The 259224-nt window shown below is 47.8% G+C and overlaps 1 protein-coding gene across 3 annotated transcripts; it reads left to right on the forward strand.

Annotated features, from left to right (window-relative positions):
* The first annotated feature begins 50436 nt into the window (after positions 1-50436).
* Positions 50437-234623, forward strand: C6H1orf35 (chromosome 6 C1orf35 homolog). Of its 3 annotated transcripts, none has more exons than XM_069729103.1 (9): positions 50437-50455; positions 215724-215831; positions 215930-216080; positions 216621-216666; positions 218414-218496; positions 218582-218654; positions 218833-218912; positions 219020-219139; positions 234186-234623. In XM_069729103.1, exons 2-9 carry the CDS (start codon positions 215738-215740, stop codon positions 234418-234420), a joined length of 882 nt encoding a protein of 293 aa, XP_069585204.1. In that variant the 5' UTR covers positions 50437-50455; positions 215724-215737; the 3' UTR covers positions 234421-234623. The 3 variants fall into 3 exon arrangements, with proteins under 3 accessions (XP_069585204.1, XP_069585202.1, XP_069585203.1); XM_069729101.1 differs by lacking the exon at positions 50437-50455 and adding an exon at positions 200659-200795; XM_069729102.1 differs by lacking the exon at positions 50437-50455 and adding an exon at positions 200828-200956.
* Positions 234624-259224: the final 24601 nt, after the last annotated feature.

Genomic DNA, 259224 nt, shown 5'->3' on the forward strand with positions numbered 1-259224 from the left:
AATTCCTGGCTTTCCTTCTCAGAGAGTGTGGGGGTTAGAAGTTTTATGGCCGAACGGAATTTACGACTGGCATTTCCTGTGTAAGCTCTTGTCCAGCTAGAACAGGAAAAATGGCTCCAAAAATCCATGAAAGATTCTTTGTTTAGTTTTTGTTAGATATTAGGCAAACGATTTAAGCTAGAAATACGAAAATATATATTCGTAGTCCCACTCGGTGTAGCTACACATCTCATGACACTCGGGTTTCTAACTCCATCTGGTAAAGAAGTAGGGTTTTCTCTGTAAATATGTATCCCAGATAGGACATATTTGATCTCATTAGAATGCTCACGTTAATCTGAGATGAATGATGAGCTTTTTAGGACGCTGACATGTTTTGTAGTGAAGTTATAGAAATCAGAGAGAATAGTTTAAAGTTTAGGCAGAATGTAGAGAGAGGAGGGTCTGGATAAGCCAGCCTTTCTGTGATGTCACAGCCTTAATGTTTTAAGTGTCTGGCAGGCTCTGAGGAGTCACTTTTTGCTGATTTCTCCCTCTGGACTGCTTTGTCCTATTGTCCTGGAAGAGCTGGTACATCCCATGGACTGGGATGTATGGAAACTGCACTAGCCTGGATGCCTGCAATGCTTTTAATATGTGAGTGTTATCTTTTCTCATTTATTCCCTTTATGTTATAATTACCCTTGTACATATTTGCAATTGTCTCATTTATAACCTCTTTATAAACTATTTTTGATAAAGCATTGCCTAATTATTTTTAATGGGATATACTATTATATATTAGTTCGTTCTCCTGTTCTAAACCGTACCCTAAGTCTCTGAAGGGAAATACGCTACTGTTACTGTTGTGTTGGGTTAGCTTCGGACCCGTTTAATCGAAGCTGGTGGCAGTGATACCGATAGTGTGCAGACTTTTGGGTTATGTGGTAGCGGCTGCGGCTTTAATAATTATTGTTCCTGCCTGAGTGGGAGTAGTTATCGCGTCGCTGCAGCGTGCCCAATAGCCAGTACATAGCAGGCAGCCTTTCTGGCGACTAATTACCCAGGGTGCAGTACCTAATCTGACCTGAGAGTAAGGGGGCGCCAGAGAGCTGCAAGTGTTAAGTGGAACTGTAAGCGGGATATACATAAATCCCTGCAGTTCGTGGTATATAGAAAAGCAGTGGGATACCTAGAATAAGCCCCTGCTGTAAACTAAGAGGTCAATAGCCTTGTGTGTGGTTTTTCATCACATTGTTAGCAGTGGAGGGATAACTAAGATAAGCCCCCCTGCACATGTGATAGCCGTCTGTTGGCCTAAAGTCACCCTGATCCGTGACGTAGGGGTGACGGTCACGGTGTGAATCCTGACCCAGTGGTGACAGCGGTCAGGGGAATCGTGACAATTGGTGGCAGCAGTGGGATATCTTAGAGCATTAGTGATTTGGTTTGAGTAATCATTCCTCTCACTAAAAACTTGCAGAAAGTTCTTGCGAGGACTCTGCGCAAATAAGTTTGGAGAACGAACTCAGTGCTTTTTAGTTGTGAGACAATTGCGTACTGGTAATTATCCCCTCCCTTTCTCTTCGTTTTTCTATCCTATCTTTTATTTGGCAACCATGGTTGTGCTGGGAGAAACCTTTTATGAGCAGTACAGAGACACCCTTGTTGCCTTATGCAAGACACAGCACATTGACTTTGCAAGCAAAAACAAAGCCCAACTGGTCGCAGATCTGGTGCAATGGGAAGCCGCTCGAGACCAATCTCAGAGCTCAGAGGCCGCAGAAGCCAGCACCAGCGAACATGGTGCTGCAGCAGAGGTCCAACCACTGAATGCTGGCCCTGTTAGTAATCCGGGCGAATTGGACCCCCACCTGCAGGCGGCCTTGAAAGAATTCCCCATTGACGACCATGAGGGACGTCGGCAGCTGATTCAGCAATACCGGCAGGAGGCCCAGGCAGCCGAGAGAGAGGCCCGAGCTGAGAGAGAGGCCCGAGCTGAGAGAGAGGCCCAGCGAGCCGAGCGGCAAGCGGAGCGGGAGTACCAGCTGCAGTTAGCCCAACTGCAAATGCAGGGGTCGTCCCAGTCCAGCCGTGAGCACAGCAGCGCTCAGACACCGAAGCCCCGGCCTGATCACTTTCCTGTTATGGAGAAGGACGGAGATTTGGACACTTTTCTGCGGGCCTTTGAGAAAGCCTGCAGGCAGTACCAGCTGCCTACAGATGAATGGGCACGATACCTGACACCAGGGCTGAAAGGTAAAGCTCTGGATGCGTTTGCTGCCCTCCCTCAAGAACAAGATGGAGACTATGAGGCCATCAAGCAGGCTCTGATAGCCAAGTACCAGCTTACACCCGAGGTGTACCGTAGAAAGTTCCGAACCCTCCAACGTGGCCCACACGACAGTTACAGTGATGTGGTGCATGGACTGGGGACCCACTTTGACCAGTGGACCCAAGGACTGTCAGTGACCACCTTTGCACAGCTGCGAGACCTGATGATCAAAGACCAGTTTTTTCATCTTTGCCCAGCTGAGGTGCGACAGTTCGTGATGGACAGAGAACCCAAAGACGTGACGAAAGCAGCGCAGATTGCCAATGCCTATGAGGCCAACCGTAGATCGGAAGCGCGGAAGCCAGTCACCACCAGCTGGAGAGGGGGTAAGCCTGCAACCAACGCCAGTACCCCTGCCAGCCAACACACCAGAGGTCCTGTCCCTGTGGCCAACAGCACCAGACCTACCACCGAACCTCGCGCGTGTTACACCTGCAAGCGGCCTGGGCATATCAGTACCTTCTGTCCAGACAGGCCGAAGAACCCCCCAGCCAAGGCCCCAGGGCCTAATGCAGCAGTTCTTTTGGTGGGTGGTGTGGTTGGGAGGGTGTGTGACAACGTACAGCCCGTCACTGTGGGAGGCCATGTTGCTACAGGCCTCAAGGACACCGGGGCTGAACGAACCCTCATCCGACCCGAACTGGCGGCCCCTGAAGAAATCATTCCGGGGAAAACCCTAACTGTCACTGGGATTGGGGGCATCAGCTGTCCCTTACCAATGGCCCAGGTTTATATTGATTGGGGTGCTGGGAGCGGGGTGAAGGAAGTGGGGCTGTCTGATAATTTGCCCACTGATGTTTTGTTGGGGACTGATTTGGGGAGGATGTATGCATACTACGTTCCTGACACCCCTCCCCAATCTACTAATGAGGGTAAAGTTAACCCTGATGATGATGATGATGATGGGAAATCGCATGTGTTACCTGACCATGCTTTATCTTGTGTTGATGCATCTACTAATGATTTTTTTCCCTAGGATTGATGGTGAAAATGTTGTACCTGTGCCAGCTGAACCTGATAATGATTTTTCTGTGAAGGTTAATGTGTCCATAGGTACAGGTGTGCCCAGCCACGTCGCTCTGCGGAGTGAGACGGCTGAGGAACCCCTAACAGGGGCAAGTGTCGGTGCTACAGGAAATGGGGAGATGCATGGGAACCGTGAGGAAGGTGACGCCATGAAAGTGACCAGTGCCACCGAGGAAGGTAACTGGCCCATAAGTAGCACTGCCCCTGGGGTGTTGGGGGTGGATGGGGAGGTAGAGCGCATAGCAGCGCCGGCTGATGGGACTGTAGAAATCCCCGGGGAGACAGCCTACGTAGCTGCTGTCACCCGCAGTCAGAGTGCCTGGAATGCAGATAACTGTCTGCCTTCCGGACCCTCCTCAGTCATCACTGTGACTGAACCAGAGGTGGACCCAGAGCAGGTCCAAGAGGGTTCCCGTGGGGAAGGGACCCTGACGTCGCTTTTGGCTTCCCCTAGCCAGGAGTTTCAGGCCGCTCTGCACACAGATGCGAGCCTAGAGAGTTTGAGACAACTCGCCGAGACGCCCACCTCCGTGACTGATAAGGAGAGGGTGTTCTGGGAACAAGGAAGGTTATACCGGGAGACAGTACCCGGAGAATCACAAAAGGAGTGGTTGAGGGAAAGACAGCTGGTCGTCCCGCAGCAATTCCGGGGTGAGTTGTTGCGGATTGCCCATGAGATCCCGCTAGCTGGACACTTGGGGATCAGCAAAACTAAGGCCCGGCTGTCTCAACACTTCTATTGGCCTAAGATGGGGACAGATGTGTCAAACTACTGCCGCTCCTGTATCACTTGTCAAAGAGTGGGGAAGGCGGGGCCTGCTCTTAAGGCTCCCCTGATCCCTTTGCCAGTGATAGAAGAGCCTTTCCAGAGGATCGCGGTGGACATTGTGGGCCCGCTGGCCGTCCCCAGCAGCTCTGGAAAGCAATACATCCTTACTGTGGTAGACTATGCTACCCGGTACCCAGAGGCAGTAGCTCTGTCGTCAACTAGGGCAGATAAGGTGGCGGATGCCCTGTTGGCCATCTTTTCACGTGTAGGATTTCCCAGGGAAATGCTTACTGATCAAGGGACCCAATTTATGTCTCGCCTAATGGAGGCTCTCTGTAAGAAAATGCAGGTGAAGCACCTGGTATCCAGTGCGTACCACCCACAGACCAATGGCTTGTGTGAACGCTTCAATGGTACCCTCAAACAGATGCTACGCATGCTGGTTGAGACTCAAGGGCGCGACTGGGAGCGGTACCTCCCACACCTGCTGTTCGCTTACAGAGAGGTTCCGCAGGCCTCGACGGGGTTCTCCCCCTTCGAGCTCCTGTACGGCAGGCGAGTTCGGGGACCCCTTGGGTTGGTAAGAGAATCCTGGGAAGAGGAGCCGAACCCTTCTGAAGTGTCCATAGTGGAGTATGTCATGCGCTTCCGTGACAAGATGCAGACCTTGACGCAGTTGGTGCATGACAACATGACGCAGGCTCAGGCTGATCAGAAGCACTGGTACGACCAGAACGCCCGGGAGCGGACCTACCACGTGGGTCAAAAGGTGTGGGTGCTGGTCCCCGTACCAACGGATAAGCTTCAGGCAGCCTGGGAGGGCCCGTACGTCGTCCACCAACAGCTCAACCCGGTCACGTACGTGGTCACGCTTGACCACGCTCGGGGTAGGCGAAAGGCCTTTCACGTCAACATGATGAAGGCTCATCACGAACGTGAACCTTTCGTCCTACCGGTCTGCAGCTTGCCCGAAGACGGTGAGGAAGACACCCTCCTGGACTTGCTGGCCCAAGCCAAGGCCAATGGGTCCATCGAGGATGTGGAGGTAAGCGCCTCGTTAACTGAACCCCAGCGGGTGCAGTTGCAAACCACACTGGAACCCTTCCGGGTCGTATTCTCCAACCGACCTGGGAGGACTGAGTTAGCCGTCCACGAGGTGGACACCGGGAATCACGCCCCACTACGGCGGACACCCTATCGAATCTCTGACCAGGTGCAGCAGACTATGCGCCAAGAGATCGATGAGATGTTACAGCTGGGGGTGATTCGACGGTCAAAGAGCGCGTGGGCATCGCCTGTAGTTCTCGTGCCAAAGAAGGACCGGACCACACGGTTCTGCGTGGACTACAGGGGGCTCAACGCCATCACAGCCTCGGATGCGCACCCAATGCCGCGCATCGAGGAGCTGCTTGAGAAGTTAGCTGGCGCAAAATACCTGACAATAATGGATTTGAGTAGAGGATACTGGCAGATTCCCCTGAGCCCCGAGGCGCAGGAGAAGTCCGCCTTTATCACACCCTTTGGACTGTACGAGTCCACGGTCATGCCCTTCGGCATGAAGAATGCCCCTGCCACTTTCCAGCGGATGGTCCACCGCCTGCTTCAGGGACTGGAGACGTACGCCGTGGCGTACTTGGATGACATTGCCATCTTCAGTTCCTCCTGGAAGGAACACCTGCAGCATCTCGAGGAGGTGCTCAGGCGAATTCACCAAGCAGGACTGACTATCAAGCCGGGAAAGTGTCAGATGGGCATGAGGGAGGTTCACTACCTGGGAAACCGGGTAGGCGAAGGCACCATGGAGCCAGATCATGGCAATGGTGATGGGTTGGCCCACCAGGGTGAACCTGCTGAGGTGCGCATGGAGGAGAACCATCAGGTCCTGCCTCCCTAGCGCACACCAAAAGGGGGAGGTGTCACGATATGGTATGAAATATCATAAGTAGTTCTCTAGCCTGTGTGGGCTAAGCCCCCCTTCTTGGAGTAACAGTTGTAGCTGCAAATTCCTGGCTTTCCTTCTCAGAGAGTGTGGGGGTTAGAAGTTTTATGGCCGAACGGAATTTACGACTGGCATTTCCTGTGTAAGCTCTTGTCCAGCTAGAACAGGAAAAATGGCTCCAAAAATCCATGAAAGATTCTTTGTTTAGTTTTTGGTAGATATTAGGCAAACGATTTAAGCTAGAAATACGAAAATATATATTCGTAGTCCCACTCGGTGTAGCTACACATCTCATGACACTCGGGTTTCTAACTCCATCTGGTAAAGAAGTAGGGATTTCTCTGTAAATATGTATCCCAGATAGGACATATTTGATCTCATTAGAATGCTCACGTTAATCTGAGATGAATGATGAGCTTTTTAGGACGCTGACATGTTTTGTAGTGAAGTTATAGAAATCAGAGAGAATAGTTTAAAGTTTAGGCAGAATGTAGAGAGAGGAGGGTCTGGATAAGCCAGCCTTTCTGTGATGTCACAGCCTTAATGTTTTAAGTGTCTGGCAGGCTCTGAGGAGTCACTTTTTGCTGATTTCTCCCTCTGGACTGCTTTGTCCTATTGTCCTGGAAGAGCTGGTACATCCCATGGACTGGGATGTATGGAAACCAGGCGCGGGCTGGGCCGGGTGGAAAAGGGGCATGTGCCCCCCGGGCCGGTCACCAAGCAGCTGATTCGGGCTGCTGATGGCCGGCGCTGTGTTCTCTATGTCCTGGCAGCTGCCTCACAGTGGAGCTGCAGACACGCCCCCTGCTCCCTGTGTGCGGCCGGCTGCAGAGGTAGAGGAACACTGCTGCATGTAACTGCTGGAGATCTGCAGTGGATGGCCCAGACATCAGTGAGTACCTTCAGCTCTGTGTGTGGTGAGGAGGTGAACGCTGCTGCTCACCTCCCGATAAGTCCAGGGCCGGTCTCTATAGTATCAGTGGCCGCTCTGCTGATGCTCACAGATTTATTGCAGGAGTCTGAACTGTCACCCTGTCAGTGCCAGGTCATCGGCTCCAGGGTCACCAGACTGCAGGAAAGTTCAGCCTCCTGCAATAAATCTCCCTATACCGAGAGTGAGCACAGACTGTCTACAGAATCCAGCACTGGGGTGATCAAGCCTGAACCTGGTGACTGGACATCACATGCTATATACATGGCCCTGTATATATACAGTGCATGTATGTCCTGGGCCAGGTGCAGGATTGATCCATCCAGTGTATATAATATTGCATATCTGTGCCTATGGTATACCACTATCAGGGGCGTAACTACAGAGGTTGCAGCAGGGCCCGGAGTGTTAAGGGACCCCTAAGCACGCCGAGCTACAAAATGGGCCACCGGCCCTCTAAATCCTCTGCACAGGCCCTGGTGCGTGCTCTTTTGGTGAATGCGCTGACCAAGGCCGTGGCGGCCCACATGAGCACAGCCCTCGTTCGTGCTTGCGTACACGGCTGCAGCTTTTGTCAGTGAAGGCAAACAGGAGAGCGCACGCACCAGGGCCTGTGCAAAGGTTTGAAAAGGCCATCACCGCACGCAGAGATACCTGAGCCTCACCGTGTCTGACGCTGGCCAGAACCAGCATCAGAGAACAGTGCTCTCCTCACCAATCCCTGTCCGGCATCCGCCCCACATCCTCAGCACCTCCGATGCTGGCTGGACAGTGGACCCTCCTCATCCTCCACTATCTCAGGTGAGAACCAAGATGAAACCTTTTGTAAGTATATGCAGCATTTGCAGTTTGACCTGTCTTAATGTATATTGTATACTGTTGTATATACATTATATAGGTGAAACTGCGGTACGTACATTATATAGGTGATACCACTGTGTGTAATATACTGCGACCACTGTGTATAGGCCATATAGGTCAGCCGCAGTGTTTATGTGTGTGTGTGTGTATGTATAATGTATATATATATATATATATATATATATATATATATATATACACATACACAGACACACACACATTTGTACACACATAGCGTCTGGCCTTTATGGGCTATACATAGCGGTCGCAGTATATAACACACAGTGGTATCACCTATATAATGTACATACCGCAGTCGCGGTTTCACCTATATAATGTGTGTGTGTCTATGTGTGTGTGTGTGTGTGTGCGCACATGTATGTATGTATGTATATATATATATGTGTGTGTGGGTCTATGTATGTGTGTGTGTGCGTGCGTGCATGTATGTATGTGTGTCTATGTATGTGTATATGTGTGTGTCTGTGTGTGCATGTATGTATGTGTGTGTGTGTGTGTGTCTATGTGTGTGTGTGCGTGCATGTATGTATGTGTGTGTGTATGTATGTGTATATATATATATATATATATATATATACATACACGTAATTGTTGGATTATAACACGCTCTGGATTATAAGACGCACCCCAAATTTTGAGGAGAAAAATAAGAAAAAAATATTTTTTAATAAAATGGTGGTGCTTCTTATAATCCATGCGTCTTATTGCTTACTGGGTGCAATGAAGGGGGGTCTCAGGGTCGTTGCTGGAGGAGGCAGGAGTGGGGTGATGCTGCAGGCCAGGATGAGGGGGGCACTGATGTGCGGCGTGATGGTGTGGAGGTCTTGTGCTGGTGCATTTCTGGTGCTGCTGCTGGGTGTCTCTGGGTGCCTGGCGGTTGCTGGCCGGTTCTGCGGGTGTCTCCGGTGCCCAGCAGTGCTGCGTGGGTGTCCGGCGCTGCCATTTTGTGACAGGCCAGAGCCCCAGTAATTCCACGGTTCCCTGTGTGTGTGCGGTGGACTCCGAGAATATGGCCGAGAATATGGGCTAATAAAGAGTCCACTGCTTAAAGGGATTGTCTCCCACTAGGACAACCTTGTCTTAAACTAAATGTTCGGCCCCGATAAATTAATAAAACCTATACTCACCTGCCGTGCCAGCGCTGTTCCCACAGAGGCTGTGATGTGGTGTTATGACACGTGATGCCCGGAACCAATCAGTGCTGGTGTCACTGTCTTCGCCTTCAGACAAACTGAACATGAAGAGGACGTGCAGGATGAGCTGCTTGATCCCGGACGTCCTCTTCATGTTCAGATTGTGTGAAGATTGAGACAGTGACACCAGCACTGATTGGTTCCGGGCAACACGTGTCACAACACCACATCACAGCCTCTGTGGGAACGGCGCTGGCACAGGAGGTGAGTATAGGCTTTATTAATTTATCGGGGCCGAACATTTAGGGGTTGTCCTAGTAGTGGACAAGCCCTTAAATATTTGGTGCTGCTCAGTTATGATATATATTGCCTGCATGGTGTAAATCTAAGTCTGTATATATACACTGCACATACCACTCCTCCTATCCTGTATATATACACTGCACATACCACTCCTCCTGTCCTGTATATATATATATATACACTGCACAGTACCACTCCTCCTGTCCTGTATATATACACTGCACAGTACCACTCCTCCTGTCCTGTATATATACACTGCACAGTACCACTCCTGTCCTGTATATATACACTGCACATACCACTCCTCCTGTATATATACACTGCACAGTACCACTCCTCCTGTCCTGTATATATATATATATATACACTGCACAGTACCACTCCTCCTGTCCTGTATATATACACTGCACAGTACCACTCCTCCTGTCCTGTATATATACACTGCACAGTACCACTCCTCCTATCCTGTATATATACACTGCACATACCACTCCTCCTGTCCTGTATATATATATATATACACTGCACAGTACCACTCCTCCTGTCCTGTATATATACACTGCACAGTACCACTCCTCCTGTCCTGTATATATACACTGCACAGTACCACTCCTGTCCTGTATATATACACTGCACATACCACTCCTCCTGTATATATACACTGCACAGTACCACTCCTCCTGTCCTGTATATATATATATATACACTGCACAGTACCACTCCTCCTGTCCTGTATATATACACTGCACAGTACCACTCCTCCTGTCCTGTATATATACACTGCACAGTACCACTTCTCCTGTATATATATATATATATATATATATATATATATATATATATATACTCTGCATCGTACCACTCCTCCTGTCCTGTATATATACACTGCACAGTACCGCTCCTCCTGTCCTGTATATATACACTGACTGCACAGTACCGCTCCTCCTGTCCTGTATATATACACTGCACAGTACCACTCCTCCTGTCCTTTATATATACACTGCACAGTACCACTCCTCCTGTCCTGTATATATACACTGCACAGTACCTCTCCTCCTGTCCTGTATATATACACTGCACAGTACCACTCCTCCTGTCCTGTACATATACACTGCACAGTACCACTCCTCCTGTCCTGTATATATATACTGCACAGTACCACTCCTCCTGTCCTGTATATATACACTGCACAGTACCTCTCCTCCTGTCCTGTATATATACACTGCACAGTACCACTCCTCCTGTCCTGTACATATACACTGCACAGTACCACTCCTCCTGTCCTGTATATATACACTGCACAGTACCACTCCTCCTGTCCTGTATATATATACTGCACAGTACCATTTATCCTGTCCTGTATATATACACTGCACAGTACCACTCCTTCTGTCCTGTATATATACACTGCACAGTACCACTCCTCCTGTCCTGTATATATACACTGCACAGTACCACTCCTCCTGTCCTGTATATATATACTGCACAGTACCATTTATCCTGTCCTGTATATATACTCTGCATCGTACCACTCCTCCTGTCCTGTATATATACAATGCACAGTACCACTCCTCCTGTCCTGTATATATATACTGCACAGTACCATTTATCCTGTCCTGTATATATACTCTGCATCGTACCACTCCTCCTGTCCTGTATATATACACTGCACAGTACCACTCCTCCTGTCCTGTATATATACACTGCACAGTACCACTCCTTCTGTCCTGTATATATACACTGCACAGTACCACTCCTCCTGTCCTGTATATATACACTGCACAGTACCACTCCTCCTGTCCTGTATATATATACTGTACAGTACCATTTATCCTGTCCTGTATATATACTCTGCATCCTACCACTCCTCCTGTCCTGTATATATACAATGCACAGTACCACTCCTCCTGTCCTGTATATATATACTGCACAGTACCATTTATCCTGTCCTGTATATATACTCTGCATCGTACCACTCCTCCTGTCCTGTATATATACAATGCACAGTACCACTCCTCCTGTCCTGTATATATATATATATACATATATATATATATATATATATATATATATATATATATATATACTCTGCATCGTACCACTCCTCCTGTCCTGTGTATATATATATGTATATATATATATATACACTGCACAGTACCACTCCTGCTGTCCTGTATATATACAATGCACAGTACCACTCCTCCTGTCCTGTATATATACACTGCACAGTACCACTTCTACTGTCCTGTATATATACACTGCACAGTACCACTTCTACTGTCCTGTATATATATATATATATATATATATACTGTATATATACTCTGCATCGTACCACTCCTGCTGTCCTGTATATATACAATGCACAGTACCACTTCTCCTGTCCTGTTCTCGGATAGGCGACATTGGTCTTTGGGAGGGTTAATATTGGTTTATTATTTTCAGGAATACTATGGGAAAATAAAAAATAGAAATATATTGGAAAACACATTTAAATGGATTATACCAAGTAATCCCCTTTCCCGAGAACTTTGTAGTTGCTGGGGTCCGAACGCTGGGACCCCCATGATTTCGAGAACCGGCGCTCTAAAGAAGCGATCAATCGTGCGCACTGCGACGGCATTCAAACATAGCTCTTCCAATAACGCCTTTAAGAGGAGCGTTGAAGAACACAACACAGTATAGGAAAATCCACTGATCGGGTGTCGGGGGAGTGTTATAGTCTGTGGGCTGGTGGGGTTTGTGTGGCATTGCTCCTTTTTTGTTCCAGTACGGCCCTGGACAGCTCTGCAGGGAGGCTGCCATACTTTGTACTGGTTTTATTCCCTGCACATAGTAGGGCAGCTGAAGGGTTCAGGTAGCAGTGTCATCGCCCTGTGTTGTTCTGTAGCCCACATTCCCACCCTGACTATATACAGTGGCAACTAAGGGGTAGACAGCAGTTCCTTATGAATAGTAGGGTCAGTGGGTAAATGTGTCTACCTGTTTTACAATGGTATGGCCCAAATGTGAGCTGAGGTAAAACATTGCCAGAAGCTAAGAGGCACTAACATGTCCATACACGGGCATTAATGCCCTCACACTTCTGCCAGTATGTACTGCTGTGTGTGTGGCAGTAGTTTTTCTAATAGTCTTATCACACCTGTCTGCCATACTTCCTTGAGGCGGGATGGGAACTAAAGTTGACGTGTTCTAATATTGAGCTCCCATTTCCCAGCTCTGGAAATTCACCACTTACGGTTGGAGGATTGGCAGTGATTACATGGTTTAGAGGAGCACACTTCCATTTATAAGGGGTTGACCCCGTCAGGCTGGGTTTACAGGAGGGATACCCTCCACTAGGCTGGAGGTTGTGGTGTGTATACAGAATGTAAACTTCACTCTTGTGAACCCAGCCTACAACTAATTATGTAATGGTGCATGTATTACTAATGCAGATGACAATTGCGTGTGTCGCCATTTCTAATTCATCTATATATTTTGGCATGGGGGGACCCCGTTTGACAGTTCGCAGCGGGGCCCATAACTTTAGTAGTTACGCCACTGATCTGTAGTAAGCTCTGTTCTGTTCCCATATGTCTGTAGTAAGCTCCGTTCTGCTCCCATATCTCTGTAGTAAGCTCTGTTCTGCTCCCTTATCTCTGCAGTAAGATCAGTTCTGCTCCCATATCTCATAGTAATCTCTGTTCTGCTCCCATATCTCTGTAGTAAGCTCTGTTCTGCTCCCATATGTCTGTAGTAAGCTCCGTTCTGCTCCCATATCTCTGTAGTAAGCTCTGTTCTGCTCACTTATCTCTGGAGTAAGATCAGTTCTGCTCCCATATCTCATAGTAAGCTCCGTTCTGCTCCCATATCTCTGTAGTAAGCTCCGTTCTGCTCCCATATCTCTGTAGTAAGCTCTGTTCTGCTCCCATATGTCTAGTAAGCTCCGTTCTGCTCCCATATGTCTGTAGTAAGCTCCGTTCTGCTCCCATATCTCTGTAGTAAGCTCTGTTCTGCTCCCATATCTCTGTAGTAAGCTCTGTTCTGCTCCCATATGTCTGTAGTAAGCTCTGTTCTGCTCCCATATCTCTGTAGTAAGCTCCGTTCTGCTCCCATATGTCTGTAGTAAACTCCGTTCTGCTCCCATATCTCTGTAGGAAGCTCTGTTCTGCTCCCTTATCTCTGGAGTAAGATCAGTTCTGCTCCCATATCTCATAGTAAGCTCTGTTCTGCTCCCTTATCTCTGGAGAAAGCTCAGTTCAGCTCCCATATCTCTGTAGTAAGCTCGGTTCTGCTCCCATATCTATGCAGCAAGCTCAGTTCTGTTTCCATATCTCTGTACCAGCATGTTTTTAAAGCCTGTTATGTCTGCTGCTTTAATGCAATGGCCAGAGGTAAGCAGGGAAAAGGAGGGCCACCGCAACTGAAGGGCCACTGCCTTGTGATTGCCCCCCAGGCTGAAAAGTGCCAGCCAGCCCCTGATGGAAACTGCACTAGCCTGGATGCCTGCAATGCTTTTAATATGTGAGTGTTATCTTTTCTCATTTATTCCCTTTATGTTATAATTACCCTTGTACATATTTGCAATTGTCTCATTTATAACCTCTTTATAAACTATTTTTGATAAAGCATTGCCTAATTATTTTTAATGGGATATACTATTATATATTAGTTCGTTCTCCTGTTCTAAACCGTACCCTAAGTCTCTGAAGGGAAATACGCTACTGTTACTGTTGTGTTGGGTTAGCTTCGGACCCGTTTAATCGAAGCTGGTGGCAGTGATACCGATAGTGTGCAGACTTTTGGGTTATGTGGTAGCGGCTGCGGCTTTAATAATTATTGTTCCTGCCTGAGTGGGAGTAGTTATCGCGTCGCTGCAGCGTGCCCAATAGCCAGTACATAGCAGGCAGCCTTTCTGGCGACTAATTACCCAGGGTGCAGTACCTAATCTGACCTGAGAGTAAGGGGGCGCCAGAGAGCTGCAAGTGTTAAGTGGAACTGTAAGCGGGATATACATAAATCCCTGCAGTTCGTGGTATATAGAAAAGCAGTGGGATACCTAGAATAAGCCCCTGCTGTAAACTAAGAGGTCAATAGCCTTGTGTGTGGTTTTTCATCACATTGTTAGCAGTGGAGGGATAACTAAGATAAGCCCCCCTGCACATGTGATAGCCGTCTGTTGGCCTAAAGTCACCCTGATCCGTGACGTAGGGGTGACGGTCACGGTGTGAATCCTGACCCAGTGGTGACAGCGGTCAGGGGAATCGTGACAGGGGTTAAAGGCTCTTAGGCCTCTGCTCTCACAAGCATATTTCATGTAGGACACCGACATCACATGTAGTATAATGTCACCTCACATGTAGGACACCGACATCACATGTAGTATAATGTCACCTCACATGTAGGACACCGACATCACATGTAGTATAATGTCACCTCACATGTAGGACACCGACATCACATATCGTATAAGGTCACCTCACATGTAGGACACTGACATCACATGTAGTATAATGTCACCTCACATGTAGGACACTGACATCACATGTAGTATAATGTCACCTCACATGTAGGACACTGACATCACATGTAGTATAATGTCACCTCACATGTAGGACACCGACATCACATGTAGTATAATGTCACCTCACATGTAGGACACTGACATCACATGTAGCATAATGTCACCTCACATGTAGGACACCGACATCACATGTAGTATAATGTCACCTCACATGTAAGACACCGACATCACATGTAGTATAGTGTCACCTCACATGTAGGACACTGACATCACATGTAGTATAATGTCACCTCACATGTAGGACACCGACATCACATGTAGTATAGTGTCACCTCACATGTAGGACACCGACATCACATGTAGTATAATGTCACCTCACATGTAGGACGCTGACATCACATGTAGTATAATGTCACCTCACATGTAGGACACTGACATCACATGTAGTATAGTGTCACCTCACATGTAGGACACTGACATCACATGTAGTATAATGTCACCTCACATGTAGGACACCGACATCACATGTAGTATAATGTCACCTCACTTGTAGGACACGGACATCACATGTAGTATAATGTCACCTCACATGTAGGACACCGACATCACATGTAGTATAATGTCACCTCACATGTAGGACGCTGACATCACATGTAGTATAATGTCACCTCACATGTAGGACACTGACATCACATGTAGTATAGTGTCACCTCACATGTAGGACACTGACATCACATGTAGTATAATGTCACCTCACATGTAGGACACTGACATCACATGTAGTATAATATCACCTCACATGTAGGACACCGACATCACATGTAGTATAATGTCACCTCACATGTAGGACACTGACATCACATGTAGGACACTGACATCACATGTAGTATAATGTCACCTCACATGTAGGACACCGACATCACATGTAGTATAATGTCACCTCACATGTAGGACACTGACATCACATGTAGGACACTGACATCACATGTAGGACACTGACATCACATGTAGTATAATGTCACCTCACATGTAGGACACTGACATCACATGTAGTATAATGTCACCTCACATGTATGACACTGACATCACATGTAGTATAATGTCACCTCACATGTAGGACACTGACATCACATGTAGTATAGTGTCACCTCACATGTAGGACACTGACATCACATGTAGTATAATGTCACCTCACATGTAGGACACGGACATCACATGTAGTATAATGTCACCTCACATGTAGGACACCGACATCACATGTAGTATAATGTCACCTCACATGTAGGACACTGACATCACATGTAGTATAATGTCACCTCACATGTAGGACACCGACATCACATGTAGTATAATGTCACCTCACATGTAGGACACCGATATCACATATCGTATAAGGTCACCTCATATGTAGGACACTGACATCACATGTAGTATAATGTCACCTCACATGTAGGACACTGACATCACATGTAGTATAATGTCACCTCTCACATGTAGTATAATGTCACCTCACATGTAGGACACTGACATCACATGTAGTATAGTGTCACCTCACATGTAGGACACTGACATCACATGTAGTATAATGTCACTTCACATGTAGGACACTGACATCACATGTAGTATAATGTCACCTCACATGTAGGACACCGACATCACATATCGTATAAGGTCACCTCACATGTAGGACACTGACATCACATGTAGTATAATGTCACCTCACATGTAGGACACCGACATCACATGTAGTATAATGTCACCTCACATGTAGGACACTGACATCACATGTAGTATAATGTCACCTCACATGTAGGACACCGACATCACATGTAGTATAATGTCACCTCACATGTAGGACACCGACATCACATATCGTATAAGGTCACCTCACATGTAGGACACTGACATCACATGTAGTATAATGTCACCTCACATGTAGGACACTGACATCACATGTAGTATAATATCACCTCACATGTAGGACACCGACATCACATGTAGTATAGTGTCACCTCACATGTAGTATAGTGTCACCTCACATGTAGGACACTGACATCACATGTAGTAGTGTCACCTCACATGTGGGACACGGACATCACATGTAGTATAGTGTCACCTCACATGTAGGACACTGACATCACATGTAGTATAATGTCACCTCACATGTAGGACACTGACATCACATGTAGTATAGTGTCACCTCACATGTAGGACATCGATAACACATGTAGTATAATGTCACCTCACATGTAGGACACCGACATCACGTGTAGTATAGTGTCACCTCACATGTACCACATATCACATGTCAGGAACATGAGGTATTTGATTGTGTATTATCACGCACCCTGAGCTCTGCTAAGTCCCTTAAAGCTGACAAAACACACGCTGGGGGCCATTCCGACCCCCCCTCTTCTCTCGCTGCCTACTGCTTGTAAGTGTGTAACTCAAATCCCCCACTAGAATCACTTGACCAATCCCCTAAAGCCCCTCGTTCCCCTTCCCCTTACTGACCCAGGAATGTCTTTGTCTGGAGGCTCAGAAATGTAAAATAGAAGAGGAGTGCATGTCATAACTCAGCCCGCACAGTGATGTCAAGATAAGAGGGCATATATCTTATGCCTGCTGAGCTGTGAGTGAGTCTTGGCCCAGGAAGCAAGCTGTTTTAATGCTCCTGGATGTATCTCCTGAGCACACAGCCGCCATGCTGATATGAAATGATATAAGGAACTGTAAGTGTTTTCTTCTGTTAATCCTTTTCTTATTTGTAATTGCAATGTACATAAGAATTGTCTCCTATATAATATCTTTTTATACCCTGTAAACACTGCCTACATTTTTATGGAGTAAAATATATAATCTACTAGCTTAACTCTTCATGCTCTATAAACGAACTGTCGCTTCCTCTGAATTGAATTACGCTACTGATTTGGGTTGGCTCCGGACCCGTTTAATCCTTGTGAAAATCGGAGCTGGTGGCAGCATACTTTGTTCTGTGCGTTTAGGATTCTTTGTAGCGATGGCGACGTTGTTAATTATTGTTCTCACCTGAGTGGGAGTAGTTATATCGCCCTCGCTGTAGCGTGCCCAATAGCCAGTACATAGCAGGCAGCCTTTCTGGTGACTAATTACCCTAGGTGCAGTACCTAGTCTGACCTGAGGGTAAAGGGGGCGCCAGAGAGCTGCAAGTTCCAAACCAGAACTGGGACGTGGGATACAGATAAATCCCCTTCAGAAGGAACCAGGGGCAACCAAACAACCCCGGGTCGTGACAAATTGGTGTGAGTAGCGGGGGCGATAAAGATATCCTCCCTGGGATCCCTGACATATGGTTGGGATCCGTGACATAGTGTTGGCAGCACGGTGTGAACCGTGACATATTGGTGGCAGAGCGGTGGGATAATAGAGCATTAGTGATCTGGTTTGAGCAATCATTCCACTTGCTAAAAACTTGCACAGTTCTTGAGAGGACTCTGCGCAAATAAGTTTGGAGAGCAAGCTCAGTGTTTACTAGTCCTGAGACGATACCATGTGTACTTGCGAATACCCCCTCCCTTTCTCTTTGTTTTTGTATCTTATCTTTAAATTGGCAACCATGGTTGTGAATCGCCCCCATGGGGCCGTGGGGTACTCGGTACCGGGTCCTGCAGTTCACAGGGGGATGTCACGGTGGCTGACCCGGTCTGTGGCCCTGGGACGTCCATGTAAAAGGGAAAGGTCTTTAAAGGGATATAGTTTGTGTTCGTGATGCCACCTGTGGTATTCGGTCAGGATGATCGACGCTGCTTTAAGGGGTCGGCTGGGGTGATGTTATGGCAGCTAGATGGTATACCTTCCCACAGGTGAAGTAGGTCCCCAGGGCTTCCCGGTGTGTAGATGGTGGTATGGTGAGAGGCGCAGAGAAGAACGAGGACACAAGGTTGCAGTCTCTTTACCTTTACTGAAGCCTTTAGCATCCACAGTCCAGGGCACCAGATCACAGGGCAGGCAGAGTCCGGCCGGTTTGGAGGCAAGTCCAGAGTCCCCTTGTCCAGGTGGAAATCAGTAGCCTTCCCTTGCGCTGCAGTGGTGTAGTCCCTTACTGCCTATGGCTTCACATAAGGGTCTCACAGATGTGGTGTCTCTCTCTCTCTGTCCCCCGTAGTCTGATAGGACAAAACCCGTATGACTGGTGGCTTGAGGCTGTTTATAGAGACTCTAGCACGCCCCGGCCTCTGAGGGGTGCCACCGTGCCTCCTGGGTGTAGGTGCGGACAGGTAACCTGCAACTAGCTGTCCTGCCGGTCTCTGAAGTAAATTTAAAAAAAACTGACCGTCACATACAGTGCTAAACGCTCTCATTTTTTCTATTTCTAGTGCAGTAATGCAGTTCAATTTTCATGTTTGCATGTTTTAGCGCCGCAGTGTGCTGCCTTATTTATTTGGTCTCTGAAGTAAAGCATAGAGGTCCTTACTTCCTAGGTGTTCCGGCTACCGGGATTCTGCGCCTCAGAGGCAGGCAGTCTATTCGGGGCTGGTACCCCTCTGGTATCCTCTCCTTTGCTCTGACTTCCTTCACGCCTGCTGCAATACAATTCTGCCTTCTGAATGTCTCTTTCTGGGAGCTGCAGCTCTGGGGGCATGAAAGAACCCTCATCCGACCCGAACTGACGGCCCCTGAAGAGATTATTCGGGGGAAAACCCTTACTGTCACCGGGATTTGGGGCATCAGCTGTCCGCTGCCAATGGCCTGGGTGTATATAGATTGGGGTGTTGGGAGCGGGGTGAAGGAAGTGGGGCTGTCCGATAACTTGCCCACTGATGTTTTATTGGGGACTGATTTGGGGAGGATGGTTGCATACTATGTGCCTGACTCCCCACCCCGATTGAATGCTGAAGATAGCAATGGGAAATTGCATGTGTTACCTGACAATGCTTTACTGATTAATGATGTACTTGATAATGATTTTTCTGAAAATACTGAAGGTAATACTGATAATGCTGATGATGTAAATATGCATGTTTTACCTGATAACCATTTGTTTCCTAGAAATTATGTGTTTACAGGTGCAGGAGTGCTCAACCACATCATTCTGCGGGGTGGGATGGCTGAGGAACCCCTAACAGGAGCAGGCGATGGTGCTCAGGGAAAAGGGGAGATGCATGGGAACCATGAGGAAGGTGATGCCGTGCAACTGATCAGTGCCACAGAGGAAGGTAAGTACCCCATAAGTAGCACTGCCCCTGGAATGTTGGGGGTGGATGGGGAGGTAGTACCCATAGCAGCGCCAGCTGTTCAGTCTGTGGAAATGCCCAGGGAGACAGCCTACGTAGCTGCTGTCACCCGCAGTCAGAGTGCCCGGAACGCAGATAACAGTCTGCCTTCTGGACCTTCCTCAGTCACAGGCGTGACTGAACCAGAGATGGACCCAGAGCAGGTCCCAGGGGGTTCCCGTGGGGAAGCAAACCTGACGTCACTTCTGGCTGCCCATAGCCAGGAATTTCCGGCCGCTCTGCACTCAGATGCGAGCCTAGAGAATTTGAGACACCTCGCCGAGATGCCCACCACCAGGACTGATAAGGAGAGGGTGTTCTGGGAACGAGGGAAGGTGTACCGTGAGACAATACCCAGAAAATCCAAAAATTAGTGGTTGAGGGAAAGACAGCTGGTTGTCCTGCACTAATTCAGGAGTGAGTGGTTTCGGATAGCCCATGAGATCCTGCTCGCTGGACACTTGGGGATCAGTAAAAATAAGGCCCGGCTGTCTCAACACTTCTATTGGCCCAAGATGGGGACAGATGTGACAAACTATTGCCGCTCCTGTATCACCTGTCAAAGAGTGGGGAAGGCGAGGCCTGCTCTTATGGCACCCCTGAGCCCAGTCCCAGTGATAGAGGAGCCTTTCCAGAGGATTGTGGTGGACATTGTGGGCCTGCTGGCCGTCCCCAGCAGCTCTGGAAAGCAATACATCCTTACTGTGGTAGACTATGCTACCCGGTACCCAGAGGCAGTGCCTCTGTCCTCAACTAGGGGAGATAAGGTGACGGATGCACTGTTGGCCATCTTTTCACGGGTAGGATTTCCCAGGGAGAAGCTTCCCGATCAAGTGACCCAATTCATGTCTCGCCTGATGGAGGCTCTCTGTAAGAAAATGCAGGTGAAGCGTCTCGTATCGAGTGCGTATCACCCTCAGACCAATGGCTTGTGTGAGTGCTTCAATGGTACCCTCAAACAAATGCTACGCATGCTGGTTGAGACCCAAGGACACGACTGGGAGCGGTACCTCCCACACCTGCTATTCGCTTACCGAGAGGTTCCACAGGCCTCGATGGGGTTCTCCCCCTTTGAGCTCCTGTATGGCAGGCGAGTCCGGGGACCCCATGGGTTGGTAAGGGAATCCTAGGAAGAGGAGCTGAACCCTTCTGAAGTGTCCATAGTGGAGTATGTCATGCGCTTCCGTGACAAAATGCAGACCTTGATGCAGTTGGCGCATGACAACATGACGCAGGCTGATCAGAAGCACTGGTACGACCAGAAAGCCAAGGAGCAGACCTACCACGTGGGTCAAAAGGTGTGGGTGCTGGTCCCTGTACCAAAGGATAAGCTTCAGGCAGCCTGGGAAGGCCCGTACATCATCCACCAACAGCTCAACCCAGTCACCTACGTGGTCACGCTTGACCACGCTCGGGATAGGTGAAAGGCCTTTCACGTCAACATGATGAAGGCTCATCATGAATGTGAACCTTACGTTCTACCGGTCTGCAGCTTGCCCGAAGACGGGGAGGGAGATCCCCTCCTGGTAATGCTGGCCCAAGCCAAGGCCGGTGGCTCCATTGAGGACGTGGAGGCAAGCGCCTTGTTAACCAAACCCCAGCGGTCGCAGATGCCAACTATGCTGGAATGCTTCCGGGTTGTATTCTCCAACCGACCTGGAAGGACGATGTTAGTGGTCCACGAGGTGGACACCGGGAATCAAGCCCCACTATGGCGAACACCCTATTAGATCTCTGACGAGGTGCAGCAGGTTATGCGCCAGGAGATCGATGAGATGTTACAGCTGGGGGTAATTCAATGGTCAAAGAGCATGTGGGCCTCACCTGTAGTTCTCGTGCAAAGAAGGATTGAACCACCCAATTCTGCGTGGACTACAAGGGGCTTAACACCATCAAAGCCTCTGACATGCAACCAATGCCACGCATCGAAGAGCTGCTTGAACGGTGAGCTGGCTCAGAATATCTGACCATTATGGAACTGAGTAGAGGATACTGGCAGATTCCCCTGAGCCCCGAGGTGCAGGAGAAGTCCATCTTTATCACACCCTTCAGACTGTACGAGTCCACGATCATGCCCTTCGGCATGAAGAATGCCCCTGCCACTTTCCAACGGATGGTCAATCACCTGCTTCAGGGACTGGAGAAGTACGCGGTGGCATACTTGGATGACATTGCCATATTCAGTTCCCCCTGGGGTGAACACCTGCAGCATCTTGAGGAGGTGCTCAGGCGAATTCACCAAGCCGGTCTGACCATCAAGCCGGTAAAGTGCCAGATAGGCATGAGTGAGGTCCACTACCTGGGGCACGGGGTATGCGGGGGCTACATAAAGCCAGAGCCTGGGAAAGTGGACGCGATCGTGTCCTGGCCCACCCCCAGGACCAAGAAACAGGTGATATCCTTCCTGGGCACTGCAGGGTACTATAGGCACTTCGTACACCACTATAGTAGCCTGGCAAAACCCTTGACGGACCTCACCAGGAAGAAGCTACCTCACATAGTCGACTGGACCGACAGCTGTGAGGGGGCTTTTCCAACCGTTGAAAACAGCCCTGTGCAATGCTCCTATGTTGAAACCAGTCGACAGCAGTCGACCGTTTCTGGTGCAGACCGACGCCAGCGAGTTAGGCCTCGGTGCTGTGCTCAGCCAGGTTGACTCAGGGGACCAAGAGCACCCCGTGTTGTACCTGAGCCGGAAGCTTCTGCCGAGGTAAGTGGCCTATTCCACCATCGAGAAGGAGTGCCTGGCCATAGTCTGGGCCCTGCAATGTTTGCAGCCCTACTTGTACGGTCACACCTTCACTGTGGTGACCGACCACAACCCTCTGCGCTGGCTGCAAGCCATGTGTGGAACCAACGGAAGGCTGCTATGCTGGAGCCTTGCCCTCCAGCAGTACGATTTTACAATCAAACACAAAACGGGCAGGGAGCATGGCAATGCAGAAGGGTTGTCCCGCTGGGGCAAACGTGCTGAGGTTCGCATGGAGGAGTACCGCAAGTTCCTGCCTCCGTAGTACAGTCCAAAAGGGGGAGGTGTCAGGAACATGAGGTATTTGATTTTGTATTATCATGCACCCTGAGCTCTGCTAAGTCCCTTAACGCTGACAAAACAGGGGGGCTATTCCAACCCCCCCTCTTCTCTTGCTGCCTGCTTGTAAATAGGAACTCAAAACACCCACTAGAATCACTGGACCAATCCTCTGAAGCCCCTCGATCCCCCTCCCCTTACTGACCCAGGAATGTCTTTGTCTGGAGGCTCAGAAACATAAAATAGTAGAAGAGGAGTGCATGTCATTACTCAGCCCCCTCAGTGATGTCACGACAAGAAGGCATATATCTTACGCCTGCTGAGCTGTTAGTGAGTCTTGGCCCAGGAAGCAAGCTGTTCTAATGCACCTGGATGTATCTCCTGAGGTCACGGCCGCCATGCTTACATGAAATGATATAAGAAACTGTAAGTGTTTTCTTCTGTTAATCCTTTTTATTTGTAATTGCAATGTACATAAGAATTGTCTCCTTTATAGTATCTTTTTATACCTTGTAAACACTGCCTACCTTTTTATGGAGTAAAATATATAATCTACTAGCTTGTCTCTTCATGCTCTATAAACGAACTGTCGCTTCCTCTGAATTGAATTACGCTACTGATTTGGGTTGGCTCCGGACCCGTTTAATCCTTGTGAAAATCGGAGCTGGTGGCAGCATACTTTGTGCTGTGCATTTGGGAAGCTTTGTAGCAATGGCAGCATTGTTAATTACTGTTCCCGCCTGAGTGGGAGTAGTTATATCGCCTTCACTGTAGCGTGCCCAATAGCCAGTACATAGCAGGCAGCATTTCTGGCAACTAATTACCCTGGGTGCAGTACCTAATCTGACCTGAGAGTAACGGGGGCGCCAGAGAGCTGCAAGTTCCAAACCAGAACTGGGAAGTGGGATATAGATAAATTCCCTTTAGAAGGAACCAGGGGCAACCAAACAACCCCGGGTCGTGACAAATTGGTGTAAGTAGTGGGGACGATAAAGATATCCTCTCCGGGATCCCTGACATATTGTTGGGATCCATGACATAGTGTTGGCAGCACGGCGTGAACCGTGACACCTCACATGTAGGACACTGACATCACATGTAGTATAGTATCACCTCACATGAAGGACACTGACATCACATGTAGTATAATGTCACCTCACATGTAGGACACTGACATCACATGTAGTATAATGTCACCTCACATGTAGGACACTGACATCACATGTAGTATAATGTCACCTCACATGTAGGACACCGACATCACATGTAGTATAGTGTCACCTCACATGTAAGACACTGACATCACATGTAGTATAATGTCACCTCACATGTAGGACACTGACATCACATGTAGTATAGTGTCACCTCACATGTAGGACACTGACATCACATGTAGTATAGTGTCACCTCACATGTAGGACACCGACATCACATGTAGTATAGTGTCACCTCACATGTAAGACACTGACATCACATGTAGTATAATGTCACCTCACATGTAGGACACCGACATCACATGTAGTATAATGTCACCTCACATGTAAGACACTGACATCACATGTAATATAATGTCACCTCACATGTAAGACACTGACATCACATGTAGTATAGTGTCACCTCACATGTAAGACACTGACATCACATGTAGTATAATGTCACCTCACATGTAGGACACTGACATCACATGTAGTATAATGTCACCTCACATGTAGGACACCAATATCACATGTAGTATAGTGTCACCTCACATGTAGGACACCGACATCACATGTAGTATAATGTCACCTCACATGTAGTATAATGTCACCTCACATGTAGGACACCGACATCACATGTAGTATAATATCACCTCACATGTAGGACACGGACATCACATGTAGTATAATGTCACCTCACATGTAGGACACCGACATCACATGTAGTATAATGTCATTTCACATGTAGGATACTGACATCACATGTAGTATAGTGTCACCTCACATGTAGGACGCTGACATCACATGTAGTATAATGTCACCTCACATGTAGGACACTGACATCACATGTAGTATAGTGTCACCTCACATGTAGGACACCGACATCACATGTAGTATAATGTCACCTCACATGTAGGACGCTGACATCACATGTAGTATAATGTCACCTCACATGTAGGACACTGACATCACATGTAGTATAGTGTCACCTCACATGTAGGACACTGACATCACATGTAGTATAATGTCACCTCACATGTAGGACACCGACATCACATGTAGTATAATGTCACCTCACATGTAGGACACTGACATCACATGTAGTATAGTGTCACCTCACATGTAGGACACTGACATCACATGTAGTATAATGTCACCTCACATGTAGGACACTGACATCACATGTAGTATAGTGTCACCTCACATGTAGGACACCGACATCACATGTAGTATAATGTCACCTCACATGTAGGATACTGACATCACATGTAGTATAGTGTCACCTCACATGTAGGACGCTGACATCACATGTAGTATAATGTCACCTCACATGTAGGACACCGACATCACATGTAGTATAATGTCACCTCACATGTAGGATACTGACATCACATGTAGTATAGTGTCACCTCACATGTAGGACACTGACATCACATGTAGTATAATGTCACCTCACATGTAGGACACTGACATCACATGTAGTATAATGTCACCTCACATGTAGGACACCGACATCACATGTAGTATAATGTCACCTCACATGTAGGATACTGACATCACATGTAGTATAGTGTCACCTCACATGTAGGACGCTGACATCACATGTAGTATAATGTCACCTCACATGTAGGACACTGACATCACATGTAGTATAGTGTCACCTCACATGTAGGACACCGACATCACATGTAGTATAATGTCACCTCACATGTAGGACGCTGACATCACATGTAGTATAATGTCACCTCACATGTAGGACACTGACATCACATGTAGTATAGTGTCACCTCACATGTAGGACACTGACATCACATGTAGTATAATGTCACCTCACATGTAGGACACTGACATCACATGTAGTATAGTGTCACCTCACATGTAGGACACTGACATCACATATAGTATAATGTCACCTCACATGTAGTATAATGTCACCTCACATGTAGGACACCGACATCACATATAGTATAATGTCACCTCACTCATGAAAAAGATCGCTATGGTTGTAATAACTCTACAGAATATATGAGTTTCACTTTTTGTATTGAAGAACTGAAATAAATTCACTTTTTGATGATATTCTAATTTTGCCAGATGCTATATCCTAAGGAGACCATCGGATCACACCGAGGAGACGCTCGGATCAGAGTCTGACCTGAGTGACATCTGCACAATTAGTCCGATTCTCTGGCAGGACAGAATTTATGGCCGTGTGAGCGAAACCTCAGTCAAATCAAATGATTAATATCCAATCCCAGCTCAGTACTTGGACTTTGCATCACCATAATGGGAGGTTTGCTGACATTACATGTGCTATTTCTGGAAACTCAGGGAGGATGGTAGCGCCATGTATAGAAACAGGTGCTATAGACTTATATATCTATACAGTGCCTTGCGAAAGTATTCAGCCCCCTGTAACTTTCCAACCTTTTCCCACATAAAGATACCAAATGTAAATTTTTGGTGAAGAATCAACAACAAGTGGAACACAATGGTGAAGTTGAACGAAATGTATTGGTTATTTTAAATTTTTGTGAAAATTCAAAAACTGAAAAGTGGGGCGTACAATATTATTCGACCCCTTTACTTTCAGTGCAGCAAACTCCCTCCAGAAGTTCATTGTGGATCTGTGAATGATCCAATGTCGTCCTAAATGCCTAATGATGATAAATATAATCCACCTGTGTGTAATCAAGTCTCGGTATAAATGCACCTGCTCTGTGATAGTCTCAGGGGTCTGTGTGAAGCACAGAGAGCATCATGAAGACCAAGGAACACAACAGGCAGGTCCGTGATACTGTTGTGGAGAAGTTTAAAGCCGGATTTGGATACAAAATGATTTCCAAAACTTTAAACATCCCAAGGATCACTGTGCAAGCGATCATATTGAAATGGAAGGAGTATCATACCACTGCAAATCTACCAAGATCCAGCCGTCCCTCTAAACTTTCATCTCAAACAAGGAGAAGACTGATCAGAGATGCAGCCAAGAGGCCCATGATCACTCTGGATGAACTACAAAAGACAAGAAAGAGCACAGGCCAAAAAATGGGGGATCACCAAGATATAATGCAAATACACAGCTTTATTAAAGGTACAACATGGAAAAAAGGACCATTAAAAACATTTAAAAACACACATATAAACTAATGCCTGAAATAGGGCATATGCCTGTACTGAGGTATGAAGGGGAAGAGTAAATACACAGCAAAAAATGAATAACAACAATAGCAGCAACAGACCCTCCTACACGTACTATATGGACAGCATATTGGTCAAGCTACAAAGCGTGGAGAAATGTGTAAACGCATATACAGCAGATGAAACACATCAGGTACCCCTGATGAAGCCACTGTAGTGGCGATACGCGTCGGGTATTTGCTCTTTGTATGCCTGTTCGCTTATCTGGGTTATTGTACCCTTTGGTGTTGTTTGGGGGAATGATTTATGTGCAGGGTCTTACCCTGTATATAGGGAGTGCGTACACTTGGGGTGCCTTTATTTGGTTACATACCGTCACACTCTAGGTTCTGGGTATGTAGGCATTCTATGCTTGTTCTACCTACGTATTTCATTATTGGAAGCATGGGAGCGTGACATTCTTATTCTTTTTCTTTCCCTGTTTTATTTGCTTCCATACACCTGAGTGATTATACTCTGTTATGTGTGCACTACCCTATGCATTTGAGCGTTATTGTCAGCGTTTTCAGAGCCTCCATAGTGTACTATATGTCTCTTTAAATACAGTGCATGCATATATGTGTTTCATCTGCTGTATATGCGTTTACACATTTCTCCACGCTTTGTAGCTTGACCAATATGCTGTCCATATAGTACGTGTAGGAGGGTCTGTTGCTGCTATTGTTGTTATTCATTTTTTGCTGTGTATTTACTCTTCCCCTTCATACATCAGTACAGGCATATGCCCTATTTCAGGCATTAGTTTATATGTGTGTTTTTAAATGTTTTTAATGGTCCTTTTTTCCATGTTGTACCTTTAATAAAGCTGTGTATTTGCATTATATCTTGGTGATCCCCCATTTTTTGGCCTGTGCTCTTTCTTGTCTTTTGTATATCTATATTCTCAGGCCGGGCTGGATCCCTTTTTAGATATACTGTGGTGCCCCCATATCTATGTATTACACTCTGGATGAACTGCAGAGATCTACAGCTGAGGCGGAACAGTCTGTCCATAGGACAACAATCAGTCGTACACTGCACAAATCTGGCCTTTATGGAAGAGTGGCAAGAAGAAAGCCATTTCTCAAAGATATCCATAAAAAGTATTGTTTACAACAAGCCACCTGGGAGACACCAAACATGCGGAAGAAGGTGCTCTGGTCAGATGAAACCAAAATCAAACTTTTTGGCAACAATGATAGAGACATAACCCCAAGGGACTCGTAATCGCAGCAAAAGGTGGCGCAACAAAGTATTAAGTTAGTAAGTTAATTTTCACAACAATTTGAAATAAGCAATAAATTTCGTTCAACTTCACAATTGTGTTCCACTTGTTGTTGATTCTTCACCAAAAATTTCCATTTGGTATCTTTATGTTTGAAGCGTGATATGTGGGAAAAGGTTGAAAAGTTCCAGGGAGTAGAATACTCCCAGGGGGGTCTAGATTCAGGAGATGACCTGTGCTCCTGCCTTGTTGAGCCGTGGACACTGACATGCATGGAGAAAGCAGCTGACATGAAGGTTCCATGAAGGGAAACGGTGGTAAAACCTCAAATAACCCAATGACCTGACCAGGGACTAAGGAATGATCATTGTACATCTACTTCACATGTTCTGGATTTTGCAGTGATTCCTTTTGGTGGACAATTCAATAATCTGTTACATGTAAGAAGTCCTGAATAAATAAGTCATGTACTGTGTAATATATATATATGTGGGGGCTCCGGCAGTGACAGGTGCAGCTATTTATATGGAGCTTCATATATGTTGCCCCCATACACCAGGGAGGGGACATCTGTTGGGGTCTCGGGGACAATTCCTGGCGTGATTTTCCTCTTTATAATCCGGCTTCTTCGTCTGACGTCTCCAGACACAACTCTCCACCTCCTGCTCTCCCCGGAGATAAGCGGCACTAGAGAAGTCTTCCCACCACTTTTCTCCCCATATAGAACATGTGCCCATGTGTTTGGGGGTCCAGAGGGGTCAGGGTTCAGTCCTTGGCCCCTTCTCTTCTCTCTCTACACGGCCCCAAATGGACAGACCATCAGCAGATTTGGCTTTCAGTACCATCTTTATGCCGATGACACACAACTATACATGTCATCCCCTGACCTTACCTCCGCTGTACTACAGAACGCCACTGACTGTCTGTCCGCAGTCTCCGACATCATGTCCGCTCTCTATCTGAAACTCAACCTCTTCAAAACTGAACTTCTTCTACTCCTGCCATCTACTAACCTCCCTAAATCTGACATTTCCCTCTCCACATCTTACGGCGCTCCCTAAAATCACACCTGTTTAGAGCGGCCTATCACAGTCCCTAAGATAGAGTCATATATATATATATATATATATATATATATATATATATATATATAGTCCATTCACTATCTCACTGATCATAATTCTCCATCAAACTCCACCGCTCCCAACATCACCACAAGTACTGGCTGGAGAGCAGCTCATGCGGCCTTTATCCATCCCCTCTCCCTCAAGATGGCCGGGCCCTCATAGTATATACGCCCCTGTACTGTGTGTCCCCCACCTCAGTGTAGAGTGTAAGCTCTTATGGCGGGGGCGTCATTATCGGCTTTAATTAATGAATTATCCCATAGATTGTAAGTCCGCAAGGACGGGGTCCTCTCCCCTCTGTACCAGTCTGTCATCGAAAATCTGTGTACTGTAAATATCTATAACTCTGTATGTAACCCCTCCTCATGTACAGCGCCATGGAATTAACGGTGCTATATAAATAATAATAATAATAATAATGTTGTAAATTGTGACTATTGTATATGAAGTGCTGCATTGTAAAACGCTGCGGAATGTGTTGGCGCTATATAAATAAAGATTATTATTATTATTATACAGAAGGGCACAGCCACATTATAAAGAGGGGCTCCACGACTACAAAATGAATAATTCCCCACCACATATTCCCAGGAGCCGACAACTCTGGAGGTGGAGGAAGGAGAGTTACCTGGACAGCAGACAGCGGGGTCCTGGAGAGGCTGCTTAGTGCTGGAGGACGGCAGACAGTGGGGTCCTGGAGAGGCTGCTTAGTGCTGGAGGACGGCAGACAGCGGGGTCCTGGAGAGGCTGCTTAGTGCTGGAGGACGGCAGACACCGGGGTCCTGGAGAGGCTGCTTAGTGCTGGAGGATGGCAGACAGCGGGGTCCTGGAGAGGCTGCTTAGTGCTGGAGGACGGCAGACAGCGGGGTCCTGGAGAGGCTGCTTAGTGCTGGAGGACGGCAGACAGCGGGGTCCTGGAGAGGCTGCTTAGTGCTGGAGGATGGCAGACAGCGGGGTCCTGGAGAGGCTGCTTAGTGCTGGAGGACTGCAGACACCGGGGTCCTGGAGAGGCTGCTTAGTGCTGGAGGACGGCAGACAGCGGGGTCCTGGAGAGGCTGCTTAGTGCTGGAGGACGGCAGACAGCGGGGTCCTGGAGAGGCTGCTTAGTGCTGGAGGACGGCAGACAGCGGGGTCCTGGAGAGGCTGCTTAGTGCTGGAGGATGGCAGACAGCGGGGTCCTGGAGAGGCTGCTTAGTGCTGGAGGACGGCAGACAGCGGGGTCCTGGAGAGGCTGCTTAGTGCTGGAGGACGGCAGACAGCAGGGTCCTGGAGAGGCTGCTTAGTGCTGGAGGATGGCAGACAGCGGGGTCCTGGAGAGGCTGCTTAGTGCTGGAGGACGGCAGACACCGGGGTCCTGGAGAGGCTGCTTAGTGCTGGAGGACGGCAGACAGCGGGGTCCTGGAGAGGAGCTTAGTGCTGGAGGACGGCAGACAGCGGGGTCCTGGAGAGGCTGCTTAGTGCTGGAGGACGGCAGACAGCGGTGTCCTGGAGAGGCTGCTTAGTGCTGGAGGACGGCAGACAGCGGGGTCCTGGAGAGGCTGCTTAGTGCTGGAGGACGGCAGACAGCGGGGTCCTGGAGAGGCTGCTTAGTGCTGGAGGACGGCAGACAGCGGGGTCCTGGAGAGGCTGCTTAGTGCTGGAGGACGGCAGACAGAGGGGTCCTGGAGAGGCTGCTTAGTGCTGGAGGACGGCAGACAGCGGGGTCCTGGAGAGGCTGCTTAGTGCTGGAGGACGGCAGACAGCGGGGTCCTGTAGAGGAGCTTAGTGCTGGAGGACGGCAGACAGCGGGGTCCTGGAGAGGAGCTTAGTGCTGGAGGATGGCAGACAGCGGGGTCCTGGAGAGGCTGCTTAGTGCTGGAGGACGGCAGACAGCGGGGTCCTGGAGAGGCTGCTTAGTGCTGGAGGACGGCAGACAGCGGGGTCCTGGAGAGGCTGCTTAGTGCTGGAGGACGGCAGACAGCGAGGTCCTGGAGAGGCTGCTTAGTGCTGGAGGACGGCAGACAGCGGGGTCCTGGAGAGGCTGCTTAGTGCTGGAGGACTGCAGACAGCGGGGTCCTGGAGAGGCTGCTTAGTGCTGGAGGTCGGCAGACAGCGGGGTCCTGGAGAGGCTGCTTAGTGCTGGAGGACGGCAGACAGCGGGGTCCTGGAGAGGCTGCTTAGTGCTGGAGGACGGCAGACAGCGGGGTCCTGGAGAGGCTGCTTAGTGCTGGAGGTCGGCAGACAGCGGGGTCCTGGAGAGGCTGCTTAGTGCTGGAGGACGGCAGACAGCGGGGTCCTGGAGAGGCTGCTTAGTGCTGGAGGACGGCAGACAGAGGGGTCCTGGAGAGGCTGCTTAGTGCTGGAGGACGGCAGACAGCGGGGTCCTGGAGAGGCTGCTTAGTGCTGGAGGACGGCAGACAGAGGGGTCCTGGAGAGGCTGCTTAGTGCTGGAGGACGGCAGACAGAGGGGTCCTGGAGAGGCTGCTTAGTGCTGGAGGACGGCAGACAGCGGGGTCCTGGAGAGGCTGCTTAGTGCTGGAGGATGGCAGACAGCGGGGTCCTGGAGAGGCTGCTTAGTGCTGGAGGACGGCAGACAGCGGGGTCCTGGAGAGGAGCTTAGTGCTGGAGGATGGCAGACAGCGGGGTCCTGGAGAGGCTGCTTAGTGCTGGAGGACGGCAGACAGCGGGGTCCTGGAGAGGCTGCTTAGTGCTGGAGGACGGCAGACAGCGGGGTCCTGGAGAGGCTGCTTAGTGCTGGAGGACGGCAGACAGCGAGGTCCTGGAGAGGCTGCTTAGTGCTGGAGGACGGCAGACAGCGGGGTCCAGGAGAGGCTGCTTAGTGCTGGAGGACTGCAGACAGCGGGGTCCTGGAGAGGCTGCTTAGTGCTGGAGGTCGGCAGACAGCGGGGTCCTGGAGAGGCTGCTTAGTGCTGGAGGACGGCAGACAGCGGGGTCCTGGAGAGGCTGCTTAGTGCTGGAGGACGGCAGACAGCGGGGTCCTGGAGAGGCTGCTTAGTGCTGGAGGTCGGCAGACAGCGGGGTCCTGGAGAGGCTGCTTAGTGCTGGAGGACAGCAGACAGCGGGGTCCTGGAGAGGCTGCTTAGTGCTGGAGGACAGCAGACAGCGGGGTCCTGGAGAGGCTGCTTAGTGTTGGAGGACGGCAGACAGCAGGGTCCCGGAGAGGCTGCTTAGTGCTAGAGGACGGCAGACAGCGGAGTCCTGGAGAGGCTGATTAGTGCTGGAGGACGGCAGACAGCGGGGTCCTGGAGAGGCTGCTTAGTGCTGGAGGACGGCAGACAGCGGGGTCCTGGAGAGGCTGATTAGTGCTGGAGGACGGCAGACAGCGAGGTCCTGGAGAGGCTGCTTAGTGCTGGAGGATGGCAGACAGCGGGGTCCTGGAGAGGCTGCTTAGTGCTGGAGGATGGCAGACAGCGGGGTCCTGGAGAGGCTGCTTAGTGCTGGAGGACGGCAGACAGCGGGGTCCTGGAGAGGCTGCTTAGTGCTGGAGGACGGCAGACAGCGGGGTCCTGGAGAGGCTGCTTAGTGCTGGAGGACGGCAGACAGCGACACTGACTGTTCCAGAGTCCGGAGAAGATTGGGGGGACGCTCCTCTTCTTGATTGACTCCTGACAGCTGCACAGGACTGGAGACATATGGAATTTCCTGCCGGCCATTGAGGATGATGAGGGCGAGAGTGCAGCTGTCTGGAGTCCTCAGGTGGGACCCGAGGGGAGGGGTGGGTAGGGTTATTGTTAGCTCTGTGCAGGAGGGGAGAAATTAGGAGAGAAGGATCCCCTGTGACATGGAGACCATCCCCGACCAGAGGTTACCGGCCCCCATTACTACAGAGAGAGGTCACCATCCCCCCCAATTACTACAGAGAGAGGACACCAGCCTCCCAGTACTATAGAGAGAGGACACCAGCCCCCCAGTACTACAGAGAGGTAACATAGTAACATAGTAACATAGTTAGTAAGGCCGAAAAAAGACATTTGTCCATCCAGTTCAGCCTATATTCCATCATAATAAATCCCCAGATCTACGTCCTTCTACAGAACCTAATAATTGTATGATACAATATTGTTCTGCTCCAGGAAGACATCCAGGCCTCTCTTGAACCCCTCGACTGAGTTCGCCATCACCACCTCCTCAGGCAAGCAATTCCAGATTCTCACTGCCCTAACAGTAAAGAATCCTCTTCTATGTTGGTGGAAAAACCTTCTCTCCTCCAGACGCAAAGAATGCCCCCTTGTGCCCGTCACCTTCCTTGGTATAAATAGATCCTCAGCGAGATATTTGTATTGTCCCCTTATATACTTATACATGGTTATTAGATCGCCCCTCAGTCGTCTTTTTTCTAGACTAAATAATCCTAATTTCGCTAATCTATCTGGGTATTGTAGTTCTCCCATCCCCTTTATTAATTTTGTTGCCCTCCTTTGTACTCTCTCTAGTTCCATTATATCCTTCCTGAGCACCGGTGCCCAAAACTGGACACAGTACTCCATGTGCGGTCTAACTAGGGATTTGTACAGAGGCAGTATAATGCTCTCATCATGTGTATCCAGACCTCTTTTAATGCACCCCATGATCCTGTTTGCCTTGGCAGCTGCTGCCTGGCACTGGCTGCTCCAGGTAAGTTTATCATTAACTAGGATCCCCAAGTCCTTCTCCCTGTCAGATTTACCCAGTGGTTTCCCATTCAGTGTGTAATGGTGATATTGATTCCTTCTTCCCATGTGTATAACCTTACATTTATCATTGTTAAACCTCATCTGCCACCTTTCAGCCCAAGTTTCCAACTTATCCAGATCCATCTGTAGCAGAATACTATCTTCTCTTGTATTAACTGCTTTACATAGTTTTGTATCATCTGCAAATATCGATATTTTACTGTGTAAACCTTCTACCAGATCATTAATGAATATGTTGAAGAGAACAGGTCCCAATACTGACCCCTGCGGTACCCCACTGGTCACAGCGACCCAGTTAGAGACTATACCATTTATAACCACCCTCTGCTTTCTATCACTAAGCCAGTTACTAACCCATTTACACACATTTTCCCCCAGACCAAGCATTCTCATTTTGTGTACCAACCTCTTGTGCGGCACGGTATCAAACGCTTTGGAAAAATCGAGATATACCACGTCCAATGACTCACCGTGGTCCAGCCTATAGCTCACCTCTTCATAAAAACTGATTAGATTGGCTTGACAGGAGCGATTTCTCATAAACCCATGCTGATATGGAGTTAAACAGTTATTCTCATTGAGATAATCCAGAATAACATCCCTCAGAAACCCTTCAAATATTTTACCAACAATAGAGGTTAGACTTACTGGCCTATAATTTCCAGGTTCACTTTTAGAGCCCTTTTTGAATATTGGCACCACATTTGCTATGCGCCAGTCCTGCGGAACAGACCCTGTCGCTATAGAGTCCCTAAAAATAAGAAATAATGGTTTATCTATTACATTACTTAGTTCTCTTAGTACTCGTGGGTGTATGCCATCCGGACCCGGAGATTTATCTATTTTAATCTTATTTAGCCGGTTTCGCACCTCTTCTTGGGTTAGATTGGTGACCCTTAATATAGGGTTTTCATTGTTTCTTGGGATTTCACCTAGCATTTCATTTTCCACCGTGAATACCGTGGAGAAGAAGGTGTTTAATATGTTAGCTTTTTCCTCGTCATCTACAACCATTCTTTCCTCACTATTTTTTAAGGGGCCTACATTTTCAGTTTTTATTCTTTTACTATTGATATAGTTGAAGAACAGTTTGGGATTAGTTTTACTCTCCTTAGCAATGTGCTTCTCTGTTTCCTTTTTGGCAGCTTTAATTAGTTTTTTAGATAAAGTATTTTTCTCCCTATAGTTTTTTAGAGCTTCAATGGTGCCATCCTGCTTTAGTAGTGCAAATGCTTTCTTTTTACTGTTAATTGCTTGTCTTACTTCTTTGTTTAGCCACATTGGGTTTTTCTTATTTCTAGTCCTTTTATTCCCACAAGGTATAAACCGCTTACACTGCCTATTTAGGATGTTCTTAAACATTTCCCATTTATTATCTGTATTCTTATTTCTGAGGATATTGTCCCAGTCTACCAGATTAAGGGCATCTCTAAGCTGGTCAAACTTTGCCTTCCTAAAGTTCAGTGTTTTTGTGACTCCCTGACAAGTCCCCCTAGTGAAAGACAGGTGAAACTGCACAATATTGTGGTCGCTATTTCCTAGATGCCCGACCACCTGCAGATTTGTTATTCTGTCAGGTCTATTAGATAGTATTAGGTCTAAAAGTGCTGCTCCTCTGGTTGGATTCTGCACCAATTGTGAAAGATAATTTTTCTTGGTTATTAGCAGAAACCTGTTGCCTTTATGGGTTTCACAGGTTTCTGTTTCCCAGTTAATATCCGGGTAGTTAAAGTCCCCCATAACCAGGACCTCATTATGGGTTGCAGCTTCATCTATCTGCTTTAGAAGTAGACTTTCCATGGTTTCTGTTATATTTGGGGGTTTGTAACAGACCCCAATGAGAATTTTGTTACCATTTTTCCCTCCATGAATTTCGACCCATATGGACTCGACATCCTCATTTCCTTCGCTAATATCCTCCCTTAAAGTGGACTTTAGACAAGACTTTACATAGAGACAAACCCCTCCTCCTCTCCGATTTTTACGATCCTTTCTAAACAGACTGTAACCCTGTAAGTTAACTGCCCAGTCATAGCTTTCATCTAACCATGTCTCGGTTATTCCCACTATGTCAAAGTTACCTGTAGATATTTCTGCTTCTAGTTCTTCCATCTTGTTTGTCAGGCTTCTGGCGTTTGGTCACCATCCCACCAGTAATATAGAGAGAGGTCACCATCCCACCAGTACTACAGAGAGAGGACACCAGCCCCCCAGTACTACAGAGAGAGGACACCAGCCTCCCAGTACTATAGAGAGAGGTCACCATCCCACCAGTAATAGAGAGAGGTCACCATCCCACCAGTACTACAGAGAGGTCACCAGCCCCCCAGTACTACAGAGAGGTCACCATCCCACCAGTAATATAGAGAGAGGTCACCATCCCACCAGTACTACAGAGAGAGGACACCAGCCCCCCAGTACTACAGAGAGAGGACACCAGCCTCCCAGTACTATAGAGAGAGGTCACCATCCCACCAGTAATAGAGAGGGGTCACCATCCCACCAGTACTACAGAGAGAGGACACCAGCCCCCCAGTACTACAGAGAGAGGACACCAGCCTCCCAGTACTATAGAGAGAGGTCACCATCCCACCAGTAATAGAGAGGGGTCACCATCCCACCAGTACTACAGAGAGAGGACACCAGCCCCACAGTACTACAGAGAGGTCACCATCCCACCACTACTACAGAGAGGTCACCAGCCCTCCAGTACTACAGAGAGGTCACCAGCCTCCCAGTACTATAGAGAGGTCACCAGCCCCCCAGTACTATAGAGAGAGGACACCAGCCTCCCAGTACTACAGAGAGAAGTCACCAGCCCCCCCAGTACTACAGAGGGATCACTAGCCCACCAGTACTATAGAGAGAGGTCACCAGCCCCCCAGTACTATAGAGAGATGTCACCATCCCCCCAGTACTATAGAGAGATGTCACCATCACCCCAGTACTACAGAGGTCACCAGCCCCCCAGTACTACAGAGAGAGGACACCAGCCCCCCAGTTCTATAGAGAGGTCACCATCCCACCAGTAGTATAGAGAGATGTCACCATCCCCCCAGTACTATAGAGAGGTCACCATCCCACCAGTACTATACAGAGAGGTCACCATCCCACCAGTAGTATAGAGAGAGGTCACCAGCCCCCCAGTACTATAGAGAGATGTCACCATCCCCCCAGTACTATAGAGAGAGGTCACCAGCCTTCCAGTACTATAGAGAGATGTCACCAGCCCCCCAGTACTATAGAGAGATGTCACCATCCCCCCAGTACTATAGAGAGGTCACCATCCCCCTACTACTACAGAGAGGTCACCATCCCCCCAGTTCTACAGAGAGGTCACCATCCCACCAGTAGTATAGAGAGGTCACCATCCCACCAGTATTACAGAGAGGTCACCAGCCCCCCAGTACTACAGAGGGGTCACCAGCCCACCAATACTATAGAGAGAGGTCACCAGCCCCCCAGTACTACAGAGGGGTCACCAGCCCACCAGTACTATAGAGAGAGGTCACCAGCCCCCCAGTACTACAGAGAAAGGACACTAGCCTCCCAGTACTATAGAGAGAGGTCACCAGCCCCCCAGTACTATAGAGGGGTCACCATCCCACCAGTAGTATAGAGAGAGGTCACCAGCCCCCCAGTACTATAGAGGGGTCACCATCCCACCAGTAGTATAGAGAGATGTCACTATCACCCCAGTACTACAGAGAGGTCACCAGCCCCCCAGTACTACAGAGAGAGGTCACCAGCCCCCCAGTTCTATAGAGAGGTCACCATCCCACCAGTAGTATAGAGAGAGGTCACCATCCCACCAGTACTATAGAGAGGTCACCATCTCATCAGTAGTATAGAGAGAGGTCACCAGCCCCCCAGTACTATTGAGAGGTCACCAGCCCCCCAGTACTATTGAGAGGTCACCATCCCCATACTACTACAGAGAGAGGACACCAGCCCCCCAGTACTATAGAGAGATGTCACCATCCCCCCAGGACTATAGAGAGGTCACCATCCCCCCAGTACTATACAGAGAGGTCACCATCCCACCACTACTACAGAGAGGTCACCAGCCCTCCAGTACTACAGAGAGGTCACCAGCCTCCCAGTACTATAGAGAGGTCACCAGCCCCCCAGTACTATAGAGAGAGGACACCAGCCTCCCAGTACTACAGAGAGAAGTCACCAGCCCCCCCAGTACTACAGAGGGATCACTAGCCCACCAGTACTATAGAGAGAGGTCACCAGCCCCCCAGTACTATAGAGAGATGTCACCATCCCCCCAGTACTATAGAGAGATGTCACCATCACCCCAGTACTACAGAGGTCACCAGCCCCCCAGTACTACAGAGAGAGGACACCAGCCCCCCAGTTCTATAGAGAGGTCACCATCCCACCAGTAGTATAGAGAGATGTCACCATCCCCCCAGTACTATAGAGAGGTCACCATCCCACCAGTAGTATAGAGAGAGGTCACCAGCCCCCCAGTACTATAGAGAAATGTCACCATCCCCCCAGTACTATAGAGAGAGGTCACCAGCCTTCCAGTACTATAGAGAGATGTCACCAGCCCCCCAGTACTATAGAGAGATGTCACCATCCCCCCAGTACTATAGAGAGGTCACCATCCCCCTACTACTACAGAGAGGTCACCATCCCCCCAGTACTACAGAGAGGTCACCATCCCACCAGTAGTATAGAGAGGTCACCATCCCACCAGTACTACAGAGAGGTCACCAGCCCCCCAGTACTACAGAGGGGTCACCAGCCCACCAATACTATAGAGAGAGGTCACCAGCCCCCCAGTACTACAGAGGGGTCACCAGCCCACCAGTACTATAGAGAGAGGTCACCAGCCCCCCAGTACTACAGAGAAAGGACACCAGCCTCCCAGTACTATAGAGAGAGGTCACCAGCCCCCCAGTACTATAGAGGGGTCACCATCCCACCAGTAGTATAGAGAGAGGTCACCAGCCCCCCAGTACTATAGAGGGGTCACCATCCCACCAGTAGTATAGAGAGATGTCACCATCACCCCAGTACTACAGAGAGGTCACCAGCCCCCCAGTACTACAGAGAGAGGTCACCAGCCCCCCAGTTCTATAGAGAGGTCACCATCCCACCAGTAGTATAGAGAGAGGTCACCATCCCACCAGTACTATAGAGAGGTCACCATCTCATCAGTAGTATAGAGAGAGGTCACCAGCCCCCCAGTACTATTGAGAGGTCACCAGCCCCCCAGTACTATTGAGAGGTCACCATCCCCATACTACTACAGAGAGAGGACACCAGCCCCCCAGTACTATAGAGAGATGTCACCATCCCCCCAGGACTATAGAGAGGTCACCATCCCCCCAGTACTATACAGAGAGGTCACCATCCCACCAGTACTATAGAGAGAGGTCACCAGCCCCCCAGTACTACAGAGAGGTCACCAGCCCCCCAGTACTACAGAGGGGTCACCAGCCCACCAATACTATAGAGAGAGGTCACCAGCCCCCCAGTACTACAGAGGGGTCACCAGCCCACCAGTACTATAGAGAGAGGTCACCAGCCCCCCAGTACTACAGAGAAAGGACACCAGCCTCCCAGTACTACAGAGAGGTCACCAGCCTCCCAGTACTATAGAGAGAGGTCACCAGCCCCACAGTACTATAGAGGGGTCACCATCCCACCAGTAGTATAGAGAGAGGTCACCAGCCCCCCAGTACTATAGAGGGGTCACCATCCCACCAGTAGTATAGAGAGATGTCACCATCACCCCAGTACTACAGAGAGGTCACCAGCCCCCCAGTACTACAGAGAGAGGTCACCAGCCCCCCAGTTCTATAGAGAGGTCACCATCCCACCAGTACTATAGAGAGGTCACCATCTCATCAGTAGTATAGAGAGAGGTCACCAGCCCCCCAGTACTATTGAGAGGTCACCAGCCCCCCAGTACTATTGAGAGGTCACCATCCCCATACTACAGAGAGAGGACACCAGCCCCCCAGTACTATAGAGAGATGTCACCATCCCCCCAGTACTATAGAGAGGTCACCATCCCCCCAGTACTATAGAGAGGTCACCATACCCACCAGTAGTATACAGAGAGGTCACCTGCCCCCCAGTACTACAGAGAGAGGTCACCAGCCCCCCAGTACTACAGAGAGGTCACCAGCCTTCCAGTACTATAGAGAGATGTCACCAGCCCCCCAGTACTATAGAGATGTCACCATCCCACCAGTAGTATAGAGAGAGGTCACCAGCCTCCCAGTACTACAGAGAGAGGTCACCAGCCCCCCAGTACTATAGAGAGAGGTCACCAGCCCCCCAGTACTATAGAGGGGTCACCATCCCACCAGTAGTATAGAGAGATGTCACCATCAAACCAGTACTACAGAAAGAGGACACCAGCCTCCCAGTACTATAGAGAGGTCACCATACCCACCAGTAGTATAGAGAGAGGTCACCAGCCCCCCAGTACTATAGAGAGATGTCACCATCCCCCCAGTACTATAGAGAGATGTCACCATCCCCCCAGTACTACAGAGAGAGGTCACCAGCCCCCCAGTACTACAGAGAGAGGACACCAGCCTCCCAGTACTATAGAGAGGTCACCATACCCACCAGTAGTATAGAGAGAGGTCACCAGCCCCCCAGTACTATAGAGAGATGTCACCATCCCCCCAGTACTATAGAGAGATGTCACCATCCCCCCAGTACTACAGAGAGAGGTCACCAGCCCCCCAGTACTACAGAGAGAGGACACCAGCCCCCCAGTAGTATAGAGTGAGGTCACCATCCCACCAGTACTATAGAGAGGTCACCATCCCCCTACTACTACAGAGATGTCACCATCCCCCCAGTACTTTAGAGAGGTCACCATCCCCCTACTACTACAGAGAGGTCACCATCCCCCCAGTAGTATAGAGAGAGGTCAACAGCCCCCCAGTACTACAGATAGAGGTCACCAGCCCCCCAGTACTACAGAGAGGTCACCAGCCTTCCAGTACTATAGAGATATGTCACCATCCCCCCAGTACTATAGAGAGGTCACCATCCCCATACTACTACAGAGAGGTCACCAGCCCCCCAGTACTATAGAGAGATGTCACCATCCCCCCAGTACTTTAGAGAGGTCACCATCCCCCTACTACTACAGAGAGGTCACCATCCCCCCAGTAGTATAGAGAGAGGTCAACAGCCCCCCAGTACTACAGATAGAGGTCACCAGCCCCCCAGTACTACAGAGAGGTCACCAGCCTTCCAGTACTATAGAGATATGTCACCATCCCCCCAGTACTATAGAGAGGTCACCATCCCCATACTACTACAGAGAGGTCACCAGCCCCCCAGTACTATAGAGAGATGTCACCATCCCCCCAGTACTATAGAGAGGTCACCATCCCCCTACTACTACAGAGAGGTCACCAGCCCCCCAGTACTATAGAGATGTCACCATCCCCCCAGTACTATAGAGAGGTCACCATCCCCCTACTACTACAGAGAGGTCACCAGCCCCCCAGTACTATACAGAGAGGTCACCAGCCCCCCAGTACTATACAGAGAGGTCACCATCCCACCAGTAGTATAGAGAGGTCACCAGCCGCCCAGTACTATACAGAGAGGTCACCATGCCACCAGTAGTATAGAGAGGTCACCAGCCCCCCAGTACTATAGAGAGGTCACCATCCCCCCACTACTACAGAGAGGTCACCAGCCCCCCAGTACTATAGAGAGATGTCATCATCCCCCCAGTACTACAGAGAGGTCACCATCCCACCAGTAGCATAGAGAGAGGTCACCATCCCCCAGTACTATAGAGAGGTCACCATCCCCCCAGTATGTAATAATTATAGGGGATAACTCAGGAGACTCTTTGCGTGGAACAAGATGACTACAGGACACAGTTTTATAAGTGGTAAAGTCTATATTATCACACGGTGATTCAAACAGGTGCAGAGAGAAACTCAAGTCCACAACACTTGGTGCAAATATTAAACGCAGCTTAGCAGTCTATAGGAAACTTCAGAGGAAGATGTAATCACGCAGAAAGTCTATGAAGCACAGTTATTCTTGAGGATACTTGACATGAATAAGTCCTTGCTTAGTCCAAACACAGATAGCTATGCTTATAAGGCAGTTAAAATAATATCTTAGCCCAGAGGCCTTTGTAATAGTCTCAGGTTCTTGCAGAGCAGCAACAGCTGACATGTCCAGCAAATGCAGATAGAAGTAAACACAAGCAGCAGATGAAGGAGGATTACTGGAACTGGAGTATGCAGCAGGAGCTCAGAGCAGAGTGGCAGGATCACCCCACAGGTTCACAGGAGCAGGTATATAGCCAGGGAGTCACCAGAGGTCAGGAGCTGGATGCAAGGCAGAATACTCTAGCACAGACTGAAGGCTGGGGTGGAGTTTTATAACAGGAAGACACAGTGCACATGAGACCAAAGATGCCATCTTGGAAAAGGGCAGTGATGCCCAAAAGGTGATAAACAATGTTCAGAGTCCTGACATTATTCCCTCCTTAGAAGCGGCCTCAGGACGATCCTGGACCTGGTTTCTCACGGAATCTCTGATGAAAACGAAAAATCTTCTGGTGGGCATTGATGTTTTCCACAGGTTCCCAAGAGTCTTCCTCAGGGGATAATATCCCTGCCATCTTATCAGATATTTGAGCCAATTCCTGCGAATCCTGGAATCAATTTCCTCCACCACAAATTGTTCTTGCCCATCAATCACCACAGGCTGCGGAGGTGGCAGAACACGTCCCTGGACGGTATTAGGAGATACAGGCTTTAGTAAAGATACATGAAAAACTGGGTGTACCTTCATAGTCCTAGGCAGCTTCAGCCGGCAGGCCACAGAGCTCACAATACCATTGATCTTGAAAGGGCCAATGAATTTCTGTCCAAGTTTTTGTGAAGGAACGTTTAACTTCAGATTCTTAGTTGCTAACCACACGGAATCTCCTACCTTGAACATGGGTGCAGGTTTACGGAATCTATCAGCCGATCTCTTATAACGTTCTTGAGCTGTGGTCAGGGATTCTTTCAGAACCTCCAGATTTTGCCTCATCGCAGTCAGCCTTTCCTCCACTGCCGGAACCAGAGAATTAATTGGAGACCTAGGTAAGATACATGGATGATAACCCAGATTGGCAAAGAAAGGTGTAAATTTAGTGGAGGCGCTCTGAGAATTGTTATATGAAAATTCGGCTAATGGCAGCAACTCCAACCAATCATCCTGGAGATGCGGAATGCGGTGAGCAGGGCGGCGCCAGGTCTCTTATACTCGGGATGATGCTGTGTGGCCAAGCCAATCACTGTACAACCACAACAAAGATGGCTGCGGCGTTTCATGGCCTGGCAGGCAATCCCTGCAGCGTGATTGGGTCTCTAAAGTCCGACCAAAAATGCTGGGTGGAGACCGCAGTTACCACAGAATAATCCCGAAAATGCTCACTGCTCGGCCAGTACACCGAGTACCCTGATACTCGGGCGAGCAACGAGTAGTGGCGAGCACGTTCGCTCATCACTAATTATGAAAGGTTTTGTTTGGAGATCTCCTTGAATTTCATGGTGGTGTTTGGAGATCTTCTTATTCTTCATGGTGTTGTTTGGAGATCTACTTGGTTTTCATGGTGCAGTTTGGAGATCTCCTTCGTCTTCACTTTGTTGTCTGGAGAGCTCCTTAGTCTTCCTGGTGTTGTTTGGAGATCTTTTTGGTCTTTGTGTTGTTGTTTTGGAGATCTCCTTGGTCTTCGTGTTGTTGTTTGGAGATTTTCTTTATCTTCCTGGTGTTGTTTGGAGATCTCCTTCGTCCTCACTGTGTTGTCTGGAGAGCTCCTTAGTCTTCATGGTGATGTTTGGAGATCTCCTTGGTCTTCCTGGTGTTGTTTGGAGATCTCCTTGGTCTTCGTGTTGTTGTTAGGAGATTTTCTTTATCTTCCTGGTGTTGTTTGGAGATCTCCTTGGTCTTCATGGTGTTGTTTGGAGATTTCCTTTGTCTTACTGGTGTTGTTTGGAGATCTCCTTGGTCTTCATGGTGATGTTTGGTTAGTGGTGCCTCTTGTTAATCATGTTGCAGCCTCTGTAGCCTTTCAGAAAAGATAGTGTATATACTGTTGTGAATTCTGTGGCTGAATTCACTCCTGTGGTCACAAGTGGTACTGCAGCTTCTGAGCTTCCTCCCTCAGGTGTTCTGGTGAGCTCGTTGGCTGCTTTGTTATTTAACTCCACCTGATTCTGTCTTCCTTGCTCCTTGTCAATGTTCCAGTGTTGGATCTGAGCTTCTGGATCTTTCCTGTGGCCTGCTGCTCTGCTTAGATAAGTGCTTCTTTGCTTTTGTTGCTATTTTTTCTGTCCAGCTTGTCTATTCGTTTTGCTGGAAGCTCTGAGGCGCAAAGGGTGTACCGCCGTGCCGTTAGTTCGGCACGGTGGGTCTTTTTGCCCCTTTGCGTGGTTTTTTGCTTTAGGGTTTTTTGTAGACTGCAAAGTTCTCTTTGCTATCCTCGCTCTATCTAGAATATCGGGCCTCACTTTGCTGAATCTATTTCATCCCTACGTTTTGTCTTTTCATCTTGCTAACAGTCATTATATGTGGGGGGCTGCCTTTTCCTTTGGGGTATTTCTCTGAGGCAAGTCAGGCTTGTATTTCTTTCTTCAGGCTAGTCAGTTTCTCAGGCTGTGCCGAGTTGCATAGGTAGTTTTAGGCGCAATCCACAGCTGCCTTTAGTTGTGTTTAGGATAGGTTCAGGTATTGCGGTCTACAGAGATTCCACGTCTCAGAGCTCGTTCTATTGTTTTTGGGTATTGTCAGATCACTGTATGTGCTCTGATTGCTGGCACACTGTGTCACTGGATTGCCTCCATAACAGTACAAGGAGCCAACTAATGATTCTCAATAGAGGGAAAAAAGAAGTTCTGACATCATTTTTTTTTCTCAGCTCTGTGTTCAGTCTTTTTTTTTCCCCTAGACATTTGGGTGTTTCAGGACACAGGTGTGGACATGGATATTCAGGGTCTGTGCTCTTCAATGGATAATCTCGTTACAAATGTACAAAGGATTCAAGATACTATTGATCAGAAATCTATGCTAGAACCAAGAATTCCTATTCCTGATTTGTTTTTTGGTGATAGAACTAAGTTTCTTAGTTTCAAAAATAATTGTAAGCTATTTCTGGCCTTGAAACCTCATTCTTCTGGTAATCCTGTTCAACAGGTTTTGATTATTATTTCTTTTTTGCGCGGCGACCCTCAGGACTGGGCATTTTCTCTTGAGCCAGGAGACCCTGCATTGAGTAATGTCAATGCGTTTTTCCTGGCGCTTGGATTACTGTACGATGAGCCTAATTCAGTGGATCAATAGTGAAGTATATCGTGGCACAGCTGTGTCGGTGCTCAAGAAAGGTTTCCCACACCAGCAATCATATAGTTAGTAAATAACTTGGCACTCAACTTAGTGGATCGTGATAATAAAGAAAAATAATTTTATTACTTGAATAGCAGCTCAGCATAAACGTTTCGGTCAAACATTTAGACCTTTTTCAGTAAACTGCATCATAAATTTATAACAAAACATAATAATGTCAAAAAACAAAACAAAACAATGAAAACAATAAGGTAAATCTCATAATTTGATATGTGATGGATAGGAGGGTAGGGGAGAGAGGTAGGGATGAGGTAATATTTTTACATACCCGACTGCTGGTATAATGGAGAGTATAGGGCACTGATATATGTAGATAGGGTCCTGGCGACGCCAGATCAATTTGGAATTACATTGTGCTACTCTCACTGAATATCTGCGTGTGAAGAGAATCCGAAGGGGACTATGTGTCCCCCTCCGTCCCACTTTGTTCAGTGACTGTCAAGAATTTTGCCAAAAATATGAACAGATACTAAACAAGTGCTCATTTGACTTAATGACTCTGACAGTGGAACACCTGCAAAGGGCCATAGCTTCCAGCAAGGACACCATTAAAAACATCGAGACACAATTATCTTCCTCCAGCACTGCCAAAGAGCTCGATGCTCTGAAAATTCGGATAAAATCAGTCACTGACCAACATAGACGAGACACGGAGAGTAGGAAAAGGACCAAATTCCAAAGAGACTCGGATGACTATGAAAATAACCGAGTCTACCGTTGGCAAGATAAATCCACATTTCATCCTAACACCACTAGGTCTGATTTTCACTCCTCTAATGACCTTTCCACCTCAGGTTCAGAAACTGATAGACGCGACAACTTCGGTGGATCCAGCAGTTTTTTAGGCCAGCGAAGACGACGACAACAACCAAGAAAAAGAGGAGGACCCGTAGGAGCCAGCGAAAGAAGAGACACAGACTTTTACAGAGTTACCCGATCTCAGGTAAAACACCATTGGTTGTAAACATCTCATCCAGGACTCTTAGTATTGCCGAACACAACGTACTGCAGAAAGGTCTCTCCTTCTGCCCCTCGTATAAATTCGGCACATTCGATATGGACATGGATTTGCATCGCTTTTACCGCCGTTTGAGATTACTTGTACATTTTGATTCTCCTGAGACATTACCTGTTATCTCTTCTAATGCCACAAAATCTTTGATCTCTTCACATAGCTTGGGATTACGTAACAAAAGTACATATAGACCCCCTAAGGCCTCCCATGCTGTGGAGACCTTTATCGGCTTCATTGAGCAGTCCTTCGTCAAGACATTGAGGCACGTAAATTACATACTTCCCCTAATCTCAGTGCCCTCGACTTCCAAGCCCTACAGTCGTTACGTAACGATAAAAATATCATTATTAAGCCAGCCGATAAAGGCGGGGCTATAGTGGTCATGAACAGACTAGACTATACTAATGAAATCTACCGACAACTTAATGACAACACCGTCTATCGATTATTACCAGCTGATCCCACCAGCATGATCAGAGACCACATCAAAGATACCCTTGTCCCTTATGTAGAGAAGGGTGTTATTGATGAAAAAACACGGGAGTATTTGACCAAGGACTTTCCTATCATTCCGGTGTTTTACACACTGCCCAAGATACACAAGAACCTTGAGCACCCTCCGGGCCGCCCGATTGTGGCTTCTACGGAGTCCATACTCTCCCCACTTGCCATCTTTCTAGAAAAAAACCTTACCCCGCTCATACGCACATTACCTTCATTTCTCCTTGATACAGGTGACTTTCTGCGTCAATTACAGGGCTTGAACTCACTTCCAGCGGATTTTTTGTTAGTCTCCCTAGACGTTAAAGACCTATACACCTCCATCCCACATGAACAAGGGATTCTTAGCGTGAGACACCTACTTACGAATTCACAACTCAACCCTGATGTCATAAATCTCTGCATTGACCTATTAACTATAGTTCTGACAAAGAATTTTTTTATGTTCGAGGACCAGTTCTTTCTGCAAACTAAAGGTACCGCAATGGGGTCAAATGTGGCTCCGCCCTATGCAAACAGCTACATGGCCCTATTCGAAGAAGAAATAGTGTACCCTGATCCATTGTTCCAGGCTTATTGCCTCTTTTGGAGACGCTACATAGACGACGTTTTTTGTCTATGGACGGGTACATCACAGACCCTGGACTTGTTCTTCAATACCCTCAATGCTGCTTGGCCAGGGCTTACCTTCACCATAACCAGTAGTACAGAAAAAGTTAGCTTTTTGGACACTTTGGTCTCTAAGGATGTACTAGGTACCCTTACGACTGACCTCTATACAAAACCGACTGACAGAAATAGCTTATTGCATTTTCAAAGTCTCCATCCCACTGCCACAAAAAGATCTATCCCTCGGTCCCAGTTCAAACGAGTACAGAGGATAGTCACGGAACCCAATCTCCTCAAAATAAGGACGGATGAAATGTATTCCAAATTTAGAGAACGAGGTTATCCCCCTGACCTACTAACTGAGGCCATCAATCCTCCCACTACAGTGCGTCCCCCGACCAACAAAAGAGTCCCCTTTGTGCATGTATACCATCCATATGTACACATTTTACATCACTCCATCAGACGACACTGGAATATATTACGTACGGCCCATCCTCACATTCCGGAATTTCAGGAACACTTCCTGCCATGCTATAAACGCCCTTCGAACATCCGTGACTCGTTAGTTAAAGCGGACCTGGGGACCAATAAGGATAAGACACAACGTTTTCTTGGTCAACCTAAGCATGGTACCTTTCCATGCCTGCACTGTAATCAGTGCAGCAGTGTAATTCGGGGGGAGGTCTTCCATCATCCCCACTCAGGCAAAAGGTACAAGATTAAAGGTTATTTTACCTGTGAGTCATCGTTTGTAATTTATGCTATTAAATGTCCATGCGGTCTTCTGTATATTGGTGAGACAACTCAGCCAATAAGGACTCGCATCTCTAAGCACAAGTCGACCATTCGCTGTCAGAATTTGCTATTACCACTTCCATCTCATTTTATCTCTAAGGGCCATAACATATCCCAATTGAGGTTCCAGGTGTTAGAACATATCCCAGTACCCAGACGGGGGGGTAACAGAATCCACCTCCTGAAAAAGAGGGAGGCATATTGGATTCACGAGCTGCAAACCCTAGCCCCAAAAGGTCTGAATAGAGATTATGATCTCCTGGCCTTCATCTAAGTATTATCTAGACACCATGGTTATAATTCTTTACCATTATGTATTTACAATATGGGATGTACGCTAAATACTAATATGCCTGTCTTTTTCTGCAGAGTCGCCTTTACTGACACTCATCATGCAAGTCACTGCCTGCTCCCTCCCCCTCCTTGGACTTTCCCATCCTCCGTTCCGTACCCGACTGCACTGCTATAAATATGTGGATATGTGAAAACCTCTCACTGTAAAGGCCCCGTCACACATAGCGAGATCGCTGCTGAGTGACAAGTTTTGTGACGCAACAGCGATCTCATTAGCGATCTCGCTATGTGTGACACGTACCAGCGATCAGGCCCCTGCTGTGAGATCGCTGGTCGTGTCGGAATGGCCTGGGCCATTTTTTGATCGTTGAGGTCCCGCTGACATCGCTGGATCGGCGTGTGTGACGCCGATTCAGCGATGTCTTCGCTGGTGACCAGGGTAAACATCGGGTAACTAAGCGCAGGGCTGCGCTTAGTAACCCGATGTTTACCCTGGTTACCATCCTAAAAGTAAAAAAACAAACGCTACATACTTACCTATCGCTGTCTGTCCTCGGCGCTCAGCTTCTCTGGTCTGGCTGTGAGCGCCGGGCAGCCGGAAAGCAGAGCGGTGACGTCACCGCTCTGCTTTCCGGCCGCTGTGCTCACAGCCAGACCAGAGAAGCAGAGCACCGAGGACAGACAGCGATAGGTAAGTATGTAGTGCTTGTTTTTTTTTACTTTAACGATGGTAACCAGGGTAAACATCGGGTTACTAAGCGCGGCCCTGCGCTTAGTTACCCGATGTTTACCCTGGTTACCGGGGACCTCGGGATCGTTGGTCGCTGGAGAGCGGTCTGTGTGACAGCTCTCCAGCGACCAAACAGCGACGCTGCAGCGATCCGGATCGTTGTCGGTATCGCTGCAGCGTCGCTATGTGTGACGGGGCCTTAATACCCATTTGTTTATTTGCTCTTTTGTGAATACACTTCTATTTACACCTTCTTATTTACATGTATGCCCCTCTGTACTATACCTAATGCACCCATTGTTTACATTAGATTAGCGATCAGGTGACCACTCCCGCATCTATGGCAACCACATTAGCATGTGTAACAGGAAGTCTATGTCACTTCCTGTGACACACTTCCGGTCCCGGGCGATCCCCGGACTACATTTCCCAGAATTCTGGGCTCCCACACACAGGCTGGATGCGTCCTCCTTTCACTCATGACGCACTTCCGGTTTCGGCCACACAGGTAACCCCGCCCCACCGCTACTTATACTTGCCACTTATGTAGATGGGGCATTCAACTAGCAGTGGACACCGCGTTGATGTTCACCTCCTACCTATCTTATACCGGTGAGTCACTTAGAAGCCTATGCTTATTTACATCTGTCGCCTCACATTATATCTAACATCCTGCTATTGTGCAGGAACAGATCCTCAGCGCACCTTCCCTATGAGACTTGCCTTTTGAAGCCTTCTTACAAAGCCCTGTGCATTAGGTGAGCCTCCTTTCCCCTTATGATAATAATAATAATAATTGTATTTATATAGCGCCAACATATTCCGCAGCGCTTTACAAATTATAGAGGGGACTTGTACAGACAATAGACATTACAGCATAACAGAAATCACAGTTCAAAACAGATACCAGGAGGAGTGAGGGCCCTGCTGCTCGCAAGCTACAAACTATGAGGAAAAGGGGAGACACGAGAGGTGGATGGTAACAATTGCTATAGTTATTCGGACCGGCCATAGTGTAAGGCTCAGGTGTTCATGTAAAGCTGCATGAACCAGTTATCAGCCTAAGTATGTAGCAGTACAGACACAGAGGGCTAATAACTGCATGAAGTGTATGAGAACATGATGCGAGGAACCTTTTTTTTTTTTTTTTTTTTTTTAATTATAAATAGGCCACACAGGGATCGTTAGGTTAATGCATTGAGGCGGTAGGCCAGTCTGAACAAATGAGTTTTTAGGGCACGCTTAAAACTGTGGGGATTGGGGATTAATCGTATTAACCTAGGTAGTGCATTCCAAAGAATCGGCGCAGCACGTGTAAAGTCTTGGAGACGGGAGTGGGAGGTTCTGATTATTGAGGATGCTAACCTGAGGTCATTAGCGGAGCGGAGGGCACGGGTAGGGTGGTAGACTGATACCAGGGAGGAGATGTAGGGTGGTGCTGAGCCATGGAGTGCTTTGTGGATGAGGGTAGTAGTTTTGTACTGGATTCTGGAGTGGATGGGTAGCCAGTGTAATGACTGGCACAGGGTAGAGGCATCGGTGTAACGGTTGGTGAGGAATATGATCCTGGCTGCAGCATTCAGGACAGATTGGAGCGGGGAGAGTTTGGTAAGAGGGAGGCCGATTAGTAGAGAGTTACAATAGTCCAGACGAGAATGAATAAGTGAAACAGTCAGAGTTTTTGCAGAGTCGAAAGTAAGAAAAGGGCGAATTCTAGAAATGTTTTTGAGATGCAGGTAAGAAGAGCGAGCCAGTGATCGGATGTAGGGGGTGAATGAAAGGTCAGAATCAAGGATGACCCCAAGGCAGCGGGCATGTTGCTTTGGAGTAATGGTGGAACCGCACACGGAGATGGCAATGTCAGGCAAAGGTAGGTTAGTAGAGGGAGAGAACACGAGGAGTTCAGTTTTTGACAGGTTTAGTTTTAGATAGAGGGAGGACATGATGTTAGAGACAGCGGTAAGACAATCACTGGTGTTTTCTAAAAAGGTCGGTGTGATATCGGGAGCAGAAGTGTATAATTGGGTGTCGTCAGCATAGAGATGGTACTGGAAACCAAATCTACTGATTGTTTGTCCAATAGGGGCAGTATACAACGAGAAGAGTAGGGGGCCTAGGACTGATCCTTGAGGAACCCCAACAGTAAGGGGAAGGTGAGAGGAGGAGGAACCAGCAAAACATACAGTGAAGGATCGGTCAGAGAGATAGGAGGAGAACCAGGAGAGAACGGTGTCCTTGAGGCCGATGGAGCGGAGCATAGTGAGGAGGAGCTGATGATCCACAGTGTCGAATGCTGCAGAGAGATCCAAGAGAATTAGCATGGAGTAGTGACCATTAGATTTAGCTGTTAGTAGGTCATTAGAGACTTTAGTGAGGGCAGTTTCAGTAGAGTGTAAAGAGCGGAAGCCAGATTGAAGAGGGTCGAGAAGAGAGTTATCTGAGAGATAGCGGGTAAGACGGGAGTGGACCAGGCGTTCGAGGAGTTTAGAGATGAAGGGAAGATTAGAGACAGGTCTATAATTAGCGGCACAGTTTTGATCGAGGGATGGTTTTTTAAGTAATGGATGTATGATGGCATGCTTAAATGAGGAAGGAAAAATACCGGAAGTGAGGGAAAGGTTGAATATTTTTGTTAGGTGAGAGGTGACAGCCGGGGAAAGGGACTGGAGGAGATGTGACGGAATGGGGTCACTGGTGCAAGTGGTCGGGCGAGAAGATGCAAGGAGCCTGCTTACTTCTTCTTCTGTAACTGCTTCAAAGTCAGAGAGTGAACTAGATGCAGTGGGGGAGGGAGGACAGTGCATGGTATGAAGAGATTGGGAGATGATTTCCTGTCGAATGTGGTCAATTTTTTCTTTGAAGTAATTGGCCAGATCGTCAGCACGGAGATCCGTGGTTGGGGCCTGCTCTCTTGGGTTGAGTAGGGACTGGAACGTGTCAAAGAGACGTTTAGGGTTATTGGACAGGGAGGTGATGAGGGTGTTGAAGTAGGTTTGTTTGGAGAGGTGAAGGGCAGAATTGTATGTCTTTAGCATGAACTTATAATGGATGAAATCTTCGGGTAGATTAGATTTTCTCCACAGACGTTCTGCGCACCTGGAGCACCGCTGCAGGAAACGTGTTTGCAGCGTGTGCCACGGTTGTTGCCGTCTGTGCCGAGTTGTTTTATGTATAGGAGGAGCAGCTTCATCCAGAGCACTTTGCAGGGTTTCATTGTAATGCTTCAATGCAGAATCAGGACATGAGATGGAGGAGATAGGGGCCAATGAGGACTGCAAGTTCTTCATAAGTTTCTGGGTGTTAATGGCCTGTATGTTTCTATAAGTGTGGAAAGTGGGGGTGACCTGAGCGGGATGGCAGTTCTTGATAGAGAATGAAAGAAGGTTGTGGTCAGAGAGCGGGAGAGGGGAGTTTGTGAAATCATCCACTGAGCAAAGTCGGGAGAAGACCAAGTCAAGGGAGTTTCCATCTTCATGTGTTGGAGAGTTAGTATGCTGCGAGAGGCCAAAAGAGGAGGATAGAGATAAAAGGTGAGAAGCAGATGGGGAGAGGGGAGAGGCAATGGGGATGTTGAAGTCACCCATGATAAGGGTGGGGGTGTCACAGGAGAGAAAGTGTGGAAGCCAGGTGGCAAAGTGATCCAGGAACTGATGAGAGGGGCCGGGAGGACGATACACCACCGCCACTCGCATGGAGAAGGGGACGTAGAGTCTGACCACATGGACCTCAAAGGAAGGGAAGACAAGTGAGGGTACTTGGGGAATAACTTGGAAGGTACATTTGGGTGAAAGGAGCAGACCAACGCCTCCACCTGCTCTGTTGTCTGATCTTGGGGTATGAGAAAAGTGTAGTCCACCATATGAAAGAGCAGCAGCAGCAGTGGTGTCTGACTGCTGGATCCAGGTTTCAGTAAGAGCCAGGAGATTAAGAGAATTAGAAAGGAAGAAGTCATGGATGAAGGAGAGTTTATTACACACAGAGCGAGAATTCCAAAGGGCACAATTGAAAGAGACAGCAGGCATGCAGGGAATATTAATAAGGTTAGAGGGGTTTCTGGGTGTAGCAATTGGGAGGTTTGACTGGCTATAACATGGGGGGCCGGGGTTTGGAGATATGTCTCCAGCGACTAGGAGAAGGAGGATCGAAAGAGTGAGCAGATGGTTAAGTGATTTGTGAGAGCGTCTCTTGTGTTGGATGTTGGGACTGAATGGATCTGTGCAGTTAAGCAATGTGAATAGAGCATGAGTGCTATACATAGGAGAGGCAAGGACAGAGGGGCCGATATGGATGGAGTGTAGAGAGTTAATGCGAGGGCGGTGAATGTGAGTGAATGCCGCAGCCAGAATATAGATGATACAAATAAATATGGTGAGTATTTGTGCTGTTTCAAGTGAATATGGATTAGATTTAGATTGTCTTACCTGTCTCCTGCCCTGTCTAACTGCCATGTTATAACTGCCGAGTACTTAGAAAAAAAAGTACTTTGAATAAAAAATACACGAATAACAGTGCACGAATGCATCCCCAAGCTACATCTACATTTATAGAAGGCTAGCCCTTAGATCTCTCTTTTTTTTTTTTTTTTTTTTTGTGTTAAAGCTCGTTAGCAATCAATCTAACTCAGTTGAGACAACAGGACACAATAAATGTAGTGATCAGATAAACAAATGTCCAGGTCTACATGGATCATAAAGCACTTTGAAACAGTTATGTGATCTCTCTGAGTAAGGACATGCAAAAGTCAGTTGAATATCTATAAACACAAACAAAGGCATAATAGGATGACTAACATATATAGATACATGCAGGATTCAATGCCGAAGATAGAATGACTCAGATTCCATCCAAGCTGCTTGCTGTCAGGGACTGGAGCAATAGACATGCAGGATATTTCAGCTCAGAGAATGAATGATATGTTTACCTGTATGAAGAGAGAAGAGATGCTTGATTATATTCTGCCATGTTGTAACTGCCGAGTACTTAGAAAAAAAAAGTACTTTGAATAAAAAATACACGAATAACAGTGCACGAATGCACCCCTGATGGCTGTTTGTTCTTATTACAGCTTCCACCTAATATATATTATAATTGTCTCCATATTTCTTAGATTTTCACTGCGTCTCCGGTATTCTGTGCCTATATGTACCACCCTTTTGGCCAGGATTATATAACTCCAGGGTGAGAATCATTATTGTTATAAGGCTCACTATTTCTATAGCCGTGGTATAGCTTTATTTTCCTTCCTTTTTGTAGCCATTCAGTTGGACATTTCTCCATGTCCCGTGCTTCTTGGCAGTATTCCAGTACCTCTTAAGTTATTTATACTAGGTGAGAATACTCATTTTTTCACGTTTAGGTCTATCTTTCTACACATGATATTTCAATATACTTATCTACTACATTTCAGCTTATTATCTTTCAAGCCAATTTGGAATGGAAATACGCACACGTTCTACTTACTTGGTTAGTATACTGATGTCCGTCCTATATCTAGCTTCGACACGACACACCCCCTCACATAGCTCTTTTCGCCATCCTAGGATAATTGCTTCAATCTTAGAGGTCCTGCAAAAACTCCACCATAGGACCCTATCTACATATATCAGTACCCTATACTCTCCATTATACCAGCAGTCGGGTATGTAAAAATATTACCTCATCCCTACCTCTCTCCCCTACCCTCCTATCCATCACATATCAAATTATGAGATTTACCTTATTGTTTTCATTGTTTTGTTTTGTTTTTTGACATTATTATGTTTTGTTATAAATTTATGATGCAGTTTACTGAAGAAGGTCTAAATGTTTGACCGAAACGTTTATGCTGAGCTGCTATTCAAGTAATAAAATTATTTTTCTTTATTATCACGATCCACTAAGTTGAGTGCCAAGTTATTTACTAACTATAATTCAGTGGATCAGGCTGAGAAAAATTTGCTGGCTTTGTGCCAGGGTCAGGATGATATAGAAGTATATTGTCAGAAATTTAGGAAATGGTCAGTACTCACTCAGTGGAATGAATCTGCGCTGGCAGCTTTGTTCAGAAAGGGTCTCTCTGAGGCTCTTAAGGATGTCATGGTGGGATTTCCTATGCCTGCTGGTTTGAATGAGTCTTTGTCTTTAGCCATTCAGATCGGTAGACGCTTGCGCGAGCGTAAATCTGTGCACCATTTGGCGGTATTGTCAGAGATTAAACCTGAGCCTATGCAGTGCGATAGGACTATGACTAGAGTTGAACGGCAGGAATACAGACGTCTGAATGGTCTGTGTTTCTATTGTGGTGATTCTACTCATGCTATTTCTAATTGTCCTAAACGCACTAGGCGGTTCGATAGCTCTGCCGTCATTGGTACTGTACAGTCAAAATTCCTTCTGTCCATTACCTTGATATGCTCTTTGTCATCGTATTCTGTCATGGCGTTTGTGGATTCAGGCGCTGCCCTGAATCTGATGGATTTGGATTATGCTAAACGTTGTGGGTTTTTCTTGGAGCCTTTGCGGTGTCCTATTCCGTTGAGAGGAATTGATGCTACACCTTTGGCCAAGAATAAACCTCAATACTGGGCCCAGCTGACCATGTGCATGGCTCCTGCACATCAGGAAGTTATTTGCTTTCTGGTACTGCATAATTTGCATGATGTGGTCGTGTTGGGGTTGCCATGGCTGCAAACCCATAATCCAGTTTTGGATTGGAACTCTATGTTGGTATCCAGCTGGGGTTGTCAGGGGGTACATGGTGATGTTCCATTTTTGTCAATTTCATCATCCACTCCTTCTGAGGTCCCAGAGTTCTTGTCTGATTATCAGGATGTATTTGAAGAGCCCAAGTCCGATGCTCTACCTCCGCATAGGGATTGTGATTGTGCTATCAATTTGATTCCTGGTAGTAAATTCCCTAAAGGTCGATTATTTAATTTATCCGTGCCTGAACACGCCGCTATGCGCAGTTATGTGAAGGAATCCCTGGAGAAGGGACATATTCGCCCATCGTCATCACCACTGGGAGCAGGGTTCTTTTTTGTAGCCAAGAAGGATGGTTCGCTGAGACCGTGTATTGATTACCGCCTTCTTAATAAGATCACTGTTAAATTTCAGTATCCCTTGCCATTGTTATCTGACTTGTTTGCTCGAATTAAGGGGGCTAGTTGGTTCACTAAGATAGATCTTCGTGGTGCGTATAATCTGGTGAGAATCAGGCAAGGAGATGAATGGAAAACTGCATTTAATACGCCCGAGGGTCATTTTGAGTATCTAGTGATGCCGTTCGGACTTGCCAATGCTCCATCTGTGTTTCAGTCTTTTATGCATGACATCTTTCGTGAGTATCTGGATAAATTCCTGATTGTTTACTTGGATGACATTTTGATCTTCTCAGATGATTGGGAGTCTCATGTGAAGCAGGTCAGAATGGTTTTCCAGGTCCTGCGTGCTAATTCTTTGTTTGTGAAGGGATCAAAGTGTCTCTTCGGTGTGCAGAAAGTTTCATTTTTGGGGTTCATCTTTTCCCCTTCTACTATCGAGATGGATCCGGTTAAGGTCCAAGCCATCCAGGATTGGACTCAGCCGACATCTCTGAAAAGTCTGCAAAAGTTCCTGGGCTTTGCTAATTTTTATCGTCGCTTCATCTGTAATTTTTCTAGCATTGCCAAACCATTGACCGATTTGACCAAGAAGGGTGCTGATTTGGTTAATTGGTCTTCTGCTGCTGTGGAAGCTTTTCAGGAGTTGAAGCGTCGTTTTTGTTCTGCCCCTGTGTTGTGTCAACCAGATGTTTCTCTTCCGTTCCAGGTCGAGGTTGATGCTTCTGAGATTGGAGCAGGGGCGGTTTTGTCACAGAGAGGTTCTGGTTGCTCCGTGTTGAAGCCATGTGCTTTCTTTTCCAGGAAGTTTTGGGCTGCTGAGCGTAATTATGATGTGGGCAACCGAGAGTTGCTGGCCATGAAGTGGGCATTCGAGGAGTGGCGTCATTGGCTTGAAGGAGCTAAGCATCGCGTGGTGGTATTGACTGATCATAAGAACCTTACTTATCTCGAGTCTGCCAAGCGCTTGAATCCTAGACAGGCCCGTTGGTCGTTATTTTTTGCCCGCTTCGATTTTGTGATTTCGTACCTTCCGGGCTCTAAAAATGTGAAGGCGGATGCTCTGTCTAGGAGTTTTGTGCCCGACTCTCCGGGTTTATCTGAGCCGGCGAGTATCCTCAAGGAAGGAGTCATTGTGTCTGCCATCTCCCCTGATTTGCGGCGAGTGTTGCAAAAATTTCAGGCGAATAAACCTGATCGTTGTCCGGCGGAGAAACTGTTCGTCCCTGATAAGTGGACTAGTAAAGTTATCTCTGAACTTCATTGTTCGGTCTTGGCTGGTCATCCTGGAATCTTTGGTACCAGAGAGTTAGTGGCTAGATCCTTCTGGTGGCCATCTCTGTCGCGGGATGTGCGTTCTTTTGTGCAGTCCTGTGGGATTTGTGCTCGGGCTAAGCCCTGCTGTTCACGTGCCAGTGGGTTGCTTTTGCCCTTGCCGGTCCCAAAGAGGCCTTGGACACATATTTCGATGGATTTCATTTCTGACCTTCCCGTTTCTCAAAAGATGTCAGTCATTTGGGTGGTCTGTGATCGCTTTTCTAAAATGGTCCATCTGGTGCCCTTGGTTAAATTGCCTTCCTCCTCTGATTTGGTGCCTTTGTTCTTCCAGCATGTGGTTCGTTTGCATGGCATTCCTGAGAATATTGTTTCTGACAGAGTTTCCCAGTTTGTTTCAAGGTTTTGGCGAGCCTTTTGTGGTAGGATGGGCATTGACCTATCTTTTTCCTCGGCTTTCCATCCTCAGACTAATGGCCAGACCGAACGAACCAATCAGACCTTGGAAACATATCTGAGATGTTTTGTTTCTGCAGACCAGGATGATTGGGTGTCCTTTTTGCCGTTGGCTGAGTTCGCCCTTAATAATCGGGCCAGCTCGGCTACCTTGGTCTCTCCATTTTTCTGCAATTCTGGGTTCCATCCTCGTTTCTCTTCAGGACAGGTTGAGTCTTCGGATTGTCCTGGTGTGGATTCTGTGGTGGATAGGTTGCAGCAGATCTGGACTCAGGTAGTGGACAATTTGACCTTGTCCCAGGAGAAGGCTCAACTTTTCGCTAATCGCAGACGCCATGTGGGTCCCCGACTTCGTGTTGGGGATCTGGTTTGGTTATCTTCTCGTCATGTTCCTATGAAGGTTTCCTCTCCTAAATTTAAACCTCGTTTTATTGGTCCGTATAGGATTTCTGAGATTCTCAATCCTGTGTCTTTTCGTCTGACCCTCCCAGACTCCTTTTCCATACATAATGTATTCCATAGGTCGTTGTTGCGGAGATACGTGGCACCTATGGTTCCATCTGTTGAGCCTCCTGCCCCGGTTTTGGTGGAGGGGGAATTGGAGTGTATTGTGGAGAAAATTTTGGATTCTTGTGTTTCTAGACGGAAACTCCAGTATCTGGTTAAATGGAAGGGTTATGCTCAGGAAGATAATTCCTGGGTTTTTGCCTCTGATGTCCATGCTCCAGATCTTGTTCGTGCCTTTCATGTGGCTCATCCTGGTCGGCCTGGGGGCTCTGGTGAGGGTTCGGTGACCCCTCCTCAAGGGGGGGGTACTGTTGTGAATTCTGTGGCTGAATTCACTCCTGTGGTCACAAGTGGTACTGCAGCTTCTGAGCTTCCTCCCTCAGGTGTTCTGGTGAGCTCGTTGGCTGCTTTGTTATTTAACTCCACCTGATTCTGTCTTCCTTGCTCCTTGTCAATGTTCCAGTGTTGGATCTGAGCTTCTGGATCTTTCCTGTGGCCTGCTGCTCTGCTTAGATAAGTGCTTCTTTGCTTTTGTTGCTATTTTTTCTGTCCAGCTTGTCTATTCGTTTTGCTGGAAGCTCTGAGACGCAAAGGGTGTACCGCCGTGCCGTTAGTTCGGCACGGTGGGTCTTTTTGCCCCCTTTGCGTGGTTTTTTGCTTTAGGGTTTTTTGTAGACTGCAAAGTTCTCTTTGCTATCCTCGCTCTATCTAGAATATCGGGCCTCACTTTGCTGAATCTATTTCATCCCTACGTTTTGTCTTTTCATCTTGCTAACAGTCATTATATGTGGGGGGCTGCCTTTTCCTTTGGGGTATTTCTCTGAGGCAAGTCAGGCTTGTATTTCTTTCTTCAGGCTAGTCAGTTTCTCAGGCTGTGCCGAGTTGCATAGGTAGTTTTAGGCGCAATCCACAGCTGCCTTTAGTTGTGTTTAGGATAGGTTCAGGTATTGCGGTCTACAGAGATTCCACGTCTCAGAGCTCGTTCTATTGTTTTTGGGTATTGTCAGATCACTGTATGTGCTCTGATTGCTGACACACTGTGTCACTGGATTGCCTCCATAACAATATACTAATAGACACATGACACTTAGATTGCACAAAGGGGACGTCCTGTCATTTAAGCACATGACTTATGGAGAGGATTGCTTGCACCAGAAATTTTTAGGGGCTTCATTGCAAAAGGGGTGAATACATATGCACATGACAATTTTTAGTTATTTGAGCCCATAAATTTAATTTATGCCTATATTTTTCTCTCTTCACATCACCAACTTAGACTATTTAGTGCTGATGCATCACACACAAATCAGATTACTAAAATATTTACACACAGGTTTTAATGTAATACTTTCGCAAGCCACTGTAGATACAATGTGAATGGAATTATAATGCAGACTGGAAGCATACCTGCGGACAGACAGATCAAAGGTGGTGGTGATATTGGGAAACATCTAGAATTACATTTCTGGTATTTTTTTGATGTGCACTTGAGAATGCTGCAAGGAGAGCAGCACTCCAGAAAATCCATACAGGAATTAAATTGTGAAGAATAGGGCACCCCTGGGACCTCATTGTTGGAGTTGTCCTCACAAAGCCTGTCCGTGGAATCACGGGTCACCAGCCCCCCGTACTATAGAGAGAGGTCACCATCCCCCCAGTACTACAGAGAGAGGTCACCAGCCCCCCAGTACTATAGAGAGAAGTCACCAGCCCCCCGTACTATAGAGAGAGGTCACCATCCCCCCAGTACTACAGAGAGAGGTCACCAGCCCCCCAGTACTACAGAGAGAGGTCACCAGCCCCCCAGTAAAACAGAGAGAGGACACCAGCCCCCCAGTACTATAGAGAGGTCACCATCCCACCAGTACTATAGAGAGAGGTCACCAGCCCCCCAGTACTATAGAGAGAGGTCACCATCCCCCCGTACTATAGAGAGAGGTCACCATCCCCCCAGTACTACAGAGAGAGGTCACCAGCCCCCCAGTACTATAGAGAGAAGTCACCAGCCCCCCCCCCCCAGTACTACAGAGGGGTCACCAGCCCCCCAGTACTATAGAGAGGTCACCAGCCCCCCAGTACTACAGAGAGAGGACACCAGCCCCCCAGTACTATAGAGAGGTCATCATCCCACCAGTACTATAGAGAGAGGTCACCAGCCCCCCAGTACTATAGAGAGAGGTCACCAGCCCCCCAGTACTATAGAGAGAGGTCACCAGCCCCCCAGTACTACAGAGAGAGGACACCAGCCCCCCAGTACTATAGAGAGGTCACCATCCCACCAGTAGTATAGAGAGAGGTCACCAGCCCCCCAGTACTACAGAAAGAGGACACCAGCCTCCCAGTACTATAGAGAGGTCACCATCCCCCCACTACTACAGAGAGAGGTCACCAGCCCCCCAGTACAATAGAGAGATGTCCCCATCCCCCCAGTACTATAGAGAGGTCACGATCCCACCAGTAGTATAGAGAGAGGTCACCATCCCACCAGTACTACAGAGAGAGGTCACCAGCCCCCCAGTACTATAGAGAGGTCACCATCTCACCAGTAGTATAGAGAGAGGTCACCATCCCACCAGTACTACAGAGAGGACACCAGTCTTCCAGTACTACAGAGAGAGGTCACCATTCCCCCACTACTACAGAGAGAGGACACCAGCCCCCCAGTACTATAGAGAGATGTCCCCATCCCCCCAGTACTATAGAGAGGTCACCATCTCACCAGTAGTATAGAGAGAGGTCACCAGCCCTCCAGTACTACAGAGAGGTCACCAGCCCCCCAGTACTACAGAGAGGTCACCAGCCCCCCAGAATGTAATAATTATAGGGGATAACTCAGGAGACTCTTTGCGTGGAACAAGACAACTACAGGACACAGTTTTATAAGTGGTAAAGACTATATTATCACACAGTAGTATAATATCACCTCACATGTAGGACACTGACATCACATGTAGTATAATGTCACCTCACATGTAGGACACTGACATCACATGTAGTATAATGTCACCTCACATGTAGGACACTGACATCACATGTAGTATAATGTCACCTCACATGTAGGACGCTGACATCACATGTAGTATAATGTCACCTCACATGTAGGACACGGACATCACATGTAGTATAATGTCACCTCACATGTAGGACACTGACATCACATGTAGTATAATGTCACCTCACATGTAGGACACGGACATCACATGTAGTATAGTGTCACCTCACATGTAGGACACGGACATCACATGTAGTATAGTGTCACCTCACATGTAGGACACTGACATCACATGTAGTATAATGTCACCTCACATGTAGGACACCGACATCACATGTACTATAATGTCACCTCACATGTAGAACACTGACATCACATGTAGTATAATGTCACCTCACATGTAGTATAGTGTCACCTCACATGTAGGACACTGACATCACATGTAGTATAATGTCACCTCGCATGTAGGACACTGACATCACATGTAGTATAATGTCACCTCACATGTAGGACACTGACATCACATGTAGTATAATGTCACCTCACATGTAGGACACCGACATCACATGTAGTATAATGTCACCTCACATGTAGTATAATGTCACCTCACATGTAGGACACTGACATCACATGTAGTATAATGTCACCTCACATGTAGGACACTGACATCACATGTAGTATAGTGTCACCTCACATGTAGGACACCGACATCACATGTAGTATAATGTCACCTCACATGTAGTATAATGTCACCTCACATGTAGGACACTGACATCACATGTAGTATAGTGTCACCTCACATGTAGGACACTGACATCACATGTAGTATAGTGTCACCTCACATGTAGGACACTGACATCACATGTAGTATAATGTCACCTCACATGTAGGACACGGACATCACATGTAGTATAATGTCACCTCACATGTAGGACACCGACATCACATGTAGTATAATGTCACCTCACATGTAGGACACTGACATCACATGTAGTATAATGTCACCTCACATGTAGGACACTGACATCACATGTAGTATAATGTCACCTCACATGTAGTATAATGTCACCTCACATGTAGGACACTGACATCACATGTAGTATAATGTCACCTCACATGTAGGACACTGACATCACATGTAGTATAGTGTCACCTCACATGTAGGACACTGACATCACATGTAGTATAATGTCACCTCACATGTAGGACACTGACATCACATGTAGTATAATGTCACCTCACATGTAGGACACTGACATCACATGTATTATAATGTCACCTCACATGTAGGACGCTGACATCACATGTAGTATAGTGTCACCTCACATGTAGTATAATGTCACCTCAGATGTAGTATAGTGTCACCTCACATGTAGGACACTGACATCACATGTAGTATAATGTCACCTCGCATGTAGGACACTGACATCACATGTAGTATAATGTCACCTCACATGTAGGACACTGACATCACATGTAGTATAATGTCACCTCACATGTATGACACCGACATCACATGTAGTATAATGTCACCTCGCATGTAGGACACTGACATCACATGTAGTATAATGTCACCTCACATGTAGGACACTGACATCACATGTAGTATAGTGTCACCTCACATGTAGGACACTGACATCACATGTAGTATAATGTCACCTCACATGTAGGACACTGTAACATAGTAACATAGTTAGTAAGGCCGAAAAAAGACATTTGTCCATCCAATTCAGCCTATATTCCATCATAATAAATACCCAGATCTACGTCCTTCTACAGAACCTAATAATTGTATGATACAATATTGTTCTGCTCCAGGAAGACATCCAGGCCTCTCTTGAACCCCTCGACTGAGTTCGCCATCACCACCTCCTCAGGCAAGCAATTCCAGATTCTCACTGCCCTAACAGTAAAGAATCCTCTTCTATGTTGGTGGAAAAACCTTCTCTCCTCCAGACGCAAAGAATGCCCCCTTGTGCCCGTCACCTTCCTTGGTATAAACAGATCCTCAGCGAGATATTTGTATTGTCCCCTTATATACTTATACATGGTTATTAGATCGCCCCTCAGTCGTCTTTTTTCTAGACTAAATAATCCTAATTTCGCTAATCTATCTGGGTATTGTAGTTCTCCCATCCCCTTTATTAATTTTGTTGCCCTCCTTTGTACTCTCTCTAGTTCCATTATATCCTTCCTGAGCACCGGTGCCCAAAACTGGACACAGTACTCCATGTGCGGTCTAACTAGGGATTTGTACAGAGGCAGTATAATGCTCTCATCATGTGTATCCAGACCTCTTTTAATGCACCCCATGATCCTGTTTGCCTTGGCAGCTGCTGCCTGGCACTGGCTGCTCCAGGTAAGTTTATCATTAACTAGGATCCCCAAGTCCTTCTCCCTGTCAGATTTACCCAGTGGTTTCCCGTTCAGTGTGTAATGGTGATATTGATTCCCTCTTCCCATGTGTATAACCTTACATTTATTATTGTTAAACCTCATCTGCCACCTTTCAGCCCAAGTTTCCAACTTATCCAGATCCATCTGTAGCAGAATACTATCTTCTCTTGTATTAACTGCTTTACATAGTTTTGTATCATCTGCAAATATCGATATTTTACTGTGTAAACCTTCTACCAGATCATTAATGAATATGTTGAAGAGAACAGGTCCCAATACTGACCCCTGCGGTACCCCACTGGTCACAGCGACCCAGTTAGAGACTATACCATTTATAACCACCCTCTGCTTTCTATCACTAAGCCAGTTACTAACCCATTTACACACATTTTCCCCCAGACCAAGCATTCTCATTTTGTGTACCAACCTCTTGTGCGGCACGGTATCAAACGCTTTGGAAAAATCGAGATATACCACGTCCAATGACTCACCGTGGTCCAGCCTATAGCTTACCTCTTCATAAAAACTGATTAGATTGGTTTGACAGGAGCGATTTCTCATAAACCCATGCTGATATGGAGTTAAACAGTTATTCTCATTGAGATAATCCAGAATAACATCCCTCAGAAACCCTTCAAATATTTTACCAACAATAGAGGTTAGACTTACTGGCCTATAATTTCCAGGTTCACTTTTAGAGCCCTTTTTGAATATTGGCACCACATTTGCTATGCGCCAGTCCTGCGGAACAGACCCTGTCGCTATAGAGTCACTAAAAATAAGAAATAATGGTTTATCTATTACATTACTTAGTTCTCTTAGTACTCGTGGGTGTATGCCATCCGGACCCGGAGATTTATCTATTTTAATCTTATTTAGCCGGTTTCGCACCTCTTCTTGGGTTAGATTGGTGACCCTTAATATAGGGTTGTCACGATATGGTATGAAATATCATAAGTAGTTCTTTTGCTAGCCTGAGTGGGCTAAGCCCCCCCTTCTTGGAGTAACAGTTGTAGCTGCAAATTCCTGGCTTTCCTTCTCAGAGAGTGTGGGGGTTAGAAGTTTTATGGCCGAACGGAATTTACGACTGGCATTTCCTGTGTAAGCTCTTGTCCAGCTAGAACAGGAAAAATGGCTCCAAAAATCCATGAAAGATTCTTTGTTTAGTTTTTGTTAGATATTAGGCAAACGATTTAAGCTAGAAATACGAAAATATATATTCGTAGTCCCACTCGGTGTAGCTACACATCTCATGACACTCGGGTTTCTAACTCCATCTGGTAAAGAAGTAGGGTTTTCTCTGTAAATATGTATCCCAGATAGGACATATTTGATCTCATTAGAATGCTCACGTTAATCTGAGATGAATGATGAGCTTTTTAGGACGCTGACATGTTTTGTAGTGAAGTTATAGAAATCAGAGAGAATAGTTTAAAGTTTAGGCAGAATGTAGAGAGAGGAGGGTCTGGATAAGCCAGCCTTTCTGTGATGTCACAGCCTTAATGTTTTAAGTGTCTGGCAGGCTCTGAGGAGTCACTTTTTGCTGATTTCTCCCTCTGGACTGCTTTGTCCTATTGTCCTGGAAGAGCTGAGTACATCCCATGGACTGGGATGTATGGAAACTGCACTAGCCTGGATGCCTGCAATGCTTTTAATATGTGAGTGTTATCTTTTCTCATTTATTCCCTTTATGTTATAATTACCCTTGTACATATTTGCAATTGTCTCATGTATAACATCTTTATAAACTATTTTTAATAACGCACTGCCTAGTTATTTTGAATGGGATATACTATTATATATTAGTTCGTTCTCCCGCTCTAAACCGTACCCTAAGTCTCTTGAAGGGAAAATACGCTACTGTTACTGTTGTGTTGGGTTAGCTTCGGACCCGTTTAATCGAAGCTGGTGGCAGCGAAAGTGTGCTGACGGTTGGATTATGCTGAAGCAACTGCGGGTTTGATAATTATTGTTCCTGCCTGTGTGGGAGTAGTTATCGCGTCGCTGCAGCGTGCCCAATAGCCAGTACATAGCAGGCAGCCTTTCTGGCGACTAATTACCCAGGGTGCAGTACCTAATCTGACCTGAGAGTAAGGGGGCGCCAGAGAGCTGCAAGTGTTAAGTGGAACTGTAAGCGGGATATACATAAATCCCTGCAGTTCGTGGTATATAGAAAAGCAGTGGGATACCTAGAATAAGCCCCTGCTGTAAACTAAGAGGTCAATAGCCTTGTGTGTGGTTTTTTCATCACATTGTTAGCAGTGGAGGGATAACTAAGATAAGTCCCCCTGCACATGTGATAGCCGTCTGTTGGCCTAAAGTCACCCTGATCCGTGACGTAGGGGTGACGGTCACGGTGTGAATCCTGACCCAGTGGTGACAGCGGTCGGGGGGAATCGTGACAATTGGTGGCAAGGCGGTGGGATATCTTAGAGCATTAGTGATTTGGTTTGAGTAATCATTCCTCTCACTAAAAACTTGCAGAAAGTTCTTGCGAGGACTCTGCGCAAATAAGTTTGGAGAACGAACTCAGTGCTTTTTAGTTGTGAGACAATTGTGTACGGGTAATTATCCCCTCCCTTTCTCTTCGTTTTTCTATCCTATCTTTTATTTGGCAACCATGGTTGTGCTGGGAGAAACCTTTTATGAGCAGCAGACCAGAGACACCCTTGTTGCCTTATGCAAGACACAGCACATTGACTTTGCAAGCAAAAACAAAGCCCAACTGGTCGCAGATCTGGTGCAATGGGAAGCCGCTCGAGACCAATCTCAGAGCTCAGAGGCCACAGAAGCCAGCACCAGCGAACATGGTGCTGCAGCAGAGGTCCAACCACTGAATGCTGGCCCTGTTAGTAATCCGGGCGAATTGGACCCCCACCTGCAGGCGGCCTTGAAAGAATTCCCCATTGACGACCATGAGGGACGTCGGCAGCTGATTCAGCAATACCGGCAGGAGGCCCGAGCTGAGAGAGAGGCCCAAGCTGAGCGGGAGTACCAGCTGCAGTTAGCCCGACTGCAAATGCAGGGGTTGTCCCAGACCAACCGTGAGCCTAGCAGCGCTCAGACACCGAAGCCCCGGCCTGATCACTTTCCTGTTATGGAGAAGGACGGAGATTTGGACACTTTTCTGCGGGCCTTTGAGAAAGCCTGCAGACAGTACCGGCTGCCTACAGATGAATGGGCCCGATACCTGACACCAGGGCTGAAAGGTAAAGCTCTGGATGCGTTTGCTGCCCTCCCTCAAGAACAAGATGGAGACTATGAGGCCATCAAGCAGGCTCTGATAGCCAAGTACCAGCTTACACCCGAGGTGTACCGTAGAAAGTTCCGGACCCTCCAACGTGGCCCACACGACAGTTACAGTGATGTGGTGCATGGACTGGGGACCCACTTTGACCAGTGGACCCAAGGACTGTCAGTGACCACCTTTGCACAGCTGCGAGACCTGATGATCAAAGACCAGTTTTTTCATCTTTGCCCAGCTGAGGTGCGACAGTTCGTGATGGACAGAGAACCCAAAGACGTGACGAAAGCAGCGCAGATTGCCGATGCCTATGAGGCCAACCGTAGATCGGAAGCGCGGAAGCCAGTCACCACCAGCTGGAGAGGGGGTAAGCCTGCAACCAACGCCAGTACCCCTGCCAGCCAACACACCAGAGGTCCTGTCCCTGTGGCCAACAGCACCAGACCTACCACCGAACCTCGCGCGTGTTACACCTGCAAGCGGCCTGGGCATATCAGTACCTTCTGTCCAGACAGGCCGAAGAACACCCCAGCCAAGGCCCCAGGGCCTAATGCAGCAGTTCTTTTTGTGGGTGGTGTGGTTGGGAGGGTGTGTGACAACGTACAGCCCGTCACTGTGGGAGGCCATGTTGCTACAGGCCTCAAGGACACCGGGGCTGAACGAACCCTCATCCGACCCGAACTGGCGGCCCCTGAAGAAATCATTCCGGGGAAAACCCTAACTGTCACTGGGATTGGGGGCATCAGCTGTCCCTTACCAATGGCCCGGGTTTTTATTGATTGGGGTGCTGGGAGCGGGGTGAAGGAAGTGGGGCTGTCTGATAATTTGCCCACTGATGTTTTGTTGGGGACTGATTTGGGGAGGATGTATGCATACTACGTCCCTGACACCCCTCCCCAATCTACTAATGAGGGTAAAGTTAACCCTGATGATGATGATGATGGGAAATCGCATGTGTTACCTGACCATGCTTTATCTTGTGTTGATGCATCTACTAATGATTTTTTCCCTAGGATTGATGGTGAAAATGTTGTACCTGTGCCAGCTGAACCTGATAATGATTTTTCTGTGAAGGTTAATGTGTCCATAGGTACAGGTGTGCCCAGCCACGTCGCTCTGCGGAGTGAGACGGCTGAGGAACCCCTAACAGGGGCAAGTGTCGGTGCTACAGGAAATGGGGAGATGCATGGGAACCGTGAGGAAGGTGACGCCATGAAAGTGACCAGTGCCACCGAGGAAGGTAACTGGCCCATAAGTAGCACAGCCCCTGGAGTGTTGGGGGTGGATGGGGAGGTAGAGCCCATAGCAGCGCCGGCTGATGGGCCTGTAGAAACCCCCGGGGAGACAGCCTATGTAGCTGCTGTCACCCGCAGTCAGAGTGCCCGGAACGCAGATAACTGTCTGCCTTCCGGACCCTCCTCAGTCATCACTGTGACTGAACCAGAGGTGGACCCAGAGCAGGTCCAAGAGGGTTCCCGTGGGGAAGGGACCCTGACGTCGCTTTTGGCTTCCCCTAGCCAGGAGTTTCAGGCCGCTCTGCACCCAGATGCGAGCCTAGAGAGTTTGAGACAACTTGCCGGGACGCCCTTCTCCGAGACTGATAAGGAGAAGGTGTTCTGGGAACAAGGAAGGTTGTACCGGGAGACAGTACCCGGAGAATCACAAAAGGAGTGGTTGAGGGAAAGACAGCTGGTCGTCCCACAGCAATTCCGGGGTGAGTTGTTGCGGATTGCCCATGAGATCCCGCTAGCTGGACACTTGGGGATCAGCAAAACTAAGGCCCGGCTGTCTCAACACTTCTATTGGCCTAAGATGGGGACAGATGTGTCAAACTACTGCCGCTCCTGTGTCACCTGTCAAAGAGTGGGGAAGGCGGGGCCTGCTCTTAAGGCTCCCCTGATCCCTTTGCCAGTGATAGAGGAGCCTTTCCAGAGGATCGCGGTGGACATTGTGGGCCCGCTGGCCGTCCCCAGCAGCTCTGGAAAGCAATACATCCTTACTGTGGTAGACTATGCTACCCGGTACCCAGAGGCAGTAGCTCTGTCGTCAACTAGGGCAGATAAGGTGGCGGATGCCCTGTTGGCCATCTTTTCACATGTAGGATTTCCCAGGGAAATGCTTACTGATCAAGGGACCCAATTTATGTCTCGCCTAATGGAGGCTCTCTGTAAGAAAATGCAGGTGAAGCACCTGGTATCGAGTGCGTACCACCCACAGACCAATGGCTTGTGTGAACGCTTCAATGGTACCCTCAAACAGATGCTACGCATGCTGGTTGAGACTCAAGGGCGCGACTGGGAGCGGTACCTCCCACACCTGCTGTTCGCTTACCGAGAGGTTCCGCAGGCCTCGACGGGGTTCTCCCCCTTCGAGCTCCTGTACGGCAGGCGAGTCCGGGGACCCCTTGGGTTGGTAAGAGAATCCTGGGAAGAGGAGCCGAACCCTTCTGAAGTGTCCATAGTGGAGTATGTCATGCGCTTCCGTGACAAGATGCAGACCTTGACGCAGTTGGTGCATGACAACATGACGCAGGCTCAGGCTGATCAGAAGCACTGGTACGACCAGAACGCCCGGGAGCGGACCTACCACGTGGGTCAAAAGGTGTGGGTGCTGGTCCCCGTACCAACGGATAAGCTTCAGGCAGCCTGGGAGGGCCCGTACGTCGTCCACCAACAGCTCAACCCGGTCACGTACGTGGTCACGCTTGACCACGCTCGGGGTAGGCGAAAGGCCTTTCACATCAACATGATGAAGGCTCATCACGAACGTGAACCTTTCGTCCTACCGGTCTGCAGCTTGCCCGAAGACGGTGAGGAAGACACCCTCCTGGACTTGCTGGCCCAAGCCAAGGCCAATGGGTCCATCGAGGATGTGGAGGTAAGCGCCTCGTTAACTGAACCCCAGCGGGTGCAGTTGCAAACCACCCTGGAACCTTTCCGGGTCGTGTTCTCCAACCGACCTGGGAGGACTGAGTTAGCAGTCCACGAGGTGGACACCGGGAATCACGCCCCACTACGGCGAACACCCTATCGAATCTCTGACCAGGTGCAGCAGACTATGCGCCAAGAGATCGATGAGATGTTACAGCTGGGGGTGATTCGGCGGTCAAAGAGCGCGTGGGCATCACCTGTAGTTCTCGTGCCAAAGAAGGACCGGACCACCCGGTTCTGCGTGGACTACAGGGGGCTCAACGCCATCACCGCCTCGGATGCGCACCCAATGCCGCGCATCGAGGAGCTGCTTGAGAAGTTAGCTGGCGCAAAATACCTGACAATAATGGATTTGAGTAGAGGATACTGGCAGATTCCCCTGAGCCCCGAGGCGCAGGAGAAGTCCGCCTTTATCACACCCTTTGGACTGTACGAGTCCACGGTCATGCCCTTCGGCATGAAGAATGCCCCTGCCACTTTCCAGCGGATGGTCAACCGCCTGCTTCAGGGACTGGAGACGTACGCCGTGGCGTACTTGGATGACATTGCCATCTTCAGTCCCTCCTGGAAGGAACACCTGCAGCATCTCGAGGAGGTGCTCAGGCGGATTCACCAAGCAGGACTGACTATCAAGCCGGGGAAGTGTCAGATGGGCAAGAGGGAGGTTCACTACCTAGGACACCGGGTAGGCGGAGGCACCCTGAAGCCAGAGCCGGAGAAAGTGGGCGCGATCGTGAACTGGCCCACTCCCGTGACCAAGAAACAGGTGATGTCCTTCTTGGGCACTGCAGGGTACTATAGGCGCTTCGTACAGCACTATAGTAGCCTGGCAAAACCTTTGACGGACCTCACCAGGAAGAAGCTACCCCACATCGTCAACTGGACAGATGGCTGTGAGGGGGCTTTCAAGGCGTTGAAAACCGCACTGTGCAACGCCCCTGTGTTGAAAGCAGTCGACAGCAGTCGACCGTTCTTGGTGCAGACCGACGCCAGCGAGTTTGGCCTTGGTGCTGTACTCAGCCAGGTTGACTCGGAGGACCAAGAGCACCCCGTGTTGTACCTGAGTCGGAAACTTTTGCCGAGGGAAGTGGCCTACTCCACCATCGAGAAGGAGTGCCTGGCCATAGTCTGGGCCCTGCAGCGCTTGCAGCCCTACTTGTACGGTCACACCTTCACTGTGGTGACCGACCACAACCCTCTGCGCTGGCTAAACGCCATGTGTGGAACCAACGGCAGGTTGCTACGCTGGAGCCTTGCCCTTCAGCAGTTTGAATTCACCATTGAACATAAAACGGGCAAAGAGCATGGGAATGCAGATGGACTCTCCCGCCAGGGTGAACCTACTGAGGTGCCCATGGAGGCATACCGTGGGGTACTGCCTCCCTAGCGCACACCAAAAGGGGGAGGTGTCACGATATGGTATGAAATATCATAAGTAGTTCTTTTGCTAGCCTGAGTGGGCTAAGCCCCCCCTTCTTGGAGTAACAGTTGTAGCTGCAAATTCCTGGCTTTCCTTCTCAGAGAGTGTGGGGGTTAGAAGTTTTATGGCCGAACGGAATTTACGACTGGCATTTCCTGTGTAAGCTCTTGTCCAGCTAGAACAGGAAAAATGGCTCCAAAAATCCATGAAAGATTCTTTGTTTAGTTTTTGTTAGATATTAGGCAAACGATTTAAGCTAGAAATACGAAAATATATATTCGTAGTCCCACTCGGTGTAGCTACACATCTCATGACACTCGGGTTTCTAACTCCATCTGGTAAAGAAGTAGGGTTTTCTCTGTAAATATGTATCCCAGATAGGACATATTTGATCTCATTAGAATGCTCACGTTAATCTGAGATGAATGATGAGCTTTTTAGGACGCTGACATGTTTTGTAGTGAAGTTATAGAAATCAGAGAGAATAGTTTAAAGTTTAGGCAGAATGTAGAGAGAGGAGGGTCTGGATAAGCCAGCCTTTCTGTGATGTCACAGCCTTAATGTTTTAAGTGTCTGGCAGGCTCTGAGGAGTCACTTTTTGCTGATTTCTCCCTCTGGACTGCTTTGTCCTATTGTCCTGGAAGAGCTGAGTACATCCCATGGACTGGGATGTATGGAAACTGCACTAGCCTGGATGCCTGCAATGCTTTTAATATGTGAGTGTTATCTTTTCTCATTTATTCCCTTTATGTTATAATTACCCTTGTACATATTTGCAATTGTCTCATGTATAACATCTTTATAAACTATTTTTAATAACGCACTGCCTAGTTATTTTGAATGGGATATACTATTATATATTAGTTCGTTCTCCCGCTCTAAACCGTACCCTAAGTCTCTTGAAGGGAAAATACGCTACTGTTACTGTTGTGTTGGGTTAGCTTCGGACCCGTTTAATCGAAGCTGGTGGCAGCGAAAGTGTGCTGATGGTTGGATTATGCTGAAGCAACTGCGGGTTTGATAATTATTGTTCCTGCCTGTGTGGGAGTAGTTATCGCGTCGCTGCAGCGTGCCCAATAGCCAGTACATAGCAGGCAGCCTTTCTGGCGACTAATTACCCAGGGTGCAGTACCTAATCTGACCTGAGAGTAAGGGGGCGCCAGAGAGCTGCAAGTGTTAAGTGGAACTGTAAGCGGGATATACATAAATCCCTGCAGTTCGTGGTATATAGAAAAGCAGTGGGATACCTAGAATAAGCCCCTGCTGTAAACTAAGAGGTCAATAGCCTTGTGTGTGTTTTTTTCATCACATTGTTAGCAGTAGAGGGATAACTAAGATAAGTCCCCCTGCACATGTGATAGCCGTCTGTTGGCCTAAAGTCACCCTGATCCGTGACGTAGGGGTGACGGTCACGGTGTGAATCCTGACCCAGTGGTGACAGCGGTCGGGGGGAATCGTGACAAGGGTTTTCATTGTTTCTTGGGATTTCACCTAGCATTTCATTTTCCACCGTGAATACCGTGGAGAAGAAGGTGTTTAATATGTTAGCTTTTTCCTCGTCATCTACAACCATTCTTTCCTCACTATTTTTTAAGGGGCCTACATTTTCAGTTTTTATTCTTTTACTATTGATATAGTTGAAGAACAGTTTGGGATTAGTTTTACTCTCCTTAGCAATGTGCTTCTCTGTTTCCTTTTTGGCAGCTTTAATTAGTTTTTTAGATAAAGTATTTTTCTCCCTATAGTTTTTTAGAGCTTCAATGGTGCCATCCTGCTTTAGTAGTGCAAATGCTTTCTTTTTACTGTTAATTGCCTGTCTTACTTCTTTGTTTAGCCACATTGGGTTTTTCCTATTTCTAGTCCTTTTATTCCCACAAGGTATAAACCGCTTACACTGCCTATTTAGGATGTTCTTAAACATTTCCCATTTATTATCTGTATTCTCATTTCTGAGGATATTGTCCCAGTCTACCAGATTAAGGGCATCTCTAAGCTGTTCAAACTTTGCCTTCCTAAAGTTCAGTGTTTTTGTGACTCCCTGACAAGTCCCCCTAGTGAAAGACAGGTGAAACTGCACAATATTGTGGTCGCTATTTCCTAAATGCCCAACCACCTGCAGATTTGTTATTCTGTCAGGTCTATTAGATAGTATTAGGTCTAAAAGTGCTGCTCCTCTGGTTGGATTCTGCACCAATTGTGAAAGATAATTTTTCTTGGTTATTAGCAGAAACCTGTTGCCTTTATGGGTTTCACAGGTTTCTGTTTCCCAGTTAATATCCGGGTAGTTAAAGTCCCCCATAACCAGGACCTCATTATGGGTTGCAGCTTCATCTATCTGCTTTAGAAGTAGACTTTCCATGCTTTCTGTTATATTTGGGGGTTTGTAACAGACCCCAATGAGAATTTTGTTACCATTTTTCCCTCCATGAATTTCAACACATATGGACTCGACATCCTCATTCCCTTCGCTAATATCCTCCCTTAAAGTGGACTGACATCACATGTAGTATAATGTCACCTCACATGTAGGACACCGACATCACATGTAGTATAGTGTCACCTCACATGTAGGACACTGACATCACATGTAGTATAATGTCACCTCACATGTAGGACACCGACATCACATGTAGTATAATGTCACCTGACATCTAGGACACTGACATCACATGTAGTATAATGTCACCTCACATGTAGGACACTGACATCACATGTAGTATAATGTCACCTCACATGTAGGACACCGACATCACATGTAGTATAATGTCACCTGACATCTAGGACACCGACATCACATGTAGTATAATGTCACCTCACATGTAGGACACCGACATCACATGTATTATAATGTCAATTCACATGTAGGACGCTGACATCACATGTAGTATAGTGTCACCTCACATGTAGTATAATGTCACCTCACATGTAGTATAGTGTCACCTCACATGTAGGACACTGACATCACATGTAGTATAATGTCACCTCGCATGTAGGACACTGACATCACATGTAGTATAATGTCACCTCACATGTAGGACACTGACATCACATGTAGTATAATGTCACCTCGCATGTAGGACACTGACATCACATGTAGTATAATGTCACCTCACATGTAGGACACTGACATCACATGTAGTATAATGTCACCTCACATGTAGGACACGGACATCACATGTAGTATAATGTCACCTCGCATGTAGGACACTGACATCACATGTAGTATAATGTCACCTCACATGTAGGACACTGACATCACATGTAGTATAGTGTCACCTCACATGTATGACACCGACATCACATGTAGTATAATGTCACCTCGCATGTAGGACACTGACATCACATGTAGTATAATGTCACCTCGCATGTAGGACACTGACATCACATGTAGTATAATGTCACCTCACATGTAGGACACTGACATCACATGTAATAAAGTGTCACCTCACATGTAGGACACTGACATCACATGTAGTATAGTGTCACCTCACATGTAGGACACCGACATCACATGTAGTATAATGTCACCTCACATGTAGGACACGGACATCACATGTAGTATAATGTCACCTCGCATGTAGGACACTGACATCACATGTAGTATAATGTCACCTCACATGTAGGACACTGACATCACATGTAGTATAATGTCACCTCACATGTATGACACCGACATCACATGTAGTATAATGTCACCTCGCATGTAGGACACTGACATCACATGTAGTATAATGTCACCTCACATGTAGGACACTGACATCACATGTAGTATAGTGTCACCTCACATGTAGGACACTGACATCACATGTAGTATAATGTCAACTCACATGTAGGACACTGACATCACATGTAGTATAATGTCACCTCACATGTAGTATAATGTCACCTCACATGTAGGACACCGACATCACATGTAGTATAGTGTCACCTCACATGTAGGACACTGACATCACATGTAGTATAATGTCACCTCACATGTAGGACACCGACATCACATGTAGTATAATGTCACCTCACATGTAGGACACTGACATCACATGTAGTATAATGTCACCTGACATCTAGGACACTGACATCACATGTAGTATAATGTCACCTCACATCTAGGACACTGACATCACATGTAGTATAATGTCACCTCACATGTAGGACACTGACATCACATGTAGTATAATGTCACCTGACATCTAGGACACCAACATCACATGTAGTATAGTGTCACCTCACATCTAGGACACTGACATCACATGTAGTATAATGTCACCTCACATGTAGGACACTGACATCACATGTATTATAATGTCACCTCACATGTAGGACACTGACATCACATGTAGTATAATGTCACCTCGCATGTATGACACCGACATCACATGTAGTATAATGTCACCTCGCATGTAGGACACTGACATCACATGTAGTATAATGTCACCTCACATGTAGGAAACTGACATCACATGTAGTATAATGTCACCTCACATGTAGGACACGGACATCACATGTAGTATAATGTCACCTCGCATGTAGGACACTGACATCACATGTAGTATAATGTCACCTCACATGTAGGACACTGACATCACATGTAGTATAGTGTCACCTCACATGTATGACACCGACATCACATGTAGTATAATGTCACCTCGCATGTAGGACACTGACATCACATGTAGTATAATGTCACCTCACATGTAGGACACTGACATCACATGTAGTATAGTGTCACCTCACATGTAGGACACTGACATCACATGTAGTATAATGTCACCTCACATGTAGGACACTGACATCACATGTAGTATAATGTCACCTCACATGTAGTATAATGTCACCTCACATGTAGGACACCGACATCACATGTAGTATAGTGTCACCTCACATGTAGGACACTGACATCACATGTAGTATAATGTCACCTCACATGTAGGACACTGACATCACATGTATTATAATGTCACCTCACATGTAGTATAATGTCACCTCACATGTAGTATAGTGTCACCTCACATGTAGGACACTGACATCACATGTAGTATAATGTCACCTCGCATGTAGGACACTGACATCACATGTAGTATAATGTCACCTCACATGTATGACACTGACATCACATGTATTATAATGTCACCTCACATGTAGGACGCTGACATCACATGTATTATAATGTCACCTCACATGTAGTATAATGTCACCTCACATGTAGTATAGTGTCACCTCACATGTAGGACACTGACATCACATGTAGTATAATGTCACCTCGCATGTAGGACACTGACATCACATGTAGTATAATGTCACCTCACATGTATGACACTGACATCACATGTATTATAATGTCACCTCACATGTAGGACGCTGACATCACATGTAGTATAGTGTCACCTCACATGTAGTATAATGTCACCTCACATGTAGTATAGTGTCACCTCACATGTAGGACACTGACATCACATGTAGTATAATGTCACCTCGCATGTAGGACACTGACATCACATGTAGTATAATGTCACCTCACATGTATGACACCGACATCACATGTAGTATAATGTCACCTCGCATGTAGGACACTGACATCACATGTAGTATAATGTCACCTCACATGTAGGACACTGACATCACATGTAGTATAATGTCACCTCACATGTAGTATAATGTCACCTCACATGTAGTATAGTGTCACCTCACATGTAGTATAATGTCACCTCACATCTAGGACACTGACATCACATGTAGTATAGTGTCACCTCACATGTAGGACACTGACATCACATGTAGTATAGTGTCACCTCACATGTAGGACACCGACATCACATGTAGTATAATGTCACCTCACATGTAGGACACTGACATCACATGTAGTATAATGTCACCTCACATGTAGGACACTGACATCACATGTAGTATAATGTCACCTCACATCTAGGACACTGACATCACATGTAGTATAGTGTCACCTCACATGTAGGACACTGACATCACATGTAGTATAATGTCACCTCACATGTAGGACACTGACATCACATGTAGTATAATGCCACCTCACATGTAGGACATTGACATCACATGTAGTATAATGTCACCTCACATGTAGGACACTGACATCACATGTAGTATAATGTCACCTCACATGTAGGACACTGACATCACATGTAGTATAATGTCACCTCACATGTAGGACACTGACATCACATGTAGTATAATGTCACCTCACATGTAGGACACTGACATCACATGTAGTATAGTGTCACCTCACATGTAGGACACTGACATCACATGTAGTATAATGTCACCTCACATGTAGGACACTGACATCACATGTAGTATAATGTCACCTCACATGTAGGACACTGACATCACATGTAGTATAGTGTCACCTCACATGTAGGACACTGACATCACATGTAGTATAATGTCACCTCACATCTAGGACACTGACATCACATGTAGTATAATGTCACCTCACATCTAGGACACTGACATCGCATGTAGTATAGTGTCACCTCACATGTAGGACACTGACATCACATGTAGTATAGTGTCACCTGGCACATGTAGGACACTGACATCACATGCAGTATAATGTCACCTCACATCTAGGACACTGACATCACATGTAGTATAATGTCACCTCACATGTAGGACACCGACATCACATGTAGTATAATGTCACCTCACATGTAGGACACTGACATCGCATGTAGTATAATGTCACCTCACATGTAGGACACTGACATCACATGTAGTATAATGTCACCTCACATGTAGTATAATGTCACCTCACATGTAGGACACTGACATCACATGTAGTATAAATGTCACCTCACATGTAGGACACTGACATCGCATGTAGTATAATGTCACCTCACATGTAGGACACTGACATCACATGTAGTATAATGTCACCTCACATGTAGGACACTGACATCACATGTAGTATAGTGTCACCTGGCACATGTAGGACACTGACATCACATGTAGTATAATGTCACCTCGCATGTAGGACACTGACATCACATGTAGTATAATGTCACCTCACATGTATGACACCGACATCACATGTAGTATAATGTCACCTCGCATGTAGGACACTGACATCACATGTAGTATAATGTCACCTCACATGTAGGACACTGACATCACATGTAGTATAATCTCACCTCACATGTAGTATAATGTCACCTCACATGTAGTATAGTGTCACCTCACATGTAGTATAATGTCACCTCACATCTAGGACACTGACATCACATATAGTATAGTGTCACCTCACATGTAGGACACTGACATCACATGTAGTATAGTGTCACCTCACATGTAGGACACCGACATCACATGTAGTATAATGTCACCTCACATGTAGGACACTGACATCACATGTAGTATAATGTCACCTCACATGTAGGACACTGACATCACATGTAGTATAATGTCACCTCACATCTAGGACACTGACATCACATGTAGTATAGTGTCACCTCACATGTAGGACACCGACATCACATGTAGTATAATGTCACCTCACATGTAGGACACTGACATCGCATGTAGTATAATGTCACCTCACATGTAGGACACTGACATCACATGTAGTATAATGTCACCTCACATGTAGTATAATGTCACCTCACATGTAGGACACTGACATCACATGTAGTATAAATGTCACCTCACATGTAGGACACTGACATCGCATGTAGTATAATGTCACCTCACATGTAGGACACTGACATCACATGTAGTGTAATGTCACCTCACATGTAGGACACTGACATCACATGTAGTATAATGTCACCTCACATGTAGGACACTGACATCACATGTAGTATAGTGTCACCTGGCACATGTAGGACACTGACATCACATGTAGTATAATGTCACCTCGCATGTAGGACACTGACATCACATGTAGTATAATGTCACCTCACATGTATGACACCGACATCACATGTAGTATAATGTCACCTCGCATGTAGGACACTGACATCACATGTAGTATAATGTCACCTCACATGTAGGACACTGACATCACATGTAGTATAATGTCACCTCACATGTAGTATAATGTCACCTCACATGTAGTATAGTGTCACCTCACTTGTAGTATAATGTCACCTCACATCTAGGACACTGACATCACATGTAGTATAGTGTCACCTCACATGTAGGACACTGACATCACATGTAGTATAGTGTCACCTCACATGTAGGACACCGACATCACATGTAGTATAATGTCACCTCACATGTAGGACACTGACATCACATGTAGTATAATGTCACCTCACATGTAGGACACTGACATCACATGTAGTATAATGTCACCTCACATGTAGGACACTGACATCACATGTAGTATAATGTCACCTCACATGTAGGACACTGACATCACATGTAGTATAATGTCACCTCACATCTAGGACACTGACATCACATGTAGTATAGTGTCACCTCACATGTAGGACACTGACATCACATGTAGTATAATGTCACCTCACATGTAGGACACTGACATCACATGTAGTATAATGTCACCTCACATGTAGGACACTGACATCACATGTAGTATAATGTCACCTCACATGTAGGACACTGACATCACATGTAGTATAATGTCACCTCACATGTAGGACACTGACATCACATGTAGTATAATGTCACCTCACATCTAGGACACCGACATCACATGTAGTATAATGTCACCTCACATGCAGGACACTGACATCACATGTAGTATAGTGTCACCTCACATGTAGGACACTGACATCACATGCAGTATAATGTCACCTCACATCTAGGACACCGACATCACATGTAGTATAATGTCACCTCACATGTAGGACACTGACATCACATGTTTTATAATGTCACCTCACATGTAGGACACTGACATCACATGTAGTATAGTGTCACCTGGCACATGTAGGACACTGACATCACATGTAGTATAATGTCACCTCACATGTAGGACACTGACATCACATGTAGTATAATGTCACCTCACATGTAGGACACTGACATCACATGTAGTATAGTGTCACCTGGCACATGTAGGACACTGACATTACATGTAGTATAATGTCACCTCGCATGTAGGACATTGACATCACATGTAGTATAATGTCACCTCACATGTAGGACACTGACATCACATGTAGTATAATGTCACCTCACATGTAGGACACTGACATCACATGCAGTATAATGTCACCTCACATATAGGACACTGACATCACATGTAGTATAATGTCACCTCACATGTAGGACACTGACATCACATATAGTATAATGTCACCTCACATGTAGGACACTGACATCACATGTACTATAGTGTCACCTGGCACATGTAGGACGCTGACATCATATGTAGTATAATGTCACCTCACATCTAGGACACTGACATCACATGTAGTATAATGTCACCTCACATCTAGGACACTGACATCGCATGTAGTATACATGTCACCTCACATGTAGGACACTGACATCACATGTAGTATAATGTCACCTCACATGTAGGACACTGACATCGCATGTAGTATAATGTCACCTCACATGTAGGACACTGACATCACATGTAGTATAATGTCACCTCACATGTAGTATAATGTCACCTCACATGTAGGACACTGACATCGCATGTAGTATAAATGTCACCTCACATGTAGGACACTGACATCACATGTAGTATAATGTCACCTCACATGTAGGACACTGACATCACATGTAGTATAATGTCACCTCACATGTAGGACACTGACATCACATGTAGTATAATGTCACCTCACATCTAGGACACTGACATCACATGTAGTATAGTGTCACCTCACATGTAGGACACCGACATCACATGTAGTATAATGTCACCTCACATGTAGGACACTGACATCGCATGTAGTATAATGTCACCTCACATGTAGGACACTGACATCACATGTAGTATAATGTCACCTCACATGTAGTATAATGTCACCTCACATGTAGGACACTGACATCACATGTAGTATAAATGTCACCTCACATGTAGGACACTGACATCGCATGTAGTATAATGTCACCTCACATGTAGGACACTGACATCACATGTAGTATAATGTCACCTCACATGTAGGACACTGACATCACATGTAGTATAATGTCACCTCACATGTAGGACACTGACATCACATGTAGTATAGTGTCACCTGGCACATGTAGGACACTGACATCACATGTAGTATAATGTCACCTCGCATGTAGGACACTGACATCACATGTAGTATAATGTCACCTCACATGTATGACACCGACATCACATGTAGTATAATGTCACCTCACATGTAGGACACTGACATCACATGTAGTATAATGTCACCTCACATGTAGTATAATGTCACCTCACATGTAGTATAGTGTCACCTCACATGTAGTATAATGTCACCTCACATCTAGGACACTGACATCACATATAGTATAGTGTCACCTCACATGTAGGACACTGACATCACATGTAGTATAATGTCACCTCACATGTAGGACACTGACATCACATGTAGTATAATGTCACCTCACATCTAGGACACTGACATCACATGTAGTATAGTGTCACCTCACATGTAGGACACTGACATCACATGTAGTATAATGTCACCTCACATGTAGGACACTGACATCACATGTAGTATAATGTCACCTCACATGTAGGACACTGACATCACATGTAGTATAATGTCACCTCACATGTAGGACACTGACATCACATGTAGTATAGTGTCACCTCACATGTAGGACACTGACATCACATGTAGTATAATGTCACCTCACATGTAGGACACTGACATCACATGTAGTATAATGTCACCTCACATGTAGGACACTGACATCACATGTAGTATAGTGTCACCTCACATGTAGGACACTGACATCACATGTAGTATAATGTCACCTCACATCTAGGACACTGACATCACATGTAGTATAATGTCACCTCACATCTAGGACACTGACATCGCATGTAGTATAGTGTCACCTCACATGTAGGACACTGACATCACATGTAGTATAGTGTCACCTCATATGTAGGACACTGACATCACATGTAGAATAGTGTCACCTCACATGTAGGACACTGACATCACATGTAGTATAGTGTCACCTGGCACATGTAGGACACTGACATCACATGCAGTATAATGTCACCTCACATCTAGGACACTGACATCACATGTAGTATAATGTCACATCACATCTAGGACACTGACATCGCATGTAGTATAAATGTCACCTCACATGTAGGACACTGACATCACATGTAGTATAATGTCACCTCACATGTAGGACACTGACATCGCATGTAGTATAATGTCACCTCACATGTAGGACACTGACATCACATGTAGTATAATGTCACCTCACATGTAGTATAATGTCACCTCACATGTAGGACACTGACATCGCATGTAGTATAAATGTCACCTCACATGTAGGACACTGACATCACATGTAGTATAATGTCACCTCACATGTAGGACACTGACATCACATGTAGTATAATGTCACCTCACATCTAGGACACCGACATCACATGTAGTATAATGTCACCTCACATGCAGGACACTGACATCACATGTAGTATAGTGTCACCTCACATGTAGGACACTGACATCACATGCAGTATAATGTCACCTCACATCTAGGACACCGACATCACATGTAGTATAATGTCACCTCACATGTAGGACACTGACATCACATGTTTTATAATGTCACCTCACATGTAGGACACTGACATCACATGTAGTATAGTGTCACCTGGCACATGTAGGACACTGACATCACATGTAGTATAATGTCACCTCACATGTAGTATAATGTCACCTCACATGTAGGACACCGACATCACATGTAGTATAGTGTCACCTCACATGTAGGACACTGACATCACATGTAGTATAGTGTCACCTCACATGTAGGACACTGACATCACATGTAGTATAATGTCACCTCACATGTAGGACACCGACATCACATGTAGTATAATGTCACCTGACATCTAGGACACTGACATCACATGTAGTATAATGTCACCTCACATGTAGGACACTGACATCACATGTAGTATAATGTCACCTCACATGTAGTATAATGTCACCTCACATCTAGGACACTGACATCACATGTAGTATAATGTCACCTCACATGTAGGACACCGACATCACATGTAGTATAATGTCACCTGACATCTAGGACACCGACATCACATGTAGTATAATGTCACCTCACATGTAGGACACCGACATCACATGTATTATAATGTCAATTCACATGTAGGACGCTGACATCACATGTAGTATAGTGTCACCTCACATGTAGTATAATGTCACCTCACATGTAGTATAGTGTCACCTCACATGTAGGACACTGACATCACATGTAGTATAATGTCACCTCGCATGTAGGACACTGACATCACATGTAGTATAATGTCACCTCACATGTAGGACACTGACATCACATGTAATATAATGTCACCTCACATGTATGACACCGACATCACATGTAGTATAATGTCACCTCGCATGTAGGACACTGACATCACATGTAGTATAATGTCACCTCACATGTAGGACACTGACATCACATGTAGTATAATGTCACCTCACATGTAGGACACGGACATCACATGTAGTATAATGTCACCTCGCATGTAGGACACTGACATCACATGTAGTATAATGTCACCTCACATGTAGGACACTGACATCACATGTAGTATAGTGTCACCTCACATGTATGACACCGACATCACATGTAGTATAATGTCACCTCGCATGTAGGACACTGACATCACATGTAGTATAATGTCACCTCGCATGTAGGACACTGACATCACATGTAGTATAATGTCACCTCACATGTAGGACACTGACATCGCATGTAGTATAAATGTCACCTCACATGTAGGACACTGACATCGCATGTAGTATAAATGTCACCTCACATGTAGGACACTGACATCACATGTAGTATAATGTCACCTCACATGTAGGACACTGACATCACATGTAGTATAATGTCACCTCACATCTAGGACACCGACATCACATGTAGTATAATGTCACCTCACATGCAGGACACTGACATCACATGTAATATAGTGTCACCTCACATATAGGACACTGACATCACATGTAGTATAGTGTCACCTCACATGTAGGACACTGACATCACATGCAGTATAATGTCACCTCACATGTAGGACACTGACATCACATGTAGTATAGTGTCACCTCACATCTAGGACACCGACATCACATGTAGTATAATGTCACCTCACATGTAGGACACTGACATCACATGTTTTATAATGTCACCTCACATATAGGACACTGACATCACATGTAGTATAGTGTCACCTGGCACATGTAGGACACTGACATCACATGTAGTATAATGTCACCTCACATGTAGGACACTGACATCACATGTAGTATAATGTCACCTCACATGTAGGACGCTGACATCACATGTAGTATAGTGTCACCTCACATGTAGGACACTGACATCACATGTAGTATAATGTCACCTCACATGTAGGACACCGACATCACATGTAGTATAGTGTCACCTCACATGTAGGACACTGACATCACATGTAGTATAATGTCACCTCACATGTAGGACACTGACATCACATGTAGTATAATGTCACCTCACATGTAGGACACTGACATCACATGTAGCATAATGTCACCTCACATGTAGGACACTGACATCACATGCAGTATAATGTCACCTCACATGTAGGACACTGACATCACATGCAGTATAATGTCACCTCACATGTAGGACACCGACATCACATGTAGTATAGTGTCACCTCACATGTAGGACACTGACATCACATGCAGTATAATGTCACCTCACATGTAGGACACTGACATCACATGTAGTATAATGTCACCTCACATGTAGGACACTGACATCACATGTAGTATAGTGTCACCTCACATGTAGGAAACTGACATCACATGTAGTATAGTGTCACCTCACATGTAGGACACCGACATCACATGTATTATAATGTCACCTCACATGTAGGACACTGACATCGCATGTAGTATAGTGTCACCTCACATGTAGGACACTGACATCGCATGTAGTATAAATGTCACCTCACATGTAGGACACTGACATCACATGTAGTATAATGTTACCTCACATCTAGGACACGGACATCACATGTAGTATAATGTCACCTCACATGCAGGACACTGACATCACATGTAGTATAGTGTCACCTCACATGTAGGACACTGACATCACATGTAGTATAATGTCACCTCACATGTAGGACACTGACATCACATGTAGTATAGTGTCACCTCACATGTAGGACACCGACATCACATGTAGTATAATGTCACCTCACATCTAGGACACTGACATCACATGTAGTATAATGTCACCTCACATGTAGGACACTGACATCACATGTTTTATAATGTCACCTCACATGTAGGACACTGACATCACATGTAGTATAGTGTCACCTGGCACATGTAGGACACTGACATCACATGTAGTATAATGTCACCTCACATGTAGGACACTGACATCACATGTAGTATAATGTCACCTCACATGTAGGACACTGACATCACATGTAGTATAGTGTCACCTGGCACATGTAGGACACTGACATTACATGTAGTATAGTGTCACCTCACATGTAGGACACCGACATCACATGTAGTATAATGTCACCTCACATGTAGGACACTGACATCACATGTAGTATAATGTCACCTCGCATGTAGGACACTGACATCTCATGTAATAAAATGTCACCTCACATGTAGGACACTGACATCACATGTAGTATAATGTCACCTCGTGTCACGATTCCCCTGACCGCTGTCACCACTGGGTCAGGATTCACACCGTGACCGTCACCCCTACGTCACGGATCAGGGTGACTTTAGGCCAACAGACGGCTATGACATGTGCAGGGGGGCTTATCTTAGTTATCCCTCCACTGCTAACAATGTGATGAAAAACCACACACAAGGCTATTGACCTCTTAGTTTACAGCAGGGGCTTATTCTAGGTATCCCACTGCTTTTCTATATACCACGAACTGCAGGGATTTATGTATATCCCGCTTACAGTTCCACTTAACACTTGCAGCTCTCTGGCGCCCCCCTTACTCTCAGGTCAGATTAGGTACTGCACCCTGGGTAATTAGTCGCCAGACAGACTGCCTGCTATGTACTGGCTATTGGGCACGCTGCAGCGACGCGATAACTACTCCCACACAGGCAGGAACAATAATTATCAAACCCGCAGTTGCTTCAGCATAATCCAACCGTCAGCACACTTTCGCTGCCACCAGCTTCGATTAAACGGGTCCGAAGCTAACCCAACACAACAGTAACAGTAGCGTATTTTCCCTTCAAGAGACTTAGGGTACGGTTTAGAGCAGGAGAACGAACTAATATATAATAGTATATCCCATTCAAAATAACTAGGCAGTGCGTTATCAAAAATAGTTTATAAAGATGTTATACATGAGACAATTGCAAATATGTACAAGGGTAATTATAACATAAAGGGAATAAATGAGAAAAGATAACACTCACATATTAAAAGCATTGCAGGCATCCAGGCTAGTGCAGTTTCCATACATCCCAGTCCATGGGATGTACCAGCTCTTCCAGGACAATAGGACAAAGCAGTCCAGAAGGAGAAATCAGCAAAAAGTGACTCCTCAGAGCCTGCCAGACACTTAAAACATTAAGGCTGTGACATCACAGAAAGGCTGGCTTATCCAGACCCTCCTCTCTCTACATTCTGCCTAAACTTTAAACTATTCTCTCTAATTTCTATAACTTCACTACAAAACATGACAGAGTCATACCAAACCCATAATTCATCTCGGATTAACGTGAGCATTCTAATGAGATCAAATATGTCCTATCTGGGATACATATTTACAGAGAAAACCCTACTTCTTTACCAGATGGAGTTAGAAACTCGTGTTTCGCGGGTTGTGTAGATACACCGAGTGAGAATAAAAATATATATTTTCGTATTTCTAGCTTAAATCGTTTGCCTAATATCTAACAAAAACTAAACAAAGAATCTTTCATGAATTTTTGGAGCCATTTTTCCTGTTCTAGCTGGACAAGAGCTTACACAGGAAATGCCAGTCGTAAATTCCGTTCGGCCATAAAACTTCTAACCCCCACACTCTCTGAGAAGGAAAGCCAGGAATTTGCAGCTACAAACTGTTACTCCAAGAAGGGGGGGCTTAGCCCACTCAGGCTAGCAAGAGAACTACTTATGATATTTCATACCATATCGTGACACCTCCCCCTTTTGGTGTGCGCTAGGGAGGCAGGACCTGATGGTTCTCCTCCATGCGCACCTCAGCAGGTTCACCCTGGTGGGCCAACCCATCACCATTGCCATGCTCTGGCTCCATGGTGCCTTCGCCTACCCGGTGCCCCAGGTAGGGAACCTCCCTCATGCCCATCTGACACTTTCCCGGCTTGATAGTCAGTCCTGCTTGGTGAATTCGCCTGAGCACCTCCTCAAGATGCTGCAGGTGTTCCTCCCAGGAGGAACTGAAGATGGCAATGTCATCCAAGTACGCCACGGCGTACGTCTCCAGTCCCTGAAGCAGGAGGTTGACCATCCGCTGGAAAGTGGCAGGGGCATTCTTCATGCCGAAGGGCATGACCGTGGACTCGTACAGTCCAAAGGGTGTGATAAAGGCGGACTTCTCCTGCGCCTCAGGGCTCAGGGGAATCTGCCAGTATCCTCGACTCAGATCCATTATTGTTAGGTAATCTGCGCCAGCTAACTTCTCAAGCAGCTCCTCGATGCGCGGCATTGGGTGCGCATCCGAGGCTGTGATGGCGTTGAGCCCCCTGTAGTCCACGCAGAACCGGGTGGTCCGGTCCTTCTTTGGCACGAGAACTACAGGTGATGCCCACGCGCTCTTTGACCGTCGAATCACCCCCAGCTGTAACATCTCATCGATCTCTTGGCGCATAATCTGCTGCACCTGGTCAGAGATTCGATAGGGTGTTCGCCGTAGTGGGCGTGATTCCCGGTGTCCACCTCGTGGATGGCTAACTCAGTCCTCCCAGGTCGGTTGGAGAACACGACCCGGAAGGGTTCCAGTGTGGTTTGCAACTGCAACCGCTGGGGTTCAGTTAACGAGGCGCTTACCTCCACGTCCTCAATGGACCCATTGGCCTTGGCTTGGGCCAGCATGTCCAGGAGGGTGTCTTCCTCACCGTCTTCGGGCAAGCTGCAGACCGGTAGGACGGAAGGTTCACGTTCGTGATGAGCCTTCATCATGTTGACGTGAAAGGCCTTTCGCCTACCCCGAGCGTGGTCAAGCGTGACCACGTAAGTGACCGGGTTGAGCTGTTGGTGGACGACGTACGGGCCCTCCCAGGCTGCCTGAAGCTTATCCGTTGGTACGGGGACCAGCACCCACACCTTTTGACCCACGTGGTAGGTCCGCTCCCGGGCGTTCTGGTCGTACCAGTGCTTCTGATCAGCCTGAGCCTGCGTCATGTTGTCATGCACCAACTGCGTCAAGGTCTGCATCTTGTCACGGAAGCGCATGACATACTCCACTATAGACACTTCAGAAGGGTTCGGCTCCTCTTCCCAGGATTCTCTTACCAACCCAAGGGGTCCCCGGACTCGCCTGCCGTACAGGAGCTCGAAGGGGGAGAACCCCGTCGAGGCCTGCGGAACCTCTCGGTAAGCGAAAAGCAGGTGTGGGAGGTACCGCTCCCAGTCGCGCCCTTGAGTCTCAACCAGCATGCGTAGCATCTGTTTGAGGGTACCATTGAAGCGTTCACACAAGCCATTGGTCTGTGGGTGATACGCACTCGATACCAGGTGCTTCACCTGCATTCTCTTACAGAGAGCCTCCATTAGGCGAGACATAAATTGGGTCCCTTGATCAGTAAGCATTTCCCTGGGAAATCCTACACGTGAAAAGATGGCCAACAGGGCATCCGCCACCTTATCTGCCCTAGTTGACGACAGAGCCACTGCCTCTGGGTACCGGGTAGCATAGTCTACCACAGTAAGGATGTATTGCTTTCCAGAGCTGCTGGGGACGGCCAGCGGGCCCACAATGTCCACCACGATCCTCTGGAAAGGCTCCTCTATCACTGGCAAAGGGATCAGGGGAGCCTTAATAGCAGGTCCCGCCTTCCCCACTCTTTGACAAGTGATACAGGAGCGGCAGTAGTTTGACACATCTGTCCCCATCTTAGGCCAATAGAAGTGTTGAGACAGCCGGGCCTTAGTTTTGCTGATCCCCAAGTGTCCAGCTAGCGGGATCTCATGGGCAATCCGCAACAACTCACCCCGGAATTGCTGCGGGACGACCAGCTGTCTTTCCCTCAACCACTCCTTTTGTGATTCTCCGGGTACTGTCTCCCGGTACAACCTACCTTGTTCCCAGAACACCTTCTCCTTATCAGTCTCGGAGAAGTGCGTCCCGGCAAGTTGTCTCAAACTCTCTAGGCTCGCATCTGTGTGCAGAGCGGCCTGAAACTCCTGGCTAGGGGAAGCCAAAAGCGACGTCAGGGTCCCTTCCCCACGGGAACCCTCTTGGACCTGCTCTGGGTCCACCTCTGGTTCAGTCACAGTGGTGACTGAGGAGGGTCCGGAAGGCTGACAGTTATCTGCGTTCCGGGCACTCTGACTGCGGGTGACAGCAGCTACGTAGGCTGTCTCCCCGGGGATTTCTACAGACCCATCAGCCGGCGCTGCTATGGGCTCTACCTCCCCATCCACCCCCAACACTCCAGGGGCAGTGCTACTTATGGGCCAGTTACCTTCCTCGGTGGTACTGGTCACTTTCATGGCATCACCTTCCTCACGGTTCCCATGCATCTCCCCATTTCCTGTAGCACCGACACTTGCCCCTGCTAGGGGTTCCTCAGCCGTCTCACTCCGCAGAGCGACGGGGCTGGGCACGCCTGTACCTATGGACACATTAACCTTCACAGAAAAATCATTATCAGGTTCAGCTGGCACAGGTACAACATTTTCACCATCAATCCTAGGGAAAAAATGGTTATTAGATGCATCATTACAAGATAAAGCATGGTCAGGTAACACATGCGATTTCCCATCATCATCAGGGTTAACTTTACCCTCATTAGTAGATTGGGGAGGGGTATCAGTGACGTAGTGGGCAACCAACCTCCCCAAATCAGTCCCCAACAAAACATCAGTGGGCAAATTATCAGACAGCCCCACTTCCTTCACCCCGCTCCCAGCACCCCAATCAATAAAAACCCGGGCCATCGGTAAGGGACAGCTGATGCCCCCAATCCCAGTGACAGTTAGGGTTTTCCCCGGAATGATTTCTTCAGGGGCCGCCAGTTCGGGTCGGATGAGGGTTCGTTCAGCCCCGGTGTCCTTGAGGCCTGTAGCAACATGGCCCCCCACAGTAACGGGCTGTACGTTGTCACACACCCTCCCAACCACACCACCCACCAAAAGAACTGCTGCATTAGGCCCTGGGGCCTTGGCTGGGGGGTTCTTCGGCCTGTCTGGACAGAAGGTACTGATATGCCCAGGCCGCTTGCAGGTGTGACACGTGCGAGGTTCGGTGGTAGGTCTGGTGCTGTTGGCCACAGGGCCAGGACCTCTGGTGTGCTGGCTGGCAGGGGTACTGGCGTTGGTTGCAAGCTTACCCCCTCTCCAGCTGGTAGTGACTGGCTTCCGCACTTCCGATCTACGGTTGGCCTCATAGGCATCGGCAATCTGCGCTGCTTTCGTCACGTCTTTGGGTTCTCTGTCCATCACGAACTGTCGCACCTCAGCTGGGCAAAGATGAAAGAACTGGTCTTTGATCATCAGGTCTCGCAGCTGTGCAAAGGTGGTCACTGACAGTCCTTGGGTCCACTGGTCAAAGTGGGTCCCCAGTCCATGCACCACATCACTGTAACTGTCGTGTGGGCCACGTTGGAGGGTCCGGAACTTTCTACGGTACACCTCGGGTGTAAGCTGGTACTTGGCTATCAGAGCCTTTTTGATGGCCTCATAGTCACCATCTTGTTCTTGAGGGAGGGCAGCAAACGCCTCCAGAGCTTTACCTCTCAGCCCTGGTGTCAGGTATCGGGCCCATTCATCTGTAGGCAGCTGGTACTGCCTGCAGGCTTTCTCAAAGGCCCGCAGAAAAGTGTCCAAGTCTCCGTCCTTCTCCATAACAGGGAAGTGATCGGGCCGGGGCTTAGGCATCTGAGCGCTGCTGGGCTCACGGCTGGACTGGGACGACCCCTGCATTTGCAGTCGGGCCATCTGCAGCTGGTACTCCCGCTCCGCTTGGGCCTCTCGCTCGGCTCGCTGGGCCTCTCTCTCGGCTCGCTGGGCCTGGGCCTCTCTCTCAGCTCGCTCCTGGTATTGCTGGATCAGCTGCAGACGTCTCTCTAGGTCATCTGCGGAGCATTGTTGCAGAGCCAGCTGCAGGAGGAGGTCTGCGCCCCCCTGGTTGCCAGTAGGGCCCGTATTCAGTGGTTGGACCTCTGCTGCAGCCTCATGTTCGCTGGTGCTGGCTTCTGCGGCCTCTGAGCTCTGAGATTGGTCTCGAGCGGCTTCCCATTGCACCAGATCTGCGACCAGTTGGGCTTTGTTTTTGCTTGCAAAGTCAATGTGCTGTGACTTGCATAAGGCAACAAGGGTGTCTCTGGTCTGCTGCTCATAGAAGGTTTCTCCCAGCACAACCATGGTTGCCAAATAAAAGATAGGATAGAAAAACGAAGAGAAAGGGAAGGGATAATTACCAGTACGCAATTGTCTCACAACTAAAAAGCACTGAGTTCGTTCTCCAAACTTATTTGCGCAGAGTCCTCGCAAGAACTTTCTGCAAGTTTTTAGTGAGAGGAATGATTACTCAAACCAAATCACTAATGCTCTAAGATATCCCACCGCCTTGCCACCAATTGTCACGATTCCCCTGACCGCTGTCACCACTGGGTCAGGATTCACACCGTGACCGTCACCCCTACGTCACGGATCAGGGTGACTTTAGGCCAACAGACGGCTATCACATGTGCAGGGGGGCTTATCTTAGTTATCCCTCCACTGCTAACAATGTGATGAAAAACCACACACAAGGCTATTGACCTCTTAGTTTACAGCAGGGGCTTATTCTAGGTATCCCACTGCTTTTCTATATACCACGAACTGCAGGGATTTATGTATATCCCGCTTACAGTTCCACTTAACACTTGCAGCTCTCTGGCGCCCCCCTTACTCTCAGGTCAGATTAGGTACTGCACCCTGGGTAATTAGTCGCCAGAAAGGCTGCCTGCTATGTACTGGCTATTGGGCACGCTGCAGCGACGCGATAACTACTCCCACACAGGCAGGAACAATAATTATCAAACCCGCAGTTGCTTCAGCATAATCCAACCGTCAGCACACTTTCGCTGCCACCAGCTTCGATTAAACGGGTCCGAAGCTAACCCAACACAACAGTAACAGTAGCGTATTTTCCCTTCAAGAGACTTAGGGTACTGTTTAGAGCAGGAGAACGAACTAATATATAATAGTATATCCCATTCAAAATAACTAGGCAGTGCGTTATCAAAAATAGTTTATAAAGATGTTATACATGAGACAATTGCAAATATGTACAAGGGTAATTATAACATAAAGGGAATAAATGAGAAAAGATAACACTCACATATTAAAAGCATTGCAGGCATCCAGGCTAGTGCAGTTTCCATACATCCCAGTCCATGGGATGTACCAGCTCTTCCAGGACAATAGGACAAAGCAGTCCAGAAGGAGAAATCAGCAAAAAGTGACTCCTCAGAGCCTGCCAGACACTTAAAACATTAAGGCTGTGACATCACAGAAAGGCTGGCTTATCCAGACCCTCCTCTCTCTACATTCTGCCTAAACTTTAAACTATTCTCTCTAATTTCTATAACTTCACTACAAAACATGACAGAGTCATACCAAACCCATAATTCATCTCGGATTAACGTGAGCATTCTAATGAGATCAAATATGTCCTATCTGGGATACATATTTACAGAGAAAACCCTACTTCTTTACCAGATGGAGTTAGAAACTCGTGTTTCGCGGGTTGTGTAGATACACCGAGTGAGAATAAAAATATATATTTTCGTATTTCTAGCTTAAATCGTTTGCCTAATATCTAACAAAAACTAAACAAAGAATCTTTCATGAATTTTTGGAGCCATTTTTCCTGTTCTAGCTGGACAAGAGCTTACACAGGAAATGCCAGTCGTAAATTCCGTTCGGCCATAAAACTTCTAACCCCCACACTCTCTGAGAAGGAAAGCCAGGAATTTGCAGCTACAAACTGTTACTCCAAGAAGGGGGGGCTTAGCCCACTCAGGCTAGCAAGACAACTACTTATGATATTTCATACCATATCGTGACACCTCGCATGTAGGACATTGACATCACATGTAGTATAATGTCACCTCACATGTAGGACACTGACATCACATGTAGTATAATGTCACCTCACATGTAGGACACCGACATCACATGTAGTATAGTGTCACCTCACATGTAGGACACCGACATCACATGTAGTATAATGTCACCTCACATGTAGGACACCGACATCACATGTAGTATAATGTCACCTCACATGTAGGACACCGACATCACATGTAGTATAATGTCACCTCACATGTAGGACACTGACATCACATGTAATAAAGTGTCACCTCACATGTAGGACACTGACATCACATGTAGTATAATGTCACCTCACATGTAGGACACCGACATCACATGTAGTATAATGTCACCTCACATGTAGGACACTGACATCACATGTAATAAAGTGTCACCTCACATGTAGGACACTGACATCACATGTAGTATAGTGTCACCTCACATGTAGGACACTGACATCACATGTAGTATAATGTCACCTCACATGTAGGACACGGACATCACATGTGGTATAATGTCACCTCGCATGTAGGACACTGACATCACATGTAGTATAATGTCACCTCACATGTAGGACACTGACATCACATGTAGTATAATGTCACCTCACATGTATGACACCGACATCACATGTAGTATGTCACCTCGCATGTAGGACACTGACATCACATGTAGTATAATGTCACCTCACATATAGGACACTGACATCACATGTAGTATAGTGTCACCTCACATGTAGGACACTGACATCACATGTAGTATAATGTCAACTCACATGTAGGACACTGACATCACATGTAGTATAATGTCACCTCACATGTAGTATAATGTCACCTCACATGTAGGACACCGACATCACATGTAGTATAGTGTCACCTCACATGTAGGACACTGACATCACATGTAGTATAATGTCACCTCACATGTAGGACACCGACATCACATGTAGTATAATGTCACCTCACATGTAGGACACTGACATCACATGTAGTATAATGTCACCTGACATCTAGGACACTGACATCACATGTAGTATAATGTCACCTCACATCTAGGACACTGACATCACATGTAGTATAATGTCACCTCACATGTAGGACACTGACATCACATGTAGTATAATGTCACCTGACATCTAGGACACCAACATCACATGTAGTATAGTGTCACCTCACATCTAGGACACTGACATCACATGTAGTATAATGTCACCTCACATGTAGGACACTGACATCACATGTATTATAATGTCACCTCACATGTAGGACACTGACATCACATGTAGTATAATGTCACCTCGCATGTATGACACCGACATCACGACATCACATGTAGTATAATGTCACCTCGCATGTAGGACACTGACATCACATGTAGTATAATGTCACCTCACATGTAGGACACTGACATCACATGTAGTATAATGTCACCTCACATGTAGGACACGGACATCACATGTAGTATAATGTCACCTCGCATGTAGGACACTGACATCACATGTAGTATAATGTCACCTCACATGTAGGACACTGACATCACATGTAGTATAGTGTCACCTCACATGTATGACACCGACATCACATGTAGTATAATGTCACCTCGCATGTAGGACACTGACATCACATGTAGTATAATGTCACCTCACATGTAGGACACTGACATCACATGTAGTATAGTGTCACCTCACATGTAGGACACTGACATCACATGTAGTATAATGTCACCTCACATGTAGGACACTGACATCACATGTAGTATAATGTCACCTCACATGTAGTATAATGTCACCTCACATGTAGGACACCGACATCACATGTAGTATAGTGTCACCTCACATGTAGGACACTGACATCACATGTAGTATAATGTCACCTCACATGTAGGACACTGACATCACATGTATTATAATGTCACCTCACATGTAGTATAATGTCACCTCACATGTAGTATAGTGTCACCTCACATGTAGGACACTGACATCACATGTAGTATAATGTCACCTCGCATGTAGGACACTGACATCACATGTAGTATAATGTCACCTCACATGTATGACACTGACATCACATGTATTATAATGTCACCTCACATGTAGGACGCTGACATCACATGTATTATAATGTCACCTCACATGTAGTATAATGTCACCTCACATGTAGTATAGTGTCACCTCACATGTAGGACACTGACATCACATGTAGTATAATGTCACCTCGCATGTAGGACACTGACATCACATGTAGTATAATGTCACCTCACATGTATGACACTGACATCACATGTATTATAATGTCACCTCACATGTAGGACGCTGACATCACATGTAGTATAGTGTCACCTCACATGTAGTATAATGTCACCTCACATGTAGTATAGTGTCACCTCACATATAGGACACTGACATCACATGTAGTATAATGTCACCTCGCATGTAGGACACTGACATCACATGTAGTATAATGTCACCTCACATGTATGACACCGACATCACATGTAGTATAATGTCACCTCGCATGTAGGACACTGACATCACATGTAGTATAATGTCACCTCACATGTAGGACACTGACATCACATGTAGTATAATGTCACCTCACATGTAGTATAATGTCACCTCACATGTAGTATAGTGTCACCTCACATGTAGTATAATGTCACCTCACATCTAGGACACTGACATCACATGTAGTATAGTGTCACCTCACATGTAGGACACTGACATCACATGTAGTATAGTGTCACCTCACATGTAGGACACCGACATCACATGTAGTATAATGTCACCTCACATGTAGGACACTGACATCACATGTAGTATAATGTCACCTCACATGTAGGACACTGACATCACATGTAGTATAATGTCACCTCACATCTAGGACACTGACATCACATGTAGTATAGTGTCACCTCACATGTAGGACACTGACATCACATGTAGTATAATGTCACCTCACATGTAGGACACTGACATCACATGTAGTATAATGCCACCTCACATGTAGGACATTGACATCACATGTAGTATAATGTCACCTCACATGTAGGACACTGACATCACATGTAGTATAATGTCACCTCACATGTAGGACACTGACATCACATGTAGTATAATGTCACCTCACATGTAGGACACTGACATCACATGTAGTATAGTGTCACCTCACATGTAGGACACTGACATCACATGTAGTATAATGTCACCTCACATGTAGGACACTGACATCACATGTAGTATAATGTCACCTCACATGTAGGACACTGACATCACATGTAGTATAGTGTCACCTCACATGTAGGACACTGACATCACATGTAGTATAATGTCACCTCACATCTAGGACACTGACATCACATGTAGTATAATGTCACCTCACATCTAGGACACTGACATCGCATGTAGTATATTGTCACCTCACATGTAGGACACTGACATCACATGTAGTATAGTGTCACCTCATATGTAGGACACTGACATCACATGTAGAATAGTGTCACCTCACATATAGGACACTGACATCACATGTAGTATAGTGTCACCTGGCACATGTAGGACACTGACATCACATGTAGTATAATGTCACCTCACATGTATGACACCGACATCACATGTAGTATAATGTCACCTCGCATGTAGGACACTGACATCACATGTAGTATAATGTCACCTCACATGTAGGACACTGACATCACATGTAGTATAATGTCACCTCACATGTAGTATAATGTCACCTCACATGTAGTATAGTGTCACCTCACATGTAGTATAATGTCACCTCACATCTAGGACACTGACATCACATGTAGTATAGTGTCACCTCACATGTAGGACACTGACATCACATGTAGTATAGTGTCACCTCACATGTAGGACACCGACATCACATGTAGTATAATGTCACCTCACATGTAGGACACTGACATCACATGTAGTATAATGTCACCTCACATGTAGGACACTGACATCACATGTAGTATAATGTCACCTCACATCTAGGACACTGACATCACATGTAGTATAATGTCACCTCACATGTAGGACACCGACATCACATGTAGTATAATGTCACCTCACATGTAGGACACTGACATCGCATGTAGTATAATGTCACCTCACATGTAGGACACTGACATCACATGTAGTATAATGTCACCTCACATGTAGTATAATGTCACCTCACATGTAGGACACTGACATCACATGTAGTATAAATGTCACCTCACATGTAGGACACTGACATCGCATGTAGTATAATGTCACCTCACATGTAGGACACTGACATCACATGTAGTGTAATGTCACCTCACATGTAGGACACTGACATCACATGTAGGACACTGACATCACATGTAGTATAAATGTCACCTCACATGTAGGACACTGACATCGCATGTAGTATAATGTCACCTCACATGTAGGACACTGACATCACATGTAGTGTAATGTCACCTCACATGTAGGACACTGACATCACATGTAGTATAATGTCACCTCACATGTAGGACACTGACATCACATGTAGTATAGTGTCACCTGGCACATGTAGGACACTGACATCACATGTAGTATAATGTCACCTCGCATGTAGGACACTGACATCACATGTAGTATAATGTCACCTCACATGTATGACACCGACATCACATGTAGTATAATGTCACCTCGCATGTAGGACACTGACATCACATGTAGTATAATGTCACCTCACATGTAGGACACTGACATCACATGTAGTATAATGTCACCTCACATGTAGTATAATGTCACCTCACATGTAGTATAGTGTCACCTCACTTGTAGTATAATGTCACCTCACATCTAGGACACTGACATCACATATAGTATAGTGTCACCTCACATGTAGGACACTGACATCACATGTAGTATAGTGTCACCTCACATGTAGGACACCGACATCACATGTAGTATAATGTCACCTCACATGTAGGACACTGACATCACATGTAGTATAATGTCACCTCACATGTAGGACACTGACATCACATGTAGTATAATGTCACCTCACATGTAGGACACTGACATCACATGTAGTATAATGTCACCTCACATCTAGGACACTGACATCACATGTAGTATAGTGTCACCTCACATGTAGGACACTGACATCACATGTAGTATAATGTCACCTCACATGTAGGACACTGACATCACATGTAGTATAGTGTCACCTCACATGTAGGACACTGACATCACATGTAGTATAATGTCACCTCACATGTAGGACACTGACATCACATGTAGTATAATGTCACCTCACATGTAGGACACTGACATCACATGTAGTATAGTGTCACCTCACATGTAGGACACTGACATCACATGTAGTATAATGTCACCTCACATCTAGGACACTGACATCACATGTAGTATAATGTCACCTCACATCTAGGACACTGACATCGCATGTAGTATAGTGTCACCTCACATGTAGGACACTGACATCACATGTAGTATAGTGTCACCTCATATGTAGGACACTGACATCACATGTAGAATAGTGTCACCTCACATGTAGGACACTGACATCACATGTAGTATAGTGTCACCTGGCACATGTAGGACGCTGACATCACATGCAGTATAATGTCACCTCACATCTAGGACACTGACATCACATGTAGTATAATGTCACCTCACATCTAGGACACTGACATCGCATGTAGTATAAATGTCACCTCACATGTAGGACACTGACATCACATGTAGTATAATGTCACCTCACATGTAGGACACTGACATCACATGTAGTATAATGTCACCTCACATGTAGGACACTGACATCGCATGTAGTATAAATGTCACCTCACATGTAGGACACTGACATCACATGTAGTATAATGTCACCTCACATGTAGGACACTGACATCACATGTAGTATAATGTCACCTCACATGTAGGACACTGACATCACATGCAGTATAATGTCACCTCACATCTAGGACACCGACATCACATGTAGTATAATGTCACCTCACATGTAGGACACCGACATCACATGTTTTATAATGTCACCTCACATGTAGGACACTGACATCACATGTAGTATAGTGTCACCTGGCACATGTAGGACACTGACATCACATGTAGTATAATGTCACCTCACATGTAGGACACTGACATCACATGTAGTATAATGTCACCTCACATGTAGGACACTGACATCACATGTAGTATAGTGTCACCTGGCACATGTAGGACACTGACATTACATGTAGTATAATGTCACCTCGCATGTAGGACATTGACATCACATGTAGTATAATGTCACCTCACATGTAGGACACTGACATCACATGTAGTATAATGTCACCTCACATGTAGGACACTGACATCACATGCAGTATAATGTCACCTCACATGTAGGACACTGACATCACATGTAGTATAATGTCACCTCACATGTAGGACACTGACATCACATATAGTATAATGTCACCTCACATGTAGGACACTGACATCACATGTACTATAGTGTCACCTGGCACATGTAGGACGCTGACATCATATGTAGTATAATGTCACCTCACATCTAGGACACTGACATCACATGTAGTATAATGTCACCTCACATCTAGGACACTGACATCGCATGTAGTATACATGTCACCTCACATGTAGGACACTGACATCACATGTAGTATAATGTCACCTCACATGTAGGACACTGACATCGCATGTAGTATAATGTCACCTCACATGTAGGACACTGACATCACATGTAGTATAATGTCACCTCACATGTAGTATAATGTCACCTCACATGTAGGACACTGACATCGCATGTAGTATAAATGTCACCTCACATGTAGGACACTGACATCACATGTAGTATAATGTCACCTCACATGTAGGACACTGACATCACATGTAGTATAATGTCACCTCACATGTAGGACACTGACATCACATGTAGTATAATGTCACCTCACATCTAGGACACTGACATCACATGTAGTATAGTGTCACCTCACATGTAGGACACCGACATCACATGTAGTATAATGTCACCTTACATGTAGGACACTGACATCGCATGTAGTATAATGTCACCTCACATGTAGGACACTGACATCACATGTAGTATAATGTCACCTCACATGTAGGACACTGACATCACATGTAGTATAATGTCACCTCACATGTAGTATAATGTCACCTCACATGTAGGACACTGACATCACATGTAGTATAAATGTCACCTCACATGTAGGACACTGACATCGCATGTAGTATAATGTCACCTCACATGTAGGACACTGACATCACATGTAGTATAATGTCACCTCACATGTAGGACACTGACATCACATGTAGTATAATGTCACCTCACATGTAGGACACTGACATCACATGTAGTATAGTGTCACCTGGCACATGTAGGACACTGACATCACATGTAGTATAATGTCACCTCGCATGTAGGACACTGACATCACATGTAGTATAATGTCACCTCACATGTATGACACCGACATCACATGTAGTATAATGTCACCTCACATGTAGGACACTGACATCACATGTAGTATAATGTCACCTCACATGTAGTATAATGTCACCTCACATGTAGTATAGTGTCACCTCACATGTAGTATAATGTCACCTCACATCTAGGACACTGACATCACATATAGTATAGTGTCACCTCACATGTAGGACACTGACATCACATGTAGTAGAATGTCACCTCACATGTAGGACACTGACATCACATGTAGTATAATGTCACCTCACATCTAGGACACTGACATCACATGTAGTATAGTGTCACCTCACATGTAGGACACTGACATCACATGTAGTATAATGTCACCTCACATGTAGGACACTGACATCACATGTAGTATAATGTCACCTCACATGTAGGACACTGACATCACATGTAGTATAATGTCACCTCACATGTAGGACACTGACATCACATGTAGTATAGTGTCACCTCACATGTAGGACACTGACATCACATGTAGTATAATGTCACCTCACATGTAGGACACTGACATCACATGTAGTATAATGTCACCTCACATGTAGGACACTGACATCACATGTAGTATAGTGTCACCTCACATGTAGGACACTGACATCGCATGTAGTATAAATGTCACCTCACATGTAGGACACTGACATCACATGTAGTATAATGTCACCTCACATGTAGGACACTGACATCACATGTAGTATAATGTCACCTCACATGTAGGACACTGACATCACATGTAGTATAATGTCACCTCACATCTAGGACACTGACATCACATGTAGTATAGTGTCACCTCACATGTAGGACACCGACATCACATGTAGTATAATGTCACCTCACATGTAGGACACTGACATCGCATGTAGTATAATGTCACCTCACATGTAGGACACTGACATCACATGTAGTATAATGTCACCTCACATGTAGGACACTGACATCACATGTAGTATAATGTCACCTCACATGTAGTATAATGTCACCTCACATGTAGGACACTGACATCACATGTAGTATAAATGTCACCTCACATGTAGGACACTGACATCGCATGTAGTATAATGTCACCTCACATGTAGGACACTGACATCACATGTAGTATAATGTCACCTCACATGTAGGACACTGACATCACATGTAGTATAATGTCACCTCACATGTAGGACACTGACATCACATGTAGTATAGTGTCACCTGGCACATGTAGGACACTGACATCACATGTAGTATAATGTCACCTCGCATGTAGGACACTGACATCACATGTAGTATAATGTCACCTCACATGTATGACACCGACATCACATGTAGTATAATGTCACCTCACATGTAGGACACTGACATCACATGTAGTATAATGTCACCTCACATGTAGTATAATGTCACCTCACATGTAGTATAGTGTCACCTCACATGTAGTATAATGTCACCTCACATCTAGGACACTGACATCACATATAGTATAGTGTCACCTCACATGTAGGACACTGACATCACATGTAGTAGAATGTCACCTCACATGTAGGACACTGACATCACATGTAGTATAATGTCACCTCACATCTAGGACACTGACATCACATGTAGTATAGTGTCACCTCACATGTAGGACACTGACATCACATGTAGTATAATGTCACCTCACATGTAGGACACTGACATCACATGTAGTATAATGTCACCTCACATGTAGGACACTGACATCACATGTAGTATAATGTCACCTCACATGTAGGACACTGACATCACATGTAGTATAGTGTCACCTCACATGTAGGACACTGACATCACATGTAGTATAATGTCACCTCACATGTAGGACACTGACATCACATGTAGTATAATGTCACCTCACATGTAGGACACTGACATCACATGTAGTATAGTGTCACCTCACATGTAGGACACTGACATCACATGTAGTATAATGTCACCTCACATCTAGGACACTGACATCACATGTAGTATAATGTCACCTCACATCTAGGACACTGACATCACATGTAGTATAGTGTCACCTCACATGTAGGACACTGACATCACATGTAGTATAAGGTCACCTCACATGTAGGACACTGACATCACATGTAGTATAGTGTCACCTCATATGTAGGACACTGACATCACATGTAGAATAGTGTCACCTCACATGTAGGACACTGACATCACATGTAGTATAGTGTCACCTGGCACATGTAGGACACTGACATCACATGCAGTATAATGTCACCTCACATCTAGGACACTGACATCACATGTAGTATAATGTCACATCACATCTAGGACACTGACATCGCATGTAGTATAAATGTCACCTCACATGTAGGACACTGACATCACATGTAGTATAATGTCACCTCACATGTAGGACACTGACATCGCATGTAGTATAATGTCACCTCACATGTAGGACACTGACATCACATGTAGTATAATGTCACTTCACATGTAGTATAATGTCACCTCACATGTAGGACACTGACATCGCATGTAGTATAAATGTCACCTCACATGTAGGACACTGACATCACATGTAGTATAATGTCACCTCACATGTAGGACACTGACATCACATGTAGTATAATGTCACCTCACATCTAGGACACCGACATCACATGTAGTATAATGTCACCTCACATGTAGGACACTGACATCACATGTTTTATAATGTCACCTCACATGTAGGACACTGACATCACATGTAGTATAGTGTCACCTGGCACATGTAGGACACTGACATCACATGTAGTATAATGTCACCTCACATGTAGGACACTGACATCACATGTAGTATAATGTCACCTCACATGTAGGACACTGACATCACATGTAGTATAATGTCACCTCACATGTAGGACACTGACATCACATGTAGTATAATGTCACCTGACATGTAGGACACCGACATCACATGTAGTATAATGTCACCTCACATGTAGGACACCGACATCACATGTAGTATAATGTCACCTCACATGTAGGACACTGACATCTCATGTAATAAAATGTCACCTCACATGTAGGACACTGACATCACATGTAGTATAATGTCACCTCACATGTAGGACACTGACATCACATGTAGTATAATGTCACCTCACATGTAGGACACTGACATCACATATAGTATAATGTCACCTCACATGTAGGACACTGACATCACATGTACTATAGTGTCACCTGGCACATGTAGGACGCTGACATCACATGTAGTATAATGTCACCTCACATCTAGGACACTGACATCACATGTAGTATAATGTCACCTCACATCTAGGACACTGACATCGCATGTAGTATAAATGTCACCTCACATGTAGGACACTGACATCACATGTAGTATAATGTCACCTCACATGTAGGACACTGACATCGCATGTAGTATAATGTCACCTCACATGTAGGACACTGACATCACATGTAGTATAATGTCACCTCACATGTAGTATAATGTCACCTCACATGTAGGACACTGACATCGCATGTAGTATAAATGTCACCTCACATGTAGGACACTGACATCGCATGTAGTATAAATGTCACCTCACATGTAGGACACTGACATCACATGTAGTATAATGTCACCTCACATGTAGGACACTGACATCACATGTAGTATAATGTCACCTCACATCTAGGACACCGACATCACATGTAGTATAATGTCACCTCACATGCAGGACACTGACATCACATGTAATATAGTGTCACCTCACATATAGGACACTGACATCACATGTAGTATAGTGTCACCTCACATGTAGGACACTGACATCACATGCAGTATAATGTCACCTCACATGTAGGACACTGACATCACATGTAGTATAGTGTCACCTCACATCTAGGACACCGACATCACATGTAGTATAATGTCACCTCACATGTAGGACACTGACATCACATGTTTTATAATGTCACCTCACATATAGGACACTGACATCACATGTAGTATAGTGTCACCTGGCACATGTAGGACACTGACATCACATGTAGTATAATGTCACCTCACATGTAGGACACTGACATCACATGTAGTATAATGTCACCTCACATGTAGGACGCTGACATCACATGTAGTATAGTGTCACCTCACATGTAGGACACTGACATCACATGTAGTATAATGTCACCTCACATGTAGGACACCGACATCACATGTAGTATAGTGTCACCTCACATGTAGGACACTGACATCACATGTAGTATAATGTCACCTCACATGTAGGACACTGACATCACATGTAGTATAATGTCACCTCACATGTAGGACACTGACATCACATGTAGCATAATGTCACCTCACATGTAGGACACTGACATCACATGCAGTATAATGTCACCTCACATGTAGGACACTGACATCACATGCAGTATAATGTCACCTCACATGTAGGACACCGACATCACATGTAGTATAGTGTCACCTCACATGTAGGACACTGACATCACATGCAGTATAATGTCACCTCACATGTAGGACACTGACATCACATGTAGTATAATGTCACCTCACATGTAGGACACTGACATCACATGTAGTATAGTGTCACCTCACATGTAGGAAACTGACATCACATGTAGTATAGTGTCACCTCACATGTAGGACACCGACATCACATGTATTATAATGTCACCTCACATGTAGGACACTGACATCGCATGTAGTATAGTGTCACCTCACATGTAGGACACTGACATCGCATGTAGTATAAATGTCACCTCACATGTAGGACACTGACATCACATGTAGTATAATGTTACCTCACATCTAGGACACGGACATCACATGTAGTATAATGTCACCTCACATGCAGGACACTGACATCACATGTAGTATAGTGTCACCTCACATGTAGGACACTGACATCACATGTAGTATAATGTCACCTCACATGTAGGACACTGACATCACATGTAGTATAGTGTCACCTCACATGTAGGACACCGACATCACATGTAGTATAATGTCACCTCACATCTAGGACACTGACATCACATGTAGTATAATGTCACCTCACATGTAGGACACTGACATCACATGTTTTATAATGTCACCTCACATGTAGGACACTGACATCACATGTAGTATAGTGTCACCTGGCACATGTAGGACACTGACATCACATGTAGTATAATGTCACCTCACATGTAGGACACTGACATCACATGTAGTATAATGTCACCTCACATGTAGGACACTGACATCACATGTAGTATAGTGTCACCTGGCACATGTAGGACACTGACATTACATGTAGTATAGTGTCACCTCACATGTAGGACACCGACATCACATGTAGTATAATGTCACCTCACATGTAGGACACTGACATCACATGTAGTATAATGTCACCTCGCATGTAGGACACTGACATCTCATGTAATAAAATGTCACCTCACATGTAGGACACTGACATCACATGTAGTATAATGTCACCTCGTGTCACGATTCCCCTGACCGCTGTCACCACTGGGTCAGGATTCACACCGTGACCGTCACCCCTACGTCACGGATCAGGGTGACTTTAGGCCAACAGACGGCTATGACATGTGCAGGGGGGCTTATCTTAGTTATCCCTCCACTGCTAACAATGTGATGAAAAACCACACACAAGGCTATTGACCTCTTAGTTTACAGCAGGGGCTTATTCTAGGTATCCCACTGCTTTTCTATATACCACGAACTGCAGGGATTTATGTATATCCCGCTTACAGTTCCACTTAACACTTGCAGCTCTCTGGCGCCCCCCTTACTCTCAGGTCAGATTAGGTACTGCACCCTGGGTAATTAGTCGCCAGACAGACTGCCTGCTATGTACTGGCTATTGGGCACGCTGCAGCGACGCGATAACTACTCCCACACAGGCAGGAACAATAATTATCAAACCCGCAGTTGCTTCAGCATAATCCAACCGTCAGCACACTTTCGCTGCCACCAGCTTCGATTAAACGGGTCCGAAGCTAACCCAACACAACAGTAACAGTAGCGTATTTTCCCTTCAAGAGACTTAGGGTACGGTTTAGAGCAGGAGAACGAACTAATATATAATAGTATATCCCATTCAAAATAACTAGGCAGTGCGTTATCAAAAATAGTTTATAAAGATGTTATACATGAGACAATTGCAAATATGTACAAGGGTAATTATAACATAAAGGGAATAAATGAGAAAAGATAACACTCACATATTAAAAGCATTGCAGGCATCCAGGCTAGTGCAGTTTCCATACATCCCAGTCCATGGGATGTACCAGCTCTTCCAGGACAATAGGACAAAGCAGTCCAGAAGGAGAAATCAGCAAAAAGTGACTCCTCAGAGCCTGCCAGACACTTAAAACATTAAGGCTGTGACATCACAGAAAGGCTGGCTTATCCAGACCCTCCTCTCTCTACATTCTGCCTAAACTTTAAACTATTCTCTCTAATTTCTATAACTTCACTACAAAACATGACAGAGTCATACCAAACCCATAATTCATCTCGGATTAACGTGAGCATTCTAATGAGATCAAATATGTCCTATCTGGGATACATATTTACAGAGAAAACCCTACTTCTTTACCAGATGGAGTTAGAAACTCGTGTTTCGCGGGTTGTGTAGATACACCGAGTGAGAATAAAAATATATATTTTCGTATTTCTAGCTTAAATCGTTTGCCTAATATCTAACAAAAACTAAACAAAGAATCTTTCATGAATTTTTGGAGCCATTTTTCCTGTTCTAGCTGGACAAGAGCTTACACAGGAAATGCCAGTCGTAAATTCCGTTCGGCCATAAAACTTCTAACCCCCACACTCTCTGAGAAGGAAAGCCAGGAATTTGCAGCTACAAACTGTTACTCCAAGAAGGGGGGGCTTAGCCCACTCAGGCTAGCAAGAGAACTACTTATGATATTTCATACCATATCGTGACACCTCCCCCTTTTGGTGTGCGCTAGGGAGGCAGGACCTGATGGTTCTCCTCCATGCGCACCTCAGCAGGTTCACCCTGGTGGGCCAACCCATCACCATTGCCATGCTCTGGCTCCATGGTGCCTTCGCCTACCCGGTGCCCCAGGTAGGGAACCTCCCTCATGCCCATCTGACACTTTCCCGGCTTGATAGTCAGTCCTGCTTGGTGAATTCGCCTGAGCACCTCCTCAAGATGCTGCAGGTGTTCCTCCCAGGAGGAACTGAAGATGGCAATGTCATCCAAGTACGCCACGGCGTACGTCTCCAGTCCCTGAAGCAGGAGGTTGACCATCCGCTGGAAAGTGGCAGGGGCATTCTTCATGCCGAAGGGCATGACCGTGGACTCGTACAGTCCAAAGGGTGTGATAAAGGCGGACTTCTCCTGCGCCTCAGGGCTCAGGGGAATCTGCCAGTATCCTCGACTCAGATCCATTATTGTTAGGTAATCTGCGCCAGCTAACTTCTCAAGCAGCTCCTCGATGCGCGGCATTGGGTGCGCATCCGAGGCTGTGATGGCGTTGAGCCCCCTGTAGTCCACGCAGAACCGGGTGGTCCGGTCCTTCTTTGGCACGAGAACTACAGGTGATGCCCACGCGCTCTTTGACCGTCGAATCACCCCCAGCTGTAACATCTCATCGATCTCTTGGCGCATAATCTGCTGCACCTGGTCAGAGATTCGATAGGGTGTTCGCCGTAGTGGGCGTGATTCCCGGTGTCCACCTCGTGGATGGCTAACTCAGTCCTCCCAGGTCGGTTGGAGAACACGACCCGGAAGGGTTCCAGTGTGGTTTGCAACTGCAACCGCTGGGGTTCAGTTAACGAGGCGCTTACCTCCACGTCCTCAATGGACCCATTGGCCTTGGCTTGGGCCAGCATGTCCAGGAGGGTGTCTTCCTCACCGTCTTCGGGCAAGCTGCAGACCGGTAGGACGGAAGGTTCACGTTCGTGATGAGCCTTCATCATGTTGACGTGAAAGGCCTTTCGCCTACCCCGAGCGTGGTCAAGCGTGACCACGTAAGTGACCGGGTTGAGCTGTTGGTGGACGACGTACGGGCCCTCCCAGGCTGCCTGAAGCTTATCCGTTGGTACGGGGACCAGCACCCACACCTTTTGACCCACGTGGTAGGTCCGCTCCCGGGCGTTCTGGTCGTACCAGTGCTTCTGATCAGCCTGAGCCTGCGTCATGTTGTCATGCACCAACTGCGTCAAGGTCTGCATCTTGTCACGGAAGCGCATGACATACTCCACTATAGACACTTCAGAAGGGTTCGGCTCCTCTTCCCAGGATTCTCTTACCAACCCAAGGGGTCCCCGGACTCGCCTGCCGTACAGGAGCTCGAAGGGGGAGAACCCCGTCGAGGCCTGCGGAACCTCTCGGTAAGCGAAAAGCAGGTGTGGGAGGTACCGCTCCCAGTCGCGCCCTTGAGTCTCAACCAGCATGCGTAGCATCTGTTTGAGGGTACCATTGAAGCGTTCACACAAGCCATTGGTCTGTGGGTGATACGCACTCGATACCAGGTGCTTCACCTGCATTCTCTTACAGAGAGCCTCCATTAGGCGAGACATAAATTGGGTCCCTTGATCAGTAAGCATTTCCCTGGGAAATCCTACACGTGAAAAGATGGCCAACAGGGCATCCGCCACCTTATCTGCCCTAGTTGACGACAGAGCCACTGCCTCTGGGTACCGGGTAGCATAGTCTACCACAGTAAGGATGTATTGCTTTCCAGAGCTGCTGGGGACGGCCAGCGGGCCCACAATGTCCACCACGATCCTCTGGAAAGGCTCCTCTATCACTGGCAAAGGGATCAGGGGAGCCTTAATAGCAGGTCCCGCCTTCCCCACTCTTTGACAAGTGATACAGGAGCGGCAGTAGTTTGACACATCTGTCCCCATCTTAGGCCAATAGAAGTGTTGAGACAGCCGGGCCTTAGTTTTGCTGATCCCCAAGTGTCCAGCTAGCGGGATCTCATGGGCAATCCGCAACAACTCACCCCGGAATTGCTGCGGGACGACCAGCTGTCTTTCCCTCAACCACTCCTTTTGTGATTCTCCGGGTACTGTCTCCCGGTACAACCTACCTTGTTCCCAGAACACCTTCTCCTTATCAGTCTCGGAGAAGTGCGTCCCGGCAAGTTGTCTCAAACTCTCTAGGCTCGCATCTGTGTGCAGAGCGGCCTGAAACTCCTGGCTAGGGGAAGCCAAAAGCGACGTCAGGGTCCCTTCCCCACGGGAACCCTCTTGGACCTGCTCTGGGTCCACCTCTGGTTCAGTCACAGTGGTGACTGAGGAGGGTCCGGAAGGCTGACAGTTATCTGCGTTCCGGGCACTCTGACTGCGGGTGACAGCAGCTACGTAGGCTGTCTCCCCGGGGATTTCTACAGACCCATCAGCCGGCGCTGCTATGGGCTCTACCTCCCCATCCACCCCCAACACTCCAGGGGCAGTGCTACTTATGGGCCAGTTACCTTCCTCGGTGGTACTGGTCACTTTCATGGCATCACCTTCCTCACGGTTCCCATGCATCTCCCCATTTCCTGTAGCACCGACACTTGCCCCTGCTAGGGGTTCCTCAGCCGTCTCACTCCGCAGAGCGACGGGGCTGGGCACGCCTGTACCTATGGACACATTAACCTTCACAGAAAAATCATTATCAGGTTCAGCTGGCACAGGTACAACATTTTCACCATCAATCCTAGGGAAAAAATGGTTATTAGATGCATCATTACAAGATAAAGCATGGTCAGGTAACACATGCGATTTCCCATCATCATCAGGGTTAACTTTACCCTCATTAGTAGATTGGGGAGGGGTATCAGTGACGTAGTGGGCAACCAACCTCCCCAAATCAGTCCCCAACAAAACATCAGTGGGCAAATTATCAGACAGCCCCACTTCCTTCACCCCGCTCCCAGCACCCCAATCAATAAAAACCCGGGCCATCGGTAAGGGACAGCTGATGCCCCCAATCCCAGTGACAGTTAGGGTTTTCCCCGGAATGATTTCTTCAGGGGCCGCCAGTTCGGGTCGGATGAGGGTTCGTTCAGCCCCGGTGTCCTTGAGGCCTGTAGCAACATGGCCCCCCACAGTAACGGGCTGTACGTTGTCACACACCCTCCCAACCACACCACCCACCAAAAGAACTGCTGCATTAGGCCCTGGGGCCTTGGCTGGGGGGTTCTTCGGCCTGTCTGGACAGAAGGTACTGATATGCCCAGGCCGCTTGCAGGTGTGACACGTGCGAGGTTCGGTGGTAGGTCTGGTGCTGTTGGCCACAGGGCCAGGACCTCTGGTGTGCTGGCTGGCAGGGGTACTGGCGTTGGTTGCAAGCTTACCCCCTCTCCAGCTGGTAGTGACTGGCTTCCGCACTTCCGATCTACGGTTGGCCTCATAGGCATCGGCAATCTGCGCTGCTTTCGTCACGTCTTTGGGTTCTCTGTCCATCACGAACTGTCGCACCTCAGCTGGGCAAAGATGAAAGAACTGGTCTTTGATCATCAGGTCTCGCAGCTGTGCAAAGGTGGTCACTGACAGTCCTTGGGTCCACTGGTCAAAGTGGGTCCCCAGTCCATGCACCACATCACTGTAACTGTCGTGTGGGCCACGTTGGAGGGTCCGGAACTTTCTACGGTACACCTCGGGTGTAAGCTGGTACTTGGCTATCAGAGCCTTTTTGATGGCCTCATAGTCACCATCTTGTTCTTGAGGGAGGGCAGCAAACGCCTCCAGAGCTTTACCTCTCAGCCCTGGTGTCAGGTATCGGGCCCATTCATCTGTAGGCAGCTGGTACTGCCTGCAGGCTTTCTCAAAGGCCCGCAGAAAAGTGTCCAAGTCTCCGTCCTTCTCCATAACAGGGAAGTGATCGGGCCGGGGCTTAGGCATCTGAGCGCTGCTGGGCTCACGGCTGGACTGGGACGACCCCTGCATTTGCAGTCGGGCCATCTGCAGCTGGTACTCCCGCTCCGCTTGGGCCTCTCGCTCGGCTCGCTGGGCCTCTCTCTCGGCTCGCTGGGCCTGGGCCTCTCTCTCAGCTCGCTCCTGGTATTGCTGGATCAGCTGCAGACGTCTCTCTAGGTCATCTGCGGAGCATTGTTGCAGAGCCAGCTGCAGGAGGAGGTCTGCGCCCCCCTGGTTGCCAGTAGGGCCCGTATTCAGTGGTTGGACCTCTGCTGCAGCCTCATGTTCGCTGGTGCTGGCTTCTGCGGCCTCTGAGCTCTGAGATTGGTCTCGAGCGGCTTCCCATTGCACCAGATCTGCGACCAGTTGGGCTTTGTTTTTGCTTGCAAAGTCAATGTGCTGTGACTTGCATAAGGCAACAAGGGTGTCTCTGGTCTGCTGCTCATAGAAGGTTTCTCCCAGCACAACCATGGTTGCCAAATAAAAGATAGGATAGAAAAACGAAGAGAAAGGGAAGGGATAATTACCAGTACGCAATTGTCTCACAACTAAAAAGCACTGAGTTCGTTCTCCAAACTTATTTGCGCAGAGTCCTCGCAAGAACTTTCTGCAAGTTTTTAGTGAGAGGAATGATTACTCAAACCAAATCACTAATGCTCTAAGATATCCCACCGCCTTGCCACCAATTGTCACGATTCCCCTGACCGCTGTCACCACTGGGTCAGGATTCACACCGTGACCGTCACCCCTACGTCACGGATCAGGGTGACTTTAGGCCAACAGACGGCTATCACATGTGCAGGGGGGCTTATCTTAGTTATCCCTCCACTGCTAACAATGTGATGAAAAACCACACACAAGGCTATTGACCTCTTAGTTTACAGCAGGGGCTTATTCTAGGTATCCCACTGCTTTTCTATATACCACGAACTGCAGGGATTTATGTATATCCCGCTTACAGTTCCACTTAACACTTGCAGCTCTCTGGCGCCCCCCTTACTCTCAGGTCAGATTAGGTACTGCACCCTGGGTAATTAGTCGCCAGAAAGGCTGCCTGCTATGTACTGGCTATTGGGCACGCTGCAGCGACGCGATAACTACTCCCACACAGGCAGGAACAATAATTATCAAACCCGCAGTTGCTTCAGCATAATCCAACCGTCAGCACACTTTCGCTGCCACCAGCTTCGATTAAACGGGTCCGAAGCTAACCCAACACAACAGTAACAGTAGCGTATTTTCCCTTCAAGAGACTTAGGGTACTGTTTAGAGCAGGAGAACGAACTAATATATAATAGTATATCCCATTCAAAATAACTAGGCAGTGCGTTATCAAAAATAGTTTATAAAGATGTTATACATGAGACAATTGCAAATATGTACAAGGGTAATTATAACATAAAGGGAATAAATGAGAAAAGATAACACTCACATATTAAAAGCATTGCAGGCATCCAGGCTAGTGCAGTTTCCATACATCCCAGTCCATGGGATGTACCAGCTCTTCCAGGACAATAGGACAAAGCAGTCCAGAAGGAGAAATCAGCAAAAAGTGACTCCTCAGAGCCTGCCAGACACTTAAAACATTAAGGCTGTGACATCACAGAAAGGCTGGCTTATCCAGACCCTCCTCTCTCTACATTCTGCCTAAACTTTAAACTATTCTCTCTAATTTCTATAACTTCACTACAAAACATGACAGAGTCATACCAAACCCATAATTCATCTCGGATTAACGTGAGCATTCTAATGAGATCAAATATGTCCTATCTGGGATACATATTTACAGAGAAAACCCTACTTCTTTACCAGATGGAGTTAGAAACTCGTGTTTCGCGGGTTGTGTAGATACACCGAGTGAGAATAAAAATATATATTTTCGTATTTCTAGCTTAAATCGTTTGCCTAATATCTAACAAAAACTAAACAAAGAATCTTTCATGAATTTTTGGAGCCATTTTTCCTGTTCTAGCTGGACAAGAGCTTACACAGGAAATGCCAGTCGTAAATTCCGTTCGGCCATAAAACTTCTAACCCCCACACTCTCTGAGAAGGAAAGCCAGGAATTTGCAGCTACAAACTGTTACTCCAAGAAGGGGGGGCTTAGCCCACTCAGGCTAGCAAGACAACTACTTATGATATTTCATACCATATCGTGACACCTCGCATGTAGGACATTGACATCACATGTAGTATAATGTCACCTCACATGTAGGACACTGACATCACATGTAGTATAATGTCACCTCACATGTAGGACACCGACATCACATGTAGTATAGTGTCACCTCACATGTAGGACACCGACATCACATGTAGTATAATGTCACCTCACATGTAGGACACCGACATCACATGTAGTATAATGTCACCTCACATGTAGGACACCGACATCACATGTAGTATAATGTCACCTCACATGTAGGACACTGACATCACATGTAATAAAGTGTCACCTCACATGTAGGACACTGACATCACATGTAGTATAATGTCACCTCACATGTAGGACACTGACATCACATGAAGTATAATGTCACCTCACATGTAGGACACTGACATCTCATGTAGTATAGTGTCATCTCACATGTAGGACACTGACATCACGTGTAGTATAATGTCACCTCACGTGTAGGACACTGACATCACATGTAGTATAATGTCACCTCACATGCAGGACACTGACATCACATGTAGTATAATGTCACCTCACATGTAGGACACTGACATCACATGTAGTATAATGTCACCTCACATGTAGGACACTGACATCACATGTAGTATAATGTCACCTCACATGTAGGACACTGACATCACATGTAGTATAATGTCACCTCACATGTAGGACACTGACATCACATGTAGTATAATGTCACCTCACATGTAGGACACTGACATCACATGTAGTATAATGTCACCTCACATGTAGGACACTGACATCACATGCAGTATAATGTCACCTCACATGTAGGACGCTGACATCACATGCAGTATAATGTCACCTCACATGTAGGACGCTGACATCACATGTAGTATAATGTCACCTCACATGTAGGACGCTGACATCACATGTAGTATAATGTCACCTCACATGTAGGACGCTGACATCACATGTAGTATAATGTCACCTCACATGTAGGACACTGACATCACATGTAGTATAATGTCACCTCACATGTAGGACACTGACATCACATGCAGTATAATGTCACCTCACATGTAGGACACCAACATCACATGTAGTATAGTGTCACCTCACATGTAGGACGCCGACATCACATGTAGTATAGTGTCACCTCACATGTAGGACACCGACATCACATGTAGTATAGTGTCACCTCACATGTAGGACACTGACATCACATGTAGTATAATGTCACCTCACATGTAGGACACTGACATCACATGTAGTATAATGTCACCTCACATGTAGGACACTGACATCACATGTAGTATAATGTCACCTCACATGTAGGACACTGACATCACATGTAGTATAATGTCACCTCACATGTAGGACACTGACATCACATGTAGTATAATGTCACCTCACATGTAGGACACTGACATCACATGCAGTATAATGTCACCTCACATGTAGGACACTGACATCACATGTAGTATAGTGTCACCTCACATGTAGGACACTGACATCACATGTAGGACACTGACATCACATGTAGTATAATGTCACCTCACATGTAGGACACTGACATCACATGTTGGACACTGACAACACATGTAGTATAGTGTCACCTCACATGTAGGACACTGACATCACATGTAGGACACTGACATCACATGTAGTATAATGTCACCTCACATGTAGGACACTGACATCACATGTAGGACACTGACATCACATGTAGTATAATGTCACCTCACATGTAGGACACCAACATCACATGTAGTATAATGTCACCTCACATGTAGGACACTGACATCACATGTAGTATAATGTCACCTCACCTGTAGGACACTGACATCACATGTAGTATAATGTCACCTCGCATGTAGGACACTGACATCTCATGTAGTATAGTGTCACCTCACATGTAGGACACTGACATCACATGTAGTATAGTGTCATCTCACATGTAGGACACTGACATCACATGTAGTATAATGTCACCTCACATGTAGGACACCGACATCACATGTAGTATAATGTCACCTCACATGTAGGACACCGACATCACATGTAGTATAATGTCACCTCACATGTAGGACACTGACATCACATGTAGTATAATGTCACCTCACATGTAGGACACTGACATCACATGTAGTATAATGTCACCTCACATGTAGTATAATGTCACCTCACATGTAGTATAATGTCACCTCACATGTAGGACACTGACATCACATGTAGTATAATGTCACCTCACATGTAGGACACTGACATCACATGTAGTATAATGTCACCTCACATGTAGGACACCGACATCACATGTAGTATAGTGTCACCTCACATGTAGGACGCCGACATCACATGTAGTATAGTGTCACCTCACATGTAGGACACTGACATCACATGTAGTATAATGTCACCTCACATGTAGGACACTGACATCACATGTAGTATAATGTCACCTCACATGTAGGACACTGACATCACATGTAGTATAATGTCACCTCACATGTAGGACACTGACATCACATGTAGTATAATGTCACCTCACATGTAGGACACTGACATCACATGTAGTATAATGTCACCTCACATGTAGGACACTGACATCACATGCAGTATAATGTCACCTCACATGTAGGACACTGACATCACATGTAGTATAGTGTCACCTCACATGTAGGACACTGACATCACATGTAGTATAGTGTCACCTCACATGTAGGACACCAACATCACATGTAGTATAATGTCACCTCACATGTAGGACACCAACATCACATGTAGTATAGTGTCACCTCACATGTAGGACACCAACATCACATGCAGTATAATGTCACCTCACATGTAGGACACTGACATCACATGTAGTATAATGTCACCTCACATGTAGGACGCTGACATCACATGTAGTATAGTGTCACCTCACATGTAGGACACCGACATCACATGTAGTATAATGTCACCTCACATGTAGGACACCAACATCACATGTAGTATAGTGTCACCTCACATGTAGGACACTGACATCACATGTAGTAGAATGTCACCTCACATGTAGGACACTGACATCACATGTAGTATAATGTCACCTGTCACGATATGGTATGAAATATCATAAGTAGTTCTCTTGCTAGCCTGAGTGGGCTAAGCCCCCCTTCTTGGAGTAACAGTTTGTAGCTGCAAATTCCTGGCTGTCCTTCTCTGAGAGTATGGGGGAAGAGAGGTTTTATTGCCGAATGGAATTTACGACTAGCATTTCCTGTGTAAGCTCTTGTTCAGCTATAAGGAAAAGTGGCTCCAAAAATTCATGAAAGATTCTTTGTTTAGTTTTTGTTAGATATTAGGCAAACGATTTAAGCTAGAAATACGAAAATATATATTCGTAGTCTCACTCGGTGTAGGTACCCATCCCTTTAAATTCGGGTTTCTAACTCCATCTGGTAAAGAAGTAGGGATTTCTCTGTAAATATGTATCCCAGTTAGGACATATTTGATCTCATTAGAATGCTCACGTTAATCTGAGATGAATGATGAGCTTTTTTAGGACGCTGACATAGTAACATAGTAACATAGTAACATAGTTAGTAAGGCCGAAAAAAGACATTTGTCCATCCAGTTCAGCCTATATTCCATCATAATAAATACCCAGATCTACGTCCTTCTACAGAACCTAATAATTGTATGATACAATATTGTTCTGCTCCAGGAAGACATCCAGGCCTCTCTTGAACCCCTCGACTGAGTTCGCCATCACCACCTCCTCAGGCAAGCAATTCCAGATTCTCACTGCCCTAACAATAAAGAATCCTCTTCTATGTTGGTGGAAAAACCTTCTCTCCTCCAGACGCAAAGAATGCCCCCTTGTGCCCGTCACCTTCCTTGGTATAAACAGATCCTCAGCTAGACATGTTTTGTAGTGAAGTTATAGAAATCAGAGAGAATAGTTTAAAGTTTAGGCAGAATGTAGAGAGAGGAGGGTCTGGATAAGCCAGCCTTTCTGTGATGTCACAGCCTTGAAAGTATAACTGGCTGCACACATCCCCAGCTGTGGCTCTGCTAGATTTCTTCCTGACTTCTTGTCCTCTCCTGAAGCCAGCAGCATCCCATGGACTGGGATATATGGAAACTGCCCTAGCCTGGTTGCCTGTCATGCTTTGAACATGTAAGTGTTGCTTTTTCTCTTTTATTCCCTTTATGTTATAATTACCCTTGTACATATTTGCAATTGTCTCATCTGTAACTTCTTTATAAAATATTTTTCATAAAGCACTGCCTAATTAATTTCAATGGAATATACTATTATATATTAGTTCGTTCATCCATGCTCTAAACTTACCCTGTCTTCTGAAGGGAAATACGCTACTGTTACTGTTGTGTTGGGTTAGCTTCGGACCCGTTTAATCGAAGCTGGTGGCAGCGAGAAGTGTGCAGACTTTTGGGTTATGTTGTAGCGGCTGCGACGTTAATAATCATTGTTCCTGCCTGAGTGGGAGTAGTTATCGCGTCGCTGCAGCGTGCCCAATAGCCAGTACATAGCAGGCAGCCTTTCTGGCGACTAATTACCCAGGGTGCAGTTCCTAATCTGACCTGAGAGTAAGGGGGCGCCAGAGAGCTGCAAGTGTTAAGTGGAACTGTAAGCGGGATATACATAAATCCCTGCAGTTCGTGGTATATAGAAAAGCAGTGGGATACCTAGAATAAGCCCCTGCTGTAAACTAAGAGGTCAATAGCCTTTTGTGTGGTTTTTCATCACATCGTGGAGTGGAGGGATAACTAAGATAAGCCCCCTGCACATGTGATAGCCGTCTGTTGGCCTAAAGTCACCCCAACCCGTGACGTAGGGGTGACGGTCACGGCGTGAATCCTGACCCATTGGTGACAGCGGTCAGGGGAATCGTGACATCACCTCACATGTAGGACACTGACATCACATGCAGTATAATGTCACCTCACATGTAGGACACTGACATCACATGTAGTATAATGTCACCTCACATGTAGGACACTGACATCACATGTAGTATAGTGTCACCTCACATGTAGGACACCAACATCACATGTAGTATAATGTCACCTCACATGTAGGACACCAACATCACATGTAGTATAGTGTCACCTCACATGTAGGACACTGACATCACATGTAGTATAATGTCACCTCACATGTAGGACACTGACATCACATGTAGGACACTGACATCACATGTAGTATAATGTCACCTCACATGTAGGACACCAACATCACATGTAGTATAATGTCACCTCACATGTAGGACACTGACATCACATGTAGTATAATGTCACCTCACCTGTAGGACACTGACATCACATGTAGTATAATGTCACCTCACATGTAGGACACTGATATCACATGTAGTATAGTGTCACCTCACATGTAGGACACCGACATCACATGTAGTATAATGTCACCTCACATGTAGGACACTGACATCACATGTAGTATAGTGTCACCTCACATGTAGGACACTGACATCACATGTAGTATATTGTCACCTCACATGTAGGACACCAACATCACATGTAGTATAATGCCACCTCACATGTAGGACATTGACATCACATGTAGTATAATGTCACCTCACATGTAGGACACTGACATCACGTAGTATAATGCCACCTCACATGTAGGACATTGACATCACATGTAGTATAATGTCACCTCACATGTAGGACACTGACATCACATGTAGTATAGTGTCACCTCACATGTAGGACACTGACATCACATGTAGTATAGTGTCACCTCACATGTAGGACACTGACATCACATGTAGTATAATGTCACCTCACATGTAGGACACTGACATCACATGTAGTATAGTGTTACCTCACATGTAGGACAATGACATCACATGTAGTATAATGTCACCTCACAGGTAGGACACTGACATCACATGTAGTATAATGTCACCTCACATGTAGGACACCGACATCACATGTAGTATAATGTCACCTCACATGTAGGACACTGACATCACATGTAGTATAATGTCACCTCACATGTAGGACACCGACATCGCATGTAGTATAGTGTCACCTCACATGTAGGACACCGACATCACATGTAGTATAATGTCACCTCACATGTAGGACACCGACATCGCATGTAGTATAATGTCACCTCACATGTAGGACACTGACATCACATGTAGTATAATGTCACCTCACATGTAGGACATCAACATCACATGTAGTATAGTGTCACCTCACATGTAGGACACTGACATCACATGTAGTATAATGTCACCTCACATGTAGGACACCGACATCACATGTAGTATAATGTCACCTCACATGTAGGACACTGACATCACATGTAGTATAATGTCACCTCACATGTAGGACACCGACATCACATGTAGTATAATGTCACCTCACATGTAGGACACTGACATCACATGTAGGACACCGACATCACATGTAGGACACTGACATCACATGTAGTATAATGTCACCTCACATGTAGTATAATGTCACCTCACATGTAGGACATCAACATCACATGTAGTATAGTGTCACCTCACATGTAGGACACCGACATCACATGTAGTATAATGTCACCTCACATGTAGGACACCGACATCACATGTAGTATAGTGTCACCTCACATGTAGGACACTGACATCACATGTAGTATAGTGTCACCTCACATGTAGGACACTGACATCACATGTAGTATAGTGTCACCTCACATGTAGGACACTGACATCACATGTAGTATAATGTCACCTCACATGTAGGACACCGACATCACATGTAGTATAATGTCACCTCACATGTAGGACACCGACATCACATGTAGTATAATGTCACCTCACATGTAGGACACTGACATCACATGTAGTATAGTGTCACCTCACATGTAGGACACTGACATCACATGTAGAGAGAGAGAGAAAAAAAAAAACCACACACAAACGTATACATATCATATAATAGATATATCCACTTACAAAAGTAAATATAGACCTGTAAAAAGACCTAGTATAGAAATGTGCAATATATAGTATATATAGTATATAGCAAACAGTGTTCCTATTATATTATTTGCCAATATGGCATGAGAAAAGGAGGCATAAGCTGTAAGAAAAATCCAGAAAATATTTTATTTACTGCAGGAACCATACCAGATGTAGAGGAATCCCAGTAACTTAGACCGGGATCAAAAAGGAGAATAAAGATGCCATAATCCTCTTCTATCCAAATCGGTGAAACAAACCCATAAGGCTGGGTTCACATTGCGCTAGGTGTGTCCGTCTAACGGACTCGTTTTTAAGTAGTAAAAATGCAATGTAATGCACATACTAACGCGCCCATAGACTTGCATTGTCTGACGCATCCCTAAATTGGTATGCGTTTGTCACATAACGTTTTTTTTCTGACGGACCTTCAACGCGGCTTGCAGCGTTTTCAGGTCCGGCCAAGCTAACGCACTACTAACGGAAGCGTTCATTCTGCCATAGAAGGCTATGGCAAACGCAGTCAGACGCAAATCATGAAAAATTTCCAAATAGGACTGTCACGATATGGTATGAAATATCATAAGTAGTTCTCTTGCTAGCCTGAGTGGGCTAAGCCCCCTTCTTGGAGAACAGTTTGTAGCTGCAAATTCCTGGCTTTCCTTCTCAGAGAGTATGGGGGAAGAGAGGTTTTATTGCCGAACGGAATTTACGACTAGCATTTCCTGTGTAAGCTCTTGTCCAGCTAGAACAGGAAAAATGGCTCCAAAAATTCATGAAAGATTCTTTGGTTAGTTTTTGTTAGATATTAGGCAAACGATTTAAGCTAGAAATACGAAAATATATATTCGTAGTCTCACTCGGTGTAGCTACACATCTCATGACACTCGGGTTTCTAACTCCATCTGGTAAAGAAGTAGGGTTTTCTCTGTAAATATGTATCCCAGATAGGACATATTTGATCTCATTAGAATGCTCACGTTAATCTGAGATGAATGATGAGCTTTTTAGGACGCTGACATGTTTTGTAGTGAAGTTATAGAAATCAGAGGAAATAGTGTAAAGTTTCCTCAGAATGTAGAGAGAGGAGGGTCTGGATAAGCCAGCCTTTCTGTGATGTCACAGCCTTAATGTTTTAAGTGTCTGGCAGGCTCTGAGGAGTCACTTGCTGCTGGATTTCTTGTCCTGTCCTGGAAGAGCCCTGCTCACGTCCCAATGAGCTGGGACGTATGGAAAAACTCCACTAGCCTGGTTGCTTGTCATGCTTTAAACATGTAAGTGTTGCTTTTCTCATTTATTCCCTTTATGTTATAATTACCCATGTACATATTTGCAATTGTCTCATTTATAACCTCTTTATAAACTATTTTTGATAAAGCATTGCCTAATTATTATTAATGGGATATACTATTATATATTAGTTCGTTCTCCCGCTCTAAACCGTACCCTAAGTCTCTTGAAGGGAAAATACGCTACTGTTACTGTTGTGTTGGGTTAGCTTCGGACCCGTTTAATCGAAGCTGGTGGCAGCGAAAGTGTGCTGACGGTTGGATTATGCTGAAGCAACTGCGGGTTTGATAATTATTGTTCCTGCCTGTGTGGGAGTAGTTATCGCGTCGCTGCAGCGTGTCCAATAGCCAGTACATAGCAGGCAGCCTTTCTGGCGACTAATTACCCAGGGTGCAGTACCTAATCTGACCTGAGAGTAAGGGGGGCGCCAGAGAGCTGCAAGTGTTAAGTGGAACTGTAAGCGGGATATACATAAATCCCTGCAGTTCGTGGTATATAGAAAAGCAGTGGGATACCTAGAATAAGCCCCTGCTGTAAACTAAGAGGTCAATAGCCTTGTGTGTGGTTTTTCATCACATTGTAGCATTGGAGGGATAACTAAGATAAGCCCCCCTGCACATGTGATAGCCGTCTGTTGGCCTAAAGTCACCCTGATCCGTGACGTAGGGGTGACGGTCACGGTGTGAATCCTGACCCAGTGGTGACAGCGGTCAGGGGAATCGTGACAATTGGTGGCAAGGCGGTGGGATATCTTAGAGCATTAGTGATTTGGTTTGAGTAATCATTCCTCTCACTAAAAACTTGCAGAAAGTTCTTGCGAGGACTCTGCGCAAATAAGTTTGGAGAACGAACTCAGTGCTTTTTAGTTGTGAGACAATTGCGTACTGGTAATTATCCCCTCCCTTTCTCTTCGTTTTTCTATCCTATCTTTTATTTGGCAACCATGGTTGTGCTGGGAGAAACCTTCTATGAGCAGCAGACCAGAGACACCCTTGTCGCCTTATGCAAGTCACAGCACATTGACTCTGCAAGCAAAAACAAAGCCCAACTGGTCGCAGATCTGGTGCAATGGGAAGCCGCTCGAGACCAATCTCAGAGCTCAGAGGCCGCAGAAGCCAGCACAAGCGAACATGGTGCTGCAGCAGAGGTCCAACCACTGAATGCTGGCCCTGTTAGCAATCCGGGCGAATTGGACCCCCACCTGCAGGCGGCCTTGAAAGAATTCCCCATTGACGACCATGAGGGACGTCGGCAGCTGATTCAGCAATACCGGCAGGAGGCTCAGCAAGCCGAGAGAGAGGCCCGAGCTGAGAGAGAGGCCCGAGCTGAGAGAGAGGCACAGGCCCAGCGAGCCGAGCGGCAAGCTGAGCGGGAGTACCAGCTGCAGATGGCCCGGCTGCAAATGCAGGGGTCGTCCCAGTCCAGCCGTGAGCACAGCAGCGCTCAGATACCTAAGCCCCGACCCGATCACTTTCCTGTTATGGAGAAGGACGGGGACTTGGACACTTTTCTGCGGGCCTTTGAGAAAGCCTGCAGACAGTACCGGCTGCCTACAGATGAATGGGCCCGATACCTGACACCAGGGCTGAAAGGTAAAGCTCTGGAGGCGTTTGCTGCCCTCCCTCAAGAACAAGATGGTGACTATGAGGCCATCAAAAAGGCTCTGATAGCCAAGTACCAGCTTACACCCGAGGTGTACCGTAGAAAGTTCCGGACCCTCCAACGTGGCCCACACGACAGTTACAGTGATGTGGTGCATGGACTGGGGACCCACTTTGACCAGTGGACCCAAGGACTGTCAGTGACCACCTTTGCACAGCTGCGAGACCTGATGATCAAAGACCAGTTCTTTCATCTTTGCCCAGCTGAGGTGCGACAGTTCGTGATGGACAGAGAACCCAAAGACGTGACGAAAGCAGCGCAGATTGCCGATGCCTATGAGGCCAACCGTAGATCGGAAGTGCGGAAGCCAGTCACCACCAGCTGGAGAGGGGGTAAGCCTGCAACCAACGCCAGTACCCCTGCCAGCCAGCACACCCGAGGTCCTGGCCCTGTGGCCAACAGCACCAGACCTACCACCGAACCTCGCGCGTGTTACACCTGCAAGCGGCCTGGGCATATCAGTACCTTCTGTCCAGACAGGCCGAAGAACCCCCCAGCCAAGGCCCCAGGGCCTAATGCAGCAGTTCTTTTGGTGGGTGGTGTGGTTGGGAGGGTGTGTGACAACGTGCAGCCCGTCACTGTGGGAGGCCATGTTGCTACAGGCCTCAAGGACACCGGGGCTGAACGAACCCTCATCCGACCCGAACTGGCGGCCCCTGAAGAAATCATTCCGGGGAAAACCCTAACTGTCACTGGGATTGAGGGCATCAGCTGTCCCTTACCAATGGCCCGGGTTTTTATTGATTGGGGTGCTGGGAGCGGGGTGAAGGAAGTGGGGCTGTCTGATAATTTGCCCACTGATGTTTTGTTGGGGACTGATTTGGGGAGGATGTATGCATACTACGTTCCTGACACCCCTCCCCAATCTACTAATGAGGGTAAAGTTAACCCTGATGATGATGATGATGGGAAATCGCATGTGTTACCTGACCATGCTTTATCTTGTGTTGATGCATCTACTAATGATTTTTTCCCTAGGATTGATGGTGAAAATGTTGTACCTGTGCCAGCTGAACCTGATAATGATTTTTCTGTGAAGGTTAATGTGTCCATAGGTACAGGTGTGCCCAGCCACGTCGCTCTGCGGAGTGAGACGGCTGAGGAACCCCTAACAGGGGCAAGTGTCGGTGCTACAGGAAATGGGGAGATGCATGGGAACCGTGAGGAAGGTGACGCCATGAAAGTGACCAGTGCCACCGAGGAAGGTAACTGGCCCATAAGTAGCCCAGCCCCTGGAGTGTTGGGGGTGGATGGGGAGGTAGAGCCCATAGCAGCGCCGGCTGATGGGCCTGTAGAAACCCCCGGGGAGACAGCCTACGTAGCTGCTGTCACCCGCAGTCAGAGTGCCCGGAACGCAGATAACTGTCTGCCTTCCGGACCCTCCTCAGTCATCACTGTGACTGAACCAGAGGTGGACCCAGAGCAGGTCCAAGAGGGTTCCCGTGGGGAAGGGACCCTGACGTCGCTTTTGGCTTCCCCTAGCCAGGAGTTTCAGGCCGCTCTGCACACAGATGCGAGCCTAGAGAGTTTGAGACAACTCGCCGAGACGCCCACCTCCGTGACTGATAAGGAGAGGGTGTTCTGGGAACAAGGAAGGTTATACCGGGAGACAGTACCCGGAGAATCACAAAAGGAGTGGTTGAGGGAAAGACAGCTGGTCGTCCCGCAGCAATTCCGGGGTGAGTTGTTGCGGATTGCCCATGAGATCCCGCTAGCTGGACACTTGGGGATCAGCAAAACTAAGGCCCGGCTGTCTCAACACTTCTATTGGCCTAAGATGGGGACAGATGTGTCAAACTACTGCCGCTCCTGTATCACTTGTCAAAGAGTGGGGAAGGCGGGGCCTGCTCTTAAGGCTCCCCTGATCCCTTTGCCAGTGATAGAAGAGCCTTTCCAGAGGATCGCGGTGGACATTGTGGGCCCGCTGGCCGTCCCCAGCAGCTCTGGAAAGCAATACATCCTTACTGTGGTAGACTACGCTACCCGGTACCCAGAGGCAGTAGCTCTGTCCTCAACTAGGGCAGATAAGGTGGCGGATGCCCTGTTGGCCATCTTTTCACGTGTAGGATTTCCCAGGGAAATGCTTACTGATCAAGGGACCCAATTTATGTCTCGCCTAATGGAGGCTCTCTGTAAGAAAATGCAGGTGAAGCACCTGGTATCGAGTGCGTATCACCCACAGACCAATGGCTTGTGTGAACGCTTCAATGGTACCCTCAAACAGATGCTACGCATGCTGGTTGAGACTCAAGGGCGCGACTGGGAGCGGTACCTCCCACACCTGCTGTTCGCTTACCGAGAGGTTCCACAGGCCTCGACGGGGTTCTCCCCCTTCGAGCTCCTGTACGGCAGGCGAGTCCGGGGACCCCTTGGGTTGGTAAGAGAATCCTGGGAAGAGGAGCCGAACCCTTCTGAAGTGTCCATAGTGGAGTATGTCATGCGCTTCCGTGACAAGATGCAGACCTTGACGCAGTTGGTGCATGACAACATGACGCAGGCTCAGGCTGATCAGAAGCACTGGTACGACCAGAACGCCCGGGAGCGGACCTACCACGTGGGTCAAAAGGTGTGGGTGCTGGTCCCCGTACCAACGGATAAGCTTCAGGCAGCCTGGGAGGGCCCGTACGTCGTCCACCAACAGCTCAACCCGGTCACGTACGTGGTCACGCTTGACCACGCTCGGGGTAGGCGAAAGGCCTTTCACGTCAACATGATGAAGGCTCATCACGAACGTGAACCTTTCGTCCTACCGGTCTGCAGCTTGCCCGAAGACGGTGAGGAAGACACCCTCCTGGACATGCTGGCCCAAGCCAAGGCCAATGGGTCCATCGAGGATGTGGAGGTAAGCGCCTCGTTAACTGAACCCCAGCGGGTGCAGTTGCAAACCACACTGGAACCCTTCCGGGTCGTATTCTCCAACCGACCTGGGAGGACTGAGTTAGCCGTCCACGAGGTGGACACCGGGAATCACGCCCCACTACGGCGAACACCCTATCGAATCTCTGACCAGGTGCAGCAGACTATGCGCCAAGAGATCGATGAGATGTTACAGCTGGGGGTGATTCGACGGTCAAAGAGCGCGTGGGCATCGCCTGTAGTTCTCGTGCCAAAGAAGGACCGGACCACACGGTTCTGCGTGGACTACAGGGGGCTCAACGCCATCACAGCCTCGGATGCGCACCCAATGCCGCGCATCGAGGAGCTGCTTGAGAAGTTAGCTGGCGCAAAATACCTGACAATAATGGATTTGAGTAGAGGATACTGGCAGATTCCCCTGAGCCCCGAGGCGCAGGAGAAGTCCGCCTTTATCACACCCTTTGGACTGTACGAGTCCACGGTCATGCCCTTCGGCATGAAGAATGCCCCTGCCACTTTCCAGCGGATGGTCAACCGCCTGCTTCAGGGACTGGAGACGTACGCCGTGGCGTACTTGGATGACATTGCCATCTTCAGTTCCTCCTGGGAGGAACACCTGCAGCATCTCGAGGAGGTGCTCAGGCGAATTCACCAAGCAGGACTGACTATCAAGCCGGGAAAGTGTCAGATGGGCATGAGGGAGGTTCACTACCTGGGAAACCGGGTAGGCGAAGGCACCATGGAACCAGATCATGGCAATGGTGATGGGTTGGCCCACCAGGGTGAACCTGCTGAGGTGCGCATGGAGGAGAACCATCAGGTCCTGCCTCCCTAGCGCACACCAAAAGGGGGAGGTGTCACGATATGGTATGAAATATCATAAGTAGGTCTCTTGCTAGCCTGAGTGGGCTAAGCCCCCTTCTTGGAGAACAGTTTGTAGCTGCAAATTCCTGGCTTTCCTTCTCTGAGAGTATGGGGGAAGAGAGGTTTTATTGCCGAACGGAATTTACGACTAGCATTTCCTGTGTAAGCTCTTGTCCAGCTAGAACAGAAAAAATGGCTCCAAAAATTCATGAAAGATTCTTTGGTTAGTTTTTGTTAGATATTAGGCAAACGATTTAAGCTAGAAATACGAAAATATATATTCGTAGTCTCACTCGGTGTAGCTACACATCTCATGACACTCGGGTTTCTAACTCCATCTGGTAAAGAAGTAGGGTTTTCTCTGTAAATATGTATCCCAGATAGGACATATTTGATCTCATTAGAATGCTCACGTTAATCTGAGATGAATGATGAGCTTTTTAGGACGCTGACATGTTTTGTAGTGAAGTTATAGAAATCAGAGGAAATAGTGTAAAGTTTCCTCAGAATGTAGAGAGAGGAGGGTCTGGATAAGCCAGCCTTTCTGTGATGTCACAGCCTTAATGTTTTAAGTGTCTGGCAGGCTCTGAGGAGTCACTTGCTGCTGGATTTCTTGTCCTGTCCTGGAAGAGCCCTGCTCACGTCCCAATGAGCTGGGACGTATGGAAAAACTCCACTAGCCTGGTTGCTTGTCATGCTTTAAACATGTAAGTGTTGCTTTTCTCATTTATTCCCTTTATGTTATAATTACCCATGTACATATTTGCAATTGTCTCATTTATAACCTCTTTATAAACTATTTTTGATAAAGCATTGCCTAATTATTATTAATGGGATATACTATTATATATTAGTTCGTTCTCCCGCTCTAAACCGTACCCTAAGTCTCTTGAAGGGAAAATACGCTACTGTTACTGTTGTGTTGGGTTAGCTTCGGACCCGTTTAATCGAAGCTGGTGGCAGCGAAAGTGTGCTGACGGTTGGATTATGCTGAAGCAACTGCGGGTCTGATAATTATTGTTCCTGCCTGTGTGGGAGTAGTTATCGCGTCGCTGCAGCGTGCCCAATAGCCAGTACATAGCAGGCAGCCTTTCTGGCGACTAATTACCCAGGGTGCAGTACCTAATCTGACCTGAGAGTAAGGGGGGCGCCAGAGAGCTGCAAGTGTTAAGTGGAACTGTAAGCGGGATATACATAAATCCCTGCAGTTCGTGGTATATAGAAAAGCAGTGGGATACCTAGAATAAGCCCCTGCTGTAAACTAAGAGGTCAATAGCCTTGTGTGTGGTTTTTCATCACATTGTAGCAGTGGAGGGATAACTAAGATAAGCCCCCCTGCACATGTGATAGCTGTCTGTTGGCCTAAAGTCACCCTGATCCGTGACGTAGGGGTGACGGTCACGGTGTGAATCCTGACCCAGTGGTGACAGCGGTCAGGGGAATCGTGACAAGGACCACACGTTTTAATAGCGTTTGAGGGTGGTCACATGTGGTCATGTGACAGGAAATGTGATTTCGGCCATTAAAATATCCCACTCACACAAAGTCTCCTACACGTGACAGAGTGTTTTGCCGTAGCTCTTATAAAATGTAAGTATATTTCTATATATATATATCTCTGTATACATCATGGGAGTCTGTAATGTGCGTCGGATGTGTGTGTACTAAAAATGTATTGTTTTGTTGCACACAGATGTCGGATACAGATGTCGGCAGCAGCAGCAGCAGCGTGTCTGCGATTTTTTTCTTCTGAGTCGGTAGGCTTGCACTTTAAAAAACCATGTTGTGTGAAACTCCATTGTATTGAGCTAGGCATAACAATCCTGTTTATTGTTTTATTGTGAATAGGAGTCTTCTGAGCCCGAGGCTGCTAGACCTCCCCCCAAAAAACATACAAAAACAACAAAGGTACATAGCACACATGTTGAATTTTTCAGGCATAAATTTATTGATCCAATGAATGTTAACATTATTTAATGTTAAAATATTTTTTTTTACATTTTACATACACAATAGGTTGTGGCACAAGGAGGACAAAAAAGAAAAAAGGTCCCTAGACGTCTGTCGTCGCCACAACTGCCAGTGGTAAATATAAAACTAGAAATATTCTATCCAATATTTACCAACAATCTATCTATTCACTTTCTATCTACTATACCTATAAACTATCTATCAACTATCTATCGCTCCATCTATTTGTCTATCTATATCTATGTATCTATCTATCAATATCTATGTATCTATCTATCTATATATCTATCTATCAATATCTATCTATCTATCTATCAATCTATATCTATCTATCTATGTATCTATCTATCTATCTATCTATCTATATCTATGTATCTATCTATCTATATATCTATCTATCAATATCTATCTATCTATCTATCTATCTATCTATCTATCTATCAATATCTATGTATCTATCTATCTATATATCTATCTATCAATATCTATGTATCTATCTATCTATCAATCTATATCTATCTATCTACATCTATCTATCTATCTATATATCTATATATTGCAATATCTATGTATCTATCTACTGTATCTCTGTATATATGAATATGGCCATCCAGTGAAATTGACACTATCAACATAACGTTTTGTGTTTACATAGTCCAAGTCAGCGACCAAAAAAAAAAGGATTGTCGTTGACGAAGAGCCATTGACTATCCACAATGAGACACTTATTAACCTTGTGGAAGCCAACCCCTCCATATGGGACCAGAGCGACAGCTCCCACCATGACATCGTGAAGAACCGGAAGTTGTGGGATCAAATAATCTGTCACTTTGATCCCCGATACATGGAGAAGTCGACAACCTCAAAGAAAAAAATTGGTAAATATTGGTGACGTAACATCGGAAAATGTTTAAAAAAAAAAAAATTTTTTATCCTATCAACCTATCCACTTGTCTGCTATCTATCTCTCAATTATCAACTATCTGTACACTATATATCTATCTATCTATACACTATTTCTACACTATTTCTTATCTAACAATTATCTATCTACTATTTATATATCAACTATCGTAGCAAACTATGAACAATTTTTCCTATATCTTAACACAATCTACTATTTTTATATATATATTTTTTTTTTAATTTAAAGCCGATGCTGTCGATACCCGTTGGAAGTCCATCCGTGATCGCTTTGTCCGTGACTACCGGAACAGTCAGAATGCACCAAGCGGATCAAGTGGCAAACGGGTGACACCGTATGTGCATTATGACCAACTGCTCTTTCTTCAGAAAACAGTGTCTCAGCGCTCGTAAATACAAGAAGGTCTGTGTGCGAGACTAAATTGTTTAAAGGAAAATAAGTAATTTTTTTTTTTGGGTTACAGCACGATATGCAGTACCGCTGCTCCTAGACCAGCAGAGGAACTTGAGCCTTCTCCAGTGGAACCAACGCAACCTGAAGATGTGTCTGGCATCAGCGAGCCACGATCTGCGGATAGAAGCACTGTTGCTGCAGGTGTGAGTGCCCGGTTGCAATCACAGCGTGGACGCAAGCGAGCATCTCAAAAAGATGAAGCAGATGCAATTATCGTGGATGGACTCCAACGGGTAGAGGACATGTGTCGCAGTGAGCTCAAAGACCTGAGACGAGAAATTACCGAGCTGCAAGCACGCGAGTCTGTCTACTCTGCTAATGAGTGGAAGCTACTTTTATTATCCTATGTGCCTGTAGTACAAAATATCCCGGCACATAGAAACCTTATGTTTCGACAAAGACTTAACGAGCTTGTAGAGGAATTTGTGGGCACCGAGGAACCCGCTCCATCGGGAAGAAGAAGACTGGACATGCCGGCCTACAACCCTCAATATAGAGGCCGGGGTGAAACGAGCGTGGAACCTCAAAGACAATGTAGCAGTCCATCATATAGTTGGGCAGACAATACGCCCGTGCAGTACCAAAGTCTTTAGTACAGTTCACTGTCCACAGCCAGGTGCAATTACCGCGTTGCAATTTTTTTTTTGGGGGGGGGTTTTGTTGTTAATTTCTATTTTCCTTTTTTTTCCATCCCTATGGGATATCATATGTTACACCTGTGTACCAACAGTTTGTTGGGAAAATACAAAAACATTTAGTAAACTGTTTCAAATTTCAGATTCTTGTATGACTTTAACTTTAACTTTTTACACGACATAAGGTAACTTTTTACACGACATCAGGTTAAACAACATAACTTTTTACACTACGTAACTTTTTACACGACATCAGGTTAAACAACATAACTTTTTACACTACGTAACTTTTTACACGACATCAGGAAGACTTTAAATTATTTTCACACGTGTCTGTCTTGCCATGGAACCTGGCCTTCATGTGTGAAGTAGTGTGCAAATTGATCACGAATCCTCATTATTTGTGATGCAGAACGAACTGTAGTCGATTCAATGCTACTGAGGTTCGACTCACAATCATTGGGGTCTACCAACTGGGGTTCATGTCTCGCCACAAAATTGTGCAGACAGATGCATGCCTTCACAACACGGTCCACATTGTCTGGTTGCAGTTGCATGCAGGTTAGTAAAATCCGCCATTTTAATGTCAAAATCCCAAAGGCACACTCCACATAACGTCTAGCCCGGCTCAAGCGATAATTAAAAATGCGCCTGCTGGAGTCTAGACTACGGCTTGAGTAGGGCTTGAGGAGATTTTGTCCTAGTTGGAAGGCCTCATCACCAACTAAAACATAGGGCAAACTTGGGCCTTCGGTCCCCGGAAGAGGTCGTGATGACGGTATGTTTAAACTTTGGCTGTACAAACATTGGCCCATGTTGGAGTCTCTGAATACTCTGGAATCGTTAGTCCGGCCATAAGCTCCAATATCCACAGCAACAAAACGGTACCTGGCATCCGCAATCGCCATCAATACTATAGAAAAGTATTTCTTATAGTTATAGTAGAGGGAACCTGTCACGATATGGTATGAAATATCATAAGTAGTTCTCTTGCTAGCCTGAGTGGGCTAAGCCCCCCCTTCTTGGAGCAACAGTTTGTAGCTGCAAATTCCTGGCTTTCCTTCTCTGAGAGTATGGGGGAAGAGAGGTTTTATTGCCGAATGGAATTTACGACTAGCATTTCCTGTGTAAGCTCTTGTTCAGCTATAAGGGAAGTAGAAACTTCAAGAATCCATGAAAGATTCTTTGTTTGGTTTTTGTTAGATATTAGGCAAACGATTTAAGCTAGGAACATGAAAATATATATTCGTAGTCTCACTCGGTGTATCTACACATCCCATGAATCTCGGGCTTCTAACTCCATCTGGTAAAGAAGTAGGGTTTTCTTTGTAAATATGTATCCCAGATAGGACATATTTGATCTCATTAGAATGCTCACGTTAACCCGAGATGATTGATGGGTTTGTTAGAACTATGACGTGTTTTGTAGTGAAGTTATAGAAATTAGAGAGAATAGTTTAAAGTTTAGGCAGAATGTAGAGAGAGGAGGGTCTGGATAAGCCAGCCTTTCTGTGATGTCACAGCCTTAATGTTTTAAGTGTCTGGCAGGCTCTGAGGAGTCACTTGCTGCTTGATTTCTTGTCTTGTCCTGGAAGAGCCCTGCTCACGTCCAAATGAGCTGGGACGTATGGGAAAAACTGCCCTAGCCTGGTTGCCTGTCATGCTTTGAACATGTAAGTGTTGCTTTTTTCTCATTTATTCCCTTTATGTTATAATTACCCATGTACATATTTGCAATTGTCTCATTTGTAACTTCTTTATAAAATATTTTTGATAAAGCACTGCCTAATTAATTTCAATGGAATATACTATTATATATTAGTTCGTTCATCCATGCTCTAAACTTACCCTGTCTTCTGAAGGGAAATACGCTACTGTTATTGTTGTGTTGGGTTAGCTTCGGACCCGTTTAATCGAAGCTGGTGGCAGTGATACCGATAGTGTGCAGACTTTTGGGTGATGCTGAAGCGGCTGCGGGGTTAATAATTATTGTTCCTGCCTGAGTGGGAGTAGTTATCGCGTCGCTGCAGCGTGCCCAATAGCCAGTACATAGCAGGCAGCCTTTCTGGCGACTAATTACCCAGGGTGCAGTACCTAATCTGACCTGAGAGTAAGGGGGCGCCAGAGAACTGCAAGTGTTAAGTGGAACTGTAAGCGGGATATACATAAATCCCTGCAGTTCGTGGTATATTGAAAGCAGTGGGATACCTAGAATAAGCCCCTGCTGTAAGCAAGAGGTCAATAGCCTTGTGTGTGGTTTTTCATCACATTGTTAGCAGTGGAGGGATAACTAAGATAAGGCCCCTGCACATGTGATAGCCGTCTGTTGGCCTAAAGTCACCTCAATCCGTGACGTAGGGGTGACGGTCACGGTGTGAATCCTGACCCATTGGTGACAGCGGTCAGGGGAATCGTGACAGAACCACTATGTGCAGGTTTCTGAATCCGAATGTGCTTTCCGTCCACGGCACCAATACAATTGGGGAAATTAGCCACATCCTCGAACTGTTGGGAAATTGCTAGCCACATTTCTGATGTTGGTGTTGGTAGCACAAGTGGTTGCAAGTTGTTCCAAATGGCATCACAAGTTTCCCGAACCAGTTGACAAATTGTTGACTTCCCAAGTCGAAACTGGTAATGCAGTGACGCAAAAGTTTCTCCGGTAGCCAGATATCTGTTGACATTCAAAAACAAAAAAAAAAAAATTAGGATTTTAATGATCATCTAAAGGCTAGTTTACAATATAATATACAATTGCAAAATGAACATTAGGCCACACGATACCGAGATCTAGTCTTTGTCAATAGAATGATAAAAAAAATGTATAATTACCTCACAGTCACTACTAAACGTTGCTCCGCACTGATGCTTTCACGAAACGTGCTGCGATGATGATGTATCTCATCCTTCACATGTGAGAGCAGAACATCAAAGGTCTCAATGGACATCCGTAGATAGCGTTGGAATTTGAAGGGATGATCCCGAAGCTGCACATACAGGGTGTGAAAGGCACCATATGTACTCCGCAAGAAATTCACTTCGTGGATCCAATATCTCCTTTGCGAACTACGCTTTCTCTGCCGAAGTCGCAACCGCATCAAGCGAAATCTGACGACCTCAGACACAAACATCTTGCTAGCAGAAGTTCACTCAATGCTTTCAAAATGGAGAATGAGTCTGTGCCCACACCCGACAATGACAAAAGGGAAAAAAAAAAAAAAAGAACAACTTTATTGACAGTGACAAACGCAGACAAACGGATGCTTCGTAAACGGACATCAAAATGAAAAAACGCGATCACATGCGTTAACGCTAGCGTTACCGTGACGACGAATTTCACATATTTTTGCTCCGTTTCTGTACATGCGTTTAACGCATCCGTTTAACGCCATGTACTTGACGCAATGTGAACCTAGCCTAAGTATCCATATAGTACCAGGCGTGTCACTAATGAACCGGTGCGCTGAAGATAAATGCATCATCGGTACAAAAAGTGAAGTTAGAGATCATCATATACCGAGAATGAATTGTAGAAAGTAAATACCTGCAACAAATGAGATGCCGGCATGCGTCCCCCGGCCTGAAGCAAGATGGCAAAGGGTGTGCCGTAAAACGAAGTATAAATGCCGTGAACTGAGTGATGTCATATCCGGCTGCACAGGATGCCCAGCACAGGAGCCAGCGCTTGCGCACTGCACTGCTACAGAGGATAAACACATTAGAGGGGGATGGTGTTAACCCTTACCTGGGACGAAACTGTACACTCTCTCATGAAGGAGAAAACCAGCTTGGCCATTACAATAAAAAAGATATTCACAACGTAAACAAATGGTGTCTGTGTGAATAGTATACGCCATGGAAAGTCCCCAAAAGGGACACTAGATTTGGCACAAAGGAATGACATCATTAAATAAGGTCCAATGTTTGAGACAGCCCGAATCTAGTCAGACAATAAACCACTCTGTATCAAAGATGACAACAGACAAGGATTTCACAAGTCTACAATACCAAACTGAGTGTCGACATACAATCAGCGCATATAACACCCAATAACAAAGTCAACAACCTGTAACGATCAAACAGCGCTCCCAAAGATCCCATCGAAAATACATATACATATTTAGACAACATTGTGTCCAAAGAGAGTGGGAGGAGGGAGACCCCAGCAAGACAACCGATTTTTGAAAGGAAAGTTCCTATCAAGTTGACACCTAAAAGGGAGAGAATCAAAGAGATAAATGTATGATAATTTATATACATACATATACCATATATAACCAACAATTGACTCATGACCAATTTTATATAGCCTCATACTCCCTATTCATACCCCGTGGATGAAGCGTCTGCAGAGTAAAAATCCAGAACGCTTCTCTTTCCTTTAATTTCTGAATCCTGTCACCACCACGACCTAGAGGAGGAGATACTCTCAAGCACTTGAAATTTCAATTGCGATATGGAATGTCCCGCTGAAATAAAATGAAACGGGACCGGTAACAGGTGAGGAGACGCTCAGAACACACTGAGGAGATGCTCGGAACACACTGAGGAGACGTTCGGATCACACTGAGGAGACGCTCGGAACACACTGAGGAGACGCTCGGATCACACTGAGGAGACGCTCGGAACGCACTGAGGAGACGCTCGGAACGCACTGAGGAGACGCTCGGATCGCACTGAGGAGACGCTCGGAACACACTGAGGAGACGCTCGGATCACACTGAGGAGACGCTCGGAACACACTGAGGAGACGCTCGGATCACACTGAGGAGACGCTCGGATCACACTGAGGAGACGCTCGGATCACACTGAGGAAACGCCCGGATCACACTGAGGAGACGCCCGGGTCACACTGAGGAGACGGTCGGATCACACTGAGGAGACGCCCGGATCACACTGAGGAGACGCTCGGATCACACTGAGGAGACACTCGGATCACACTGAGGAGACGCTCGGATCACACTGAGGAGACGCTCGGATCACACTGAGGAGACGCTCGGATCACACTGAGGAGACGCTCGGAACACACTGAGGAGACGCTCGGAACACACTGAGGAGACGCTCGGAACACACTGAGGAGACGCTCGGATCACACTGAGGAGACGCTCGGAACACACTGAGGAGACGCTCGGAACACACTGAGGAGACGCTCGGATCACACTGATGAGACGCTCGGATCACACTGAGGAGACGCTCGGATCACACTGAGGAGACGCTCGGATCACACTGAGGAGATGCTCGGATCACACTGAGGAGACGCTCGGATCACACTGAGGAGACGCTCGGATCACACTGAGGAGACGCTCGGATCACACTGAGGTGACTGTTATGGACCTGGTGGTTAGGAGCACCCGGAACGACCTGATGGTTAAACTCACACAGGACAAACTCTGGGAAGTGGGAACTCTGCTGACCGCAATCCCTAATCCTATCACACAACTAGAAATAGCCGTGGAGCGTACCTAACTCGGCCTAGACAGCCTAAGAGCTAACTAGCCCTAGAAATAGAAAGTAAAGCCTACCTTGCCTCAGAGAAATTCCCCAAAGGAAAAGGCAGCCCCCCACATATATTGACTGTGAGTTAAGATGAAGTCACAAACACAGAAATGAAACAGGTTTAGCAAAGGGAGGCCAGACTTACTAAACAGACTAAGGATAGGAAAGGTAACTTTGTGGTCAGCACAAAAAACTACAAAAAGACCACGCAGAGTGTGCAAAAAGACCTCCGCACCGACTCACGGTGTGGAGGTGCCACTCTGCATCCCAGAGCTTCCAGCTAGCAAAGCAAAATGATAATAGCAAGCTGGACAAGAAAACAATGAACAAATAATTAACTAGCAGGGGCTTAGCTTCTGCTGGAGTAGACAGGTCACCAGAAAGATCCAAGAGCGAACTGAACCAGTACAAGAACATTGACAGCTGGCATGGAGTAACGATCTGAGTGGAGTTAAATAGAGCAGCCAGCCAACGAATAAACTCCGTCACCTGTAGAAGGAACCTCAGAAGCAGCAGCTCCACTCACAGCCACCAGAGGGAGCCCATGGACAGAACTCGCCGAAGTACCATTCATGACCACAGGAGGAAGTTCGATAACAGAATTCACAACAGGTGACGCTCGGTTCACACTGAGGAGACGCTCGGTTCACACTGAGACGCTCGGTTCACACTGAGACGCTCGGTTCACACTGAGGAGACGCTCGGATCACACTGAGGAGACGCTCGGTTCACATTGAGGAGACGCTCGGAACACACTGAGGAGACGCTCGGAACACACTGAGGAGACGCTCGGATCACACTGAGGAGATGCTCGGATCACACTGAGGAGACGCTCGGTTCACACTGAGGAGACGCTCGGTTCACACTGAGGAGACGCTCGGTTCACACTGAGGAGACGCTCGGATCAGAGTCTGACCTGAGTGACATCTGAACGATCAGTCCGATTCTCTGGCAGGACAGAATTTATGACCATGTGAGCGAAACCTCAGTCAAATCAAATGATAAATATCCAATCCCAGCTCAGTACTGGGACATTGCATCACCATAATGGGAGGTTTGCTGACATTACATGTGCTATTTCTGTAAACTCAGGGAGGATGGTAGCGCCATGTATAGAAACAGGTGCTATAGACTTACAGTTATGGCCAAAAGTATTGACACCCCTGCAATTCTGTCAGATAATACTCATTTTCTTCCTGAAAATGATTGCAGACACAAATTCTTTGTTATTATTATCTTCATTTAATTTGTCTTAAATGAAAAAACACAAAAGAGAATGAAGCAAAAAGCAAAACATTGATCATTTCACACAAAATTCCAAAAATGGGCCAGACAAAAGTATTGGCACCCTCAGCCTAATACTTGGTTGCACAACCTTTAGCCAAAATAACTGCGACCAACCGCTCCCGGTAACCATCAATTAGTTTCTTACAATGCTCTGCTGGAATTTTAGACCATTCTTCTTTGGCAAACTGCTCCAGGTCCCTGATATTTGAAGGGTGCCTTCTCCAAACTGCCATTTTTAGATCTCTCCACAGGTGTTCTATGGGATTAAGGTCTGGACTCATTGCTGGCCGCCTTAGAAGTCTCCAGTGCTTTCTCTCAAACCATTTTCTAGTGCTTTTTGAAGTGTGTTTTGGGTCATTGTCCTGCTGGAAGACCCATGACCTCTGAGGGAGACCCAGCTTTCTCACACTGGGCCCTAGATTATGCTGCAAAATTTGTTGGTAGTCTTCAGACTTCATAATGCCATGCACACAGTCAAGCAGTCCAGTGCCAGAGGCAGCAAAGCAACCCCAAAACATCAGGGAACCTCCGCCATGTTTGACTGTAGGGACCGTGTTCTTTTCTTTGAATGCCTCTTTTTTCTCCTGCAAACTCTATGTTGATGCCTTTGCCCAAAAAGCTCTACTTTTGTCTCATCTGACCAGAGAACATTCTTCCAAAACGTTTTAGGCCTTTTCAGGAAAGTTTTGGCAAACTCCAACCAGGCTTTTTTATGTCTCGGGATAAGAAGTGGGGTCTTCCTGGGTCTCCTACCATACAGTTCCTCTTCATTCAGATGCTGACGGATAATACGGGTTGACACTGTTGTACCCTCGGACTGCAGGGCAGCTTGAACTTGTTTGGATGTTAGTCGAGGTTCTTTTTCCAACATCCGCACAATCTTGCGTTGAAATCTCTTGTCAATTTTTCTTTTCCGTCCACATCTAGGGAGGTTAGCCACAGTGCCATGAGCTTTAAACTTCTTGATGACACTGCGCACGGTAGACACAGGAACATTCAAGTCTTTGGAGATGGACTTGTAGCCTTGAGATTGCTCATGCTTCCTCACAATTTGGTTTCTCAAGTCCTCAGACAGTTGTTTGGTCTTCTTTCTTTTCTCCATGCTCAATGTGGTACACACAAGGACACAGGACTGAGGTTGAGTCAACTTTAATCCATGTCAGCTGGCTGCAAGTGTGTTTTAGTTATTGCCAACACCTGTTAGGTGCCACAGGTAAGTTACAGGTGCTGTTTAGGGTTGAGCGAAACGGGTCGAACATTTTCAAAAGTCGCCGACTTTTGGCTAAGTCGGGGTTTCATGAAACCCGATCCGACCCCTGTGCGGGGTCGGCCATGCGGTACGCGACTTTCGCGCCAAAGTCGCGTTTCAATGACGCGAAAAGCGCCATTTCTCAGCCAATGAAGGTAAACGCAGAGTGTGGGCAGCGTGATGACATAGGTCCTGGTCCCCACCATCTTAGAGAAGGGCATTGCAGTGATTGGCTTGCTGTCTGCGACGTCACAGGGGCTATAAAGAGGCGTTCCCGCCGACCGCCATCTTACTGCTGCTGATCTGAGCTTAGGGAGAGGTTGCTGCCGCTTTGTCAGAAGCAGGGATAGCGTTAGGCAGGGTCCATTAACCACAAAACCGCTTGTGCTGCAGCGATTTGCACTGTCCAACACCACCCTCGGTGTGCAGGGACAGTGGAAGTTTTTTTTTTTTTTTTTTTCCCCTCAGCGCTGTAGCTCATTGGGCTGCCCTAGAAGGCTCCCTGATAGCTGCATTGCTGTGTGTACGCCGCTGTGCAAACCAACTGCTTTTTTCAAAGCACAAATCCTCTTGTTCCTTCCTTTCTGCACAGCTATCTTTTTTGTTTGTCCACACTTTTTATTTCATTTGTGCATCAGTCCACTCCTTATTGCTGCCTGCCATACCTGGCTGAGATTACTGCAGGCAGGGAGATAGTAGCTGCCTGCCATACCTGGCTGAGATTACTGCAGGCAGGGAGATAGTAATTGTAGGACATTCCCTGTTTTTTTTTTTTTTTTTTTTGGTGGGAGATTAAGATTGGCAATTTGGCATTTCTGCTAGAGTGCCATCCCTGTGTGTGCCATCTCTCTCACATAGTGGGCCATAGAAAGCCTTTTCATTTTTCTGTATTTTTTTTTGTGGGGTGTATAAATTCTCCCTGATAAAAATACAGTGGGAGATTAATATTGGCCTTTGGGCTTGTGTGCCAGTCCTGAGTGTGCCATCTCTCTCACAAATAGTGGGCCATAGAAAGCCTATTTATTTTTTTTTTTGGTTTTATAAATTCTCCCTGAAAAAAAGGGAGATTAATATTGGCCTCTGGGCTTGTGTGCCAGTCCTGAGCGTGCCATCTGTGCCAGCCCTGAGCGTGCCATCTCTCTCACAAATAGTGGGCCATAGAAAGCCTATTTAATTTTTTTTTTTGTTTTATCAATTTTCCCTGAAAAAAGGGAGATTAATATTGGCCTCTGGGCTTGTGTGCCAGTTGTGAGCGTGCCATCTGTGCCAGTCCTGAGCGTGCCATCTCTCTCACAAATAGTGGGCCATAGAAAGCCTATTTAAATATTTTTTTGGTTTATAAATTCTCCCAGAAAAAAAGGGAGATTAATATTGGCCTCTGGGCTTGTGTGCCAGTCCTGAGCGTGCCATCTGTGCCAGCCAGCCCTGAGCGTGCCATCTCTCTCACAAATAGTGGGCCATAGAAAGCCTATTTAATTTTTTTTTTGTTTTATCAATTTTCCCTGAAAAAAGGGAGATTAATATTGGCCTCTGGGCTTGTGTGCCAGTTGTGAGCGTGCCATCTGTGCCAGTCCTGAGCGTGCCATCTCTCTCACAAATAGTGGGCCATAGAAAGCCTATTTAAATATTTTTTTGGTTTTATAAATTCTCCCAGAAAAAAAGGGAGATTAATATTGGCCTCTGGGCTTGTGTGCCAGTCCTGAGCGTGCCATCTGTGCCAGCCAGCCCTGAGCGTGCCATCTCTCTCACAAATAGTGGGCCATAGAAAGCCTATTTAATTTTTTTTTTTGTTTTATCAATTTTCCCTGAAAAAAGGGAGATTAATATTGGCCTCTGGGCTTGTGTGCCAGTTGTGAGCGTGCCATCTGTGCCAGTCCTGAGCGTGCCATCTCTCTCACAAATAGTGGGCCATAGAAAGCCTATTTAAATATTTTTTTGGTTTTATAAATTCTCCCAGAAAAAAAGGGAGATTAATATTGGCCTCTGGGCTTCTGTGCCAGTCCTGAGCGTGCCATCTGTGCCAGTCCTGAGCGTCCCATCTCTCTCACAAATAGTGGGCCATAGAAAGCCTATTTTATTTTTTTTTTGGGTTTTAGAAATTCTCCCTGAAAAAAGGGAGATTAATATTGGCCTCTGGGCTTGTGTGCCAGTTGTGAGCGTGCCATCTGTGCCAGTCCTGAGCGTGCCATCTCTCTCACAAATAGTGGGCCATAGAAAGCCTATTTAAATATTTTTTTGGTTTTATAAATTCTCCCAGAAAAAAAGGGAGATTAATATTGGCCTCTGGGCTTCTGTGCCAGTCCTGAGCGTGCCATCTGTGCCAGTCCTGAGCGTCCCATCTCTCTCACAAATAGTGGGCCATAGAAAGCCTATTTTATTTTTTTTTTGGGTTTCAGAAATTCTCCCTGGAAAAAAAAAGGGAGATTAATATTGCCCTTTGGGCTTGTGTGCCAGTACTAAGCGTTCCATCTCTCTCTCTCTCTCAGTCAGTGGGCCATAGAACGCATATTTTTGGTTTTATTTGTTTTCTAAATTCTCCCTGAAAAAATCATTTTATTTTATTTGGTTTCTAAATTCTTCCTGATAAAATCATATTTTTTTTATTATTTTTATTTCTAAAGTCTCCCTGAAAAAAAAAAAAAAAAAACAACCAAAAAAACAGTGGGAGATTAATATTGGCCTTTCTGCTTGTGTGCCAGTCTTGACTCCTGGGTGTGCCATCTCTCTCTCTCTCTCTCTCTCTCTCTCTCTCCAATTGTGGTCCATAGAAAGCCTATATTTTTTTTCCTTGATTTGGGTTCTAAAATCTACCAGAGAAAATAACTACATCAATCATTGGTAGAAAAATATTGGCCTCTGGGTTTGTGTGCCACTCCTGACTCCTGTGTGCGTCATCTCTCAGTCAGTGGGCCATAGAACGCCTATTTTTGGTTTTATTTGTTTTCTAAATTCTCCCTGAAAAAATCATTTTATTTTATTTGGTTTCTAAATTCTTCCTGATAAAATCATATTTTTTTTATTATTTTTTTTTCTAAAGTCTCCCTGAAAAAAAAAAAAAAAAACAGTGGGAGATTAATATTGGCCTTTCTGCTTGTGTGCCAGTCTTGACTCCTGGGTGCGTCATCTCTCAGTCAGTGGGCCATAGAACGCCTATTTTTGGTTTTATTTGTTTTATAAATTCTCCCTGAAAAAATCATTTTATTTTATTTGGTTTCTAAATTCTTCCTGATAAAATCATATTTTTTTTATTATTTTTTTTTCTAAAGTCTCCCTGAAAAAAAAAAAAAAAAAACAACCAAAAAAAACAGTGGGAGATTAATATTGGCCTTTCTGCTTGTGTGCCAGTCTTGACTCCTGGGTGCGTCATCTCTCAGTCAGTGGGCCATAGAACGCCTATTTTTGGTTTTATTTGTTTTATAAATTCTCCCTGAAAAAATCATTTTATTTTATTTGGTTTCTAAATTCTTCCTGATAAAATCATATTTTTTTTATTATTTTTTTTTCTAAAGTCTCCCTGAAAAAAAAAAAAAAAAAAACAACCAAAAAAAACAGTGGGAGATTAATATTGGCCTTTCTGCTTGTGTGCCAGTCTTGACTCCTGGGTGTGCCATCTATCTCTCTCTCTCTCTCTCTCTCTCTCTCTCTCTCTCTCCAATTGTGGTCCATAGAAAGCCTATATTTTTTTTCCTTGATTTGGGTTCTAAAATCTACCAGAGAAAATAACTACATCAATCATTGGTAGAAAAATATTGGCCTCTGGGTTTGTGTGCCACTCCTGACTCCTGTGTGCGTCATCTCTCAGTCAGTGGGCCATAGAACGCCTATTTTTGTTTTTATTTGTTTTATAAATTCTCCCTGAAAAAATCATTTTATTTTATTTGGTTTCTAAATTCTTCCTGATAAAATCATATTTTTTTTATTATTTTTTTTTCTAAAGTCTCCCTGAAAAAAAAAAAAAAAAAAAAAAAAACAGTGGGAGATTAATATTGGCCTTTCTGCTTGTGTGCCAGTCTTGACTCCTGGGTGTGCCATCTCTCTCTCTCTCTCTCTCCAATTGTGGTCCATAGAAAGCCTACATTTTTTTTCCTTGATTTGGGTTCCAAAATCTACCAGAGAAAATAACTCCATCAATCATTGGTAGAAAAATATTGGCCTCTGGGCTTGTGTGCCACTCCTGATTCCTGTGTGCGTCATCTCTCACTCAGTGGCCCATAGAAAGCATATAGTTTGTTACATTTGTTTTCTAAATTCTCCCTGCAAAAATCTATTTTTTTTTTTTTGGGGGGTTTCTAAAGTGTTCCTGAAAAAAATAAAAATAAAAAAAAAATAATAGTGTGACATTAATATTAACATTTGTGCTTCAGTGACAGTCCTGCGTGTGGGGCATCTCTCTAATTTGCAGCCACCAAAAAAAGAGTGTGTAACATTGGGCCTGATTTTCGCTGTGGTCTCACCAACCTGTAAAGGGGTAGCTAAATCATACTGAAGTTATAGCTCACCGTGTAAGTTGTGTGACTGCAACAAATAACGTTAGTTTGGTTACGTTTTTAAAACAATGAGGAAGTCTAGTGGAAGAGGTCGTGGCCGGGGGCGTTCATTGTCAGCTGGTAATGAGGGTAGTGGTAGTGGTGGAGCATCAGGTGGTCGTGGGGGAAAAAATATTGCACCTAAGTCTGGAGCTGTGGAGCCAGGTTCGTCGTCCGGCTACACAAGGCCTCGAACGCTCCCTTTTCTGGGATTAGGAAAACCGCTTTTAAAGCCGGAGCAGCAAGAGCAAGTTTTGGCTTATCTTGCTGACTCAGCCTCTAGCTCTTTTGCCTCATCTCGTGAAACTGGTAAAAGTAAAAGCAGCGCGTCGTTAGTGGATGTTCACGGTCAGGGACAAGTCACTTCCTTGTCCTCTTCAGCAAAAACAACAACAGAGAAGAATGCAGCAGGCGACACAACGGGTTACTCCATGGAGCTCTTTACACATACCGTCCCTGGCTTAGAAAGTGAAGCAGTTAACAGTCCATGCCCATTACAAATTGAATCTGACATGGAGTGCACTGACGCACAGCCACAGCCAGACTACTATGCTGGTCCTTTGACTCAGACCACAACATTGCCCTCGCAGGGTGCTGATCAAGAATCAGACCCTGATGAGACTATGTTGCCCCATCACGAACGCTATACCACCGAACGACACGGTGACACAGACGAAGTTGCGCAGGAGGTACAAGAAGAGTTATTAGATGACCCAGTTCTTGACCCCGATTGGCAGCCATTGGGGGAACAGGGTGCAGGCGGCAGCAGTTCTGAAGCAGAGGAGGAGGAGGGGCCGCAGCAGGCATCAACATCGCCACAGGTTCCATCTGCCGGGCCCGTATCTTGCCCAAAACGCGTGGCAAAGCCAAAACCTGGTGGAGGACAGCGTGGCCATCCGGTTAAAGCTCAGTCTGCAATGCCTGAAAAGGTATCCGATGCTAGAAAGAGTGCAGTCTGGCATTTTTTTAAACAACATCCAATTGATCAGCGCAAAGTCATCTGTCAAAAATGTTCTACTTCCTTAAGCAGAGGTCAGAATCTGAAAAGTCTCAATACTAGTTGCATGCATAGACATTTAACCACCATGCATTTGAAAGCTTGGACTAACTACCAAACGTCCCTTAAGGTTGTTGCACCCTCGGCCAATGAAGCTAGTCATCAACGCAACATCCCTTCCGGCAGTGTAGGACCACCATTTAGCGCACCACCTGCTGTATCTGTGCAGGTATCTTTGCCAGGCCAAAGCAGTCAGGGTCAGGGAATCACCAGTTTCGTAGTAGGAAACACTGCATCTAGGGCACCGGCGGCAACAATACCATCTCCCACCGTCTCTCAGTCTGCCATGTCCACCGGCACCCCCGCTAGTTCCACGATCTCCAGCTCTCCAGTCCAGCTCACCCTACATGAGACTATGGTTAGAAAAAGGAAATACTTAGCCTCGCATCCGCGTACACAGGGTTTGAACGCCCACATAGCTAGACTAATCTCGTTAGAGATGATGCCCTACCGGTTAGTTGAAAGCGAAGCTTTCAAAGACCTGATGGACTACGCTGTACCACGCTACGAGCTACCCAGTCGACACTTTTTTTCCAGAAAAGCCATCCCAGCCCTCCACCAGCATGTTAAAGAGCGCATCGTCCATGCACTCAGGCAATCTGTGAGCACAAAGGTGCACCTGACAACAGATGCATGGACCAGTAGGCATGGCCAGGGACGTTACGTGTCCATCACGGCACACTGGGTAAATGTGGTGGATTCAGGGTCCACAGGGGACAGCAAGTTTGGGACAGTTCTGCCTAGCCCACGGTCTAGTAAACAGTTGTCTGTAGCCGTTCGCACCCCCTCCTCCTCCTCCTCCTCCTGCAGAAGCAAGAGCTCGTCCACAGACCGCAGTCGCACAAACACTCCATCCGCACCTGCCACTGTTGCACACCAGGTCTCCCATTATGGGGCAGCTACTGGCATACGTCAGCAGGCTGTATTGGCTATGAAGTGTTTGGGCGACAATAGACACACCGCGGAAGTTCTGTCCGAGTTCTTGCAGCAAGAAACGCAGTCGTGGCTGGGCACTGTAGATCTTGAGGCAGGCAAGGTAGTGAGTGATAACGGAAGGAATTTCATGGCTGCCATCTCCCTTTCCCAACTGAAACACATTCCTTGCCTGGCTCACACCTTAAACCTGGTGGTGCAGTGCTTCCTGAAAAGTTATCCGGGGTTATCCGACCTGCTCCTCAAAGTGCGTGGACTTTGCGCACATATCCGCCGTTCGCCTGTACACTCCAGCCGTATGCAGACCTATCAGCGTTCTTTGAACCTTCCCCAGCATCGCCTAATCATAGACGTTGCAACAAGGTGGAACTCAACACTGCACATGCTTCAGAGACTGTGCGAACAGAGGCGGGCTGTTATGTTTTTGTGGGAGGATACACATACACGGGCAGGCAGTAGGATGGCAGACATGGAGTTGTCAGGTGTGCAGTGGTCGAAGATTCAAGACATGTGTCAAGTCCTTCAGTGTTTTGAGGAATGCACACGGCTGGTTAGTGCAGACAACGCCATAATAAGCATGAGCATCCCCCTAATGCGTCTGCTGATGCAAAGTTTGACGCACATAAAGGATCAGGCGTCTGCACCAGAGGAAGAGGAAAGCCTTGATGACAGTCAGCGATTGTCTGGTCAGGGCAGTGTACATGACGAGGTACCGGGCGAAGAGGAGGTGGAGGATGAGGAGGATGATGGGGATGAGTATATTTTTAATGAGGAAGCTTTCCCGGGGGCACGGGAAATTGGTGGCGTGGCAAGGCCGGGTTCTGGTTTTTTGAGGGACACAAGTGACGTAGATTTGCCTGCAACTGCCCCTCAACCAAGCACAACCGCAGATTTGACAACGGGAACTTTGGCCCACATGGCGGATTATGCCTTGCGTATCCTCAAAAGGGACACACGCATTACAAAAATGATGAACGATGACGATTACTGGTTGGCCTGCCTCCTTGATCCTCGCTATAAAGGCAAATTGCAAAATATTATGCCACATGAGAACTTGGAACTAATATTAGCAACAAAACAATCAACTCTTGTTGACCGTTTGCTTCTGGCATTCCCTGCACACAGCGCCCGTGATCGTTCTCACACGAGCTCCAGGGGCCAGCAGACCAGAGGTGTTAGAGGGGCAGAAATCAGAAGTGGCGTTGGACAGAGGGGTTTTCTGACCAGGTTGTGGAGTGATTTTTCTATGACCGCAGACAGGACAGGTACTGCAGCATCAATTCAAAGTGACAGGAGACAACATTTGTCCAGTATGGTTACAAACTATTTTTCATCCCTTATCGACGTTCTCCCTCAACCGTCATTCCCATTTGATTACTGGGCATCCAAATTAGACACCTGGCCAGAATTGGCAGAATATGCATTGCAGGAGCTTGCTTGCCCGGCAGCTAGTGTCCTATCAGAAAGAGTATTCAGTGCTGCAGGTTCAATACTAACAGAAAAAAGGACTCGTCTGGCTACCCAAAATGTAGATGATCTAACCTTCATTAAAATGAACCACAACTGGATTTCAAAATCTTTTGCCCCACCCTGCCCGGCTGACACCTAGCTTTCCTATGAAAAGGTCTTGCCTGTGGACTATTCTGAATGACTTTTCCAATCTCGTAATTTTCTTCACCTGATTGTCCAGCATACGACATGTTTCCACCTCACGAAATGGCCAAACTCCCCACACGGGGCCGTGCTATCGCCACTTTGCGCTTGGACCCTTGAGAGTGCTGTTTGTCTGAAGAGGTGGGTGTGGCCGCTTTTGGTCGACGGCACTGCCACTGGGTCCCTCATAGTACAATAAAGTGTCTCTGGCGGTGGTGGTGCGCACCCAACGTCAGACACACCGTTGTAATATGAGGGGCCCTGTGCCTGTACCGCCGGCCACAAGACAGTTCCCCCCCCCAGCTCAAACAGTGCTCTACCACTAGCAAAATTATCTCTCACAGCTTCACCAATGTGTAGTCTAGCCGCTGACATCCTTCAATGCCTGGCACTGACAATACCATTGTTTTGACATTTTTGTTATGTTAGGCCTTCGAAGCCTGTCTGCGGTCCCTTCTTTCTACAACTACTACACTGACCAGGCCACTGCTGGCCGTGTTACCCTGGAACCAATTTAAAAGTGCCTACAGTCAGCCCAATTTTGTTATGTTAGGCCTTCGAAGACTGTCTGCCGTCACTCCTTCCACTAGACTTCCACTGACCATACACTGCTGCCCATGTAACCCTGGAACCAATTTAAAGTGCCTACAGCCAGCCCAATTTTGTTATGTTAGGCCTTCGAAGCCTGTCTGCGGTCACTCCTTCCACTAGACTTCCACTGACCAGACCACTGCTGCCCGTGTACCCCTGGAACCAATTTAAAAGTGCCTACAGCCAGCCCAAGTTTGTTATGTTAGGCCTTGGAAGCCTGTCTGCGGTCACTCCTTCCACTAGACTTCCACTGACCAGACCACTGCTGCCCGTGTACCCCTGGAACCAATTTAAAAGTGCCTACAGCCAGCCCAAGTTTGTTATGTTAGGCCTTGGAAGCCTGTCTGCGGTCACTCCTTCCACTAGACTTCCACTGACCAGACCACTGCTGCCCGTGTACCCCTGGAACCAATTTAAAAGTGCCTACAGCCAGCCCAAGTTTGTTATGTTAGGCCTTCTAAGCCTGTCTGCGGTCCATTCTTTCAACTACTACTACACTGACCAGGTCACTGCTGCCCGTGTACCCCTGGAACCAATTTAAAATTGCCTACAGCCAGCCCAATTTTTTTATTTTAGGCCTTCGATGCCTGTCTGCGGTCCATTCTTTCAACTACTACTACACTGACCAGGTCACTGCTGTCCGTGTACCCCTGGAACCAATTTAAAATTGCCTACAGCCATGTGTTATTATTTTAGGCCTTCGATGCCTGTCTGCGGTCACTCCTTCCACTAGGCCTCCACTGACCACACCACTGCTGTCCGTGTACCCCTGGAACCAATTTAAAATTGCCTACAGCCATGTGTTATTATTTTAGGCCTTCGATGCCTGTCTGCGGTCACTCCTTCCACTAGGCCTCCACTGACCACACCACTGCTGTCCGTGTACCCCTGGAACCAATTTAAAATTGCCTACAGCCATGTGTTATTATTTTAGGCCTTCGATGCCTGTCTGCGGTCACTCCTTCCACTAGGCCTCCACTGACCACACCACTGCTGCCCGTGTACCCCTGGAACCAATTTAAAATTGCCTACAGCCAGCCCAATTTTTTTATTTTAGGCCTTCGATGCCTGTCTGCGGTCCATTCTTTCAACTACTACTACACTGACCAGGTCACTGCTGTCCGTGTACCCCTGTAACCAATTTAAAATTGCCTACAGCCATGTGTTATTATTTTAGGCATTCGATGCCTGTCTGCGGTCCATTTTTTCAACTACTACTACACTGACCAGGTCACTGCTGCCCGTGTACCCCTGGAACCAATTTAAAATTGCCTACAGCCATGTGTTATTATTTTAGGCCTTCGATGCCTGTCTGCGGTCACTCCTTCCACTAGGCCTCCACTGACCACACCACTGCTGCCCGTGTACCCCTGGAACCAATTTAAAATTGCCTACAGCCAGCCCAATTTTTTTATTTTAGGCCTTCGATGCCTGTCTGCGGTCCATTCTTTCAACTACTACTACACTGACCAGGTCACTGCTGCCCGTGTACCCCTGGAACCAATTTAAAATTGCCTACAGCCATGTGTTATTATTTTAGGCCTTCGATGCCTGTCTGCGGTCACTCCTTCCACTAGGCCTCCACTGACCACACCACTGCTGTCCGTGTACCCCTGGAACCAATTTAAAATTGCCTACAGCCATGTGTTATTATTTTAGGCCTTCGATGCCTGTCTGCGGTCCATTCTTTCAACTACTACTACACTGACCAGGGCACTGCTGGCCGTGTACCCCTGGAACCAACATCAGAAAATATAAAAATAAGTATTTTGCTTATAAAAAAGAAAATACTGGTGAGATATCAAATGCAGACATTTTAACATTAAAAACAAACACACAACTCTAATCTGGTACAGTACTAAAAATGGCCACCAGCTACAATTACTTTCTCCTGCAAGTAGTTAACTGAAAGTTTTTTTAAATTGAAAACACACATATGGCATCCACCGAGTGTTGTCCTGTCGCGTCTTCTTTATATTATTGCCGAGAAGATGCAAAATAATGAAAATAATAAAATCATTAATTACCAAAATAATAGAGAAAGTCAACACCACATTGCAAATAAACATTCATTCCAAATAAAGAAGCAGGGCGCGTCCGAGGGTGAGTATATACCTAATAAGAATATAATCACCCTCGGACGCGCAATGCTTATTTCCAACAGCCTTCCTTCCTAAGAATCAGCCCTTCCGTCGTGTAGAGAGACGTTGTGTTACACTCCAAGGTGTTCCCCAGGTTGCCTTTCCTGAGCTTCGATCTTCCGGCTCTCGTTTAGTAGTTCTTGGAAACTACTCTGCATTAGGCCTTCAAATTGGGTATGGGGTGTAGAGAGATGGTGTGTTCCACTCCAAGGTGTTCCCCAGGTTGCCTTTCCTGAGCTTCGATCTTCCGGCTCTCGTTTAGTAGTTGTTGGAAACTACGCTGCATTAGGCCTTCAAATTGGGTATGGGGTGTAGCGAGAGGGTGTGTTACACTCCAAGGTGTTCCCCAGGTTGCCTTTCCTGAGCTTCGATCTTCCGGCTCTCGTTTAGTAGTTCTTGGAAACTACACTGCATTAGGCCTTCAAATTGGGTATGGGGTGTAGAGAGAGGGTGTGTTACACTCCAAGGTGTTCCCCAGGTTGCCTTTCCTGAGCTTCGATATTCCGGCTCTCGTTTAGTAGTTGTCGGAAACTACGCTGCATTAGGCCTACAAATTGGGTATGGGGCGTAGAGAGAGGGTGTGTTACACTCCAAGGTGTTCCCCAGGTTGCCTTTCCTGAGCTTCGATATTCCGGCTCTCGTTTAGTAGTTGTCGGAAACTACGCTGCATTAGGCCTACAAATTGGGTATGGGGTGTAGAGAGAGGGTGTGTTACACTCCAAGGTGTTCCCCAGGTTGCCTTTCCTGAGCTTCGATCTTCATGCTCTCGTTTAGTAGTTGTCGGAAACTACGCTGCATTAGGCCTACAAATTGGGTATGGGGTGTAGAGAGAGGGTTTGTTACACTCCAAGGTGTTCCCCAGGTTGCCTTTCCTGAGCTTCGATCTTCCGGCTCTCGTTTAGTAGTTGTTGGAAACTACGCTGCATTAGGCCTTCAAATTGGGTATGGGGTGTAGCGAGAGGGTGTGTTACACTCCAAGGTGTTCCCCAGGTTGCCTTTCCTGAGCTTCGATCTTCCGGCTCTCGTTTAGTAGTTCTTGGAAACTACACTGCATTAGGCCTTCAAATTGGGTATGGGGTGTAGAGAGAGGGTGTGTTACACTCTAAGGTGTTCCCCAGGTTTCCTTGCCATTGCTTCGGTCTTCCGACTCTCGTTTAGTAGTTGTAGAAAAGTACACTGCATTAGGCCATACAAAATGGGTATGGGGTGGAGAGAGATGGTGTGTTACACTCCAAGGTGTTCCCCAGGTTGCCTTTCCTGAGCTTCTATCTTCAGGCTCTCATTAAATTGTGGTTAAATGGAACAACTGCATTTGGCGTACTAGTTGGTTTGGGGCCTACTATCGGTGTCTGCCACTCCTTGCTGTTCTCCTCCACTGAACAAAGCTGTGCCGCCTGTTTACTACGGTTGCCAATTTTGAACTGCATTTCGACTACTTACTGATTTGGCCCTACTCTCTGTGTCAGCCTCTCATTCCAGTTGTCCTCCACTGCAATGCCCCCTGGTTATTCCTGTGTTACCAATTTTGAACTGCATTTAGCCCACTTTCTTCTTTGGGCCTATATCTGTGTTTCCACTTCATCGTGCCCATTGCCCAGCCAGTGATAGATGAGTCTGCTGGTACATTGACCCATAACGCAACATTCCCCGTGCACGCTACACAACAACATTGTGACCCTGCTGAAAGTCAGGTTGCTCTTCCCGCATACCATACCACCTTACACGGGGACAAAGAGGAAGGTGCAGATGAAAGTGCAGGTTCCTTCATCAGGTGGGGGGAGGAATACTAGTTGGCGACGTCACTGGCACAGGGCCTCTCATAGTACGCAAAAGTGTTGCTGCCGGTGGGAGGCGCCCCCGCCGTGCAAACACACCGCTGTACTTTGAGGGGCCCTGTGCCAGTGCCAATGCCAACGAGTGGGCCCCCCCTGCTTGCTCAGGTTCACAGCACTTGCAAAGTTGAAATACTTACCTCTCCCTGCTCCACTGCCGTGACGTGGTCCAGATTTCCTGGGCCCACTAATTACTTGAACCAGCCCTACCCCCCACAACTTTAGCCAAATGACCCCCAATTTCAAATGCCTTCCAATTATTATAAGGTAAATTACGCTTGACAAGCTTCATTAAGAAGAATGGATGGTTTTGACATTAAAATGGCCACTCTAGGTGTTTTCCTGGCCCCCACTCACTGCCGACTATGCTGCCCCATTGACTTGCATTGGGTTTCGTGTTTCGGTCGATCCCGACTTTACGTCATAATCGGCCGATTTCACTCGACCCGACTTTGGACATAGTCGGGTTTCGCAAAACCCGGCTCGACTCTAAAAAGGTCAAGGTCGCTCAACTCTAGTGCTGTTAATTACACAAATTAGAGAAGCATCACATGATTTTTCGAACAGTGCCAATACTTTTGTCCACCCCCTTTTTTATGTTTGGTGTGGAATTATATCCAATTTGGCTTTAGGACAATTCTTTTTCTGTTTTTTTCATTTAAGACAAATTAAATGAAGATGATAATAATAAAGAATTTGTGTTTGCAATCATTTTCAAGAAGAAGCTGAGTATTATCTGACAGAATTGCAGGGGTGTCAATACTTTTGGCCATGACTGCATATATCTATACAGTGCCTTGCGAAAGTATTCGGCTCCCTGGAACTTTTCAACCTTTTCCCACATATCATGCTTCAAACATAAAGATACCAAATGTAAATTTTTGGTGAAAAATCAACAACAAGTGGAACACAATTGTGAAGTTGAACAAAATTTATTGGTTATTTAAAATTTTGGGGGGGAATTCAAAAACTGAAAAGTGGGGCGTGCAATATTATTCGGCCCCTTTACTTTCAGTGCAGCAAACTCACTCCAGAAGTTCATTGTGGATCTCTGAATGATCCAATGTCGTCCTAAATGCCTAATGATGATAAATATAATCTACCTGTGTGTAATCAAGTCTCCGTATAAATGCACCTGCTCTGTGATAGTCTCAGGGTTCTGTGTGAAGCACAGAGAGCATCATGAAGACCAAGGCGCACAACAGGCAGGTCCGTGATACTGTTGTGGAGAAGTTTAAAGCCGGATTTGGATACAAAATGATTTCCAAAACTTTAAACATCCCAAGGAGCACTGTGCAAACGATCATATTGAAATGGAAGGAGTATCATACCACTGCAAATCTACCAAGACCCGGCCGTCCCTCTAAACTTTCATCTCAAACAAGGAGAAGACTGATCAGAGATGCAGCCAAGAGGCCCATGATCACTGGATGAACTGCAGAGATCTACAGCTGAGGTGGGACAGTCTGTCCATAGGACAACAATCAGTCGTACACTGCACAAATCTGGCCTTTATGGCAGAGTGGCAAGAAGAAAACCATTTTTCAACGATATGCATAAAAAGTGTAGTTTAAACTTTGCAACAAGCCACCTGGGAGACCCACCAAACATGTGGAAGAAGGTGCTCTGGTCAGATGAAACCAAAATCGAACTTTTTGGCAACAATGCCAAATGATACATTTGGCGTAAAGGCAACACAGCTCATCACCCTGAACACACCATCCCCACTGTCAAACATGGTGGTGGCAGCATCCTGGTTTGGGCCTGCTTTTCTTCAGCAGGGACAGGGAAGATGGTTAACCCCTTTCTGTTATTGGACGTACTATTCCATCCATGTGGGGTGGGCCTAAATTCCCAAGGACGGAATAGTACGTCCAGGGCGACGGGCCGCGCTCACGGGGGAAGCACGGCCGACCGTGGCCGGGTGTCAGCTGCCTATCGCAGCTGACTTCCGGCACTATGTGCCAGGAGCGGTCACGGACCGCCCCCGGCACATTAACCCCCGGCACACCGCTATCAAACATGATCGCGGTGTGCCGGCGGTAAGGAGAAGCATCGCGCAGGGAGGGGGCTCCCTGCGGGCTTCCCTGAGACCCCTGCAGCAACGCGATGTGATCGCGTTGCTGCAAGGGTCTCCTTACCTCCCTCCCTGTAGCAGGCCTGGATCCAAGATGGCCACGGAATCTGGGTCCTGCAGGGAGGGAGGTGGCTTACCAAGTGCCTGCTCAGAGCAGGCGCTTGGTAAGCCTGCAGTGCTCTCAGACAGATCGCTGATCTGACAGAGTGCTGTGCAAACTGTCAGATCAGCGATCTGTGATGTCCCCCCCCCCCCTCTTCCCCCCGGGACAAAGTAAAAAAGTTAAAAAAAAAATTTCCACATGTGTAAAAAAAAAAAAAAATCCTAAATAATGAAAAAAAAATATTATTCCCATAAATACATTTCTTTATCTAAAAAAAAAAACAACAATAAAAATAGACATATTTAGTATCGCCGCGTCCGTAACGACCCAACCTATAAAAGTGTCCCACTATTTAACCCCTTTAGTAAACACCGTAAGAAAAAAAAAAAAAACGAGGCAAAAAACAACGCTTTATTATCATACCGCCGAACAAAAAGTGGAATAACACGTGATCAAAAAGACAGATATAAATAACCATGGTACCGCTGAAAACGTCATCTTGTCCCACAAAAAAACGAGCCGCCATACAGCATCATCAGCAAAAAATAAAAAAGTTATAGTCCTCAGAATAAAGCGATGCAAAAATAATTATTTTTTCTATGAAATAGTTTTTATCGTATAAAAGCGCCAAAACAAAAAAATGATATAAATGAGGTGTCGCTGTAATCGTACTGACCCGAAGAATAAAACTGCTTTATCAATTTTACCAAACGCGGAACGGTATAAACACCTCCCCCAAAAGAAATTCATGAATAGCTGGTTTTTGGTCATTCTTCCTCACAAAAATCGGAATAAAAAGCGATCAAAAAATGTCACGTGCCCGAAAACGTTACCAATAAAAACATCAACTCATCCCACAAAAAAACAAGACCTCACATGACTCTGTGGACTCAAATATGGAAAAATTATAGCTCTCAAAATGTGGTAATGCAAAAAATATTTTTTGCAATAAAAAGCGTCTTTCAGTGTGTGACGGCTGCCAATCATAAAAATCCGCTAAAAAACCCGCTATAAAAGTAAATCAAACCCCCCTTCATCACCCCCTTAGTTAGGGAAAAATTAAAAAAATTTATTTATTTCCATTTTCCCATTAGGGTTAGGGCTAGGGTTAGGGCTAGCATTAGGGTTAAGGCTACAGTTAGGGTTGGGACTAAAGTTAGGGTTTGGATTACATTTACGGTTGGGAATAGGGTTGGGATTAGGGTTAGGGGTGTGTCTGGGTTAGGCTGGTTTCACATTTGCGTTTTTTGCTGCTGCGTTTTAACGCATAAAAACGCATGCATTTTTTCCCCCTATATTTAACATTAAAAACGCATGCTTTTTTTGTATGCGTTTTGCCGCGTTTGACGACGCATGCGTCGTTTCTATGCTTGCGTTTTGTTGCGGAAATGCAACATGTAGTAATTTCTAGAGGCTTTTTTTGCCGCAAAAAAAGCATTGCTGTCTATGTAAACGCATGCGTTTTTTAGCACATGCGTTTTGTTGCGTTTTTGAACGCATGCGTTTTTATTAAGATAACAATGTCTAGACACTGATAAGCCACCCCCCACCATCAAGGTGATAAAAGGGAGGGTGTGGACAGTTGCAGGTCACTTCTCACCAGACTCTGAAGCCGAAGAGACACGGACAGGCCACATCTTGGAGGACAAGACCCTGAACAATGTGAGTATATCCTAGCCAATGCCTTTATTTTCTATTTTCTGTCTCTACATGTCCTAAATTCTGCTATTTTTTTCTTTCTACATGCATCAGAATGTCATCTTCGGATTCTTCATCTGGTGAGGAGTTTCAGCCACGACAGTCGGAAGTGGAGCATGTCAGTGAGGTATTTGCCTCATCAGATTGGTAAGTATTCACTGTCACATCGACACATGTGACAATTTGATTTTTCCTTTTTTTATAGCTCTTCTACTGCAGCACAGACAGGGCAGGAGCAGCGGAGTCAAGGTCCGGTGGAAAGACGGCAGCGGGTACGTATACAAGGCTGACTGTCCTCAGTGTAATATTCTTGAATCTTCCTTTCTTTCCACTCGTATTTCTAAACTTTTTCCTTCTGGAATCCTTTTGTAGCTTGACTTTCGTATTCATGCTATTTCTCAGCATCTTTTTTTCTTTCTTTTAATTGAGCAAACTTTAATGACTATTTTTTAGGCTTCACAACGGGACCTGATAGACAATGACCTACTGATCACCCTCGTCCAGGAGTGAGTCCCGTTGTGGGACAGCCGAGATCCACTGCATTCGAACACCACGATCCGGCGGTTGTGGAATGAGGTGGCCCAAGCGATGTGGGATGGCTGGGACAACGCCACGACACGGGTCCGAAGTGCATTTGGTAAGTATTGCACTGCAGTGTGAAGCAGCAGAGACCTTGGCCGTGCTCTCTTGACTCGGTGTGATGAAAGAAACTCTACGGAGTTTCTCTCATCACACACAGTTGGATGAGCACGGCAAAAAGTCCATTTTCTGACCATAAGGTTTTTTTTTTTTAACAGTGGACAAAGTAAAAACACGTTGGTGTTCGATGAAGGACCGCTTCAACAAGGACCTGCGTGAAGAGAGTCGTGTTCCCAGTGGTTCAGGAGCAAGGATCAGACGATACAAATATCATCGAGTTCTGTCATTTCTGAGACCGGTCCTTGCTCAGAGAATGTAAGTATTTATCACGTGCATTAGGTTGTGTTGTACTGCCATAATCTGTATTTTTAAATTCCACAGGATTTTGCGTCTGGTTAATTTTTGGTATTAATTTTCTTTTTCCTTTTTTCACAGCACATACAGCATGACTGTCAGCCCAGGTTCTGGAGCGGTCCTTCATCCGACAGCCACGGACCCGTCCCAGCCATCCAGCAGCGCAGCAGCAAGTGGGCCTTCAACACTAACTGGAGACCAGGGAGCTGGTCCATCAGGTCTTCCCCTTTCGCAGTCCTCTTCCACTGCCCCCTTTTTTTTGGGCACATCCAGGCAGTGTCAGAGGGCTTCGGACAGGTCACTCATGCCCGAGTTTTTGCACTTGAGCTCGGTTTTACACGAAGCAGTCAAGGCTTTAGGTGACCGAATGGATGTTTCACATAACCTCTTGAATGCCCGTATCCAGGAGGTCACCAAAAGCCTTGATCAAGTGAAAGCCGACCTCCAGAGGCCAGCTCATCATTTTTTTAACCAAATTGAGCAGGGCATGTCGGAACACCTTACTCCTGATCTCCAGCTGAGTGTCATGCAAGCCTGCAATGCTGCTTACGTGCAGGCTATGCAGCAGAGTCGGTATTTCCAGCAGACAGTGGGGGCATATCCAACTGTGCCTTCACTGTCACGATTAACCTCAATGCCGACCTCTGCTGCATACCACTGCACGGCCACCTCTATTCCTTCCACAGGCGGACTCCACTACAGCGCCAGCACCATGACGAGTGCAGTTGGACATCCCACCGCCACCACCGTGACAACCGCTGCTCCTGTTTGGACCTCCTCCACTGACACCATGATGCAGCAGGACCCTGGCATGGCTTTCCGGACCGCCCCCACCACGATGCAGCAGGACCCTGGCATGGCTTTCCGGACCGCCCCCACCACGATGCAGCAGGACCCTGGCATGGCTTTCCGAGCCGCCCACACCACTATGTAGCAGGACCCTGGCATGGCTTTCCAGACCGCCCCCACCACGATGCAGCAGGACACTGGCATGGCTTTCCAGACCGCCCCCGCCACGATGCAGCAGGACCCTGGCATGGCTTTCCGGACCGCCCCCACCACGATGCAGCAGGACCCTGGCATGCCTTTACGTACCGCCCCCCCCCAACCACGATGCAGCAGGACCCTGGCATGGCCGTCCGCTTGACAATCGATATGGACTGTGACACAGTGCAGCCGGACCCTGACAGGTCACCCGCCACGGCAAATGAGCCCACCAAGACGTCCCCCAACCAGGCAAACCCCAAAAAAACAGAAAAAAAAACAACAGAGGACTCTTAGCATTCCTCCCCCTTCACCTACCAATGTGTCTGTTATGTCAGTTTTGTCTCACCCTTCCAGTGCGTCTCAAGCCTCTCATGTGTCAAGCCCCATCCCCGAACTTCCAGACCCTTCTAGTTTCATTGCCCCTTCTCCTGCCACCTCTGCGTCGTCCACGGTTAGCCAGGCCTCAGTTCTTCACACACCCCGTTTACATCACTCTACCCCAAGCCGGCGCAGTAAAAAAAGTTACCTTCATTCGCGGTGATGCGCCCCCTGCTGGATGTCCTCATATGACCTCGAGCCTGGGAACTTTTCCCACGCTCGAGGGACATCCAGCAGGAGGCGCATCACCGTGAATGAAGGTAACTACAGGTCATTGACCTACATTACCTTCATTCCCTGGGGTTTTACAGCCACCAGCAGTGCTGCATTAGCAGAGCTCCATGCTGTAAAATATTTTAACCCCTTCAGATGGATTTACAACGTGGGACGTGACAGATCATCGTAAGGTATGTATATTGTTGGTTTATTATTTTTAATTTGTTACAGAACGAGGGTCTTCAGGTGGATTGAGAGAGCAATAAAATATTAAAACAACCTGTGTGTTTATTTCATTAAAATACTTTTTAATGATGTGTTTTTTTTAACCCTTTCAGACAATTGGATTAATAATGGATAGGTGTCAGAATTGACGCCTCTCCATTATTAATCTGGCTTAATGTCACCTTACAATAGCAAGGTGGCATCAACCCTTCATTACCCCATATCCCACCGCTACACGGGAGTGGGAAGAGAGTGGCCAAGTGCCAGAATAGGCGCATCTTCCAGATGTGCCTTTTCTGGGGTGGCTGGGAGCAGATGTTTTTAGCCAGGGGGGCCAATAACCATGGACCCTCTCCAGGCTATTAATATCTGCCCTCAGTCACTGGCTTTACTACTCTGGCGGAGAAAATTGCGCGGGAGCCCACGCCATTTTTTTCCCGCGATTTAACCCTTAAATGTAATACTACAGCACCCAAATTTTGCACATACACACTACTAACAGTAGTGTGGAGTATGCAAAAACAAGGGGGATATGACATGGTTTACTGTATGTAAACCATGCCTCATATCATGTCGGGTTATGATATTAACATAATAACTAGCACCTCTGCCTTTATCACCCACTCCTGGTTTTGGATTACAAAAATGATATTAAATACAGATCAAATACTGCCAGTTTTAGGACAACCTTGGTTTGCAGAGGAAAAACATAGGAGAGACGGTCAACACAAACAAAACTAAAGTTTATTAATGAGAAATATTATTATCATTGCAGAAAATTACTGGTACAGATATAAATACAACAGGACATTTACACAACATTGTCCTGCCATGACACACGTCCAATATCTGAATAAAAAAAGGCAGCAAATTGGTCCCGCATGTGACCAACGGCTGCAGTTGACCGCAGCGGGTGATGCTGGAAATCGGGCAGTGGGTGTGCAACTGGTTCATCCAGTTCAATGTTGGGTTGCTCCTTAACCATTATATAATTGTGCAGAACCACACAGGCTTTGACCACCTCGTCGACTGTTTCTACTTTTAGATTTATGGCTGATGCAAGAATGCGCCATTTAGCGACTAGAATGCCAAACGAACACTCTACTATTCTTCGGGCCCTGGTCAGTCTGTAGTTAAAGATCCTTCTAGTGTGGTTCAAGTCCCGACTAGAATATGGCTTCAGTAGGTTTTCACACATCTGGAAGGCCACATCCCCAACCATAACGAATGGCAGAGGTGGGCCTTGAGTGTTGGGAAGAGGTTGTGGCATGGGAAAATTGAAATTTGTGCCATACACACGCCGGCCCATATCTGAGTTCTTGAAAGTCTGGGAATCGTTGCCACGGCCAAAAGCTCCAATGTCCACGGCGATGAAGCGACAGTCCGCATCAGCTATTGCCATGAGCACAACAGAAAAATACTTTTTATAGTTAAAAAACTCCGATCCTGTTCTGGCAGGTTTGATAATGCGGATGTGCTTTCCATCCACCGCTCCTAAACAGTTGGGGAAATCACACACACTCCAGAATTTTTCAGCTATTTCAAGCCACATGTCCGCGGTGGGTACGGGTATAAACTCATCCCAGGGTACATTCCACAAAGCCCGGCAGGTGTCCGCAACTATTCTGGACAGGGTGGATATTCCAAGCCGGTATTGGAAGTGGAGGGATGATAAACTCTCTCCGGTTGCCAGAAATCTGTAAGAAAAACAGAAACAAAAAACATTACAATCTATTCTATTTATGGTGTGTTTACGCAAAAGAAGGATAGGTAAATAGTCAAAACATACATGTGTGAAAAAAAAAATTTGGACTGTCATTGGGTTTAGATTTGTAACGTACCTTAATGTAACCAGCAGACGTTCCTCCGGTGGAATCGCTCTACGGAGCTGGGTGTCCTGTCTCTGTATGGTTCCTTGGACACGAGCAAGCAAATCCCGGAACGAGTCTTGCGACATCCTTGTATATTCGTGGAATTTCTCCGGGTTGGCATAGAGCGTGTGATAGGCTCCACGGCTCTCACGTAGTTCGATAATGGGGTGCCTCCAGAAACGCCTACGTTGTCTCCTTCTCCATCTTTCGCGATTTATGTCTTGCTCCCAAGCAAAAGCACAGGCAAGAAACAGCTTGAAGCTGAAATCCAGGTTGAAATAAAAGCTCTCCATGCGAAGATCCATCATGACACAGGATACAGTAGCAAACTGTTAAAATTTCAGTAGCCCTAGGGTCTATATATAGAGATCCCAACATATACGCCTTCTTTAGTCCCATTGGCGGTGTCTGGTTATCTGGATTTCTCTCTTGTGAAATTTTTCATCATGGAAAAAAAAACGCAAACGCGGTAAAAAACGCATGTAAACGCGTAAAAACCGCAGCGTTTTTTTACCGCATACGAAAGCGCATGCATCTAAAAAATGCAGCGTTTGTATGCGTTTTTTTTCACCACCTGCGGATGCGTTTTTAACGCTGCGTTTTTAGACGCAAATGTGAAACTAGCCTTAGAGGTGTGGTTAGGGTTACCGTTGGGATTAGGGTTAGGGGTGTGTTTGGATTAGGGTTTCAGTTATAATTGTGGGGTTTCCACTGTTTAGACACATCAGGGGCTCTCCAAACACGACATGGCGTCCGATCTCAATTCCAGCCAATTCTGCGTTGAATAAGTAAAGCAGTGCTCCTTCCCTTCTGAGCTCTCCCGTGTGCCCAAACAGGAGTTTACCCCAACATATGGGGGATCAGCGTACTCAGGACCAATTGGACAATAACTTTTGGGGTCCAATTTCTCCTGTTACCCTTGGGAAAATACAAAACTGGGGGCTAAAAAATAATTTTTGTGCGGAAAAAAAAAAGATTTTTTATTTTCACGGCTCTGCGTTATCAACTGTAGTGAAACACTTGGGGGCTCAAAGTTCTCACAACACATCTAGATAAGTTCCTTGGGGGGTCTAGTTTCCAATATGGGGTCACTTGTGGGGGGTTTCTACTGTTTAGGTACATTAGGGGCTCTGTAAACGCAATGTGACGCCTGCAGACCATTCCATCTAAGTCTGCATTCCAAATGGCGCTCCTTCCCTTCCGAGCCCTCCCATGCGCCCAAACGGTGGTTCCCACCCACATATGGGGTATCAGCGCACTCAGGACAAATTGGACAACAACTTTTGGGGTCCAATTTCTCCTGTTACCCTCGGAAAAATACAAATCTGGAGGCTAAAAAATTATTTTTGTGGGAAAAAATGTTTGTTTTATTTTTACGGCTCTGCATTATAAACTTCTGTGAAGCCCTTGGTGGGTCAAAGTGCTCACCACACATCTAGAAAAGTTCCTTAGGGGGTCTACTTTCCAAAATGGTGTCACTTGTGGGGGGTTTCAATGTTTAGGCACATCGGTGGCTCTCCAATCGCAACATGGCGTCCCATCTCAATTCCAGTCAATTTTACATTGAAAAGTCAAATGGCGCTTCTTCGCTTTCGAGCTCTGTCATGCGCCCAAACAGTGGTTTACACCCACATATGGGGTATCGGCGTACTCAGGACAAATTGTACAACAACGTTTGGGGTCCATTTTCTCCTGTTACCCTTGGTAAAATAAAACAAATTGGAGCTGAAGTAAATTTTTTGTGAAAAAAAGTTAAATGTTAATTTTTATTTAAACATTCCAAAAATTCCTGTGAAACACCTGAAGGGTTAATAAACTTCTTGAATGTGGTTTTGAGCACCTTGAGGGGTGCAGTTTTTAGAATGGTGTCACACTTGGGTATTTTCTATCATATAGGCCCCTCAAAATGGCTTCAAATGAGATGTGCTCCCTAAAAAAAATGGTGTTGTAAAAATGAGAAATTGCTGGTCAACTTTTAACCCTTATAACTCCCTAACAAAAAAAAAATTTGGGTTCCAAAATTGTGCTGATGTAAAGTAGACATGTGGGAAATGTTACTTATTAAGTATTTTGTGTGACATATCTCTGTGATTTAATTGCATAAAAATTCAAAGTTGGAAAATTGCGAAATTTTCAAAATTTTCGCCAAATTTCCGTTTTTTTCCACAAATAAACGCAGGTAATATCAAAGAAATTTTACCACCATCATGAAGTACAATATGTCACGAGAAAACAGTGTCAGAATCACTTGGATCCGTTGAAGTGTTCCAGAGTTATAACCTCATAAAGGGACAGTGGTCAGAATTGTAAAAATTGGCCCGGTCATTAACGTGCAAACCACCCTTGGGGGTAAAGGGGTTAAAATTGATGGGAAGATGGATGGAGCCAAATACAGGACCATTCTTGAAGAAAACCTGTTGGGAGTCTGCAAAAGACCTGAGACTGGGACAGAGATTTGTCTTCCAACAAGACAATGTCCCAAACCTAAAGCGAAATCTACAATGGAATGGTTCACAAATAAACGCATCCAGGTGTTAGAATGGCCAAGTCAGAGTCTGGACCTCAATCCAATCGAGAATCTGTGGAAAGAGCTGAAAACTGCTGTTCACAACCGATCTCCATCCAACCTCACTGAGCTCGAGCTGTTGGCCAAGGAAGAATGGGCGAGAATTTCAGTCTCTCGATGTACAAAACTGATAGAGACAAACCCCAAAAGACTTGTAATCGCAGCAAAAGGTGGCGCAACAAAGTATAAGTTAATTTCCACAAAAATGTAAAATAAACAATAAATTTCGTTCAACTTCACAATTGTGTTCCACTTGTTGTTGATTCTTCACCAAAAATTTCCATTTGGTATCTTTATGTTTGAAGCCTGATATGTGGGAAAAGGTTGAAAAGTTCCAGGGGGCCGAAAACTTTCGCAAGACACTGTACATGTACCATGTGACACACAAGGGGGCTCTCATCTCTCGCCACCCAGGGGGGTCTACATTCAGGAGCTGACCTGTGCTCCTGCCCTGCAGCATTTGAGCCTCCACACAGAGGCTGACCTGTGCTCCTGCCTTGTTGAGCCGTGGACACTGACATGCATGGAGAAAGCAGCTGACACGAAGCTTCCATGAAGGGAAACGGTGGTAAAACCTCAAATAACCTAATGACCTGACCAGGGACTAAGGAATGATCATTGTACATCTACTTCATATGTTCTGAATTATGCAATGATTCCTTTTGATGGACAATTCAATAATCTGTTACATGTAAGAAGTCCTGAATAAATAAGTCATGTACTGTGTAATATATATATATGTGGGGGCTCCGGCAGTGACAGGTACAGCTATTTATAAGGAGCTTGATATGTGTTGCCCCCATACACTGGGGAGGGAACATCTGTCGGGGTCTCGGGGACAATTCCTGGCGTGATTTTCCTCTTTATAATCCGGCTTCTTCGTCTGACGTCTCCGGACACAACTCTCCACCTCCTGCTCTGCCCGGAGATAAGCGGCACTAGAGAAGTCTTCCCACCACTTCTCTCCCCATATAGAACATGTGCCCATGTGTTTGGGGGTCCATAGGGGTCAGGGTTCAGTCCTTGGCCCCTACTCTTCTCGCTCTACATGGCCCCAATTGGACAGACCATCAGCAGATTTGGCTTTCAGTCAGGCTCATACTGGCCCACCGGAGAATCGTAGGATTCTCCGGTGGGCCCAGGCACTGACATCTGCTGGCATACTGGCCAGCATCTGCCTAGGGCCCCCACTGCTCCAGGGGCCCCTTGCCAGTGGCTATAAGGCCCCTGAGTCAAGGGGGCCCGCCCGTAGCAGCAGCTGGAGACAGGATCCTGTCCCCTGCTAAAGCCAAATGAATATTCACGCTTCCCCACACCCCTATGGGTGTGTAGAAGCGTGAATACCATTTCTCTTTAATAGCGGGCAGCGTTAGCCGCAGGCTGCAGCTAACACTGCCCGCATGTAAAACCTCACCACCGTACCACACACACACTCACAAAGTACCGCACACACACACCACACCGCACACACGCAGGCACACAGACTCCCAGAGCAGCTCACCTCCCGGCATCCTGCTTCCTGTCTGAGACAGCCCAGCTGGATGATGTCATCATCCAGCGTGCTGCTGTCTCAGTCAGAAAGCTTCCAGGAATCCAGCGAGGAAGAGGCTGCTGGAATGAGCTGCTGCTGCAGGGAGGTGAGATGTGCTGCGTGCCTGCGTGTGTGTGTGTGTGTGTGTGTGTGTGTGTGAGAGAGTGTGTGTGAGGTGTGTGAGTGCGTGCGAAAGAGAGAGAGAGTAAGAGTGTGTGTGATGAGCTGCGGTGAGCTGTGTGTGTGTGGTGAAGGACAATGATATTGGTGGGGGGAGACAATGATGGAGGTGATGGGCAATGATTGTGGTTGGGGGAGACAATGATGGAGGTGATGGGCAATGATGGTGGGGGAAGACAATGATGGAGGTGATGGGCAATGATGGTGGTGGTGGGGAGGCAATGATGGAGGTGAGGGGAGGCAATTGTGGAAGTGATGGGCAGTGATGGTGGGGGAGACAATGATGGAGGTGATGGGCAATCATGATGAGTGAGGGAATGATGGAGGTGATGGTCAATGAGGGTGAGGGGAGGCAATGATGGTGGGGAGACAATGGAGGTGATGGGCAATGATGGTGGTGGTGGGGAGGCAATGATGGAAGTGATGGGCAGTGATGGTGGGGGAGACAATGATGGAGGTGATGGGCAATGATAGTGGTGTGGGGAAGGAAAGGATGGAGGTGATAGGTAATGATGGTATGGGAGGCAATGATGGAGGTGAGAGGCTGCTTAGTGCTGGAGGACGGCAGACAGCGGGGTCCTGGAGAGGCTGCTTAGTGCTGGAGGGCGGCAGACAGCGGGGTCCTGGAGAGGCTGCTCAGTGCTGGAGGACGGCAGACAGCGGGGTCCTGGAGAGGCTGCTTAGTGCTGGAGGACGGCAGACAGCGGGGTACTGGAGAGGCTGCTTAGTGCTGGAGGACGGCAGACAGCGGGGTCCTGGAGAGGCTGCTTAGTGCTGGAGGACGGCAGACAGCGGGGTCCTGGAGAGGCTGATTAGTGCCTGAAGACGGCAGACAGCGGGGTCCTGGAGAGGCTGATTAGTGCTGGAGGACGGCAGACAGCGGGGTCCTGGAGAGGCTGCTTAGTGCTGGAGGACGGCAGACAGCGGGGTCCTGGAGAGGCTGCTTAGTGCTGGAGGACGGCAGACAGCGACACTGACTGTTCCAGAGTCCAGAGAAGCCTCCTGAAGATTGGGGGGACGCTCCTCTTCTTGATTGACTCCTGACAGCTGCACAGGACTGGAGACATATGGAGTTTCCTGCCGGCCATTGAGGATGATGAGGGTGAGAGTGCAGCTGTCTGGAGTCGTCAGGTGGGACCTGCGGGGAGGGGTGGGGAAGGTTATTGTTAGCTCTGTGCAGGGGGCGAAAAATTAGGAGAGAAGGATCCCCAGTGGCATGGAGACCATCCCCGACCAGAGGTCGCCAGCCCCCCAGTATCATAGGCAAAGAGAGGTTACCGGCCCCCCATTACTACAGAGAGAGGTCACCAGCCCACAATTAATATAGAGAGGTCACCAGCCCCCCAGTTCTACAGTACTACAGAGAGAGGTCACCACCCCCCGTATTATAGAGAGAGGTCAATATCCCCCCAAGTACTACAGAGAGGTCACCATCCCCCCCAAGTACTACAGAGAGGTCACCTGCCCCCCAGTACTACAGAGAGGTCACCAGTCCCCCGTAATATAGAGAGAGGTCACCAGCAGCCCAATACTACAGAGAGGTCACCAGTCCCCCGTAATATAGAGAGGTCACCAGCAGCCCAGTACTATAGAGGTTCTCCACCTGAATGCAGCTCATTGTCCTTCTCACCTGGGTCTCCACCTGACTGCAGCTCGTCATCCTCATTAGGGTCTCCACCTGACTGCAGCTCGTCATCCTCATAAGGGTCTCCACCTGACTGCAGCTCGTCATCCTCATAAGGGTCTCCACCTGACTGCAGCTCGTCATCCTCATTAGGGTCTCCACCTGACTGCAGCTCATCATCCTCATTAGGGTCTCCACCTGACTGCAGCTTGCCGTCCTCATCTTGATCTCCACCTGACTACAGCTCGTCATCCTCATTAGGGTCTCCACCTGACTGCAGCTTGCCGTCCTCATCTTGATCTCCACCTGACTACAGCTCGCCATACTCACCGGGGTCTCCACTGACCCGTGTTGAAGCAGGATAATGCACGACTATGTTGCAGCAGGATATTGCACAGTTACATGTTGCAGTAGGATAATGCACGGCCCCATGTTGAACCAGGCTATGACCCATATTACAAGGATCTGTACACAATTCCTGGGAGCTGGAAGTATCCCAGGTCTTGCACGGCAGCACACTCCCCGGACATGTCACCATTGAGCGTGCTTTATGCTCTGGATCGGCGTATACTACGTGTTCAGGTTTCTGCCAAAATCCAGCAACTTCGCACATTGTAGCGGAGCAACAATCCACCGGCCACAATGACTAACCTGATCAACTCTATGCGAGGGGAAGTGCTGCACGGCGGGAGGCAAATGGTGGTCACACCAGATACTGACCGGTTTTCTGATCTCCCCCCCGGGGACCCCAATACTGTAACACTACACACGTTACAGTGTCCCTTCATTGTGGCAGCCTAAAGGTACCGTCACATTAAGCGACGCTGCAGCGATATAGACGAGCCGATCGCTGCAGCGTCGCTGTTTAGGTCGCTCTAGAGACGTCAGACACCGGCAACAGCAGAACGATGCAGGAGCGATCCAGTGACGTACTTATCGTTCTCGCTGGTTGTTCGCTCCATGAAGAAACATTGCAGGCATCGTTGCTTTTGCTGTCAAACACGACGATACATGCCGACCTGACCACCAAATAAAGTTCTGGCCTTCTAGCTCCGACCAGCGATGGCACAGCGGGATCCTGATCGCTGCTGCATGTCAAACACAACAAGATCGCTATCCAGGACGCTGCAACGTCACGGATCGCTGTCGTTCTCGTTGGAAAGTTGCTCAGTGTGAAGGTACCTTAAGGCACCTGTGCAATAACCGTGTGTCTGATCAGCATCTGGCTCTGCCGCACTGCGAGGTGGACGATGATCGCGGCAGAGGAGAAGATCTCGCTAACACATTGTGATCAATATTGGAGAGAAAAAGGCCTTTTGGGTCCAGAGAAAAAGTCTTAGATCTTAGCTCATACAAAACAGGGTAAAAAACTAGTGTGTTTATATGAGTGGTCACTTCAGTGTACATTTGGTTTCTCATTTTGGGGCCTGATCAAGCCGGACTGCTACGCACTTTACACCGGTCCCTACCGGAGTACTATGCAATGCTGGAGTATGTTGCCCCTCCGATGAAGAGATGGAAGAGATAGAGATGCCTGACAAGAAGTTGGAACAAGGCTATCCGTGCCTGAATTGTCTTGAGAGTCTAACCATGAGATTGACCATTGGTGGAAGGAACCAGTGAAGAATGGTGGGTCACAGAGCGGTGAGATAGCAGGTAGATATTGTGAAGAGGTGGCTGACAGATGGGTATCAGTACAGAGAGCAGGTCCTAAGTAAGGGTAGGCTGGACCAACTGATCATGCTATCCACTGAGATATCCCAGAAAATGAAGTGAGCGGGTGGCCTAATACATAGCAAGATGGGGCATTTTGTGCCAGCAAAGAATTTTTACCTGAGGGCAAACATCCAATTACTTTCCCAAACCGTAGAAAACAGCCTTAATAATCGCATAATCGCTCCCTGGCTGGGTAGCAGCAGCCTCGATAGGTAACATGAAGCCTTTCTACACCATACAACGGGTGAGGAAAAACTCTCTGACATTAATAGAAGGGACGATACAAGAAGCTATTGGTTATCATGGATCATTTTCACATGTTTGCTGTGATGGCGCCCACACAGGATCAGGACTTGCTACCACCAGAGAAGACCCTGGGGAAGAACATCATTGTATTCTAAGGATACTCCACTCAGATGCAAACTCAAACGCAGGATGTTCAAAAAAGTGCGTCAGACCTGGAAGATGCGTACCCATCAGGCAATGGCGCCTGTGAGCCAAAGCAGACCTTGCTACCACAAAACTTAGCAGATCCTACAGCAGAGTCATCTAAGCAGTACAGCAGAGCTGGGTATTTTATGAGTCCAAGGCAGAACTGGCCAGCAGTATAGCAGAGGACACAGTGATGGAGCAGAGTTCGGGTTTCATCCCTCAATTCTCTTAGTGGTTATCCTCTCTCCCCAGGATCGGTGATCAGTAGAGAGGAGTCAGTCTCCTGCAATTCAGTTTGGCAAATTCGCTTGAACTTGGCCGGCAAATTGGTTTTAGCTGATTGCGCTCTCATACAACGAACACCGTAAAAACAAACACCAGCATTTATTGTCACCATTTTTCAGGTGGAAATTTTCCCCGTGTTTTACATTATATGGTAATGTGAAGGGTCTCGTTTTCATCTACAGTTCGTCTGCAACAAACGAACCCTCAAACGGCATGTGGATGGAGAGATAAAAAGTTCTGGGGAAGGCAACATGGAAAGAGGATCCTGCATGTGTCCTGCAAATGTTATTCATCTTAAGGTACCTTCACACTGAACAATTTAACGATATCGCTAGCGATCCGTGACTTTGCAGCGTCCTGGATAGCGATATCGTTGTGTTTGACACGCAGCAGCGATCTGGATCCTGCTGTGACATCGTTGGTCGGAGCAGAAAGGCCAGAACTTTATTTCGTCGCTGGATCTCCCGCAGACACACACGCCGATTCAGCGATGTCTTCACTGGTAACACTACATACTTACATTCCGGGGTCTGTCCCCCGGCGCTCTGCTTCCCTGCACTGCGGTGACGTCACCGCTTTGCTTTACGGCGCTCACAGTCAGTGCAGGGAAGCAGAGCGCCGGGGGACAGACACCGGAATGTAAGTATGTAGTGTTTGGTTTTTTTTTACATTTACACTGGTAACCAGGGTAAACATCGGGTTACTAAGCGCGGCCCTACGATTAGTAACCCGATGTTTACCCTGGTTACCAGGGGACTTCGCATAGTTGGTCGCTGGAGAGCTGTCTGTGTGACAGCTCTCCAGCGACCACACAGCGATCGGCATCGTTGTCTAGATCGCTGCAGCGTCGCAAAATGTGATGGTACCTTTAGATGCATAAATAATGGTATTAGTTATTTCAACTTACTCTGCTTGTCCCCTTATGCTATGACGTCAAGTAACTTTTCAAAGTTGTTTATGATCCATGTAGGCCCGGACACTTTCTCTACATTTTTATCTACATTTCTTGTGTCTTGCTGTCTCAGTTTAGTTTTATTGCTAAAGAAGGGGAAAAAAAAATACTAGCCTCCTATATATTGAGAAATAGCCTGGGGAAGCATTTATGCAGGGGAATAGTGTAACACCCCAGGGTCCTGCTTCCAAGGCGGCCAGACCCTGCCTGTACCTGTGATCTGGTGCCCTGGACTGCGGTTCCCTGAAGCTACAGTAAGCTACAGCGTTTGTTTGTTTTTACTTTTAGGATGGTATCCAGGGTAAACATCGGGTTACTAAGCGCGGCCCTGCGCTTAGTAACCCGATGTTTACCCTGGTTATCGGCATCGTTGGTCGCTGGAGAGTTGTCTGTGTGACAGCTCTCCAGCGACCAAACAGCGACGCTGCAGCGATCCGGATCGTTGTCTGGATCGCTGCAGCGTCGTTTAGTGTGAAGGTACCATTACCGAAACCAGGATCTAGCAGTCAGACACCACCGCTGCTGCTGCTCTTTCATATGGTGGACTACACTTCTCTCATACCCCAAGATCGGACAACAGAGTAGGTGGAGGCGTTTATCTGCTCCTATCAACCAAATGTACCTTTCAAGTTATCCCCGAAGTACCCTCTTTTTTCTTCCCTTCTTTTAAAGTCCATGTTGTCAGACTCTACATCCCTGTCTCCATGCGAGTGGCGGTGGTGTATCGTCCTCCCGGCCCCTCTCATCAGTTCCTGGATCACTTTGCCACCTGGCTTCCACACTTTCTCTCCTGTAACATCCCCACCCTCATCATGGGTGATTTCAACATCCCCATTGCTTCTCCCCTCTCCCCAACTATGTAATTCCTTTATGATTTTTATGATTTAAGTTGTGCTGCTGTGATACCATAATTTCCCACGGGATCAATAAAGTGTATCGTATCGTATCTGCTTCTCACCTTTTATCTCTAACCTCCTCTTTCGGCCTCTCGCAGCATACTAACTCTCCAACGCATGAAGACGGAAACTCCCTCGACTTGGTCTTCTTCCGGCATTGCTCAGTGGATGATTTCACAAACTCCTCTCTCCCGCTCTCTGACTACAACCTTCTTTCATTCTCTATCAAGAAGGCTAGGGTCACATTGCGTTAGTGCAACCCGTTTAGCGCTAGCGGGTTGCGCTAACGCAATGTTTTTAATGTGGCCGCGTCCCGGGGTCGCGGTAACGTCCCCGCTCTCGCAGATCCCCGATCTGCGAGAGCAGGGAACGGACCGTGGGCGCGCCTCGGACGCTGCAAGCAGCGTCCGCGGCGCGCCAGGAAACACTGGCGCGTTGCTAGCGCGTGCCGAACATGGCACGCACTAGTGCTGCGCATTCCCATTGCCGTGAATGGGCGCGCTAACGGACGCGTTGCACGGCGTTAATTTCGCCGTGTAACGCTGTCCGTTAGCGCGTTCCCATTAACGCAATGGGAACCAAGCCGAACTGCCATCCTGCTCAGGTCACCCCCACTTTCCACACTTATAGAAATATACAGGCCATTAACACCCAGAAACTTATGAAAAACTTGCAGTCATGATTGGCCCCAATCTCCTCCCTCTCATGTCCAGATTCTGCACTGAAGCATTACAATGAAATCCTGCAAAGTGCCCTCCATGAAATTGCACCTCCTATACATAGAACAACTCAGCACAGACGGCGACAACCGTGGCACACGCTGCAAACACGTTTCCTACAGTGGTGCTCTGAACGTCTGTGGAGAAAATCTAATCTACCCGAATATTTCATCCATTATAAGTTTACTAGATGATGGCCCAATTCTAATGCATCGGGTATTCTAGAATATGCATGTAGTTTATTTATGAAGATACTACGTGACTATTCTGCCACCGATATACGTGGATGAGATGTGTCTGAGGGATGTGATCACAAATCGCTATATAAGCAATGGCAGGTAGCGTTACTCGCCAACCTGTGCCACCAGTCTCTATCAGCCGCGCGTGGTGATCCGGAAGGATGATGCAGTGATACATTCAACAGGTTTATTTACAGTACCTTGGTGAGAGTGAGGACTGTAGGTTAGAGCTGTTACAGAATCACCAGATAGAGATAATAGAAGCTTCAGGTTAGAGGTAACAAGAGAATCCTTTCTCCAGCTCTGCAGCACATGTGGGATCCAAGATGGCACGGAGTACAAAACAGGAAGAGAAGGAAAAAGATAGGAGGAGCTAAAGACAGAAAGGTGTTGTGGGAGAATTCCATAACAAATATTACAGTGATATAGCAAACGGCCAGTAGATGGCAGCAAAGTATAACAAATGATAGAACCAGGCTTATTAGCACTACATAATGTCCATGTATGGCTGAAAGTCTATCATAATAAACTGAGCAGCACACTCCCCGTCTGAAATCCTTGGATTTCACTATACCATAAGTCTCGAATTGGGAGTGTTCACCAGAAGTGCATGGAGGGATACCTCAACCTGTAAGATAAAAACAACGCATGCAATGCAACAATAACATATTGAATAACAAGTCTAGAATGATTTCTTGAAGTAATCCAAAGGATAACCCATCTTCGGATTGGAGAAGCCGCGCTAGGCCAAACTGTCTCCAACCCATTTGTAATCCAAAGGTTGAAGTTCCTTGAAAGAGTTCCTACTGATTGGATGGATACTCAATCCTCAATCGGTATGAGTAAGATAATCTCTGATATAGGCCTAATGAAAGTTTTAGGGTCACCTTGCTTAGTAACTGTCACTTCTACCTTGCGTACCTTGCCATCGTCACTTGGAAAGGTTTTAGATATAAGTCCCATAGGCCATGTGCTTCTTTCCTCCTTCTGGTCTTTCATGAGGATAATATCTCCTACTTGTAAATTTGGCTTTACGTGTTGCCATTTTCTTCGTTTTTGGAGAAGTGTCAGGTACTCCTTCTTCCATCTATTCCAGAAACAATTAGCCAGATGTTGCACATATTTCCACCGTCTCTGATATTTGTTACCGGACACAGAGTCTTCAGGCGGGTTAGGAACAGTTCCAAGTTTCTGGGTGAGGAGAGTTGCCGGAGTGAGAATTGTAGGAGATTCTGGATCCGTAGATATGGGTACAAGAGGTCTTGAGTTTACTATAGCAGAGACTTCTGCTAAGAAAGTGGTCAAGGTCTCGTGAGTGAGTCTTGAAAGATTTGAGTCCATCAGCATAGATTCCAGTTCCTTGTGAAAAACATTCTGCTGCACATTGCGTATCACAATGAGTTCACTCAGAGCAATGTCTTCTGCAGAGAGAGGCTTATGGCAGATATGCCAACCATGACAATCAGTGTTACTGTCCTTATTGCGATAGCATTGTACAATGTGTACTAACCTTGCAATGGCACGAACCAGCCTCGTCCATCTTGAGAAGCGATCAAAACGCTGACAGTCCAAGCCAACCTTCTCCTTGAATTTGGTGATGAAGGTGCTGACATCAGGACGGATCTCTGGGTCGACATCTGGATCCTCAAGGCTGAAGCTGTCTTCAACGGCAGTCTCTTTGCACTGTTCGTGAAGGAACTCCGGTCCAGTCAACCAAGAAGAGCTTGCGAAGGCACCAATAGACACTGGTCTAGTAGCAAGGTCCGCAGGGTTAAGATGGGATGGGACGTGCTGCCTTTGCTGGGGTTTGGAGGATTTCCTGATCCTTTCCACTCGGTTACTGACATAGACGTAGAAGCGTTTCGTCTGGTTGTATATGTAGCCCAGAACTACCTTACTGTCTGTGTAGAATTTTGTGTCATCCACGTGAATAGCTAGTTCGCTCTGTATGAAGTCTGCAATCTCTATGGCTAGTACAGCCCCACAGAGCTCGAGTCTGGGTATGGTGTGCTCGGGTTTAGGAGCCAGTTTAGCCTTTCCAAAAAGAAATCCAACATGGGCTTCATTATTAGAGTCTACAACCTTCAAGTAAGCGACAGCGGCAATAGCTTCAGTGGAGGCATCAGCGAATACATGAATCTCCTTCCTTTGACTTGTAGTTAGGGATGCTGGAGTGTAACAACGTGGTATGTGGATCTTATCCAAGGCGCAAAGAGATTCTCTCCATGACTTCCACTTTAGTTGTTTGTCTGCAGGGAGTGGTATATCCCAGTCCTTAATGTACTCTGAGAGTTGTCTCAGCAGGAGCTTGCCTTGTATAGTCAGGGGTGCGACAAACCCAAGTGGATCATATAGACTGTTCACCACTGACAGAACCCCACGCTTAGTAAATGGTTTTTCTGCACCACTAACCTGAAAGCTGAAGGAGTCATTTAGCAAGTTCCACCTCAGGCCTAGACTTCTCTGTACTGGTGGATTGTCTGAGCCTAGGTTCAAGTCCCTAAATTCTGCGGCATGATCATTAGGGTGAAAGGCCTTCATGACAACAGCACTATTGGAGGCAATTTTATGCAATCTTAAATGAGCTTTAGAAAGCATACCTTGTGTCCGTTTGAGCAGATCTGTGGCTTCTTCTGGATTTAAGACCGTCGTCCACATAGAAGTCCTTTTCAACGAACTGTTGGGCATCCTTCCCGAACTCTGCTGCACCATCGGAGGCGGTCCTACGTAGGCCGTAGGTAGCGACTGCAGGAGAAGGACTGTTTCCGAAAACGTGCACCTTCATGCGGTATTCGATCATTTCCTTGTTGGTGTCGTTGTCTCGGTGCCATAGAAAACGGAGATAATTTCTGTGATCTTGTTGCACGATGAAACAATGGAACATTTGTTCGATGTCGGCGGTAATGGCGACCGGTTCCTTTCTGAATCTCATGAGCTCTCCAACCAGGTTGTTAGTCAGGTTCGGACCAGTGAGGAGAACGTCATTCAGAGATACGCCGTCATGTTTGGCGCTTGAATCGAACACCACCCTGATTTGTTTCGGCTTTCTTGGATGATACACTCCAAAGGAAGGTAGATACCAGCATTCTTCATCAGCTTGCAATGGTGGAGCTGGTTCTGCGTGATCATTGCGAAATATCTTGTCCATAAAAGCTATGAAATGTTCCTTCATTTCAGGCTTGTTCCTTAATGTTCTCTGCAGTGAGATGAATCTAGATAAGGCCTGTTCTCTGTTGTTAGGAAGCCTGGTCCTTGAAGCCTTGAAGGGTAAGGGAGCAACCCAGCGGTCAGATTCATTTTTGAAGAATCCACTGTCCATGATTTTAAGAAACTCCTTGTCTTCTATGGATAAGGCGACTTTGTTGTCATCTTTTGTTGTGTGAAACACTGTTCTCCCTAAGTCATCACCGTAGGGAGTGGGAATGATGTCAGGCTCCTGGATGCAATCAGAGAACCTCTCTTTCACTTCGTAGTGATGAAGGCATGGCTTAAAGTGAGTTGCTCGACCATTTTGGAGCACATACGTTTTACAGGCGTTGACTTCGGATGCCTTGTGACTCCTATCCAGACATACATCGCCCACGATTACCCAGCCTAGGTCGAGTATTTGGGCGTATGGAGCATCATCTGGGCCGTTGCATTGTTGGCGTACCTTGTGGACCTTCAGAATGTCCCTTCCGAGTAGGATTAGAATATCAGCATTCATGTCCAGAGGAGGAATTTCATTAGTCAGGTGCCTCAAGTGGCGATGATGAAGTGCGGCTTCCGGAGTGGGAATCTCCTCCCTGTTATCAGGTATCTGGTCACATTCAATTAGGGTTGGCAAGGGTATATGCACGTTTCCCTTGATTGAAGAGACTATGTACCCAGAGGCTCTCCTGCCAGAAGTCTCAACACGACCAGAGCAGGTGTTGAGGATGTATGGAGTCGTTTGTCCCTTTATGTTGAAGATCTCAAAGAATTTGGGCCTTGCTAGAGATCGGTTACTTTGCTCATCTATTATGGCATACATTTTGGAGGCCTTGTCGGGTTGTCCTTCTGGATAGACCTCAATCAGACATATCTTGGCACAGCATTTAGGATCAGTCCCTTCTCCACATACCTCAGTACATGAGGAGGAAACAGCGGTTGCAGTTGGGTCAGGGACCTGTGGCTCCCCGCCATGCTTTTGAGCAGGGTTAGATGCTGCAGAAGGTTGTGAGTTGTATGGAGCTGGCGTGGGATGCATGGCTGTGACGTGTTTATCACTGCTGCATTCAGTGCACTTAATGGCGGCCTTACAGTCCTTAGCGAGGTGGTCTGAGGAGGTGCAACACTTATAACATATCCCAAGCTCCTTGAGGGTATCTTTACGCTCCTGCAAATTCCTTGCTCTGAATCCACGGCATTCTTTAAGTGGGTGAGGCCTTTTGTGGATAGGGCACATACGGTTATTGTCCATGACTTTAGGAGCAACATTATTTGTCTTAGTGAAGGCAGGTGTAGTAAGTGGAACGTCAGTCTTTCTCACAGATACTGTGTTCCTTGAATCTCTACGTTTGGCAATGTTATCATACCTTGTAGATGATGATGATGCTGGTAGAGTAGGCTCAGTGAAGTCAAAGCTGGGATCATTCTTCTTCCGAGCTTGGTCACTGATGAACCTGGAAAAATATGAAAAGGGGGGAAAGGACACATCATGCTGCCTTTTATACCGTGAGCCGTGGTCTGCCCATTTATCCTGCATGCCGTGTGGCAACTTGGACACTACTGGATTAACGCCATGAGCAGTATCTAGGTAGCTCAGTCCTGAGAGACGTGGGTCTAATTTTGCCAATTCTATTTCCTTTAGCAGGTCGCTCAGATCTTGAAGTTTTCTATTGTCCTTGTTAGTTATCTTTGGGAAGGTTTGCAGTCTTTTAAATAAGGTACATTCTATAGCTTCTGAGCTGCCATAGGTTTGTTCTAGTCTCTCCCAGGCTGCAATAAGACCTGCATCTGAATAGTCCACATGAACTACCCTTATTGTCTTTATGCGCTCTGCTGATTCAGGGCCTAACCAGTTAACAAGCAAATCCAGTTGTTCCTTGCCGGTGAGATTAAGGTCCTGGATCACTGCTTGAAAGGTGGATTTCCAGGCTCTATAATTCTCAGCACGATCATCAAACTTTGAGAGACTAATGTTTATTAACTCCCGGCGAATCATGTATCTGGCGAAGTCAGACATATCCGATCTCCCGGTCATTGTTGCAGGATGAACTTGTGGTATACGTAGGGAATGTAAGTTCTCTGGCTTATATGACTGCGACAAATCAGGACGAAATGATGCGGCATAAGGGTTAAACTGCGGTTTAGTCTCTATAGGTTCTGCTGGCTGTGGCCTAAATTGTGAGTTAGTGCTGGAAGTTACCTTGTCGGCATTAGGTGGCGACATTTCTTGACTTGCGGGCGCATCCGTGTTAGAAACTGGAGGTGGTGCTGGTGCAGATGTTACATGTCTTAGCACGTAGTCAGAGGTGCGATCAGCTGAGTCCTCCATTTCTTCTGGAATAAGACAGTCCAGATTATCATCCTGTCCCAGTGCTTGTTCAAGGACCTTCAGTTTAGCAAGGGCTGTTGCTTCTTCCCTTTCTGCTTGGAGTATTTTTAATTTCCTTTGAGCTTCCATCTCATTTCTTTGAGCTTCCACTTCCACTTCAGCCTCCCTTTTAGCAAAGGAGCTTTTTACTCTAGCTTCTTCTGCAGCTGCACGGATCTCCAGTAGCTTGTCAGACAATGTTGACTTCCTGGAGTGAGATGATCTGGAAGACCGAGCTGTGATTTTGGTCGATGTTGTGCGATGTGACCTAACTTCTTGGAGGTGAGCGATGCGGAGTTCTGCTTTATCCTGGGCATCTCGCACTAATGAGGTCTTTTCTTGGAGAAGAGTTTCCCTTTCAGTTATTTCTGCTGGGGCATCTTCCATGTCACAGTTACTCAGGAATGTGATGTACTTTGCAGACAGTCTCTGGTAGTGATCATAGGCGGCAGATAAACTCTTCAATGTGGAGGTTAAACCTGCAGCGTCACTGTGGTAACGTGGAAGAGCTGCTAAATAGTGATCAACTCTGCCCCATAAATGTTCTAGGTTATCATGGAACTCGTCTCTAGTAGTCTCAAAGTTCTCTCTGGCCTTTTGTGTCGGCTTGGTTACACGTTTGGGTCGTACGTCCTGCTCTGCAGTAAGTGTGGACTCTGCTCCTGCAGCATCTACGGTGTCGGGAACCTGATGTGCTTCACTTGCAGATGGGTCCACGGTGCCCTTTGTGGACATGTTTTAGATAAGATGGCGGACGGTTAAGACTTGCTAGCAGACAATGCATATGCACACAGACACTGTAGACTTAGGTCTCTTGTTACTCTTCTGCCACCGATATACGTGGATGAGATGTGTCTGAGGGATGTGATCACAAATCGCTATATAAGCAATGGCAGGTAGCGTTACTCGCCAACCTGTGCCACCAGTCTCTATCAGCCGCGCGTGGTGATCCGGAAGGATGATGCAGTGATACATTCAACAGGTTTATTTACAGTACCTTGGTGAGAGTGAGGACTGTAGGTTAGAGCTGTTACAGAATCACCAGATAGAGAGAATAGAAGCTTCAGGTTAGAGGTAACAAGAGAATCCTTTCTCCAGCTCTGCAGCACATGTGGGATCCAAGATGGCACGGAGTACAAAACAGGAAGAGAAGGAAAAAGATAGGAGGAGCTAAAGACAGAAAGGTGTTGTGGGAAAATTCCATAACAAATATTACAGTGTGATATAGCAACGGCCAGTAGATGGCAGCAAAGTATAACAAATGATAGAACCAGGCTTATTAGCACTACATAATGTCCATGTATGGCTGAAAGTCTATCATAATAAACTGAGCAGCACAGTGACACTGTGACTAACAGAACTTGTTCAGTAAACGTGAGTGAACTACGTTGCGCTGTGAGTGGGGGTTAAATTCCGCGCCAATATCGCTGAGTGGTCGTGGCCGGCCGGACGCAACCAATCTGCGAAGTGTGGATTAAATTGCACACCAATATGGCTGATTAGTCGTGGCCGGCCGGGACCAATCAGCGAAACAGTGTTTAAATCCTGCGCCAATATCGCTGATTGGTCGTGGCTGGCCAGGCGTGACCAATTAGCAAAGCGTGGTTCAAATCCCGCGTCAATTTGTGGCCGGACTGCGCCTGATTGGTCGCGGGAGGCTGGCACGACTAATCAGCGACGCGGGATTTCCATTTCAGACAGAATCAGACAATTATATATATAGATGCGTAAAACATACCACACTGCCCTTCACCTCTCCAAACAAACCTATTTCAACACTCTCGTTACCTTGCTGTCCAATAACTCTAAGCATCTCTGACACTTTTCATTCCCTACTCAACCCAAGAGTGCAGGCCTCAACCACGAATCTCTGCGCTGACGATCTTGCCAATTACTTCAAAGAAAAAATTGACTATATCTTACAGGAAATTATCTCCCAATCCCATCATACCATGCACTGTCCTCCCTCCCCCACTGCATCTATCTTACTCTCTAACTTTGAACCAGTCACAGAAGTAAGCAGGCTCCTTGCATCTGCTCGGTCCCACCACTTGCACCAGTGACCCCATTCCGTCACATCTAATCCAGTCCCTTTCCCCGGCTGTCACCTCTCACCTAACAAAAATATTCAACCTTTCTCTTCCGGTATCGTTCCCTCTTCATTTAAGCATGCCATCATACATCAATTACTTAAAAAAAATCCCTCAACCAAAACTGTGCCGCTAACTATAGACCTGTCTCTAATCTTCCCTTCATCTCTAAACTCCTCGAGCGCCTGGTCCACTGCCATCTTATTCGCTATCTCTCAGATAACTCTCTTCTCGACCCTCTTCAATCTGGTGACTGCAGAGACCCATGTGTCGTAAACAGTGCCTTCCCCCCTCCCACCAATCCTGTAATGAAACACAGACAGGCCTGGATGGGTTGAACAGATTGGTCAGTTTATTAATTTGATAAGCAGAGAAGGGCAATTACATGTTATAACGGACTCATCGCTGAAGGCCCCCGTCAGTGACCGCCAGGCGAGCAAGCCGATGAGCGGTTACAAACCTTTGCCCCCTCTACCCTACTGCCATGGAGGATCATGTGTATCACCTACACAGGACTCTGATCCCCACCCATCAGCATTAGGGCCTGTTTGACTCCATCTGCAAACCTGACAGAAATATGTTGAGGCCAATGTCCGTGAGATTTATACCGCCCGGTCTCAGTAGAGCTGAGTTATCTCTTTCCGACTTGTGGTGTCAAACGATGCTATCTTTTCCTTTTACAAATTTTGCCATCCTCGCATTGATCCGTCTTCTTGATTTCTCAATGGCTTTTGCCAATACCATATCCAGTAATAAACAGATACAGTAAAACGCTCTAAAACGCTCTATGTCTGTTCACATCACTGTACAAAGCTCAGCACTTGCCTAGATCATTGCCTCCGGCATGTAAAACTGATATCACCGGCCGTTCTGCCCTCTTAGCAATGTTGACTATTTCTGGAGACTTTGAATACCTCTCTAGTTGAACGTTCGTCCCGGGCAGCCTAAATGTATTCCACCCGGCCGAAGTTTGGCTCTTTTGCTCGCCCAGTAGACATAAGGATGGCTTAATACCCAAACTGTGGACTTACAAACGCCTGTAAGAGACAAGATGTGTTAAGGTACCGTCACACTCAGCAACTTTACAACGAGAACGACAACGATCCGTGACGTTGCAGCGTCCTGGATAGCGATCTCGTTGTGTTTGACACGCAGCAGCGATCTGGATCCCGCTGTGCCATCGCTGGTCGGAGCTAGAAGTCCAGAACTTTATTTGGTCGTCAGGTCGGCATGTCTCGTCATGTTTGACATCAAAAGCGACGATGCCTGCGATGTTTTACATGGAGCTAACAACCAGCGAGAACGTTAAGTGAGTCGCCGTTACGTCACTGGATCGCTCCTGCATCGTTCTGCTGTTGCCGTGTTTGATGTCTCTACAGTGACCTAAACAGCGACGCTCCAGCGATCGGCTCGTTGTCTATATCGCTGCAGCGTCACTGAGTGTGACGGTACCTTTACTCGAGCAAATCAGGTGATATATCTGGCGAAACATGTGGATTTACGGCGGCCCATTGTCTGCATTTCAGTCTCCGATAGCTTCGGTAGCTGATTTTATTAGGAAAGAATGTGTGACGTATTCCTTTTGGATTAGCAACGTTTGAAATTGACACTTGGTAAGAGGGGACCTGCCTGTATGTGAGAGAAAAAATCTGCTTGTATTTATTATTACCACGTAGCATTTGACTATTTTTTAGCGGGCATATTGGTCTATCGGATGAGTTAACTAGGAACCATGTGCCTCTACCGGCGGGATCGCATTTGGGTTTGCGAACGCAAATGCGCGAAGCGTTGCTGCAAATTAATAAGTCCTCGTTGAATATCCCACCTTCCGACGCCGTTTTTAGATTGCTGTAATAAATCACTAATACGCAGTGCACTGAAAGAAAAAACGATAGCGAGGGCTGCTGATATGAGGGTCGACTGATGTTGCGACTTGCTACTGATAAGGAGATTGTGATATCATGCAATAGTCTCAATGATATAGAGCGACGGCATTCCTGACTTGGTTAAAGCCTTCTCCAGCCTTTAACGGCTTGATTGTTAAAAGGGAATTTAGTAACGTCCCCCAGCCATTAATTGAAATAAAAAGGCTATTCCCCATAAATGCCGTTGCGCCGATGTACCCGATCCACCTGTTTTCCTGAGCTGATTCAAATATTCTACGCCTCGTATCTCGATCGATCGCACTTATCGACTGGCCTACCTTGAATTAGAGAGCATCAGTTTTTCATGCCTTACCGTAGACATGCCAGGTAGCCGTGTAACCGAACCGCGGATTAAGGGCACAGGGGATCGGCCACTGCGCCCCATAGTGATGGAGGAAACTGGACACCCGATGGTTGCTTCTTGGGGAGGACTTTGAAGGCCTGCGAATCGGAAGGTAATATTTGTAATTTTACGAGATTATTGTCTATGTTCAACGTTACTGTGGCTCGACACCAGAAGTTGTTATTGACGCGTAGTAGAGCTAGCCGGCGTCAAAGAGCGAATAAAGGTGGGGATGCAGAAGACATATTGTGTAAGGTGTTTTAGGTTCCTGGACCTTTCGTTAAAATCGGATGTTTGTGTTTTTCGACAGAGTACCCTATAGCTCCACTGAAGATACTATTGCAGTATTAGGGCTGGATCACGGTCCCAGCTTGCTGTGGTCCATAATTATGTCTAGCTGCGTTTGTGCCATTGTTTTTTTATAGATTGCTTCCCCCTACCACGAGCCCTAGGTCCTTGCTTGACGTCTCTTGTGCTATGATGCAGGTATGGACATTGTAGGATTGAAGGAAACCATTGTAGGGTTGTAGGAATGTTTTTCAGACTAGTAAGTCTGCTTTCAAGGAGGGAGTGATTATAATTATATGGCCCGTCTCGGCAATGCTCTTTGTTGCCAGTGATAATCAGCGAGAGAAGGCTCTGGCGACCGGCATTACGCGGCAAATGTCAGCAAACCCAGTAAGGACTGCATCTGTTGGAGGGTGACTTTTTAAACTTCACTGACGCTTTATACTACTAGCAGTGTTTCTGTATTTTTCTGATGGTACGCAAAACTGGTGGCAATAAGTTACATAGGCCGACTGTTTTTTTTGGGTGATAGCAGCATGCTGAAGTACAGAGATGTACATTTAAATTTTTCAAGGAGGAAGGAGCAGAGTTTAGAATTTTTTGGGTCCGCATGTTTCATAACGGACTACCCCGCTCAGGCAAGTACTGGATAGTTCGAAGTAGTGACACGAAATGGAACTCAGTAGGCAGATATCAGAATAATAGTGCTGGTCCACCTTGCACTCTAACAGGTGGCAGCATTAGGGGTGCACGGGTAGTTGGAATGCCGACAGTCAGACTTTGCCAGCGGGGTACTGAGCCCAGCTTTGTGTACTAATTCCACCGCCTTGCTGAAAGACGCAAACTGCACCGTTAGCAGATTCGCCCTAAGGGGTTAGTTGATATTTTAAGGGATTTTTTTCTTTTTTCATTATGCATAATGGCGAGATTCTTAATATTTTTGAACGGCAATTATTGAAAGGGGGGGGCTCACGTTCTACCTAGTTCGGCCTATTGTAAGATCTGAAAATTTAGGGGAAATCACCTGCAGATTTTAGGTTACTGGATATTTCTAGTATTTGAATGATTTGCAGGGGATGAAAAAAACGTATGTAAAGCCAGAGTTTAATTGACAACTGCTATATTCTGGTTAGAAATATGTCAAGGCCATTAATAATCTCATTTTCCTGTCCTCTGAGCTCTTCCCCAGGTACCTGTATTCACTGTCCACTTCGGGACCCCATATTCCACCGTCTCCTGAGTCCACCTCAGGGACCTTGTTCCACCGTCCAATGAGCCCAGGACCATTGAGTTCGATAGAATGAAAACACTCACAGTTATCTGATTTTTGGCAGAGTGACTCCAGTTGATGGAGGAACTCTGGCTCCTGTGTAGCTCGTTATCCTTTGTAGTAAAAGCCTCTTTCGGCATTGATTCAAGTAACTGACTCATTCAGGATTAATTCATTATTGATTTTACAACGCACACCATTGTGTGTAGCAGGAAGAGTGACATCCAATGATGGAGGAACTCCGACTCCTGTGTAGCTCGTTCATAGTAACTATTATTGATTTTACAACGCACACCATTGTGTGTCGGAGGAGGAGTGACATTCGATGATGGAGGAACTCCGACTCCTGTGTAGCTCGTTCCCACCATCCACTGAAAGTGCTCACCACTATCTGACTGGAGGCCGAGTGACTCCGAATGATGGAGGAACTCTGGCTCCCACTGTATCGTTGATTCCGGTTGGGTGTTTGAATTGGCCAGAAGCCCTGGGAGATTGGAATGGATCTGGAAGAATGGGATCTATGGCGGCTCCTATATGAGCTGTGTCTGTGTCGGTAGTGGGAATACCAACAGTTAGATGGACAGCGAGGATGGTGGCGGGAATCTTCAGATGAGGGTGAAGACGGTCAACGGTATCTACGCCTGCGATCGCCATGGCTAAGGGTTGTGTTGGGGGCATTTAATTTGGGAGTAGGGGGGTCGTTATTCCGGCTATGGGGGAATTGGGCACTGCACAGAGTTTACTTCTAGCTTTAACCCTAAGGGCTCCGCAGTCAGAGGCACATTCCTTAATCAGTACCGTGCCTGACATTCCGCTCTTTACACTCTACTGAAACTGCCCTCTCTAAAGTCTCTAATGACCTACTAACAGCTAAATCTAATGGTCACTACTCCCTGCTAATTCTCTTGGATCTCTCTGCAGTATTCCACACTGTGGATCATCAGCTCCTCCTCACTATGTTACATTCCATCGGCCTTAGGTTGTGTGCACACGTTCCAGATTTTTAGTGGTTTTTTTCGCTATAAAAATGCGATAAAACCGCGAAAAAAATGCTCACATTAAGCATCCTATTAATAGAATGCAATCCGCATTTTGTATGCACATGCTGCATTTTTTTCCGGAGCGGAAACGCATTCCGGAAAAAAAACGCAGCATGTTCATTAATTTGCGGAATCTCAAGGATTCAGCACACATAGGAATGCATTGATCCACTTACATCCCACATGGGGCTATGCCCACCATGCGGGAAGTAAGCGGATCATGTGGCGGATGGTACCCAGGGTGGAGGAGAGGAGACTCTCCACAGACTGGGCACAATATAATTGTTAAAAAAAAATAATTAAAATAAAAAATAGTGATATACTCACCTTCTGATGGCCCCCGGAGTCCTCCCGCCTCTCAGCGGTGCACGTGGCCGCTTCCGTTCTCATGGATGCTTTGTGCGAAGGACGTCGCAGTCACGTGACCATGACGTCATCCCAGGTCCTTCGCGCAAAGCATCATGGGAACGAAAGCGATGCTACAGATCGCTTGGAAAACGCTAGCATTCTGCAAGCTAATTACGCTTGCAAAACACTAGTGTTTATCGGGAAAACACATGCTAATTCCGCATGCGATATACCCACGGCAGGAGTTGCAGAATTGCGGCAGAAATTTCCGCGGCAATTCTGCAACGTGTGCACTTAGCCTCAAGGACACCGTTCTCTCCTGGTTCTCCTCCTATCTCTCTGACCGATCCTTCACTGTATGTTTTGCTGGTTCCTCCTCCTTTCACCTTCCCCTTACTGTTGGGGTTCCTCAAGGATCAGTCCTAGGCCCCCTCCTCTTCTCTTAGTATACCGCCCCTATTGGACAAACAATCAGTAGATTTGGTTTCCAGTACCTTCTCTATATGGATTTAATAGAACCCCTGATTTCTTGTCTAACCATATCCTAGTTCAGGGGCCTCCTCCTCCTCTATTAAGAGTTGTATGCAAGGTTTACAGAGCCTCTTTTCATGACCATCTGGAAGCGGTTCCCCACACTCGGCACACTCCCTGTGTTTGGCCTTGGTGGAACATTTTCTCCCATAGGGTAAGTTCACACATGGAGTTTTTGCTTTTTTCTGCAGCAAAACCTGATCATCTTGGCAAGAAAGAAGCTGCGTCAAAAATGCAAGTTTAGGTGCGTTTGTTGCGTATTTGGTGTGTTTTTTTTTTCTCTTTGTCCAGGCTAATGTCCTTGGATTTTCAACAGCAAAAACACAGCAAATAATGATACCTGCTTTTTGCTGCATTTTTTTCAACACCCTTGCAAGTCCGTGGGTGAAAAAAACACAGCAAAAACGCTGAAAGAAGTGACATGCTCTATGTCAAAAAAACGCAGTAAAGCACAAGATACTGATCAAACAAAAAAACAATGTGTGTGCAGGAGATTTCTGAAATCTCAGGCTTTGCTGGTACTGTAAAAAGCAGCTGAAAATTAGCATAAAAAAGCAGCAAAAATACGCAGCAAAAACGTCCTGTGTGAACTTACCCTAATAAGGAGGGAACATAAGGAGGAACAGCAGAGGCGTAGCTAGAGCTTTTGCCGCCCGGGGCTGATCCCGAGTTTGGCGCCCCCCCCCCCCCCCCCCCCGCCGGCTCAATACACACAAAGGTTACCAAAAATGGTTTTCCTGTTTTGTAGAACTTAAACTGGGCCTAATGGTGTCACCCTCACATGCCACACCTGTGACTTAATACCACCACACCATGACCAGGCCACATAGTGACCGAATAATACTACATACAAGGGACAAATACCACCGCACCATTTCCAGACCACATATTACCACCACATAGTGACTGAATACTACAATACTGATCAGTAATAAAAAAAAAACCACAATACTATCACCATAAGTGCCAGTATTCACAGGAGATCTGTACTTAGTATGCAGTGTCTGTGTAGAGGTAATACAGAGATCACTGGTGACATTATACACAGGACCTCTATATAGTATACAGTGTATACTGTCAGTGTATAGGTAACACTGACTCACCAGTGACGTCTCTAGGTGAAGTCCTTCATCTTTCATCCAGCACAGACCGCCATCATTCCTTCCAGCCAGGACTCGTTTCTGCAGGAAATAACACAGTTATCTCGAGCTCCGCTTGCAGAACACATTACTTAATTTTTCACAACTTCTACATTACACCACATGAAGAAAAAAAGGTGATAGTGTCACTCTGCACAGTAACAGGACCGCCCCCCCATTTAAAACAGTATACTCAAAAAATAAAATAAATACATCACTGCAGTAACAATATCCCTTAATTATCCCCTATGGTAATAATATTCCCCACCCTGGCCCCGTTTATCTCATTCCTGGCTCCAGCCATATGTTGTCGTATCCTTCCCTCATGAGTATCCATTCTACCCCATATGATCTCCCCATCCTGCCCCACCAGCCTCCATCGTATCCGTCCTGCCCCATGATCCAATCCTGCCCCGTGTCTCCAATCATGCCCCGTATCTACATTCTGCCCATGCCTCAAGTCCTGCCCCCAGTGTGTCCAGCATATTACCCCCATGTTGTCCAGCAATCTGCCCCAGTGTGTCCAGCATATTACCCCCATGTTGTCCAGCAATCTGCCCCAGTGTGTCCAGCATATTACCCCCAGTGTGTCCAGCAATCTGCCCCAGTATGTCCAGCATATTACCCCCAGTGTGTCCAGCAATCTGCCCTCAGTGTGTCCAGCAATCTGCCCCAGTGTCCAGCCTTTCCCCAGTGTGTCCAGCAGTCTGCCCCAGTGTGTCCAGCATATTACCCCCAGTGTCCAGCATTGCCCCAGTGTGTCCAGTATATTACCCCCAGTGTGTCCAGCAATCTGCCCCAGTGTCCAGCATTGCCCCAGTGTGTCCAGAAGTCTGCCCCAGGGTCTCCAGCATTGCCTCAATGTGTCCAGAAATCTGCCCCAGGGTCTCCAGTATTGCCCCAGTGTGTCCAGCAATCTGCCCCAGGGTCTCCAGTATTGCCCCAGTGTGTCCAGCAATCTGCCCCAGGGTCTCCAGTATTGCCCCAGTGTGTCCAGCAATCTGCCCCATGGTCTCCTGTATTGCCCCAGTGTGTCCAGCATTCTGCCCCATGGTCTCCAGTATTGCCCCGGTGTGTCCAGCAATCTGCCCCATGGTCTCCAGTATTGCCCCAGTATGTCCAGAAGTCTGCCCCAGGGTCTCCAGCATTGCCTCAATGTGTCCTGAAATCTGCCCCATGGTCTCCAGTATTCAGTGTGTCCAGCATTCTGCCCCATAGTCTCCTGTACTGCCCCAGTGTGTCCAGCATTCTGCCCCATGGTCTCCAGTATTGCCCCAGTGTGTCCAGCAATCTGCCCCATGGTCTCCTGTATTGCCCCAGTGTGTCCAGCATTCTGCCCCATGGTCTCCAGTATTGCCCCGGTGTGTCCAGCAATCTGCCCCATGGTCTCCAGTATTGCCCCAGTATGTCCAGCATTCTGCCCCATGGTCTCCAGTATTGCCCCAGTGTGTCCAGCATTCTGCCCCATGGTCTCCAGTATTGCCCCAGTGTGTCCAGCATTCTGCCCCATGGTCTCCAGTATTGCCCCAGTGTGTCCAGCATTCTGCCCCATGGTCTCCAGTATTGCCCCAGTGTGTCCAGCAATCTGCCCCATAGTCTCCTGTATTGCCCCAGTGTGTCCAGCAATCTGCCCCATGGTCTCCTGTATTGCCCCAGTGTGTCCAGCAATCTGCCCCATGGTCTCCTGTATTGCCCCAGTGTGTCCAGCAATCTGCCCCATAGTCTCCTGTATTGCCCCAGTGTGTCCAGCAATCTGCCCCATGGTCTCCTGTATTGCCCCAGTGTGTCCAGCATTCTGCCCCATGGTCTCCAGTACTGCCCCAGTGTGTCCAGCAATCTGCCCCATGGTCTCCAGTATTGCCCCAGTGTGTCCAGCAATCTGCCCCATGGTCTCCTGTATTGCCCCAGTGTGTCCAGCATTCTGCCCCATGGTCTCCAGCATTGCCCCAGCCCCAGACAGTCAGACATAAAGAAAAAAAAAAAAAAAAGTAAAATCCTCACCTCTCCCGTTCCCAGCGCAGGTCCGGTGCAGTCAGCGTCTCTCCGGCTCTGCGACGCTCAGGACAGAGAGGCAGAGCGGCGCGCACAGTAGTGACGTCATCGCGCCCTCTGCTCTGAGACGTCGCAGAGTCAGAGGACGCTGAAGCCGCAGGAACCAGGAGAGGTGAGTATTAGAGCGGGGGGCGGGGGCGGGACCCGGGGGTGGGGGGAGCTGGCCCTGGTCGTGGCGGCGGACGGCGCCGCCCGAAGATTTAAAGGGGCGTCTTTTTTTTATTTTTATCTTCTTCTCCTGCAGCGCCGGCCGCCCCCAGCATTGTGCCGCCCGGGGCGGACCGCCCCCCCCGCACCCCCCTTCCTACGCCACTGAGGAACAGAACATCACTAAGTGAACTTTCACGTAGATCACTTACCCAGGGCGTGTAGTGAGTGGTACCGTAGTTAGTGGGGGGTCCTTCCTAGCCGGTGATGCTGTACGGCTTGATTGGTCTCGACTTCTGAGTACTCTTAACTCCACCAGCGTGACTACTGCCACTAGATTGTCGCTGGGAGATAGCATGGGGCTGCTCTGGGGGCTGAGGCTGCTGCCGCTTCTCAGGCTGCGGTGCTTCTTGCTCTGGTGACTCCATCTTGAAAATGGGTCAGAAGCATCAAGCAGCCACCGTACTCTTCTTAAATATACCCCCAAGGTATCGCCCCCGGATGGGGTCAGCAGGTTTTCCATGTGACCTGCCCATCACCATGTTAAATTCTGGTCTCCCCCTCCCAAGACCGCAATAAGGGAGCCCCCAAGGTTCGGCCGCACATCCGCTCTCACCGCACATATCGTCCGGCCTCGGACGCTCAGGGAGACGCCATCAACCGGCGCGGCTCTACCGCGCATGCCCGGCCATGTCAACAGGCCGCGCTGCTGGCTGCATCATCAGGGAACCCCCCTTCCGGTCGTGGCCTGCGAGCAGACGCACCACCGAACATGCCGGCCACCACCCCGACCGATGCGCACACCCCGCAAGGATGTGACCAGCCCCCCAGAAGGCCCCGCCAGGCACGGCCTCAGAAGCTGGCACCACATACTCACCAGGTACCTGCGGCGATGGGCCACTAAAGGTACCGTCACATTTAGCGACGCTGCAGTGATCTAGACAACGATGCCGATCGCTGCAGCGTCGCTGTGTGGTCGCTGGAGAGCTGTCACACAGACAGCTCTCCAGCGTCCAACGATGCCAAAGTCCCCGGGTAACCAGGGTAAACATCGGGTTACTAAGCGCAGGGCCGCGCTTAGTAACCCGATATTTACCCTGGTTACCAGTGTAAATGTAAAAAAAAACCAAACACTACATACTTACATTCCGGTGTCTGTCGCGTCCCCCTGCGTTCTGCTTCCCTACACTGTGTAAGCGCCGGCCGTAAAGCAGAGCGGTTACGTCACCGCTGTGCTCTGCTTTACGGCCAGCCGGCGCTGACACAGTGCAGGGAAGCAGAACGCCGGGGGACGCAACAGACACCGGAAAGTAAGTAAGTATGTAGTGTTTGTTTTTTTTTACATTTACACTGGTAACCAGGGTAAATATCGGGTTACTAAGCGCGGCCCTGCGCTTAGTAACCCGATGTTTACCCTGGTTACCAGTGAAGACATCGCTGAATCGGTGTCACACACGCCGATTCAGCAATGTCAGCGGGTGATCCAGCGACGAAATAAAGTTCTGGCCTTTCTGCTCCGACCAACGATGTCACAGCAGGATCCTGATCGCTGCTGCGTGTCAAACACAACGATATCGCTATGCAGGACGCTGCAACGTCACGGATCGCTATCGATATCGTTGTTAAGTTGTTCAGTGTGAAGGTACCATAAGAAGCAAGCCCCTCTGAAGGTTGCTTCTCTCTGCTGACACCGACACTAGCAGTTCCCCTGCCGTGTGGTGCTTCTGGCGTCCTGGACAGCCCGAGGTAGGGGACCACTGCTACCTAAATCGGCCTGCCAGGAATGGGCTATCTTCTTTTCTTTGACCTCCTTCACAATGCCTGCCTGAAGAGGTTCCCCTGTCAGGGACAGGAAACCAACTGATGCGGGAGAGAGGTGCCACCCTTTTATGTCTGTAGGTTTCCTGTCCCTGAAGGGCGGATCCCCTCTCTCGTGGTGCTGTCATGGCGACTGAATAAACAGTTATTAACTTAGATGGAGAGGAAGTACTCTCGCCAGAGGCAGCCTCTCCTACTGGCCCAGGGTTTTGGAGTACAGGCTTCACAGGGCAAAGACCATCTGAATGTTCTTTTCAACCACAGGGATACCGTATTTCAATCTTAGCACCAGATTCAGGCTGCAGATTTGACAGCCCCCTTTTATTAGACCTCTTGGATCTTGCTCAGGTGGCTGCTTTGGCAGGTTGTGGAACAGGAGAGTCTTGGACAGTCATGGACGGAAGTGACGGTTTACCCACAGGTTTCTTTCGTCTGGACCATCTCTGTGAGCTTGGAGAAGACTTTTCAGGAGATGCAGTACTAGGCTTATCGAAAGCTTTACAGAAGGCCACCAGATTCGAGATGATGGGGTCCCCTGCTTCCCAGAGGGGGTCGAGCCACATCAAAGCATCTCCGCTTAGGTAGGTCATTAAGAAACCTACTTTCAACCAGTCTGTGGGGAATTGGGGAGCATGCCACTTGAAATAACGCAAGCACCGCTCCAGGAACACACGACATTGCTTTGGATCCCCATAGTAGCATGGAGGATCTGCTGGGATGGATTCGTCATTAGGAGCGCAGGCTTGAAGTCAATCAAACAGCTCATTAGAGATGACAATTGGGGATGGAGCAGTGAAGGACTGGATTTCAGACTGGGTAAACATTTTCCTCGGAGGCCAATACTGGCAAGAAGAGAGTTCATCTTGCTCCGAGAGCGAAGGCACATGGGACTCAGCGGGGACCATGGCCTGTGCAAACTGTCACGCTCGCGCCCAGACTGGTTGGCGCGGGCGTGCGGTGGTGTGGCCCCATGGTGCTTCCTTGGTATTCGCTGGAGCCTCTGATGATGAGGTCAGACTTGTACGGCAGGAAGCTACCAGGTACCACTCCAGGGTGGTGTCTGGCTGTGGCTGCTGATCCCACCGGGGAACGGAACATAGGCAGGCGGCCACGGCTAGCAGACAGGCAGGCAGACGGGTACAACAGAGACACTGGCAGGAAGGCACGGCTGGCTCTCTGGCAGACAGGCGGGCACGACTGGGACACAAGCAGGCAGACGGGTGCAACAGAGACCCTGAGAGGCAGGCGGGCACGGCAGGCTCTCTGGTTAACAGGCAGGTACGGCTGGCTCTAGCAGGACTGGCAGACAAGGCTGGTACACTGGAAGAACCGGTAGGGACCGGTCTGCAGGTTGGTATGTAAAACAGGTAAGAACCTGTTCAGACAGGAGGACTTATGAATAGGTAGAGAAAGACCGCAAGAGCGGATGCAAAGCTGAAGCAGAGGAGCTAGAGCCAAGCACAGAAATGCAGGAGGAGGAGCCAAGTGCAGAAACGCAGGAGGCGGAGTCAAGAGCAGGAGGCGGAGCCAAGTGCAGAAACGCAGGAAGCGGAGCCAAGAGCAGGAGGCGGACCCAAGTGCAGAGACGCAGGAGGCGGAACAGAGAAGAACCGCAAGACGCGGAGCAAGGTAGAACTGCAAGGAGCGGAGCCACAGAGCAAAGCCACAGAGTGCAGAGCTGGGAGCAGAGCAAAGTCAGAGTGCAAAGCAAAGCTACAGAGAGTAGAGCCAAGAGCAAAGCCACAGAGTGCAGAGCTGAGTGCAAAACTACAGAGTGCAGAGCAAGGTCACAGAATGCAGAGCAAGGAGCAAAGCAAGTTCGCAGAGAGCCAAAAGCAGAGCAAAGCAAGACACAGAGTACGCACAGCAGGGAAAACAAACCAAGAGAGGGATATAAACAAACACAGGAACAGGACTAGACTAAAGGTACCGTCACACTAGACGATATCGCTAGCGATCCGTGACGTTGCAGCGTCCTCGCTAGCGATATCGTCCAGTGTGACAGGCAGCAGCGATCAGGCCCCTGCTGTGCTGTCGCTGGTCGGGGAAGAAAGTCCAGAACTTTATTTCGTCGCTGGACTCCCCGCAGACATCGCTGAATCGGTGTGTGTGACACCGATTCAGCGATGTCTTCACTGGTAACCAGGGTAAACATCGGGTAACTAAGCGCAGGGCCGCGCTTAGTAACCCGATGTTTACCCTGGTTACCAGCGTAAAAAAACAAACACTACATACTTACATTCAGCTGTCTGTCCCTTGCCGTCTGCTTCCTGCACTGACTGCTGGCCGTAAAGTGAAAGTGAAAGCACAGCACAGCGGTGAGTCACACAGCGGTGACTCACCGCTGTGGCTGTGCTGTGCTTTCACTTTACGGCCAGCAGTCAGTGCAGGAAGCAGACGGCAAGGGACAGACAGCTGAATGTAAGTATGTAGTGTTTGTTTTTTTACGCTGGTAACCAGGGTAAACATCGGGTTACTAAGCGCGGCCCTGCGCTTAGTTACCCGATGTTTACCCTGGTTACCGGGGACCTCGGGATCGTTGGTCGCTGGAGAGCTGTCTGTGTGACAGCTCTCCAGCGACCAAACAGCGACGCTGCAGCGATCCGGATCGTAAGGTTATACACATGGGAAGAGGGAATCAATATCACCATTACACACTGAACGGGAAACCACTGGGTAAATCTGACAGGGAGAAGGACTTGGGGATCCTAGTTAATGATAAACTTACCTGGAGCAGCCAGTGCCAGGCAGCAGCTGCCAAGGCAAACAGGATCATGGGGTGCATTAAAAGAGGTCTGGATACACATGATGAGAGCATTATACTGCCTCTGTACAAATCCCTAGTTAGACCGCACATGGAGTACTGTGTCCAGTTTTGGGCACCGGTGCTCAGGAAGGATATAATGGAACTAGAGAGAGTACAAAGGAGGGCAACAAAATTAATAAAGGGGATGGGAGAACTACAATACCCAGATAGATTAGCGAAATTAGGATTATTTAGTCTAGAAAAAAGACGACTGAGGGGCGATCTAATAACCATGTATAAGTATATAAGGGGACAATACAAATATCTCGCTGAGGATCTGTTTATACCAAGGAAGGTGACGGGCACAAGGGGGCATTCTTTGCGTCTGGAGGAGAGAAGGTTTTTCCACCAACATAGAAGAGGATTCTTTACTGTTAGGGCAGTGAGAATCTGGAATTGCTTGCCTGAGGAGGTGGTGATGGCGAACTCAGTCGAGGGGTTCAAGAGAGGCCTGGATGTCTTCCTGGAGCAGAACAATATTGTATCATACAATTATTAGGTTCTGTAGAAGGACGTAGATCTGGGTATTTATTATGATGGAATATAGGCTGAACTGGATGGACAAATGTCTTTTTTCGGCCTTACTAACTATGTTACTATGTTACTATGTATGTTGTCGGTATCGCTGCAGCGTCGCTAAGTGTGACGGTAACATAAGACAGAGTCAGGAACGGGACAAGGCACAGAAATACGGACACCAGCCAGGGTACGACGCCCCACTGGGTGGCAAACACAGGACAGAGACCAGGGTACAACGCCCCACTGGGTGGCAGACACAAGAGTAACAGAGACAGGGTCTGGCACCTCAGCAGCTAAGAACTGACTGAGGGAGTAGGTTGCACAGGACAAACAAATGGGTGGGGAAGTGTTAAATACAGGAAGCCTCATGGCAATTGGCCGGGGACACCTTAGCAAGGTGCACAGAAACTCAATAAGACACAGGAGTTGCCTGAGCCGCCCCCTGTGCACACAGACAGAGCATGCACTGAGCAAACAGCAGACATGTGGCACACAGCATGGAGCTGGCAGCAGAGAGAAGTCACAACAGAGAAGTGAGTGGAGTGTAATGCAGGTGGGGGATGGGAGGCCATGCAGTGATGCCAGCAGGGTTGTTACAATGGCTCCCTCCTCACATACAGGATATACACTGTGTTCCAAATTATTATGCAAATTGGATTTAAGTGCCATAAAGATTTAATTGTTTTGTTTTTCAAATAAACTTGTGGATGATATTGTGTCTCAGCACTCAATAGGTCACTGAAATCAATCTTAAACACATGTGATAATTAGTTTTCTAGGTGATTCTAATTAAAGGAAAACTACTTAAAAATGATGTTCCACATTATTAACCAGGCCAAAGGTTTCAAGCAATATGAGAAATAAAAAGGATCTCTCTGCTGCTGAAAAGCGTTAAATAGTGCAATGCCTTGGACAAGGTATGAAAACATTAGATACTTCACAAAAACTTTGTGATCATCATACTGTGAAGAGATTTGTAACTGAAACAGAGCACAGACAGAGTTCATGCAGATAAAGGCATAATGAGGAAGGTTTCTGCCAGACAAATTCATTGGATTAAAAGAGCAGCTGCCAAAATACCATTAAAAGCAGCAAACATATTTGAAGCTGCTGGAGCCTCTGGAGTCCCTCGAACCTCAAGGTGTATGATCCCATTAATAAAAAAAATATAAAAAAAATAAAACATGACTGGGTTCCTCGCATCATGTTCTCATACACTTTATGCAAGTATTAGCCCTCTGTGTCTGTACTACTACATACTTAGGCAGTTAACTGGTTCATGCAGCTTTACATGAACACCCGAGCCTTACACTATGGCCGGTCCGAATAACTAAAGCAATTGTTACCATCCACCTCTCGTGTCTCCCCTTTTCCTCATAGTTTGTAGCTTGCGAGCAGCAGGGCCCTCACTCCTCCTGGTATCTGTTTTGAACTGTATTTCTGTAATGCTGTAATGTCTATTGTCTGTACAAGTCCCCTCTATAATTTGTAAAGCGCTGCAGAACATGTTGTCTATAGAAATAGAATTATTATTATTATCCGTCACAGGCTTGCTGTGGTGCATAAAAATACTATTTGGCCACCCCTAAACAGTGTTCACAAGCAGAAATGGTTGCAGTGGGCCCAGACATACACGAAGACTAATTTCCAAACAGTCTTGTTTACTGATGAGTGTGGAGCAACCCTGGATGGTCCAGATGGATGGAGTAGTGGATGGTTGGTGGAGGCCACCATGTCCCAACAAGGCTGCGACGTCAGCAAGGAGGTGGAGGAGTCATGCAGGAATCATGGGGAAACAGCTGGTAGGGCCCTTTAAGGTTCCTGAAGGTGTGAAAATGACCTCTGCATATATAGAGTTTCTGACTGACAACTTTCTTCCATAGTCTAAAAAGCAGAAACCAGGAGAAAAATCATCTTCATGCTGACAATGTCCCATCTCTTGCTGCAAATAATACCTGAGTCATTGGCTGCTATGGGCATAAAAGGAGATAAACTCATGGTGCGGCCGCCATCTTCCCCTGACCTCAACCCTATAGAGAACCTTTGGAGGATCATCAAGCACAAGATCTATGAGGGTGGGAGGCCGATCACATCAAAACATTAGCTCTGGGAGGGAAGAAATACAAGCAGAAACTCTCCGAAACCTCACAAGTTCGAAGCATGCAAGAATTGTGAAGGTGACAGCAAAGAAGGCTCCTATGTTACCTGTAACTTGGCTGTTAGGAGGTTTTGGAGTTAAATAACTTTTTGCTCAGTTAATGTGACCTCCTAATGCTGCAAATTCCACAAATGAGACTTTTCAGTTCTTTAAAACATATCAAATGTATAGAAATTCTACTGGGCCTAATAATGTGGAGCAGTGCATTGTGGGTGGGGTTTTATTCATTGTGGAGATTATTCTGTTATCATTGGGAGGTTTCTTCAATAAAATTTCGATGTAGAATCTAATTGGTGATGACTTTTATTAGACTGTCTGTCATTTGCACCGACCATTTAGGAGATCTGAGAAAAATATCATCTGCATAATAATTTGGAACACAATGTATAACCGCTCTCCCCTCACATACGGGACATATAACCGCTCTCCCCTCACATACGGGACATATAACCGCTCTCTCCTCACATACGGGACATATAACCGCTCTCCCCTCACATACGGGACATATAACCGCTCTCTCCTCACATACGGGACATATAACCGCTCTCTCCTCACATACGGGACATATGACCACTCTCCTCTCACATACGGGACATATGACCACTCTCCTCTCACATACGGGACATATAATCGCTCTCTCCTCACATACGGGACGTATAACCGCTCTCCCCTCACATACGGGACATATAACCGCTCTCTCCTCACATACGGGACATATAACCGCTCTCCCCTCACATACGGGACATATAACCGCTCTCCCCTCACATACGGGACGTATAACCGCTCTCTCCTCACATACGGGACGTATAACCGCTCTCCCCTCACATACGGGACGTATAACCGCTCTCTCCTCACACACGGGACGTATAACTGCTCTCCCCTCACATACGGGACATATAACCGCTCTCCCCTCACATACGGGATACATAACCGCTCTCCCCTCACATACGGGATACATAACCGCTCTCCCCTCACATACGGGATACATAACCGCTCTCCCCTCACATACCGGACATACAACCGCTCTCCCCTCACAAACGGGATACATAACCGCTCTCCCCTCACATACGGGACATATAACCGCTCTCTCCTCACATACGGGACATATAACCGCTCTCTCCTCACATACGGGACATATAACCGCTCTCTCCTCACATACGGGACATATAACCGCTCTCTCCTCACATACGGGACATATAACCGCTCTCTCCTCACATACGGGACATATAACCGCTCTCTCCTCACATACGGGACATATAACCGCTCTCCCCTCACATACGGGACATATAACCGCTCTCCCCTCACATACGGGACATATAACCGCTCTCCCCTCACACACGGGACATATAACCGCTCTCCCCTCACATACGGGATACATAACCGCTCTCTCCTAACATACGGGACATATAACCGCTCTCCCCTCACATACCGGACATATAACCGCTCTCCCCTCACATACCGGACATATAACCGCTCTCCCCTCACATACCGGACATATAACCGCTCTCTCCTCACATACGGGACATATAACCGCTCTCCCCTCACATACGGGACATATAACCGCTCTCTCCTCACATACGGGACATATAAGCGCTCTCTCCTCACATACGGGACATATAACCGCTCTCTCCTCACATACGGGACATATAACCGCTCTCCCCTCACATACGGGACATATAACCGCTCTCCCCTCACATACGGGATACATAACCGCTCTCCCCTCACATACCGGACATATAACCGCTCTCCCCTCACATACCGGACATATAACCGCTCTCCCCTCACATACCGGACATATAACCGCTCTCCCCTCACATACCGGACATATAACCGCTCTCCCCTCACATACCGGACATATAACCGCTCTCTCCTCACATACGGGACATATAACCGCTCTCCCCTCACATACGGGACATATAACCGCTCTCTCCTCACATACGGGACATATAACCGCTCTCTCCTCACATACGGGACATATAACCGCTCTCTCCTCACATACGGGACATATAACCGCTCTCCCCTCACATACGGGACATATAACCGCTCTCCCCTCACATACGGGATACATAACCGCTCTCCCCTCACATACCGGACATATAACCGCTCTCCCCTCACATACCGGACATATAACCGCTCTCCCCTCACATACGGGACATATAACCGCTCTCCCCTCACATACCGGACATATAACCGCTCTCCCCTCACATACGGGACATATAACCGCTCTCTCCTCACATACGGGACATATAACCGCTCTCCCCTCACATACGGGACATATAACCGCTCTCCCCTCACATACGGGACATATAACCGCTCTCCCCTCACATACGGGACATATAACCGCTCTCCCCTCACATACGGGACATATAACCGCTCTCTCCTCACATACGGGACATATAAGCGCTCTCTCCTCACATACGGGACATATAACCGCTCTCTCCTCACATACGGGACATATAACCGCTCTCCCCTCACATACGGGACATATAACCGCTCTCCCCTCACATACGGGATACATAACCGCTCTCCCCTCACATACCGGACATATAACCGCTCTCCCCTCACATACCGGACATATAACCGCTCTCCCCTCACATACCGGACATATAACCGCTCTCCCCTCACATACCGGACATATAACCGCTCTCCCCTCACATACCGGACATATAACCGCTCTCTCCTCACATACGGGACATATAACCGCTCTCCCCTCACATACGGGACATATAACCGCTCTCTCCTCACATACGGGACATATAACCGCTCTCTCCTCACATACGGGACATATAACCGCTCTCTCCTCACATACGGGACATATAACCGCTCTCCCCTCACATACGGGACATATAACCGCTCTCCCCTCACATACGGGATACATAACCGCTCTCCCCTCACATACCGGACATATAACCGCTCTCCCCTCACATACCGGACATATAACCGCTCTCCCCTCACATACCGGACATATAACCGCTCTCCCCTCACATACGGGACATATAACCGCTCTCTCCTCACATACGGGACATATAACCGCTCTCCCCTCACATACGGGACATATAACCGCTCTCCCCTCACATACGGGACATATAACCGCTCTCCCCTCACATACGGGACATATAACCGCTCTCCCCTCACATACGGGACATATAACCGCTCTCCCCTCACATACGGGACATATAACCGCTCTCCCCTCACATACCGGACATATAACCGCTCTCCCCTCACATACCGGACATATAACCGCTCTCCCCTCACATACGGGACATATAACCGCTCTCTCCTCACACACGGGACGTATAACTGCTCTCCCCTCACATACGGGACATATAACCGCTCTCCCCTCACATACGGGACATATAACCGCTCTCTCCTCACACACGGGACATATAACCGGTGTAAGGTCACATATCAGTCATGATCTCAGGTCAGTCACAGTAAATTTGCCCACAGTAAACATGGCGTCGCTCATCCTCTGCATTACCTGTCATGTGATCAGACAGCTCCTCCTTTTCTTGGCCGCCATCGCCGGAAGTGAGAGTGCATTGCTTTGGGCCGGACCCGGGAAATCTGAGTGAGTACACTGGGAGCAGTGTCTGTGTGGCGGATCCTCTGAGCTCCCGGTCACGTTATCAACGGGTGTTAGTTTCCTCGGGGTCAGGGAGAAGGACGAGAGGTTACCCATAGCAACCAATCAGCGCGCTTCTTTCATTTTCTGCTCTGCGTGGGTCACGTGTAAGCTTGAGTCTTATTGGTTGTTGTATGCCGCGGTGGGCCTGACTCCTCCCTCTGCCGGGCGCCACTTCCTATTTATCACTGACAGCTGTGTCTGTAGCGAGCAAAGCGCGAGGGGGAAGCGGCCCCTGATGTCACTGACCCACAATGCCCCGGACCGTGACTGGGGGCCTGTTAGTCACATGATGCGGGGTCTCCCGTACTGTGCCCCACCTACCGTCATGTCTCACCATGCTTTACCCTACAGCTCTCCCTGTGTGTACTGTGCCCCACCTACCGTCATGTCTCACCTGTGCCCCACCTGCCGTCATGTCTCACCATGCTTTACCCTACAGCTCTCCCTGTGTGTACTGTGCCCCACCTACCGTCATGTCTCACCATGCTTTACCCTGCAGCTCTCCCTGTGTCCCACCTGCCGTCATGTCTCACCATGCTTTACCCTGCAGCTCTCCCTGTGTGTACTGTGCCCCACCTGCCGTCATGTCTCACCTGTGTCCCACCTACCGTCGTGTCTCACCATGCTTTACCCTACAGCTCTCCCTGTGTGTACTGTGCCCCACCTACCGTCATGTCTCACCATGCTTTACCCTGCAGCTCTCCCTGTGTCCCACCTGCCGTCATGTCTCACCATGCTTTACCCTGCAGCTCTCCCTGTGTCCCACCTGCCGTCATGTCTCACCATGCTTTACCCTGCAGCTCTCCCTGTGTCCCACCTGCCGTCATGTCTCACCATGCTTTACCCTGCAGCTCTCCCTGTGTGTACTGTGCCCCACCTACCGTCATGTCTCACCATGCTTTACCCTACAGCTCTCCCTGTGTGTACTGTGCCCCACCTACCGTCATGTCTCACCATGCTTTACCCTACAGCTCTCCTTGTGTGTACTGTGCCCCACCTGCCGTCATGTCTCACCATGCTTTACCCTACAGCTCTCCCTGTGTGTACTGTGCCCCACCTACCGTCATGTCTCACTATGCTTTACCCTACAGCTCTCCCTGTGTGTACTGTGCCCCACCTACCGTCATGTCTCACCATGCTTTACCCTGCAGCTCTCGTTGTGTGTACTGTGCCCCACCTACCGTCATGTCTCACCATGCTTTACCCTACAGCTCTCCCTGTGTGTACTGTGCCCCACCTACCGTCATGTCTCACCATGCTTTACCCTACAGCTCTCCTTGTGTGTACTGTGCCCCACCTACCGTCATGTCTCACCATGCTTTACCCTACAGCTCTCCCTGTGTGTACTGTGCCCCACCTACCGTCATGTCTCACCATTAGTGTTGAGCGATACCTTCCGATATCGGAAAGTATCGGTATCGGATTGGATCGGCCGATATTCAAAAAATATCGGATATCACCGATACCGATACCCGATCCCAATGCAAGTCAATGGGACCAAAATATCGGAATTAAAATAAACCCTTTCTTTCCTTGTAGGTTCATTCTACATCAAGGAAAACAACTAAGAATAATGCCGGATGTATTTGGGGAGGTGGCGGAGACATTAAAGGCAATGAGGTTTAGCCCAATCAAATAGAATAGCATGAATTTTTTTTTTTTAAAGACGTTCGGAGTGAAAAAGATATTGACTATGTAAATTTTTTTTTTATTTTGTCAGATATTGATGTTTCACTATTCCACGCCCTTCCCCTTCTTTTTTTTTTTACTTTTCCCACACTTTCATCTTCATCATCATCAGCATCTTTGACATCAACTTCTTCACCTTATTCATCTTCTTCTTCATCTTCTACCTATTTTTTTTTTTTATTACATTCTTCATATTCATTTTATTCAACTATTATTATTCTTCCTATTCTACATATTCTTTTTATTCCACTGTTATTATTCTTCCTATTCTACTTCTTCATCATATTCTCATTTGTGACAGGCATTCCCGTAGTTGTTATCTATAAAAGTTGGAAGATTACACCTTCCGTTCTGCCAGTCACAAAAGTTACATTTGTCCGCGTTCAGTTTGGCCTGCAGCATCAGGCTTTATCCAGGGGCACCACGAGGAGGAACGGACTCACCCCCATACACTGCTTAGTCTTCTTCTGCATATAATTTAGATAATATCTTTTGCTCTGATATTAAGTCTTATGCTTAATGTTCTTCTGCTCTTTGTTCTGCAGCCTCTTGTTCTTCTGCTTCTCGGTCTTCCATGTCGTCGTCTCCAGGGTCGTCGTCTTCAGTGTCGTCATCTCCGCCGTCGTCGTCTCCGCCGTCGTCGTCGTCATCGGGGTGGTCTTCCGGGTCGTCGTCATCGGGGTGGTCTTCCGGGTCGTCGACTTTAGGGTCTTAAACTTGGAAATGTAGCAGAAGGTACAAGAAGGCTGAGAAAATGCCAAGAACCAGCTGATGGAACTGGAACTCGGATGGCTACCCGAAGGTTCAAGAGCCTATGGAACTACCGAGGACCAGCTGACGTTACTGGAACCCGGTTACTAAGCAGGAGGTACCCGTGCTAAAAAGCACTACCAAGGACCGCCTGGCGTTGGCGGAACTCGGATACCCAGAAGGAGGCACCTAAGCCAAAGGCTCTGCCCGGAACCAGCTGACGTTACTGGAACCAGGATGGGGAGCAGAAGGTACAAGAGCAAAAGACACTGCCGAGAACCAGCTGACGGTACTGGAACCCGGATGGGTAGCCGAAGGTCCAAGAGCCAATGGAACTACCGAGGACCAGCTGACGTTACTGGAACCCGGTTACTAAGCAGGAGGTACCCGTGCCTGAAAGCACTACCAAGGACCACCTGACGTTGGTGGAACTTGGATACCCAGAAGGAGGCACCTAAGCCAAAGGCTCTGCCCGGAACCAGCTGACGGTACTGGAACCAGGATGGGGAGCAGAAGGTACAAGAGCAAAAGACACTGCCGAGAACCAGCTGACGGTGCTGGAACCAGGTGGTGGACCCGAAGGCCCACAGGAGAGGAGAGAACAGCTAGGCCGCGAGGCAGCCGCAGTTACCGAACCCCAACAGTCCTACAGGGGGAGCTGGGCCTACTGGCACTACAGAACCAGCCTTGACTACCAGTTCACGCAGCCCACATAGGAAGCTCCTAAACTGGAGGCACCCTGGAGTTGGCTAACCCGACCGCACCACGACGGGGCAAGCATAGGCGTGTCAGTGAACTTGACACAACCCGGAAACAGCTGACGGTGCTGAAACCAGGCTTGGCACGAGGGAGTACCTGTGACAAGAACACTGCCGAGAACCAGCTGGCGGTGCTGGAACCCAGATGCGTTGCCCCAGTGTGCAAGAGCCAATGGCACGACCGAGGACCAGCTGGCGGTGCTGGAACCCGGTTACTAAGCTGTAGGTGCCCGCGCTTAAAAGCACTACCAAGGACCGCCTGGCGTTGGCGGAACTCGGATACCCAGGAGGAGGCACCTAAGCCAAAGGCTCGGCCTGGAACCAGCTGACGGTGCTGGAACCAGGAGGTGGACCCGAAGGCCCACAGGAGAGGAGAGAACAGCTAGGCCGCGAGGCAGCCGCAGTTACCGAACCCCAACAGTCCTACAGGGGGAGCTGGGCCTACTGGCACTACAGAACCAGCCTTGACTACCAGTTCACGCAGCCCACATAGGAAGCTCCTAAACTGGAGGCACCCTGGAGTTGGCTAACCCGACAGCACCACGACGGGGCAAGCATAGGCGTCTCAGTGAGCTTGACACAACCCGGAAACAGCTGACGGTGCTGAAACCAGGCTTGGCACGAGGGAGTACCTGTGACAAGAACACTGCCGAGAACCAGCTGGCGGTGATGGAACCCAGATGCGTTGCCTATTAAAGATTGTCTTCCTAGAGCCCCAACTAGCGGTGTTGGAGCTAAGGGTAAGCAGGGGGAGCAGAGTGTAGGCCGAAGCCTGCACTGGAGGCAGCTTTGTGTCTGCGTTACGTTTGCAGGACACTTTGCCGGCTACACAGTGGGGGAACAGCTGGCGTTGCTGAACCCCACTAACACAATGGCGTGTGTTTTTCTCTGTGCAGCTAGCACTTGCGGGCAAAAACTAGCGATGTTAGAGCCCGTGTTGAAGCAGGAGGAGGAGGAGAGGAGCAGAGTGTAGGCCGAAGCCTATTTGAACCAATTTCAAAGGAAACCTTTAACCCCCCCTCAGGTGTTGAAAGGTACAAGAGCCACACCTTGTGCAGCATTAATGCTGCACAAGTAAAAGGTTGCTCTATTTAATTTGCTCCTTGCACACGCTGAATAAAACACGTACACTATTTAGCCCATTATACTGTCAAACAGTAGTGGAGGCGTGACTTGTCTTTTTAAGGAGATGCAGCACAGGTGTAAAAATTTACACCTAGCTGCTGTGCGCAGATTCCTGAGCGTTGTTATTTGCTGTACAGGAGTCTGCGCTATTGTGATCCCTTGGCCATGCGCTGTGAGCGCTTCCTGTCTTCTGACCTCATTTCATGTCGGCCGTTACGGTTAGCGATGGACATGAATCCCAGACCCACAGTGTGTTTTCAAAAAATCACACTGCGTGGCTGGGATTCGTGGCCTTGTTCAGTAAATATGTTTGACGCTCACACATGTCCTTACACCTGCTTCAGACTGGGCGGCCTCATCTGATCCCTTATCGCCTGCCGCGGCCATGAGGACACCCAGTCTGAAGAAGGCGGAAGGAGATGAGTGAACACAGGCAAACATATGCACTGCACATGCCCATCAATCACACCCTCGCTGTCCAAAAAAATAAGACACCAAGGGGCGTTGTTTCGAGCAGGGCAGACGCACAGGCGCAGCCAGCTAACCAATGATGTCAAAAGACGGGCAGCGCTAACAAGGGTGGTGCTGCGTATCATTAGAAAGGAAAGTCACACCTCAGGGACAGTGGAATGGTCTCAATGAGACACATTTAGTACGCGTTTAATTAAACGTGGGCAAGGAGAAAAAGTCAGCCACCTTGTACAAATGCAGCAGTACTGCTGTACAAGGTGGCTATTATACATAGAAACACCTGGGGGTGGGGGGCAGGCTCCCTTAAATTTCAGTTCATGTGCCTGCGTGGCGTTTGCAGGTCACGTTGCCGGCTACACAGCAGGGGAACAGCTGGCGGTGCTGAACCCCACTAACACATTGGCTGGTGTTTTTCTCTGTGCAGCTAGCACTTCCGGGCAGAAACTGGCGGTGTTTGAGCCCAGGGTCAGCAGGAGGAGGAGAGGAGCAGAGTGTAGGCCGAAGCCTGCACTGGTGGCAGCTTTTGTTCTGTTGTGCCAGCGTGGCTTGTGCTGGACACGTTGCCGACTACACAGCAGGGGAACAGCTGGCGGTGCTGAACCCCACTGACACATCACCTAGTGTTTTTTCTGTGTAGACAACACTTCCAGGTGGCAACTGACAGTGTTGAAACCCAGGGAATCAAAGAGGAGCAGAGTGTAGGCCGAAGCCTGCAGTGGAGCGAGTTGAAAGGGAACCTTTAACCCCCCCCCCCCCCCAGGCATTTGTTGCTGAAAGAGCCATCTTGTACAGCAGTAATACTGCACATGGAAAATGGTGGCTCCGAAAATTATGCTCCTTGCAAACGCTGAAGTACACACTCATATAATGTGTCCCCTCACACCGTCAAACCATCCCGGAAGTGGGACTTTCCTTTGTAATGTGACACAGCACAGCCGTCATTCCAACCCCCTTGGTGCCAGGCGCCACCTCCTCAACGTTGTTTGGTTCTGTCACGGAGCCCGCGCTGTAATGTTATCCCTTGGCCATGCACAGTTAGCGGTGCCCGTCTTCTGACATCATGTAGGTGTCAGGCTGGCAGTGCCTGTGCGTCCAAGCTGCCCGAGATCCAACCTTGCAGTGTCATCTAATGTAGTCCCACTGCGGGCCAGGGATCCATGGGCATGCGCAGTGCATATCATCGCCTCTCACTCACCTCCTTCCTGCTTCTTCAGACTGCGCGGCGTCACGGCCGTGGCATGCTATTAGGGATCAGCTGACGCCGCCTAGTCTGAAGAAGCGTGAAGAAGGGGAGTGAGAGGCTAGTATATGCACTGCGCATGGCCATGGATACCAGGCCCACTGTGGGATCACATTAGACGACACTGCGAGGTGTGATTTCGGGCAGCGTGGACGCACAGGCGCAGCCAGGACGACAACAAATGATGTCAGAGGACGGGCAGCGCAAACTGTGCATGGCCAAGGGATAACATAACAGCGCAGGGTCCATGACGGAATCAAACAACGCTAAGGAGGCAGCGCACGGTGCCAAGGGGGTAGCAATGACGGCTGTGCTGCGTCACATTACAAAGGAAAGTCCCACCTCCGGGACGGTTGGACGGTGTGAGGGGACACATTACATGAGTGTGTAGTTCAGCGTTTGCAAGGAGCATAATTTCAAGAGCGACCTTTCCCTTGTGCAGTATTAGTGCTGCACATGGTGGCTCTTTCAGTAACAAACGCCTAGGGGGGGGGGGGGGGGGACAGGTCCCCTTACATTTTAGTTGTGCCAGCGTGGCGGTCGCATGACACGTTGCCGGATACACAGCTGGGGATCAGCTGACGTTACTGAACCCCAATAACAGAGGAGCGACTGTTGACTGTGCACACAGCACTTCCAGGCACAAACTGGCGGTGTTAGAGCCCAGGGACAGCAGGAGGAGCAGATTGGAGGTATTGCCGCACACACAGCTGGGGATCAGCTGACGTTACTGAACCCCAATAACAGAGGAGCGACTGTTGACTGTGCACACAGCACTTCAAGGCACAAACTGGCGGTGTTAGAGCCCAGGGACAGCAGGAGGAGCAGATTGGAGGTATTGCCGCACACACAGCTGGGGATCAGCTGACGTTACTGAACCCCAATAACAGAGGAGCGACTGTTGACTGTGCACACAGCACTTCCAGGCACCAACTGGCGGTGTTAGAGCCCAGGGACAGCAGGAGGAGCAGAGGAACAGAGTGTAGGCCGAAGCCTGATTGGAGCAAGTTGAAAGGGAACCTTTAACCCCTTCCCCCCCCCCCCCAAGACGTTTGTAGCTGAAAGAGCCATCTTGTGCAGCACTAAGGATGCAAAAGGAAAAGGTTGCTCTTTTAATTATGCTCCTTGCAAACACCGAAGTAAACACTGAAAATGTGTCCCTTTATACCGTTAAACCGTTCCGGAGGTGCGAATTTCCTTCGTAATGGGACACAGCACAGCTGTCATTCCTATCCCCTTGGTGTCGTGCGCTGCCTCCTCAGCGTTGTTTTAAGCTGTCACGGAGCCTGCGCTGTTCTGTTAGCCCTTGGCCATGCCCAATTAGCGCTGCCTGTCTTCTGACATAATTTGGTGTCAGGCTGTCAGTGCCTGTGCGTCCACGCTGCTCCAGATCCCACCTCGCAGTCTCGTCTAACGTAATCCCACTGCGGACTTGGAACCATGGGCATGCACAGTGCATAACCTCGACTCTCACTCCCCTCCTTCCCTCTTCTTCAGACTGTGCGGTGTCACGGCCGTGGCATGCTAGGGATCAGCTGACGGCGCACAGTCTAAAGAAGGCGGAGGGAAATGAGCGAGAGCCCGAGGGGAAGATATGCACTGCGCATGCCCATGGATCCCAGGCCCGCAGTGTGACTCAATCAGAAGACACTGCGAGGCGGGATCTCGGGCAGCGCGGCCGCACAGGCGCAGCCAGCCTGACACCAAATTATTTCAGAAGACAGGCAGCGCAAATAGGGCATGCCCAAGGGATAACAGAACAGCGCAGGCTCCGTGACAGCTTAAAACAACGCTGAGGAGGCAGCGCATGGCACCAAGGGGGTAGGAATGACGGCTGTGCTGCGTCACATTACGAAGGAAAGTCCCAGCTCCGGGACGGTATAACGGTATCAGTGAACACATTTTATAAGTGTTAAGTTCTGCGTGTGCAAGGAGCTAAACTAAAAGAGCTACCTTTTCCTTGTGCAGCATTACTGCTGCACAAGATGGCTCTTTCAGTAACAAACGACGGGGGGGGGGGGGGGGGGGATACAGGTTCCCTTACATTTAGGTTGTTGTGCTAGCGTGGCGGTCGCAGGACACATTGCCAGCTACACAGCTGGGGATCAGCTGACGTTACTGAAACCCAATAACACTGGGTCGTATATTTTTACTGTGCAGCCTGCACTTCTGAGCCGCAACTGGCGGTGTTGGAGCCCAGGAATAGCAGTTCAGGTGGTAGAAAGATGAACACAGCAGGAGACCTGGATGACACCCAATTACTTAATCAGGCAGAGGAGTGGCAAATTCCTGCGAGATCCAGGCCTGGTTCATTTTCAGGAAAGTAAGCCGGTCAACGTTATCGGAGGATAGTCGCATGCGACGGTCTGTTAGTACACCACCTGCGGCACTAAAGACACATTCCGATAAGACACTAGCCGCAGGGCAAGCCAGCACCTCCAATGCATACTGGCTTAGCTCTGGCCATGTATCCAGCTTAGAGACCCAAAACTTGAACGGGGAAGAGCCGTCTGGGAGTACAGTAAGAGGGCAAGCCATGTAGTCTGTCACCATCTGACGGAACCGTTGCCTCCTGCTGACTGGAGCCGCCGGTGATGGTGTAGACATTTGGGGCGGGCACACAAAAGTGTGCCAGAGTTGTGCCATACTGGGCTTGCCTTGGGCAGAGGCACTGCTTCTGCTCCCTCTTTGGGCAGAGCCTCCCCCACTGCCTCAACGCACTGAGCTGCTTTGTAAAGCACTAGCAGCACTCCTCTCAGTTGGACAGGAGAAGATGATGGAATTCACCAGTGTGTCGTGGTACTCCCGCAATTTACGCTCCCGGGTCAACGCAGGGATGAGGTTTTGGACGTTGTCCCGGTAGCGAGGATCGAGGAGGGTGAACACCCAATAATCAGGCATGTTGAGAATGTGGTCGATGCGGCGGTCGTTTCTCAGGCACTGCAGCATGAAATCCACCATGTGCTGCAGAGTGCCAACTGGCCCAGAAACGCTGTCCCCTGCTTGAGACATGATCTCTGCCCGCTCGTCATCACCCCACCCTCGCTGTACACACTGACCACTGGACAACTGGACGGAGCTCTTCCTCCTCCATTGACTCCTCCTCATCCTCCTCACAAATTGGCCCCTGCGTACCCCTTTGTGAGGAACCACGTGGCGCTGACTCTCCAGAAGCTGATGGAAAAGGTGACTCCTCATCCTCCACCTCTTCCACCACATCATCCCTTAACCCTTGCAAAGTTTGCTGAAGCAGGCAGATAAGGGGGACAGTCATGCTGACTAGTGCATCATCTGCACTTGCCATCCGCGTGGAATAATCAAAAGGACGCAAAACCTGGCAGACGTCCTTCATAGTGGCCCACTCTGTGGTTGTGAAGTCTGATCGGCGCTGACTGCGACTTCTTTGCGCCTGATGCAGCTGGTACTCCATAACTGCTTGCTGCTGCTCACACAACCGCTCCAACATATGTAACGTGGAATTCCACCGGGTAGGTAGGTCACATATGATGCGGTGTTCCGGAAGGCGGAATCGGCGCTGCAGAGCAGCAATGCGGGATCTGGCCAAGCTGGAACGCCGCAAGTGAGCACACTCTAGGCGGACCTTGTGCAGCAGGGCGTCAAGATCCGGATAGTCCCTCAGAAAACTCTGCACAACCAAATTGAGCACATGTGCCAGACATGGGATGTGAGTGAGGTTGCCAAGGGCCAAAGCTGCCACCAGATTTCGGCCATTGTCACACACTACCATGCCTGGCTGGAGATTCGCTGGCAGTAACCACACATCGCTCTCCTGCTTGATGGCATTCCAGAGCTCCTGCGCTGTGTGGCTTCGATGCCCCAATGAAACTAGTTTCAAGACGGCCTGCTGACGTTTGGCCACGGCTGTGCTCATGTCGGTCATAGGTAAACGTTCACGGGTCCATGTGGAGGTGGACTGTGACGGATCCTGCAGAGAGGAATCAGAGGAACTGGTGTAAGAGGAGGAGTCGATGCGTACAGACTGGATTCCTGCAATCCTTGGAGTGGGCAGGACACGTCCTGCGCCACTCGCACGATCTGTACCTGGCTCAACAACATTAACCCAATGGGCAGTGAGGGAAACATATCGCCCCTGTCCATGCTGACTGGTCCACGCATCGGTGGTGAGGTGGACCTTGCTACTGACGGCGTTCAGTAGCGCATGTTTTATGTTTGCCTCAACATGCCTGTGCAGGGCAGGGACAGCCTGCCTGCTGAAGTAAAAGCGGCTGGGCACCTTGTACTGTGGGACTGCCAATGCCATCAAGTCACGGAAGCTGTCAGTCTCCACCAGCCTGAACGAGAGCATTTCCAGGGACAACAGTTTGGCAATGCCTGCATTCAGAGCCTGTGCTCGGGGGTGGTTGGCCGAGAATGCCCGCCTTTTCTCCCATGCCTGGACTACCGATGCCTGTAGAGTAGACTGGGAGTGTGAGGATGACTGGGAAGGTGGTGCTGTGGGTGGAATTACACTAGGTCTCTGGACAACAGTGGAGGAAGAGGCAACACGAGATGAAGAGGTGGTAGCTGCCGCTGTTGGTTGGCCTACGTCTTCACTGTGTTTCTGTAACTCCACCGCGTGCCTGTTCCGCACATGTTTCCACATATTTGTGGTATTGAGGTTGCTGACACTTTTACCTCTTTTTACTTTCTGATGACACAGCTTGCATTTGACAAAACAAATGTCATCTGCAACTGTGTCAAAAAAGGACCAGGCACTGCAAGTCTTGGGAGCGCCCTTTTTGGCTTTGGAAAGAGACAGGCTCCTAACGGGTGCCAAAGTGGAGGCTACAGGCTCCGCAGTCTTCCCCCTCCCTCTCCCTCTTTGGCCCGTAAGGGGAAGCTCTTCCTCAGAGCTGCTCCCACCACCTTCCTGTTCCTCACGCCACGATGGGTCAAGGACCTCATCATCTCCACTACCCTCTGCCACCAACTGCTCCTCCTGGGTAGTCTCGGCAGCACAGTACGCATCAGAAAGCGGCACCTGAGTTTCATCATCAGATGCGTACTGCGCTGTGGTCACCGGAGGCACTGGCCCACCTGCCTCTTCAGAGTCAGAGAGAAAAAGCTGTTGGGCATCACTGCACACTGCCTCTTCTTCCATTTCTCCAATGCTGCTTGGCTGGCCCCCTGTTTCCAAGCCAAGAGATTCAGAGAACAGAAGTAGAGACGGCTCCTGTCCTGGGCTCTCTGACTGCCTGGCCAATTTGGCAGGTGGTGAAGAGACAGATGGCTGCTCTCCAGTGCTCTGTGCCTGAGAGGATGTGGCACTAACTGAAGTCGATGCCGAGGCGTTAGCTGCCATCCACCCGACAACGGCTTCAATTTGGTCTTCACGCAGCAGCGGTGCACGGCGCTCTCCGACAAAGCTGCGTATGAAGGACTGTTCCCTGCTGAAACTGAGTGACGACGAGTCACCGGCGCCCGCAGCAGGCACAGAATCACCACGTCCTCTCCCTGCTCCTCTCCCTGCTCCGCGCCCACGCCCACGTGCCTTACTCCCTGCCCTCTTCATTTTGGTTGACAGATAAAGATAAGCAGAAAAGTACTAAGGCCTTAGTGTGCTTATTCCTGAAATGCTCCTCCTAACAGGTGTAAGAAACACTAATGTTGTAAATTGTGGACTAAACTTTATTATTTTTCAAATGTGGCCTACACAAGTGTTAAGTTGTGTTTGGTGAACTTTACTTTTTTTTTGGTGCAGATCGGGCTACAGAGCTAGTTTAAATCACACGGAGACCGTGCAGACAGCCGTAAACGGCGCTGCAAGGCCAAAAAACCCTCCTCTCGGTTATCCTATATAATGTTTTTCCACTATTTAGCTGGATACGAGTGGAAAGACACTAATAGGAATTTTTTTTTTCAAATTTTAAACTGGCTGCACTATTTGAAAAAAAGGAAATTGTTTTTCAAGGTATGAGGCAGTAACGCACCCTGAGCTGAATCCAACCGGCTATTGCTGCACACAGACTACAGGGCGAGCTGCGCTCACACGGAGACCGTGCAGACAGCCGTAAACGGCGCTGCAAGGCCCCAAAAAAACCCTCTAGGTTATCCTATGTAGTGTTTTTCCACAATAGAGCTGGAGACTGGTGGAAAAACACTAATAGGAAATTTGAGAAAAAATGTGCAGCAGGCTGCACTAAGAGCAAAAAAGGACAACTGTGTGAGGCAGTGTGAACCCCCCTGAGCTGAATACAACCGGGTATATGGCTGCACACAGACTACAAAGTGAGCTGCACACACACACACACACACAGACCTTGCAGAACGCTGTTAAAACAGCGCTGCAAGGCAAGAGCAAGGTGAACAGTGAAGAACACACAGCGTTTTGCTAAATTAGCCTTTGGAAAGGAAAATAAAGCAATTAGCTAGCTCGACTGGCCCTCAGTTAGAACACAGCGTCCTGTCCCTAACTGAAATCACAGCAGAGTGAGCGCAAAATGGCGGCAGCGTTTTTATAGTGCAGAGTGACATCATTTCAGCAGCCAATCCCAGCCTTGCCAGTACTTACATGCCCACCATGCTAAACAGGATGTGCCCACACTTCCAATCATTCCTCATTGGCTGCTGCGTTCAGTTTGAATTCTGGGAACTTCCGATTCCGGTATCCGATACGCGGGAAGTATCGGAATTCGGTATCGGAATTCCGATACCGCAAATATCGGCCGATACCCGATACTTGCGGTATCGGAATGCTCAACACTACTCACCATGCTTTACCCTGCAGCTCTCCCTGTGTGTACTGAGCCCCACCTGCCGTCATGTCTCACCATGCTTTACACTGCAGCTCTCCCTGTGTGTACTGTGCCCCACCTACCGTCATGTCTCACCATGCTTTACCCTGCAGCTCTCCCTGTGTGTACTGTGCCCCACCTACCGTCATGTCTCACCATGCTTTACCCTGCAGCTCTCCCTGTGTGTACTGTGCCCCACCTACCGTCATGTCTCACCATGCTTTACCCTGCAGCTCTCCCTGTGTGTACTGTGCCCCACCTACCGTCATGTCTCACCATGCTTTACACTGCAGCTCTCCCTGTGTGTACTGAGCCCCACCTGCCGTCATGTCTCACCATGCTTTACCCTACAGCTCTCCCTGTGTGTACTGTGCCCCACCTACCGTCATGTCTCACCATGCTTTACCCTGCAGCTCTCCCTGTGTGTACTGTGCCCCACCTACCGTCATGTCTCACCATGCTTTACCCTACAGCTCTCTTTGTGTGTACTGTGGCCCCACCTACCGTCATGTCTCACCATGCTTTACCCTGCAGCTCTCCCTGTGTGTACTGTGAACCCACCTACCGTCATGTCTCACCATGCTTTACCCTGCAGCTCTCCTTGTGTACTGTGCCCCCACCTACCGTCATATCTCAACATGCTTTACCTTGCAGCTCTCCATGTGTGTACTGTGGCCCCACCTACCATCATGTCTCACCATGCTGTACCCTGCAGCTCTCCTTGTGTACTGTGCTCCACCTACCGTCATGTCTCACCATGCTGTACCCTGCAGCTCTCCTTGTGTACTGTGCCCCACCCACCGTCATGTCTCACCATGCTTTACACTGCAGCTCTCCTTGTGTACTGTGGCCCCACCTACCGTCATGTTTCATCATGCTTTACCCTGCAGCTCTCCTTGTGTGTACTGTGCCCCCACCTACCGTCATGTCTCACCATGCTTTACCCTGCAGCTCTCCTTGTGTACTGTGGCCCCACCTACCGTCATGTCTCATCATGCTTTACCCTGCAGCTCTCCTTGTGTGTACTGTGGCTCCACCTACCGTCATGTCTCACCATGCTTTACCCTGCAGCTCTCCCTGTGTACTGTGGCCCCACCTACCGTCATGTCTCACCATGCTTTATCCTGCAGCTCTCCATGTGTACTGTGGCTCCACCTACCGTCATGTCTCACCATGCTTTACCCTGCAGCTCTCCTTGTGTACTGTGCCCCACCTACCGTCATGTCTCACCATGCTTTACCCTGCAGCTCTCCATGTGTGTACTGTGGCTCCACCTACCGTCATGTCTCACCATGCTTTACCCTGCAGCTCTCCCTGTGTGTACTGTGCCCCACCTACCGTCATGTCTCACCATGCTTTACCCTGCAGCTCTCCTTGTGTACTGTGCCCCACCTACCGTCATGTCTCACCATGCTTTACCCTGCAGCTCTCCCTGTGTGTACTGTGCCCCACCTACCGTTATGTCTCACCATGCTTTACCCTGCAGCTCTCCATGTGTGTACTGTGGCCTCACCTACCGTCATGTCTCACCATGCTTTACACTGCAGCTCTCCCTGTGTGTACTGTGCCCCCACCTACCGTCATGTCTCACCATGCTTTTCCCTGCAGCTCTCCCTGTGTACTGTTGCCCCACCTACCGTCATGTCTCACCATGCTTTACCCTGCAGCTCTCCCTGTGTGTACTGTGCCCCCACCTACCGTCATGTCTCACCATGCTTTACACTGCAGCTCTCCCTGTGCGTACTGTGGCCCCACCTACCGCTGTGTATGATGGAGAGTAGCTTCAGTGTAAAGCATGGAGGAGAAGCTTCTGATGAGACCAGAGAGGATTCAGACTCGGGGTGCAGTGCACTGTGCTGGGGTCACTGATCACTGCTGTGTATGATGGAGAGTAGCTTCAGTGTAAAGCATGGAGGAGAAGCTTCTGATGAGACCAGTGAGGATTCAGACTCGGGGTGCAGTGCGCTGTGCTGGGGTCACTGATCACTTTCCCTATTGGCTGCCCACAGTCACGTGACTGAGCGGTGTTCTGTTTTTACGTCTCCCCGGCCGCTTCGTTCACCTCCATCTTCATCTCTTGCAGCTTAACCTGCCGCCATGTTTGGCTCGTCCAGGGGAGGCGTCCGCGGGGGCCAGGACCAGTTCAACTGGGAAGATGTGAAGACGGACAAACAGCGGGAGAACTATCTGGGTAATGAGGGGTCACTGAGGGGAGGTGCAGAGATGAGTTCATCCAGAGCCTCCTGCTGCAGTGCGGTGACATCATTGTAATGGCGACCATCTTTACAGGGAACTCGCTGATGGCGCCGGTCGGTCGCTGGCAGAAGGGTCGGGACCTGACATGGTACGCCAAGAATAAGATGTCCGGAGAGGCGCCGAGCCGACAGCAGGAGCTGGCAGCAGTGAGGCAGGCGGAAGAAGAAGCCATGCTGGCTGCATTGTGAGTCTCCTTGTGGGCGGGGCTAGCAGTGTGCATGGGCGGGGCTAGCCACGTGCATGGGCGGAGCCTGGACCACTGCCTGCTTCTTCATTCTGGTGACTCGGGGGTCACGTTACATGGCAGATGTCCTGCACCTCATGTCTACACTTTGTGTTCATGCTGTGCTGCCTCTGCTTGCTGCATGTGAATGGCAGCAGATTTATATAGATCCAGATGCTGGAAGCTGCTCCAGATCTAACGTGTCTCACAGCTGAGGGTCTGCCACAGTGGTGTCCAGCGTGGGCTGAGACATTGTAACAAACCCTCAGCCGGACCAGGTCAGATCTTTAGCCCAAATGTCTCCACACACCGACGGCGATCAGAGCCGTGTACACGGGATCACTGATGGCGATCAGAGCCGTGTACACGGGATCACTGAGATCGTTCAGTGCTGTGTACACAGGATCACTGATGGCGTTCAGAGCCGTGTACACGGGATCACTGGGATCGTTCAGAGCCGTGTACACGGGATCACTGACCACTCTGTTCTCTCTCTTCCAGAGGTTACAAGACGGTGAAGCGACAACCCAAAGGGCTCAGCAAAGAGGTGACACCCCAAAATATGTCCACCCTCCCCATGCCAAAACTACTGCTCCCAGCATCACAGTCCCGATCGCTACTGCTCCCAGCATCACAGCCCCGATCACTACTGCTCCCAGCATCACAGCCCCGATCACTACTGCTCCCAGCATCACAGCCCCGATCACTACTGCTCCCAGCATCACGGCCCCGATCACTACTGCTCCCAGCATCACGGCCCCAATCACTACTGCTCCCAGCATCACAGTCCCGATCACTACTGCTCCCAGCATCACAGTCCCGATCACTACTGCTCCCAGCATCACAGCCCCGATCACTACTCCTCCCAGCATCACGGCCCCGATCACTACTGCTCCCAGCATCACGGCCCCGATACTACTGCTCCCAGCATCACGGCCCCGATCACTACTCCTCCCAGCATCACGGCCCCGATCACTACTGCTCCCAGCATCACGGCCCCGATACTACTGCTCCCAGCATCACGGCCCCGATACTACTGCTCCCAGCATCACAGCCCCGATACTACTGCTCCCAGCATCACAGCCCCGATACTACTGCTCCCAGCATCACAGCCCCGATCACTACTGCTCCCAGCATCACAGCCCCGATCACTACTGCTCCCAGCATCACAGCCCCGATACTACTGCTCCCAGCATCACAGCCCCGATCACTACTGCTCCCAGCATCACAGCCCCGATCACTACTGCTCCCAGCATCACAGCCCCGATCACTACTGCTCCCAGCATCACAGCCCCGATCACTAGTGCTCCCAGCATCACAGCCCCGATACTACTGCTCCCAGCATCACAGCCCCGATCACTACTGCTCCCAGCATCACAGCCCCGATACTACTGCTCCCAGCATCACAGCCCCGATCACTACTGCTCTCAGCCTCACAGCCCCGATCACTACTGCTCCCATCATCACAGCCCCGATACTACTGCTCCCAGCATCACAGCCCCGATCACTACTGCTCTCAGCATCACAGCCCCGATCACTACTGCTCCCATCATCACAGCTCCGATCACTACTGCTCTCAGCATCACAGCCCCGATACTACTGCTCTCAGCATCACAGCCCCGATACTACTGCTCTCAGCATCACAGCCCCGATCACTACTGCTCCCATCATCACAGCCCCGATACTACTGCTCCCAGCATCACAGCCCCGATCACTACTGCTCCCATCATCACAGCCCCGATACTACTGCTCTCAGCATCACAGCCCCGATCACTACTGCTCCCAGCATCACAGCCCCGATCACTACTGCTCCCAGCATCACAGCCCCGATCACTACTGCTCTCAGCATCACAGCCCCGATCACTACTGCTCCCAGCATCACAGCGTCCATTCCTTGCCACACACGAGCCCCTCCCCCGTCTCTGCCACACACGAGCCCCTCCCCATCTCTGCCACACACGAGCCCCTCCCCAGTCTCTGCCACACACGAGCCCCTCCCCATCTCTGCCACACACGAGCCCCTCCCCATCTCTGCCACACACGAGCCCCTCCCCATCTCTGCCACACACGAGCCCCTCCCCCATCTCTGCCACACACGAGCCCCTCCCCATCTCTGCCACACACGAGCCCCTCCCCCGTCTCTGCCACACACGAGCCCCTCCCCCGTCTCTGCCACACACGAGCCCCTCCCCCATCTCTGCCACACACGAGCCCCTCCCCCATCTCTGCCAAACTCGAGCCCCCGGAGCTCCGCACAATCATGGCTGACGGTTCCTTACTTCCTGTGTGATTAGGAATTTGCAGAGGCCTGTAAGCGGGAGGGACCGGAGCGGGATGAGCGTGGCGTGGACCGGGTGCTGGGCCTGGGGACCTCCAGGTGAGATGTCATGTAGTGGATTTCTGGGGGTACAGGTGCGCATATCATCATGCACTCACCGCCATGTTGTGATTGTCGCCTGCAGCGTCTCCGCCACCCGGGTGACCCTTTCTAAAGAAGATAAGGAGGCAGCAAAAATGGGTTTCTCCATCTTCACCGTAAGTGTGATGTGAGGGTTGGCGGCACGAGCCTGGTCATGTCTGGGGCAGTGACCTGTACGGCTCCGTGGGGTGGGGGCCGTTACTTTCTGTCAGCCACATGACTGTGTACAGTTATACAGATACAGAGGGGGTAATCACCCCTCGCCCAGCGCTAACCTCTCCCTTCCATCTGTAGCATCAGAAAACGGCAGAGCGGGAGAACCTTCCGACCAAGAAACAGACAGCGGACAAAAGCCAAGATGAGACGCCTGCGAGGTGATCTGGGTGGAGCAGGGCTACCATGATCACAGTGACTACATACTGATGGGTGCAGACCCTGTGAGTGGAGCGACACTTAAACTGTCTGGAAATTTCTGTTACAGGTCAGAGGGCAGGAAAAAAGCCAAAAAGGAGAAAAAGAAGAAGAGGAAGAAAGAAAAGAAACTGAAAAAAGAAAAGTGTCGGTGGGCGGACTCTTCATCAGACGATGGAAATCATGAGAGGTGATATCAAATACAGAGAGCAGAATAGGCCAGTGCTGACCCCAAATATCAGATACAGAAAGGAGGCGCTGCCAATGCCGACCCCTGATAATAGATACAGAGAGGAAGAGAGGCCAGTGCTGACCCCAAATATCAGATAGAGAGGCCAGTGCTGACCCCCGATATTAAATACAGAGAGGAAGAGAGACCAGTGCTGACCCCAAATATCAGATACAGAAAGGAGGCGCTGCCAATGCCGACCCCTGATAATAGATACAGAGAGGAAGAGAGACCAGTGCTGACCCCAAATATCAGATAGAGAGGCCAGTGCTGACCCCCAATATCAGATACAGAGAGGAGAGGCCAGCGCTGACCCCCGATATTAGATACAGACAGGCTAGTGCCGACCCCCGATATTAGATACAGAGAGGAAGAGAGACCAGTGCTGACCCCAAATATCAGATAGAGAGGAGGAGAGGCCAGTGCTGATCCCCGATATTAGATACAGAGAGGAAGAGAGGCCAGTGCTGACCCCTGATATTAGATACAGAAACAAGGAGCGGCCAATGCCAACCCCTGATATCAGATACAGAGAGGAGGAGAGGCCAGTGCTGACCCCTGATATTAGATACAGAAACGAGGAGCGGCCAATGCCAACCCCTGATATCAGATACAGAGAGGAGGAGAGGCCAGTGTCGACCCCAGATATCAGATACAGAGAGGAGGAGAGGCCAGTGCTGACCCCTGATATCAGATACAGAGAGGAGGAGAGGCCAGCGCTGACCCCTGATATCAGATAGAGAGGCCAGTGCTGATCCCCGATATTAGATACAGAGAGGAGGAGAGGCCAGTGCTGACCCCAAATATCAGATAGAGAGGCCAGTGCTGATCCCCGATATTAGATACAGAGAGGAAGAGAGGCCAGTGCTGACCCCTGATATCAGATACAGAGAGGAGGAGAGGCCAGTGTCGACCCCCGATATCAGATACAGAGAGGAGGAGAGGCCAGTGCTAACCCCTGATATCAGATACAGAGAGGAGGAGAGGCCAGTGCTGACCCCAAATATCAGATAGAGAGGCCAGTGCTGACCCCAAATATCAGATAGAGAGGCCAGTGCTGATCCCCGATATTAGATACAGAAACGAGGAGCGGCCAATGCCAACCCTTGATATCAGATACAGAGAGGAGGAGAGGCCAGTGTCGACCCCCGATATTAGATACAGAGAGGAGGAGAGGCCAGTGCTGACCCCCAATATCAGATACAGAGAGGAGGAGAGGCCAGTGCTGACCCCCGATATTAGATACAGAGAGGAGGAGAGGCCAGCGCTGACCCCCAATATCAGATACAGAGAGGAGGAGAGGCCAGTGCTGACCCCCAATATCAGATACAGAGAGGAGGAGAGGCCAGCGCTGACCCCCGATATTAGATACAGAAACCAGGAGCGGCCAATGCCAACCCCCAATATCAGATACAGAGAGGAGGAGAGGCCAGTGCTGACCCCCGATATTAGATACAGAAACGAGGAGCGGCCAATGCCAACCCCTGATATCAGATACAGAGAGGAGGAGAGGCCAGTGTCGACCCCCGATATTAGATACAGAAACGAGGAGCGGCCAATGCCAACCCCCAATATCAGATACAGAGAGGAGGAGAGGCCAGTGCTGACCCCCGATATTAGATACAGAAACGAGGAGCGGCCAATACCAACCCCCAATATCAGATACAGAGAGGAGGAGAGGCCAGTGCTGACCCCCGATATTAGATACAGAAACGAGGAGCGGCCAATGCCAACCCCCAATATCAGATACAGAGAGGAGGAGAGGCCAGCGCTGACCCCCGATATTAGATACAGAAACGAGGAGCGGCCAATGCCAACCCCCGATATTAGATACAGAGAGGAGGAGAGGCCAGCGCTGACCCCCAATATCAGATACAGAGAGGATGAGAGGCCAGTGCTGACCCCCGATATTAGATACAGAGAGGAGGAGAGGCCAGCGCTGACCCCCAATATCAGATACAGAGAGGAGGAGAGGCCAGCGCTGACCCCTGATATTAGATACAGAAACGAGGAGCGGCCAATGCCAACCCCCGATATTAGATACAGAGAGGAGGAGAGGCCAGCGCTGACCCCCAATATCAGATACAGAGAGGATGAGAGGCCAGTGCTGACCCCCGATATTAGATACAGAGAGGAGGAGAGGCCAGCGCTGACCCCCAATATCAGATACAGAGAGGATGAGAGGCCAGTGCTGACCCCCGATATTAGATACAGAGAGGAGGAGAGGCCAGTGCTGACCCCCGATATTAGATACAGAGAGGATGAGAGGCCAGTGCTGACCCCCGATATTAGATACAGAGAGGAGGAGAGGCCAGCGCTGACCCCCAATATCAGATACAGAGAGGAGGAGAGGCCAGTGTCGACCCCAGATATCAGATACAGAGAGGAGGAGAGGCCAGTGTCGACCCCAGATATCAGATACAGAGAGGAGGAGAGGCCAGTGTCGACCCCAGATATCAGATACAGAGAGGAGGAGAGGCCAGTGTCGACCCCAGATATCAGATACAGAGAGGAGGAGAGGCCAGTGTCGACCCCAGATATCAGATACAGAGAGGAGGAGAGGCCAGTGTCGACCCCAGATATCAGATACAGAGAGGAGGAGAGGCCAGTGTCGACCCCAGATATCAGATACAGAGAGGAGGAGAGGCCAGTGTCGACCCCTGATAATAGATACAGAGAGGAGGAGAGGCCAGTGCTGACCCAAAAATTTCAGATAGAAAGGCCAGTGCTGATCCCCGATATTAGATACAGAAACGAGGAGCGGCCAATGCCAACCCCTGATATCAGATACAGAGAGGAGGAGAGGCCAGCGCTGACCCCCAATATCAGATACAGAGAGGAGGAGAGGCCAATGCCGACCCCTGATATCAGATACAGAGAGGAGGCGAGGCCAGTGTCGACCCCCAGATATCAGATACAGAGAGGAGGAGAGGCCAATGCCGACCCCTGATATCAGATACAGAGAGGAGGAGAGGCCAATGCCGACCCCTGATATCAGATACAGAGAGGAGGCGAGGCCAGTGCTGACCCCCAGATATCAGATACAGAGAGGAGGAGAGGCCAGTGCTGACCCCCAGATATCAGATACAGAGAGGAGGAGAGGCCAGTGCTAACCCCTGATATCAGATACAGAGAGGATGAGAGGCCAGTGTCGACCCCTGATAATAGATACAGAGAGGAGGAGAGGCCAGTGCTGACCCAAAAATTTCAGATAGAGAGACCAGTGCTGATCCCCGATATTAGATACAGAAACGAGCGGCCAATGCCGACCCCTGATATCAGATACAGAGAGGAGGCGAGGCCAGTGTCGACCCCAGATATCAGATACAGAGAGGAGGAGAGGCCAGTGCTGACCCCAGATATCAGATACAGGGAGGATGAGAGGCCAGTGCTAACCCCTGATATCAGATACAGAGAGGAGGAGAGGCCAGTGCTGATCCCCGATATTAGATACAGAGAGGAAGAGAGGCCAGTGTCGACCCCCGATATCAGATACAGAGAGGAGGAGAGGCCAGTGCTAACCCCTGATATCAGATACAGAGAGGAGGAGAGGCCAGTGCTGACCCCAAATATCAGATAGAGAGGCCAGTGCTGATCCCCGATATTAGATACAGAAACGAGGAGCGGCCAATGCCAACCCTTGATATCAGATACAGAGAGGAGGAGAGGCCAGTGTCGACCCCCGATATTAGATACAGAGAGGAGGAGAGGCCAGTGCTGACCCCCAATATCAGATACAGAGAGGAGGAGAGGCCAGTGCTGACCCCCAATATCAGATACAGAGAGGAGGAGAGGCCAGTGCTGACCCCCGATATTAGATACAGAGAGGAGGAGAGGCCAGCGCTGACCCCCAATATCAGATACAGAGAGGAGGAGAGGCCAGTGCTGACCCCCAATATCAGATACAGAGAGGAGGAGAGGCCAGCGCTGACCCCCGATATTAGATACAGAAACCAGGAGCGGCCAATGCCAACCCCCAATATCAGATACAGAGAGGAGGAGAGGCCAGTGCTGACCCCCGATATTAGATACAGAAACGAGGAGCGGCCAATGCCAACCCCTGATATCAGATACAGAGAGGAGGAGAGGCCAGTGTCGACCCCCGATATTAGATACAGAAACGAGGAGCGGCCAATGCCAACCCCCAATATCAGATACAGAGAGGAGGAGAGGCCAGTGCTGACCCCCGATATTAGATACAGAAACGAGGAGCGGCCAATACCAACCCCCAATATCAGATACAGAGAGGAGGAGAGGCCAGTGCTGACCCCCGATATTAGATACAGAAACGAGGAGCGGCCAATGCCAACCCCCAATATCAGATACAGAGAGGAGGAGAGGCCAGCGCTGACCCCCGATATTAGATACAGAAACGAGGAGCGGCCAATGCCAACCCCCGATATTAGATACAGAGAGGAGGAGAGGCCAGCGCTGACCCCCAATATCAGATACAGAGAGGATGAGAGGCCAGTGCTGACCCCCGATATTAGATACAGAGAGGAGGAGAGGCCAGCGCTGACCCCCAATATCAGATACAGAGAGGATGAGAGGCTAGTGCTGACCCCCGATATTAGATACAGAGAGGAGGAGAGGCCAGCGCTGACCCCCAATATCAGATACAGAGAGGAGGAGAGGCCAGCGCTGACCCCCAATATCAGATACAGAGAGGAGGAGAGGCCAGTGTCGACCCCAGATATCAGATACAGAGAGGAGGAGAGGCCAGTGTCGACCCCAGATATCAGATACAGAGAGGAGGAGAGGCCAGTGTCGACCCCAGATATCAGATACGGAGAGGATGAGAGGCCAGCGCTGACCCCCAATATCAGATACAGAGAGGAGGAGAGGCCAGTGTCGACCCCAGATATCAGATACAGAGAGGAGGAGAGGCCAGTGTCGACCCCAGATATCAGATACAGAGAGGAGGAGAGGCCAGTGTCGACCCCAGATATCAGATACAGAGAGGAGGAGAGGCCAGTGTCGACCCCAGATATCAGATACAGAGAGGAGGAGAGGCCAGTGTCGACCCCTGATAATAGATACAGAGAGGAGGAGAGGCCAGTGCTGACCCAAAAATTTCAGATAGAAAGGCCAGTGCTGATCCCCGATATTAGATACAGAAACGAGGAGCGGCCAATGCCAACCCCTGATATCAGATACAGAGAGGAGGAGAGGCCAGCGCTGACCCCCAATATCAGATACAGAGAGGAGGAGAGGCCAATGCCGACCCCTGATATCAGATACAGAGAGGAGGCGAGGCCAGTGTCGACCCCAGATATCAGATACAGAGAGGATGAGAGGCCAGTGTCGACCCCAGATATCAGATACAGAGAGGAGGAGAGGCCAGTGTCGACCCCAGATATCAGATACAGAGAGGAGGAGAGGCCAGCGCTGACCCCCAATATCAGATACAGAGAGGAGGAGAGGCCAGTGTCGACCCCAGATATCAGATACAGAGAGGATGAGAGGCCAGTGTCGACCCCAGATATCAGATACAGAGAGGAGGAGAGGCCAGTGTCGACCCCTGATAATAGATACAGAGAGGAGGAGAGGCCAGTGCTGACCCAAAAATTTCAGATAGAGAGACCAGTGCTGATCCCCGATATTAGATACAGAAACGAGCGGCCAATGCCGACCCCTGATATCAGATACAGAGAGGAGGCGAGGCCAGTGTCGACCCCAGATATCAGATACAGAGAGGAGGAGAGGCCAGTGCTGACCCCAGATATCAGATACAGGGAGGATGAGAGGCCAGTGCTAACCCCTGATATCAGATACAGAGAGGAGGAGAGGCCAGTGCTGATCCCCGATATTAGATACAGAGAGGAAGAGAGGCCAGTGCTGACCCCTGATATTAGATACAGAAACGAGGAGCGGCCAATGCCAACCCCTGATATCAGATACAGAGAGGAGGAGAGGCCAGTGTCGACCCCAGATATCAGATACAGAGAGGAGGAGAGGCCAGTGCTGACCCCTGATATCAGATACAGAGAGGAGGAGAGGCCAGTGCTGACCCCTGATATCAGATAGAGAGGAGGAGAGGCCAGTGCTGACCCCTGATATCAGATACAGAGAGGAGGAGAGGCCAGTGCTGACCCCTGATATCAGATAGAGAGGCCAGTGCTGATCCCCGATATTAGATACAGAGAGGAGGAGAGGCCAGTGTCGACCCCCGATATCAGATACAGAGAGGAGGAGAGGCCAGCGCTGACCCCCGATATCAGATACAGAGAGGAGGAGAGGCCAGTGCTGACCCCTGATATCAGATACAGGGAGGATGAGAGGCCAGTGCTGACCCCTGATATCAGATACAGAGAGGAGGAGAGGCCAGTGCTAACCCCTGATATCAGATACAGAGAGGAGGAGAGGCCAGTGCTGACCCCTGATATCAGATACAGGGAGGATGAGAGGCCAGTGCTGACCCCTGATATCAGACACAGAGAGGAGGAGAGGCCAGTGCTGACCCCTGATATCAGACACAGAGAGGAGGAGAGGCCAGCGCTGACCCCTGATATCAGACACAGAGAGGAGGAGAGGCCAGTGCTGACCCCTGATATCAGACACAGAGAGGAGGAGAGGCCAGCGCTGACCCCTGATATCAGACACAGAGAGGAGGAGAGGCCAGTGCTGACCCCTGATATCAGACACAGAGAGGAGGAGAGGCCAGTGCTAACCCCTGATATCAGATACAGAGAGGAGGAGAGGCCAGTGCTAACCCCTGATATCAGATACAGAGAGGAGGAGAGGCCAGTGCTGACCCCTGATATCAGATACAGAGAGGAGGAGAGGCCAGTGCTAACCCCTGATATCAGATACAGAGAGGAGGAGAGGCCAGTGCTAACCCCTGATATCAGACACAGAGAGGAGGAGAGGCCAGTGCTGACCCCTGATATCAGACACAGAGAGGAGGAGAGGCCAGTGCTAACCCCTGATATCAGATACAGAGAGGAGGAGAGGCCAGTGCTAACCCCTGATATCAGATACAGAGAGGAGGAGAGGCCAGTGCTAACCCCTGATATCAGATACAGAGAGGAGGAGAGGCCAGTGCTGACCCCCGATATCAGATACAGAGAGGAGGAGAGGCCAGTGCTAACCCCTGATATCAGATACAGAGAGGAGGAGAGGCCAGTGCTAACCCCTGATATCGGATACAGAGAGGAGAGGTCAGTGCCGACCTCCGATATCAGATACAGGGAGGGCTGTCATTGCAGCTGTTCTCCACTAGGGGGGGCTGTGATGGCAGAGCCGCTGATTTCCAATGTTTGTGTTATGAACCTCAGTCCTTTTAATATAAATGTCTTTTCCCCACATGAATCAATCCCCCTTGAAAAAAAAAAAGAAAAGTCATGGCTTTTGGGAAAATAAAGCAAAAAGTAACTGGAAAGATGGATTTCAAGCTGATGTTCTTGTGTTGAACCCATAGTACTATACAGGGGCCAGTAGTTTAGGGGCCGCACGCATCCAAACCTGTCATCACTGACAATTACAAATTGTTTTGTTTAGAACAAACGCCTCAGAGGAGATCTCATGTACAAGTATAATCTGTGCGGTCAGTGCAGAGGACGGCACGGGACTTATTCCATAAGCGACACGATAATAACTGATAAAAATAGGAGTTTCTCTTGAATTGGAAAAAGAGGCGAGATCGTATTAAGGTATTCAACTTCCTAGAAATTCCAATAAAACTGTCAATCTAAATTTATCAAAGATTATCAAGGACATACAAATAGAATGGAATGATTTTTCAAAATGCAAAATTTCTTGGGTCGGTAGAATTATCACATTTAAACTTTTGTCCCTTCCAAAAATTCTATATATCTTTATGGCTATGCCTTTGATCTACCCACTGAATTGTGTGAGGAAATTACAAACTCTTAGTTAATTTTATTTGGAACAAAAAAGAGCCGGGTAGCATGTAAAGCTGACAAGATACATTGAAGGGAAGCCTGGCCCTTCCTAATTTAATGAGCTATTACTATACTAATTTGATCCTTAAATTGGATAAGGACTGAAAATCATCCGGCGTGGACAGATATGGAACAATTTAAACAATAATACTTCATTATTAACACTCTTTATGAATCATTTGATATCTCCTAAAACAGAAACTTCTGTTTTCCAACCCTATCAGCTACTTTATTGGCCCGGAAGCATTTAGCTATTCAACATACTCAAAAAAAAAAGGGAATTTGGATCTGACCAAGTTCACACTATATCCATAAACATTGTCGACCCGATTTCTCATCAGAAAGTTCCAGATTCTTGAAAACATAAGAAAATAACTAAAATAAATGATATGCACGATGGTAAGGATTTCAAAACTAACGAAATTCGAACAATTCAAAATAATTTTTGCAGTCAAGATTTTACCTGTTTAGCGTTAATAATAAACCTCTACTCTCTTATAAAAACCAAATCCTACATAATAGAATTAGTTTATTATTATGTAATCCCAATAATAACATTTATTGGATGTCAAAAAATATTTATGACATAATAAACCACAACTCAGAATTTGAAAAAACTTCATTTATGTCTAGTTGGGAAAAGGACTTAAATATTACAGTCCCACCAGAACAATGGCAATTGGCCTTTAAAGGGAACCTGTCACCCCCAAAATCGAAGGTGAGCTGCGCCCACCGGCATCAGGGGCTTATCTCCGGCATTGTGTAATGCATTCTGTAATGCTGTAGATAACCTGAAAGATGAGACGTTAGATTATACTCACCCAGGGGCGGCCTGCTGCGGTCCTGGTCCTCCCATCTTCATACGATAACGTCCTCTTCTTGTCTTCTTACCACGGCTCCGGCGCAGGTGTACTGATCTGTCCTGGTGAGGGCAGAGCAAAGTACAGCAATGCGCAGGTGCTGGGCCTCTCTGACCTTTCCTGGCGCCTGCGCACTGCAGTACTTTGCTCTGCCCTCAACAGGGAATATACGGTAAGTACGCCTGCGCTGGAGCCGCAGCGTGAAGACAAGAAGAGGACGTCATCGTATGAAGATGGGAGGCCAAGGACCGGACCGCGACGCCCATCGGACCGGACCACAGTAGGACGCCCCTGGGTGAGTATAGTCTAACCTCTTTTTCTCATCTTTCAGGATACATCGGAGGCTTATCTGCAGCATTACATTAATTTTGTAATGTCGGAGTGAGATTTTATATAATACACTAGATGGCAGCCCGATTCTAAAGAATCGGGAGTGTAGAATCCATATATACTTTATTTATTCAAATGTAAGAATAATACAATTAATAAATAATAGTAAGAAAGAACAAAAAATGGCTGCACTCACCAGCTCTTGACAATTCTTGTTATTTAAGGTACAGTTACACAGGATCCATGAACATGCTTATGAGGGGAGGGATGAAAGACATCAGACGACAACTTTGCGTGTTGTGGGCAGTGTCAGGTAGTAGGAAAATAGCCAGTTAATAATAGGCAATAGTTCTTTGCAGGAATGCAGATATTAATAAATAGGCAGTTTATATTGCAGAGAAATTGCTGGGCAATAATGGACAATGTCCTTATGTGGCAAATAATAGAGCAATATACCCAATGTGGCAAAGAAGAGGTTAATAAACGGCAGTCTCTCAGTATAACAGTCAGTGAATGATAGGCAGTATATGGAGAAAACACCAAACAAAAGTTCAAAATTGGTGTGAAAATGTCACTGAACCACTTCACAACTAAATATACAGTGGGGCAAAAAAGTATTTAGTCAGTCAGCAATAGTGGAAGTTCCACCACTTAAAAAGATGAGAGGCGTCTGTAATTTACATCATAGGTAGACCTCAACTATGGGAGACAAACTGAGAAAAAAAAATCCAGAAAATCACATTGTCTGTTTTTTTAACAATTTATTTGCATAATATGGTGGAAAATAAGTATTTGGTCAGAAACAAACAATCAAGATTTCTGGCTCTCACAGACCTGTAACTTCTTCTTTAAGAGTCTCCTCTTTCCTCCACTCATTACCTGTAGTAATGGCACCTGTTTAAACTTGTTATCAGTATAAAAAGACACCTGTGCACACCCTCAAACAGTCTGACTCCAAACTCCACTATGGTGAAGACCAAAGAGCTGTCAAAGGACACCAGAAACAAAATTGTAGCCCTGCACCAGGCTGGGAAGACTGAATCTGCAATAGCCAACCAGCTTGGAGTGAATAAATCAACAGTGGGAGCAATAATTAGAAAATGGAAGACATACAAGACCACTGATAATCTCCCTCGATCTGGGGCTCCACGCAAAATCCCACCCCGTGGGGTCAGAATGATCACAAGAACGGTGAGTAAAAATCCCAGAACCACGTGGGGGGACCTAGTGAATGAACTGCAGAGAGCTGGGACCAATGTAACAAGGCCTACCATAAGTAACACACTACGCCACCATGGACTCAGATCCTGCAGTGCCAGACGTGTCCCACTGCTTAAGCCAGTACATGTCCGGGCCCATCTGAAGTTTGCTAGAGAGCATTTGGATGATCCAGAGGAGTTTTGGGAGAATGTCCTATGGTCTGATGAAACCAAACTGGAACTGTTTGGTAGAAACACAACTTGTCGTGTTTGGAGGAAAAAGAATACTGAGTTGCATCCATCAAACACCATACCTACTGTAAAGCATGGTGGTGGAAACATCATGCTTTGGGGCTGTTTCTCTGCAAAGGGGCCAGGACGACTGATCCGGGTACATGAAATAATGAATGGGGCCATGCATCATGAGATTTTGAGAGCAGACCTCCTTCCATCAGCAAGGGCATTGAAGATGAAACGTGGCTGGGTCTTTCAACATGACAATGATCCAAAGCACACCGCCAGGGCAACGAAGGAGTGGCTTCGTAAGAAGCATTTCAAGGTCCTGGAGTGGCCTAGCCAGTCTCCAGATCTCAACCCTATAGAAAACCTTTGGAGGGAGTTGAAAGTCCGTGTTGCCAAGCGAAAAGCCAAAAACATCACTGCTCTAGAGGAGATCTGCATGGAGGAATGGGCCAACATACCAACAACGGTGTGTGTCAACCTTGTGAAGACTTACAGAAAACGTTTGACCTCTGTCATTGCCAACAAAGGATATATTACAAAGTATTGAGATGAAATTTTGTTTCTGACCAAATACTTATTTTCCACCATAATATGCAAATAAAATGTTAAAAAAAACAGACAATGTGATTTTCTGGATTTTTTTTCTCAGTTTGTCTCCCATAGTTGAGGTCTACCTATGATGTAAATTACAGACGCCTCTCATCTTTTTAAGTGGTGGAACTTGCACTATTGCTGACTGACTAAATACTTTTTTGCCCCACTGTATATAGTTTTGGTAAATGGTATTATCATTTTTTTGACGAAATTCGGCAGGAGCTTGAAGAGCAACGTCACTGGGCCGCCTCCACGCAGTAGAAACTTGCTGTGAGGTAAAACTTCAAAAATCACACCAAAATGGCGGGCGGAGTGTGTCACAGTACGGCACGTTTCTGATTGGTCGCTCGCAGCAGGCTGCAAGCAATCAGACACTGGACACTGTTGGCGTCACTTATCTCCGCACATTAGCTCCGGACATTATCTCCGCACATTAGCTCCGGACATTAGCTCCGGATATTAGCTCCGGACATTAGCTCCGGACATTAGCTCCGGACAAAGCCACGGAAGTTGGCACAAATTGCAGGAAGTAGTATTCTAGGCAATTATATATTAGACTAGATGGCAGCCCGATTCTAAAGAATCGGGAGTCTAGAATCCATATATACTTTATTTATTCAAATGTAAGAATAATACAATTAATAAATAATAGTAAGAAAGAACAAAAATAATAGGCAGTATATGGAGAAAACACCAAACAAAAGTTCAAAATTGGTGTGAAAATGTCACTGAACCACTTCACAAATAAATATATATAGTTTTGGTAAATGGTATTATCATTTTTTTGACGAAATTCGGCAGGAGCTTAAAGAGCAACGTCACTGGGCCCGCCTCCACGCAGTAGAAACTTGCTGTGAGGTAAAAATTCAAAAATCACACCAAAATGGCGGGCGGAGTGTGTCACAGTACAGCACGTTTCTGATTGGTCGCTCGCAGCAGGCGGCAACCAATCAGACACTGGACACTGTTGACGTCACTTATCTCCGGACATTAGCTCCGCACATTAGCTCCGGACATTAGCTCCGGACATTAGCTCCGGACAGGAAGTTGGCACAAATTGCAGGAAGTAGTATTCTAGGCAATTATATATTAGATAGTTTGGTGTCGTCAGCAAAGAATAAGAATCAGACGGACACTTTACTCTCAATCCATCCACAATGTCATTAATGAAGAGGTTAAAAAGATTTGGTTCCAGCACAGATCCCTGTGGTCCCCACTGCTCCCGGTGACAGATCCCTGCGGTCCCCACTGCTCCCAGTACAGATCCCTGCGGTCCCCACTGCTCCCGGTGACAGATCCCTGCGGTCCCCACTGCTCCCAGTACAGATCCCTGCGGTCCCCACTGCTCCCAGTACAGATCCCTGCGGTCCCCACTGCTCCCAGTACAGATCCCTGCGGTCCCCACTGCTCCCGGAGACAGATCCCTGCGGTCCCCACTGCCCCCAGTACAGATCCCTGCGGTCCCCACTGCTCCCAGTACAGATCCCTGCGGTCCCCACTGCTCCCAGTACAGATCCCTGCGGTGCCCACTGCTCCCAGTACAGATACCTGCGGTCCCCACTGCTGACTATATCCCATGTAGAGAACGTACCATTTATGATGACTCTTTGTTTCCTGCCTTTTTGCCAGTTCCTTTCCGATCTGCATATAGTTTCTCCCAGTCCCGGCTTCTGGAGCTTCAGTATAAGGCTCTTATGTGATATAGGATCAAAGACCAGATAAATCCCATCAGCCGCATGACCTATATCCAGATCTGAACGTACCTCCTCATAGGAACCCAACATATGTTGTCAGTCACGACGTATCCTTCATGAGTCCGGTTGTCAGTTATTATATTATTCTCTGCGGTCATCTCTTATAACACCCTCATGTATGTCACCACTGATGTCAGACTTACCGGACAGTAGTTGCCTGGAAGCACCTCCGTATATATCGATACCACATCAGCCTCCTCAAATCCTGTGGCACCAATCCTGTTACCAGAGAGTCTAAGAATATGAGATACAGCGGTCTGACAATTACTGAACTCAGCTCCCTCAGTATCCATGGATGAATGCCATCTGGGCTGGAGGATTTGTCAGTGTTTAATTTGCTCAGACCCAGGCATAATTCTTGTGTTATACGAGTTATAACAGGTGGTAAACTTTGATTTTTGCCTTGTTGAATGATCCCAGGAACAGGCAGGTCATTAATTCCATGGATGAGACGTACCTGTTTAATATTGTTTAACGTTTCTCAACAACTTTGTCCCTAACTTCTTTGGAGACCTCCTTGGCCTTCATGGTGGTGTTTGGAGACCTCCTTGGTCTTCGTGATGGTGTTTGGAGACCTCCTTGGTCTTCGTGATGGTGTTTGGAGACCTCCTTGGTCTTCGTGATGGTGTTTGGAGACCTCCTTGGTCTTCGTGATGGTGTTTGGAGACCTCCTTGGTCTTCGTGGTGGTGTTTGGAGATCTCCTTGGCCTTCATGGTGGTGTTTGGAGACCTCCTTGGCCTTCATGGTGGTGTTTGGAGATCTCCTTGGTTTTTGTGGTGTTTGGAGACCTCCTTGGTCTTCGTGGTGGTGTTTGGAGATCTCCTTGGCCTTCATGGTGGTGATTGGAGACCTCCTTGGTCTTCGTGGTGGTATTTGGAGATCTCCTTGGCCTTCATGGTGGTGATTGGAGACCTCCTTGGTCTTCGTGATGGTGTTTGGAGACCTCCTTGGCCTTCGTGGTGGTGTTTGGAGACCTCCTTGGCCTTCATGGTGGTATTTGGAGATCTCCTTGGCCTTCATGGTGGTGTTTGGAGACCTCCTTGGCCTTCATGGTGGTGTTTGGAGATCTCCTTGGTTTTTGTGGTGTTTGGAGACCTCCTTGGTCTTCGTGGTGGTGTTTGGAGATCTCCTTGGCCTTCATGGTGGTGATTGGAGACCTCCTTGGTCTTCGTGGTGGTATTTGGAGATCTCCTTGGCCTTCATGGTGGTGTTTGGAGACCTCCTTGGCCTTCATGGTGGTGTTTGGAGATCTCCTTGGTTTTTGTGGTGTTTGGAGACCTCCTTGGTCTTCGTGGTGGTGTTTGGAGATCTCCTTGGCCTTCATGGTGGTGATTGGAGACCTCCTTGGTCTTCGTGGTGGTATTTGGAGATCTCCTTGGCCTTCATGGTGGTGATTGGAGACCTCCTTGGTCTTCGTGATGGTGTTTGGAGACCTCCTTGGCCTTCGTGGTGGTGTTTGGAGACCTCCTTGGCCTTCATGGTGGTATTTGGAGATCTCCTTGGCCTTCATGGTGGTGATTGGAGACCTCCTTGGTCTTCGTGGTGGTGTTTGGAGATCTCCTTGGTGTTTGTGGTGTTGATTGGAGACCTCCTTGGTCTTCATGGTGGTGTTTGGTTAGTGGTGCCTCTTGTTAATGGTGGTGCAGCTTCTGTGGTCTTTCAGAAAAGGTAAAGTGCATGTACTGACAGACATGTGACACTTAGATTGCACACGGGGGGACGTCCTGTCACTAAGCATGGGACTTATGAAGGGAATTGCGTGCACCAGAAATGTTTAGGGCTTCATAGCAAAAAGGGTGAATACTTATGCACATGACAATTTTTAGTTATTTGAGCCCATAAATTTAATTTATGCCTATATTTTTCTCACTTCACCAACTTAGACTACTGCTGATTACAAAACCATTAACACACATGTTGTAACAAAATAGGTAAACAGCTAAGGGGGGGGGGGTGAATATTTTTGCAAGTTGCTGTCTAGAATGCCGTGCTGTAATCTGACCTAAGGCTCTGCAGTATATAGCTTATGGTGCTGTATACACTCGGCCCCTTCTCAGGGTGTCGGCCGCAGCCCTTTCCCCCTCTTTGTGCTTGTTGTGTGACTGTTCTCCTCTATTGTTAGGCGGAAGAGAATGAGCCCCTCCAAGCATTGTCCGTCATCGTCTCTTCCCCCTGGTGCCGGCAGAGCTGACAGCCATTCATCAGAACAGAGGCGCCGCACACATCGCCACAAAGGCCATTCTTCCAGTGACAGCTCCCCTCGCCGCATGGCCCGGACCCCCACCAAGACGAGAAGGGGGAGGTCACGGTCACCACGAGGGTCCAAACGAAGACATGACACAGACTCAGAGTCGTGATGTGGCAGGGCGATCTGCGGGGAGCCACCTGTGCCTCTCGGCAGCGCGGCCTCATGGCGGATGTGCTGGTGGGGTCAGTGGCTCCTAACATCTGGGGGCGCAGCCTGCCTGCAGACATTGGAGGACATTTTCTATATATTGCTTTATTTTTCTTGATTTCACTGTAAATACTGTTTTATATCAATAAATCTCGTCTTCCCTGACCCCTCTCAATAATATGTGAGACCATCCCCCGCTCAGTATCTATGCTCCTCCCCCGCACAGTATATGCATGCCCCCTGATCTTACCTATAGTGTACAAGCCCCTCCCCGCTCAGTGTATCTATGCTCCTCCCCCACACAGTATATGCATGCCCCCTGATCTTACAATCTTACAAATAGTGTACAAACCCCTCCCCCGCTCAGTGTATCTATGCTCCTCCCACACACAGTATATGCCTGCCCCTGATCTTACCTATAATGTACAAGCCCCTCCCCGCTCAGTGTATCTATGCTCCTCCCACACAGTATATGTATGCCCCCAGATCTCACCTATAATGTACAACCCCTCCCCCGCTCAGTGTATCTATGCTCCTCCCACACACAGTATATGTATGCTCCCTGATCTTACAAATAGTGTACAAGCCCCTCCCCCACAGTGTATCCATGCTCCTCCCACACACAGTATATGCCCCGGATCTTACCTAAAGTGTACAAGCCCCTCCCCCACACAGTGTATCCATGCTCCTCCCACACACACAGTATATGCCTGCCCCTAATCTTACCTATAGTGTACAAGCCCCTCCCCTGCTCAGTGTATCTATGCTCCTCCCACACAGTATATGCCTGACCCTAATCTTACCTATAGTGTACAAGCCCCTCCCCCACAGTGTATCCATGCTCCTCCCACACACAGTATATGCCTGCCCCCTGATCTTACCTATAGTGTACAAGCCCCTCCCCCGCACAGTGTATCCATGCTTCTCCGCACAGTATATGTATGCCCCTGATCTTACCTATAGTGTACAAGCCCCTCCCCCGCACAGTATATATGCCCCTCCCCCGCTCAGTGTACCTATGCCCCTCCCCCGCTCAGTGTATTTATGCTCCTCCCATGCATGTTCTCCGATCTCCCCTATAGTGTATAGGCCCCTCCCCTGTGCAGTGCATTTATTCCCCTCCCCCAAGCAGCATATCTCTGCCCTTCCTCTGCGCTGTGTAGTTTCAATTACTGTCAGGAGGTTTCCACATTAAAGTTCGTTCCTGTTCTCCCATCATGCAGCCTTTCCCACATCCGACAGTTGTTGTTGGGTCTGACCCTTCATATGCAGATTAGCTCCAGAGGCATATAAGGGTCATTCTGCACATGAAATGCGAGAAAGGTTATATGTCAGATTATCTGCAGAGTAAGACTATGTGCGCACGTTGCGGATTTGCCCGCGGATCTGCAGCAGTTGCCCACGCGTTGTACAGTACCATGTAAACCTATGGAAAATCAAATCCACTGTGCACATGCTGCGAAAAAAAACACACGGAAATGCAGCGGTGTTTATTCCGCAGCATGTCAATTCTTTGTGCGGATCTGCAGCATTTCTGACGTCCATTGTGTCAGGCCAATCCGCAGAAAACCGCAGGTTTAAAAAAGATCTGCGGTTTTGCTGCGGAGTTGGGTGGGAGAAACGCTGCAGATCGGGAGGGGGAAGAGAGTGTGTGCGGAGAAGAAGTGTGTCTGTGTGGGTGTTTGTGTGTGTGTGTGCAGGGATTGTGTGGGGTTATGCGGCGGTCGCGTGGCTGTGCGGTGGTCGCGGGGCTGTGCGGCGGTCGCGGGGCTGTGCGGCGGTGGCAGGGCTGTGCGGCGGTCTCGGGGCTGTTTGGGCATCTGCGGGTCAGTGTGTGTGTGCAGGTCTGTATATAGGCAGCCATCGTCCATTGGGACTACTAGTCCCATCCGGCTATACCTGCTACAGTGACAGGTAGCCGGATGATGGGACAGTATACACATACAACATACAGTGCATACAACATACAGTATATACAGAACATACAGCATACATATAGACACAGTACATCACCTTGAACCCCCAAAGCTATTGCTCACCTGTAAAAAAAAATTTAAAATAATAAACCAACACTATACTCCCTGATCCGCAGAAATCCAATTAATACGAGTGTCCCACGATGATCTCCCGTGGAGAGGAGCCACATCAGCTGATGCGACCGCTCTCCAGGGACATCAGGATACAATGACGGGAGGTATCCTTCCGCACTGTACTGCTCCGCCACTGTGACAAACAGTTCCTACTCTCACTTGCGGCACTGCTGTGTGGGAAAATTTCCCACGCAGCTTTGCCATAAATTGAGAGCCTGAACTACAGTAACCTCTTCAGTGATGCACTGCAGGAGCCATTGTCTCCTGTCAGTGTGTCACTGGAGGCCCTATAGAGCAGTGACATCACCCGATGTCACTGTTCTATAGGGGAGATCGTCATGGGACACTCGTTATTAATTGGACTACGGCGGACAGGGAGTATACGGTTGGTTTATTTTTTGCAGCCGAGTATGGTAAGTATGGTTAAATTAAGAATAATAAAATACTTTTTTCTGGCTGTGTCTTTTTAACTGTTTCACTACTATAGGATTAATAATGGATAGGCGTCTTATTGACGCCTCTTTATTATTAACCGGGCTTAATGTCACCTTACAATAGCAAGGTGACATTAACCCCTTATTACCCCATATCCCACCGCTACACGGGAGTGGGAAGAGAGGGGCTAAGTGCCGGAATTGGCGCATCTTACAGATGCGCCATTTCTGTGGTGGCTGCGGACTGGTATTTGTAGCTGGAGGGGGGGCAATATCCATGGCCCCTCTCTAGGCTATGAATATCAGCCCGCAGCTGTCTGCGTAGCCTTTCTGGCTATAAAATATTGGGGGACCCCACGTAATTTTTTTGGGGGGTCCCCCTATTTTAATAGCCAATAAAGGCTACGCAGACAGCTGCGGGCTGGTATTCATAGTCTGGGAAGGGGCCATGGGTATTATCCCCTTCCCAGGCTACAAATATTGGCCCCCGGCTATCGGCTTTCCCCCTCTGGGGCAGAAAATTGCACGGGAGCCCACGCCATTTTTTTTTTTCCAAAAATTAAACATTGTTCATTAATAAACATTGGCCTTGCTATTATATATGTATCTACATCTATCCATATATCTGTCCGTCTATCTGTGTGTGGGTTGGACAAATGTAATAGAGGAGGTTGGACAAGAAATTACATCACAAATCATTTGTTGTTCAATAAGGGATCTTTATTAAGCTTTCAAAAACGCATACAAGTCCGCATCTAAAAACCACATAAAAAAAGCATCAAAACTGCGCAAAAACCAAATAAAAAACGCACCCGCCTTTTTTGGCAAGAGGTGTGGATTCAGTGCGGAAAAATCCGCAACGTGTGCACATAGCTTAAGACACGATTATTAAGCTGTAGATGTGGCTGAAAGTGTGTGAACCCCTCCTGAATATTGAGTCTCAGAAGTCTGCAGTCCGCACACAGGCGTATACTCTGCATGGCCCGGGGTCCTATTTGGGCTGTAAGACTCATGCTGGTGTGGTAGTTGGAGGCAGGTATATCTCGCCCAGGTGTTTGTCCTATGTGAATTAGGCCACTCAGTATCTTCAGGGTGCTAATGGGTTAATGATTGCAGGAATAAAAGATGACCAGCTGGGTGTTTCCAGTGTCTGCCTGGGGCACACAGATTGCCTGCCTGTGTGGGACAAACGTGAGTGAAGAGCTCTGCTCAAGATCTGTGTAATGTTAGCTGGGTGGGAGAAGCCCCCCCAGTTGTTGAGATAGCAACGTATTTGTTTAGTTAGTGCCGGACAGGCTAGGATTTATTTTTATGTTTTGTTTTGTTCATGTTGCTTTCACGTTAATAAATCTGACCTGAGGTCAGCCTGCTCAGAAATCTGCTGTACGCCTCAGATTCAATGCACAAACCACGTGACCTTTGACCCCAGCAAAGGCGATCCCAGAGTGTTTTGTCACATTGTGGTGGAGAACGCGGGCATACCGTGGCACAGGCGACCGCGTGGAAGACGTGGTGAAAGCCTTAGTACAGTCCACTGCCGTACAGCAGCAGGCCACTGCCGCACAGCACGAAGCTAATCGCTTGATGGCCGCACAGCTGAAGGAGTTAGTGGACATGACGGTTGCAGACCGCCAACTTCTCCAACAGGTGGCGCAGCGCCTGGTGAGCATGCCTGACGCTGACCCAGAAGCAGAGTCCAGAAGGATCCATGTGAGCCGATACTGGCAAAAGCTGACTGCAGAAGATGACGTCGAGGCATACCTGACAACGTTTGAGCGGACGGCATTGAGAGAGAAGTGGCCGAAGGCACGATGGGCCGATTTGATTGCCCAGTTTCTCTCCGGCGAGGCCCAGAAAGCTTACCATGATTTGGACCCGGAGGTCGCTCAGGACTTTGAGAAGCTGAAAGCTGAGATCCTGGCCCGGCTGGGTGTGACGACGGCTGTCCGGGCACAGAGGGTACATCAGTGGACATACCAGCAAGATAAGCCGGCGCGGTCTCAGATGTTCGACCTGATCTACTTAACAAAGAAATGGCTGCAACCCGAGGTACTGACAATACCCGAAATAATCCAGCGGGTTGTCCTGGACAAGTACCTGAGAGTACTACCCCCAGCGCTGAAAAGGTGGGTAAGCCAAGGAAATCCCACAACAGCGGATCAACTTGTGGAGTTGGTCGAGCGTTATTCCGTGGCAGAAGGACTTCCCGACGACACCGCCAACCCCCGGTCTGTGCCTCCTCCTCGTGGAACCGGTAAGACTGTTCCAGGGACCACGGGTGAAGGAAAATCGCTTAAAACTGTGGGGGAGGAGCCCGGGACTGCTCGCACTCCGAGACCAAGAGTGTTGGACGGTGGTCTCAGTAGGGGACCTGTTAGGTGTTTCCGCTGCCATGAGAAAGGTCCTGTTTCTGCGAACTGTCTTGTTACCGCTGAACCCATGCAGTGCGACGTTATAGACTCTAGAAAACGCATGTCTTTGGTAACACAGCTAGTGAGTGTGAATGCGGGACAAAATGATATAGCGAAACACCTGTGTGAATTATCTGTTGATGGGAAAAATGTTGTGGCATTATTAGACTCTGGAAGTGTGGTGACTCTGGTGAAAGCTAGTCTGGTGGCACTTCCGTCTGACAAGTTTTCTGTGACGTGTGTGCATGGTGACACCCGCTCGTACTTAACAGCGGTCATATGGATTTCTACTCCCTATGGGTCAGTGCAGCACAAAGTGGGACTCGTTCCCGCATTGTTACAGGATGTAATCCTGGGCAGGGATTTTCCCTATTTCTGGCAGTTGTGGGAGAATCAGTTGCTCCTTCACGGTAGCTGTACCCGTGAATCTTCTCCCATGCCATCTGGAGGTCCCGAGTCCCTAGAGTAGACCCCACAGGAAGATGTTGCTGGGGAGGTTAGTGAATCTAACCTTCAGTACCCCTTCTCCGTCATGGAGGGGGAAACGGAGGAAACTGAGGAACCTCAGCGAGAGGCGGAGGCAGACAGCCATCCGGCACCCTGCCTGCCAGATTTGGGAGTCCAGGTGGATGACTTCCACAGCGAGCAAATGAAAGATCCTACCCTGACTCCGGCTAGAAAAAATGTAAAAATGATAGATGGGGTACCCGTAGAACCTGACACTAGGCTAGCGTACCCGTATATGGTTCTTGAAAATGATTTGCTCTACCAGGTAGAAAAAAAAGGGGAAGACACAGTGCAACGGTTAGTGGTACCCAAACCTTATCGGCGGAAGGTACTGGATTTGGCCCACGGACATATAATGGGGGGACATCTGGGGGTACAGAAAACCACAGAAAGGATATTGCATTGTTTTGTGTGGCCTGGAATACATTATGATGTGCGTAACTATTGTGAGTCCTGTCCAGAGTGTCAAATCGCGGCCCCTAAATCTCAGTTCCGTAGCCCTTTGGTACCCCTTCCTATCATCGGGGTCCCTTTTGAGAGAATTGGGATGGATTTGGTTGGGCCCCTTCCCCGATCCGCACGTGGGCACCAACATATTCTCGTCATCGTGGACTATGCCACTCGTTACCCGGAAGCCGTCTCTTTGCGTAACACAGCTACCAAGACGATCGCCAAGGAATTGGTACAAGTGTTTAGTCGGGTGGGAATTCCAAAACAGATACTCACCGACCAGGGGACTCCCTTTATGTCGAGGGTAATGAAGGAGCTCTGCAGGCTCTTACAAATAGACCCGTTGCGTACGTCTGTCTATCACCCTCAAACAGATGGCCTGGTTGAGCGCTTCAACAAAACCTTAAAACAGATGCTCCGGAAGGCGATAGACAAAGATGGGAAGAACTGGGATTACTTGTTACCCTATTTGCTGTTTGCCATTAGGGAAGTTCCCCAGTCTTCCACAGGGTTTTCGCCTTTCGAACTGTTGTACGCCCGTCGTCCCCGGGGACTGCTGGACGTCGCAAAAGAAACCTGGGAAGGTCAAGTCACTCTCTTTAAAACGGTGATCGACCATGTAACACAAATGCAGGATCGTATTGCCGCTGTCATGCCCATTGTTAGGGACCATATGTTACAGGCAAAGTTATGATAGAGGCGCTAAGGTCCGTACATTTGCACCCGGCGATAGGGTGTTGGTCCTAATCCCTACGGTGGATAGTAAATTCCTGGCGAAATGGCAGGGCCCATTTGAGGTCCGAGAAAGAGTTGGTGAAGTGAACTATAAAGTGTACCAGCCGGGTAAGAGAAAACCGGAACAGATTTATCATGTGAATCTGATAAAATCCTGGAAAGACCGCTCTGCCCTAACAGCGGATCTGCCCCGTCCGGTTTGTTCACCTACTGTACCGGAGGTGCAGGTTGCCGAGACTCTCTCAGAACGACAAAAATCTGAGGTTAAGCAATTTTTGTTACAGAACCGACAGTTTTTCTCCGAAAAACCTGGCCGGACTAAGTTGGTGAAACATGAGATTGTCACAGAGCCTGGCGTCACTGTTCATGTGAAGCCCTACCGGATTCCGGAAGCCCGCCGTGAAGCCGTCTCCCGGGAAGTGATGGCAATGTTGGACTTAGGAGTCATTGAGGAGTCGCACAGCGCCTGGTCCAGTCCAATTGTGTTGATACCTAAACCGGATGGCTCCATCCGGTTTTGTAATGACTTTAGGAAACAATGCAGTTTCTAAATTTGATGCGTACCCTATGCCCCGGGTCGATGAGTTGATCGACCGGCTTGGTAAAGCCTGATACATTACGACCCTGGATTTAACAAAGGGGTACTGGCAGATTCCTCTGGCCGATGCGGCCAGAGAGAAGACGGCATTTGCTACACCGGAAGGTCTGTTCCAGTATGTCTATATGCCGTTTGGACTTCACGGAGCTCCCGCAACGTTCGAGATTGATGGATCGAGTCTTGAGGCCTCACAGACAGTACGCTTCTGCCTACCTGGATGACATCATAATTTACAGCATGGACTGGGAAACTCATCTCCAGAAGGTACAAGCGGTAATTGATGACCTGCGAGATGCAGGTTTAACGGCAAACCCCAAGAAATGCCACATCGGGCTTGAAGAAGCCCGATACTTGGGCTACGTGATTGGCCGAGGAGTGGTTAAACCCCAGATCGACAAAACACAGGCAATTCAGGGCTGGCCACAACCAGTGAACAAAAAACAAGTACAGGCTTTCCTGGGGATTGCCGGCTATTATCGCCGGTTCATACCCAATTTTGCAGCCATGGCTACTCCCTTGACGGATCTTACCAAGGGGAAGGGTTCCGTCATGGTAAAATGGACCTCAGCTGCTGAAGAGGCCTTCCACAGCCTGAAACGGGCTTTGTGCTCTCAGCCCGTACTAGTGACTCCTGATTTCAGCAGCGAGTTTGTGGTACAAACTGATGCCTCTGATACTGGTGTCGGAGCTGTACTTTCCCAGGTGAGGGACGGAGTCGAACACCCGGTCCTCTATCTCAGTCGGAAACTGAATGTACATGAGCAGAGGTATGCGGTGGTTGAAAAAGAGTGCCTAGCCATTAAATGGGCTCTCGACTCCCTCAAGTATTACCTGGCCGGTAGGAAGTTTAGGCTGGTCACAGACCATGCCCCTCTCAAGTGGATGCACCTCCACAAGGACCGTAATAGTCGGGTAACCAGGTGGTTCCTTGCCCTGCAGGCTTACTCTTTTACGGTGGAGCACCGACCTGGGGTGCAGATGGGGAACGTCGATGCCCTATCCCGAGTGCACTGTTTCAAGAGTGTTCTTGCTCGACCGGAGTGGTCTGAGCAAGGGGGGGGGGATATGTAAGACTCATGCTGGTGTGGTAGTTGGAGGCAGGTATATCTCGCCCAGGTGTTTGTCCTATGTGAATTAGGCCACTCAGTATCTTCAGGGTGCTAATGGGTTAATGATTGCAGGAATAAAAGATGACCAGCTGGGGGTTTCCAGCGTCAGCCTGGGGCACACAGATTGCCTGCCTGTGTGGGACAAACGTGAGTGTGAGCTGTGCTCAAGATCTGTGTAATGTTAGCTGGGTGGGAGAAGCCCCCCAGTAGTTGAGATAGCAACGTATTTGTTTAGTTAGTGCCGGACAGGCTAGGATTTATTTTTATGTTTTGTTTTGTTCATGTTGCTTTCACGTTAATAAATCTGACCTGAGGTCAGCCTGCTCAGAAAACCTGCTGTACGCCTCAGATTCAATGCACAAACCACGTGACCTTTGACCCCAGCAAAGGCGATCCCAGAGTGTTTTGTCACAGGGCCCTCCTGAGCGGCTGTACAGGGGCCACAGTCATAGTGTGGAGACCGCCTGTGTCAGCCCAGACAGTTCCTGGAGTCATGCAGCTCTGCAGCGCCATGATGACTCCCGGACGTCGTCAGAGCCGCGCCTCTAAGTGATGTATGTGGAGTATTAGCATCCAGCGTTCTGTGCTGTCCAACCCCCCCATCCTGTGCGGTACATCCCCTCCCGTCCTGTGCTGTCCAACCCCCTCCCGTCCTGTACATCCCCCCCCATCCTGTGCTGTACATCCCCCCTTCCTGTGCTGTCCAACCCCCCCATCCTGTGCGGTACATCCCCCTCCCGTCCTGTGCTGTCCAACCCCCCCCCCCCCCCCCACCCCCACCCAGTGCGGTACATCCTCCCGTGCTGTGCGGTACATCCTCCCGTCCTGTGCGGTACAAACCCCCCACCCCGTGCGGTACAACCCCGTCCTGTGCGGTACATCCTCCCATCCTGTGCAGTACATCCTCCCGTGCTGTGCGGTACATCCTCCCGTCCTGTGCGGTACAAACCCCCCACCCCGTGCGGTACAACCCCGTCCTGTGCGGTACATCCTCCCATCCTGTGCAGTACATCCTCCCGTCCTGTGCGGTACATCCTCCCGTCCTGTGCGGTACAACCCCGTCCTGTGCGGTACATCCTCCCGTCCTGTGCGGTACAACCCCGTCCTGTGCGGTACATCCTCCCGTCCTGTGCGGTACATCCTCCCGTCCTGTGCGGTACATCCTCCCGTCCTGTGCGGTACAAACCCCCCACCCCGTGCGGTACAACCCCTTCCTGTGCGGTACATCCTCCCATCCTGTGCAGTACATCCTCCCGTCCTGTGCGGTACAAACCCCCCACCCCGTGCGGTACAACCCCGTCCTGTGCGGTACATCCTCCCGTGCTGTGCGGTACAACCCCGTCCTGTGCGGTACATCCTCCCGTCCTGTGCGGTACAACCCCGTCCTGTGCGGTACATCCTCCCGTCCTGTGCGGTACAAACCCCCCACCCCGTGCGGTACAACCCCGTCCTGTGCAGTACATCCTCCCGTCCTGTGCGGTACAAACCCCCCACCCCGTGCGGTACAACCCCATCCTGTGCGGTACATCCTCCCGTCCTGTGCGGTACATCCTCCCGTCCTGTGCGGTACATCCTCCCGTCCTGTACGGTACATCCTCCCGTCCTGTGCGGTACAACCCCGTCCTGTGCGGTACATCCTCCCGTCCTGTGCGGTACAACCCCGTCCTGTGCGGTACATCCTCCCGTCCTGTGCGGTACATCCTCCCGTCCTGTGCGGTACAAACAAACACCCCCCCACCCCACCCCCGGCCTGTGCTGTACATCCCCCGAGAGATCTGAGCCAGCAGTGATGGCAGCACAGGAGCTTCATGGGCGGCAGCAGCTCATGCACCTCAGTGTGCACAATGCCAGGTGGCAGCTGAGCTGCTGTAAAGTACAGTCCTTACTGCATGCACAGTGCCGACGGTAGAGGAATCCCCATACACCTGTTGATGCAGAGGAACCCGCGCGGTGCGATCACTATAGCCTCATGTTCTCTCTCCAGCCACCAATTACCTGTGATAAAACATGTGTGTGCTCAGAGCGCCCCCTGCTGGAAGAGGGAGGAGAGGCATAAAACTGCAGCCGGGTCTGACCACCAACTATTACTGGAGGTGAGGCTATAATCACCCAGAAGCAAGTGCCCTAATATTCCCCGCAGTAATGGGGCTCTGCTCGACATGCAGAACTGCTCTAGTTATATATGTACAGCCGGTATAACCTGGGTATCTCCTGTATATAATTACATATGTACAGCCGGTATAACCTGGGCATCTCCTGTATATAATTATATGTGTACAGCCGGTATAACCTGGGTATCTCCTGTATATAATTATATATGTACAGCCGGTATAACCTGGGCATCTCCTGTATATAATTCTACATGTACAGCCGGTATAACCTGGGCATCTCCTGTATATAATTATATATGTACAGCCGGTGTAACCTGGGCATCTCCTGTATATAATTATATATGTACAGCCGGTGTAACCTGGGTATCTCCTGTATATAATTATATATGTACAGCCGGTGTAACCTGGGCATCTCCTGTATATAATTATATATGTACAGCCGGTATAACCTGGGCATCTCCTGTATATAATTATATGTGTACAGCCGGTGTAACCTGGGCATCTCCTGTATATAATTATATGTGTACAGCCGGTATAACCTGGGCATCTCCTGTATATAATTATATGTGTACAGCCGGTGTAACCTGGGCATCTCCTGTATATAATTATATGTGTACAGCCGGTGTAACCTGGGCATCTCCTGTATATAATTATATGTGTACAGCCGGTATAACCTGGGCATCTCCTGTATATAATTATATATGTACAGCCGGTATAACCTGGGTATCTCCTGTATATAATTATATATGTACAGCCGGTATAACCTGGGCATCTCCTGTATATAATTATATATGTACAGCTAGTGTAACCTGGGCATCTCCTCTATATAATTATATATGTACAGCCGGTGTAACCTGGGTATCTCCTGTATATAATTATATATGTACAGCCGGTATAACCTGGGCATCTCCTGTATATAATTATATATGTTCAGCCGGTATAACCTGGTCATCTCCTGTATATAATTATATATGTACAGCCGGTATAACCTGGTCATCTCCTGTATATAATTATATATGTACAGCTGGTATAACCTGGGTATCTCCTGTATATAATTATATATGTACCAAAATAGAGCATGAACCGCACCTCCAAAACTCATACATTGATCTATTTCTGCTAGGCAATAATTTATATAACTGAACATGAGGTTCTTAGTTTAACATTCTGATCAGAGTGTATGAAGCCCGCTGCCATGTCACAGCAAACCTCGAAGTAGGTCCTACTGCTCTCCGCCACAGCGGCAATGCACCAGCAGTGCAGTCAGCCTGGTGCCCCCATGCTGTAAGACTGAGTCCCCATGACTCCAGACTGCGCCACCCGAAAGCACAAAACCACAGCAGCAATGGCCGCCACACATCATCCACACCAAATGTAAGGAGAAGAAGAGTGCTGGTCCAAGAAAGGGAAAATAACATGCTTTGCACCAAAAAAATAGCATGAATCGGACCTCCAAAAATCATAAGTTGATCTAAAGCCGCTAGGCTAATCTTGCCATGTGCTGCTACCATCTTGCGCCCCCACCCAGTGATGTGCTGGTACCATCTTATGCCCCCATCCTGTCATATGCTGCTACCATCTTGTTCCCCCATCCTGTCACATGCTGCTCCCATCCTGCGCCCCCTTCCTGTCATGTGCAGCCCCAATCCTGTGCCCTCATCATGTCATGTGCTCCCATCCTGCGCCCCATCCCTGTCATGTACTGCTCCCATCCTGCGCCCTATCCTGTCATGTGCTGCTCCCATCCTGCGCCCCCATCCTGTCATGTGCTGCTCCCATCCTGCACCCCCATCCTGTCATGTGCTGCTCCCATCCTGCGCCCCAATCTGTAATGTGCTACCCCCATCCTGCGCCCCTATCCTGTAATGTGCTGCACCCATCCTGTCATGTGCTGCTGCCATCCTGCGCCCTCATCCTGTCATGTGCTGCTCCCATCCTGCACCCCCATCCTGTCATGTGCTGCTCCCATCCTGCGCCCCCAATCTGTCATGTGCCACCCCCATCCTGCGCCCCTATTCTGTTATGTGCTGCACCCATCCTGTCATGTGCTGCTGCCATCCTGCGCCCCCATCCTGTCATGTGCTGCTGCCATCCTGTGCCCCCATCCTGTCATGTGCTGCTCCCATCCTGCACCCCCATCCTGTCATGTGCTGCTCCCATCCTGCGCCCCCAATCTGTAATGTGCTACCCCCATCCTGCGCCCCTATTCTGTAATGTGCTGCACCCATCCTGTCACGTGCTGCTGCTATCCTGCACCCCCATCCTGTCATATGCTGCTCCCATCCTGCACCCCCATCCTGTCATGTGCTGCTCCCATCCTGCACCCCCATCCTGTCATGTGCTGCTCCCATCCTGCGCCCCCAATCTGTAATGTGCTACCCCCATCCTGCGCCCCTATTCTGTAATGTGCTGCACCCATCCTGTCATGTGCTGCTGCCATCCTGCGCCCCCATCCTGTCATGTGCTGCTGCCATCCTGTGCCCCCATCCTGTCATGTGCTGCTCCCATCCTGCACCCTCATCCTGTCATGTGCTGCTCCCATCCTGCACCCCCATCCTGTCATGTGCTTCTTCCATCCCGAGTCCCCTGTCACGAGCTGCTCCCATCCTGGGCCCCCATCCTGTCATGTGCTGCTCCCATCCTGCGCCCCCATTCTGTAATGTGCTGCACCCATCCTGCTCCCCCATCTTGTCATGTGCTGCTCCCATCCTGCACCCCCATTCTGTCATGTGCTGCTCCCATCCTGTGCCCTCATTCTGTCCTGCGCCCTCATTCTGCCCCCATTCTGTCATGTGCAGTAAAAAGTCACTGGCTTGCTGCGCTGACGTATTTTCTATATATATTCAGTAGAAAGTGGCTGGATTGCTTCGTTGACGTATTTTATATATAGATTCAGTATAAAAATGGCGCTGGAAAGTGCAGATGCCGATTCTGGCGCCACATCCCTCCTGGGCCACAATCCTTAACCATGGATGCGTAACTTATAAAATGGCGCCTGAAGTGCGCTATACACATGCACCATTTTCGACGGAGGATTCATGTTCCGGCCTCCGGCCCGAAGAGACCCCGCGGCAATATCGGATAGGTACCGTATATACTCAAATATAAGCCGACCCGAATATAAGCAGGGACCCCTAATTTTGCCACAAAAAACTGGGAAAACTTATTGACTCAAGTATAAGCCTAGGGTGGGAAATGCAGCAGCTACCGGTAAATTTCAAAAATAAAAATAGATACCAATAAAAGTAAAATTAATTGAGACATCAGTAGGTTAAGTGTTTTTGAATATCCATATTGAATCAGGAGCCCCATATAATCCTCCATACAGTTCATGATGGGCCCCATAAGATGCTCCATATTAAAATATGCCCCATATAATGCTGCACAAAGGGTAAAGATGGCCCCATAAGATTCTCCATAGAATAATATGCCCCATATGCTGCTCCATAAAGAATGATTGCCCCATAAGATTCTCCATAGCATAATATGCCAATATGCTGCTCCATAAAGGTTGATGGCCCCATAAGATTCTCCATAGCATAATATGCCCCGTATGCTGCTCCATAAAGGTTGATGGCCCTATAAGATGCTCCATAACATAATATGCGCGTATGCTGCTCCATAAAGGTTGATGGCCCCATAAGATGCTCCATAGCATAATATGCCCCGTATGCTGCTCCATAAAGATTGATGGCCCCATAAGATGCTCCACAGCATAATATGCCCCATATGCTGCTCCATAAAGGTTGATGGCCCCATAAGATGCTCCACAGCATAATATGCCCCATAAAGGTTGATGGCCCTATAAGATGCTCCATAGCATAATATGCCCCGTATGCTGCTCCATAAAGGTTGATGGCCCCATAAGATGCTCCACAGCATAATATGCGCGTATGCTGCTCCATAAAGGTTGATGGCCCCATAAGATGCTCCATAGCATAATATGCCCCATATGCTGCTCCATAAAGGTTGATGGCCCCATAAGATGCTCCACAGCATAATATGCCCATATGCTGCTCCATGAAGGTTGATGGCCCCCTTAAGATGGTCCATAGCATATGCTGCTGTTGTCACTGGGCGCTGAGTGCCGGGGGCCTGAGCAGGCGGGGACACCAACACGCTATGGGGGTCAGGTACCGGAGTCGCCAATGGCTCAGGCCCCCGGCACTTGCTATAGTCACCTGTCCCCGTTCCACCACCGTGCGCCGCTGACTGTTCAGGCAGAGGGCACGCACTAACCCACGTCATCCCGACCTCTGACCTGAATGTCACAGCCAGAGGATGCAGAAGACAGAACCCGGTGGTGGAACGGGGACAGGTGAATATCGCGCGGCTCACCCTTCCCAGTCATACTCACCCCTCCTGGCACGTCTCTGCTTCCCCGTTGGAGATCGCGATATGTGTTCAGTGCTGATGCATACTGCGATCTCCTGGGCCACAATCCTCATCCCCGGATGCGTCACTCTGTGGGGTTCAGACTGTGCAGGCGCATCATGCTTGCTCAGTCTATAAAGGCTTCGGACAGAGTGATGCTCCGAGTGTTCTATTATAGATGTACAGCTGGTATAACCTGGGATTCTGTGCTGGGGAAGGTGTGTTGTCTCTGCTCTACGTGTCAGACCTTTACCTTTGTGAGGTCCTTGGACCTCTGTGATTTAGGGGGGTGTATTGGGTCAGTGGTTAGAGCAGATTTTATGGTTGTCTCCTCTGGACGGACGCGGCTGTCTTTGTGACTACGGAGAGTGAATTATTAGTCAGAGAGCGACAAAGGCCAGAGGCGACTGTAGGAGAGTGACCCTGGAGGAATGGACCTCCACTCTGCATGGAGCAGCCGCCATCAGGAGGCAAGACGAAGACAACCAACAATGGTCCAATTACAAGTCCGAGCAAGTCACAAAGGCAACTCTCAGCTAACACTTGTATACTGGGCGCTGTATCTAATCCTCTCCGGCGCGATACTGTCTGCTGAGCCGTGCATCTAATCCTCTCTTTTATACTGCGGAGGCTGTGGTGAGAGGGCAGTGATCACGGCCTCCACATGGCGGCGCTGTGCTGTGTCTGATGCCCTGGACTCGTTACTGATGAGTATAGGAGGCTGCTAGCCGTGCAGCTCTATACTGCCCCTAGTGATCAGTGTAACATCTACACTGGTCGAGCAGCGGGCAGCATTGCTCCATATGTTACCGTATCCACTAAAATCTGACAGAAGATTCAATACGTGAACAGACAAAGATCAAAGGTGCAAGAGCAGCCAATCCCATATCCCATAATGTCATCACTATGGTCGGTCCAGTATTCCGTGATGTCGTTATGCGATCATTATGGCCGGTCCCATGATGTCGTCTCTACATCCGGTCGCGTATCCAGTGATGTAGAAACTACTGCTGGTCCTGTATCCTGTGATGTCGTCACTATATCCGATCCCATGTACCGTGATGTTGTCACTATGGCCGGCCCCTACCACATGATGTCGTCACTACGGCCAGTCCTGTATCCCGCACTGTCGTTACTGCTGGTCCTGTGTCCCATAATGTCATCACTAGGACCAGTCCCTTATCCCATGATGTCATCACTATGCCCGGTCCTGTATCCCGTGAAGTTAACAATATGACCGATCCCTTATCCCATGATGTTATCACTATGGCCGGTCCAGTATTCTATGATGTCATTACTACTGCTGGTCCCGTAATGTCACTATGGCCGGTCCAGTATTCTATGATGTCATTACTACTGCTGGTCCCGTAATGTCACTATGGCCGGTCCAGTATTCTATGATGTCATTACTACTGCTGGTCCCGTAATGTCACTATGGCCGGTCCAGTATTCTATGATGTCATTACTACTGCTGGTCCCGTAATGTCACTATGGCCGGTCCAGTATTCTATGATGTCATTACTACTGCTGGTCCCGTAATGTCACTATGGCCGGTCCAGTATTCTATGATGTCATTACTACTGCTGGTCCCGTAATGTCACTATGGCCGGTCCAGTATTCTATGATGTCATTACCACTGCTGGTCCCGTAATGTCACTATGGCCGGTCCAGTATTCTATGATGTCATTACTACTGCTGGTCCCGTAATGTCACTATGGCCGGTCCAGTATTTTATAATGTCATTACTACTGCTGGTCCCGTAATGTCACTATGGCCGGTCCAGTATTCTATAATGTCATTACTACTGCTGGTCCCGTAATGTCACTATGGCCGGTCCAGTATCCCATAATGTTGTTATGCAATCACTATGGCTGGTCCCGTATCCTGTGATGTTGTTATGCAATCACTATGGCTGGTCCCGTATCCTGTGATGTTGTTACCACTGCTGGTCCCGTAATGTCAACACTATGGCCAGTCCCATATCCTGTCATGTTGTCGCTATGGCCAATCCCGTATCGTCGTCACTACTGCTGGTCATGGGTCCCATAATGTAGTCATGACGGCCGGTCCTGTGTTATGGCTGGCAATCAGGCAACACAGCGTGCAGTAATCAGCGCACATACAGAGATCTGGCAAAAACCCAAAACAATAGGACGAGCTCTGAGACGTGGAATCTCTGTAGACTGCAGTACCTGATCTATCCTCACACAACTATAAGCAGCAGTGGATTGCGCCTATCACTACCTATGCAACTCGGCACTGCCTGAGGAGCTGACTAGCCTGAAGATAGAAATACAAGCCTGACTTACCTCAGAGAAATACCCCAAAGGAATAGGCAGCCCCCACATATAATGACTGTTAACAAGATGAAAAGACAAACGTAGGAATGAAATAGATTCAGCAAAGTGAGGCCCGATATTCTAGACAGAGCGAGGATAGCAAAAAGAACTATGCAGTCTACAAAAACCCTAAAACGAAAACCACGCAAAGGGGCAAAAAAGACCCACCGTGCCGAACTAACAGCACGGCGGTGCACCCCTTTGCTTCTCAGAGCTTCCAGCAAAAGATAATAACAAGCTGGACAGAAAAAACAGAAAACAAACTAGAAGCACTTATCTAGCAGAGCAGCAGGCCCAAGGAAAGATGCAGTAGCTCAGATCCAACACTGGAACATTGACAAGGAGCAAGGAAGACAGACTCAGGTGGAGCTAAATAGCAAGGCAGCCAACGAGCTCACCAAAACACCTGAGGGAGGAAGCCCAGAGACTGCAATACCACTTGTGACCACAGAATTCACAACAGTACCCCCCCCTTGAGGAGGGGTCACCGAACCCTCACCAGAACCCCCAGGCCGACCAGGATGAGCCACATGAAAGGCACGAACAAGATCTGGGGCATGGACATCAGAGGCAAAAACCCAGGAATTATCTTCCTGAGCATAACCCTTCCATTTGACCAGATACTGGAGTTTCCGTCTAGAGACACGAGAATCCAAAATCTTCTCCACAATATACTCCAATTCCCCCTCCACCAAAACAGGGGCAGGAGGCTCCACAGATGGAACCATAGGTGCCACGTATCTCCTCAACAACGACCTATGGAATACATTATGTATGGAAAAGGAGTCTGGGAGGGTCAGACGAAAAGACACCGGATTGAGAATCTCAGAAATCCTATACGGACCAATAAAACGAGGTTTAAATTTAGGAGAGGAAACCTTCATAGGTATATGACGAGAAGATAACCAAACCAGATCCCCAACACGAAGTCGGGGTCCCACACGGCGTCTGCGATTAGCGAAAAGCTGAGCCTTCTCCTGGGACAAGGTCAAATTGTCCACTACCTGAGTCCAGATCTGCTGCAACCTGTCCACCACATAATCCACACCAGGACAGTCCGAAGACTCAACCTGTCCTGAAGAGAAACGAGGATGGAACCCAGAATTGCAGAAAAATGGAGAGACCAAGGTAGCCGAGCTGGCCCGATTATTAAGGGCGAACTCAGCCAACGGCAAAAATGACACCCAATCATCCTGGTCAGCGGAAACAAAACATCTCAGATATGTTTCCAAGGTCTGATTGGTTCGTTCGGTCTGGCCATTAGTCTGAGGATGGAAGGCCGAGGAAAAAGATAGGTCAATGCCCATCCTACCACAAAAGGCTCGCCAGAACCTTGAGACAAACTGGGAACCTCTGTCAGAAACAATATTCTCAGGAATGCCATGTAAACGAACCACATGCTGGAAGAACAAAGGCACCAAATCAGAGGAGGAAGGCAATTTAACCAAGGGCACCAGATGGACCATTTTAGAAAAGCGATCACAGACCACCCAAATGACAGACATCTTTTGAGAAACGGGAAGGTCAGAAATGAAATCCATCGAAATATGTGTCCAAGGCCTCTTCGGGACCGGCAAGGGCAAAAGCAACCCACTGGCACGTGAACAGCAGGGCTTAGCCCTAGCACAAATTCCACAGGACTGCACAAAAGCACGCACATCCCGCGACAGAGATGGCCACCAGAAGGATCTAGCAACCAACTCCCTGGTACCAAAGATTCCTGGATGACCGGCCAGCACCGAACAATGAAGTTCAGAGATAACTTTACTAGTCCACCTATCAGGGACGAACAGTTTCTCGGCCGGACAACGATCAGGTTTATTAGCCTGAAATTTCTGCAACACTCTCCGCAAATCAGGGGAGATGGCAGACACAATGACTCCTTCCTTGAGGATACTCGCCGGCTCAGATAACCCCGGAGAGTCGGGCACAAAACTCCTAGACAGAGCATCCGCCTTCACATTTTTAGAGCCCGGAAGGTATGAAATCACAAAATCAAAACGAGCAAAAAATAACGACCAACGGGCCTGTCTAGGATTCAAGCGCTTGGCAGACTCAAGATAAGTAAGGTTCTTATGATCAGTCAAAACCACCACGCGATGCTTAGCACCCTCAAGCCAATGACGCCACTCCTCGAATGCCCACTTCATGGCCAGCAACTCTCGGTTGCCCACATCATAATTACGCTCAGCAGCAGAAAATTTCCTGGAAAAGAAAGCACATGGTTTGAACACTGAGCAACCAGAACCTCTCTGTGACAAAACCGCCCCTGCACCAATTTCAGAAGCATCAACCTCGACCTGGAACGGAAGAGAAACATCAGGTTGACACAACACAGGGGCACAGCAAAAACGACGCTTCAACTCCTGAAAAGCTTCCACGGCAGCAGAAGACCAATTAACCAAATCAGCACCCTTCTTGGTCAAATCGGTCAATGGTCTGGCAATGCTAGAAAAATTACAGATGAAGCGACGATAAAAATTAGCAAAGCCCAGGAATTTCTGCAAACTTTTTAGAGATGTCGGCTGAGTCCAATCCTGGATGGCCTGAACCTTAACCGGATCCATCTCGATAGTAGAAGGGGAAAAGATGAACCCCAAAAATGAAACTTTCTGCACACCGAAGAGACACTTTGATCCCTTCACGAACAAGGAATTAGCACGCAGTACCTGGAAAACCATTCTGACTTGCTTTACATGAGACTCCCAATCATCTGAGAAGATCAAAAGGTCATCCAAGTAAACAATCAAGAATTTATCCAGATACTCACGAAAAATGTCATGCATAAAAGACTGAAAAACAGATGGAGCATTGGCAAGTCCGAACGGCATCACCAGATACTCAAAATGACCCTCGGGCGTATTAAATGCCGTTTTCCATTCATCTCCCTGCCTGATTCTCACCAGATTATACGCACCACGAAGATCAATCTTAGTAAACCAACTAGCCCCCTTAATCCGAGCAAACAAGTCAGAAATCAATGGCAAGGGATACTGAAACTTAACAGTGATCTTATTAAGAAGGCGGTAATCAATACACGGTCTTAGCGAACCATCCTTCTTGGCTACAAAAAAGAACCCTGCTCCCAATGGTGACGACGATGGGCGAATATGTCCCTTCTCCAGGGACTCCTTCACATAACTGCGCATAGCGGTGTGTTCAGGTACGGACAAATTAAATAAACGACCCTTAGGGAATTTACTACCAGGAATCAAATCGATAGCACAATCACAATTCCTATGCGGAGGAAGGGCATCAGACTTGGACTCTTCAAATACATCCTGAAAGTCCGACAAGAACTCTGGGATGTCAGAAGGAATGGATGACGAAATAGACAAAAATGGAACATCACCATGTACTCCCTGACAACCCCAGCTGGTTACCGACATAGAGTTCCAATCCAATACTGGATTATGGGTTTGTAGCCATGGCAACCCCAACACGACCACATCATGCAAATTATGCAGTACCAAAAAGCGAATAACTTCCTGATGTGCAGGAGCCATGCACATGGTCAGCTGGGCCCAGTACTGAGGCTTATTCTTGGCCAGAGGTGTAGCATCAATTCCTCTCAACGGAATAGGACACCGCAAAGGCTCCAAGAAAAATCCACAACGTTTAGCATAATCCAAATCCATCAGATTCAGGGCAGCGCCTGAATCCACAAACGCCATGACAGAATATGATGACAAAGAGCACATTAAGGTAATGGACAAAAGGAATTTGGACTGTACAGTACCAATAACGGCAGAGCTATCGAACCGCCTAGTGCGTTTAGGACAATTAGAAATAGCATGAGTAGAATCACCACAATAGAAACACAGTCTGTTCAGACGTCTGTGTTCGTGCCGTTCTACTTTAGTCATAGTCCTGTTGCACTGCATAGGCTCAGGCTTACTCTCAGACAATACCGCCAGATGGTGCACAGATTTACGCTCGCGCAAGCGACGACCGATCTGAATGGCCAAGGACATAGACTCATTCAAACCAGCAGGCATAGGAAATCCCACCATTACATCCTTAAGAGCTTCAGAGAGACCCTTTCTGAACAAAGCCGCTAGTGCAGATTCATTCCACAGAGTGAGTACTGACCATTTTCTAAATTTCTGACAATATAGTTCTACATCATCCTGACCCTGGCATAAGCCAGCAGATTTTTCTCAGCCTGATCCACTGAATTAGGCTCATCGTAAAGCAATCCCAGCGCCTGGAAAAATGCATCAACATTACTCAATGCAGAATCTCCTGGTGCAAGAGAAAACGCCCAGTCCTGTGGGTCGCCGCGCAAAAAAGAAATAATAATCAAAACCTGTTGAATAGGATTACCAGAAGAATGAGGTTTCAAGGCCAAAAATAGCTTACAATTATTTCTGAAGCTCAGGAACTTAGTTCTGTCACCAAAAAACAAATCAGGAATCGGAATTCTTGGTTCTAGCATCGATTTCTGATCAATAGTATCTTGAATCTTTTGTACATTTACAACGAGATTATCCATTGAGGAGCACAGAGCCTGAATATCCATGTCCACAGCTGTGTCCTGAAGCACTCTAATGTCTAGGGGAAAAAAAAGACTGAAGACAGAGCTAAGAAAAAAAAATGATGTCAGGATTTCTTTTTTCCCTCTATTGGGAATCATTGGTATGGCTCCTTGTACTGTTATGGCTGGCAATCAGGCAACACAGCGTGCAGTAATCAGCGCACATACAGAGATCTGGCAAAAACCCAAAACAATAGGACGAGCTCTGAGACGTGGAATCTCTGTAGACTGCAGTACCTGAACTGTCCTCACACAACTGGAAGCAGCAGTGGATTGCGCCTATCACTACCTATGCAACTCGGCACTGCCTGAGGAGCTGACTAGCCTGAAGATAGAAATACAAGCCTGACTTACCTCAGAGAAATACCCCAAAGGAATAGGCAGCCCCCACATATAATGACTGTTAACAAGATGAAAAGACAAACGTAGGAATGAAATAGATTCAGCAAAGTGAGGCCCGATATTCTAGACAGAGCGAGGATAGCAAAGAGAACTATGCAGTCTACAAAAACCCTAAAACGAAAACCACGCAAAGGGGCAAAAAAGACCCACCGTGCCGAACTAACAGCACGGCGGTGCACCCCTTTGCTTCTCAGAGCTTCCAGCAAAAGATAATAACAAGCTGGACAGAAAAAACAGAAAACAAACTAGAAGCACTTATCTAGCAGAGCAGCAGGCCCAAGGAAAGATGCAGTAGCTCAGATCCAACACTGGAACATTGACAAGGAGCAAGGAAGACAGACTCAGGTGGAGCTAAATAGCAAGGCAGCCAACGAGCTCACCAAAACACCTGAGGGAGGAAGCCCAGAGACTGCAATACCACTTGTGACCACAGAATTCACAACAGTCCTGTATCCTGTGATGTTGTAATTACAGCTGGTCCCGTATCCCATGATGCCGTCACTACTGCTTTTCCCGTGTCCTGTAATGTCATCACTACGGCCAGTCCCATATCATGTAATGTCATCACTACTGCTGGTCCTGTATCCCGTGATGTTGTCACTACGGCTGGTCCCGTGAAGTCGTTATGTGGTCACTACGGACAATCCCATGATGTAGTTAGGCAATCACTTTGTTCAGTCCCGTGATGTCACTACACCCGATCCCGTATCCCGAGATGTCATCACTACGGTCAGTCCTGTATTCTGTGATGTCTTTACTGTTGCTGGTCCCATAATGTCACTATGGACGGTTCCGTATCCCATGATGCCATCACTACGGACGGTCCTGGATCCTGTGATGTCATTATGCAGTCACTAAGGCCGGTCCCGTATCCCATGATGTGGTTTTGGGGTCACTAGCCGGTCCAGTAACCCGTGATGTCGTTATGCGGTCACTACGACCGATCTCATGTCGTTATGCAATCACTACGTTCGGTCCCGCATACCGTGATGTCGTTATGTGATCACTACAGCCACTCCCATATCCTGTGATGTCACTACTCCTGCTGGTCCCGTATCCCACGATGTCATCACTACGGCTGGTCCCGTATCTTGTGATGTCGTTCTGCGGTCACTACGTCTGGTCTCGTATCTTGTGATGTTGGTGTGTGGTCACTGTTTGGCCCCGTGATGTCGCTACACTCACTACGGCCAGTCCAGTATCCCGTGAGGTCATTAAGTGGTCACTACAGGCGGTCCCGTATCTTGTGATGTCGTTCTGCAGTCACTGCAGCCAGTCCTGTATAGGGTCATTCCATATCAAGTGATCCAAATATGAATTTTTTTTACTGGACGTCTTTAGATTTTTTTTCTTTTTTTATGAAGTACAACTGAACTGGATGGTAAGGATAATCTATGAACTGGATGGTAAGAATATTTTTCTCCCTCCATTTAAGAAGCTGCCTGGTGTTAAGATTTGGTGTGAATATGGACTCTGGAGGCTCGAGCTGCTGGCCTGTCATCTGCTCTGCATTCACGGTCTATCCCTGTTCATTCTCAGGCTGAACCCTTAGGGTGTGTTTCCACGGTCAGGAAACACTGCGTAGAGCCGCAGCGTCAAGATGTTACAGCATAGTGGAGGGGATCTCATGAAATCCTGTCTCCACTATGCGTTAAAACACGCATGCGGCAGACCCGGGTAAACGGACATGCGGCGCGTCTTTTCAGAATGCAGCATGTCTGTTTATAATGTGGCGACGCTCCGTCGCCGCACCGTAAATTACCCATAGACTATCATTAGATGCAGTAAAACCGCATCTAATGATTAGTCACATGCGTAGTAACTGTAAATGCAGCTTACTACGCATGTCTCCTAATTTACATGCGGGCTTATCTGTCCCGCGTGCACTGCAGTTCTCGCGATAACTTATCTTGTCGCGAGAACTACCGTGCACGTGACCGGGGGTTATCTCCAGTCACTAATCTGTTTCTCACAGTCAGCTGATCAGTGCTGCAGTGTAGGTGATCGCTGGAGAGTTATCTCCGGCGATCATCTACAGGCTCTGCTACATCTGGATGTCAGGCATCCAGATGTAGCAGAGCTGGACTCGTCTAGACTGTGTGCACATACAGCATACACCATGCGACATACAACATGGACCATACGACACACAGCATGCACCATGCGACATACAACATGCACCATACGAGTGCGACATATACCATACAGTACATACTCACCATCACCTTGATACCTGAAGCCATTGTCACCTGTAAAAAAAAAATAAAATAATAAACAAACAATATACTCCCTGATCCGCATGTTTCCAATTAAAAGTGTTCCACAACGATCTCCCGTGGAGAGCTGCAGCATCAGCTGATGCGACAGCTCTCTAGGGGCTCCATGAATACAATGATGGAAGGTATCCTTCAAGCAATGTATTCCTCCGTCCCTGTGAGAAAGTCCCTTGTCTCACTTGTGGCACTGCTATGTGCGAAAATTCCCACGCAGCTTTGCCATAAAGTGATACCCTGAACTACAGTAACCTCTTCAGTGATGAACTGCAGCAGCCATTGTCTCCTGTCGGTGTGTCACTGGAGGTCTATAGAGCAGTGTCATCACCCGACGTCACTTCTATAGGGGAGATAGTCGTGGGACATTCGTTATTAATTGGTCTACGGCGGAAAGGT

Source organism: Ranitomeya imitator, chromosome 6 (assembly GCF_032444005.1).
Source record: "Ranitomeya imitator isolate aRanImi1 chromosome 6, aRanImi1.pri, whole genome shotgun sequence".
Lineage (NCBI taxonomy): Eukaryota > Metazoa > Chordata > Amphibia > Anura > Dendrobatidae > Ranitomeya > Ranitomeya imitator.

Excerpts from the sequence above, each read along its gene's own strand:
- C6H1orf35 (XM_069729103.1), top strand. The coding sequence starts at position 215,738 with ATGTTTGGCTCGTCCAGGGGAGGCGTCCGCGGGGGCCAGGACCAGTTC. Across the intron at positions 216,081-216,620 it reads GAAGCCATGCTGGCTGCATT|AGGTTACAAGACGGTGAAGC; the intron begins GTGAGTCTCCTT and ends TCTCTCTTCCAG. Across the intron at positions 218,913-219,019 it reads CAAGATGAGACGCCTGCGAG|GTCAGAGGGCAGGAAAAAAG; the intron begins GTGATCTGGGTG and ends TTTCTGTTACAG.